The sequence below is a fragment of the Alligator mississippiensis genome, chromosome 12 (genome assembly GCF_030867095.1).
Source record: "Alligator mississippiensis isolate rAllMis1 chromosome 12, rAllMis1, whole genome shotgun sequence".
Classification (NCBI taxonomy): Eukaryota; Metazoa; Chordata; order Crocodylia; family Alligatoridae; genus Alligator; species Alligator mississippiensis.
Window position 1 is genome coordinate 16,309,841 of NC_081835.1, and position 232,428 is coordinate 16,542,268.

Genomic DNA, 232,428 nt, shown 5'->3' on the forward strand with positions numbered 1-232,428 from the left:
AGTAGAGAGAGCCCCAGTTTTGTCATAAGCTGGGTGCATTTAAGCTGAGGGAATCCTTTTTGACTTGAATCAGTGCCAAATATTTGATTCACTCTGCCAGTCTTTCACTTTTTCCCCCCCCGCTATCTACGGTACTTTGTTCTACATTTAATTTTGTGTTTTCAATAGAATAAGGCCCCTGAATAAAAAGGCCTCTTGTCTTACTGTAGTAGTTCACACTGAAGAACTCTTTAATGGGATCAAAAAAGCTTTATCACTCCAGTACATAGAGACTTACCTGTTTGCAGGAGAGCACCCCTCTAGTATCCACATTCCCAGACTTTCACTTTTTATTCCAAGGGAAATTAAATAAAAGACTCCTCTTAAGTCTCTTATACTCTTTATCCCTAAGAGAATGTGAAGCCAAGGAAAGGCTACATCCAGCAGTTTGACCATGTAATGCATTTGTTTTTAATTGCCTCATTAAGTCAAGTTATGATGGATTGCATGCCTCAGCCCAATGCAATCTGACATAATAGGATGTTGTCAGAAGTTCTGGGACAATTGAGAGTTTCATTTGACTGTGGCTTTCTTTTTCATTGGAAATAGCTGAACTGATCATGTGAAGTGGTTATGTGCATTAGGAACAGTCTTGTCAGAAGAAAAGGCAATGCCATTAATGTATTATGTCATGACCAGGCCACTCAATTTGCTTGTTGTTTTCAGTTTACGTAATGTCTTGTTGGTAGAACAAGGAAAGAATAGAGAAGGGCTGTTGGGCAGAAATGCAACACTGGTTTGAAATTTCTGGTCCGGGAACCTTCGGTATCAAGTTGATATGGTGCATTTGCTCTTTTAAGACTATAGAGCGGCACCCAGGTGAGACAGTCAGATTACAACTGTCTCTATCCAGTGGGGAAGACCTCGTGGGACTGAGAGGGCTTTGCAAGGCCAAAAGAAAGTGATGATTGTTTTCTGAGTAGAGACTGGGCCATAGTCCCCAGACTTGCTTTTTGCAAGGCCTCCAAGCCTTTGTGAGGAGACAGTCCATCTTTTGGTTGCTGTGGTATTATGACCCAGTAAATCCATGGCAGTCACTTTGCTGTGTAGGCAGTTGTATGGCCTAGCGGCCCATGTGGACTAGCCTTTTTATTTACAGCAGAACTTAACTTGCCTATAGCAGAATAGTCCTGTCGTTGGGACTCCTGAGAGGTTGCTGTTCTGCCTCATTACCCACTCTCACCATCTCCCCAGAGCCATGAATTAACAGGAATGAAGGCAGGAAATTGTCCTACTGTCGAGTGTCAAAGGAGAAACATAGTCTTATCTTGACTCTACTTACCCAGCCAGCACCAATCTTCTGGGGAAAAGAGCAGCACCAACAGTAGCAGGCCAGCTGAGTCCTGTGGCTTCAATGCATAATGACTGCAGATCACAGGCCATAGGTTTGACTTTTTCTCTGGCACTTTTGGTTTGGCTATGTTTTCTGAGACAGCTATGGAAGGAGCCTCAGAGTTCATGCCCCTGCTGGGGAACAGTCTGTAAGATGTAGTTAGAAGGAAGATTTCTATACAGCAGAAGGGAAGAAAGAGTTCCTGCGTAGCCAACACTTGCTGTATTTGCCAAAATAACTTCACCCAGCTCTGAATTACAGCCAGATGTGGGATGTGGAATATCCCAGGGCATCAGCACCTGGCAGCTTAAATTAGGACTACGGGGAAAGGACTCAATGGAATGAGATTGTAGCGAGCACAAATGGCCACAGGCTTAGCTGTCTGTTTGTCTCTCCTCCTACAAATCAGAGAGACCCTTAGCTCCACAAATGGGGCACTGGCTCATATATAGATGGCTTAGATAGAAGAACACCTTAAATGAATCATCCACATCTGCAACACTGTTTAAAGCCTAGTGAACTTAAAGTAGTCCCTGTCCAAGTACTGGGTAAGCTAGACCATGGGCATGAGAGATTTCACTGGTTCCTGGATACTATTAGACTAGGTATGTTAGCATGTCTGGTCCCATGTTCCTTGCCTCTTCTACATTCATTGGTCCTGTTTGAGAGAACACCTTTTTATAAAAACATAGGAAGAGAAATTTTGTGGGAAATGTGTACTGGGGACTTTTATGTGGCAGCTGCCCACCTTGATGCAGCCACCAGATGTGTTATCAAAGAAGTGGTAGAGAGGAGGTCTAATTCAACTTGATGTGCAAGCTCCCTGTTCATCTTCCCTTCTTGCTGGTCCTCTCCCTACTTCTCCCTTTCCTCTTTATTCTCTTGCCCCACCTCTTCCTTTTAATTTCTATCCTGTTCTTCTTTGCTTTCCTTCCCAGTTATCCTATCTGATTTCTTGTTGCTCACAGCACCTTTTGGTGCTTAACTTAAGCTGTCTACCTTTCCATCGCTCCTCCATGCTGTAGTTGATCTCTCTGTTCTTTCTCTTGACTTAGCAGAAGCATGGCTCATTCAGGTCCCTAATATCTCTTATCTGCTTGTAAATGGTGCTCTGGATGAGTGGTGCACTGAACAAACAACGGTGGGGTTCTGCTGTGTGCCTGGCCTTGTATTAAGGGGAAGGTATTGACTTATGCCCAACTCAGTTTCCCATTTGCAAAGCTATGGTGGTCTGTTTTGGGAGGACTGAAGCCTACTGTTCATCTCTACCCACTAGTCAAGTTGATGTTATAAGTTATTCATGTGGTGTTGCATGGACAGAGCCATTAAGCCAGTTTTCTGTCCTGATGAAATCAATTGGAATCTTGCCATGATAAAGAGTTGTTATAAGAACAATAATTTGCTTCGGGCTGTCGTATGATGAATTTCAATAAGCGTCTTAGCTTCACTTTGCTACTAACCTGTGTGGGACTGCCACAAGTGGAGTCTAAGTGAAATGTGTCAGGCAGTTTCTTGTATGAAACGCTGTTAGTGCCCAAGTGCTGAGTAACAAAGTAGACTGGGGTTGTCAACCGGGGGTACGTGTACCCCTGGGGGTACTTTGAAAGGTCCCAGGGGGAACGCGGAGGTGGGTGGGGACGGAGCGCCGCCACCCCACACTCTTGCCTCACAGGAGCAGGGCAGCACAGACATTGCGCTGCCACCGCTCCGCCACTTGCCATGCCCCCGCTCTGCGTCTGGCTGCTCCTCCCCACCCCATCTCCACGTGCAGTGTTCCCCTTGCTAAAAAGGGGACCACCGGGGGTACGCTTATTAAAAAAGGTTGAAAACCCCTGGACTAGACAATATTGCTGGGTAGAGTGGCAAACTGTAAACCCCAAAGAGCCCTATGGCATGAAATAATCTTGGTGAGGCAGGAGCAGGGAGGTATTGGAGGACCTGAAAAGGTAACCAAAATATTGGGATAGATGGAATCAAAGCAGTGTATAAAGTGAAAGCCATCTGTATATGGCGGAGGCTACGCTAGGGTTTGATCTCACCAATAGTAATGTCCTATACTTGAGGCATGGAGGTCTTTGGGTCGAATTAAGATGAGTGGAGTCTTGATGGACTGCATGTATCTCCTAGGGGAGTCTAGCACTGAATTTAGCCCAATATAAACAGTAGCATAAGTGATATATCTAGTAGAAACTCATCAGAAAACAGGTGAATAGTATTCTGTGCGTGTGCAAAACAGGTATGAATCATATGCTCATATGGACAAATGAGGACACGAGAAGCAATAAACAGCATAGAAGATAAAGCACTTCCTCTCCCATGTGTTAACTTCACTTGTTGCCAGTTCTCCCAGGCATGAGCAAATGCAGCTGTCATTAAAGTTGATGGTTCTGTACAGTTATAAATGACAGTAAAAAGTGGGTTTGTGCTTTCACCCCCTCCCACCCCCAAATTGCATTGATAGGGACATTTGGCAAGCTCTTCACCCGCATCCCTTTTTAACATGAAGAAACTTAATTCTCTTCATCTAAGAGCATTAATTGCATTTTCTTGCTTTGCAGCAGCATCTCTTTTTTTTTTTTCAATATGAAAATCCTCTTGGTACCAAACCCACAGAGCAGAGTTTCTGAACAGCTGTAATAAGCTGCTGAATTCATTTCCAAATGAACTATTAACATTAATAACTACATTGTGTCTTACAGCAGAGAGCTGGCTGTGTCCCAGCTGCAAGACAAGAGATTTGGGGGTCAGATGGCATGGTAATTAATAGGGAGTGGAGAACCCACTGGAAAATTTTTGGCACTGAAGTTCACATTCTTAACTCCCTCCTTAGCAAAAACAGGTGGGAACTGGGAAGAGTAGAGAGAAACTCGGGGACAGCCCTTTTGACGCAGTCACAGTTGAGTCATAAGCTGCGGAGATGCTAAACTGCAGAGAACAAAAGTGATCTCTGGAACTGTTTTCCATCCTAACCTAGCTATCGTACTCCACTACCATACTACTCAAACACATCACAGTCTTCTATATTCATGCAGTACACTTCAGATATAGGGAAGTGTTATTCTTTTTTTCATATGAGAAACCATACCACAGACAGGCTAAAGGCTACATCGTGAAAGGTATTTAGGCACCTACTAGCCACTGAAATCAAGTGGCTTTCCCTAGATCACACAGGGAGTCTGTATAAGAGAGGAGGCTAGGGCACCACTTCTCCAGTCAATGGGAGCACAACTACAGTCTCAAGCAGCTGTTTGCTGCAGCTCTGAACATGCCCAGATATTTCATATGCCCTCATCTTTGCAGGGGTGGTGTTGGCACTAGATTTATGACACAGATACCTTGTTCCAGGCAGACCCAAACCCTCAGGCAGACCATGACCTCTCCATTTGATAACAGGGAAATTTTATTGGTATACAGTGATAGCAGATAAAAATAATGCAGGCAAGGCAAACAAAATAATTCCCCACTCCTTGATTCTATCTGTCACAGAGGGCAGGTACATCTGCTCAGTACATGAGTATCAGATGCCAGACTACCATGCGTAGACCCTGAGATGGTGCAGAGTCACTTGGAGGAACTGGGTGCCTTTAAGTCGGCAGGCCCAGATGAGCTCCATCCGAGGGTGCTGAAGGCACTGGCCGACATCATTGCACAACCACTGGCGGGAATATTTGAACGCTCGTGGCGCACAGGCCAAGTACCGGAGGACTGGAAAAGGGCCAATGTGGTCTCCATTTTCAAGACGGGGAGGAAGGAGGACCCGGGCAACTATAGGCCAGTCAGTCTCATCTCCATCCTTGGCAAAGTCTTTGAAAAAATTATCAAGGCTCACATTTGCGAGAGCCCAACAGGACAAATTATGCTGAGGGGAAACCAGCACGGGTTCGTAGCAGGCAGATTGTGCCTGACTAATCTAGGCTCTTTTTATGACCAGGTTACAAAACGCCTGGACACAGGAGTAGGGGTGGATGTCGTATACTTAGACTTCAGGAAGGCCTTCGATACGGTATCCCACCCCATACTGGTGAACAAGCTAAGAGGTTGTGACTTGGATGACTACACAGTCCGGTGGGTGGCGAATTGGCTGGAGGGCCGCACCCAAAGAGTCATAGTGGATGGGTCGGTTTCGACCTGGAAGGGTGTGGGCAGTGGGGTCCCGCAGGGCTCCGTCCTTGGACCGATACTCTTTAATGTCTTCATCAGCGATTTGGACGAGGGAGTGAAGTGTACTCTGTCCAAGTTTGCAGATGACACAAAACTGTGGGGAGAAATGGACACGCTGGAGGGCAGGGAACAGCTGCAGGCAGACCTGGACAGGTTGGACAAGTGGGCAGAAAACAACAGAATGCAATTCAACAAGGAGAAATGCAAAGTGCTGCACCTAGGGAGGAAAAATGTCCAGCATACCTACTGCCTAGGAAATGACCTGCTGGGTGGCACGGAAGTGGAAAGGGATCTTGGAGTCCTAGTGGACTCCAAGATGAACATGAGCCGGCAGTGTGACGAAGCCATCAGAAAAGCCAATGGCACTTTATCGTGCATCAGCAGATGCATGATGAATAGATCCGAGGAGGTGATACTTCCCCTCTATCGGGCACTGGTCAGACCGCAGTTGGAGTACTGCGTGCAATTCTGGGCACTGCACTTCAAGAGGGATGTGGATAACCTGGAGAGGGTCCAGAGAAGGGCCACTCATATGGTTAAGGGCTTGCAGGCCAAGCCCTACGAGGAGAGACTAGAGAACCTGGACCTCTTCAGCCTCCACAAGAGAAGATTGAGAGGCGACCTTGTGGCTGCCTATAAGTTCATCACAGGAGCACAGAAGGGAATTGGCGAGGTTTTATTCACCAAGGCGCCCCCGGGGGTTACAAGAAATAATGGCCACAAGCTAGCAGAGAGCAGATTTAGACTGGACATTAGGAAGAACTTCTTCACAGTTAGAGTGGCCAAGGTCTGGAATGGGCTCCCAAGGGAGGTGGTGCTCTCCCCTACCCTGGGGGTCTTCAAGAGGAGGTTGGATATGCATCTAGCTGGGGTCATCTAGACCCAGCACTCTTTCCTGCCTATGCAGGGGGTCGGACTTGATGATCTATTGAGGTCCCTTCCGATCCTAACATCTATGAATCACCCTAAGGTTCTTTCTTGAACGTCAGATGCCATGAAGGTCAATGGCTGAGCCCCCCACACCGAGTGGGGTGGGTGAGACAGGCTGGTGTTACAGGCTCTGTGTATGGTGGAGTCCTCTCTTGGGGACTCTTTGCTGCTCTGAAATCCCCCCTTTTTGTATCCTTTTCCTCCTCTAACTCTTCATCTCTGAGCATAGTTGATTGGTTTTCCTGAGGTCGTTATAAGGTGCTTGGAGACGTGATGAAAATTGGTGTGTTTTGCGGTTTAATTGCATCATGGTGTACAAGTGTGTGTGTGTGTGGGGGGGGTTATGATTTAAATGAGTTTACTACATTGCATATGAAACCACATCTGAATGTAGTTTAGTTTGCAATGTAGCTATTAGTAACGTAGCAGTCTTTTGACAGCTCACCCCCTACTGTGGGAGAGGCGGGCTGAAGACAGTGGCGAGGGACCTGATCCTTTTTCTTTTTCTTTTCTTTTTTGCAAAGTGTGCCCGTGTCTCCTGTGGCTGGGGGGACAAGCTGCCAATGGACCAAGTGGCCCCTGAGCTGTGGGAGGCCCTAGTCCTTCCTTCTACAGTGGGCTGCCCCAGCTTGGGCTCAGGGAATAGTTGGATCAGACTGGGTGCTGCTTCCACTATGGAGGGAAAGTCCAGGTCCCCACCTCCTCCCCCAGCTCAGGGCCCACCAGCAGCTCACCCCCACAGCCATGGGTTCAGGTGGAGCCTGCCCATGTGAATTGCCACTGAGCCACGTAGTCCCTGAGCTGTGGGGGGGCCTGGCCCTTCCCTCCGTGGTGGCAGTGCCCCCCAGGGCCACCTGGGCAGGGTGCTAGCTGTGCGGATGCTGCCCCAGGCCACAGGCAGCACCCGCCAGATCCAACTCTTCCCTGAGCCCTCATGGGGAGCAGCACCTGGCGGGCTTCCTGAGTGTGGGATTGGGGAAGAGTTGTATTCAGCAGGTGCTGCCTGTGAGTTAGGACACACCCACGCAGCTAGCACCTTGTCTTGGAGGCCCTGGGGGGTGCTGCTGCCACGGAGGGAAGGACCAGGCCCTGCCCACCCCAGCTTCAGGTGCTGCCCAGCCTGGCAGCAGCTTCCATGGGCAGGCTGCACTGGGAGGGAGAAAAAAAAAAAGCAGTGAGAGGCTTGTTCCTCTCCCCCCACCACCCCACCCCCTGAGCTTGCCCGCTTTTCCCATGGCTGGCGGGGGGGAGCTACTGGTGGGCCTTGAAGTGAAGGGGGGCCCAGACCTTCTCTCCATGGCAGTGGCACCCCTGGGCAGCACCCACCTGCTAGTAGCCTGCCCAGGTGGCCCCGGGGGGTGCCACCACTGCAGGGGGAGGGACCGGGGCCCCTTGCAGCTCAGGGGCTGCTCAGCTCACCAGCAGCTTGCCCCCAGCCATGAGAGATGCAGGCAGGCTCCACAAAAAAGAAAAAAAAAAAGGATTAGGCCACTTGCCATAATTGTGACAGAAGTCCCTAAATTGAAATGGTGGGTTTTTAATTGTCACAGTTTAAAAACCCACCATTTCAATTTAGGGACTAAACCCCCGTCACATGTACAAGCGCTCATACTGTCCATGTTCTCTTCTATCAGCATGCTCCTTTGTTTCCCAAACCCATTACATGTACATATCTTAATTTGGTTTACTAGTCCTCCTAATTTGGTCCATCTACCAAAGCCAGAAATCCAGCTGGGCACTGGATGCTTCAGAGTCGCTTATCTCTGTTTGGTTAAACTGTTCATGTTGTGGAACAGTGTGATACATGTCTTCAATTTCCCAGCCTCTGTGTCTGCCGACTTTAGACACAGCGGAGCTTAGAGAAAACTTTATCACAAACAAGCTTTTAGGAATCAATTAACGCTTGCCGTTCCTCTGGACCATTGTTCTAATGCATATCTACTTTACCTACAAGCCAGTTCCCAAAAGCAAACTTCTAAATAGCATTTTCTAGCCATCAGGTGGGAGGCACAGACCTAACCCTGCAAAGTGTCTGGCTTATGCTGTATTACAGGCTGTGGAGACAAAATGAAGCAATATTAGCATTTAACCATTTTGTGTCAATAAAATGAGCAAATGGAAACTACATGTTTGGCTGTGTTTGTATCCAAAGCTTTCCTGAAACTTATGTCTTCCCTAGGGGCTGCTCTAATATGTCCCTAGGGCTGTGACAGCCTGTGGGTAGCCCAGTATCTGGGAGATGTGTAAATGCCAGTTATCTTTGATTTACTTCTCCAGGACTGCATCTCTCATTCTGCCCTTGTGGCTTTGTATAAAATCATTCATGGCTATAGCCTGATGACCTGAAAAAATCAGTTTCCAGGGATAATGCATAGGGAAGGAGCAGGAAATAGTGAGATGTGAATCAGATTTAACTTTTCTTCTAGCCAGACATCTGATGATTTGCATGATAAATGCAATTCATGTGGCATTTTCCCTTCTGCCAACTACACATCATTCTTAGTGTTTATAATCAACAGTCTAGCTACTTACTCCCTTGTGTATAGTGGTGGCGAGCCATACATTGAAGCTGTGCTATAATAGCCAGTCTTTATTCAGCAAAACATGGACAATTAACTGGATTTGGTCCAGCGCCACAAATCCAAACTGGGTTCTCAACATTCCCCGTGTCTCAGTGATATTCAGATCTGTGTCTGATCTTGTTTTTCAATTTTGAACCCTTTTTTTGAAACCTGGAAACATGTGGGTTGTGATGGTCCTGAATTCCTCTGTCAGACATTGGTTCTTCCATCACAATGCTTTTGAAACTTGTGATTGCTCCTGTGATTGAGGTGGGCCTCTTGAGCAGGCACAGGTTGGAAAGTCTAACCCTTACATTCTTCCTCTATATTTGGTTTGTTGTAGCTTTTCTTCTTTCAAACCCCACCAATTACAAACTGAGTGGGTACAGATCCAAAACTTTTCTAGGTGTTGTCAAGCCCAAGAAAATATCCAAGGGAAGCAAGTTAAAGGCCAAGGAAATTTGCAAAGCTGATGATATGTGTCGACCTGAAAGCAACAAAAAGCTTCTTGATACAGAAGCCTGCTGCTTCCTTCAGTGTGGTTTGTAACAGTAAGTTAAGAGTAGTTTCATCCCTACCTGAGATTTGGGTTGGGCAAATTATGAAATGCCCTATAGAGAGAGTAGTCGAGGTCCCACAGTGGGAATGAGGAGTGTAGATCTCCTGTACTTTGATAAGATTTAGGCTGTTCCTTATGGACAGCAAATTCTGCATGCTAGGGCTGCAGTATAGAGCATTTCCTGTCTCACGTGTATACATTTTCATTCTTGCTAAGCCTGCCTCTGGATATCCATATTACAGCACTACGTGGGAGGGTAGGCGAGGAGTTGTTGACCTGTTGCCATGCTGACTACTGTGGTAGAGTCTTCATGTTGGAACGTGTTGCTATATTTTTCCCCCCCCATAATTGTTCTCAGTCAGGGTTGGGTTGGGAATTGGTGCCTCAGAAGAGAAAGGACCTGTACCTCATTTCCCATCTCCAGCCCAAGTTAGCCAGACTTGCTACTTGCCGCCCACAGTGTTCTTTATTTCAGAGGCTTGAGGCTCCACGTATGACTAATCTGTATATGACCTTCTTTCAGCATACCGGCACTGATTTCACTATCACGTCCTTCAAGACTGAATTGCATCCACACAATGCTGGAGGCGCTGGACCAGCCAGCTTATTTCTCTTTGCAGTAAAATCTTGGAGAGAGAACAGGGGAAAAATATCTCAAGGAGAATCCCTTCTCCTCAACATAGACTCAAGCTGTTGTGGAAGAATGTGGCTTCCCTGCTGCTAAACCAACTAGGTCCCTACAAAGATACTGGAGGATCTGTCTTCATATCTTGCTTCCAAACCAGCTCTGGATAGCAAGACTCAGCTGGAGCTATCCTGCCAGCTGCTTGTGTGGCAGGAGCTGTGCACCTAAATGCTGCACAGAAAATACACAACTGGCTAGAATGATCTTTTCCCCCTTTCTTTTTTTTTTTTTTGACTATGCTTTTAGCAGCCCTTCTGGTCTGACCCTTTTCCAACATTTTCTGTCTACATGGACTCTTCAGAGTCTGGGGATGAAAAGATGCTGAATGGGGGTGGATTGGGGAGGGAGGAAAGCTGAGCCCTTCTCCATCCTTGGATGACCTGAGTCCATAAGAGTTACAAAGTGAGGGTAGTAGAGCAGCTAAACCAGCCTCTTCATTTGAAACATGGGCCTTCCAGTATGAACCAGCAGTACTGCTAGTAACAGAGAGCATCCTTTCTGGAGTACAAGACAGTGCTTCTTTCAGGGGCATGATTCAGAAGAGCTTGGGGAGGGGAAAATTATCTAGGTTCAAGCAGAGTGGAAGATCATTTCCTCTGCAATGATAGTCATCAGCTTTCTGCTCTGTCAGGCAAGTAACTGCCCCACACACTACTGACTCACATAATCATCCTTGTGTCAAATGACATAGAGCAGTGTTAAAGCAAAAATAGAACTGCTAAACTGAGACCAGTTTGAAACTCATGCAGTTTGTTTTTGGGGAGTGGGAGGTTTTTGGGTGCTGTATTTTACTCTAAAAAATGTTGCGATTGCAGAAGGAAAGTAACCCTTTACTACTACTACTAACATTCAACATTTTATTTTTTCTAAACTTTAGAAAACTGCACAGCACAGATCTAAAGCGTTCAGTCCCTGCATAAGAAATGGAGAGTATCCTTATTTAAGAACAAGTAGTGAAATGGAACCAGCGTAACCTTACTGGTGGTCAAGGCAAAATATATAAGTCTTGCCGACTTGTGATTTGTATTGAAACTTCCAGTACTTTTTTGGGCATGTGTTTTGGTGTTTTTAAATCCCCAGCTGCTGGAGTTAGGCGATTCCACAAGACTGTCAGCTTTTATTTTAAAGAAAAGCAAATTTCTAGCCCTAGTGATTATGGAGTAATGCTTGAAAACAAGGCCTGAGTCCTCAGAAGAAAGTTATCCTGCCCATGGAATAGTTGGCCTTAAGATGACAGATAATTACATACTGACACTAGAACATTCAGAGACCTCCAACGTGGATCGTTCTTTCTCCTACACTGTCTGGTTAGTTGGCTGTCTGACACTAGGGTCCACTGTACAAACATGGATTGAGAGTGGGTCCTTGCTCTCTTGGATGGCTAGTGCAGTACAGACTTTAGGGAAGGCATGTGAAGGATATCATCAGAGACGCAATGCATTTGTAAAACATGTGGCATGCAGAGAACATACAATCTGATATGAAGATGATATCCATATCCATGTGACATGCATATGCTTGCAATTCTGCAAACGCATCACTCTTTCATTGCAGGTGCATGCCAATACAGCTTTATGTCACACGAAACCATTGTGCTTTCTTGCTACACATTATATAAATGCAGAACCAAAGCATCCGTTATAGCATCACAAGTGGACAGATCCTGACATGATGCAAGAGAATCTGAGATACCATACAGTCCTAAATTCAAGCTTGATTTCAAAGCAAAAGTTGCAACTGCTGGCTTGGCCCCATGAGTGGCAACATGAATTGATTATGTCAGCTCTAACTAATGATGCTAGAGACTAATAAAATGACTATTAGATTGTCTGGCATTATTAGTCCCATTACTAATTATGTCGACACGACAGTAGTATTAGTGCTAGTATTACCCATGAAAGTAAAATGAAATTGTACTCATAAATCTTATTGATGAGGAATTTAAGATGGTCTACCGCCATCATCCAACGGAAAAAAGAAAAAGAATAGAGACGGTTTGGTGGTGCGAGAGTGGGAAGTGTTTGTTGAAAAAGGATAATATTTTGTTTCCCTGCCTGAGAAGTTGGGTTTCAAGGTTGGATGATGTTCAAACCAGATGTTCTCTATTAACCCTCATGCATTCTTTTGGGATTGATTTAATGTTCAGTTATTTTCTACAAGCAATCAAAATAACCCTCCCCTCTTGCATATTAAAGACCTGTTAGGAGAGAGCATGGCCTGAGGATGGGGAAGGGTGATTAAATGCCACGACTCCTGAGTTTTGTTCGTTACCCTGACACTGATTTGCTTTTTGATTTAGGGAAATCACTTTACCTTTTAGAACCTCCATTCTTCCTTTTGTAAAACCAGGGTGATCATTTTGCTGAGCTTTTAGGGAACCTATGAGGAAATCTCAACATCGGTGGAGTGCTTTGAGATCATCAGATGAGAGACCACATGAATACAGACTAACGTTTAAGACTTGACTGGGACACGAGCTGCACGCCCCTCCTGGGGAACAGAGGCAGAAGGCAAAAATACTTGGTTTGTGAAGGCTATTTGGACTTGGGGCCCATCCCCTAAGGAAAATGCCTCATTAGGTTAGGTAGATGGAGACTGGCAGGGAGACCAGGCTCCTTCCCACCCCTCCCACCCAATGGCTTTTGCAGCTGAGCCAGCACAGAGCTGAGGTCTGGGTCCAGAGATAGATGCTGCTGTGGGCTACTTACCAATTATTACTTCTTCTGGAGCAAAGAGGAAGCAGGGAAGAAATTGTGCCTCACGGGTATGTCTGTGAGTAGCACTGTTTCCTGGGCCTGCCAGCAGGGTGGTATAATTTATGCAACTCTCCTTGCTCAGAGCTGCACCCAAAGTCACAATCTACCCTTAATCAGCAGGAAGCTCAGAGGAATGTGGCACTGCATTTCCATCCTGCCGTGGTGCTGATTTGTTCCAATTTGTTGGTCATTGAGCTCAAGGGGTTAACCTGAGAGGGGACCCAGCTCAGGGAGTGGGCTGCACTTCACTTTGTGCTTGGCCCTCGCTCCGCGTTTGAGGGGGAGGATTGCAGTTTGATCACCGCTGACAATAATTACTCTATTTATAATGCCTTAAACGAAGTGCATAATAATTTAATTTACATGTCCATTAATACTATCTACTGCAGGATTTGTTCTTAATTATCTCACTATAAATGTAGTTTTAGGCATATTAATGGCCTTCAAATCCTGTTGCTTGGCAGAGCAATGTAAATCCAACTTGTGTGATTTGGGAAGGGAACATTTGTGTCTTGTTAACCTCTTCTTTCCTGGACCTGGCACATGCTTGCTGTCCTTTACTAGTTCATTGCCTCTGATGTTATCTCCTATGAAACAATTATCTTGACCTGGAAATTATTGGGAGACCATGAATTTTGTGTGGGTCAGTTTGATAGCTTTTTAAAAATCATGCCCTTTGTTTAGATTATTTCCAGCCTCTCTGTGGAGACAGGGGAAGGCGCATCTCTGGGAGACTCATGCAATGATTCTCAAACAGGGGGCCACGGCACCCTAGGGTGCTTTCAGATTCTTGCAGGGGTGCCATGGAGTTCCACACAACGTTATCACTGTTACGTGTGCAAAGGGACTCTCAAGGTGAACCAAGAGACTTCAAATAGGAATTCATAGTATTGAAAACATTCTGGCAGAAGGCAGGGTAGATTTGCACCTTTATGGACTAACTAAATCAGAGATGTATAGCCTGAGCTTTCTTGAGCAGGGGGCTTACATTCTAACTTGTGGTCTTTCTGCACTCTTTGCAATAGAAGAATTACTCTCTTCATCTTCTATAGTAAAAAACAAAAAAACAAATGACAACCAAGAGCTGGCATTTTCTGAGGGGTGCCTTGAGCCTAAAAGGGTTGAGAGCCACTGCTCTAGTGCATGAATGACTGGCCTGGCTTTAAGAGTGGTTGACACCTGCCCCTCCCATTGGCTTACCAGGCAACATGGCTTGTTTTAGCATCTCTGAAAATTGGACCGCTAAACCCAGTATTAGATCAAGAACCTGCAGATGCAATGAGAACAACCAACACTGTTTGTGATGCATCTGGAAATACAAGTCTCCCGGGGTCAGTGCATACAGAGCTATTTCCTATCTTCTCTCCAATTTTCCTGTGCTATGGTTTAAAGGTTTTTTTTCATGGAGCAATATTCTTTTGTGATTAAATAGTTCTAAGAAGAGCATATTGGAAGTGATACAGAGTCTTGTGCTTTGGAGCTTGTATCAATTGCTAAATAGCAGGGATTAGGATGAGTCTTTTTTGGTAGAACAGATAACCATGCAGCTGCCTACACGACATCTGTCTGAGACATTTAGTGCAGGTCAGTGGCAGGGACAGAGTACTGGAACTGATGGACCACTCACTTAGATCCAATATAAAAATGTTTCCATTCCTGTTTGGTGAGGTGACTAGAACCATATGATGCCTTAACATATTGTCTATCATTTGTCATGGGAAGATGACACTGAGTCATATTTGCAGCTTGACAACTGATTACCTGTGTGGCCTTAGCAGAGTCACTTCACCTCTGTGCCTCAGTTTTCATGTCTGAAAACTGGGGCCAATTGCACTTTCCTTCTTCTGAAAGGTTGTTTGAGAAATGTTTGCAAGAAAGGTGCTATAGAAATGCAAGTAATTCTTCCTCTGAGGGAATTCAAAAACAGTTTCCTATGCAATGGACATATCATTAACATTTGTCATAGAGTCTGATATTGCTTGCATTCTGTATTAGTTACTTCTATTTTTTTTTTTTAATGAAGCCAGCGTGTGCGTGTCTCTGTATGTGGGCTTTTAAGAGTCTCTGCGTCTTCTGAACAGAGGCTGAATGTTTTGCCTGAGGAACATTTGAAATCTGCCAGAATGCATGTATAGTTGAAAACAGAAATTGCAAACCTTATGAAAGAGCTGCTGCCCCTTTGAGTTTTCAGCTCTCCTAACTCATCGGGAAGGAGAAGGGTCTGCCCACGCTTTCTGAGGGAACTGTGGACTGACTGCAGCTACAGAAATTCTTCCCCGTTCCCTTTTGGGTGGGAAGAAGCTTTTTGGTGCAAATACCAGTCCTTCCCTACCTCTGCATGATCTGGATCCTTTGTGGTGATCCCTCCTTCAGGAGAAACTGCAGCTCTTAAGCCGTGGGAGTGAGGAAGAATTTGCAACCAGCTCTGTGGCTTTGTGACTAAAATGAATAAAGTTAACAAAGTCTTGAGGATCATTAAAAAGTCTTCAAGGAGACGGAGATGGAGAGAGGAGCTCAGGTTGGAGGAGGAAGTGGAAAGCCAGGAATTGTGTGACCCCAGTGGCTTATGCAGACTGCACCTCTGTGTTGGTGGTAAGAAAAATCCTCCTGATTTTTATGATTGACCAGAGATCTGTGTCTGGTTCAAGTCCATCTCTGATGTCTTGGAAGACCTTCCTAAAGCGTCACTGGCTTGCTTTTCAAGGGCTTACGTGCTGGAGGCTGTAGCTTTTAGGACAAAGCATGGGGAAGTAAGACCAGCTCTTCTCCCATTTTTGCCATTGACTCTTTGCACAATCCTCTGCAGGTCATTTTAAACATCTGTAAAGTCAATATAATGCTCCCTCTCTCTTACAGGATGCCAAGCAGCTGTGCAAAACTCTCTTAGACCTTTGGTTGAAAGTGTTCTAGTAGTACAAACTATTTATGCCTTGAGGTTTCTATATAAAGAAAAATACTTGTAGGGAAACAATGTGAAATAAGAAAAAATGGGGATTGCCAATCCTCTCTGGGGTTTTTTTGTTTGTTTGCAAAGTGCACCTACAACCAAGGTTACTTGACTGCCAGGTCCTTTTTAATCCATCTCATCCACCCTTTAAGGCAGGTGGATTTGTTCTCATTCTGGTCCCTTTCTCCAAAAAACAAGCGTTAGATACATGGAAACCATGGGCGGCTTATCTTTCCTTTCATCCATTCACCTGTTTTGCTGTCATCGAAGCTTGTATTGAACTAATGTGCTAAAAAGAGGAGGATTCCAAAAGCTGGTGGACTTGTTTAATAAGTGTAGATTTTCTTTATTGCATTTAGAAAGTTTCAAAGGGATGTTAAGTACTTATGAAACGACAATGGTGCCTAATATAGGTCTTTGGCCTTTACACTGTCCAATGATATCTATAGGTGTAGTTCTTCCACTCATGGAGTCTCTCTTTCCATTTCTATTTTGTTATCTATCAAGCTACTTCTATGGCTCTGTCATCTACGTAGCGGAGCATCTCAACTGATATTGTTTTATGCGGTCCAAAAGAGGTTGGACAGCATTTCTTGCCTCCTTTTACAAATCAAAGCACAAAGGTTATATAACTCTCCCAAGTTCATACAGACATTTGGAGACGAAGCAGGGAGTTGAGCTCAAGTCTCCAGAGTCCATAGTATGGTGCTTCAATGGGAAATCCTGACATCTCTCTTCCCCTTCCCACTCCCCCTTTTTCATATGGGTTTAATTTGACAGTTTAATATGTTTTAGATTAATTTTTTGTTCCTCAAAAGGATTTTAATTAATTTAAGCTGTGCTCTAGAACATGGAGGGTATGGTCTGCCCATCTGGTAAATTCCAGATAACATGTGGAGTGGCCGTCCCGACTATTTCTTAATGGACCCTATGTGTAGAGTGGGTTCATGGATTTATGGGAAACCTTTTGGTGTTGTGCTTTGAACTGAGGCACAGGAAAGCCTTTCTCCATGATCCTTTTTAGAATACTATTGCCATTCATAAGGTAATGCTGTTGTGGTATTTCATGTCTTTCTCCCCCCTCGTGTGAGGTAGGCAGTAGCTCAAAACATCACCCTGCTACCATCTAGATGATGGCAATGACGGGAATGAATTGCTGCAAAGACATCTGTTTAAGCAAAGGGTGGAGAGAAACAGCATCCTTCCAGTCCCGTTCTTTGAAGCTGGTTATTCCAGCCAATTGTATCTTGAAAATAAAATGTAAATGAATGCAATAATTTATTTTGCAGCCTGGAGGCCTGGTGGTGTGAAAAGATAAGACAGCATTTCCATTGTTTGTATAATGGAGGTGCCTGTTTTGCGTCTGCTTCTGACTCTCTGATACCTTGCCAGCATTTAAATGTTGCCTTTGTTATTAAAAAATATATATATGGTAGTATAATATCTTTAACAGATTAGCATCCATTTACATAACTGTCAGCTTTCAAGGCTCTCTGCATTCATATAGATTCTTTAGGAGTAGTGCACAGAAAGCAAAATTGTCATCAAATGGCTTGAGATTGCTAAGGAATAGTTTCATGGGAAGATAAAAGGCAAATTGCGATGAGACGGTAATTTGTTCAGTTGTATCAGGTCGGAAGGAAGAGCAGGGAGACCCTTGGATGTCTAAGAGCTGCTCTTTGATAGGCTGAAGAGGGGGAACAAAGGGAGAGAAAAATAACAGTAAGGCATGGCAGTGGCATTTGGATAATCTGTGATCTTATTTTTACTCTTTTAAATGGCCTGTCATTTTTCCATGTCTCGTGCATTTTCATAGGGATCCCTCTCTGCCCTTCAGCTCTTTTCCCCCTTTTTTATTTTTTGCAGCTCCTGTGATTTCCCCACTGACACTCCCCATTTTATTTCCCCCCTCTTTTTTCCATTTAAAAAAAAAAAAACTTGGCTAGCTTTGCAGTTTCTCTAAGCCTAAAGGCAGATCAAGCAAGAGAGGACTTGGCACTTGGAAGTATACTGGTTTTTTTGGAGGGTGTGGGGAGGAGGGCAAAACAGAAGTCCAACATGTGGGGGTAGGGGGGTGGGAAGATTGTCCCTGACACAGAATTATTCCTATTTTCTGATACTTGTCTTTGAACCAGATTTGGGTTCTACAACTGGATTTGGGAGTCTGGGAATCTATATTTGTTCTGAACTGAGTCACTCTGTGCTTGTCACATACTGTACTTGTAAAAATAACCCTTACCTTCCACTAACATAACAGGTGTCTTGGAAATAGCGGTGAGTTTGGTAGATCTTTAGAATCTGAGGAATGTTGCTCAGCCTTTCAGATCATCTCTGTAAAAATCTAAGTGATACCCAGCCAAGAGCAAGTCTCATCTGCCTCCCAAATGAAATCCCCAAGACACTTAATTAAAACTGAGCTGTCCTCATAAATCCCCTCTCATTGCTCCCTGTGTTTGTTCGTTCCTTTCCCATGGCTTTGAAGTGGGTGTTAACTGTTTGACAAGGTGTGAGGACCCTGCAGAGACAGTCCATGTCTGATGGAAAGGAAATAAAGAGACTCATGGTGATAGCTCGCATTTTTTATTGGAACACACCTTTTGTCCCAGCCAATATCCAAGTGCTTTATAAACTCTGGGTAGAAGTGTCAGTGGGGTTCAGTGCCTCAAAATGGAGCCGTACATTAAAAAATCACTCCTTTCATTTAGATGCCTAAAAATCTAGCCATTTATTTTCAAAAGACCTGGCTTGACTGGATCCATGTTGGTGATCGAGCTATTCAGAAGTTTTCTGAAGGTGTTTCTTGGAAGTCTCTAGGGTTGGATATTGTGACTCAGAGGGCAAGAGCAGATGAAAACCGGTTCCTCCAAATGAGCAGAGGGCCAGTGCAGACTGAGCACAAGTGTCAGATGGCTCCTGAAAAGAGACTGAGGAGCCACACACTCAGTATGAACTGAATTCCCACACGGACTGCAAATATAGCCCCAAAGTGATAATGCTGCAGTGATCCCTTGTGGAAGGAGGAAACAGGTATGGATCACTCAAGGGAGGTCTGGATTTGAGGGAAAAGGTCTGTCCTTTACTACAGCTACTTGCATTGTGCAGCTATTTAGAAGGGGACATTCTCCTTCTCAGGGCAGCACACTTGCTACTGCAGCAGCAGAGATCGGCTCTCCCATTTCCTTTGGAAAATCTCCCCCTCACCTCCCTTCCCCATACACTTTGTCTGAGCTGATCTGTGCTTAAATCCAAGTCCCAGTCTAGACTAGATATTGGGGAAGGTGAGAGAAAAAAGCATCTGTCTGCGTCCAATGAAACAGAGACCTAGACCCGATCGGCATCAGCACATCAGTCACACAATGGCTACAATACCTTGCCCAGTGCTGATCAGAAGATGTGTTGGATGCGAACACGGAGGTACCCCTGATGTAGGACCTCCTCGTTGTCTGCATAGGTTTCCCCGCTGGACCTTAGATACCTTCAGTGAAGTTTGCATTTATCTTGCTTTTATGTTCTCATTCTAGCTGTTTGGCTTGTGACAGGCAATTTACTGTCCTGCCTGGTTCTCTTCTCTATTTATACCTGAGATGCTTTGTTGTGCTGCAGTAGATCACTGGGAAACTGAAGGTTTTGTTTCAAGCAATAAATCAAGACTTTAGAAGAAGAGATTAGTTCCTTCGTATATCTCTTACCTAAACGTGTACGGTGCGGTATAATCCCTGGTTCCCCCTGTAGCATCACTGAAGAATGAAATAGTTCTTGTTTGGATAAAACAGTGACAATTTCTAAGTACATGATGCCTTTTCACTGGAGAGTCTCAGCATGCCTGCCCCCACTTTATTGATGGAGAAACTGAGGCACAAAGAAGTTAAGTGGCTTTGCAGTCATGGGCCAAGTAAGTGGCAGAGTTGGGAATGGAAGAATGGAAAGGAGGTGTCCCTGATGCTTTGTCCCAGGCTTCAACAACCAGATCACACTGCTAGTTTTGCTGCTTAGTTTTGTTCTGACCTTTGTGTCTTCCTGTGTGTAGTGGCCATGCCAGCTGGTGTCTGAGAAATACACGTGGTGGGGACAAGTTTGCCCAGGCAGGGAGCTTCTTCTCACTCCAAATGGAGCCAAAATTGCTGACTTTGACTTTCCTGCTTCTTTAGGAGCAGCTGGGAAGTGGAGATGGATGGAAGTTTCTGTGACAGCTCACACTCTTTGCCCCAGTCCATCAAACCTTAACAAGTTTGTGAGTGCGATACTGCAAATACTGTTGGGAATGCAGCGGAGGTGTTGTTTCCACTGCCCTTGGTAATTCTGGGACGCTGAGACTAGTGCAGCCAAGCAGTGGTGGAGAGGTTAAAGTGATAACATCCAAGGGAAATCCTAGTAGCACTATGGCAGCCGAGCAAGGTCCTGACAGTGAAGTAGAGATGCTGCTTGCCTAAGAAATAAAGGGACTTTTGCATGGGGCAGAAAAGGGAAGAGCCAAGATCAGAATGGCAGGAGTGTGGGAGAGCTGCACAGGGCCTGGACACAAACAGCTGTGAAACTTTTGGCACTGAGGAAAATGACAGGAGGCTGGAATGGGTGGGTGACCCGCTGTCAAGGGGCAGCTGCAGCAGGGCAGGCTGTTACAGTGCCGCACCATGAGACAATGGCAGAACTGGCTATAGCTTGTGTGCTCTGGGCAAACAGCTACGCTGGGATAGAAATGGACACATGACACCTGCACCAGTATAAGTTAAAGTGTATAGGAGTATGCCTGACTTTTTTTCCTGGAGTAAGTCTAGACTAGATTTCTAGAAAGCTCCTTGTTTCTACCCATGTAGGGATGGATCAAATTGGTGTAAACATATTGTATGCCCAGCGCCACATAAGCAGAAGGGCTGGAGTATCATAGGGCATTTACACATGCTCTGGAAGGTGGGGGGCACTTTAATTAGTGCAGCTCTGACAGCCACGCTATTTAAAAGCGCCCAGAGTGTCACATGTATCAGTGTTCCCATGCTGAAAATTGGCAGCGAGGCACTTTGAACTAAAGTTTGTCAAACAAGCTTTAAAGCGCCCCACCACCATTTTTCAGCCTGGGGATGCTGATGCACGTGATGCTGGAGGCTGCTGGAGCGCAGGAATTTCCATGTTCCAGCAGACTTGAATAATCGAGTCTGCTCCAGTGCACTGGAATTACACTGCAGGCTCCCTGTACATGTATAGGAGCCCATAAAAAAAGGAAATGAGCCAAACCTTCAGTACAGAATCCATGCATAGCCGGCATTGAACTTACCAAACATTAGATATTATATTTATTTTTCCAGTTGTATTTATTCTGAGTTTGTATTTATGTGCTTATGTCACAAGATGTAAACTAATCTATTGAGCTTGAAAGATCTGCCTTTCAGGCTCACTGAGTGATTTCCCTTGTGGTGACTGTTGGAAGGAGAAAACTGTATTTTCTAAATAAATCGTGAACCTCTTTCAAAACCCCAAACATCTCTGTTCTCCCTCTTCACTAACAGGGTCAGAGAACTGTATTATTTATGGCTCCTTGTGGGACTCCTGCTCCTACGTTCTGTCACAGTTTCAAAGAGAGAATTGCTGTCACACGGGGGAGATTGGAGGGCCAGCAAAAACCAACAGCAGATGGTGGTATCTGCAGCCTCTAACAAAGAAAAACTACAGTCGTACAAACAAAGCTTTTGATCAAACAAAATTGAGCCAGTGTAACAGGACAAATTGCACTGTGAAAATATTCTCTGTTTCAATATTTCCAGTGATTAAACTCCTCTTCATCTGGAATCCTGTATGGCGCGAGAAATTAATTAGCCGATAACATCCTCCTTACAATCAAGACAAATGTTTTTATGTCTCCGCTGAAGGCTAATATTTGCTGAAAAGAGAAGGCTAATTCTTTAAAGCTCAGTATTTTTTTGCCTTGATAAATATGTTTCTCTCACTCCATTAAACCTTCCAGAAACAGACTCCATTGATTTTTTCCTACCTCGATGCTATATGAAAAGCAGGAGAGAAGTTTAAAACAAGTTTGTGGTTCTGAGCAGCCCCGACTTTTGAAACTGGTTGTGTCTGAGTCCGGAGCTACCTCTGCATCCAGCTCTAAAAAACAAAAGGATTGGATGGCAATGCCTTTCATAGTCAGGTCTTTGGTTTGACTACTGACTGGGTTAATAATGATTTCCATCTGCTGGCTTCTGAATAGAAGTTTATGAAATGGAACTGGTGCTCTAAGTCTGGTGCAGCTGGCACTGAATGGTGCACTGTCTTGGTTTCTATAGGGAAGAAAAGGACTAAGTAGTCATGGTGAGTCTAAACCTAGGGATTACAGGACTGGATGCTATGGAAACTCCTAATCAAAGTTGACAGAATTGCCACAACCTCTCACATGTAGAAGGGTCCTTGTAGGGCAGGGTGGAAGATGGGACAAAGAGGCAACCTTGTTTTTGATTATTTACTTTGTGTACTATCAAGGGACTTATGTCCCCACAGTTGTTGCTTCAGCCTCTCTCACCAGCCAGCCTGAAATTCACTCGCAGAATAATAAAAATAAACCCAGATGATATAAAAGTTAGTTTGAATAGCTTCAAACCGTATCCTTCCTGCAATCAATAAGGAATCCCATCAGTCCTGGTCCCCATTATTGACTCAAAAGCATTTTCCCTCCCCTGTTCTCCTGGTGACAGGACTCGTCCATTAACAAGGAAAAGCTAAGAGCACAAAGTGCTGATTTCAGGACTTTTGACTCTAAAATGTTGCTCTTTCTTTATATTTGTTCTTCGAAGTCAATGTAAAGTAATTTTAAAGGCCAACTTTGAGGCTGTTCTGGAGGCTGGGCTAAGTCTGACATTATTAGTTATACAAGATGAGTAAAACCGTCACCATGTGCATGAAGTGCAGGTGCACTTTGGGCTCACTGGGCATAAAAAGTGGCACATAAATCTGAAATGTCATAAAATGAAAGATGGGGACTAACAGGCTATGGTTGTCATTCAGGAGCAGGCATCAGCTGTTGTAGTCTTGTAGTGATAGAAGTGAGCAAAATCGGTACAGCTTTAACTCCATGAGGCAGGGTTAAAGTTGCAATGGCTTTGCTATACTTGTTGATAGGGGCATAAAATGTTACGATTTAACTCTCATTTGATACCTGCGAGGCAAGGATTTTTGTGGCTGATACCTTTTATTAGACCAACTGCTTCGTAGGGATAAATTTAAACAAGCTTATGGGTATCACCGTACCCTTCTTTGGGTCTCTGAAAGGGAAGCAAATGTAGCAGAGCTAAATAGCAGATGGACAAGGATTTGTGTGAAATCCCACATGTAAAAAAAAAAAAAAAAAAGGATATAAGAGAAATTATCAGGTAGTCAGCAGACAAGAGCAATGCTGTAAACCCTGGTGAGTGGAAGAGTAGGATGGTTCAGGAGGATCTTCATTACCTGTGAAGTGCAGAGATTAGCAAGTATAAGTGGACCATAATGGACCATGAGTATAGTGTCTATATTAAATAGTCCATTGGGTCTTGGTGTCCAATAGACTGATAATTTTATGGTCCTAAGATCATCTTACAAAGGTGTATTGTGTATTTCCCTGGAGCATGAGAACTTGTTACATGTGTTACACCTATAGATGAGTTGAGGGTGAATCTGTGGAACTGTAGATATTTCAAAGGGGGTCACTTTGCTCCTAGGGAAGTCAAAAGTAAAATTACTATTGGTATCTATGGGCAGAGTTGGGCCCAAAATGAACACTTTGCAAAAATCTACCCTGAAGTAAAAGGTTGTTCTTTTTTAATTATGTCACTGTAACATTACACGATTTTCACCCCTTTAAACCAATAAACCTAATGTTTTGACTAAGGATGGATGATATTGGCTTTGTATGCAGATAAACATTATGCCAGGTCTCCAAGCAGACAGACAAGCAGCTATCCTGAAGGAGCTGCTTACAGTAAGTGCTATAACAGCACCTGGCTGCTAGATGATGGGGGCAAGCAACAGCCTGTGGCCGTGTCCAAACGAGCGCGGCTGTGCGGTACGTGGTGCTGCAGACACGTCTGCGGCACCACCTACTGCACGTTCTGTTGTTCTTCACACTGCAAGGGAGTAGCGCAGAGCGGGGTTTTTGACCCCTGGAAAACTAAAGCAGAGTAGTGGCGGGAGTTTGCACTGCCCAAAGCTGGAGCCTGGCTGGCTGAAGCCATACTCCTCTGCCAGCCAGCTCTGCACAGCAGAATCGCTGCTGCTGCAGCCCCACAAGGCCCCCAGGACTCCCAGTAAGGCTGCTGCAGCCACCCCAGTGCTGGCCCCAGCCATCCTTACCCCACCCGGGGTAACTTGCTGTGAGCCAGAGCGTGCATGGCACAGGCATTCCCTGAGGACAACTAGCAGCAGCACAAGATGTCCTACCGCTAGTTGTCCCTGGGGAACCAAACATCCACGTGGCCAATTTGTCTTTAACTGATACCCCAGCATACCCCAGGTAAAGGAAGCCATGGACTGCTGAATCTCCCCCAGCCCTAAAGCATATCATCCAGAAAAGCATCCACCCTTGATTTCAAGAGATCAAAATATGGAGAGCCCTTCCCTTGGTAGGTTGTTTTAAAAGTTTATTCCCCTCACTCTTTTAATTTTTGGAAAATTCCTTTCAATGAAACGCCTTTCTCCACCTGTGAAATCAGGATAATACCTTCCCCCCTGCATTTGTTGCCCATCTGGTCCATTAGAGCTGTAGGCTTTTTAATATGGGAACTGTCGCTTGCTGTGTGTTTTTGTACAAGTCCTAGTAGAAGGAGTCTCTAAGACAGGGGTGGGCAAAATGCGGCCCGCGGGCCAGATGCGGCCCACCAGGCCATTCTATCCAGCCCGCAGGGCCCCTAAAAAATTTAGAAAATTAATATTTATCTGCCCCGGCTGCCTGTCATGCGGCCCCCAATGGCTTGCCTAAGAGCTACCAGAATACCAGTAAGAGGTACAGAAGGACGATGGTGATTTTAGTTTTAACTGGTCACTAAGAATTTCTGACTGTGGCTATTGTTTTATAACAATATAACTTGGAACTCAGTGTCAGGGGATTTTATGGCTTAAAAGCCAAATGATATGCAAAATGTACCTGTTAAATCAAACCTATCAACAGCACTTATATTCAATACCACCAATGAAATAAGTACATTATGCTACCTTATAAACACAATACTGACAGCCCTTGGTTATTTTAGAGTTGTGTGTCTGAACTGAAATGATCTAATTTCAAAGACAAATGTCTTGTGGCAGTGACCATTTCTTTCTTATTATCCTGTACAGAGCGCTGGTGGTTCTCCATAAATAATAGTTCGACTTGTGTATTATCTTTTAACTAACAATCACAGTAAAACACTGCAGAGTGTGCTTGTAGTGGGTAATGAGGACTTGATTATGAGGTAAATGTAAATGTCTTTCAGCCTTTGGCCTACTAACTTGTCTCGGTGGGTTGTTGCTAACTAATTGCTTCATTAACGTAACACTAAGGTGAAATGCAATAAGAAGTCTATTAGGGATAATACATGAAGAGGCAGCATGGCTGCAGACAGGAGCAGCATCTGCAGTCAGCATTAGCAATAGAAGGTTTCCTTTCTTCTTAGTAAATTGGCAGTCAGCGCACAAGTGGCAGCCCCGCACATGGAGATAAGACTATTTCAATTTCTTGCTTCAGGAGGTTCAGCTGTCTTCTTGGGAAGACTGATGCCTTGTCCACTGATTTGTGGATTGAGCAAACATACTGTACCGTTTAATTATTAAAGAAGAACAACTTCAGCATTTCCTCCTCTCTCCTGGCAAAATAAAATATGTTCTTAGACTGAATTCAGCCAGCAATGTTCTACCTACAAGGACACTTTCCTTACAATGCAGAACATATTCAGCAACACCCAGATTACTAGCCTAGCAAAAATGCAGTTTTTCATGACCCAGTTTCAACCTTTGCAAGAGTATTCAATGACTGCAAGAGGGTGGTGGTGGCTTTTATTACTTGGACTATGGTAGCCCCAGAATGCTGTTGTGTTAGGTGCAGTACAGAACTGGACGCGAAGACCGCCCCTGTCCCAAAAAGTGTACGGTGTAAGTTTTATCAGTAATGCGGAGATGACTGCAGCGTGTGCACTGGAGCAACAGAAGCAAAGACATGAAGTAACATCACAGTGCACAAATATTTGCCTCAAACATCATTCCCTTGCCAGCTGCTAAAAGAATATTTATATACTGATGACAAAGACCAGATCTCTAATACTGATAGGGCACAATCTGGAATTTCAGTAATGGTCCTGAGAGAGAAGTCTCCAAATGAGCCTGTTTCTGCATTTCTGTGGGCTGAGCTACATCTTAAGGAAAGTAGGGCTGGAAAGGACCTCATGGGGTCATCTAATCCAGGCCTCTGCTCAAGGGGACTCTTGTGGAGGTCTGCTCTCCATTTTCAGTTACACAAGATCTCCTAGGTGCAGCTGATCATATAGGCTTTTTCTATCACTTACATTTTGAAATCTTGGGAGGAGGACTTGGAAGATGATAGCAACACATACCCTAGCTCTGTTTGATTACTGAATTTTAGTGTTCACTCATGGGGCCCTGGATATTTCTTCCTTGGCCTACTGCATGTATCAGTGAAGACTTTAGGTCTATGTGCATAATATCATTGAGTGCGTTTCTCATGAAAGTCTGGACCTGTGACTAGAACAAGGTGAAAACCAGATGACTGGATCCAGTACTATCAATTGGGCCATTCTTCGTGGAAGACTGTCACTTCTGTCTCCCAGCCTACAGGTTAGTGCAGCGATTCTCAACCGGGGTGCAGTGGGATCTTTTGACCGGTCCTGTGAGGTGTAAGGAGATAAGTGAGGAATGAGGAGAAAAGCAGATAAACACAGGTTCAGGCCGCCTGCACCCACTGCCAGGCCTCTCTGCAAGGAGGTAAGCAGATGCTGTTCCTCGTTCAGCTATCCCTTTGCCTCCTCCCCCCACTCGTGCTCGGCTGGCCCGTGTGTGAAGAGATGAGCACAGTAATAAATAAATTAGCTTTTGAAATAGGGTGCGGCTCAGTTCCCAAAAGTTATGGAGGGCTGTTTTGAGCCTATAAGATTGAGAACCACTGGTTTAGTGGATGGACTATTGGTATAAAGTTCTTCCTTTGATATGAGGAAATGACCATATACAATCAACTGGCTGAAAGACTGCTATGAAACTTTGTTTTCACCCTGACAGCAATGTCTGAAGCCGTCCAATGTAAAAACCTACTCAGAGAGTATGTGAAGCATTCTTCAGTTAAACCTTGTGGGAGTGAGCAAAACAAGAATAGTTTTTAAGACAGTTAGGAGGAAACTGCCTATTCAGTTCAATGTTTTTGTAGCAGACCCTCGCCGCCTTTATATTACTGTCATCAAAATTAAACCTAGTAATACAGGGACATCTTTATGCCTATTACCCCACTGAAAACATTGAAATGTCACAGGGAATGAATTTTAGCCATGTAAATTAGAGCTGAGCAATTTATTTGTGAAGGCTAATTTAGCCCACATTTTCTGTTGGGAATTGTCTGCTAAAGGAGCATCGTTTCCATGAAATCGTTCTCTGTTCATACCATCCACAGACTTGTTTACTAAGTTTCACTTGGTTACACTTCTTAAACCCATTTAAAAGCAAAGTGTGTGCACGGGTGTTACTCTAGGTATAATTTGTTTTCTGGAGTCTTGCTTACTGAGGATGATGATGCACAAGGAGGAAAGAACCACTTTGATTTTGCAAGGCCGGTGGTCTGAAGAAAATTGTTTTGAGTAGGGAGCACTTGTGATACAGAATTCATCACATAGCAATGCATTAGGAGCCTCTTGATATCGTGTGTCTAGGATAATTTCTCAGGGTGGATGGGAACTGTAAACTGCAAGCCAAATTGCTAGCTTTATGTTGCTCCTTTTTTATAATGATACGATATACATATTTTCAGTATGGTTATATGCAGGAGGAAGAATTTCAGGGAGAGCATCTACATGTGAAATGAATGCAAAGCAATAAACTCTGGTGCATAATGCGCCAGAGCTTATTGCTTCTGGGTGCCGCATTTACACGTGCCTGGGACCACAGCATGTTGAGTCAGGTCAGAGCAACCCTGGCTGGCCGGGGACCCCAGGGGTGAGCCTGCCAGCCTAGGGCTGCTCCGATCTGGCTCAACATGCTGCAGAGGGGCTGGCTGGGACACGAGGGTGCTCTCCTGTGGAGCTTGCCAGCAGGCAGTCCCTGCACCGAAGTGCCCTTGTGCCCCAGCCAGCCCTGTGGGTGTCTACACGTGCATTGCTGCACAGTAAAAAACTCTGCCACAGGACAGTACTTGTATTTACAAGTACTAACATAAGAGAGCAAATCGGTTTACTGTAGTCTAATAAGGCCACACGTGTAGACACGAAGAGTTTACTGTGGAGCTAATTAGGCAGTTCCACAGTTAAAGTCTCACGTAGATGTGCCCAGGGTTGCCAACATACCGTTCAGTGATCTCCATCAATCTATGTAGGTACCTGAACTTTAAAGACTAGGACATACTGAATTTGCTTCAAGACATTATGTTGGATTTGTTCTTTTCCTTATTGATCTGAGTTTCTTGTCTTTTTCTGTCTCTGAGTTCCTTTCTAATGCCAATTTTTGATCAATATTATTGTTTGAATGGGCTTTAACAGATCTGCAAAACTCTTCTGTGAAGAATTGGCATCACCATACCTCCCTGTTTTGTTTATTTGACTTTAAGATGCACTGTTAGATGAAAATGTTTGAAAGATCTCCTTTAGTTTTTCACTTGCTAATCCATTTTACAAATTATTAAGGAACTGAGTTACACAGCCAAGTCTATCATGCTGGCAAAGTATTTTAACTATGTGCTTTGAAGATAATAACTGCTATATTACCAAAGGGATCCTAGCAACTTAAAAAGTATGCCATTAAAACAGACCAGCTCATCTATTTTACTAGTAACATCTGAGATTGTTCAAACTAAAGGAATATTTAAAGTGTTATTGGTTGATCACCACTTCCCATTTGCGCACGTTATTATGCACTGTTTGGATATTTATTTCATTTGGGAAATGAATGTTGATAAACCAGTCTGATCCATAGCATTTGTAAAATGTCTGTTAGTATCTAAGCTATATTTGTTTTGTAACCTGTTTTTACTTTCTGCAAGCACTTCTTCAGGCAAACGATTAAATACAAATAAAGGGGGAAAAAACTCTGTGTTTCAGTTAAAAAAAAAAAAAAATTGTTTAAAAGTCATTTTCAAAATTCAGTGTGTTTTTATAGATAGGTTCTATAACCTAGCAGATGTGCAGTAAAATGTGATCTCTTTGAAACTAATAAAGACTAAGTGAAAATAATCTGAACATGTTCACAAAGGAGATATTGTCAGATTTATCCAAGTCATTAATTTAGTAATGTATTATTGCACCCATTTGTAGGAGGAATGTCGCTTTTTGTTCTACTTTGAAATTGAATATGCGATTTTATCAAATTATGTAAAATGCAATGTTTTATATTATTCATGGGAATAACAGCAGACTGTTGGGCAATTTCCAAAATCTGAATTAAATCAGTTTGTGCATTTACACAAAATTCAAACTGACTGACTTGATTACTGTTTTGTGTTTCTTTTACTTCATTGAGAGATATTATTCAAATGGGATACATTGCTAGGAAAAGGCTATCTTCTAAGGTTTCATTGTTTTACAGTTTGTTTGTTTAGTAAATAACTATAATCCTGTTCACAACTGTGCAGCATTGCTTACCTATTTCTGGATATTGAATATGTGTTAAACATACTGGATTTTTCAGTGTTCCTATTGTACTCTATGAATGCATGTCATTTCATTATCCCTTTGCATTATATGGGATTAATGCTGTTGTTTGGTGGAGACATTTCCAATATGAGACATGATCAACTTAATAGATGTTTTGTCTTGTAAAATCTCTTTTGTAGCTTCCTAGTTCTATCTGCAGCGCTCTCTCCTTGTCTTGAACAGTTTCAATGTTGTCAACACCCTTCTATTAGCTGAAAGGAGGGTTGGATAAATAGACTTGCCTATTTGAAATGCACTGATTTTAGTACTGAAAGAAGTGTCCTTTTTTCCTTTGCAACTGGAATTGTGTTGGGGAGGGGCATATAAATTGAGACATCTTGGTGGTTCCCTAGATTGAAAAAGAAAGCTAAACGAGAGGTTCAGAAGTCTTCACCAGTGGATTCAGCGTATTAATCTTCAGATTCCTTATCCACTGAGCATGCACGTAATTGCTGGCCTACCTGTATGCATCATCCCCACAGGACAACTGAGTCTGCTCCAGCCTAGGGCCACAGGAGGACTTAACCTGTGCCCTTCCTCCCATCTGTTGAAAGTGGCTGGGGCAGGGACACTTACAGCAGGCACTAACTCCCTTGCTGGCATGTGGGCATCATAGAAGGGGAGGGGAATCCAGTCTGCTTTGAATACAGTGGTGTGTGGAGCAGAGTAGGGAGAGGTGTCCAGGAGGTTATGGGATAGGGCTTGGGAGCTGGTATGAGGGTAAGGGCAGAGAGAAATTAGAGCAGGAACAGAGTTGAGCAGGTGAAGATGAAGATGTGGGGACAAGCAGAAGTTGGGGGTATGGGAAGGTGCTGTGGAGATCATGTAAAGTCCCTGTGGTGGGGACATCCACCCCTAAGTGGAGGTGGGAATGTGTCTGATATCTGATGTCAAGGGATTGAGAGGAGGGTCTCCCAGTCCTCAGTTCAGGGCCATTGCACCTGAAATACCGGCTGTGGAGCCACAGAGGTATTGGCAAAAGGGGCTGGAGCTCATGCAATTGCCACAGACATGCCTCTGGAAAGGGAATGACTTCCAAGACCTGATGAATAATTAAATTGGATAGTAATGACTAAGGAGGGGCACAGTGGATGTCTTTGTGTACAAGTATTTCAAAGCTGTGAACACCATTTTAGGCATATAAGGAACAGCAGGTGGGGAGGTGAATTAAGGAAAGAAAAAAAAACAAATGGAGACAGCGAGGTCTATTAGGCTGTAGAATAGTCTCCCAAGAAAAATCTGTCACTAGCAACATTATACACTAGATTGGCCAAAGTGCTAGAAAATGCTCTTTAGGGAATCATCTTGCATTGCAGATGGAGGGCTGACTGGATGAGCTACTGGGGCTTTTTATCTCCTTGGGCAGGCTTCTTGCGAGCTGGTTGTAAAGACAAGACAGGAATCTTTCTGGCTTGGAAGACTCAGGGCAAGTACTCAAGTCCAAAGGGGGAACGAAAATGAACTGAAATCCTAGTGTAGTGTAACTGGGCATAAAATGCCGACAAATTCTGTTCACCAGGGCCAACATGTCCTACAAATAAAAATGGGAGAGAAACTTTGCACTTCAGAAAGTGGAGCACTTGAAACCACTTGCTGAGGGGTAAATAGCAGCTATAATGTTGGGGTTTTTTGAATGCCACACAGTCACTTTTAAGAGCTCCTAGAGGCAAAACCTCAGTTGGCTTATTTGTGAAGTAGAAATGGATGAGAAAAAATTGTGAGGACAAATCCTGCCCCAGTAGCAGTCTACAAACCTGAACGAGCAGCGCAGCTACCAGAGCTTCTGTACTCTGGCCCAGCTTGTCAGCAGAGTACCGAAGGGGGTGAGGGAAAGGGAAGGTTTGTAGCTAATGGTCAGTGAATTTCCAAATTCACTGTCCAGAATCTCCATATAGGCGGGCAGTGCCCTGGACACAGCACTATGTAAGGAGACTGCATTAAAGCAAGGCTTAAACCACTCACCCAAAACTAGACTCCTAATGTGCCGGTACTTCAGATGCACAGCGAGCAAGTCCCTTCCTGAAGTGTGTCTAGTTTAAGTGGACCGGACAGACAATCAGCAGGAGTGAAACAAAGGACCAGAAATGTAAAGCAACTTGTTGCACTTACTGTAGCTTAGTAGTGGAGCCAGGAAGAGACGGAGCTCCTGCTTCCTGGTCCAGGGCCCCCTCCACAGAATTGCCTCTTGCTGTAGCTGCCACCAAATAACTGCCTGCCTGCTTCAGATGCTGTCTCTAACTTGGGATCCATGCGTCCAATGCTTTGAGTCTCGTGTGCAGAGAACGTGCTCATCCTCGAGATCTGTGTCTAGCAGCTTCCAGGTAGACTAATCTTTCATGTGTGTGTGTTTTTACGTATATATACTTCTTATATAGATAAGAAATAGGCAGCGGTTTAAAGCATCCTTTTTTTAAGAAAAAAAAAGATAAACTAAAGAAGAGTCTCTCTTGTACTGATACATAAACATTGATCTTAAAAACAGCAGAAGTTGATTTAGCACTGTAACTGGATCTGAACTTCAACTTGCCTCCTTTGAGGAAGATTGTGCTGTTCAAAGTAGTCTGCCTTTTGCCCTCTCCTTACTAGAAGACTTTTTGTGGCTACTTTTTGCTTCAGTTCCATATTTATCCTCGAGGTTGTGACACCATTTGACTTGGAAATAGCCAAATTGTTCACACTTTCTGTTTCCACTCAGGTGCTGGATTTACATGCATCCATTTTCACATGTGAAATGTATTGAGCTCAGGTAATTGAGTGCAAGTCATTACCATGATTAAGAGACCACTCATAAAAAATCTGGCCTGGAAAGTGGATTGTTGAGTATAAGGGTTTCAAGGAGGAAGCTTGCGAAAGGTTATTGCACAAATCCCACTGAACTGGACTACAGCCTTACAAAACATCCCTGACATGAGCCAGCATGTTTGGATAAAATATGTGACTTAGATCTTTTCCACTGCACAAATCCAAAGCTGCAACTTTTGTTTCCCCTTTTATTTTATCTTTTTTTGCATAATAAATCCATTCAAATTCATACTTTTGAACCCATGTATAAATTCTTTTTTTTTTTTTTAGTCTGTCTGTCCCTCAAGTGCCTTCCTCTACCTGCCCAAGCTCAAACCTACTGAGCAGGAACAGTTCCTTCCATGCAGTGAGGTTCTCACTAATACCCAGCTCCCACCCAGTTGTTCACAGTGACCTGTCTGCAAAGAAACATGTATAGATTGCTAAGGCCCTGCACCAGAGATCATTGTTCATTGCAATATACTTGAGAATGAGGATCTTGTTTGCAGTTTGGAGTGAATGAACACACCAAAAAGTTCCTTCTTGGTTCTTTATTAACTGAGAAAAAAGCTAGTTGAATTAGCTCAGATCAGTTTTGCTAATCCCACTTTCATCTAGAAAAATATTGTTGCTCAGAGGCAGGGCTTTATGCTTCCACAGGGGAGAGTCTGTCTTATGAAACCATTGAAAAAAATAGTCTCTTCTCTGTCTGCTTACCGCTCTTGCCATCCGCACTTAATCTGTACCAGTAAATCTCACAGTTCCACTTTGCTCCTTGGGAAACTGAGTCATGGAGAGGTTAACAGTGACATTCATGGATTTGTTAGAATTATGGACTGTGAGCTGCTGAAATGCCTGGGGCCACTACCCAAAACTTGCTTTGCATTTTCCATTCACCAAAAACCCTTGGGGATTCTGCCCAAAACAAGCTTTGCATCCTCTATGACTCTGAAATCCCTGGAGTCTTGCCTAGAGCCGGCCATACACTTTGCAGTACACTGAAATAATCCCTGGAGCTCCTTGTCCTAAATTCTTTGCAGTGGCTTAAGGGAAAAAAAATCTGCATTAGTTGCAAAGACACAGAATCTGACTCCCACCACAGAATTGTAGCTTCACACCAGTGACTCTGTGTTTAGATCTATTTTCACACGGGCTGCAGGCCAGGTTGTAGAATTGCACGTCTCTTTTTTGAAGCATGGAGTCCAAGTCAGGTGCAGCAGGCAGGTCTACTGCAGCCAGATCCCAACACGGGACTCTCAAATGCTACAGCTGTGATACTCGGGTGGCTGGTGAGGAACAGTGGGTGCACTGCCCCAAGAAGAAAGGTAGAAACACTCCGGGCCAATGCCTAATTGGGAATCTGTCCTTTCCCTGGTCTCTGCAGAAACATCTGCCCTCCACCAGAAATGAATCGCTTTCCGTCCTTGCAGGGGGGAGCGGGAAGAGAAAGTCAATATATTTTTATGGACCTGGACCAGGTTCACAGAAAATGGCAGCTAAAGAAAAGAATAATATACTTATATTAACTTGTCTCCTTGCTCTATGCAGGATTCATCCAATAGGCAAGCAGACAATTAAACCGTTGCCCTCTTCTGCCAGTGTTATCCATGTAATGAGAGTGGGGAGCAGCTTTACATCATGATCAGAGTTCACCTGGGATCCTGTTAACTCCTTAACAGCAGCACCCATCTGTTCCCTGTTTGTCCCAGCTGAGCTCCTGTCTCCAGCAGCATGCTATCCCCCTAACCAAGGGGAGGTCACCAGTGCTTTGCACTAACACCAGCAGCTCCTTGGTGGGATTTTCACCACGTGGGACCACTGCCAACAGAACCTGGGGCTGCAACATCATTGTATTATTTGCTGATGACCTGCCTCGTGCCTAGAAAATGAAAAGCATTGAATCTTCTTTGCTCTGTAGTAAGCGTGTAAGGATTATCTTCATGAGCAAACAGGCACATGCACGCACAGAAAGGAACAGAATATGTTGCTTTACAAATGAATATGTTAATGTACTGCTGGATTCTCAGCACTTATGACCAGAGATCTGGATATAGGCTTATAAATATTGATTGGTGATGTCCAGCTAGGCAGGATGACTGGGGAGGGGGTGGGGGGAGAAGAAGACACCCCCCAAGCCCCCCCCCCCCCCAAAAAAAAACCCTGCAAAGAGTGCAAAGGAAGGACTGTGCCCCCATCTATTTCTGTTTCTCTTCTTTCTCTCCCCCCCCCAACTTCCCCTCACTGTCTCTCTCTTTCTGCCACAACATGAAGCACGACTCCATTTCACAGTAATCATAAATTAATTTAGAGCCAGCAGCCCCTCGCACAGCTAGGCAGAGGTGTTGAGGGAGACGCTGCACAGAGCCATGTGAGCGGAGCACTGGAGGCTGCAGCCGGGAAGATGTTCGCTGTTTCGCTGAAGTGCCGGCTAGGGGTGGTGAGACGGAGGAATAAAGGTACAGCGGGGCTCGGGGAGCAGCTCACTCCTGGCTGAAAGAGAGCGGCAGCAGGCACCAGTTTGAACATTTACTTTACCTTAGTTGCTCAAGAGGGCAAATGATGCCTAGTCTGTGACTGATCTTCCCTATCAGGGTGGGCTGGTGGGGGGGATTGTTTTACTTGCCTGTCTGCCAGATGTTTTCAGGGGTATTTGCATCTGGCTCTCTGGATTTATTTTGTGTGGCACGGTGGTTATTGTAGTGAAGTAGAATTAGACGCGTCTTAGACCCTTACAAGAATTCCCCTTCTCCCCATGAGACTTCGTCGCTTGTAGGGGCAGTTGTGTGTTTGCTGGGCTCTGCCATGTTGTTTATCAGTCTGATAGCTAATCCACCCCTGAAACGTAGGCTGGGAGGAAGGGGCGGAAGGGAAGGTCCTGAGGCAAAGACAGGTAAATAATGTACAGGGAAAATCTCCTAGAAAATTTGGGATAGGAGGAGCAAGTGAGATTATAAGGAAATCTTAGGCAAAGCTGTTTCCAGGCACCAAAGGGGTTCTCTTCCTACTACCCATGATATCCCAGTAGATAAATTAACCAAGTTACATTTGCTGGGCAGGTGAATCCTCATGCTGATCGCAAGCCTTTTCACTTTCATCGTGTTCAGTTGATTTCAGAACTTCGCTGCTGAGGCTTCCCCATCAGTGTGAAGTCCCTGCTTGCTCTTGTGCTTTGCAGCTGGCATCTAGATCATTTTGGGATTGCGTCTTTGATTTTTTTTTAATGTCTAATATGTTAGCAGAGCCTGAAGCGTTGATTATGTGGCTGAGAGGCTTATATTTCACCCTCTGAGCCTTTGAGGTGATCAGAAATGACCTGCCATTGATCAAAGTCTACCTCACATAAAGGAAAATTACCTGCATTTTTGCAGGGACCTTTAAAGAACAATAGCTTTTATGGACTCAGTATAACTTGAGTATTATTGATTTTAGGCATCCTGGAAGAGAGAAACTCAGCTTTTTTTCTCATGTAGAAAGCGCCATATTTCCTGGCGCAGTTTTGATGCACCCTAGGCACTAGGACCTCTGTCAGGGCACCAAGAAGCACTGAACTTTATAAGCAGGAGACGGCCTACAATTATTTCAGGCAGGTCCATGAACCAGAGCAGAGCAAAGCTAACCCCTGTGCATGGCTTGTTCACTTAAAGATAAAGGCCCCAGTTCTTTAGGTTCTGTGTTCTGGGATGGTACCTGGTTTAGATTAGAGAAGCCTGAAGCCTGCTTTCATTAATGCTGGCTACTGCTGGTCTTGAGGATCTCTTACAATACCCAGGGATTGTCTGGATACATTTTTTCATCCTCTGGTACCTACCTACCAGATTTGGACTAACTGCCAGCTTCAAAAAGGAGAATGGCGTGGGGCATTAGCCATGTCTTACTCAAAACAGGGTCCTTTTACTTCAAATTTATTCTCCCATAGTCAGTTGTGACAGCTTTTGAGTCACTTGAGGAAGCTCTGAGGTTACTAAAAATGTATAGGTTATATTTTAATCCATTGGTTTTTGAACAGTTTATACTTACATTTATCTCAGTATAACCAGCCTGGTCAGTTGTACTTTGTGCACCTGGTCAGTTTTGTATTTCTAGTCTCACGCACTAGCCAAGGGTGGCCAACCTGTGGCATAACTGCCACAAGTGGCACTGGCAGGGCATGAAGCAGATAGCAGAGCAGAAGATAGGGCAGGGGAAGGGGTCAGATTGGCACTTGGGGAGAATACAAATCTAATTTGTGGCATGCTTGCCGAAAAAGTTGGCCCCCAGTGCACTAACTCAAAGCTACTTACTGTACGCAGAATTCCAGCAGTGCAGAAGGGCTGTTTAGAAATCACTGGATCAAAGACATCCATTATGTCCTGTGTAGTAGTGTGATGCCAGAGGAAAATTGGACCCCTTTGTTTTTGCATTTTCCTTCCATTAGTTCCCCCCCCCCCCAGCCCTTTATCAAGAAAAAAATAAGTTGTATTCCTAAAAAATATGTGAAAGTTGTCATGTGAGAATGAGCACCATTGATGCAGTTTCCTTTTTAGGTGCATTTCTAGGCATACTAGGAACTACTCTTAATTACAGAGAGCTGAACTAAAGTGTTGTGTATTAAGATTATAACTGAACCAATAGAAGTAAAAAGAAAAGCAACTCTGTCACTGCCTGAAAAAATTTCCTTGCCTTTGATTAAAATATTTGGAGTTGGTTTGAATTGCCTGCATTTCTAAGTGACATATTTAAATATGAGAATCACTAATGGAATGCTAAATTGTGCCGCTTTGATCAAGGATTAAATTGAGCTGGAATTGGCTTTCAGGGCTCAAGACTTTTAATGAATGGGCAGTAAGTTTCTGTGCCCTATCTGCTGTATATTGGGGATCCTGCTTTTTTATGATACCAAATAATGCAATTAATAGAATAATAAAAGAAAGTTTAATCATCCAGCCAAAACCAATGAATCATTAATGAGGAGCATCTGAAGACTAGTTATAGATATGCACTGTACTATGAGCTATGCTGTTTTTCCACCCATAACTACTCTAGTTTTTGCATACTTCCTAACTCTCCATTGCATCCCAAGCCGACAAGAAACATCTGTCAGTTTGGCACAAAAAGGCAACCTCCCCAAACCAACAACTCAATTAGTCTGTGCTTTAAAGAACAAAGTCTCTGTAAAGGGGAAGAAATACCAAATGTTTTCAGAAAAGTGTGTGTAAGCAAGAGCAGTGAATATCCCACTCCAACCCATCACATCTGTCTGTCTAATCCAGATGTTCATCTAACCCACCGCTGTTCCTTGGCTGTTTTGCTGTAGTGACTGATCCACTCTGCCTGAGAGTCTACTATTGCTAGTATCTTAGAAGTATTATTCCTTCAACTCAAATGGTAGAGGATTATGTTTTCACCACGGACTTCTGAGGCATAGTCCTCAGCAGTGACGCAAGTCAGATTCTGCTAAAATAAAACTGCATTATACTGGGAGATGGGTTGGTAGCATCACCAACTGCACCTACCAATAACTGTCACTTGCTTGCTTTAGACAGACACCTCTCTCTTCTTCCGGCTCAGCCTTCTTCTTCCTACTCTGCCTTATTTCTGCTCAGCCGCTCTTTGACAGTGGAGCCCAGATCACAAAGAATCAAGATTCTTAGGTCGATCTGGTGTCAAAGCTGCTATATAGAAAATTGAAATAAAAATAATACACTTTTCTTATTAGTAGTGGTGGCTTTTCCCATTGCAACAGTACTGATGGAGTATACTGTATCAGTGCTATTTCCCTATTTCCCCCTGTCTGGCATCTCCATTGGACCTTGTTTGACATTCAGTCAACCCCCGTGCCTGACCAAAAGTCTGTGCTTTCTTGGTTTCCCTTTAGCTGTTACTGTTCCATTCAACACAAAAATGTCAGATTTGACATAGGTGTTACTGATGCCAACATTGTCCCTGAACATTTCCCTGAGAATAAGTAACAAGCCTCCATGATACATTGTTTTATTTGTGATGTGATAATAAGCACCAAGACAGTGTTATGCAGCTGGGTGTGGGTTTTTTTAATCAATATTGGTATTCTGTCACTGTAAGATTTTCTCACTGCAGAAGAACATGAAATAACCATGATCTTGCCATGATAAGGGACCAGCTGCAATATGACAAATGCCTGATTTGTCCTCTGCTGTGGTCCAGAATCAAAAGCTTATGCTTAAAACAATGTTTGAATTAATAGAGGCATCAAGATACCTAGGAAGTCAAAGATGTTTCCATTGTGCCAGCATGGTTAAGGCACATGCGTCTGTAACCAGGAACACACAAGGGAATATTGAGGCCATCATCACATCTGACAGCCAGAATAATCAGGTACAAATTTACAGTTGAATCATGTTTCACAGGGAGTCTGGGCAGAGCAAATGCTTGAAACAAGTCCTTCAAGTTGTAAGCTTGGGCCTTAACCATCCTTCCTCTTAACTACACTCTTTTCAAGATGTTCGTCGCCTCTGATGATATGGCCTCAAAACGTAGTGGAAGGTCTCTCCAGATCTGCTGTCGTTAATATGTATGAGATCTTTCCGACATCATAGCAAAGGCAAGAGGACATCTTTAAGCCAATGAATGGGGCCAGTGAAAGCTCTGTAATCCAAGCCAGGAGTCAGCCAGCCAGTTAGCTGCCCTCTTTTGATTCAGCTCTTGTAAGCATGACTATGCTTCAGCATTTTCAATACTTCATTAATAACTCATGGCCAGGTATGTTTTATTTATGTCTACTAATGAAGCCCATTTTTCAGACTGATGGAGTGGCATCCCAGGTGACTAGCACCTACTCTATACTCTCCACAGCTCCTTTTGCCTCATAGTCATTCCTTACCTTCCTCTGGGCTGCAGTGGCAAAGAGGATATTACTCTATTAGGATAGTAATCATATTAAAAAAAAGCAGTACTGCAGAATGGGGCTAGGAGATTAATTCTTCTGGAAGTTAAATGGGAAGACATATGCAGGCTACTGCATTGAAATCTCCTTGGGCTACATGGTGAAGTGCATTGCAATGCCTAAGCAGCAGGGTATTATCGGTAACCCTTCAGACACCCCTGTACAGATATCTGGATTTTGGGTCCATATGCTCAAGAATGAGTGAGTATGCTATCCCTTAACACCAGAGCTGGGAGGATGGCTGGGCAGTGGGTCAGCTGTGACACCACTCCTTCCAGCACGCCAGTCACTGAAGATGAGTCAGCTCAGTATAATTTGCTGCTAGCTCCTGCCAGCTTGGGGAGTAAAGGAGGGAAACTGTGCATGGCTGTTGGGCTATGTAGAGCAAAATGAAGGCTAGTGTAGCATATGCTAGCATACCTGCACTAGCTTAATCAAAAGACAACCCTGCAGGGTCCCAGTGTACATACTCATACTCTGGTTGCTAGCACACGCTAAAGCCTGGGCCACTGCATCATTGCTATCATTACCTGTGCTAGCTAGATTACCTATGATAGCTTCTCCTACTATCACACCTTCATTATATGTTGACATACCCTGTCAGGCATAACAGTATATGATTTATCTACACAGGGAAGTTACATTAAGAAATAAATTAGGCTGTGAATCTACAGTGCAGTGACTTATTCCCCACTCACAACTCATGGGTTCTCTTAATGCTTGTTAAACCCTCGTTTGCGTTACAAAGTTGTACAACATAGCTAGGAAATTACCATAGCTGATATAGCTGTGCCAGCAAATCCCCCCCACACAGCTCTGTGGGCAACTTCAGCTGGTCTAACTTCTACTCACGGACGTGATGGGGGCCAGTCACCATTGCACTGCTGCTATCATTAGAGCAGCAGCAGTGCCTGTAGAATAGGCAGTGAAGAAGTGCCTTTGTGTACTCTAATGGCAGAAACATGATAAAATTACCATGAATTAGTGAATTACCATTAGATTAGTGAAGACAGGGATTTACAGTACATCTGTTATGACAGTTCTTACTCTATGATAAGTGGAAGCAGGTCTGTGGTAATTTAGCCCTCTCACTGAGGACAAGCTGCTATCATTTACTGTAGGTAGAATGCATATAGGTGCACTGTAAATCCTTGCCTTTGTTCATAACCTCGCATAACTTGTTCGTATGCTCATGACTTCACAGTATTTACAGAGGGGAGTAGCTAACAAGCTGTACATCCATACCTTGGCTTGTTTTCTATTAACTTCCCTGTATAGACAGCCCCTGCCAGGGTGTTTTTGCACTGCAGCATATATACCACCCTAAGGGTGATGTGAGCTAGCTTTCTGCATGCGTTTCCATTTTGCTTGGGAATGGGAACATCTCTTAGGGGCCTCTGTCTGCCTCTTGAAAAAGCAGGCAAGTCTAAGTGTTTGGGTGGACAAAAATATAGGATTGTACATGCAAGCTGTATTTACATATGCAAATAGGGGCAAATGTCCCTAATGCAAAATGAAAGGAAATGAAAATTGAGACCTCAACTATTTAAACAGAATGCAGGTGTAGACTTCACTGCATAGTCTTTTGCCACATTTGTGTGCTGAAATTTAGCTTCAGGTGCATTTAGATGTGAAAATGGTTTGCATAAAACAACTTGTGTCAGAAGCTGCTCATGTTATTTTAGAATCCATTTTTGAAAAAGTTGCTCTTTAACGTCTCCCACAGCAAGTTAGCCCAGAAAAGGGCAGTGTTCTCTTCGCAGATAAATCTGAAAGCAGTGCTAGATGTCTCATTTGATTAATGCAAAACCTATTCATCTTGGGAGCTCTGGGTTCAATGAATTCTGAGGTAAAAATGGAGCATTTGAATGAATTTTATGTTCTTTGTAAAACCACTACACAATTGGACCAAACTAAGGATTCTTGTTTCTGGAAAGGCTCAGCACTAAATAGCAAGAGATGTCACTTGTCAAACCTAATGCTTGCTGGCAGAGTTTTAGAAGGCCCTGAGACTGGAATAGCAGTAGTCTGCTTGCAGGTCAGGATTTGAGATGCCTTGGCAATGCTAACCTGGCAGAATATTTCAAAGTGTTTTCTCCTCCTCTTTTCACCTGTTTTCACTAAAAAAAGGAAAAAAAAAAGGAAAAAAATCATCACCCAAAGCTGGAATTTCAGCCTTACTTCTCTATGATTCAATGCCCAACAAGTTTCCTGGGAGGTTACCAATAAAATATCCCTTATAGATGAAGTGTTAGTTTTTTGTTGGCAATGTCACTCTATAAAACTTCCCCAGTTGACTGAATAGGAAGTATTTTATTTCTTGCAAGTGAGTGGTATAATAGGGCAGAAGTTATTAAGAACAGAATTTTTCCATAAATATGCTATCTCTAGGGCTAGTGAGATCTACAAAATGCCAGGTCAAACCTAATAGTGCTCAGCATCCAATATGGATGATGTACATATCTAGAACTGGGGTAATATCTAATCAAGAGGACTATGCCAGGAGCTGTCAGCTCCCTAAACCTCCTTCCATCCCACGTTCCTTCCCTGCTCCACCAAACATTTCTGTTTCTTTTCTCTCTGACTAGGGAAGAGCTCAGGATAGAGTTGTACTTAGAGGCTAACCAAAGTGTGTGTGTGTTTGTGTAATAGATATAGATATAGATGTGGGTGTATATGTATATGTGTATATATACACATATGTATATATATATGTATACTTAGGTATATGTATATGTCTTTATAGCACAAGCTGAGCTGAAGCTCACTTCATCAGATGCAGGGGAGAGCAACATAGTCTTAATACTATTTTGCTGATCTAGACTTAACCAGTTCAAACTCATGGCCTCACTAACCAGATGCAAGAGGCTCTGCTTGTCCCTCATCTCTCCCTTCCTGGTTTGCACTGATTTTCACTAAAATCAATGGGGTTTGGTCCTTCAGTGCCTAGAGCATTCTTTGAATGGACGGGATGTGACCTTCAGAGGTTAGCGTGTTACAGGCAAGCAAGGTAGATAGTCAGATAAATACTATTCAGTTGTATGTAAAGTTTTGCAAGCTTAGTCAGTCACCTGTTGGGGGCTAAAAAAACATTTACATCCATTTTCTCATCATGAATTGCATTTAATTAATAAAATGTCATGCCTTGAATGTCTCAAGCTGTAATGGTTACACCCACTAGATGTATGAGCTATTAAAAACACCCAGACTGACATATTTCAGTAATATTGCCTGATAGAGACCTTTCAGTTTTACTTAAATTAAAAAAAAAAAAATAATTTCACAAGGTTTCTAGGTGCCAGAAGCCCAAGGATCAACCTAGACATTCGTTTAGGAGATAGTATTTGAATACATATCTTCTTTCTCTTTACAACCACAAGCCAAGCCTGTCTATTGCACGTGGACTGCCAGGAACCTGATCATGTGTTACTTGTTAAAGCACTTGACCTGAAGAAAAATATTTTTTCAGAGACTAATGACTGTAGTACTGTCACTGATTGCACACTTTATATCCTGTTCCATATGGCTTTGCCTCATTATTTCAAATCCATCAATAATAAAGGAACCATCATTAAAGACAAGGAAGTATCTTGATTTACTATTTCCTTGATATCTGTAGAACTTCTTATCAGTCTCTTTCCTTCCTCCTGTTCCTTCCTCCCTCCCTGTATCCCCTGCCCATACCCATCTTCCTCACTCACTCAATCACACACACACCTTGGCATATTTTTTAAACAATATACCAAGTCACATTTTTTTTTTGCCAAATGTGATCAAAATGGTTCAGTGTTTCAAATATGGTTGAGCACTTATGTTATTTTGAAGCTGACCAAAGATATATGGTTTGATGTGGATGGATAGCATCCCAGAAACCATGAAAATCAGTATGCTTACTGTATGCTGATGGCTTGATAGTGGTATTACCATGTTACCAGAAGTGATGCTTCCATATCAAGAAATGTATACTTTAAAAATGCACACATATAGATCACCATCAACACTTAAAGAACTGAGTGCAAAAAAGGCCACTCAGAACCTCACAGGATGAGGCCCTGGTAAAAAAAGGAAAATAACTTTTTACTTCTTGGCTACTTTAGTGGGCACCTAATTCTTTATATGCATATTTTGCCTAAAAGAAGTGCTATTGTGTATGTGTGTGTCTTAGGGCTGTGAGAAATGGCACCGTTCTGGTTTGACGGAACAGTGTTTCGTCTCAAATTTCATTTCAAGTCAAAACAGCTGTTCTGTTCTGTTCTGTCAAAACAGAAAGGCTGTTTTCACCCTGTTTCCAGTTTCACTGGGGATGGGAAGTCAGCCCAGCTGGGCTGCTTCCTGGTCCCCCACGCTACATCGATGTAGCGATGTAGCACAGGAGACGGGGAAGCAGCCCAACTTGGCAGACTTCTGCCCCCGGCGTGATGTAGCGTGAGGGACTGGAAAGCAGCCTAGCTGGGCTGCCTTTCTGCCCCCTGCCGGATCTTGCACTGGGGATGGGAAGTCAGCTTACCTGGACTGACTTCCCATCCCCAGCCTATGATCGAAATGTTTCGACCAGCCTCGTTTTGTTTCGAGGCTATTTCGAGGGCCTTTGTTTTCTTCCAATTTTGCTGTTCTGACCTCAAAATTGGTCGAAACAGTGTCAGAACGAAACGGACAGCAAAATTTCACACAGCCCTAGTGTGTATGTGCACACATGCCTAGGATTTTACTTATAATTTTTATTATATATATTGTATGCATATAGTCAGTATTAAAATGCTTATTATATATTCAGTCTCTGGCAGATTGGACTAGGAGTTTAACTTTGGGCAGGGGGAAATTCTGTGTATAATAAACCCTTTTTGATTTTCCCATGAAAATTCTAATTTTATAAAAGCTTTAGTCTGTCTGTCCATAACGCTTTATTCACACCCTGTCCATAGTGCCACCTTAACAGTGGGGACTGGGGCCGGAGCCAGGGGGTGAGGACAGCACCGCTGGCCTGGCTCCCCACCTTGCTCCTTGAAGCCAGGGACTGGGGCACCCTCCCACCCCAAGAACTGCTGCCAGGGAGCGGGAGGTGGTGGGGAAGAGGGGAGGGAGGAAGGGAGGGGAGTGGAAAGGGGAGGGGGGTTACTGGTGGCTACACCCCGCTGCAACCGCCACCGCAGCTGTGACTTCCACCATGACTGCTGTCACGGGCCCTGCCTTGGCCTGAAATGGGGGGGGGCGGGGGGAGTGTCCCTGGCTCGAAGCGGTAGGGGGCAGGTGGGGAGCGGCTGCCAGCCCTGGCCCGAAGTGGTGGGGGGAGGGGAGGGAGGGAATGCCATGGCCTGAAGCGGGGGGTGGGAGTATTAGATGAGACTTTAGCATTCAGCTGCTAAAGTCAATGCATTCAATGCTAAAGTCTCATCTAATACTCCCACCCCCCGCATTCAGCGGGGGGTGGGAGTATTAGATGAGACTTTAGCATTCAGCTGAAATGAACCTGTCTCTTAGAAAGATATTTAAGCTGATGGAAATCTGAATTTAATAATAAGGCTATGGCATAAGCACTGAGCTCTGTATTTTATCTTTTTATAATCTGGCAAGGGAGATGTGGCTGCAAGTTATAGGAACCAGCATAGAGCTGAACAAGTTCATTAACTCTTGTGTTAGGTTAAAATTAGGGGCATTTTCTAATAGGTTGCAATGCTGGCAGCACTGTCGTTACAAAAATTGACTAATAAGAGAGATTCTCTTACCTTTCTTTTCCTCTGCCAGATGCAATACATGGAAGGCCTTACTAAAACTACTACTCTTTTCTCCTGCACTTTCTGTGGTGAGATCTGGAAAACACATAAAATGCTCTGGGATTGGCAGCGGAAAGTAGAAATGATGAATTCAGACCCAGTTCTCATTGAAATTGGTGCTGAAGCTCTCATTATATTCAGTGACAATTGGATCAGATTCCATATTACTCATTCAAATTCAGCCCCAATTAGAAATAGTTAAGGGGCCATTCTCAGCGTATCTGTTTTAACCCCCAACAGGCCTTTCTGGGTATGGAAGGCTCAGTAAGTAATAACACCAATATATCTACCTCTTAGGGTAGGAGGTTTAGATAAGACACACAACTATGTTCTGCAAACCACAAATGTGATGTATGGCTTGAGAAGAGGAGGGAGTGCTTTCAAGTCTGCAGATCCATCAGCCAAATCCTAAGGCTTTCTCCAGCTTTACAAAGATGGTACTTGAGGACGATTTTTTTTTCAGTTTCAGTTATTCACAGGAGGGAGAAAGCTGGATTGCAGAAAGGGCATGGTACTTTTAAATTTGCAAAACTGCCCAGAGGAGATAATAACAGCACTGGGGGAAATTTAACATGGCAAAAAAACCCCCAAATACTGTTATTTTTGGCCAGCTCAAGGGGAAGAATGATAGTGGTTGCTACAAAAATGCTGCTGTTTACCACTGAAAGTAATTAGCTTAACTAGCCACACCTGCAAAGCCCCAGTACTGCTAATGACTGTCAATAACGTATAATGTCAGTGTTTGAATAATGCTATTGTAATTATCATAACCTCCTGCTGCCTATTTGTAATCAAGATTATAGGAAATATGTCTATTTTAGAGGCACGTTTGATACTTACAGAATTGCCCTTATCTGTATTAATATAAATAGCTTAAATTATTACAACTCAAATAACTTCCCAATCAAACCTACTTTGCATTGAATATGTGGGACTTGTTTTTTGTACTTTTCTCAGTTTGGACAATGAAACTTTCCCAGTCTGCTGTACCTCCTAGTTGACATGCAGTAGCACAGTTTAAGGCCCACTAAAAATCCACGGTTCATTCACCTGCTCCTCTACCAACATGTATGCTTTCACCTGCTTGTTAGGGGTGTGCAAAGTCAGCCCTATTTGATTCAGATTCAGACCAAATCAGGGGCAGTGATTTGATTTGTTGATTCGGATCACTGTCCCTGATTCGATTTGGCCAAATCCGAATTTAAAGATTCGATGCTGATTCAGAGAATCAGCAATTCAGCCATAGACGCAGCTTTAAATGTTTTTCTACATACTTCGAGGTACCGGCACAGCTTGTGAATGCTGCAGTGCTGGGGTGGATGGAGCGTCCCACAGGAGGGCAGGGGGGCCCTCCACATGCTTGCTGGCAAACCCGGAAGTGGACCGGAAGTACTGCCCCCTGGCTTGGCAATCAGCCATGGGGGACCCTGGGCACCCCCACTCAGACCTAGTAGGCACCAGTTGCTTAGCTGGTGGGGTGCAGGGGGGCCCCCCTGTGTGCTCCCCAGTGGACCTGGAAGCGGACCCGAAGTGCTTCTGGTCCACTTCTGGGTCTGCTGCCGAGTGTGTTGGGGAGCCTCTCGCACTGCTGTGGGATGCTCCATGTGCCCCAGCATTGCAGCATTTATGAGCCACCTGATGCCTAGAAGTATGTAGAAAAAAACATTTAAAGCTGTGTCCATGTCCAAATCGTCAAATCTTTCTGAATCTCTCCAAATCGATTTGGAGGGTTCTGATTCAATTCGGAGAGATTAAAGGGTCCTGATTCCATTTGGATTCAGAGTTCTGGCCACCAAATCAGGCTGAATCTCCGTCAAATCGAATCGGGGACCAAAGCTTCACACAGCCATAATGCTTACATTATTGCACTGTTATCTACACTGGACAGATGGGGCAATCCCTATATGAAAGAAAGAGGGGACACTTGATTTGACATTGGTTTTAGAAAGACACACAAGCCTGTGGCAGAATACTTTAACCTTCCGAACATTTTATGGCCCACCTCAGAGTAGCCATTTTTAGACTACAAAACTTTAAAACCAACCTGAATTGGAAATTGCTGAATAACAAATCGTTTACAGACTGGATTGTGTGAAGTATGGTTTAAGCCAAGACTATGGATTCTTATCCCATTGCCGGTATTAGCTTTTAGTAACCCCTATGTCCCTCAGTGGGTTACCTGCTTTGTTTTTCTCTCATCTAAGCACTTGGCCTCTCCCAGCTGTGCCTCCTCCATTCTCCGCTTCTCTACCCTTTGTATTCTAATCACTGCTTTCTATTTAGAAGCTCTCATTCCTGCAGTCCCTTCTCAGCATCTGAAGAAGCAAGCTGCTGCTTATGAAAGCTTATGCATCTCTGAGTTAGTCTATAATGTGCAAATCTACCCTGACTTCTGCCTTGAAAATTTCAAACTAAACCCTTTCTTGCAGGAAATAGGGTTGCATTGAAACTAAAATTGTCTCATAGGAAACCACTGATTTCTTTAGTGCAATTATCCATTGGCAGATTCAATATAATGTAGGTAAAGGGACACATGAATTTCTGTGCCTGCTAGAGCTGATATGGTGCCCTCTGCTCCCTCATGTGCCCGTTTTTCAATTTAAACCCACCACCCAAGCTGGACTTCAGTCTCTGCTGGTGCTGCCGGCAAACATCATCGCATTCTTTTCATTCTGGGAAAAGTTTTGCTCTTTTGGCTTTCTGTCACATTTAGAGCAAAACAAAATGTCAAAACACTGATATTTCCCCCAGGGCAGAAATTTTATTTTTCGATGAATTCTAATAATATTGCAGTCTTTGAGTTTTCCAACACTAGAGGCAAATATGTAATTTCAAAAGGAGAAGAAAAAACGCTGCTTCCTTGAGTTGTTTTTAGATTAAAAACCCCCCCAAAAACTTTCTCCTAATCAAATCAAATATTGGAATCTAAATTAATTGATGCCATCCCTTTATATAAATGGTCTTCACATCATTTCATGCTTCCTTGGCTTTGTCTGTCATCTTGTGTCATTGTTACAAAAGTTAAAATTTCATGCCCTGTATCTGAGCTTCAGCAGGTTGAGTGCTCTGTACTTAGGATTGCATTACAGACCTTAATGCTGAACTTTCTTCCTCTTCTTGATTTCACCCAGACCCTGAGGGTTATTTTAACCTAGTTTTTTGTGTGTGATTGCCTTCTCCCCCCTCCCTTTTTGCAGAATATAGTCTGATTAATTATATGAAGGCAGAGAATTCTGCAGGATTTTATAATGCAGGGGTGAATTGCTGGTATAGATGGGCTCCATTCCTTTAAAAAAAAAAAAAGATTGCTGCCCTTTTGTCCAAACCCCAGGATGTTTGTAATGATTTAAAGGATCTTTGAAGGAAGAACCTTCATACAATGTATATTTTCAAAACATGGCTTGTTTTCAAGAGCTTTCAGTTCTTACAATTAGTCAGAAAAAAAGTTTTTGTAACTCCGGGACAAAAAAATACTTCTGTGATTGTCATCATTAGTCATGATCTGTATCTATTCCAGCAACATCTGGAAGTCCAGACCAGGGCCCGTTGTTCTAGGCATTGTGCCATTACACGGTAGGAGAGTGGAAGCCATCAAAAGTCACTGTGTGCCAATTGTCTAGATCAGAAGTGCTCAACCCCTGGAGCCAGGGCTCCACACAGGCCTGAAAATTTGGCAGCATGGGAGTGATGGGGCACTGAGTACTAGATCAGGCATGCAGGGCCTAGTGGCATGACAGGCCCACATGTGCAGGGCTTGGCCAATACAGCGCAGAACCCAATTTGGGCATATAGACGGATGTGACAATTTTCACCTTATCTGGCCACAGAAAGCACTTTGGTCCGAGAAGACATGGGACACAATACAGGCACCTGGGGCCTGATCTAGGGATGTAGGGCCCAATCCAGGCACTGACCCCACATAGGATCCAGCCTGTAGACTGGCTCCTGCCATTCATTTGGTCCACGAGGCCAAAAGATCTAGGTCTTTGTCAGGGCTGGATTAATGCATAGGCAAACTAAACACATGTCTAGGGCCCTGAGCTGCATGGGGGCCTGGTCCTTCCCTCTGCAGCAGTGCGAATGGCCCTGTCTGCCTCCCTTCCCTTCCCTTCCTCTCTTCTGGCCTCACTGCCATAGCAGCTGCTTCCTAGCAGAGGCTCCAAGCCCTGCTCTCCTCAGGCGGCAGTGCCAGGGTGGGCAGGGGGGTCTCCAGGGCCAATGAGTTTGTTTGCTTAGGGCCCACTAAAAGGTTAAACCAGCTAGGGTCTTTGTACCATGCTCTACACCGTGGAACTCAACATTTAGCCGTGTGGTTAACAAAAGCATTTTCCATTGAACGTTTGGACGTCACTTCAACTCCCTGTGTAAAGTAACTGCTATCAGCTTCTTTCTTTTCCCTGAGGATCGCAATATAATGAAGAACAAGTAATATTCTTCATCAGTCCGAAGTTCCTAAATAATTCAGAATGCTCTCATTTCTTTGTGAGTTTTTTTTTGTTTGCCTTTTTCTAATCTGTCTATTAAAATAGTTTGGGGACACTAGGAGCCAATAGCTAGTCCAGCCCTGGGGAAGCTAGTTGCTTAGAGTGGGGGACAAAGCTTCAAGCCTACTTTCTCATTACCCAATTCAGAACTAGGAATTGAACTTCAGTCTCCCACATTCTGGGGAGCACCACGCTGGGTTGTGTGCATATGCGTGTCTCCATTTCTCTGCACAAAAACCCCTGCAGTTTTCACAGGACAGGAAACTTGTTTCCTGCTCAACTCTACTGTCAATACAGGCACAAATGCAGATCCAGGAGTTCAGCCTCTTCTCACCAGTCACCCTTTCTATCTGAGCAGTTTCAGGACTGATACCCAAAATATGTAGTATCTCTTCAGTGATTCTAATTAGAAAATGCAGTATGGGGTAAATTAGCAAACCTGTTAACTACTGTCCTCATATACCAAAGTGACCGCATAATTTAAAATCCCAGAACTATTGTCAGAACTGCTTAAAAAAAATTCACTCCAGAATGGTAAAGGACGGAAAAATAATTCCTGTCTGTTTCCTGTGATCTGAAGGTGATCATTGAGAGTATCCATAAAATTGAGGCAATTTCAGAATGCACGTAATTTAAATATCAATGTTATATTCATGTTCCTTCTGTAAAGTGAGAGATGCTTCTGAGAACAGCTTATTTCTTATGCATTTTCTTTCTTTGAATTTCCTCATCTGCTTTCTGATGAATTCCCTTCGTGCCCTGAAAACATCTACTGCTTACCCTTGAGTCTTCCAGCAATGATAATGATAATAATAATAATAACAAAAAGCCAGATCTGACTTGAGAAATCCAGGTACTTGTGTACTCGGCATTCTCATTCTTTCCAGACAGGAACAAAATAAAGGAGTGGTGTAAAATCCTTTCCTTGATTAATATTGACTCGTAGCCTAATGCTGCATAGACTGATCTGAAGTTCAGAAACAATTCCAGCTGGATGTTGAGAGAATAGTTAATTAAAATGATTGGAGAGTTTTTCAGATATTCTTATGAGGCCATTCATTGGAAAGTAGTCAAGGATCCGGGGTTTTGTCATGCTGAATAATTTCGGATTGTTAAAGCAGGCCTGCCTCTCTGTCTGTTTATTTAAATGTGCTCGTTTCACTGGAAGTGTTACTGGCTTCAGGTCATAAGTATTGTAAAGAACATTTCAATAGATAAATCTTTTGAAGTCCACAATGTCATCTACAACTTTTTGCCCTGAGGTCATGAGATCAAATCCACCCAAAAGTCAGGAGTGACAGAATAGCGTTTCGATGTGAAGGCTGGTTGGTAGTGTATGTAAAGCACGTTGATTGTGGCAGTCCAGCGTCAGCAGGCAAGGCTAATGTACACACATGTGATGTATTGTTACACTATAGATTAAATTATGCTGTAGCTCAGTGAGAAATTGGGGGTTACATCTACTGTGGAGAAGCGGAGAGCCTGAGGCCAGGATTTTTCAAAGATGGATTTTGAAGCCAGGCACTAAAGCCATACACTTAGGCACTTCTGTTCATTTTAAGTACCTCAGTATTTAGAAGGACTGAGCATTTTCAAATCTCATGGAAGTCAGTGGGAGCTACAACTCCTTTAAAAACCATGTGGCTCATCCTCAGCTTATGTATATTGTCATAGCTTCATTAAGTCAACAGAGCTAAGCTAAATACAGCCGAGGATCTGTCCTACCGCCACTTTTACTTCGGTGACTACTAGGACTGTGCGAAGCTTCGGTCCCTGATTTGATTCGGTGGAGATTTGGCCACTGAATCCGGAGACCCTTTAATCTCTCCGAAATGAATCGGAACCTTTCAAATCGATTCGGAGAGATTTGGAAAGATTCAGCGATTCGCACATAGACACAGCTTTAAATGTTTTTTCTACGTGCCTCGACGTTCCAGGTGGCTCGTGAACACTGCGGTGCTGGGGCGCACGGAGTGTCCCACAGGAGCATGGGGGGCTCCCCAGCACTCTTGGCAGCAGACCTGGAAGTGGACGAGAAGCACTTCTGGTCCACTTCCAGGTCCACTGGAGAGCACACTGGGGGGCCCCCCTGCACCCCTCCAGCTTGGTGACTGGTGCCTCCTGGGTCTGGGGGGGCACCCAGTATCCCCCTGTGTCCAATTGCTGAGCCGGGGGGGACAGTGCACTCCCCGGAGGACCCAGAAGTGCTTCCAGATCACTTCCAGGTTCGCCGCTGAGCATGCGAGGGGGGCCCCCCGCTTTCCTATGGGATGCTCCATGCACCCCAGCATTGCAGCATCCACGAGCCACCTGCTACCTCGAGGTATGTAGAAAAAACATTTAAAGCTGTGTCTATGTCTGAATCACTGATTCTCTGAATCAGCATCGAATCTTCAGATTTGTCTGAATCGAATCGGGGACAGTGATCCAAATCAACAAATCAAATCACTGTCCCCGATTCGGACCAAATCCGAATCGAATACGGCCCATTTTGCACACCCCTAGTTGACTACCTATTGATGTTTAGAGCTGTTCTTTAGACACTTTTAAGGGTTTGAAAATGTTGCCTCTGCCTTCTGGCTTGTCAGTCCAACACCTTTTGCTGACCTTTCACTGACACAAAATTGTCTGAAGAGAATTGTTGAGATCTTTTTGCAGCTGAAGGAAAAGTTCACTCTTCAGAAATAATCAGTCTTCAGAGGCAGTCCTGGGGAGGGCTTGTCCTTGTGTGTTTTGCTGCTATATATGGGTAGACCAAATTTGGATCCTGCATTCCAGCCTTCCCTTCCCCGTCCTGCACAGCTGGGTCTTTGGGGAGGGGGTCGGGGAGGAGGTCTGTTGTATGCCCTCCCCCAACAGTACTTAGAACAACTTTGTGACCCAGATTGATTATTTCAGGATGGCCACTCTGTACAGGAGACAGGGTTGCCATGCTATGGGATTTGAGGAACAAATGGGGTAGAAAAGATCCCCAGAAGACACCTCCCCTAGGAAAAAGCTTCCTCATGTGAGCTAATCCCTGCATTGTTTTGTCTGATCAGTTCCTGGAGGACACCACTGGTATGGATGCAGGCATCAGGAACTCCTTAGTATACAGCATATTTGCAAACTACCAGATTTTCTGCCTCTTTTATATTGGCTCCAGGTAACATGAGAGCTCCGTTTTTTGCACATGCATCTTCCCTTAGCACTGAAGTATCAAATACTGACTACTGAATATTCCACATGCTCTTACTTGGGCTGAAAGTTTCAGTTACCATTAGCACTTTGGGGACCAATTTAACTGCACCGAACCTGTTTTGGTGCTTGATTCTGCAATTTCAAAAGACACGCTGCAGCTACCTAACAGTTGAACCCTTTGTACACTGACAGTTTTCCACAGTGCCAGCTAAATGAATGCTTGGGAATGATATGTATCCTTCCACTCCTTTCTAGATGCGCACACATATATGCCTCAATTATCTAAATGAAATGGAAGACATGAAAGTAATTTGGAGAAGCGGGGGAGTTTTAAATGTAAATGCTATACCACAGGAGACATGACCTCATTCCAGATGAAAGGCGTTTTGTGTACAAAAATGCACAATATTCTGTTAATGCATCAGTGAAGTTCCTCAACAAGGAGTCACAAAAAAGGGAAACGGAAGAATAGAGTCTGAATCTGCAGCCATAACTCACCCTTCTGCAACATGACTCCATTCTTTGCAATAGGATCGTATCGTGACTCAAGAGCTACATAAATCATATTTTCCCCAAAGTTAGAAGAACATAATGTCTAAAGTGATATGTGGCTGTGAATGGAAATAATAACAAACAATGCATGCACTCACTGAAGGTTGCATGCTTCTCCTTCACCACTTCTGTCCAACTTGATTAAAAGGGCAGCCTTAATATTCCACCATCATGGATTTGTTTTGGGTTTTAATCCCCAGGATTTTGGTTTGGGAAATGGAGACCACTGGGTTCAACCAAAGGACATATAAGCGAGCTGGAAACGGAGCACAGTCTCCTGACCTAAGCACCAGACTACCTTCCCCGCTTGCAACCTGAAAGTCTGTTGATCAAATTTTGACAGGTAGATGTAATCTTGCCAGATGCTGACCTGAAACCTAAGCTGTGCACCAAGGGTCTTATTTTCCAGCAACAGCATTCTTTGCTTCTGTGTCTTGTAGGGCAAGTTTCCATGCCCATCAGGCTTAGCTGCACAAAGTGCACTTTCTCATTCCAGTTTGGTGAGAGATGGTGGTTTGAGGAAATGTCAAGGGAATATGAGGTTAATGTAGGAAGTTTAGGATTGCCGTAGCTCTGCATGTTGTCTGAGCTTATGACTTCATTTACTATTTAGTGCATATGTGATTGAAAGAAATTATGCTTGAGCAGCCTTAGGTTAACAACGTTAGCGACCTTTCTTAATGTCCAAACACAGAAAACAGGGCCTCAGTTTATAGGAAAAGTTACTGAAAGCACCTAAATGATTTGAGTACACAACTTCCTATGAGACTTGTGCTCTGAAGTCAGTGATGCTTTTGAAAATCCGGTCCTGGAGTCTAATTGGAAAAAAACATCACACGCTCCACTGCACTGAACTCCATCTATCCACCTCTGAAGGATAAAGATGCAAAAACCCCAAAACAGACTCATTCATAGGAGCCTCTCAGTGGTCTGTGTGTACATATTTTTGTATTTACAAAGATATGTAATATTGTGTTTCCACTTTTTTGTGTACGATTAAACAGGAGCTCCATTCCCCTTCAGACAGCAGCTGCGTTTTAGAGACGGATAAAGTTATCTCTGTCTATCGTCTGTCTATCCATTTGCCCTTGGGAATCCTTTGAGATGAAGGTGCTGTATAGAGAGACGATATTATTTGGAGATTTTTCCATAATCACTGACTGAGTGGAGCCCAGCTGATCTTATTTCCCCTAGTAGGCATAGCCATATTATTATAAGATGGGAAAAACCTGACAGAAATAGGTCAAATCCATGTAATAAGAATGTCTATAGATAAGAAACCATCAATCCACAGTGAGAAGGCAGGACAAGCCGGCTAATTTATTGCTTAGATTTTTGACCAACATTGTGGGCTCAGAAAATGAACTGTCCGGTTGAGTGACTTCCTAGTGTTTATGTTGTAAATACCATTGTTGCATCAGGATTTGGGAATGTATGTGGGAACCACGTGTGCGCGGTCTATGAGGAATGCGAAATCATGATGAAAGTAATTCTCCATTTTTATTATGGACTGAGTCAGTGGACGCATCTATGAGTGCGAAGCAAGGTGTTTTTCTTTCCTTTCTTCCTTCCCCTGGTGTTATCTCCACTGCTTTAGGGTTGGTTGGACTTTGCAATGCCTGCTTTTGCAATACCAGTGTTTTACCATGGAGATTTTCCCATTGTCCCTCTCTGTTTTGTCTCCCCCTAATGATAGTAATAGATGCTGGCCCAACAGGATGGAGTGATTGCTTTCAGTAGCATTTCTGGTTAGAGATTTTAAATCACCCTGGACTTTATTTATTTATTTGTGGCCTCGCCTCTTGACTCAGAGGAGAGTTATGAAAATGATACTTGTCAGCATATTGACGAGGGTTCGGGGCTCTTGCATCTTTCATGCAGTTTGATCCAGCTCGGCTTGTTAACACTCAGTTGCTTTTGTGATTAATTATTTAATCCTCTCCCTCGACACCAGGGTATAATAGCAACCCCCATTTCTGCTGAGATTCACAGTTCTTCCAGTTTTCCTGTGAGCCTTTCGTACCAGGCTGAAATGCAAAACGATGAGTTCTGTATCCAGGCTCTTAAAGAGACAGCAAATTCCTTTCCCCACCCCCCTCCCAACCCTTGTCTTGCCTGGCTTCGTTGCGATGCTCTGCGTGGTGATTGTGTTGGCTCATGTAGTCTCTCGTTTCTCCCAGGCAGCTGAAGGTGTCAATCAGTTGCAAGGAATGCACATAATAAAGTTTGCGGCAAGCTCTGGAGAGCACTGTCCCCAGGTCCTTTGTCACTACCAATATTGTCATTTCCAGCCTTTCACTGCTAGGTGGAGTTGCATGCGGCGAGACATTAGCTTTTGGCTGCCCTGACTCCAATTGCAGTCAGACACGAGGATCACAGAGCAAAGGATAGCTTGTCAGGAAAGAGACTTTATTCCACGAGTCAGATGTGGCAGCTCCCTTTTATATTCTGTTTCCGATGCATTTTGAACAGTTTTCAGCATACATTTTTGTAACCTTTTCCTTGTAGCTTCTTCAGTGGCTTGGTTGGGTTTTTTTGAGGGCTTTTGTTTAGTTTATGCTTCGTACGGTGAGTTTGTCGGTCACTCTGTGGTGGCATGAGTCTATACACGTCAGAGCATATCCCAGTTATTAGACATTTATTAGGCATATCTTTTTTAAGAAGTGGTTCTTTTTACTCTCTGCCCTCTGTTGTTCATCTTTCATCTTCCTTGTAGCCTATGCATCATGTCTATCAAGACAATATTAGAGATTGCTTCAAGAGAAAATCTGAATACCCTAGTTAAAGATGCAGCTGTGTGGAAATGAAAGCAGAGCCTTGTAGCTACAACACAGGGTCTAGAAGTCGGGAAACCTGGTTCGGTTTCTACATTCTCTACATACTCTTGAGCAAATCTTTTCTCTCTCTCTGTGACACGGAGAGAGTGCTCATCTCCCTCCGACGGGCATTGCAAGAGTTAATCTCTAAATGTCTGTAAAATGGCTGAAGTCTTAATCTGTCTGCTTATTAATATCCATAAATCACAGGGAAACTCATGTGATTAGAAAAGGAACTAGAGTGATTATTAGTCATGAGACCATCATGACTGATGTTTTCACTGGAGATTAACTGAGAGCACTGGAAGGTTTAGCAAAAGAACCGCTGTCCACAGAGACCTGTTCTGAGCACACATAGTACAATACTTCTTCGCTCCCAGGCTCATCCCTTGAGAAGTTCAGCAGTAACTCAGTGCGAACCAGATAACATCCTTTAGATCTTGATCAGGAGTACTAAACTGTGAGGCCTTGCTCCTCAGAAAATTGTGTCTTTGTTTTTAAAATTTCCTCCGGGCTCTAGACCTATTCATTCTCTCCAAGGCCCATGAGCACAATGGCTTCCCCGTGGGTTATGATTTTGTATGAATAGCTCATTCCTGTCAGATCCATTGTAGATGCACTGCTTGACCTCCAGGCTTGTATTTCAGTGTAAATTTGCATAACATCTTCATATCTGGGGGCCTTTAAGCAGACAGTCTCCAGAAAAACGTGCCTGGGAGTACTCTGTACCCCCCAGGCCCTTCCCTCTGAGGCCAGAGTTTGCTGCTCTTTCTGAATGGATGAACACGTTTACAAAGTAAAGACGTGCGCACTGGATTTGATGGTGTTGGAGAGACTGTCCGCTAGCTAAGCACAGTGGGAGGAGAAGCGGAGGCCAGCCCGAAGGAGGAACGAGAGACAACCGCAGTGGATGTAGAAGTTGGCATCTGTGGCAGTGAGTCTTTTCAGCTGAACGCCAACTTCTCTGCTTCTCCTCACGAGCCTAATACCAACGTGCCCCAAGTCATGTGGTGGTTCTTTGCTACTGAAAAAATAGTCAACTCAAACACTTCAGTGTTACAAAAGAATTTGGCCAGTTTGGGACTGAGCATTCAGGAAGGATCGGGCATTCAGGACCCTTGGCAGGGACTGCAGTTAACCAGTGCTTAGGATCATAGAGTCTGTGCTGTTTGCTATAAAAAAGGTGTAAAAAAATAGGGTTTGTTTTCCTGTGATTTGGGACAGCCGTGCTTACTGGATGAACTGCACCTAAGCCCTCTTTTGTGCTCTTCAAGTGCGTCCCCTTCTCCTTGCTAGGCCTTTAGTCCTCATCTGCTACTAGGGAGGGGATCATGAGATTCTCCTATGCTCAGACAAGGTCCAGGGCTATGGTCTTTTGTCTAGCAGCAGTGATTTACCTTGGCATGTCTGATTTATGTCCAGACCCTGCAGCTGTGTTCCCAGGGGGGCAGTGACAGTGGTAGCTAGTGACCAAACAGCCTCCTTAAAGCAAAATGTTGTTCATTTCGAACCAAAGGCTTTCAGAGAAAATCTGTCTTAAAAAGAATGAGACACACATTTAGCTTTACTCTAGGCTTACCATTCCCTCTCTGTGTCAGCCTGCCTCCTTGACATCTTGACAGGTGATTTCCTCTCTCTCCCCTATTAAGAAGTGTTTTTAGACTCTTTAGTGCTCTTTTAATTTCTAGGCTCCAAGATTTGTCAGAATAAGGCTTCCAACTTGTTACAGACTGAAGAGAGGCCTCTTGAAGAAGAAAAATCTCACCTCATTGTCTGTCACATACACTTGGATGTTTCTTGTCCAGGATGCTGTTGTATTACCTTCATACACAGGCTGCGCTGAATTAATGTATTAGAGACACATAATAAGTACTTTGCTACTGCTACCCCATTATGTAATAAGTTCCCTGCACTCAGCAAGTCATATCCAATGTTGATAAAATTATTACATAGCAGTAATCAAAAAGTTACAGTATTACACATTGGTTCCATACCTGTAACAGGGATGCCCAGATAACTTGGTAGAATAAAGGCATGATCAATTAGCTAGTTAGTGCAAAGCCATAGAAGGAATGGCATGTTAATTCTGGTGTTTGGCCCTGTGTGCTATATTAAGGTTCCCTTCTGAGAGCTGGGTGATTGTGTTTTTAATTTCATTGTACCTTGTGATAATATGAAGGTGGCCTGACTCCTTCTGGGCTTGTGTCCCTGTCAAAGTAGGTGACTAAATTACACTTCTTGAGTTTTGGGTTTGTAAAATGAAATTGGAGTTTGGAGAAGTAACTATTTAAGTGGCTTTTTGAGGGACTCTGCGTTTTTACTGTCTCTTAAAGTCATTGATATATTTGTAGCCTAACAATAGAAGTCACTGTTTTATCCTACCTGGTTGCCCTGTAAGCCCATCTCAAAATCTAAGAGGCTTTTTTTAAAGGTACTTAAACTTAAGTCTCAAGTTCTGGCTTTTCTCATGAATTGTCATCACAAGTAACCCTGACTTAAGGTCCTGCTCTTGTGAATTTCTTTGCATGAGGAAAGGAAGGATGGAGAACAGCAGAATAAGGACCATGGACTTCAGAAAAGCAGACTTCGACTCACTCAGGGAAGTCATGGGCAGGATCCCCTGGGAAGCCCGTCTGAGGGGGAAGGGAGTCCAGGAGAGCTGGCTCTGCTTCAAAGAAGCCTTACTGAGTGTGCAGGAACAAACCGTCCTGATGTGCAGGAAGATGAGCAAGGATGGCTCACATGACTTATGAGGAAAAACTGATGAAACTGGGCTTATTTAGTCCAGAGAAGAGAAGACTGAGAGGGGATTTAATAGCAAACTTCAACTACCTGAAACAGGGTTCAAAAGAAGATGGATCTGGACTGTTCCCAGTGGTGGCAGATGACCGAACAAGGAGCAGCGGTCTCAGATTGCAGCAAGGGAAGTTTAGGTTAGATATTAGGAAGAATTTTCTTACTAGGAGGGTAATAAAATGCTGGAACAGGTCACCCAGAGAGGTGGTGGACGCTCCATCCTTGGACGTTTTCAAAACCCAGCTAGACAAAGCTTTGGCTGGGATGATCTAGTTGGGGATAGTCCTGCTTTGAGCAGGGGGTTGGACTGGATGACCTCCTGAGGTCCCTTCCAACCCTGACTTCCTATGGCTTTATGATTCTATGATACCAGAGTCTCAGTAGAGTTCCACTGCTGTAAATGGAGGTCCACATTGGTAGGCGCCTCTGCCCCAACAGAAGAGATTGTATCATTAGGTCTTTACTTCTAAATGCAGAACAGTTGTCATGATACACAGAGGTCTCCACTCTGTGCACTCAAGCATACAGTAACTACACCAAGAAATGGTCTGATTGAATCAATGTTGATGGTGATACATGAGAGAGAGGGAGAGAGAGAGAATCTAGCTAGATTCTAGGGCTGTGCGAAATGGCACCGCTCTGTTTCAACTTGCGTTTCAACATTTCAATGGAACAGCGTTTCGTTTTGATTTGAAACCGCTGTTCCATTTCGTTTAGTCGAAACAGTGATGCTATTTCAACACCGTTTTGACGTTTAGCCCGTAGGCTATAATGGGGAAGCTCGAAAAAGCCACTCGCATCTGACAGGCAGATCGGAGGCCCACAACCCCGGGAGGGCTGCAGGGGCTGTGCCAGTCCTCCTGGGGTTGCGGGGCCCCAATCTGCCTGCCAGATGAGGGAGCAGCAGCAGGCGGCAGCACCCTTCTTCTCTCATTCAGCAGGCAGAACAGAGGCTGCAACCCCGGGAGGGCTGTGGGGACTGTGCGATTGGGCTCAGTTCCCTTCCCCAGCCTGATTAAGCTGGGGAAGGGAACAGCCTGATCGTTCAGTTCCCCTCCCCAGCACTGCGACCGATCAGGCTGGGGAACGGAACTCAGCCGGGTTGTTTCGAAACTCCAACCGTTTCAAAATGTTTCGACTGTCCTCGCTTTGTTTTGAGACTATTTTGAAGCCCTTGGTTTTGTTTTGATTTCACTGTTTTGAGCTCGAAATGAGTCGAAAGAGCATCAAAGTGAAAAAGCTGTTAAAATTTTGCGTAGCTCCACTAGATTCCAGCCTGAGTTTGCAGCCCTGGCAGATTGATTACCTTCTCAAGGATATCTTTTTACTTGCAAACTGGATAAGTCAGGGAGAGGCAATAAACTGGAACCCCCCCCCCCCCCTTCACATTCAGAGCAGAGTTACACTTTGAGGTTTTAGATGCTTTTAATCAACATCCACAGCATAACTTATTGTGTTAAGAATAAGCTCATATGTAGATATTTGAAGGATCAGGACTTTACATAAATGTTTAACTTTACACCTACAGTTAGTCCCAGTGATGATTGTGGCAGTATTTGTATGGAAAAATGCTCACATGGACAAGTGTTGACTGGATGCAAAATGTCTGTGGATATCAGGCCTGTGCGAAGCGGCTAGTATTCGTTTCGGATTTGGATTTGGCCAATTCAGGGCACAGTGATTCGATTCGGTGATTTGAATCACTGTCTCAATTCGATTCAGCCAGATCTGATTCAGAGATTTGGCTGCTGCCAAACCTCCGAATCAGCTAGGCCAAGCTCATCCCGCACCCCTCTCCCAGCCCGGCAATGCCTGCCCCAGCCCCTGGCACTTGTTAAAAAAAAAAGTGCCGGCTCACTGGGTGCTGCTGGGTGGGGGGCGATCCCTGCTGCCCCCTACTGCCCCATGCTGCATGGGGGGCTCTACACAAGCCCCCTGACCCCCCCCCCATGAGTGTCCCGCCCGGGCCAGCTCCAGCTGTTTAAGAAAAAAAAAGAAACCAAAAAAACCCTCGGACTCACCTCTCCTGCAGGTGGGGTTGATTCCCACTGCCCCCCACTGCTCCGCACCATGTAGGAGAGCCCCCAGTGCAGTGTGGGGCAGTGGCGGGGGGCAGCAAGGATCACCCCCCTGCCTCCTGGCAGCACCCAGTGAGCACCAGGGCTTTTCTTTTAAAGTGCTGAACTGGGACAGGTGGGGGCAGCTATGGAGGGGGGGAAAGGTTGGGGGGTCTGGCAGGGGTACCCCCCTTGGTTCCCTCCCCCATCCCCCCCTTCATCCCTAGTATTTACCAGCTCGGAGTCTGGGGGCTGCCTGGGGACTGCCCGAATCATCAAAGCTCAATTTGAATTGATTCAGACCTTTAAATTGGTCCCCTGATTTGATTCGGCGATTCGGCCACCGTATAGGGCCAAATCTCCTCTGAATCGAATCACCACCTGAAGCTTCGCACAGCCCGAATGGATATGACTAGCCTGATCCACTCTTTTATTCCTTAAAGAAAATGAGAGAGAAAATACAGCTCTCTAACAGAAGAACATGTAAACTAATGCAAGGTTTAAAATACACATTATGTCTAACATCTTGGTAAAGCTCTACTTAGAAAACTGTTAAAGCTCCCAAATTATCATCTGAATAAATATTTTACTGCATTTTAATTTGCTGTGTTATGTTGTACAGTGCCCTGAGCACCTTCACTTCATAAATAAAATTATTATTATGTTGAGAAACGTTGCAATATGAAAATTAATACTTAGATGCTCAGGGACTTATAAAAATTTCAACCGTTTTTCTAATCTAGTGATAGATGTTCATAAATGCACAGATATTTCAGCTATTAGGCATTATAGGTCAACAGTCTACGGAAGGAAATTTTATAGAAAATAGCTTCTCTTATTAAAAGAGTATGGCAATCGGAGGTAACTGCCTCAAACACTCTAGTAACACTACCGTAGTAGTAAAGCACAAATATTTTAACATTCAAATATGACAGCGTCCTCCCATGGTAACTCCCTGATCACTGTGTTAGTTAGCATTAGAAAACTGCAGCATTTTTGTAAGAGCATTTTAAAATCTACAGAAATATCAGAACTGACTGGGGCAATTATTCTTGACAAGCATGGCGTCAAGCCCACTGACTTGTCTTGGGGCTGTAGCCTGCTTAGCTTCTTGCAGAGCTGATATGTTGAACATAGACACAGAGGTGTCTGTCTGTGAGCCTTTGTGTGGAAGGAATCCCCCTCTGAGTTCTGCATCACCTTTCTCCCAGCATAGGACACATGGTGAGAGGACAGAAAGAGTGTGTGGCAAGAGCATCTGTGTATGAAGCTGTACAAATCTGCTGAATAGCCTCTCTATGCTGTGATCTATCCTGTGCTCAGCTTCCCAAAGAGAAGCTGTATGTACATACACCACACATTTGAGACACTGGAAAAATTGCACATAGAGAAAGGTTTGTGATAAGGATACCTACAGGCTCTTAACTTGTCTGTGTAACACAATACACTGGAATTAATTGACACGTGTACAATACTGCTTCTACTGCAGAGAATTAGGGTGGCTCGGATGGGTGTCTCGGAGCCTGCACTGTTAACAGCAATTCTCCTTTAGGTCACGTGGGTCAGGCGAATGCTTTTCCAGTATGAGGACCAGCATGTAGCTGTGGTGGAATCCCAGTTGGTCCCATTGTGCGATGTAGCAACAGCTGTGAAATCCTCAGTGGCCAACAATTTGTCATGGTATCAGGCTCTGGGCAGCTCGCTCTGTGTCTGGAGCCCAGCTTGCTCCAGACATTCCCAACTAAGTGCACAGGCATCTGGAGTAAGCCTGCCCCTCTAATAAGGGGGTTGATGCTGACACGTGAAATCTGGTTTGACGGACAAGTTGCCAGCTGGATGCTACCTGACCTTTTCCCACCCACACTCTCTCGAAGAAGTCTTGTGGCAGCTGGGAGGCCTCCCCAGAAGCAGATAAATAGGTCTGCAGTATTTCAACCTCATGCTGTTCCCCAAGAAAGAGTTAATTATAGTCTTTTCCCTCTTGCTCAAAGGTGGCTGGGTATTATCATCAGAGCTGTAATTATTCATGCTAATTGCTTATTTGGAAAGGGAGAGAGAATGAGAGAGAGAAGCCCCAGCCGCCTCCTCTGTGATCAGCAGATTAGACCAGGTGCACTTCATTAAGGCTGGACTGAGTAGCTCTAGGGGGTGGAAGAAGTCTGATGATTTTGGAGTAGTTGTAACCCAGTGGCGGAAGGTTTCAGGTCTGGCTAATGCTGCTACCTCCTCTGGGACGGAAAAAAAAGAACATGCACTTTTTGCAAACCTTGCTCCGACGGAGGGCACTCCGAGGTAATTAAACTCTTGGTGGGAGTTGTTATTTGTTTGGTGGCTTAACTAGACCTCTGTTATGTGAGACCTGGGTGGGTTTTTGGAGGCTAGTCCAAGGTTTGAATTTAGATTGCCCTGCTGATGCCTGCTGGAGGTGTATGTGCCTAGTACAGTATTAGGTGACTGATGCTGTGTTAAGGAACTTCTATGCTCTTTTGACTGCCTGGGTAAAGACCTGCTGTTTGAGTTAATTGGTGGGAGGGGCACAGTGTATGTTGTCTCTGCTGGGCAGTGCTGCTGTCCATCTTGTGGGCTTTTAGGTGTGTGGTAACAAGCCCTTTTTTCCTGCAAAGATCTTTCTTATAAATAGAATCCAGGGTGGCGTGCAAACAGAGGCAGATTTTATTTATTAATGATAAGGGGGTATTTGCTTGTGAGGAACTGTTGAAGGCACCAGTGTAGTAAAAGCTTATGCATTGCCCAAGATGTAAATCAGTTGGAAAAAGCTTTTCCAGCACGTAGAAATTTGTCAGGGCAATTGTAAGCTGTCTTCCCAAACACGCCTAGAACTGCTCTTGAGACAACGATTGCGGCATAACTTCCTATTAGTGAGCATGAAGGCACGCGTTGACTCTTTCTAAAGTGACTGTCCTCTTAATTGTCACTGGGGATTGAGCCAGAGCTAATGCATGAGCCTCTGTGGATTGAGCTGCAGGACTAAGTCCTCTGGTTGGCAGCTGTGGCAGATTGCTGCACTTGGTGGCTTGGGCACATAGTCGGCTGTGTTTGCATGCCGAGCGATCTGTGCTACTAAAATACTTGGCAGTCGGCACATTCCAATTGCTGTAAGAACATGAACCACTTTAACAACTGCTCCGTGTTTTCGGTGTGCTCCCTGTGCCTTTGGCAATACAGTTGTCACTTTTTTATGGAGAGGTAGAAGAACAGCCTTGAGGATCAGACCTTATAGCTGTTAAGTCCTACACCTGCCGTGAATTGCAAGATGCCTTAATAGAATTTCCCACCAATAACAAAATCTTCCGTGTAGATCTTTCTTCCACCTCCTTCCAAAATACTACACACCGCAATTTTTAGGAGTAGAAAAAAATGAAAGAATGTTCTCCTTTCTTGAGAATTCAAATTATTACCCTTGTTGCTTTAATGTCTGAGCTCTGGAGTGAGTGGCCATAATTAGTTTTAATGTACTGTATAATCTCTTCATCTGGACGCTTTGCTACTTACTTCAGTTATATGCACGCGTTGTCTTTCTAGGAGACACAGATTTACGTGCTGTGAGGCAGGGCCAGCAGAAGCTGCTTCTGAGACCCTAGTTTGCTCCTGCAACCTGAGCAGGTGGCCATGAGAAAAGTAAAAGAATTACAAAGATGTGGAGCAGGGGGCTTGCAAGTACAGCAGAAACCTGGATCCTGTGTGGGGCAGCACATTATTCTCTAGTTAGCCTTCCTCTCGGGCACCAGCCCTTTATCTTTGAACATCCTAGATGAAGCATAGCTTACCGTGAGTCCTACCAGGGCGCCTAACAAGCGGATGTATGTCCAATTGTGGAAGGTTCTCTGTTTTCCCAAGTGCTGTTGCGCTGGCCTGAATCTCGATAATGATATTTGTTCGCTGCGTGGCTCTAAAATACAGTCTGTAGAGTCCAGTTCTTGGAGCAAGCTTCACTCTGAGCAAAACAATCTCGCTCAGGAAGGAGTTGTGTGCGCTCTCTCAGCCAGTGCCGTACCTAGACTCCCAGAGGCCCCGGGCAACTTTTAGAACCGAGCCCCCCTTCGCCACTGCAGCATTTTTTTTCCCCGTTGCAACAGTCTTTATCACATCTGTGGCACTGATGTCTTTGAATAGTTCATACTCAATTGATAACATTGCCAGTCCTGTATATGTGCAATCTATTTGCTGCTGAAACTGTTTTTTGCAATTGTATTTTTTTTTTTCCCATTTTTGGGTCCCCTTTCTGTCCAGACCCTGGGCAGCCACCCAGTTTGCCCATACCAGTGTCCGGGTCTGCTCTCAGCTGGAAACTGAGAAAGGACAGCAACTTCATTCTGGCAACTGGGTCCTACAGTGGGCTGGCTGGGTACAGTGATGAGAGCAGTTCTGCCTAAGTAATCCTGTAGTTGTCTGGCGCAGAGTCTCAAAGGCATCTGGCTGCTGAATTCACATTTATTCCAGGGGTCCTTTTTTGTCCTCCCCAAACATTTGTAAGATCTAGCCGGCTTTCTGGGGAGCAGGTAACTGCTGCTCTTCTACAGAGTTTCCTAACCCGCGGGTTGTAACACACAGCTCCTGAATTCAGCTCTGCTAGTAAAGAACACTGCTCCGTTCCCTGATGACTTGTGTGCCCCTACAGCAAGGTCCCGTTGTGCTGGAAGAACACCTGACTGCTTGCTCAAACCATTACTGCTTGTCTGGGGCTGGGCTTTTGTGTGCAGCAATTACAATGACTTATGAGTTTATCTCCTGCCAGAGCCGGCCACATTCTCCCAGAGCCAAAGAAGTTGCATAGCTGCAGACTGAAGACGAAGCTCTTCACCCATTCACTTGGTTACATTTCTCATGCAATAGGGCCCTTGAAAGTGCTCTGCAGCTCTGCCCTTACAGAAGAGCACAGCTGCACAGTGCTTTAAAAGTACCCAATTGTGCAACCATCTGAACTTTCACATGAGGGTTCAGGTGAAGGTACTTTAAAGTTGAGGCAGCCCTGGAGGGCCCAGTACATCAGCCAAGATGGCAGCTGTTGTGCATCTCATGCTGTGCCCAATGAGCACCTTCATTAATGTCTACCAGCGCACAATGGGAGCAGCCCAGCCCCACTCCCATTGCTGTCTTCAGATGGGGAGGGGGGTCTCCAGGTCCACCCATCTGACCCTCCAGCACAGGTGGAGCAAACCCCAGACCGAGTTCCCTTCCCTTCCCCCCTCCCCTCCATCCTGAAGACAGCACAGGAGCTGGGGGGGGGGGGGGGGGGACGTGGGGCTAGGGGAGAGTGGCTGCAGATGCATAGCCGCTCCAAACTGGAGCTAGATCCTCCAACCCCCCTAGACTCAACAGTGAACATCTGCTGGGTCAGGGGGAACGCTGTAACTCATGGCAATTCCTGCAAAGTGCCATGAGTTACAGTGGGAAGCTGCACGTCTGTCAGCACCCTTAGTGTCATTCAGCATGTAAAATGTCTGCTAGAATCAGAATTTCTCCTGTTGGATGCAATAAAAGTAGGAACAAATTGTTTTGTTTCTCTGCAGCATTATGTATTGCCCGTTGTCTGAAGGAGAATATTGGTCCAGGTTTCCCACTGCAGAAGAAAATCCTGTTGTAAGCTAGACAGACCTGACTGTACCAGCTCTTTAATTTAGATACGACCCATTAGAGATAAGCTATCAGTGCCCTTGTATAGCAAATGATGTGCAAAACCCAAACAAAAATGCTATAAAGTGCCAGGATTCTGGTATGTGGGCATAAGAGAAGTGGGATGGAGAGAGGGGCAGTTCTGTTCTCAAGTGCTGTCTATACGCCTCATTCAGTTCCATGCCCCAGAGAGCAGCTACTCTTGCAGTCTCCAAAAATCACCTAAGTTTCCAGGCATCTTGCTTTCGCTGAGGTTAAATGGTAAAGGGATTTGGGTAGGTGGGAGGAAGAATCTCTTACCTTATCTGTAAGGGAGTTGAAAAATAATTGCCAAGTGAGGTTTGTGTCTCGGACAGCCAGAGCCGACTCGAGGTGATTTAATAATTATTCGTTCGTTGGGCGGGCTGGTGAATAGAGAGGCGGACAAAGCTTAATGGTTGCAAAACTTTACTTACGCCGCTTGTAGCTGCGACGCAGACGGTCCGGTCGTCTGAACAACTACGTTAGTTGTTCCAGCTGGCAGGGCTCAGGCTAGCTCATCCGTCCACAAATCAAGCCGGTGGGGAAAGGGTACGTCTGGGATTGCGCTCAGCGACGGGGAGAAGAATCGATAGGTGATCAGTCTATCGATCAGCTCAGCCACGAGTCAGATCTTTTAGAAGCACTCTGCAGCGTGCTCAAAGTTCTCCGACTTGGGTGGAAGTCGTGCGAATTTTTAAACGGCTAGCAAGCCAATCACCAGCCGCCACGTAGGAATAATTTAGAACTGGCCAATAGCGGGACACAAATTTGCATTCGAATGGCGGGAACTCTCTTGCACCGGGGGTTTTCTGTTGCAGCAGAAAACCTTTGCTTTGCAAGAGGCTCTCATGTGGCGGGAAAATTCCATCGTGTTGAGGCACCAAAATCACTGGGTTGTGACAGTTTGGATAGCGCCTCTATTCTAATCAGTTGAAGAGCGAAGAGCATGATACAGCACATACTCTGTGTTGCTTGACAATTCCCAATGAGGTTGTACCTGTTAGTTTGTTCTAGGACTCCACTTTTTCTCCTCTGAGCATATATTAACCAACTACTTCACTTTCCTGCCATTGCACTGGCAAGCTATAGGGTGTCCTCAGTGTTTCAAGTGTTGTTCCTTGTAGTTGTGGGTAAAGGTTCAACGCGGCCATTTTGGGGGCTCCCTTGGTTAATGCTTGCCTGTGATTGTAGGGGACTAGATTTGATAGCTCAGGAGGCCACTTCCAGACCTCTTTATTTCTATGTTAGAAATGCCAAACTAATTATAGAAACAGCTGATGCTGAAGAAATTAAGTTATCTACTCTTGGTTTTCTAAGTGACTTTGCTAGGGCTACTTGTGAGTTGGTACACGTTGAGTCCAGAACAGGGATGGGGAAGGGACCTCAACTCTCTAACTAAAATCCCATTTCCTGCTAAACAGCCCTGCTTGCTCTGTTTAGAGAACTATTGTTACTACTGTGCAATAGAAGTAAGATTAGCAGCTGTTGCTTCCTCATGGATTCATAGGAAAGTTGGGCTGGAAAGGACCTCACAAGGTCATCTAGACCAACCCCCTGCTCAAGGTAGGATCATCCCTGACTAAATCATCCCAGCAAAGTGTCCAACCTGCTCTTGAAAATTTCCAAGGATGCAGATTGCACAGCTTCTCTGGGTACCCTGCTTGACCACCCTCATAGTCAGAAAGTTCCTCCTAATCTCCCAATTTTAATTTCCTCTGCTACAGTTTGAGTCCATTGCTCCTTGTCCTGTCCCCTATAGCCACAGAGAAAAGCCCATCTCCATTGTCCCCCTAATCGCCCTTCAGGTATTTGAAGACTGTTACCTAATCCCCCCTCAGGTTTAAATGGGTGTAAATATGTTTTATTACATACTGACTAAAGGTTCCAGGATGGGTTATATTCTTGTGGAAAACCTACTCAACAGTATTGGCAGTGATGGAGTTAACTTCAATACCTTTCCTCAATCCTGCCCTAAAAAAGTCAAGGTGACAAGTAATGCCGTTCTATGACCTGATCAATAGTTGTTTTCTCTGGGGCTAGTCTGGTGTCCTCTGTATTTAGGAGCTAGTTGGTACCCAATATACCAGCCAGTATGCTGAATACCTTTTGGATGACAATATGGTCAACATGTCAAAGTGACCGAATGCCTGGTACACATTGCCAGGCCCTCAGTCACTTTGACATGTATGACAACACGTTAGTATTGTAAACACTACATACATTTGTAAATACATTTGGGGCATAACAAACCTGTAGCATGCCTGGCGTGGTGAGAATCCCAACTCTACACAGCAGAACCAGGTAAGGAACTGGGGAGCCCTGACATCCAGCACCATGGTCTTTTCACTTTCCAGTCTACTGCCTCTCAGCCACTATTGACTAGGATAGTCTAAAAGGCCATGGGCACTTTGATCTTAAGGACTCGTCCTTAAATATGAGTCAGAGTTTCCATTGATTGCTGTGGGAGAGAGATTTTGATGGAGCAAAATGGAGTATTTTAAGATCTGTAGGAAGTAGTTGCCAGTCGGAAGAAGGAACCATAATCGGTGATTAGAAGCTTTGGGAAAAGCTACCTCTCTAGGCTATGCTACATGTTCCGGCTGTTTGGACAGTGTTATGATTTACCTCCTTTTTCCTGACAAAAGCCATTAATTAGAGTGCTACAACAGTCAACACTTATTGGGTTTGACAGACCTAAGGCTATGCTAATTTATAAAGTTGCTTGCTAATTAATGAAGTTGCTTGGTATGCTCTTTTTCCCCCCTCTGTGTTTCCTGAAGGGGCCAAGACAGCTGTCAGGCAGCTATTTGCAAGTGAATTCAAACCAATAAATATAGGGTTAGGGAGGGAAAGGTGACTTGCAATTTGAGGGCTCTAAAAAAAGGAAAGGTCTGTGCAAAATTAATCCCTGTCGCAGAAAATGCCCAGGCTTTAGCTATCAAAACAATACAGCTGAGGAAAGAGGTGTGCTGGCCAATAGCCAAATCAATCTTGCAGGAGAGTGCATGTAAATAAGAATTTTAAAAAATGTTGTTCTTCTCTTGCTCTTAGTTAAGATCCTGAAATTGAGTTCAGTGGGCAGGCTCCCATGGACTTAACAGGGCTTTGGACCAGGCCCAAATTGCTTAAGATAGAGACTTAACTTTGGCTGTGAAACTTCAGGGAGCTAATTTATAGAGAGCTTTTGAATGCTGCAGACTCAGTGTCTGCCTTGGAGAAGTACTCTCTCAGTAGCAAGCTTCCCATGTGGATACGTTTCTCTGTCTCTGTGGCCACATTGTGAAGAATAGCTGTCAAATTTATGGCCCTTGAGACTGCCTCATTGGTTCGGATATAGAGGAGAGGGTGATAATGCTCCACTCCGTGTTGCCAATTATTAAAAGATGCAATTGCTATAGATTGGTGTGGTATTAATCTCTCCCATCAGGAACAAAGGGATTTGGTTTGCTAGTCCTGTTTACTTCTGTGTAATTCTATTCCCCTGTTGCTAAACACAAGAGGTCCCTCAGTCAAAGTTGCAAGTTATCTCTCAATTGTTATTTTTTCCCTGCTCTCTCCTGCAAGCCTCAACTCCTGGAGTCATGTAAACTCTCTCTCTCTCTCATCTGAGAGTCTTAATGTAAATTTCTAGCCCTGTGACTTTGGAGACAGCCTTGAAAACATGACTTCAGCATGCACTAAACACTCAAAAATCAGAAAAAAGATGAGGAATACCACTTACTGTCTTTTTCCATCCAAATCTCATCACACCTCAAGCCAATTTCCATGATTTTCCATGATGTCCTAGGAGCAGGTTTGCTTTTTTTTCTTTTAAAGGGTTGGTATTGTTCCTGAATATATTCTGAGAGATCTGATTCTCTCTAATGACTGGGTTTTTCTGTTGTGTTTCTTCTTGAATAACATTGTCCAGTGGCTGCTTTGAACTGGTAGGACAAAATATTTGCTGCCTCTGTGTCTATACAATTACACATAATGTACAGTGCAGTAGAACTCCTTGTGCTTAGCATAGCCGAGAAATACTGCAACCTAATATACCATACACTGTATACAGAGAGTCAGTGCAAATCTCTTCTATAGTATAGTTAGCCATTTTAAACGAGATTCTATCAATTGATTCTCTCTCAACTGAAGGGCCTTACTGCTCCCTAGTGGATCCATGTGTATTGCAAGTGAATTCAGGCTTGTGGAAAAATGCAGCAATACTTAAATTCTTTCATACGTTACTAGACCAGAGTCTTTAATATTGCACTGATTTGCCCAGGGATGTGAATAAATGAAGAAAGGTAAAGCTAAGTTCCATGCATTGTCTTAAGGGAAAAATGTCTTGCAGATGGTGAAATGGGTTTTTAATTTCTTTGTTCTTCAGCCAGCTGTTGTCCTTAACTGTTCAGAAATGGTTTAAGATAGGATTTGGGTTTTTAAAAATGGATAGTTATGCTTCCTATAATATGTGAATAGAAGATACCGCTCTTCTGGGGTGGAGGAGGAAAGTTAGTGTACGCGAGTGAGCATCCTGTTTGGGTTTATAAAGCACAGAGGTAGCATAAAGCTGCCAGTCTTCAGTGCTTGAGTAAAGTGAGATTCTGCTCATTTTAACTAAGCAGTAAGTTTGCTCTCTCTCAGGTGCCACTTACACCCTATGAGGTATAGTTACTTAAAGCAGAAAGGACTAGGGAATCTCTCTTAATGTGTGTACTCATCAAAACAATTGGTTGAGCTGAGACACAGGAATTGTTTCACCTCAACTGTCCATAGTATGTGACATTGTATCAGTCAAATGCTACAATTCAACTTCTGCACGTTTGAAGCTATGGGTAAAAGGAGATCTCTTAGATGATCTAGGTGGGGGTCCTCTGGGGCCTTCCATTGTAGATGCTTGAAACTTAGTAGGTTGAACCCAAGGACCAAAATAATAATAATAACCTCAATACCTAATCATGTGGGACCATGAAGCTAAAAAAACAGTCTTGTGATTTAGACGAACATTGTGCAGTAACAAATATAATTGGAGGTGGGCAACAACTCTTCAGTTAACAGAATAGGGTGGTCTCTTAATGCACTGCTGCTGCAAAGCAAGAGACTTAGTACCAGTTTCTAATCTGACTTGCAAACTGAAGTTGGGGTGGAGAGATCAAAGCCTTCACTTATGAGACAAAATGATATCTTGACCTTGGAAAGGAAATGGGCATGAGCTTGCCAATAGCTTTGCTGGCAGGTAGAAAGCAACAGGATGGCAAAACCTTATTCTCTCCCTAGCTGTCCTCATGAACTCATGGATGCATATTAATAGTTGTCTGGTAACTTCTTTATTAGCCTATCTGTTCTAGCTAATATTCATGTAGTCTTAAGGGGAAAAGGCCATCCTTTATCTGAAAGATTCAGAACTTGTGGTAGAGGTCATTAGACAACTAGATGTTTGCAAAAAAAATGTCTTCGTTTGCAAGCTTTTGGGATCCTTTTAAAGGTTTCCAATAGGTCAGAGAGTTTGGAGGCTGCTGGTGGCTGACTGACATTTGGATCATTTCTCATCTTTCCAGCTCGGTGACAGCAATGTTAGTGGGCTTTTTTTTTTAAGCCTTTTTGTATCACAAGAGGGCAGAGTTGTCATATGGTTTTCACATTCTCATGGACCTGCCAACTGTTAATTGAAGCAGGCCATAGTCTTGGCATTGATCGCAGCAGGACCAGCAGCAGCCACTGTGTTGTTGACAGAAATGTGACTCCATCCTTCGGACCGTGGGTTTCAGTGCTGATATTGTCAGGGGGTAAAATTAAATAAACCAAGCTAAAATGTCTTCTGTGACCAAAGAATGTTCTTGGTAACTTTGAAAGGTCGGCTGCATAGCCATGGAATCCTCCTGGGCGTTTGGCTATGGGGATGTCACTGCAGCCTCGCATTAATGTTGATGTCAGATGTGAAAACATAAATTGCTACCTAATTAACAGCTGAAGGAGGGCTCCAGTGGCACAGTTAATGTTATGCATTGGTAGGTTTACCACAACAGTTTGTCCTTGACCAGATGAGTGGCATAAATGAAAACCAAACTCAATTTAAAATAGCAGAGGTGCTCTCGCTGATGAATATGTTCATTAGCAGAAGCCTGTTGGATTAACAGCAGTAGGGCATTCTGAATAGTTCCAGGTCAGAGAACATTGTCTGGCCTGTTGCATGCAAACAGAAGGGGCAAACAAAAAGGGCTTTGGGATGATCAGCCCTTGCCAACTTGCTTTGCTTCTGCAAACGTGGTGTATTGTCATGTTGTTTGCGTAGTCTGTATGTCAATTTTAGCTTTCTTGCTCCTCCTCCTTTTCCCCACCCCTCTTGCATCCAAATTTCAGTAAAGGGAGACTAACTGAACTTGTTCCGGGATTAATTTTAGCATCCCACTTAATATTCTTAAATATCTTTACAACAAACTGTCCTCTGAGGAAGACAGGCGCCCAGAAATCTTCAACCGAAAAACCAAACTTCTGACTTACAAAAGAAGCAGCATGGTTTAGGAGATAAGGCTCTGGGTTGGGACTTCACTACCTGGGTACGACTCCTGGCTCTGCTGCTGATGTGCTCAGTGAACTTCGGCAAGTCACGCCTTGTTGCAGATCTTCCATGGACTTTGCGTAACGTTTTAGGAGGGAAAGGGCAATGAGGGATTGTCTCCTTTCTAGCACATGGACTCCAATGTCCATTGTCATTTCTAAATACTGATATAATCCTGGAAGTCAGGATGGATAACATGTTTGCTGTTTAGTTTTTGTTTGTTTGTCCACAATCCTTAGTATTGTTCAATGCAACATAGCTCAGTCCTTGTGAAATCCCCAATTGGGGATGTGGTGCAGAACACCTCTTTTTTTATTTCGTTAAGACCTTGTCTGAGCTCACAATTCAGGCAGAATAACATCTTAGTGTGGCCACTGCAATAATATGACAGCGATACTAATACTAGTATGATATAGTTTATTCCTGTATAAGATTTGGGTTAAATTAGGTAAGTAGAAAGCACCTCACATTGCTATAATTGAATCCATTTGCGGGGTTACACTGCCCATTCTTTCCACGAACCAAAAAAATGCCTCCAGTTGACCTAGCACAAAAATCTTTATGTAAATGACTGCAGGTGCTCTGCGTGTCTAATGTACTGTTTTCCTGCCAGAGTGTCTGGATGGGCCTGGATAAACAGAACTTCTGTTTGAAATCTGATCCTTCATACCAAGCTTAATCATGCTTCGTATATGCAAATTATATAGGGCTGGTTTCTGTCAAGTCTGCTAAGTACTATGCCACAGGAGTAAAAAAGGCAGAACCTGACTCTGCAAAGGGAATACTAAAAAGGGATGGGCTTTTCCATGGTATGTCTTCCTTCTTGCACCTTAAGCAAAGGATTTTAATGCAGGTTTGAACTTGTTATACCTGTAGCAATGTAAGAGGGTGCTTTGCAATCACGTTAATGTAATAAACTGTCCTCTGCCCTAGAAAACTCTGGAAACCAGCCCCGATTGGACTCTTTGGATGTTAAGACAGTTTGCTGTTGCTTTATCTTAGCTTGTTTGCAGAGACTAAGATATCTACTTTTAGGGCCTGCTAAAGGGAACCTCATATTGCTGAACAAGTGGGTTCTATGTTTTTTCTTCAAGTTAAAGAAGCTCATTCTAGTCCAGATTCTCCAGGAGTTGTATATTTTTATATGCTAGACATTGTCTGTGGTGTGTGTTGTTTTTGTAGGATGTGGGGCTTTTGCCAGCCTTTTACTTAGTGCCAGAGCAAGGAAGTTTGGCATTTGGGCAAAGTCCGCAGTGGCAGCCCACCCTTACCCTGTGCACATGACCCCCACTTGCCTGGGAGTGCACACAGAGGCAGAAGCCACCCTTCCCCATCCTCATGCCCCCCCCAAATGAGCCTCTCATGGCTCCATCCTGCACCCCGACCCGGCTGGGCAGCACCTGTTGGTGCCCCTTCGCTTTGGCATCCGTTGCAGTCACCCTGCTTGTCCCCGCCTTGCTACGGTACTCTTACTTAGGCTTCAGGGCATCAATATGTACAGTACTACAGGTACAAAACAGTGGAGTGGGGTAGGTCATATAGAAGAAATGCTTGCTCGTTATTGCTGAAGTTCCCTAGACACAGATGCCCATTAAGAAGTTTTCTGAAAGATGCTTCTGGGACCTTATTTCTCCTCTGTATGTGTTTCTCTGCCGTGATCTCTCTGTGTGATGAATTCTGGCAACATACTTCTCCAGTTCTCTAGTTACTCAGTTAAAACCGGTTAAAGGCCAGTTTTGACTTGCATAACTTTATCTGTGTTGAGAAAGTTCCACCATACACAACAAACCCATGTTGGTTGTTGTAGCTCAGCACGTACTCTGGACTCCGTTGGGTGACTTGGAGCAATTTGTAATACCAAAGCAAACATCTATAGTTGATGATATGCCAAGAGTTGCAATACTGCTGTGACCAAGCTAGCATGGAAAAACACAGGGATATCATCTTTCATTTACTAACTACTCTGAGCTGTTAACTTTATCATAGCCTTTGAGTTCTGTGTACAATATTCTGCCCAAAGTATCTAAATGCTATGGTGAGTGCCATTTTAAATCTGTCATGCTTCCAAGCACTTACCAGTTGAGATGCATAAATTTGAGAGACTACCAACAAATCTACCAACAAATGAAAGCTTGTGCAAAAGAGGAATGGGAAGCTACATGCATTGCCATTCCAGAGGTCTTGTTAAAATGTTTTCAATTAAAAGCAGCTCCATGGATTCCAGTTTTATTCCCGCTCTTATGAGATAACTGTACTTGCATATGTACTGGGTGGGTATAATGGGTACTGTTGACTATTGAGACCTTTTATGCTAGGACCTGGACAGATACACAAGGAAGCCCCACAAATCTTGCAACTTTGAATAGACTTAGTTGAGAAGGCAGAAACTAGGCATGGGTGAAAGAAGTGGCTACAAGTTATGCAACAGGTTGTTCATAGAGGAAGGAATAGAGCTGTGGTCTTTTGTCCCCTGGTTTGGGGCCTTAGTCACTAGGCTGTGCTCTCTCTTCAGCTTTGGGGTTGATTTTTTTTTTTTCCTACTGAAATTCATTGTTTTCAACTTAATTTTTGAACTGAGCAGAGAGACCAGCCAGTGACAGCCACGGATCAGGAGTCATCAGGAGGGAAGGAGAATACAAAAGCAGGAACTTGAGAGTAACAAAGGGTCCCTCCCCATCCTGCCTGGGTCTTCCTCCTCCCCGAGAGGGGTTGCTGTCCCCTGGAAGGATCCCCAAGGCCACCATGGACAGAGGGCATACCATCAGCCTGTCTCATCCACCGGGGAGGGGGTGGGGCTCGGTAGCCCCACCTCCAGGCTGCTGACATCTGACACCTAAGAGAGAGCCTCAGAGTGAAGACTGTCCTCGCAAGATGTACTTCAACTCTGATGACAGCCCTAGCATTTGGTAATTATAAAGAATTGCTTGATTGTTTGTATTGCTTCTTTTCTGTTATCATTGCGTATCAATAACTGTGCCCATTATCAAATGGAAAGGTCATGCCAGAACAAGGCATCTGGGTCCTAAATCCGGAGCCAACAATCTGGGTTACAGAAAACCTAATTCATCTGTATGAAAATTCTTGGCATTGACCCCACCATCTTGTTTGTTTGAGACAAGTCTACAAGGGACTTCTTCTGGGCTAATATGGGTCTCATGATCTTAGAGAGATCCACAAGGGAGTGTCATGCTTTGATTATCTTCCATGTGTACCTCAGTATGGGGAGGAATAATGTGTATGTTGACCTACCCTGACCCTTCTGACTATACTTCTTCTACACATGTGGTGCCTCTGCAAAGTGAGGATCTCCTTCCTGAGCTCACTGATAAGGGGAGGGGTACCACAGGCTGTCTAAGTAATGTGCCTGTGTAGAAAAAGGGAGGGCCATGCAAGGAGGGATCTTTAGGTTCTATTGAACTAGACCAGTTGTAATCTTACCATTTGCTAATACTGAGCATCCAAGCTGGGCATGAAGCATCATGAACAGACAACGTACTTGGTAGCATTGCTCTTGCTCCTGGGCATGTAAAACAAGCCATATCATTTAAGTCCATTGAGCAGGTACCCTGGCTGTGGTAATGATCATTACCACATACTTAAGGTGCAAGAAACATCCTAAGAAAGTGTGATGGAATAACCTTCCCACAGAGGAATTTCTTTCTGCTTACCTCTGTGTCCCAGGTTGACATAGAGAGGAAAAATAGGAGCGTCATGTCTTGAAAAATGAGAATTTCTGTCTAGCATCGTTGTGCATCCATACAAACATTTAATCTTTTTTTTATAAATTTCTCCAAGTCTTAGACTTGATGCTACTTTGAGACGATAAGTCCTAGTGGTTATCCATGTGTTTGCAGCCTTTATCGATTTTATTTAAAATTTAGTTGCTCTTATTTGACTGCCTCTTTTTCAATTTTGGAGCATCCTCATGTTTTCAGACCAAAAAAGTTAGATTGGGCACATCCATCTTTTTGTTGCCTCACTTCCTCTCACCAGTCTGCTAGTACTGTTGTCAGGTTTGCCCTGGGGCCCTTGAAGATATTGTGTGTAGGTTTAAACAAACAGCATATCTTAACAATCATTCTGTACTGTATTATTTCCTACCCCCCCCTGCCACCACCCTCAATAAAAACATCTTCTACTCATTGAGCAGGGTATAATCCTACAAAACAAAGCTTGTTGGCCATTAACATTTTACTTTGCAACTGTCCCCATAACAGTAGTTTAAGGGCAAAATTTATTTCATGCAAAACTATCGTTGTTGTTCAGTGCAAAGTCAGAATTGCAAACGGCACGGTTTAGATAATGACATGTGACCTTCACTGGACCTTTTCAGGTCCAGCTGATGGCATGAAAGCCCGTCAATGGGAAATTGATTCACTTCACAAAAACTAGCCTGAGCAAAATGAAATAACCCAGTATCCTCAACACCCTCTACAACTACTGTAAAGGCTCTGATGTGAAGCCTTATCCTTGCTGCAGTCCAAATGACACTAGTTAACTAATCATGGTTCAGTTCCTACACTGGAGAGGGTTTAGTACTTCTATACCATTTTTAGTAAGACTTCAGGTAGCCACGCTAAAACTAATCAAGCTGTCACTTAGTCAGTCTCTAGTGCGTCTGTGCTAATCGGTGTAATACATACACTAACATTCAGATTCTTCTTAAATGATATGGCACTGGCTGGATCTTTTCATTAACCTTTCTGACTTGCTGTAATTATGGTACTCAGTTTCTGATCAGTCAGCCCCATGAATTAGAATGGAAGAACAGTGGGGTCACAAGTAAGGAGGAATATGCTGGAGTCTGTGAACGTATTTTAACAGGCAGAATAAGGAAAGAAAGACTGATGGGCAGTTTTGAAAATGTTATGAAGTCCCATTGAAATTTTATAGGACTTAGAGGCCTAAGCCCCTTAGGAACTTCTTGTAAACTTTACCTTGAATCATTTTACATAAACCTGCTGATGGAATGGGAGCCTTTATAACAAGGAAATATGAATGTGAAGCTATTGGCCAAGGAAAATTTATCACTCTGCCACTGCTTTCAGTCCGTGTTTGTGTAACCAATAATTGTACTTTTAATCCTCTTTCCTCAAACCTTGCCATTTTCATGAAGATAGGAGTTGTCGAAGTGTTCGCTTTTTTGCTTCATTTGTCAGCAGTTCAAATATTATCCAGCTTGCTGCCTGTAAGGCCTGGTAATTAACCCCTCTTTGACATTCATGATGGGAGTATTCACTTGACACATTCAGCCAGAGTAACACACCTTGCAGGATACCAAGGGCTACACTTCTGGTCTAGATAATCACAAAAAAATCCCTGGATACACTGGCCAGGCAGGAGTTCCCAAATGTGGTGCTGTTGTTTGCTGTGGATAGTAAGGGATAGCAAATAGTCGTTGCCACCTGGACTCAGACTGAAATACTTGCTTTTACAGGTTATAGGCCATCAATACCAAAGATGCAGATTCTGCTTGTGTTCTTACCTGTGTACAGTATGTGCTGAACAAAGCCCTATTATATGATCACTGGCTTTATCTCTATGTTTTAGTATAAAAGCCCAATCTAGAGTAGAATAGAGATCCCAGAGGTGCCACAAAGGAGACCACATGTGTCATATTAGTGTGGCATAATATGTGTCAACAGCACTTTGCATGTTGTGGGGGTAGAAGTGTCCTTATGATGCGATTATACAGGATCCAATGTGGCAGGAGTAGGTGCAGTGATTTTTCTGGGAAAAAGAGAGAGCAACTAGAGTTCTGTCTTGATGGTGAGGAGGAGAGCGTGTATTCAGTTGGATTATTTTAGTCTGATTGAAAAGCACCATGAAGATGCAGCTAACACCGGTGAAGTTGCTTTAGTCTATAGTGTCCCCCAGGCAAGAGCAGCTTTTGTTGTACTTATTACAGGAAAGCTATGTTTCTTCTTTGCCATGGGATATACTAGAATCAATTCTGACATTAAAGAAGAAGATTAACTAATAAGTGTAAAATAGGGATTAATCCTGCATCTGAGAACAGGGGATGCAACCAGTCTCTTCCATATCTAGATCTTGATCCTTCAGGACTACAGCATTTGAAACTGTTTAGAAACCTCTGACTTGAGCTTTTCCAAAGCTGAGGTGTGTTGTGGTCAGATCTGGGCTAATTCTGTCCAGTCCCATCCTTGAAGAAGATGATTGTGGTTCCCTCTATAGCACTGTGATCCACATCTTTGCCAAGTACATTTTTTCCAGCAGTGATCTGGAACTACAGCGAACATTATGGCTCGTTACAGGTGTAAAATAACAAAACAAAACGGTGCTTTAGTTTAAACTTGGTGCACCCCCATGCTGAGCCCAGTGCACACCCAGAAGAGGCATTGCATTAGTTTGACCTGGTTTGTCCAACATCTGTGTAGACTGGGCACTTTAGGAGGGCTTCTTTGGCACTTTAATCTAACAGCTGATTGAATCAGCTGTTAGATAATAGCACCAAAAAGCCCTGCTGAAGCGCACGAACTATACAGATGCTGGGGAGCCAGCAAGAATGAACGTGCTGCCTCTTCTGGTAAAAGTGTGGGGTTTTTTTGTTTTGTTTCATTTTGTTTTTTTCACGTCTTTCAGCAGCCTAATCATCCAAGTTGCTAGATCAGATGAGGTTTAGAGGTAATTCACAGATTCACAGAAGTTTAGGGCTGGAAGGGACCTCGTGAGATCCTAATTTTGAAACAGTCCTGTCAATAGAGATTTTGGTTTTTCCCGCAGCACTGGGTAGGAAGAGGACTGGACGTGAAAATACACTCTGGCCCAGAACTTTAATTTGTGTGTGACCAGCAGCCTCCGAGTCACCGGTTGGCAGGGGTGGCCAGCACTGTGGAAGTACATAAAGGTAGCAACCATGCTGGGGGCTCTTTGTTGATGCACTGTCAATCCAAAATCCTGATCTGACTGCCAATTAAATGGGTTGCTTTAACTCTCCCTCATCTGTTAAGTGAACCAGTCTCTCTTTTAACTGAACTATGAGAGCTCTATTGTCTTGTAATTGGCACAGCTTCCTTTCAGTCCCACTGACTGAGGTCAAACGGTATACTTACATTATACCCTTGAACTATTAATGCTGTCACATTACAGCAGGCCATTATTTGAGGTGGTCTAAACCAGTGATTTTTCTAACTAGGGTATATGTACTCTGGGGGTGGGGAACCTCATGCTTTGCCAAGGAGCATGTGCCTGGATTTCAACAATGGCAATAGAGCTCTCTGACTGTTGGAAATGCAGTGAGTGATGGCATTACTCTGCAGTGATGTTGTCAACAAGCAACGAACGTTCAGAGAGGCATTAGGTGTAGGGTGCATAAGCAGCAACATTTTGCAAGCGAAGGGGTATATAGCCAAAAAAATTTGGAAACTGCTAGTCTAAACTAACAAATTCATTGCCACCTAGGCCTTCACAGTTGTCCCTATGCTGCACAACAAGAAGCTCCAGAAGATCCTCGCAACAGCAGGACCAGTACTCTGATTCTCCTCCAGAGACCTGGGCTTCTTCCACTTGAACAAACAACAAAAAAAATCTAGCTGTGTGAGGCCTCAGATGTCATCCAGGAGGGTGGAAGTCTTGTACATATATGCCAGCCATTGCAAAATGTAAATAATCACCCTTACTTTCCTAAATCTACCTTAAGTTCCTCTTGCACTGCTGGAGCAGAACAAAGTCCTGTCAGAGGGATTGAGTACAGGCTCTCAAGACCTCTTTCCACTCTACAGTCAAGTAAGTTTGTAATTAAAGCCTATCAAATGTGACAGACCATCCTAAATTTTCTGGTAGACCCTGAAATTAGACCCTTCTTCCAAAGAGGCAGACCCACCCTCAATATCCCAAGATTCCCTTGGCGCCAGGCAGCATCCTACTGCATTTGGTGAAAGGATGCAGTACAGTGCTGCCTCGCACTGAGCAAACGTGGCTATGATGCTTCTAGTTCAGGAGGGAGCTGTATCAGTCCTTTTCTTTTGTTTGTCTCACCTGTAGTTAGCTCCAGGCTATGAAGGGACAACAAATTTTGTTAATGATCCTTGCAGTTACTGCTGAGCATTATGATTTGTTAATGATGACTGTGCACTTAATGCAGATGAGGGATGGGGTTGAGAATGGAAGACAGTTGCATTTCCAGCAATTCCAGAGGGCTGGTTTGGTTCTTTTCCCAGAATGCTGTACTGTTGCAATGGCATGCCAAAAGTCTTTTGAGGCCCCATCCTTACCCATTTAGTATGATTCACATCCACTTTAAGTGGGGTTTTTTTTTTCCTTTTTAGCTCCTAAGGTTTTAATCGGATTCAGAGGTTCCTATTAAAAAATCTCACCAAAACCGCTAGTGCATTGTGGGTTGCTGATCAGTGCATGAAGATTGAAGTTGGAAGGAAAAGTTTTCCCGTTGTGTGAATTTTTTTTTCAAGATTTAAAAAACTGTCCTGCTCCATCCATATCAGGATGAAGCTAAGGATTTTATGGGTGCAAGTGTTGCCTCTTTGTTAAAAGAGCAGACCACTCCCAGGAAAGGCAGATTTGTGAAGTCAGGGCTGGTGGTTGAGATGTACACTGAGGACATGGGAGCCCCAGGAGGTTTGGGCATTGGTTTCTTAAAACCCATGAGTACCCTTGATTGCTAATCTATTGGCTCTTTGGGATGGGCTTTTGTTCACTCTGGTTTGATCCAGAAAGTCCATCATGGATCCAAGAAACCTTTCCAGTTCATTAGAACTGGTATGTTTCCATTAAAAACTTGGAAGGGGTGGTTTATTCCACCCCCAACCAGCTTTATTCTAGTGCCATCTGAGCCATCAGCGCTCAGAACTGTTGCCTTTATTACAAAAATGCCATTTAGAGGGAGTTGGAGTAGAGGAGATTCCTGTGAGATCTCTCCTTCGGTGCTCTCATGAGCACATGCAGGAATTAGGAACTTATCAGTGGTTGAAGACAACCCAGCCTGGTTCAGAAATGCTTGGCTTTGTTTAGGGGATTACTTTGGTTTCTAATGGTTCATAGGGATGGCATTCAATCTGTGTTCTGTTTCAGCACCACTATGCCATATGAATCATTTTTCAGCTCCTGTTTCATTCCCCAAACTCACACTTGTTAGGAGAGCAAATGTAGATTTGCACTGTGGATCCATGCTAGAACGAAGTCTGAAGGGGCCAGTTGGTGCCAGTCAGGTTTTATGAAACTTGCCCAAGTTCACTTTGTCAGGCTTGCAGATGCTATGCTGACTTCAGAGTTTGTCCTGAAACCTAAGGCCAGTCGGGTTTCTTGTGTGTGGTGGCCTTAATGATGGAAATCGAACTCTGCTCTCCAGCCCATCTTGGCACGTCCTCAGTTGAAGTACAAGGCCTGCCTTGGAGCCCTCGTATACTCACTCACCTGTAATAAATCTCAATTGTTCCTAAATTAGCCTAAATACAGACTGTGAGGAGGTGTTTTTCTTCTTTCTAAACCCATCTCTTAAAGAAAGAAAGAAAGAAAGAAAAAAAACCCAACCCTGCACAGCAATTTTTAAATGGCAGCGTGATGGGAACCCATAGAAAATGACTCTGCAATTAGTAAATCTCTCCTATTGTGACAGCTCTATTATTAAACTGTCATAAATGCAAGGCTATTAATCCACTGTCTTCTCAGTCCCCACTTTTCTCTCCTAGCCCACCCCTTGCACCATTAAACTATAAACCGCCTTCCAGCCACATTCTCACAGGAGAGAATATGGGGGGAGTGGGGGGTGATATTTTTTTTGGAGAAGCTGAAATACACAGTGCCAAGGAAAAGAGCAGAGACCTCCCATGAGCTGTTAGATGTCTCTTGGTTTTGCTTTGAGGTTTTTGCTCATTCTCTGAAACAGGAGGAAGCGCCATCCAGGTGCCTGATCAGTGAAGCCAAATTAAATTTTGCCTGTGAGGAGGTAGTTTGGTAGCAGCAGAGACAGTGCAGAAAGGGAAGGATCACAAATTGGTTTCGTGCCTTAAGCCTTAGCAAGGAACAGATGGAAAAATGCTGAGTTCTTGACAATACAATATGAGTGTAGCTGCCTAACTTTTGTTGGCTTGATGCAAAATGCAATATCCTCCCTATGCCCAGGGCTCTAAATATGGGTGGTACCATGGGGGACAGGGTGGGGTTGGAACATGTAGAATCACAGCCATGAATGCAAATAAACCCTTTGATTTTTAACCCCATGAGGTGCCTCTTATGTGCAGGTGTGCTCTGTTTTGGCAGCCCTGACTTAGATGGGCTAATACTATCTGCATTAGCAGAATGTTTTACATAGCCCAAGGGAAGGAAAATGGGATGAGAAATGAAAGGGGTGGAGGCACGAGGAGGAATCATTTAAAGCACAATAAACTTCAGATGATACAAATTTGTCTTGGGTAATTTTGGTCTTAGCTTGATTTACGTGTCTGTTTGGTTTCTCATGGCATGCACAATGGACGTTGGTCAGTACTAGGCCCTACTTGTCAGGAACAAGGTAGTTTGTGCTCTTTGCAATTTTTACACATGAATTTTTACACAGATTGCATGATCTGGGAAGTTTTCTGGCTTGTGTTATGCAGCTCAGATTAAATGAGTGTGAATGGTTCCTTCTAGTCCTTAAATCCCTGAATTGGTGAATCTTCACAATTGTACATTCAAACATATTTCAGCATTAAGACTTAGAGAAGTAACTCAATGTTTGAAATGCCTCTGTGGAGCCCTTTTTGGCCCAAAGTTAAGGTGTTCTGCAAACACATAGGAGCTGCTGAATCTTTCTCCAGCAAAAGAATATAAAGACAGTCTTGAAGTGGTTTGCCTCTAAAGTTGGATAAAAGCAGGAAAGGCAAAGTAACACATAAGTGCCTGTCTATAGCAGGAAGATATTGCAAAATAACATAGGATGTGAATTTATAGCACGTTGGGTATTAGCTTCCTAGTGGAGACTCGTTTCTTGCTAAGACTGCTTTTTACAGCGCAGCTTAATCCACTTCCAAAGCAGACTAAGATAAACAATACTCAGGCATGCATGTTGGGAATAAGATTTCCCACCAAGGGAGCTAGAGAGCAATGGCTATTCTGTGCCAGAAGTCAAAGACCAAAACAACGTTAATCAAAATTGCTCTAGATATCAAAGCTTTTATTTTCTCCAAATCTGTTTGTTCATTCACTCAGCACAGACACTTCATCTTCAACCAACGCTGTTCTGGTTTTAGTGAGAAAGCAGGTGAGATGCTGGATATTTTTATTCTCTGATAGTGGCTATGGACAAAGAAACTGACTTTGGAGGGAACGCTCATGTTCGAGGTCCTCTATGTACTGAGAAGCGGGACCCAAAAGCTAGATATGAATATTGAAAAGGTGCAGGAAGGGGGAGGTGAGTGAGAGGAGCAGGTCAACAGCTCTGGAAAAATTAAAGGAACATCTCCAAATTATCTGTTACGTGAGGTCAGCGAATGCTTTTCCAGATGAATTTGAGATGGAACCTGCTGATCAGTATGTGTTATATGTCTATGCAGATTGCATCTTTGGCCAAATCTGCAGACACTGTTGGCTTAGAAAGTGGTATTTAAAGGTTTGCTTTTTGGGAATTGGCTTGTAAGTGAATGTATATGCATTAGAATGCTTCAGGATGGGCAGCAGGGATCAATTGATTTCTAAGAGTCTGGGTCATACAGTCACACAGTTTCTCTAGCCGTGGAAGCAGACAGACTGTCTAACACAACAAGGCCAACAAGGACATAGAGTCTGAAAAACAGTCTGGAAAACAGAAGAAGTATGTACTATACTGCCCATAACACGAGATAAGGTGGCACCAGCTTACAAGGCCCCAGATCAGGGAGGTCAAGGTCCCGGCTTTGGGGGAACAGACCAAATTAAGAGATGACCTGGAAAGACCAACTTAGTATGTGTGGATGTAATGGGCTTGCAATATGTTGATGACACAGTACATGGATGTATGAGGACCAACCAGTGATAGCCACAGATGAAGAGCCTTCAGGACGGAAGGAAACTACAAAAACAGACTTGAGAGTAACAAAGGGTCCCACCCAGGTTCCTCCTCCTTCTCCCTGAGAGGGTTCCCCATCCCTGTCCCCCAGGAAGGGTCCCCAAGGCTACCATGGACAGAGGGCATACCACCAGCCCATCTCATCTGCCCCACTGGAGGGGGAGGGGGAATGTGGGCCTCAGCATCCCACCTCCAGGCTACTGACATGCTGATATGTGACATCTAAGAAAGAGCCTCAGAGTGAAGACTGCATCCTGGCTGGATGTACTTTAACTCTGAAGACAGCCCTAGGATTTGGTAGATGTATAGAATTGCTTGATTGTTTAGATTGCTTTTTTCTGTTATCACTGTGTATCAATAAATTTGCCTGTTATTGAATGGAGAGGTCATGGTTGGTCTGAGATTGAGCCAACAACACATGCTGCTCATTCCAGGAGTTCCTCTTTCAGTTCCTTGTCAGCCAATGGGGTAGTTATCCCAAGAGCTCAGCCCAGGGGATAGACTTGATTTGGTATGTAATGAAATGCTTGTTGCTTCCATGTGAAATGGGAGGTCAGTGGAAGGTTGCGATATTGAAGCTGATGAAGATCCATACTCAACTCAGCAAAGTTTACTACCAGCTTAAATGAGGATCAGCTTTTCTCACTGGAGCAGAGGGGCATTCTTATCTCCAAAATGAAATAAGAAGCTCTGTTTGTTTCTAGCTACTCCTTTAGATGTTGCTGGTGTCTGCCTCCACTAAGTAATCATTCTACATCAGTTCAATAGATTTCCTACTGCACCCTAAGCCTACAGCATATCCATGATAATAAACATGTCTGCTACTTTGTGGGGATTTTCAAGGAATTCTACAAGGCTATTTGGAGATTGCAAGCAGGCCTGTCCTTTTTTTTTTTTTAGTGATCTTCTATCATTTTATCCTTTTATTCAAAATGTTTTTCCACTTGATGTGGAAGGGGTGGAAGTGCTGGCTGGAGTAGCTGCTTCCAAAAGCTTGGGGAGCCAAGATGATTTATTTGTTTATAGTATCACAGCCACTATAGCTCATACAAAACCCCCGTTCCCTCTGGTTGGCTGAGTGAACGCGCAACTCTGTTCCAGGGACCTGAGGGAACACACAATATAGGAGATCTCCGGTGGGTGGAAAGTCTGAGACGGAGGATGAGTATAAGAGTGGGGGGAAGGCAAAACTACCCAGATAGGTGACCTGTGAAGAGTCCTTCAGAACAAAGTGTCGTCACTCCCACCCCCTTTCTCAGCTGCTTAGGAAGGCAGGGCTGGCATAAATCAGCTATGCTGTGTAAACACTTAGATTACATTTGCATTATGTTGCTATGGTAACTTCACTGGAAGCCCTGGGTAAATACACAAAAATCATCTTGCTGCTCTGGGAACATCTGATGCTTCCAACCTGGAGAAAATCTGGTTAAGGGAATCTGCTGTGTCTGGCAAGTCTTGTGAATTGCTTTCCTCATCCCGCGAATAAATGGGATTAGTGCTTGGGACACCTTGCTCTCTTACAATGAGGATGAGGCCTATGCCATGTGCTCTTCCCTTCACTGACTAGGACTTCTTGGGGGCTCTTAAAAATCCAGCATTGTGCTCTTAATGGCACAGAAATCCCCCCACCCCACAATTAGATTGTGAGAGCGCACTTAAGAAAACCAAGAATGCTTGTGGCAGAAATGTGTACCATTTCTATGGCATGTGTAACCACTACTGCTTCAATCCCCCATGGGAACGGGATGCAATCCTTTAGGCAGTCAAGAACTCTAACTCAGTGCCATAGCAAGGGGGGAGGGGCAAGCGGGGCGACTGCCCCAGGCACCGAAACGATAGGGTACCAACAGGCGCTTCCCAGCTGGGGCTAGGCACAGGATGGAGCCATGAATGGCTCATTTGGGGGGCGGGGGGCATGGGGATGGGGGAAGGGGGCTCCCACTGCTATGTGCATTCCTGGGCAAGCATGGTGGGGGAGGGCATGTGCCCCCTGGATCCATGCATGGGGTGAGGACAGGTTGCTGCTTCAGGCTTTGCCCCGGGCACCAAACTTCATTGCTACAGCACTGCTCAAACGGTAGAATTTTAAAGAAGGACTTGGCGTTGTTGCAGCTGAAATGCCTAAAAATGCTGTGTGGTTCTCAGAACTCCTGAGTTCTGAGAAAGCAGAAGAGCTTGTCACCTCAAGTTTTCCAGCTGAGAAAGGAAGTGATTTTTTTTCCGGAAGCTTAAAGACCTAGTAGAAGGTGATATGGGAATGGCTAAGTATCTAAAATCCTTAGGGAGTTGATATGTAACGAGAATGAGGGTTCAAGGGTATAATGTTTTTTCAGGAATTGGAAGAAAATATCTTGCATAAATATGAAATATTTACTCCCTAGATTAAAACCTAGTTTGTTTTCCCCTGAGTAATACAGTGCATCTCCATTTTGCAGATGACTCTTAAAACAGTAGTGCAATCCTCTACACTGTATGATCTAGATTATGCACACTAATGCCATTGTGGTATAATAGGCCACATTTTTTAAGAATTTGTGTCCAGTTTAGACTCTCTCAATCCTCAAAATACAGCATTTACTGACCTTGTGAACACATGCAAAATATAGATGGCTGTGCAGTGGTTTCATGCACCTAAGTTTGGTGTAAAAGGTCCACCGGCTCTTTAGTTTGATCTTTCTGAAAACACTTATCTAAATGATCCTACAATGATTTAACATTTAGGCTAGGGACAGACATTACACACAAACCAATTTAAGTGATCAGAAACTGGTTTAAACCTGTAATAGAATAGAAATTCAGTGCACATAAACCAGTTTCAAAACTGGCCGAAACTGGTTTGAGATAAATCTGGTTGAATGTAATATCAGACTTAACTGATTGAGCTCAAACTGGTTTATGCAATGTCTGTCCCAGACCCCTTCCTGGTTTAAGTTAAACCAGAGTCCCCAGCATGCTCTCTGGGCTCGGCTGTGTTCTCTGCTTTAGAGCAGGGCTGGTCCTGCCCCTCTGCTCGAAGCAGGGATGGGACATGGTGAGACACAAGCTGGCGTGGCCCTGTTAAGGCAAAGTAGGCAGGGAGGGGGTTAATTCTTCCTTCCTTCTCTTCCTCCCCAACTGCAGTTGGTGTCTGCCTGTTTGCCAGGGAGAAGAGGGGAGGGGGCTACAGCAGTGCCACACAGAGCACCCCCACCCCACCCTGTGGTGACAGGGGGTGGGGGGAGGAAGGGGAAGAGTCCCCCCCAGCACTGAACAGATTCCCCCCACTCTTACACCTCCCTACTCTGTGAGGGGAGGAGGAAGAAGAGGAGCAGGGGGAAGAGTCCCTGTCTGGGGCTGGGCAGCCTCTCAGAGCCCCCCTCCCCACCCTAAGGCAACAAGGGTAGGGAGGGGGAAGAGCCCCACGCAGCACCGAACAGAGCCCCCTTCCCTGCCCTGTAGCAACTGGGGAGAGGGAGGAGGGGGAAGAGTTTCCCTCTGGGGCCAGGCTGCGCTGTGTGCTGGGATTGCTCCCAGCTGTCAGGGAGCTGCTGGAGCAGGCACAGCTCTCCCCTCCTCCTCCATCTTCTCCTCCTCCCTCACCACAGCTGTCTGGCCACCAGTCTTCTTCCCCCAAACTTCAAACCCTACAGGCCAAGGTTGGGGTTTAAACCCCTCCTCAGTCATACTCAGGCCTGCCTAGACCTGGCCACATTCCCCTCCCCACCCCATCTCCAAGTTCAGCTTCCCTGTGGAAGGGAGGGCTGCTCTAGCATCCCCGGTCATCTGGCCTGAGCCACTGCCTGCATTTCCAGAATGAAAAGGGAATGTCTGTCCACTTGCAAACTGTATCAATCTCTGCAGGTTAGGCTAACTGGAAAGATTGAATCAATTCAGGCTCAGGCTTTATGAATGTCTGTCCCTAGCCTTAGACACAAGTCTAAATGATTTAACAGAAATACCAGTTTCTGTAGAGTTGGTATTCTTCAGAAAATCAATAATTAGAGAGACAAAGAAGGGTATTTATGGGCAAGGATATCTTTATGAGGAAAAAAAGAGAAGATTTGTGTCCAGACCTGGTGTTGCAGAGGCCATTTGTACAACTATGTGAGGGATTAAGGATAAGTTAACAAAGGCATTGCATCTTTGTCATCCAGTGGGTAAACTAGAACAAGATCAGGGAAATACCTTTTAAAATGAACCCCTTCTTTACGGAAACTAGTATGTGATATTCCATCTTTTAAGGGAAGTTCATCCAAAGGGCTGGTATTGAGTTTGACTGCTCATCTGAACCATTTCAGTCTGTAAAATGTGACCAACAATTTTGAAACAGACTGCTTTTCCAGGACTCCTGGCAGCTCCTGTCCATGGTCAAGCCAATAACATTGCAAGAATAGTAAACTTCATGGCTTTTGATTGGAAAATTTTAGAACCTGGTAGGAAAGGAGACTGTTTCTGTTTTAAACTTGCTGTTACCATGCTAGATATGTATATAAGTGCCTGTATGGGAAACTGATACTAGGCCCCACAATAGAGCCTAGACAGAGAAAAGGTTGGATCCCAGTGTGGGAATAGGCAATGTTGGAGAGTCCAAATATTTTTCATCAGAGCTGTTTGGGAAACTCCCTTCTCCCCCAAAATGTCTATATTATTAAGAGTAACCATTTCGAGTGTTGCAGAAACATGTAGGTATAAAACTTCCACCCATCTATAGACTCTGCCGAATTGATGGTTGGGAGATCTTGTGAAAGAAGGGCCCCTTTTCAATACGTTATTATTAAAGTAATGAAGGTTTTTTAATGTGTCTGTGATTACGTTGCAGATGCCATTTTAGGAAACAAAACAACTGTTGCTACCAAAAAAATAGAAGAAAGAAATCTAAATGTGTACACTTGGCACCAATAGTATTAAAAAAAACTACAAGAGCCATTAATTCCAATTGAAAAATATGGGAAAATGTACTGTAATTACCAAAGTTAATTATGCCTGGGAGACCATCTGTTTAGTGCTCAGTCCTCTCCAGAAAAGTGTGCTAATAATCTCAATGTGCACCTGAAATCTTATAAGGAAGTATTAATATTCCCATCCTACCCGCACTTCCCACCCAGAGCTTAGTGATCGCTTGTTAGTTCAGCACATCTGTAAGCTTTGTTAGTCTGTATATTAATTGTGATCAAGGCACTTCCAGTCAGCCATCATCCATAAACAGTGGAACATCATCATTCTTACTCTGATATTCAACCCCAGCAAATCTTCTGCATACCCTAGTGACAAATTAATAACAGAATGAGGTCTTGTGTCACTGAAACTGCATTAGTCTTTCATACTACATCATGGTAGATTAAAATATTTATCTATTGTGTTTTTCAATGCATCATCTTTGAGGGGTGTTTTTAAAAATGTCAACTTTGTCCACAGGTCTACAGCAGACTTATGGTCATCTGTGTAAGTTAGCAATAATTTTGGGTGTAGGTCTGGGAGACTTGAGACTCAGAACCTATTGGCTAAGTACAGATGGTCAAAAAGCCTGAGGCTGAATCGATTCAGTCTTTGCAGGTTAGTCTAACATGCACAGATTAAACTGAGAAACAATTGGACAGACATTCACTTTTGATTCATGAAATGCAGCCACATGCCTGCACTGGCTTAGGTCAGAAGCCAGGGGGCGCTACAGCATGGCTCTCTGGCATGTAGCCAGCATGGACTGTGTTTGCTTCCTCTTCCTGCTGCCCCCAGGGTATCTGGGATTTGCAGTCCACAATCACAGGGGCAAGACTCTGTAGGGTTACTCATCACCAGGGATCCTGGCTTTCTCTGATTTAAAAACATCCTCAATTTTCAGGTTTAAAAAAGTATCCCAAAATCCACATTTTTCTGTGATTAAAATGAAATGCCACTAATGTACATGTTTACTTTTTTAATCTGAAAATTGGAGATTTTTTTTTTTATCAGAGAAAACCGGAATCCCTGCTCACCACTTCCTCCTCCTGCTTCCAGATGCCTCTGGGGTTTGTAGTCCACAGTCGCCGCCAGCACTAAGTAAGCTGGCAGGGCAGGGCAGGTCTGGACTCAGGGGGGGAAGGTGAGTTTAACCTCCCTCCCTGGCCCCAGACCTCAGACCCCAGCTAAGGTTTGCCTGGGGAAGGGGGGGAGGGGGAGGAGGGCAGTGAGCCAGCCTTCACTGCTCCAGCTAGGGAGCAGAGGGGTGGGGCCAGCCCTGCTCTCTGGAGCAGACAGCACAGCCCAGTCCAGGGCTGGAAAGCATGCTGGGATGCTGGGGGACTGTGATTTAACTTGAACCAGGAAGGGGTCTGGGACAGAAGTTTCATAAACCAGTTTGACCTAAAGCAGTTAAGTCTAATACTATATTCAGCCAGGTTTATCTCAAACCAATTTCAGCCATTTTTAAATTGTTTTATGCACACTAAACTTCTACTTTGTTACAGGTTTAAAGCAGTTTCTGTTCACTTAAACCAATTCATGTGTAACTTCTGTCCCTAGCCCTTAAGACTTATCTATATCACTGGAGCAGAGAGTCATGGCACTGTGCACTTCAGCATGCCTTGCTTACCAGACTCCACAAGCACAATCCAGGCCCAGATGTGGTTCTCCCAGTGATCGTATCCTCTCTTGCTCTAACTTTTTCCTTTCTGCAAAATGGGATTAATGTTACTTTTCCAGGTACCCCAGTCAGAGTTTTGAATTTGCAAGAAAACCTCACAACATCTGTGTCTCTTACTTTGATTGTGTGCTGTCATCTGGAGAAGTAATTCACATTAATGTCTTTGGACTATGACAAGCTTTTCCTCGCCGAGTATACAAGCTCTGATGTGGTTTACATATTATGACCTTCACAGCATGACATTGTATGCAGAGAAAGCCCTACCAATCCACTGAGTATGAAATAAGAGAGAAAACTTTGGCATGGGGACAGGATCCACTTGGAAGTCATGACAGAGCACAGGAAGGGAGATGTAAGGAAACTGCTGTCGTGTACATGCTCTAAGCTTTGGAGCACAACAACCTTTGCAAAAATGTGCACAGGTGAAAGTTGAGAACTGGGTGCATTGGCATGCAAATTCCCATTTGCAGAAAAAGCATATCTGAAGTGCCAATGTTATTATGTATGACCAGGGCATACGTGCTCAGGCATTTCTGAAAAAAATGAGGCTACTGGGCTAATAGGGCTTTTTGAAAGTATCCTCCCGTCTTTTTGAGAGAGCAACATCAGCCTTAACTTATGTAAGGTCATACATAAGTGTGTGATACGAATGCCTTTCATCTTTGCTAACTCAAGTGTTTTGTTTTTATACTGTGGAAGGAAAAGGAGGGATTTTCTAGCAACAGCCAGGGACATGTCTCTCTCCAGATGCTTTGATAGGTTTTCGAATGGATGAGGCATGACACTTAACCCAGCCACAAAGCGTTTTTTTTTCCCTTCATTTGAATGTAACATTTCCTCTTTCTAGCTGACAGCTTGATATAAGGTCACAATAGGTTTGGGCCAGAGTGGCTATTTGTTTCAGGCAGCTGTTTAAAAGAGACAGTTAGCTCAAATGTAGTTATTTTTTCCTTCTAGATTTAGAACTACTTTGAGCTCCTGAGAATCCTCTCTCTGATGTCTACCACACAGTGCTGCGCATCTTCTGCCACCAGTCTGTAGTCTGACCAAGGACTCTTTGCTCCCTTTCTCTGAGAATAATTGCACGTTCTTTTATGGGGGTTATTTGCAGTAAGTTAAAGTACATGAAACGTTCCTTACCAGGTTTCAATATCCAGTAGGATCTGAGTCATTTGTATCTACATGGTTCACAATCCACCTAATTTGCAGTGGACTGGTGAGTCAAGAATGGGCTGTTTAAATGAAGCTGCTTCTCCTTTCAGTAGTTCCACATAGTTGTTTGCTGTGGATGTATATGTGCCCTGTTGGTTTGCCAACCTCCACCTTTGCAAGGCCTAAGGGAACTTGTGAGTTAGCCAAGTACTACTGCATTTCATCAATCTATTTGTAATGTGAGGGTACTGGTTAAACCAATAGATAATAAAGCATATTTTGGGGGCGGTGTGGATGGAGCTAGTTTTTGTACAGGACCTTACCTTCTCCATGTTAGTATACAATTTTTTTAGTATATTCATGAAAAATGCAGTTGTGGGAAGTACAAAGTCAGTCAGTCCTGTACCAGGACCTGGACACTTCTCATTTCTTAGTGCAGTCCCCAATTGTCTTACTCTCTCTGCCACCGCAGTAGCCCAGGACATCACTTTCAGTTCCAGTCCCACCAGTCTGAGGTGGGAGGGCATTTCTGCAAAGTGACATTTAATACAACCTGCTTGAGTGATTGTTGTAGAAGAGAAGCAGCTCCTGCCACCAAACTGGCTTGACTAGCTGGTGACACAGAGGGTAAGTGTTCATTTGCTGGTGGCTCTCTTCAAATTTTATAACTGTGTCAACCTCAGAACCCAAATTTGGGACCAAAGATGGCCTCTGACTCCCTTTTCCATCTACATATTCACTTGGCTAACACCTTCAGCCCCTTAGGCTAGGGACAGACATTCAGAAAGCCTGAGCCCAAATTGATTTGATCTTTTCAGGTTAGTCTAACCTGGCTAGGTTAAATCACTTTGTAACTGTACAGACATCCCAGACATGCAGGCATATGCCTGCAGTGGTTCAGACTAGAAGCTGGGGGGCGCTAAAGCAGCCCTCCCTTCCCCTGCACAGAACTGAGCTGAGGGGGACCATGCCCAGGCCCCAGCAGGACACTCTGATTAGCCCAGCAGGGAATTGATAACAGTTTTTATCACCCTCTAACTCCATGTTTATCACCGCATTAAGAAAACAACAGATGTACATTACCAGCTACCTGTTGATTCTGCCTGTTGATTCAGCATGGACGGTAGCCAGCATGTGGTCTGCTAACTAATATACAGACACCTCTTGGCAAGGCAGAGGGGAGAGGGGAATTCCTGCTTAGCAGGGACTGGTGAGGGGGAGATGGGAAGCAAACAGCTCTCCTTAAACAGCTTTTCCAAAGAAGGACATTAAGCTACCTGCTGATTAGCTCCAAAAAGCCTGTTGCCTTGGTCATCTCCAACAGCACAGACTGTAGCCAGCATGTGGTCTGCTAGCTAATGCTGAGGTGTCTGCATAAGGCATAGAGGAGGGGAAATAATCCCTGCTTAGCAGGGAGAAGCCAGGCAGACACTGCTGTGCCTGCAAGTCTTTGCCGAGCTGCAGCCAGGGAGGGGAGGGGCCAGCCCTGCTGTGGAGCAGAGAGCCCTGCCCAGCCCAGAGAGCATGCAGGGATGCTGGGGGTATCTGGTTTATCTTAAACTAGCAAGGTGTCTGGGACAGATGTTGCGTAAACCAGTTTGAGCCAAATCAGTTAAGTCTGATGCTACATTCAACCAGGTTTATCTCAACCTGGTTTCAGCCCTTCTCAAATTGGTTTATGTGCACTGAACATCTGTTCTGTTACAGTTTTAAACCAGTTTCTGATCACTTGAACTGGTTTATGTGTAATGTCTGTCCCTAGCCTTCGTCTCTGGTATTTTCTAAACAGGTCTACTCAGCTATAATGGATGTCTTGTTGAGTTCAGGGGGAGCAATGCTGCCTTGTGTCCACCATTTTCAGGACTGAAAAAGAGAAGGGATAAAGGGACTATACAGTGGTGACTTGGCCTTCTTTCCTGCATTGGTCCTTTGAGGCCACTGTAACCTCTGTCCTTTCATTGCAGGAAGGGTCTCACAGCTCATGAGGAGAAATTGGTGATTGGCAGGTTCCTGCTGGTCCCAGTCCTGCTTGTTTACATGACACATACCCAAAGCCCCGTTTCCCAGGACACAGCAGACATCAAACAACTGGAGTTTCTTTGCTCCCACTTCTAAGCCTCTTTCTGCCAATTCTTTCTGCTCAAAAGCTCTTTGTTTTCTCTCGGGGTCATGGTACCAGGATTTCCCTGGCTTTGGCAGCCTTTCTCCTCTTGTGCGCACATGTGGTGTATCTGTCCTGTCCATCCCACAGACTGACACTGTCAAATCAATCCCCTGCCCTTGCATTTACATTCCACCCACTGCAAAACCCCACTGCCTATATATTTCAAACTGCCCAACCCCAGAAGTGGCTTCATTTCCGTGCCACTAATCCACCCTCAGTGGCTTTTCCCCAGCAGCCTCAGTGGCTTTTCCCCAGCCTTCCTACCTCAGAGTGGGCTGCATCTCAGATTCATGAGGGCTTTACCTGTTGGCTTTTATTTATTTATTTAGGGATAGCTGAATGAAGCATTGAATAGTTCCCTCATTTAGCCTGCGTGGAAAGCAAAGGTGCGTGGTGTGTTACGTCCACCAACTCGGACCACAGCAGCCAGGGGATGATCACAATGGAGTTGATAGAGGCTTTTTTCTTCGATAGAACCATTTTCTTTCATGCCTGTCCCTGGACAATGCCAGCTATGCCTGAAGAGAAGAAAGGAGACTGGAAAGTGTATCCCTCCTCCCACAAGATTTACTCTTCCCAGGGTCTTTTTAATAAGCTAACACCATGTGTCTTTCTCATCAGCACCTCCCATCAGAGGATTTATTGTTCCCTTCATATTAGGATGGCTGCAATTTCCTTGCAGAGGCTCTGCTTTGTGCACACGCGAGAGATTCCATTATGCTATTGCACATCATCGGGAGCATCTGTGGCAGCGTGGACTTTCGGATTAGAGCAGGCGAAGGCTGCACATCTGTTGCCCTCCGCCCCCATTTGCCGAACGCAGTATAAATCCCCAAGAAAAGCGAGAGAGCAATTAGCTTGTAAACCCTTCATGAACCCACTGGAAGATTAGTCATTTTCAATTAAAGCTTTTCAGCTGGAAAGATAATGGCCTAAAATTTCCAGATTCTTTTTAATACTATTATTGACCGCATGGTTTTTATTCCTAGCAGTTTACATTCTTCTAACTAGCTACCCTGGGATAATTAGGGCTGAATTACTCTCCACCCCGCTCCTCTCTTCTCCCCTTTCTCTGGAAAACAAATGCAAGCCGACTCACTGGACCATGTTCTGGCCTGTTACAACTCATGCAAATTCATTGCCATCACTGGCACTGCACATCAGCAATAAGGACCTGAATAGATTATAGGTTCCCATATACTGTACTCAGCCAGAAAATGGTGAATTTAGATGGGTTTATGTGCTGTTTATTACTCTGTCTTAAAAGTGCTCTGCTGAGGGTTTGGGGGGGCATGCTGTTCTACAAGCTCATATATTCAAACAAACCCCTGCAGTGCCCACACGGGGCTACAAGCATGGCTTTAGCTACATTTATGTGCTTTTTCCCCCAGCTGTGAGGCATGCATGTGAATCACAGCAGCAACCCCTGGTGTCCCCCCTGCTAGAGCTGCAAGCACACACTTCCTCCACCGCTGATTGCCTCTGGCCAGGGGAACTGGGGGGAATCACCAGTAAAAAGTGGTGGTGAGGATAGCAGCAACAGCTGAAGTAGTGGCAGTGGCTGAAGTAGTCGGGGTGAGAAACAGTAGGGAGGGTAACAGTGGCTGAAGTACACAGAGTAGAGTTACCATACATCCGAGTTTTTCTGGACATGTCCTCTTTTTAGATCCTCTGATCTCGGTCCGGGCAGTTTTATAAAATGCTATCAAATGTCCAAGATTTTGCTCTGCTCCCAGCTTGCCCCGGCAAGGAGCTACTTGGGGCTGGGGACAGGGTGATTGGAGGCAGGGCACATGCACAAATGGCCAGCATGTAGTCAGGCACGGGGTGGGAGCAGCTTGGCGACTGGATACTAACTTGTGGAAGGTGGAGGGAGTGTGTGCAGGTGTATGGTGGGGGGGCAGGTCCAGAGCTGTAACAAGGCAGGGGAAGCACATGCCCCAGACACATACCCCTTCCAGCGGGGGGAGAGGCAGGGGGGCCTTCCAGGGTAGGGGGGAGCCGTGTGGCTGGCCCACCAGCACCGGGCCTGGTGCCTGTAATTACAGAGGCAGGGCTTGGGGGAACAGCAGACTGCGGGTCAGGAGTGAGAGGAACCGGCAGGGTCGGGGGGGCTGCGGCTTTGGAGTGAAGGGCACAGAGGGAGGCTGGGGGGAGCTGTGACTTGGGGGTGAGGGACAACAGAATGGCCATATCACTGGCCCCCGCAGTGATATACTCCCCCTCCCCCTGCACAACAGGTGTCCTCTTTTTTGGAACTGGAAATATGGTAACCCTAACACAGAGCATGCAAGTGCCCAGCTTTCCCATGGTGGGATGTAAACCTAGAAGGTTTTGGGAATGCTGGCTTATAGGATCAGAGCTTAATATTTTTCAGTCATTATTTTTAGCCTTCAAATTCCATTTTTAATTCATAAAGGAGCCAAATCCAAACCACATCCTGGATCCCTTGATACCCCCAAGGGCCCATGCTTCAGGACCTGTGGCTCCAAAACCTGTGGCCTTAACTCATCTCCTGAGTAGTACGTACCCTTACACACCCAGTGTGTGTGCATGTTTAACTTCCTAGAAAATGCTCCAAGAGCTATAGGGACTTTGGTGCAGGAAAAAAATGTTTTGATGTATCTTCATGAATCGTGGCTTGGCTCTAAAATATTTGCTTGGCTGGATTTGCATAGATTTGAGCCAGTAGCAAGTTCTCATAAATAACTAACCAGGGATGGAAATTTCAGATTCTCTTTAAAAAATCACTTGGAATTAGCACACATGAAAGGGATTGGGTTGACAGCCCTGAAGACTGATTGCACTTGTGTCTGTATCCCTGAGACAGAGCACAGACAACAGAAGAGGAAGCTTTCCCGCAAGCCCAGAAAGCATAGACTGCTCTCCCAGAGAGAATGAACTTGGAGTTGTAACAGGATGGGGTGGGCAAAGTCTGGTCCATGGGCTGGATCAGGCCTGAAGCGGACTCTATTTCCCAGCAGCTCCTTCTGGCTGCCACCTCCAGATCCAGCCCTGCTGCCTGGACATGCCGGCCCATCCACCCCATGCCCACTGCCAGGGTCGGGATCCACACAGGCAGGGTATGCAGCCAGACAGCTGGAATGGGGCCACGACTGGGAGCACGATGGGTGGGCAGGGCCAGTTATACCCTGGTATCTGGGCGGGTTGGGGCCAGGTCAGAGCTGCAATCCACTGCCCGCACGCCCCTGTAACAAGGACGGGTTTTGTGGGCAGGGCCATGCAGGGAGCAGATGGCAGCTCTGCCACAGCCCCATGCTGTCACCACCCCAAGATCCTGGCCACACTTAACTGCACACCCTGCCCGCACGGCTCCTGCCTGGCTGGTCTCCATCAAGACCCCAGGAACCGCGCAAGCAGGGGCTGCTGGGAAATGGACTCCAGCTACTGGCCGGATCTGCCATTTTGCTCACCCCTGGTTAGATTCACCTGTTCATTGGAAAGCCTGGGTCCTGCCTGCTGAATGGGGTGTTGTGCTCTTGGCAACATGCTTTTGAGTCAAATCATAGTTTCATAGTTGGTAGGTCAGAGGGGACCTGAGCAGATCATCTAGTCCGACCCCCTGCCGTGGCAGGAAAGAGCACAGGGGTCAAACGACCCTGGCCTGATGTTCGTCCAGCCTCCTTTTAAAGACCCCCAGGGTAGGAGCCAGCACCACTTCTTTTGGAAGTTGGTTCCAGGTCCTAGCCACCCTGACAGTGAAATAGCGCCTCCTAATGTCTAGCCTGAAACTACCCTCCTCTAGCTTGTGTCCGTTGTTTCCTGTAACTCCCGGGGTTGCTCGGGGGAACAGGGACTCTCCCAATGCCTGCTGGTCCCCCTTGACTAGTTTGTAGACTGCCACTAGATCCCTGCACAGCCTTCTCTTTTGGAGGCTGAACAGCAGGTCCCTCAGTCTCTCCTCATAGGGCCTGCCCTGCTGACCCCTGATCATGCAGGTTGCCCTCCTCTGGACCCTCTCCATATTGGCCACATCCCTCCTGAAGTGCGGCGCCCAGAACTGGACGCAGTACTCCAGCTGCGGCCTGACCAGTGCCGCATAGAGGGGGAGGATCTGCTTGAGATGCATCTGTGGATGCACGACAAGGTATGGTTGGTTTTCCTGACCGCGTCCCCACACTGTCGGCCCACGTTCATTGTGGCATCAATAATGACTCCAAGATCCTTTTCTGTCTCAACACTGGCGAGAAGGGAGTTCCCCAGCCTGTAAGTGTGCTGCTGGTTCCTCCTCCCCAGGTGCATTACCCTGCACTTGTCAGTGTTGAACCCCATCCTGTTCTCATCCGCCCACCCCTGTAACCTGTCTAGATCTGCTTGCAGCCTGTTCCTTCCTATTAGCGTACCCACTTCCCCCCACATCTTAGTGTCATCTGCAAACTTGAACAGGGTGCTTTCTACCCCCCCGCCCAAGTCACTGATGAAGACGTTGAATAGTGTTGAATCAACATTTGTTGAATAGATGTTGAATCAACATTTGTTTTACTCTGAAGAGTTTTACCTGTTTGCAGGCAACACGTTCTTAAGGACATTGTGCTGCATCTTATTCCATAAACGATATCTAGTTTTGCATGGGGACATATGGAGAAAGGGGGGAGATAGAGAAAATGGCCCTTGACCAGAACGGAATCGAAAGATTGAGTGTTTTGACCTTTTGATTGCATAAGGCAAATAAAAGAACCAAGATGATACAATCAATGCAAATGCACTTGTTGAAGCATGGCAAGTAGCTTTGATCAGTTTACCTCTAGATTTTTTAACACCAGGCTTTGCACCCTTATCTCCATTGCACCAAGCCATTATTCCCATACTAGCCACAGAAATTGCAAACATTATATTCTTCAGTGCCTTGGCTCAGATGATACTTCTGAAAGAATCACTTTCTTCTAGCACTGAAATGCAGCAATGCTTGTGGTAGAATATATCAGCTGTTTATATAGCTTTGCTATGTGCTATTTAATTAAGGGGAGAAAGGGAAGAAAGCTTAAACGTGCATGGAAAAATCACACAGCCTTGTTAGGAGTACCTAAAATAGAATCAGGAGCATTTGGACCTTCAGGTATCTTATGGTCTGTATTTGAATCAGCATTGCGCTCACATAACACACAGCGCTGCCAACATCAAATCATGTGGCACCATTGATTTTTTTTTTTCTTTCTTGATTATGTTTGATACAAAAACTGACCAAGTCTCACCTAGTTGTGCAGTTCTCCCAGAGGAGGGAAAGCAATACCTATACTAAGTGTAAACTGACGTGTAATGGTGAATGGTGATGTGTAATGGTTGCTTAAGCTGCTTTGTGTAAGTAATATTGCTTTTCTCCTACTGAGCTTTTGCCAGCCTTATTATCATACAGACACTCGTTCCTTCTTCCTGAAGCTCTTTTGCAAAACTTTGCAATCAGCACTCTCCCCATCCCCCCCTTTTTTTTGGTATGTTGAAATGTTTATTAAAAACAAGCCCTGAAAAAATATTTTACATCTGAACTAGTTAATATAGCACCTCGGAGAGAAGGTGTCTGGTGAACTAGAGTACAAATGAAGCCTCATTAAGCAGAAAGTCAATAATTCTGCTGAATACCCTGGCAATTAAATTTCATCTTTATTCGTATGCAGGTCAGGAAGGTTTGGAAGAAGACTGGGAAAGCAAAGCATCCTGGCTTAATGCTATGCAAATTAATGTTAACATGGCGTTTCATTTCTCGTTAATGCATTGTTACACTCTTACTCATTGGGAAGAAACTATGTGACACCTAATAAGACCGATGACCTACTCTCTTATTTTCTCTGTTTGGTTTAGGAATGTGTTTGTTTGAAGATAGTGGAACCAAGAGAAATCTTATGTTTGGAAGATAAGGAGTTTTTATTATGTAAATCCAAGGGAGGGCTGAACTTGGACTCTGCCTAATGATGATACTTGTCCAGAAAACTAATAAACTATGTGTGGGTGTGAGTGTAGGGCTGTGCCTAAACTATTGTTTTCTACTGGATGTAATTAAACCGTCTCTACTTGGGTCACAGGCACAATGCTGCACATAGCTAAAGGAGATGCTACTTAGCTCGAGTAGCAGGGACTTGCCCGTTTCCAAAAAGAGGGTTTCCTGCTGCAGCTTTTAAGTCCCAGATTCCCATGGTGTTCAACACGGGGGACCAGTGTGAAATTTCAGGGGCTGCAACTCTGCTACATAGCCAGGACAGGAGAATTTAAAGCTTCCCTCCAAGGGGAAATGCCAATATTTTGACTTTATCCCCAAATTGGGATAAAAGTTCATGGAGCAAAACTTCTTAAAAGCTTCAATTTGGAGCTGTCAAAATGAAGTGCTGTGACATTTTCAATCAAAATGAAACCCTCTGCTTCCTTTGTGACATGTCCCAGGTTACTTCGTTTTGAATCAGTTTGACATTAAATAGTGTTTTCCAGCAGCACGCTGACTTTTGGGATCTGTAATTTAGAAGCTTGATACCCCTAGTTTTGCATATAACCCATACTTCCCAATTGTACTATGTCTCCCATAAGCCCCTGATCATAACAGACCACGAATCTCATCAGTCAGTGGACAAAAATATAGTGCTTTAAGAAAGCACTTCCAGGGAGTCAGGCCTATAAGAAAGAGACTGGGAGCCTGAGCTGCATATTCCATAATATGATACACAGCAAGGGAAATACAGTTGACTACTTTCCTGAACTGGCAGGAAATATTTCAAGCCTGTTCAAGAAACTGCAGCATTCCCGATTGGCCTAAGCTGACCCAAAATGAAATATTTTCATCTTTCTTAACCAAAATAACAAAACCCCCTCAATTTCTTCAGCAAAATTAAAAATTCTTCATAATGACCACATCAGTTAAGAGACAGGAAGCGTGATAATGTCTTCCCAAAGGTCTAGGCCAGTGATTCTCAACCGGGAGCCTGGGCACCCTGGGGTGCTACCAGATCCTTTGAAGGGAGGTGTAAGGAGATAAGCAGATCAGTGTAGGCTCAGGCTTGTCCCTGCCTGGACAGTCCCCAACCCCCACTGCCCGGCCCCTCTACAAGGAGGTAAGCACTGTAACATATTAATTAGCTTTCAAAACAGGGTGCTACTTAATTCACAAAGTTATGGAGGGATGTCTCGAGTCTAATGAGGGATGCCTTGAGCCCAAAAAGGTTGAGAACCGCAAGTCTATGCAAATGATCCTGTTTATGAATGAATAACAGCCCAGGCAATGTAGCACTTCCCCATCAGCTTGTTTTTTGTGGGTAGCTGCAGTCAAGGTTTATTATCTTTACTGCTGACAGCTCAAACAGGTCACAGATGGGAGGCCGAGCAGGAATTTTGGCTTCATACAAAGAGATCTAATTCCAGCAGGACCGAGTGAGTGTCAGATGACCCTGTTACAGTAATTCAGTTGACTCCTCAGGCTCTAATAAAAGCCAAATGATATAAAATAGCCCCACTCAAAGAGGAGGTGCATGCAAGTTGCAGTTGAAAAGGGAGAGCTGTTTGGAAGGGAGTGGTGGAGCCGAAAGGGGAGACTACTTGAATGAAAGGTGTTAAGCTGTCAGCTGTCCAGGGGTTCAGCCCTCAAATTTCCCTTCATTTTAGAGATGTCTGCGCTGGGCTGTTTTCCTCATTCCAATAAATGTAGCTTATGTGCAAGGTTTTTCTTCTTCTAAATCATCCTTCTGAAGTGGGGCAGGGGACCCAATAATGATTCACTGTTCATACAGACTCTGCAGTGCCCTTATACTTGGTGCAGAGCTAACTAAAAGAGGACATAACCCTTATTTAAGAAGGTGCCAGTTAACAACCCTTGTTCCAAAGCAGTAATGAAATGAATGCTTGGGCACTGAGAAATAAACCGCCCAGAAACAAATGGGCTCTTCCCCACTGAAAACAGGAGATGGCAGAATGGCAAATTGTACCTAGCATGGGGTATGAGATTCTGTCTTCGCAACACACCTCATATACTGGACAGTGTTCAGTTGCTTTGGTGCAGACTGCTTTTGAACGTGAAAAAAACTTGCATTATTTTCACTTAAAGCAAGCACAGATAATGGGAGTGGAAGAACAGAATGCAGCAAAAGGCTACAGGAAACAATACTTAAAAGAAAAGATATTTAAATGAGTAGCTCAGATACTCCGCACACTCACTCGTCCCCATGGGCAGATCTAGAACTTTGAAAAGGGGGTTGCAGATGGTAAGGTGTATCATCATGTATAAAACAACACATTTTTCTTCAGCTAAAAAAACCCCAAGCATTTCTAATAGGCTAGGAGCCTAGGGCTGCATTATTCAGTTTAAGACTGAAGCAAAGACTAATATAACTTCATTGGCATGAGTTAAAAACAATCTGCAGGGTTGTGAAATAGGACCTTCCTTACTAGGAGCAGCTAACAGACAGCAGAATTGCAGATTGGTGGAACTTAAAAAGAACTCTTAAAAAGAAAAGAAGGTCATTAACACTTGTGAAGTGAAGAGTTTAGGAGGGATCAGGTAGATGACAATGAGCCATAAAGTCAATTGACTCCCTCAACACTGCCTGACTAGAAATGCTGCTGCCACTGCCAGGCAGTTGGTTTTAAACTTTGGCTGGAGCAGGAATCGAAGTGGGGTGCAACTGCACCAGAGAACCTGCCCAGGATCTGCCTTATCACCTCCTTTGCTCTCCATGCTCTTTGTGCCACAAGTGGGCTATCACTTGTCTGGTTAGAATCCGGGCCCATCCAAACTAAGCCTACATAAATTTTAAGTGAATCCATTAATACTTTTTTTAATCATGCACCACGATGGCAAGATGCACAAGGACAATATTTATATATTTGGGGCCTAGGTTTTGCATGTTTTTTTTACCTTATTTCCAATATGAATGATTTGTTGTGAGGTCAGACACTGCTTGCCTACCATGAGTTGGAGGCCACCCAAATTTCCTAGCTCCACCACCCCCGTATCATGCACTATATTTTTCATCTGTCTCATAGCAAGGCTCTTAATCTCTACATTCTCTAGCATTCACATGCTTATGCTTATGAACGCCGCATGCTCCCGGAGGCTGGGGGGGTCACCGCAACCGCCCGCAGGTGGTGGCAGCGGTGCTGGTGGAACGGGCATGGCAGCGGGGAGCTCCCGCAGGCAGTCATGGTGGTGTCGGAGGGGTGGGGGATGGCAACACCAACCAGCTGTTGGCAACCACCTGCAGACACCACCAGCAGCGGCAGCCAGCAGTGATCGGGGATTGCCCGCAGATGCTGCCAGCGGTCTTGGCGGTGAGGTGTGGGGGTGGTGAGCAGCGACCTCCCAAAGGTGCCGCCGGCATCGTCAGCAGCATTCTTTGCAGGGGGTGCACATGCACCCACCCCCTATGCATCATCAGTGCTTATACTGATCTCTCTCTCTCTGCAAAGTTGTTTCAGCTTGGGCACTAGGAAGCTGATTTCATCAATGGCCTGAGGCCTTTTTTTATGCCAGATACATCAGCATAAAAGGCCTGTAAAATGCCCATAAAGTCTCACTAAGAAAACCATTGATGAGGGGAGCCTTATATCTTCCCTGGCAGGCACTGAGCCAGTCCCATCTATTCTTCCTACCATTAGCAAAAGTACAAAATTTTGCTACTCAAAACCAGCGAAAGTGAGTGATTCTATCCATCCCGTCTCGCCTATTACTCTGTGTTCTGCGTAAAATAAAGTGTCCCCCATGTCGCCAAAACTTCTGACTCATACTATATTTGTGAGTGGGGTTTTCAATAGCACTGGGCACTGACTTAACTCTGCTTCTATTGAAGCCATGGGGAGTTTTGTATTGACTTCAAGCAGAAAACGTTTAGGTCAAGGCCAAGTGTTTGTGAATGTCTTACCCTGGCACTCTGCTTGGGGATTGGTTTTGGATCACAAAACTCTTGCTGAAGTGGAACCCAGATGTTTTATTCCCTTCCATTGGGAACTTTCTGTAGCTATCTCCATTTCAACTTCTCCTTTATAAAGAGAAAGCTGAGGTACACTTTTACTAGGACCAAAGCCTGACTCTGCTAACAAGAGTCCAGTGTCAGCTCTTCAGGTCCATTTGCAATGTCCCAGGAACTAAAGCACATGTGTTTCACTGCAGCTTACATCTACTGTGTTGTTCCTCCTTTTACAGTACTACCCAGAAGCTCAATTAAGCTACACGCTAGCAAATGCACTAGCACCCACTGGCCACGTCCACACAAGATGCTGACTTCACAGTTGTTACTGTGCAATCATTTAATACTTGCATACACAAGTTAATAAATGGCTGCGTGGTAACTGGTGACACTGCGCAGTACCATCCCTGCACAGCTTCTTGGTGACACTGACTGCGCAGTAGCGTTGTGTCACATTTTGTGCTGTGCGATGCTATTGCGTAGTAGTAACTAGCTACTGCACGGTCAGCATCTCACGTAGATGCGGCTACTCGGTATAGTTTCTACCAGCGTTCCCTCTAAGCTGTGCAGTGTGCATAGCCTCACAGGTGTGCAAGCACAACTGGGACCGCAGCATGAGCGCGCCTGTGCGGCCACGCACTCCACACAACTTAAAGGGAATGTTGGTTTCTACTGTTGTCCAGTGACAGGAACCCAAGAGCTCAGTGTAAACAGTGGACTCTCCATTGGGTATCTCTATGAACAACCAGAAATTACACAACCCAACCTCTGCTGAATCCCGTGTTTACCCTGAATAATTACCTCTGACACACTGTACCAAATGCAGTTTGCACACCAGAGCAGCTAGTAAATCCACAAGGTGTCTTATCTGTTGTCATAGAAGAAAAGCTTTAAATAAAGGTTTATAAATGCAGAAGTTTCCTGGAACCAACGCCTTCCCACTATGTTCTAATCCTGTGGGGAGATGGGTTTTAGAGATCTAGAGTGTGATCAGATTTGGAACCTATTCTTTATAGTTATTGATCCTTGACTTAAGTGATCACCCATTATTCAAATAAAAAGATATTACTGGAGAAGTTGTTCCTGTAACTGAAGATGAAAGCATCCAGAAACCCTGAGAGAGGGGCTTTCAGATTATTTTAGAACTGGTGGTGATATGGTCCTCCGTGCAGGTTTTGCTGTGTCTGCAACTCTATTACAAGAGTTATCTCTTATAATTTGTGATCCTTGGCTCATCTTTGAAACAAACATTTTGCCAAGTTTTATGAAATTGTCTGACAGATTGTGTTGGAATGCAAAGACCCCAAGGGCTTTTATTCCTCTCTGATACAGGGACATGCATGGGTAGGGGAACTGGAATAAAAAGCATCATGAACAAAAGCTCCTCTCTGTCTTGCCTATTTTATGACCCCTGATCTTTGTTTAAAGGGACACCATCAACTTGAATTGTATTTTCTGCCTTTCAAATGTTGTGCCCACTACTATTAAAACTAGCTGTTAGTATTTTTTCTGTTATATTCCCTTCCCTCCCTGCCCCCCGCATTTGACCATTTCATACCATCCCGCCCCATTTCTTTTGTTAGTTATCAGGTGCATTTCCTGTCTTATTCACTAACCTGATGATTTCCTGCTTGCATACTATTCTGGATGGGGTTCTCAGGCATGTTCTTCTCCATGTCTTGCAAAACAAGACGTAAGAAGCTGTGAGGCATGGCGTATGTGAAGACAGGAGGGGAAAAGGGTTGAAAGATGAGTTTCATCATGTGGATAAGCAGTGCCCTTTAATCACCCAAAAAGTGTTTCCTGCTTCAGCTGGGAAACAGAAAAAAAACAACATAAAAAACACCCTAAAATATATTAAAAATATAAGGGTATTGTGCAATTAAGAAATACAGCTAAAAATATGATCTATTTTATTGGTCCACTTCATTTTGAAAGTCTCTTTACAAACCTTTAAACCAGCCATTTTTTCTCATTCGTTTATCTTGATCTGCTAGCAAAGTTTATACATCAGTCTCGTGCCACGAGGAAAGGATCAAGCCAACACAGATTCAATGTTATGGCTTGAATGAAGAGGAAGTAGGGGAGGGGAGGCTGATGTTGGTGGTTGTAGGCCAATTCCATCACGAGTGTAGTGGTGTTCATCCCATGCTGAATTTTATCTCATTTGGGTGTAAACATATTGTGTATATTTTAGGAATGGAAATCGGGTGCCTATGTATGCATGCCATTTAGGCAACAGAAAGGAAATTTCTGTCTCAGTTTTGGAGTGTGGTAAGCAACCCTGGTGACATTCACAATGGACATTAATTGTGGATAGACTACGACTAGTGACTTTTTTTAAAAGGGAAAAAAACCTCGGATACTCTAATTTAGCTTTTGTGGGTTGAATAAGAGTCTATTACCTTAAAGTGCATTCCAGCCTGATTCTGAATGAAATGTATAATCCTAAAACTTCGAAATGCTGGTGTCAGATGGAAGGGCCACTGCAGCTCCCTCTTCTCCTATTAGTCCCTTGGAGGCATCCTATGCTCGCTGGCCTCTTTCCCCCTACCCGCAGATGCAGCCATTGCTATTGGGCAGTGACAGATGGGGATCTCATGGTGGTTTTCTTTCTGAAATGGTTAAGCAGAACAAATGAGCAGCTGTAGTTTTATTCTGCTCTAATGATAAAGGAAATAGATGAGGGTCTTGAAAACCCCTTCAAAAATAGTCTCCGTCTTGGTGCTATAAGAGCTTGTGTGTGTGTGTGAACCAAGGGCCCTAATTGCCTCTTGGATGGGTCAATTTATCTTGCAGTGTCCATTATTGATAATAAATTAGCTTTTAAGGCTGGCTGGTGGAATTTGCTCTTAATGGATAGAGTGATCAAGGAGTTCTTGTTCTCTCGCTCTATGTTTAAATTACTTGGATACAAGACTTCTGCAAAAATCTGGGCTTTTTCTTCTCCGTGTAAGAGACTGAATTAAGTGCACTGCACTTTTTGCCCTAGATGCCCCAAATTCTGGATTTGTTTACTGTAGGGACAAGCCCTCTAGGAAGCCTAGGTCTGACTTTTAGAGTTGAGGGTGCTTATTAATAAAAAAGTGTTGTGTCACAGCGAAGTGGAGCAAATACGGTAGGTTGTGGCTACGAGATAGCGAACCAGCTGACCTCTTCTTAATAAACTAGAGAGTGATGTGTAAAGCTTCCATTCCCATAAAGGCAGCATGAGGGTTGCAGTCTTATCTAAGCTGTTTTATCTGCTCTGTCACCGTAGAAGAGATAACAAAAATCGGTGTTTCCACTTCATGCTCTCAGCTGGGACTGTAGAGGCACAGACTGTGATTGGAGAAACGAAGAGGCGGGGAGAAGGAAATTATATCTTCATTGAAACACAGAATAAAAGTGAAAGTTGAAAGTCCTTGAGCTTTTTCTTCTAAACCAATGGTGGCCAAACTGCGGCTCGCAAGCCGCATGCGGCTCGCCAGCACGGTTCTTGCAGCTCTCCGGGGTTTCTCTGCTGAAGCCCACCCACTTCTCCCCGAGGCAGGGCTGATTACGATACCGGGGGGGGGGCAGCGGTGGTCACCTCCACTCCAGGTCACTCAGCACTGTCTGTTCCCCACCGCTCTCCGGCTTCAGTGGAGGATCAGATGTAGCTCCCAGGGTGAGTAACTCTGGCCACCCCCATTCTAAATCATCCCTAACCCAAAGCAACATTGATTGATTATTGCAAATATATTCATACATGCTTAGAACTTCTGTGTTTTCCTTTTGCCATTTTTTCTGGCTAGTCATTCATTGAACAGCAGCAATTCAGCTGCCTTTTCTAGTGTCTCCTGGGAATTGCTTCTATGGAGTGGCATAAGAGTCTTTTTATATTCTTACAATCATACTGAATGGTCCGAGAGAGACCATTAAAATACTCTGACGTAATGTCCCATGGTGTGTTGGATCATTTACTATGGGCTTCTGCATTCTGTTAAACAAGTATTGTCTCCAGATGGGGCACTGAACTTCAATTCAGCTGGACCCTGTCCGTCACTTTCTGAATGACCCATTCTTTCCCCAGCCTGGTGGTTTGTATAAAGTACATCCTGTAAATGTACAGTGCCAAGCTAATCTAGGTCCTGTTAAACTTGCACTATCTCCCTTGTCTTAAGTTTTTGCGAGCGTTAAATGTAACTAAATGGTGCACTGGTAAAGGATGCCAGTTTGCAGAGGAGGAGGAAAGACCATGAGAAACGACAAAAGCCAGACTTTGGTATGCATCTGTCTGTCTGTATACACCTGATCTAATATTCTTCGCAGAACTGAAACTCCCACAGAAATTGGAAATTTTGGGATGCAAAGAATTCTGTACTGGGCTTAGGTTTTTCTCCTGTGAAAGGGGTTTTTTTTCTGTTTGTTTGGGGTTTTTTTAATTTCTATTAGTCCTAAGTGACTGACTTCCATTTAGCTAAAAGATTCCAACAGGCACCAAGCAGCAGCAAGAACCAGTCAATTTTTAAGTGAGGCCTTTTAGCACATACTTGAAAGCAGGAGTGTTGTTGGACAGCTATTAATTCATGGCGTTCAATCACGGCATTAATGTCAAGAGGTGAAAGAGGATGTATAGATTATTACTTCAAGCCAAATCTCTGCTTACTATTGAACTGGTTTACCCTGCCACAGTTCAGATTGATGCCTCCTCCTAATGTTTTATGTAACTGTATATTTTTGTGTCACACTGTATCATTTTGGCTGCCTGATGCATCTCCATGTGCACAGTCCACCTTTCCCCCTCCCCCCCATCATGAGAGATTCAAGCTGTTGACTTCACCTGGAAAAATATTGCCACCAGAAATTTCAAGCAAGCATAGTGCTTTTGTGCTTTGGCTAGTATCCATAAGTCAGACCTCCTCGCTCTGTCATTTTCCTCCTTTCCCCACATCCTCTCGTGACTGCCTTTTTATTTTAATGATGGCACCTTTTAAACATATCATTGTGCTTACACCTTTAACAAAAATAAAAAGCTATGAACTGTAGATAGTGATGTCCATTTCTTTGCTAGCAGAACAGTACATAATCCTCAAATTAGAGGTTTCTGATTGCATTTGTTCCCTAAGAAGAAAATCTCCAAGTGAAGCCAATGTAATTTTTAGGATTCAATTTCTTCTCTGCAGAAACATTAATAGCAGTGTGAAAAGATTTCTAATTACAAATTTTGACTCAATTACTAATTAAGTCTATTGTCAGACAGAACCACTTTTTTTTTTTTTTACAAACAAATCATGGACTAAAATATCTCTTCCGCGAGTGTGTTTGTTTTACTAATTTTATCTATTGTGTGTAAGTCGTCTGAGCCTGAAACAGTTGAGTTCAAATGGAGGTAAAGACATTACTGCACTTCTGTCTTAGCAGAAAGCTTAGGCCTCCTCTGAAATACAGGTGTGATCACTCAATTATCAAACCCAGAAAGGTCTTGTACCTTGGCCGGTCTACATAAAGTTTGGTAGGGAAACATTTGTTGTCTGTATGCTGTTACCAGCAAAATCCATAATGTAGATGCAGTTATGCTTGTCCTTTTCACCATTATAGCTTATTAAATTTCTGGAATGGCTAGAAATGATACTTGCAGAGGTACTCAGTGGTGGATACAAACAGTGTCTACAATAAGAGAATTTACTTGTACAGTTCAACTAGTAAAGCTTTTCTAGTGTAAAATAGACTCCGGGTGGGATATGGAATGGAAGGAGCTCTAAGTTCACAGCACAATCCTTCAGTGTTGCCAAAAGTGACTTGCTTTGATCCTTCACCTTTGTTGCATGCTGTTGCAGAGAAAGGCAGCATCAAACTGGGACTTATAAACAGAAACATTGTATGCAAGACCTGTAACATCCTTCCCCTCTTGCTCAGCAGTGGTTAGACCTCAGCTAGAGTACTGGGTCTAGTTCTTGGGCACCACACTTCAGTGCGCACTCAGTTAGAGAGACTCCAAAAGAAAGCAACAAAAATCATCAGAGTATAGAACAGGTGGGTCTGTATCATCTCAAGAAGAAAAAAAATTGAGGAGAGACCTGACAGCAGTCTTCAAATATGTAAAAGGTACTGCAAAGGGGAAAGTAAGAAAGTGTTTTCCATCTCCATTGAGCATAGAGCAAGGCATAATTGGCTTAAATGCAGCGAGGGTGATTTAGGTTAGATGTTAAAAAGAGCTAACTGTAAAGATAGTTAAACACTGGAACTCCACCCCACTGTGGTATGGAATCTCCATCACCAAAGACTTTAAAGAGTGGGTTAGACAACTGTCTGTCAAGGTTAGTTTGGGGGTATTTGATCCTGTGTTCAGGCAAATGAACGGGTTGGAGTGCACCCTAAAGCTAGAGACAGAAGTTACACACACATAAACCAGTTTAAGTGATCAGAAAGTGGTTTAAACATGTAACAGAACAGAAGTTCAGTGTACATAAACCAGTTTCAAAATGGCTGAAACTGGCTTAAGATAAACTTGGTTGAAAGTAGTATCAGACTTAACTGATTAGGGTCAAACCAGTGTGTGAAATTTCTGTCCCAGGCTGCATCCTGGTTCAAGTTAAATCAGAATCTCCCATCATGCTTTGCAGCCCTGGGCTGGGCTGGGCTGCCTGTTCCAGTGGAGAAAGGTTGGTGGGGGAGGCAGGGGCTGCCCCCACTAGGCAAATCCTAGCTGGGGTCTGAGGCCGGGGAGGGGGGGTTAAACTTCCCTTCTCCTGAGTACAGAGCTGCCCTGCCCTGCTAAAACCTTGCTGCTGGCTGCCACTGTAAGCTACAAATCCCAGAGGCACCTGGAAGCAGGAAGAGAAACTGATGAGCAACCTGCAGAGTCCTGTCATTGTGATTCTGGACTGCAAATCCCAGAGACCACGGGGACAGCAGGAAGAGGAAGTGAACACACAGCCCATTCTGGCTATGTTGCAGAGTGCCGTGCTCTAGCACCCCCTGGCTTCTAGCTTAGGCCACTGCAGGCGTGTGACTGCATTTCATGAATAAAAAGTGAACGCCTGTCCAGTTGTTCTCAGTTTAATCTGTGTATCTTAGACTAACCTACAAAGACTGAATTGATTCAGCCTTGGGCTTTTTGACTGTCTGTACTTAGCCTAAGAAGCTGTCTTGTTCTGTTTTTTCTGTAGCGGAGTGAGTGGTTTCAGTTTTATAGCAAAGCAGACATTGGGTTGGTATGATAACTCTCTAGTCCAATAACCTCTGTCCTGTAAAGAGCAGTACCAGATGCTGCAGTGTAACACATGCAGCAGCCTATGCCAGGAAACCAAATTAGCTGGGGATCAGTTGATCATGCTTGTACCGATACTTTTGCTCTCCTACAAATACCTCTTTCCTTTTGCCCGTTCTCAATTTCGGGTGTGTATCCAAGGTGTGGGCAAAATACAGAATTCTTAAGATTTGTCCCATCTATTTTAAAACAAAGCAAAAATGTCTCCTGGTCATTCTCTTCTCCGCAGAGTTTAACTGAATAAGAGAAGCATGCAGTGATTGCTAGTCTGCCTTTCCAAGAAGGGGTTAAACTGAGTTTTCAGAAAATGCTGTAGGCAGGACACGAGACTGCAGCTTATTACTCCCTTACACTCTGTATGTGTGCATGTGTTTGGGAGGGAGTATAATGCTTTGACAGCAGCTTGACATTGCCTTGAAAGGTGCTGGAAGCTCTACAAGCATTTGCCAAGGGGGGTGGGGGAGAGGAAAGCGTGTCAAACAATACTGCAGTCACAGCCTGTTCTCCTGCTTGGAAAGGCTGCTGCAACTTGGAGATTTCCATCAGGCTTAGCTGCCATCCAACTTTGCAACTGGGGATTGTGCAGAGAAAGGACTCAGAGTCACAGGAGGGAGCCCCCCACTGCAGCTGGAGCATCGCAAGCTGCTTGCTTTTCTTTTTTTCTTTTTCATGAATTCCCATGTCAAGGAACAAAAGGGCAAATACACTGCCTGAACGGGATGATGGCTGCACTCCACCAATGTGGTACAAGTTGGAGTATCACTGGGAATGAAGTGCCTGCCTCACATTTGCTGCATCTGCCAGAGAGTCAGGGTTTAAGTTGCCACTGCTCCTTAACCAGCTGCCCCTTTTAATCATTACCTTTACAACTTTTGCCCCACATTGCCTGGTGGTTGGTCAGTCTGGCAGATCTGATGCTGGATTTTTAAGAACAGCTAAAGATCTTTTAGCCTCAGGCGTTCTCTCATTTTCAAACAAGAGCAGAGCTTGAGAATCTGGTTTCTCAAACATCTATTCTTATTTTTTAAAGACGGTGCAACATTTTGGGATCCTCGCAGAGTGGTGTCAATTGGACTTATTTTCCTTTTAAGTGGAGGAGCACAGAGTGCTTTGTAACCCTGCTCTGTTGTGGGAGACAGCCTGAAAGTGAGCTGGCTGTAAAGTGATTCCAGTGCAGCCAGGGGAGAGAGAGAAAGGAGCTGGTATTGCAATTAGCTGAATGCTTTGATAGATAATAGCGGACATGCTTTGTGGACTGAAAAAGGATTTACAGTCAGATTTTGGTGAGTGAGCCTGTATTTTTCCCTCTATTAGTGTACTTCCTTTTTTACTCTTCATTGTTTTCAGTTTTCTTTCTTTTGGTCACTGTAAATCCAAGTAGCATGTTTGTGTGCTACTCTCATGCGTGTGTTCAGATCCAAATCTTGGTGTCTATGCTATGTTTTAATTGCTTTTATAAAATGTGCCTTTACTCCCATGGAAAGAATTTCCACTGGAGAGTCCCCTTCATACTGCTTTGCCTCTCCTCTTTCACCTTATAGCTGCCTGCAGGCTGCGTGGTGGAGGGTCTGCTTGCAAGTCACCCAAAATACTACAGAAGACCTTCTAATGTTTCCTGAAAGCTTACATGCAGCTTTTTTCGAAGGTCTGTTTTAAAGATCAGTGTATAAAAAGGCTGAGCAGTCGGTGGGAGTGGGGGAAGCTTGGGGGTGTGTGTGGATGTGTTCTAGGAAAAGGATCGGCTAAATGCTGCTAGACTTCTGACATTGTTCCCCAGCACAAGTTTAATCCGCTATTACACAGTATACCATAAAGGTCTTGGCTCCCACTAGAAAACTGCCAGCATGACAAGAAGGTAGGCTGTGTGGAGATGCAGGGCTGAGCTCTGAACAATGAATGTGGATCAGACACAGTTCCTTTATTCCCAATATTCCTGTGTGCTGAGAAAAGGTTTAAGGGCACCTTTGAGGGAGGTTATGGACACAAAAAGGCTGCCACAGGGCCTTTTAGAACAAATGGTATTAGAAATATAACCGGAGTAAAATATGAGAGCCCTCTTTGGCTGTTGCGTGCTCCATCCCTGCTTATTGCAGCTTTCACTTAGAGCATATACTGCAGGAAGTTTGCTTTCCTCTTTGATGGAAGCTGCCTGCTCTGAAAACAAAGATATCACAGCGGTTTCTGAATCGATTGGCATGGCTTGAAGCTGATTAGTGGAATGTGCTTTGTCCTCCACCTTGCCCTGCCTGTGCCTGAGCAAACCAGACCCAGGAAGAAACATTCGAAAAATGTGGGATCTCCAACAAATCTGTACCAGATACTTGAACTGGGTCTTCCTAATGGGAAAAACAAGCCAGTATAGCCTGTTTAAGCAATGTTTAATTAATGACAGAGATGTTTGCTTAGGCACAGATGTCTACCTTATTGTGCTGGTACAGTTTTTCAAGTGGACTGAGGTGTCTCGTGCGGCAGGGAGTTTCTGAGCGGGTGATCTAATGCTGCAAGAATGTAGGCATTCAGTGAAGAGATTTCAAAAGACAACTTGGCAGGACCCCCATTGGCTTGAGAGCTGGGAATGAGATACAGGACATGCTACCTCTGTTCCTGATTGTGATCTAGTGATCTGCAGAGGCTACCTATGGGTGAGTACTGTGTCCAGTTCTGGGCGCCGCACTTCAAGAAGGATGCGGAGAAGCCTGAGAGAGTCCAGGGAAGAGTCACTTGTGTGATTAGAGGCCTGATGAACGAGCCATATGAGAAAAGGCTGAGTGGGTTACGGGACTGTTTAGCTTAGAAAAGAGAAGACTTTGGGGGGACTTGGTGACAGCATACAAATATATCAGGGGTGAGCATCAGGGGCTAGGCAAACAACTCTTCACTAAAGCGCCCCAGGGGAAAACCAGAAGCAACAGTCATAAACTCCTAGAAGAAGGTTTCAGATGGGATATAAGGAAACACTTCTTCACAGTTTGTGTGACCAGACTCTGGAATAGACTCCCAGAGGTGGTGGCACAAACACCTACCCTGGAGATCTTCCAAAGGAGACTGAACGCACACCTTGCTGGGGTTATTTGACCCCAGCAGCCTTTCCTACCCAGAGCAGCAGGGCTGGACACAATGATCTCACGAGGATCCTTCCAGCCCTAAACTTCTGTGAGTGTTTTGTAGGATACAGGAAAAGTTGCCTCTGAGGAACTGGATTGAGTCACCTATGACAGTTGGCACTAATTCACTAACTGCTGGTGCAACGTGACATCTCCTTGCTGTGGGAAGTGAATGTTAGATCCTTGTTTCTTAAACAGTGGAATAGTACTGCCTGCACTAAAAACCAGACTCTGTTAGACAAGGCTGCAATGGGCTAATCAACCTGTGTGTGTAGCTTTGCCATCTTTACAAGGAGGCAGTGTATCACAGAGTGTGGGTTCCAGAAGCTTAATTAACTGAGAAATAAAAATTAAACTTCTATCGTGCTCAACAAGTTTCTTCCAGGTTGCACCTAGCAGCACACCATGGCTGGGTGTCTTGGATCAACCTTAGACTCGGAGAAACCATCTCTTCTATGATTACCTAGAAAATTATGACTTTCTTTTACTACAGCTAAATTAACCATCAGCGAAGGAGAAGTGGGACTGTCTTGTCGCCTACATTTCTTTCTTCCAGCCTTTTTAGCTACCCTACGTAAGCCTGAGTAGCACTTGGAGGATTTTAGTGTCTCTACACTATTTTAATGACAAATTAGATATGGTAGTTAACATAAATTTTTGGTCATTCAAATGTGTTTTTAATAAGATCTTCCCCTATTAAAAATATTTTTAATTTTACTTTCTGACAAATTCCCTGTCCTTATGTGGAGGGCATCTGAGAAGAAAACACATGTCTTTATACAACCAGTTTTTAAAGTGACTTGAGTTAACATTATAAAGCCAGTGGGCAAGCCTCAATGACAGGTGGTTCATTCTGGACCACATGAGTTTCCAGAACTCTCAGGCCAACCCTTCTGTTGTCTCCCTGGTTATTTTAGAAAGGGTCTCAGTAGGTTGTTCTCATGTTATGGTATTTTTCTTGAAAATGTTATTCCAGTCAGGACCAGGAAATGCATAGCAGCACAGGAACAAAACCCACTTTCAAGGGGAAGGTTTAGGGTTACTTATTTATCTGAACCAACTCATCATCTCCTCCCCCATCACATAACAGACTATTTCCAAGTTCCATCATTTAGCAAGTGTAAGGTGGGAGAGAAAAGCCTTAGCTATTTGCACCGTACACAACCAGTAGCCTAACACATCACCAGTTTGTTCTGCTTTTAGTTTGGGGTTCCTGTGTTTGAATTGCTTTTTTTCCTGCAATTCCACATGCTCGCTGTGGGGGGTCCTCCTAACCCCTGTGGGGTCGATGCTATCCAGTCGAGTTTGCAAGACTGGGACCCTCCTGAAACAATTTGGCTAGGGACAGAAGTTACACATAAACCGGTTCAAGAGATCAGAAACTGGTTTAAACCTGTAACAGAACAGAAGCTCAGTGCACATAAACCAGTTTCAAAATGGCTGAAACTAGTTTAAGATAAACCTGGTTGACTATAGTATCAGACTTAACTGATTTGGGTCAAACTGGTTTATGAAACATCTGTCTTAGATTCCTTCCTGGTTCAAGTTAAATCAGAGTCCTCCAGCATCCCAGCATGCTTTGCAGCTCTGGGCTATGCTGTCTGCTCCATAGAGCAGGGCTGTCCTTACCTCTCTGCTCCCTAGCCAGAGCAGTGAGGGCTGGCTCACTGGCCTCACTGGCTGGCTCACTGCTGCCCGCCCCCCCAGCAAACCCCCGCTGGGGCCAGGGGCTAGGGAGGGAGGTTAAACTCGCCTTCCCCCAAGTACAGAGCTGCCCTGCCCTGCTGGATGACTTAGTGCTGGCTGCAACTGTGATGAGGAAGAGGAAGTGATGAGCAACCCTGCAGAGTCCTGCTGCTGTGTTTCTGGACTGCAAATCCCATTGCAGAATTGGCATGACAGAATGAGAATGAGCTTTAATGCCAGTCAGAATTCCTAGCTACAACCTGATTGCAGACTTGACCAGTGAGAGAAGAGATCCAACTTAGGAAAGCCTCATTAGGACTGTTTGCAACACTGGCAATTAGATGAAATCTTGTGTGGACATGGTAATTTACTGAGGAATGATGTAGAGAAGAAAATCCAGAAGGCATGATGCTCGTTAGGATGTCTGTCTCCATTCTTTCTGTCATTGGAGATCCTATTTGTAGTACTTGTGAAAATTATTGGATAGATGTCCTTCATACTAAAATCCTCCACATACAGGAACGATGGCAACCTTCCCTTCACAATTTCCAAACAGTCAGCTTCAGTCCCCATCTGTAGGGATGTCTGTGGCAGTGTTGGCTATCAAGACTGTTTTTCTAATAAGTCTTCGACTTCCCTGCTTGAGGTGCCAACCCTGGTTCCCCAGAGGTGGTGGATTTTCATATGGAAACTTTGAGATGACCAAGTTGCTGCATGCACTAAACACCCAGCAGGTAGCAATGACTTTGGGGTCTCTTCTAGCTCATGCCAAGCATTCATCATGAGCTCTGCCTTCTATTAGAAATCTCCTAAATTATTTGGACCCTAATCCTCTTTTTTTCCCCTGCATGTTATCTTGTAGTTCATGACTGACTTTACAGCTGTGTAACAACAGAGTGCTGCATTGAATATATAAAATCAGCCATGAAAAACAAGATTGCTTAGGACCATTAAACAGGAAACCTCTGAGCCTTTGCAACCAAGAAAGTGGTGGCTCTAATGTGGAATATGTTGTAACAGTCTCTGGGTTTTATGAGATATCCATAAGGGGACATGAGGAAATTCTTATAGTTTCTAGATGGAGTAATTTTATCTTGCTTAATTTTTTTTTCACAGCGGTATTGTTGAATGTAGCTCCTATTCTTTTGATATCCTTCAAGCTTCTTAAAGTGCAGGTTGGTTTTGCATAAGTGACAGAAGAGAAAGATGAGATACAAAACTCTTTCATTTAAGAGATTACAGGCATCTTCACCACATCATTTGGGGTTCTATGCTAAGCAAGGTGGTCTTTTATTTGGGATTTTCTGGACCTGAAAGAAGAGGTTTTGCTTTGCCAAATGTCAGTCACTCATTGTAGACAAGCTCATTCCTGTTAGCATATAAAGTGGAATTGAGTTATAGCTTTGTTGCAGAGATGGCCCATTTCAGTTGGAAACTGCTGTTTATCGTACAAAATATGCAAAGCAATTAGATTCCTTTCCCACCCTTTACCACAGGCTTTCCAAATAGGTTGGCCTTATTTTCTTCCTTTCTCCTCCTTTACTCAATGTACACAGCAGGCCCTGTACACTTTTGGAGCTCAGTCCTGTTCTAAGTCCTCTGGGAGAGAGACACTGTTCCTGTATCAGGATCATTATAGTTAGAATTCCCTTAGCACTCTTTAGCATTAGTAGTGGCAGCATTTATGTTGTTGGAATGCCAGCAACACATATCCAGGGTCCAGTTTCTACATCCCAAAGTTCACTTTCCTGTCCAGGCAGTAAAATAAATGTTTTACCTACAAATGGAATAGGTGCACTGTGGTATTCTTTTGACTAAGACATCCAAGAAGGTCCAGTTTCATTCAAGATGTACTATGTACTACTCTCCATTAGGCCAGAAGGAGCCAGTTAATTTGGTAGTAAAGGAGCCAGTGATGGCTGCAATGCAAAAAAGCACTTAATAGTTAAGGCCCTGGTCTGTAAATGCTTCAGCAGATGCATAAAGTATTTAAATTATCCCACTGATTTATATGTCAGATTAAGTCTTTGTAGTTTGGAGATCCCTAGGCTTCCTAATTTATATGTCTCTGCCCAGGGCAGTGGTTTAGTTGCTCAGGAGCAGACTGTTCACATAGGACGTTAAGAAATCCTGATTCTACGCCGAGAACCTCCTCTTGAAGATACTTGACCTGAAGACACTTGACAGACTGATTCTGATTAGTTTGTTATTTCATTATTCCCCTCGTGATGGTAAAATAGCATTTTTATGAATTATTCTGAATGTTCTTAACTTCCTAATTAAGAACGTGTGATTTTGAATTCACTTTGATAACTTTAGAGACATAATAAAAATAATACAGGAGTGAAATACCCTTTCTTTCTGTTCCCATCAACTACTACCTCCAATTTTTTTTTTATTGTTTTAATCAGAATCTTTTATTTTTTTTGCCCATGTGTTTTTTGTTCAAGGATCTGGTAATTATATACTTGGGGATGAAGGCTTTTGAAAAGCATCTTTCCCAGCAATTTTCAGCTGGAGATGTGGATAAAAATATCTCCCCAGTTTTTATCAGAAATGTTTTCAGTAATGTGCAGTTAGGAGCTGTGCCTTCATTCAATTCATCCTGGAAGAATTTGCTTCACAGGGAAATTCATTTCCTAGATGCTGTAGATGCCAACATAGTTGGCAGCTGCAGGATTTTGCAAAGAGACCAGAAATGAAAATTGCTGTGAAACAAATTGTGCCTACACCTGGAAACCATGAAAGGATAGGATATCATTTTTTTTTCATAAATCACTGTTAATTTGCTTTGCATATCTCTTCCCAAAATGGCCTCGCAAAAGCTATTTAGCATCATCAAGATGTGAGGAGATGATCCCATTTAATCATGCCTTGCAACAGATCTGCTTCTTATTGTGCAAGTTCATGAAATGATGCAAGAAAGGTGAAACGAGTTGTTATTTTCTGCACAGAAGGGACTGTGGCTTCCCATCTTAAATTAATAATTATTACCATCTCGGTAAATCCAAATTAGATTGTCAGTTAAGAGCCGTTTTGGTCAGGGAAATACTGGAGTTAAGGTCAGACTGCATAGGGACAGAAAAACGTAAGTTAAAAGATTCCTAGCCCAGAGGGGAGCAGTACATTGTACCACAGGGCACTGGGCATGAAAAACTGTCAGTGTATTGAATTTTTTGGATCTCATTGATGATCATGGGCTGAGATAGTGGGTTGTGCCCTTCCACTAGTAACAATTCATAGAGACCTCTTTAGCCTTCTAGCGTTCTAGGAACATAGGGGTGGAAGGGACCACCTGAGCCATTGAGTCCTTTCCTCTTCATTTGCAGGTGATCGTTAACCAAAATACATCTCCCAAATCTCCGCTTTGAGCCCTTTCCCCCAACACAAGGAACAATACCCGAAACACTGAGAAAGACACTGCTAATGCCCTGCCGCTGCAACAACATTGGTAATACCTTGATTTCTGTGTGACCACTGCTGGATATCTCTTGCTTCAGGTCTGGTTGCTTTTAAGGGCTAGGAAGAAATTCCCTCTCCATTCTGAAAATATTACAAGTTTTTGACTTTTCTTATCTTTTTCTAAGGTGTTGGACATTGGCCCCAGCTAGATATGGGAACTTGGCTGGATGCACTAAACCTCTGAAGGATAATTTAAAAACCTCTCAAGTGCCTCTCTGGTGGCTCTTGCTCATACGCTCAGAGTTAAACCAATTGCCAAATCCAGGGTCAAGAAGGATTTTTTCCTTCGGGTCAGACTGACATGAATATTGCCTTTCTCAGTAGGGTGAGGCATGGCCATCTTGCCAGGATAATTTGAGCATATTTTATCCTGACTAATGTTCTGCCATTGCAGTAGCAAGGCTGTGGCTGTGGCCTTGTGTCTCCTGCTCTTTACTGGTTGGCACTTTGGTAGGTATTTTTACAGGGTATTTCAGGGATCACGGTGTATGAGAGGGATGGGAGTAGACGTTCCTACGGCCTTTTTGGGTTCCCTGCCCATGCAAAGTGCAGGATATGCCTACCCAGTCCCATAGTCCATCCAGGGAACCAGTGTGTAGGGGAGTTTCCTCCATCCTCCATCTCCCAAGTAATGGATTTGCAAAGCTAACATCTGGGAAAATGTACTAAGTAAGACACGTGACAGGAGAACTCTTGCCTTCTATTTAATGTAAATCCCATGTTAATCTTGTGATCCATCACTTTCCAAGCCACTCTGGCCAATTAACCGAATGCATGTTTAAAAGTAACCTCTCAAGCTGCTGGCACCAGCCAGTTCTGTCTTCCTGCACTTAAGCACCCCTTCCTCTACGTTGAAGTGGTTCTGCTGAGTATGTCTATCACTGTCATCAGGGCCATAGCATCAAGTCATTCACTCTAGGGCTCTGACTGCTGCCAGGGTTTGCAAACTAAGCAGCTGCAGTAATGGATGGGGGAGGGAATGGGAAGGAATTAGACTGAGTGAATTATTTTTGAATAAAATCCTTGTTCTAACTTGCCTCTGTGATCTTCCCTTAACATTCAAGCATGCTAGGCAGAGGGATCCGGCCAATTCACTGAAGGGGCAATAAGCGCTCTCCTCAGAAATTGTGGAAGCCAAGCTTTTTCAAAGTCTGCAAGCTCAGGCATTTGCTACACCAGCTTTCTCTCCTTTTAAGAGTCACTTTATCAGTCAGCACCTGCCTGTAGCAGTACCACAAACCATAATAGGCAATTAGCTCGTAGCAGATGTATGTGACGTTGCATTTTATGAGCAAACAATCACGTGTTTAATCATTAAATGGATCTGCTGTATCTAATGTTCATGGGGGCTGTTCTGTCTCCCTCCTTGCTCTCGAGTTACACCAGTGAAATGAATGGAACTGCACCAGTGTAAAACTGGCGTGAGTGAAGCATTCATTTGACAGAAGATCTAGGTTTACTATAGATGAAGGGATGCAAAGTCCCACAGGTCCTTAACAGTGGTAGCGCTCTGATGCCCTCAGAGCCCATCGAAAAGCTGGGATAATGTGAGCAAAGGAAACGTTTAATGGCTCTCTCTTTTTCTGTTTGGGAGATGCTCTATATAGGTGCCTGCATAACCCCACATCACTGCGATTTGTCTTCATGGCTCTGCCCCATATGGGTATCAAGAGTCTGGGGAGGATTTATGCAGCCTTTCCTAGGATGTTTTAAAATGTGGATGTAATTGAGCCATTTCATGTTAGAAGTCAGTTACCGGCGTATACTATACTAGACAAACGTGCATCTATTATACGCTTGATGGAACTCAGTGTTTTTAATTTTTATTAACATGTAAGTATCTTGTTGAATCTAAATTAAGTACATATTTGGGAACCATCATCTGGAGCATTACACTTAATGGCGTGTGTTGTAGAATATCATGGGAGTTTCCTGTCTTCAAAACTCTGGCAGCTAAGTTTCCCTTGAATTCATCCCCAGCCATTACCTTGTCTAAGTCCATAAGCCACCCAAACTCATCATTTCAGAAACAAATAAGGTCTTTCCAAAAGCATGACACCAAAAAGCCATTAAAGAAAGTTGCTCTAAGTCTTCATTTTCAGTAGGTATGGAGCTGGTGCAGCTGAGTGAAGATGCTTCTGTATGAAGCAGAAGCTAATCTGACCGGTTCAGTGAAGGTTTGGTGGCACATGTACAACAGAATAACACTCACCCTTATTCTGTACTAGGGCTGCATGAAGTGTTCTCCAGAAGGAGTTTGTTTTAGATGGATCTGGCTGGAGCCATAAACAAAAAAAAAAATGTTTTTGGAGGGACCTGGACAGTCTCTGTCACATGGAAGAAAGACTGCTCTCTGCCTTCTTCCTGTGGGCACCTTTCTGAACCAGATTGCCCCTGCTACAGATCCTTCTCCCTTGTCAGGCCACAAGTAGGGCCACAGGCCTCTTGTTGATCCTAAAAAAAAAACTTTACAGCAGTGCTTCTCAACCTTTCTGGATTCAGGACAACTCTTCATAACCCCCTTTAATTTAGCAGCATGCCAGCTGAGAACCACTGCCTCAGCTTATCTCAGTGGTTTTCAGTGAGAGTGATGCTGCCATAGCCAGGTGGAAGACCCCCTACCATGCAGCTGTTTTCAGGAGGAGCTTGGCAGGTTGGACCAGGGTGGACTGCAGCCAGGACAGGTGTGCCTGGCAGCTTTAGACAACTGGGCTGTGTCCAAGGCACCCAGGGCAGTGCCACTTGGCCACCTTTGCTGCAACACCATGAGGACCTGTAGCACCACGGTTGAGAACCCCTGTCACAGTATGTGGGAGATGAGCTGTCAGCAAGTTACTAGTGGTATGAAAACCAGGAGTGCTGCCAGCAGGGTTATCTGGTTTGCCATTTTTTGATGGGTAGTATAGGGGGAATATTGGTAGAAATAAAGGGACTATTGCATAAGCTTCATGCCTGCCTTATGGATGTCTTGGATGAGGTGTCTTAGTTTCATTTTTTCCAGAAGAAGTGGAAAAGCTGGGTTTCCTCCAACCTGCATTTTGTGCGGTGGAAGCTGAAGATTTGAAACGGAGAGAAAATCTCAAAGGAAAACTTGACCAACATGGAGCCCGAGTCCCACAAACCGCAGTATTTCAGTGCAAAGCCATATGCCTCTCTACGTTTGCTGCAAGGTTCCCAAACAGTAGAGCGCTGCTTTAAATAGCATGTCCGGACTCTAACCAGAATGCTTTGATTTGCTTTGTTGGGACTATTTTGCACAGGCCTTACTTGGGGCTGGATTCATCGGTACCTCTGATTGCTGTACCTCACCGTGGTAATACAAAGCTACTAAGTCCAGAGCAGTGAGTCAATTATGCTAGGCTTACAGCTGCCTCGTGTCATGGGATCTAAGCAACTAGAGCATATTGGCAACTCTAAGCCTGTTGTGAGCTCAGAAGGTTACATCCCTGTCCTGTACAGTGCTGAGCAAAATCATGTACATGTCAAACAAATGTAAGCTTTGAAACTCAACTTGCATTTCATTTTTCTGTGCCTTTTAAAATCTACCATTCCCAGATGTTTTTAATTCCACCTGGCCCACCCCTTCATTTTAAGACGGCCACTTGTTTGAGTGTTCTTCACTTGCTCAACAAGAAGCTTATTCCATCTATCGAACAGCTCCTGGGAATCCTCCTGATGCAGCATGAAGATGAAAGGATCTCAGATATATCCATGGACCATTGCATAATGGATGGTTTGTATGCCAAAGTCTAAAATCTACATATGTTCAGAACAAGCGTGAAGCAGTAACATCTGCATATATTCCTACGCAGAGGCTTTTACCACATGAATGAATAATCCATCTCCAACGATTCAGTATTTACTTAACACTGTGAGAATTAAATCTTAGTAAGATTTAGTAGAGCTTCAGAGACAAGTTAGAAGCAGACCTAAACACAGCACAAGAACTTTTTACCTTTGAAGTTAATACCTTTCTGCAACCTCTTCCCCGTTTCTCACCTCCTGCTGGCTTTTAAGCTCATGGCATCAAAATCCAGTCTAAAGCTTATTTAAAGCACCTGAATTTCAACCTATTGCATTAAATTTCTTCCATGTGATGCAAGTTACAATATCAAGTGACTGTCTTTCCAGGCACATGTAACCTTAATATTTCCCAAGCCCTTTTTGTTTGTAATTGGAGCAAAGTGTAAAGCTGGGGATTGCTCTATTCTCATCTAGCCTATGAACCAATTTTAGCATAGCTAAATACAGATCAAAGCGGTGGGTACTGGAATAGGTTATCAGCCTGTAGAGAGACCTTTTCTGCAAGGAATGGTAAAGCCCCCAGTTTGGCTTGGTTTTGTTTTCTACTATTGTCATTTCCTCTCCCTCCATAAGTACAGCATCCCTCTGCCTGCTTCTGCCTTCTGCCAGTTGCTCAGAAATCCTTCCCGTAACGTTGTCCACGTAGGCAGTCCATTACGTAATACTTGTGCACCTGGCTTTACATGTACCAAGACGACCCTACCCAACAATAGCCCAAGTGCTGTGATTTTCATTACTGCAGACAGTCTAGCTGCGCTGATAAGATCAGTCCAATAACAAGTGGTGTCTCGGACTGCTTTGATATCCGCTTCTCATCATTCATTTGATTTTTCTTTTTCATCCCAGGGCTGATGGCTTTCATTATTTTAAAAGTTTTTATACGTATCTGTTCTCTCATTTCCCCCCTCCCCCAGCCCCTCACCCACACTTTTATTAAAAGGCTTTGCATTTAAGTGCAATTTCTGTTTCTCATTTGTCACGTATTTTTCCTCTTAGTATTGAGATTGTCAGATGACTCAGGTCCCAGCATACATCTTAAACTCCATGGACCTGACCCAATCTGACCTCTGATTTCAGTCTACATTTCGTTTTCAGAACTTTTGTCTCCAGCCTACTTGGTCTCTTAATTTTGGGGTAAACCCAATGTTTTGAAAAGTGCTGTAAGGCTGCACTAAGCCAGGCACAGCATAGTCGGTGGTAATATAACCTTCCACACTAGAGCTCTGCTGTATTGTTGGATTTTTCTGGAATTTATGTCATAAGGTATATCAAACTGTTTTGTTGCCCTGCGGTGTTTGTTAATGGGTATGGGGTGAGCAGAGGCCAATGGGAGAACTGGGGTGAAAGTCACTAAAGTATACTGTTTTTACCTTCCTCTTTATCTGAAAGTTACTATTTCTAACACTTCATGAATTCAGGTTTTCCTGAGATTGGTTTACCACACTTGGTTAAACCCCAAATAGCATGCAGTAAATTTAGCACAGGAACTAAAACTTTATGTACGCTCTTGGGAACACTTATATTATGTGGGTAGCATGCTCACTCTGAGACGTACTATAGGCGTAAAACAAGAAAACTGTATTATGATTTTAATGTCCCTCTTAAAAATAAATTACCAAGCTGCAAGTGTACATTGTTTGCTGTAAATGTCTCAACTTTCCTCTCCTCAGAGTTCTCCAACTTTTCTCTCAGCACTTTCCACTGCGCTATATATGAGAATGAAAGATGGGCCTAATTCAGCTTTCTCCAACCCTCCCCTGCAGCTGTATTGAGCTTGATGACGTTGCTTAGGTGTACTTCAGATCCAAATTGGGTCTTCAGCATAGTTTTTGGGTATCTACTGAATGTACCTTGTTGTTGTTGTTGTCGTTTCATGCTCTAGATTTTTCTTTTCCTTTTTTTTTTTTTTTTGTGGGGGGATGTGTATGTGTATGTGAGTTGAGTGCATGTTCTAGTTTTCCAGAAGTGCTTTGTCAGAAGAATAAGAGAGCTTTAGGTATCACTTCAGTGTATTCTCTAACGATTGGCAACACGAGACAGATGTTAAAGCAACTACTAATTGGAGCACAAATTCAGAGAATTATGAATATACATATTTTAATTGAAAATGGCGGCAGGTTTTTTGTTCCATCACGTTTTCAACTAGCACCACTAAGAATGCCTTGCTTGTGCTTATAGCTCATTTTTTAAATGAGCTATGAGGTTGCTGGATGGGGTTGTTATAACCTAGTCATAGTTCCTACTCAATATAGCCCAAAGACTGTAGCCTAGTTATTTCTGAATCAAGCACATAACTTTTGGCTGAGCTCAAGTCTGTCTTTTCCCAAGAAGGTCAAGTCAAGTATGGTTTAAAGATTCCAACTACCAGAGTGTCCGTCAGTGGTCCAAAGTGTATGTACCCTCCTGGGGAGAAAAAATCTCCCGTTTCCAACAGGATGTTGGCTTTCAACCACAGGATCTCATTAGGTTTTATTTTTTCCTGCAACTTGAGAAATCTGCATACTACCAGAAATCTCTCTTCCATTTGTGAGCTGGAATCACCACCTGCTAATCTTCTCTTCAACAAACTAAATAGATTAACTGTTTTAAATGAATGTGTCCTGTTTTCCAAGACTGCTAACATGGAAAATAAGCTGGGGAATTCAGAGGCAGTTGCTTAATTTTTTTTAATTGATTGATCTGAGAAGACATAAGACAGTAGGTGGCTTTTAATAAATAGAGCCTTATACAACTCACTCATGGACTGAAAGTGAGATCACAAAATAGATAAAAGAATATATTGCTGGTAGTCCTGTGGCGCTTGCATCTCCATTTCAGAAGCTGAGTACTGTGTGCCTCAGTGTCCACCCATCACCCATTACAAGCATTCCCTGCCTCAGTGCCACATAGTCCAGCCCTTCAGCTCTTTGCCACTCACCGTTTCATTTGCATTCCCACAATCTGAAGGTATCCTGCAGCAGCATCCTGATTATAATTAGTGATAATTTTCCTAGAGCTGATATGGTGTGAAGTAGAGGAGATCCAAGTGGTTTTGGGGGGTTATTTTGGTTGTTTTTTTTCACAGCATGACCTATTTTTAAAAAATGACACTTTTCAGACAGTTGTCATCAACACTTTTTACTGTGTTTTTTTAAAACCTGAAAATAATACTGAAATGTCTGTCCAACTAGAAGTGAACATTTTTCATTTGCTGAAAACCTCATTTTTGGTAAACCATTTCTAAAAACCAATTGATTTTTTTAAAATCACTTTCACCAAAACATGGCTATATCTCCAGTCCTCTGAATCAAAAGCAACATTGACATTTTTCATTAAAACTTCTTTTCATTTTTCAAGTAACTCTAGTAGTGTGAGGCATTTTAGGCATGCAAGATGTAAAGCCTCCAAAGCATGATCAGTCCCAGTCACCTGAAGGATCCAGTATGCAATAAAGTTCAGGTATGAATCTCATTCAATCTGAAAGCCTCATAAGAACCATTGTTGTTTAAATTAATTTTCAAGAAATATTGACACTATCAAGGTTAGCATTTGCCATTTCCAAAACACACACTTGTGGGCACACCCCACTCCCTTCAAACCAAAAACATTTGGATCCAGTGCCCCATTTCTGATTTATCTCCATATTCAAGAAGCGTTTTCAATTGAATAAAAAGAAGTATATTCACTTGCTTTTTGAGAATTTCACTGATTAACAGGCCAGGTTGTACCTAGAGAAGCATTCTTCCAGTGAAACACTTGTAGATGTTATTGGTCATTTCTTACCATATTATGGTCACTCAGTTGGATAACTTTCTTGAAAGACCTATCTGAAAATGTAACATTGATTTTCCTATCTTTTTAATTTGAAACACGGTTATCTTCAGATAACGTAGCCAGCATATCAGTAATATTTCATTGTCTAGCTTATTGTTGGATTCTTCCCATTACAGTCTGCACTGCTTAATAAGAGAAATTGCCAGATTGACTGGAAAATGTAACTTTAATAACATTACTTTATGTACTAGAAGTATGAGAAAATACTAATCTTGCGGAGTTTGCTTCTGCAGTATCCTTTGTTTTTTGTGCACAGCCTATTGCTTATAATTTCTGTATATAAATGGAGAGAAAATTGTGGTTTTCACCTACTGCCCCCCAACCCGCTGTCATAAATGCTGCTTTGGAGAGTTTTCTGAAAATATGAGAAGGGGAGATTGTGTGTGTGTGTGTGTGTGTGTGTCTTGCTTGTTTAATACTATAAATTCACAGACTTTGAGAGTAAATTCTAAGTTCTGCAGGGAAGGAGTTTTACATGTACACTCTGAGGGAGAGGAGTGTGCTTTTTGTTTTGTTACTGTTTAATTACAGTGAACAATGAATATTTTGGAGAAAGGATGTTTCTGGTTAAAAATCCAGCATGCCTCAGTCTAGGTGTGAAAGTTCTTAATAAATATGTTTTGAGTCCCCACAAGAGCCAGGGAACAACTGTGCTTGCATTCCTGACACACACATGTACATGCAAACACAGATATACACTCAAGGAGGGAAAAAAAAAATCCCTGTTGAAAAGAACCGAAATGGGTATAAGTTCAACTTAGTAAAATTAGTTGTGGTCGGTTTTTTGAATGATATCTTTTTCTCCCTTTTCGTATAACTTGAGTAGAAATTAATTACTATTTCTAGAGACTTTATAATACATTCCATCAGATACACTGATTAGATAAAGAACATTTGTCTAGTGTGTCCAAAGGAATAACTGATGAGCAGAAATGCATTTGTGGATGATTATGACTTGTTCCAGTACTTGGGTGGTTTTAAAGCATGGAGCTAATAGCAGAATTACTCCAAATTCTCAAGTCATATCTTCTATTTTTCCTTTCCCTGTCCCATCCTTTTCCTTCTTACAGAATATAATGTATGCAGAAGAAATATAAGGGTAGCATCAGACTCATGCATCTGAAGCCTGATCCAACACCCAGTGCCATAGCAATGACGTTTGGTGCCCAGGGTAAAGCCCGCAGTGGCAGCCCGCCCTTGCCCCACGCACAGATCCATGGGACACACCCCCCCATGCTTGCCCAGGAGTGCATGCAGCGGCAGGAACCACTCTCCCCCCATTCCCGGCCCCCCCCAAATGAGCCGCTCGTGGTTCCATCCTACTCCCTACCCCAGCTGGGCAGCGCCTGTTGGCGCCCCTTCGCTTTGGCACCCGGAACGGTCATCCTACTAGGTTCCACCCCCTCCACCTTGATACAGCACTGCTAGCACCCATTAGCTACTAGTTTTATATGCCTGTGAAAGGCCCTGCCCCTCAGAATCTAACTCAGAAGGCCTAGTGCTATATAGATAATAATTTCCAAAGTCATGGCCTCCTGCCTGATTTAAAATGGCTGCTTTGTGTACTATCCAGGGAAATGTTCTTTAATAGTCCACTTTCCTTCCTTTGTATTTCTTCACTGAAGACAAAAGTATGTAGCTTGTAGGTGAACAATAGATAATTATGTCTTTTATAGACTTATTTCCTATGAATAACACAGCAAGTGGCTTTGAAATGTGCATACCTCAGTGGGGTTGATAGGCAAATGGATAAAAGCATTAGAAGAAGGAAGGGGGAAAATTAAACGTGTGCTATATGTATTGGGGAAGGGGAATTAAGAAGAAACATACTGTCCTTCTGGAATGCACAGGGGCTCTTAAAGTATAACTCTCAGTTTCAGATGCAAAGGAGGGTGATTGTTCAAATAGATGAAGATACTAGCAGCAACTGAGGAGTTTTTCTGTACTTGAAAGAGGAGGTGTCATTGCACCATGGTCTTTGAGGGGTGGCTGACTGGAGACTTTGGCAAGTGTCCTCTGTAGTGTGGTTATGTAGGAACAAAAGGAGGGCCCTACAGGCAAAAAAGGTCATGTTCCTGTTCTGAAGCGTGGCAAAAATGGCAAATGTTTGAGAAGTCCTGTTTGGACCATGTTCTATTTGTTGTATGTTGTGATTTATTTGGCAATGTTTAGGTCTCTCCTTTTTGCTAGGACTGCTGGAGTTTGTTTAGTTTTCAGAAGTGTCAGAGGGTAGAAGGGCAGACTAGGCTTAAGTGGTTCCTGGTCACAGGAGGTTGGATGTTGAGAAAGGAAACTCAGGGGCTCAGAGAGAAATAAGGAGCTATCAGATATAAGCAAGGTGCTCCTAGACTTGGTTCTGGCCAAAGGGGACAATCTAGTGAGCAACCTGAGGATTGAAGGGAAACTGAGAGACACTGACCATGAAATAATCATTTTCTCCATCCACCATAAGTCGAAATAAATCAGGCAGTAGGGTAGAAATCCATGATTTGAAGAAAGCTGATTTCCACAAACTGGGCCTGAGGCCCAGGACCACAGTCCGATGAAGAAGGGAGTACAAGAAGAGTGGTTATTCCTCAAGGAAACTATCTTAAAAGCCCAAAGAAAGTCCACTCCCTTTCAGAAGAAAGGCAGCAAACGAGTTGGCAGACCCCCTTGGCTCAACAGGGAAGTCATGGACCTCCTGAAATTAAAACAAGAAGTCTACAAGCGGTGGAAATCCGGAATAACTACCAAAAAGGAGTATTCAACAACAGCCCACACTTGTAGGGAGCAGATCAGGACAGCAAAAGCACAAACTGAACACAAATTGGCAACTGCAATCAAGGCCAACAAAAAGCCGTCTTTAGGTATGTAGGAAGTTGAAAAAAGAACATGGGAAGCATAGGGCTCCTGATGAATGAAATGGGACAGCTGATAACTGACACTCAGGACAAAACTGAACTTCTGAATGAATACTTCACATCAGTATTCCACCAGTCCAATGATGTTAGCCTGCTTGACAGGGTACAGGATCATCATGGTGGGGGTGACCACCCTCCCACGGTTGACTTAGATCTTGTGGGGGAGCATCTACAAAGGTTAAATATCTACAAGTCAGCAGGACCAGATGAATTACACCCGAGATGGCTAAAAGAACTGGCCGATGTCATCATGCAACCGATGACAGAGTTATTTGAAGACTCGTGGCACTCGGGAGAGGTCCCAGAAGACTGGAAAAAGGCCAATGTGGTACTTATCTTTAAGAAAGGGACAAGGGAGGACCCAGAAAATTACAGGCCAATCAGTTTGACTTCAATCCCTGGTAAAATGCTGGAGAGAATTATCAAAGAATCCATTACACACAGGTTAACTGAAAGCAATATTTGGAGGGATAGCCAACATGGCTTTGTTATGGGTAGGTTATGCCAGACCAACCTCATTTCCTTCTATGATCATGTAACTTGCCACCTGGATAGGGGAAATGAGGTTGATGTTATATACTTGGACTTCAAGAAGGCCTTTGACCTGGTCTCCCATGATGTACTCATGGTTAAATTGGGAGAATGCAGCCTTGACTACTTTACAGTCTGGTGGCTAGGCAACTGGCTTCATGGTAGGACCCAAAGGGTATTGATTGATGTAAAAAAGTCATCATGATTGAAGGTGACCAGTGGCATCCCTCAGGGTTCAGTGCTCGGACCAGTGCTCTTCAACATGTTCATCAATGATTTGGATTCAGGTGTTATAAGCAAATTGGCAAAGTTCATTGACAACATCAAACTACGTGGGAGCATGGTCAAACTCAAAGACACGCTGACGATACAATGCGATGCCATAGCTGGCTTTTCAGCAGCACCATTTACTATAAGGTACTGCCTCCTTATTCAGCTGTATTCGTATAACATTTGTGCTAATTGCCTGAGCCCTCATTTATCTTCTCTGCAAGCTCCTGAATACTTAGGACAAAGAGGCTTATCACAGGCTAAAGGGGGGAATTTTGACCTTGTGTTAAAATATTGGCAGTCTGTCATTGACCTTCCCCTGTATTGGTCAGTGAATATAATCGTCATTCAACTTAGAAATAACTTTGTGCATTTCAGCTTGAGCAGTTCCAATTGATAGGATGGCATTTTAAAAAGCCTTTCTGATGCAAAGGAGGGGAAGAAAAACACTTTCAAGACCCTATTTAGCTCTGAATTTCTTCCAGTGGGAGAAGCATGCTGATAAAAGCAGCTCTGAAAGTGTAGGTACTACCATGATGTCCTAGAAAGTGTGGTTTGTGCTGTTAACCTGTTCTGGAGATTGTGATACCCCAACATAATTCCAAATGCTTCCAGCCTGTCTCCTGGAGAATAAAAATGCAAAACACTGCTTTTTTGAAAATGATCTTAAAGTTTAAGTTTTCTACTGCAATGAACAAAATTGTGTTGCAGTAGGCCAAAGGTTTCCATTTAAAACTTCTACAGGAGACTGGGATATTTTGTGTAAGAATGTTATATATGCATTGTGTTTTATTTTTATGTATGGCAAAACCATAAACTCTAATTAAACTTCTGTAATTTTCCAGAAGCAAGAAGTTGGAATCACTCGAGCAAAACCAAGTTATAAGAAACATGGCAGAAATTCAATAGGCTGAAGGAATGGATTTATGGGATCAGTAAAAGAACTGAATGTACAGATTTAGTTTAACTAATGGGATGTTTGTACATGGACATATCTTTCAAGGGTGCAAAGAGGAGAGGATTTCTTTTTAAGTGGCCCAAAGGGCTATGAATAGATGTTATTTCATGGCAGGGAAATACTCCTGTTGATCCCTGAGGCTTTTGAACCAGACCTTTGGGGTTGCTCTTGATGTGCTGACACCACTGCCTAGCAGATTGGCCTCTTTGGATGCCTTTGTTTCAATATACTTCACTGTATACGTGCATCTTTTGTCTCCTGCCCAACATTGTCTGTTCTCTGGGGAAGAGACTACTTCATTGTTCTGTGTTTGTACAGAGTTTATCAAAATGGACCCGTGGTCTTTGCATTAAGTTCCTAGGTGCTATGCATGGGTGCATATAACACACCACATTTTTCTCCAGGTAAAACAAAACTAGAAGCTTTACTAATATGCTAGGAGCCTAGGGCTATGTTATTCAGCTTAAGCTCAAAGCAAAACCAATATAACTATTATAATCTGTATGAATTGGCTGTATCCTATATTATGTATAAAATACAACAAACTAGGCAAAAATAATCAAAAGATGTTTCTTTTGTCCTGTTGTGATTAGAATGAAACATAAGTCTCTTTCAGATTCATAAAAAACTAGCCTTCTTGAGCATCTTCACAGGGCATCCAGTACTTTGCTGAAATGTATTTCCACACCTGAGTTGAAGTTCACTTGAGTTAATGTTTCCATACTTAAATTAATGTTTTTAGCTAGAGTTAAAAACTGTCTACAGGGCTGTGAAATAGGAGCTACATTAAGATGACCAGCTCACAGACAGCAGAATTGTAAATGAAAGGCTAGCTTGATTAGTGAAATACCAACATCATTAAAAAGGAGAGGGTCATTAACACCCTGAATGAAGAGTTTAGAAGGAATAAGGTAAACTATGAGCCATGAAGTGAAGTGACTCCCTCGCTGCTGCCACTGCTAGTTAGTTGGTTGTAACCTTTGAGTGGACCAGGAATCAAAGTTGGAAAGGGGCATCCACTGCATCCCCTTCTGGATCTGCTGTTAGTGCTATGGCAATACAAGCAATACATTCCCAAAACGACGAGCTGCAAGTTTGGTCACTGTAACTTTGAAAGTGAGGTGGACAAAGTGGCAGTGCTCTTACTATATGGTCGTCATTCTCGATTGCATTAGATTTGTTAGATTCAAGGCATCCCTCATTAAATGCAGGGCATCCCTTGGAAAAGGCCAGCTCTTAGCTTTCACTCTTTTTGACAACAGAAAAGAGCAATTCTTCTGCTGCAGAGAACTTAACAAGATTACAATGGGTCAGAATATGTTTGGCACTAAGGCTTCCTGTATGAAGCCCCTGGATTTATTTTGTGAATTATGCAGGCATTTGTATACCTCACTACTAATATTGAGCAACACCTCACTGTACCCTTTAAAGGATCTCATCTCACACTATAGTGTGTAATCCTGCACTGACTCCCAAAGACTGATAAAAATGGTGACATTATTTCACAATTCACTTTACTGGCTCTATCACAATTTACCATAGTGTTAGAGCCAGAAATGTAAAGGTAGGCATTTTTAAAAATTCCAGCCACTCATCCATCTGTGCCTGCAGGCATCTGAAGCCATATCTACAAGGTGACCTTACTATGGTCATCAAGCATGCTGCACCACCTAAGCAGGAGGCATTGTAGTTGTGGTATAGGTTGCCATGGTTGTGCTTGTGGGCATCACAGCCTAACACAGTACCTGTACCATATAGACATGGCCTAACACCTTTTAAATATCTGTCTCCTAGGAACTAGTATCTAAGAACTTACGGTTTTTGAATGATCACTGCCACCTGGCCACAAGAGCTGGCTATTGAGCACCCACTCGCATACATCCTGATTTATATATAAACATATATATAATCTCTGTTGCTGCAGATTAAGACACCTTTGGGATTTAAAAATAACTCTTAAAATTGGATCAAATCATATTCACTCTTAGCAACTTAGCAGCTCCTATTTAGCAAAAAAACCCTCCAAATCAACCAACCAAACAAAAAAAAACCCTCTTCCAGCAAAAGGCACCAATTTGCAATGTGTCTTACCACAAACAGTTTACAGTCTTTAACACCATTTTAGTGTTCATTTCTCTAAACAAACATGTAATTATTCTTCAAGAAAACAGCTGCCTCCAACTGTCCTTTATTCCATTAAGCAAATGGAAACTTTAAACTCCCCTTTCCCCCTACAGCATTAATGCACTTTCTTTACAGGAGTTGTTTCACACTAATTCTAAGACATTAACAATTTACAGCAGGTAAAATTACCTGCTACTAAATTCAGTTTTGTTTCTTGAGCTTCTTTAAAAGGCAATTTCAGTTAATAATGTAACACAACTCTTCCAAATTAACAAGAGTTTCCTTTGTTATTTCACAGGTAACAAACCTCTAAATCAGTGCTCTTCCAAAGTAAGCTTCCTTTACCTTAACTCTGGTTTATCCAAAAACTTAGTGTAAGGCAACAGGTTGCTGGGGGGAAGTGGTCATTGATTTCACTGAAGATAGGATTTATCCAAGAACTTCTAGCTCCTTTGCTAGCCTTGGCTGTAGTCTTATCGAGGCTGGGCTTTATGCTGGAATACAGAGAGAATGGAGTGCTCAGTGATTTTAGTACCAGTTAATCCTTTATTTTATCATCCATAAATCCTATTATGGCATTAAGTGCAATAAGACTACTGAAAATTTTGCCAAATCTGATGGTAACTGTGAGACGGCTGGCAGCGTGAGATGTGAATGCTTTGTGTGTGGGGGGGCGGGGCTGAAAGTAGAAACAATGGACTTTTTTCTTTATGGGCAGGGCTAATGAAAAAGGCTTCTTTTCAAAATGAGAATATTGGTTCTTTTGAAAATGTCCTTCTCTCTTTTTAACCAACCAACTGTAGTTGTGTGGCTTGTTTTTTGTTTACGATTAGAAAATGTCTGCAAAGTATCGAAAACAAAACCAAAAACAGCTCTCCCACACACGCTTCATTTGAAATGTTTCCCAAGAAAAGCCTACCATTTTTAGAACAGCCAAAATTGTTTGAGACAAAACATCAATTTTTTTTCTCAGAAAGTCAAATGGCTCCTATTTATATGCAGATCGTTTTGGACAAAAAATAGTTTCTTTAGGGATCGTCACAATTTCTCATTTGCTTAAGATGCAGATTAAATTAAGATTGGGAAGGTAATAGAAAATGTCCTGTAGAGTGTGATGGACTGCATCTTCTGTATCTGGTATGTTTTAACTTGTTATGGTACTCACTGTCATAGTATCTGAGCATTTTATAATCTTTAATGTCCTTGGCCTCACAACACCACCTGTGCAGTAGGCAGGACTGAATTAATGCCTAGGCAAACTAGTTTCATAGTTGGTAGGTCGGAAGGGACCCGAGCAGATCATCAAGTCTGACCCCCTGCCGTGGGCAGGAAAGAGCACTGGGGTCAAACAACCCCAGCAAGGTGTTCATCCAGCCTCCTTTTAAAGACCCCCAGGGTAGGAGCCAGCAACATTTCTCTCAGAAGTTGGTTCCAGATCCTAGCCGCCCGGACAGTGAAGTAGCGCCTCCTGATGTCTAGTCTGAATCTACCCTCTGCCAGCTTGTGAACGTTATTCTAGTCACTCCTGGTAGTGCTCGGGGGAACAGGGACTCCCCCAATGCCTGCTGGTCCCCCCTGACTAGTTTGTAACAGGCCACCAGATCTCCCTTCAGCCTTCTCTTGTGGAGGCTGAACAGGTTCAGGTCCCGTAGCCTCTCCTCGTAGGGCCTGCCCTGCTGCCCCCTGATCATGCGAGTGACCCTCCTCTGGACCCTCTTGATGCTGTCCACATCCCTCCTGAAGTGCGGCACCCAGAACTGGACGCAGTACTCCAGCTGCGGCCTGACCAGTGCCGCATAGAGGGGGAGGATCACCTCCTTGGACCTGCTTGAGCTGCATCTGTGGATGCATGACAAGGTGTGGTTGGCCTTCCTGACCGCGTCCCCATACTGTCAGCCCATGTTCATTTTGGCATCAATAATGACTCCAAGATCCTTTTCTGCCTCTGCACTGACGAGAAGGGAGTTCCCCAGCCTGTAGGTATGCTGCTGGTTCTTCCCCCCCAGTTGCAATACCCTGCACTTGTCAGTGTTGAAACCCATCCTGTTCACATCTGCCCACCCCTGTAACCTGTCCAGGTCCGATTGCAGCCTATTCCTCCCTTCTGGCATGCCCACTTCCCCCCACATCTTAGTGTCATCTGCGAATTTGAACAAGATGCTTCTTACCCCCTCGTCCAAGTCGCTGATGAAGATGTTGAACAGTGCAGGCACATGCCTAGGGCCCTAAGTGAAGAAGGGGCCCAGTTGTGCTTATTTTACATATTATAATTATTGAGCGAAAAAAGTCGTATAAATATACAGCATTAAGTAGGTGCCCAAGAGTTTGTTTGCCTAGGGCCCACTAAAGGGTTAATCCAGCCTGGTGGTAGGGAAGTGTAATACAGGTGAGTTCCAGAGATGCAAAGTGATTTTTTTTTTTAAGTAATTTGTCCAGGTGTGACACAAAGTAAAGAACTGAGCAGGGTTTCTTGCAGCTGAAGCCAGTACCCTACGTGATCTTCTCTAATACATAGCTTTTGTGTTTCAGATTGTGTAGCATAATTATTATCAACCTAGTTGTGGAGTGTGAGTATGGGTGTGAGTGTGCGTCTGCTCAAGTAAATGATGAGCGATTTTGATCACTCCCTGACTCTTATCCTTTGAAAAGGTTTAGAGATGGTCTGTTGCTGGTATGCAGCTCTCAGAATGACAAACCATTGAACATGAAGACAGAGGCCAGCAAGGAGGCCTTCAGAAGGCAGCTCCGTTTTTGCCCTATCCTAGATCATTGGATTGGCTCTCTGTTCTTTGGATTTGTAATTGTTATCCTCAGGAAACATATTGCAAAGTAAAACACCCTTGACTGATAATGCTGAAGAAGCAGAGAGGAGACACACTGGGTATTTAGAGAGCAGGTGACAGTACATTTTTATTGCATCCTTGACATTGCCAGTGTTAAGGTAAAAAATGGTGTTTGTACAGTAAGTGATTCAGTTTTGGTACTGTAAGCCCTGTTAATAGAGGAATGGGTGTTCTGGGCAACCATAAGCTGCCCTCCTTTACAACAACCTGGCAACACTTAGGCAAAGGACTTTCCACAGAAGCCTCCTGCAATATTTTCTGCCCATTTATAAAAGGGAGTAGACGAGGAGGGGTAGTAGAGTTGTACTACTGAGCAATGAAACCAGGTTTCCTCAGCAGTAAATTATCTGGAAGATGCAGAACAGCAGTATTTCCATTCCTTGGGAAAGTACAGACTTCAGTGAAGAAAGAGGAGATACTGAACAGTTTAATTGTACTGCCTATTTTGACTTGCTGCTCCATTGGACTCTCTGCCATTCACAGCTGTTCTCCACAGGGCTTTTATGGAAGACAGTTCATTTTCCAACGAGATTTTAAGACACCTGGTTGGAGGGGAATGAACTCCTGTGTTCTGTGCCATTTGTTCTTTCAATTATTGTCTTTCCTAAACGGGCTTTTGCTGTTTGGGGTTCATGCTTATCTGCTGACATGGCTGCTGTAGGGTAAATTGGTCTCTGTTGCTATAGAAGATAGTGAGGAGAAGTGGGAAAACCCACCCTAAGTGTCAGATATTCTATCCCCACAGACACTGGAGATGGTTATCTACAGACTTGAATAGTTACTGACCTACCTGCTCCCCTTAACTCTCTCTTTTGAGGGACCAGGGGGTGGGGAGAGGGTGAAACACTTTTTGAACTGTGTGCACTAGATTTTTGACATCTGCAGCATACCCAGGTTTACAACAAAGGATCCTTTTTACCTGGGATGAGTTTTTTCTTGCCCATTCAGTCTCTGTTCTTTCTGCCACTGATGAGCTGTGGTGAGTTCTGAAGGAGAAGATGATGTTTAAGTGCTTGTACAATATTACTGTATATTCACTAAAAACTGAACCAAAACTACCAGTTTCTTTCACACAGGCCACCTCTTTTTTCATGGGATATCTTTTCATCCCTTCTTATGGACATTTGAAATAGTGACTTGCGTTTCATATCAGAAGGGTACTTCACTCTTTCTTCACCAGCCTGGAAGTTGTCTCACCAAATCTAATGGAACAGTGTGTCTGCTGAAACCAATGGGTCTATTTAAACACCGTGCTGAACGAAGGCTGGACGATGTGATGAGGTTGAATGAGGCTGATGTTAATGAATGGATTGCAGTTTTTTCATCTCCAGACAAACAAACGTAGTACCTCTTCTCAAGGAAAAGATTAAATTTGAGTCAGCTGTCCATAACTTTTAAACAATGTTCAGTCTTTGTGTTCCCATTGCACATCTCTAGATTTTCAGTTGGGTTCCTGAGCGTTTCTGTAGCGTGTTATCACTTATCACGGTATTGCAATCTCTCGGTGCCCTCAGGTAAATCTCCTGTTATCTAAGCACTAACTTGAAGTACATCACCAGATGAGATCTGAAGGCAGTTATAACCATGACACGTTAAAAAAAGAAACCTTTTTAGAAACATTTGAAAGTTTCTCCTGCCAAAAATACAATAGGAATTTTTGTTTTGTTTTTAAGGGTTCAGAAAAGTCTAATTTTAATTTGAATTTTCAGACCTGCTGAGATTCCTGGCATACAGAAACTGGCTGGACTATCTTTGGTGATGGGGGTGCGTTGACAGCATATTATTCCCCATTTATCTCTTTATCTATGAAGAATCTATAAGAGGCATGGGTTAGAAATGAAACCTACTGGGGAGAGGAAAATGCTATTGTTTTAAGCATAAGCACTGAGACACGTTGGTCTCAGACATGAGAGTAGTTTTGGTTTCCACAGTTATGCCTCATCAGTTTAAAACAGTCTTTGAGCTGTGCCCCTTTTCACATCTTCTGCTGAATTAAGTCCAAAGTTTTTTGCATGCTTATGTTCTGACAACTCTCGGATGCTGTCCTAGAGGTCTTGATTTCAGGGTGCAAACATTAGATGGACAATTGCAGAGCTATCTTACACAAAAGCCTGGGAGCAGTGAGCACAAGCCAAACTAGTTAGACTGGGTTTCTATAAAATCATTTGCTCAACCAGTTATAGGAAAACACTGTTTGCCAACAAAGGTCTCTTGGTACATCTTAGTGCTGCTACTAACTATGCCAACAATGACCATTAACTGAGAAACAGTCATGCCATTAACTACCTGAAAACTATAGCTTCCCCAGAGACTGAGAGTAGGCTCCTGGCTGATGCTTCTGCTAAATCAAGGGGACTGTCTTCTGTGGTTCCTGCCCTTTTCCTTAACACCTCAGTAATCTCTTCTACAAAGCCCTGGCATCACTTGTTTCCCTCCCCTAGTACTTATTGGTGCTTGAGTCATATGATCCTATTACAAAAACTATCGCTGAAGCAAAATAACAGCACCATGCATTGTGGAGAAATACTATTGGGACATTTTCCCCTGTATTTTTTTATGCTGAAATAGGAAAAGCCATCAGAATCTAGGAAAACTCTTCTATTTAGCACAGGCTCCAGAGGAGTCGTGCTGTGGGCAGCATTGCCTTCTCTTTTGATTTTATGATAAAAATTGTGATATCTGCTGATTTTTTTTCCTCTTAAAGTTCCATCTCTGGAATTCATTTGACTGCTTTGAGAATGCCTGCTTTTTTCTTAATCAAAGTTTCTGGCCTGCTTGCCTGTATGGGGGAAAAAAATTAAGCCGGTCAACTAGAAACTTTCATTAACAAGTAGGAATTCTTAAAGTAGATGAAGTAGCAGACTTCCACAAGGAAATCTCCATCCTTGGAGGTTTTTAAGACCCAGCTAGACAAGGCCTTGGCTGGGATGATATAGTTGGGGATGGTCCTGTTTTGAGTACGGGGTTGGACTAGATAATCTCCTGAGGTTCCTTCCAATCCTCATTTTCTCTGATTCTAAATACCGCAATGTATTATTTGGTTTTCTTTTTAAGAATGGTTATATTTAAAAGCAATTTAATAACTGTTTATAACAAGGGCAAGAACTTATGAATTTTGTACCATTATAGTTAGCCACATGGTACAATGATACAGTGCTGTCTGGGCCAATGAATGGATTCTCCTCTTTACTGGGGTCTACTAGAAATATGTTTTGGTGTAAGCAGATAGAAACAAGACTAGAGATTTCTGGGCTCTCAGGATTAGAACTTTACATATATATATAACAACTCCATTAGAACCACTTTGATTGGCAGAGCAGGAAATCAGCTGAAAATGAACAAAGAGCTGCTCGGCAGGGAATCTAACACAAGCGAATGCCAATTCACACTTCGACAGGCAGCCTGTGACAGCTTCCCTGACTGTTCAAACATTTTAGCCAGATAATGAGCAAAAGCCAAACAGTTTTAGCATAATCAGCCGTGTTTGGAAAGAAGAAGTGGAAGAGAAAGGGGAACCTTTGCACTAATTATTTGCCAGCTGATCCAACTGGCAATGGAATAACAAGGGAATTCATTGACCAGCATCCCTCTTGTATGTCTAATTATAAGCAGTGACTGCAACTACCTTGCTCTTAGCTGTTATGGAGGCTGCTTATTAATGGGAGGGCAATATGGTTACCGTGCATTACTTTCTAAAGTGGTTTGTCAACAGGTAGAGCACTTTTTGGAGTGGGGAGAATAATTGTTACTGATGTGAAATTTCACATCATTATCTATTGGGGTTACCACAGGGAAATTAAGTACAGAAGCACTCTGGTGGCTGACAAGTCTGCAGTGGTGTATTGATGAGAAACAGATGGCTGGCTGCCTGACTTTGCTAGCAGATTATTGAGCTGGCTTCAGATTGTCTTTTGTGGTTTCCCAGTAATATAGGGCTCCCATTTGCTATATGGTATGTTGCCTTCAGTGCAGCACCTTGTGTCATAGCAGGCAATAATGTTTCTCATTTAGAGGAAAAAAAATGGTTTCCTTTCCTCTTTACAAGTTCATAATCCAAGTGGCTTGATGCCATCCTAAACTAATCGGTAGCCACAAAACCCAAGTGTGCCATTTCTTAATGGCACAATCTGGATCTCTTCTGGTCCAAGAATGGCAGAGCTTTGATGAGTTAACTGTATCAACAGCAATTGCTGGAGCAGTAATGCTGCCTGAGAAGCCATCTGCATACTCACTGTAGGACAAGGTTAGTCTGATGGCTTGATAGCACCAGAAAAGGGAAATATCTCAAGCCTTATGCAGCACTGTCATTGGGTGTTTTCATCAGAAGGCAGGGTGCTCATAGGGTCAAAGCAGCATTCTCTTCTTTCACTGTGTTCTGGGTTAGTAAACTTCTGGCTAATGTACACACTGCGAATGCATGAACCTCTTGTCTTCATCCCACGTACTTAGTCACTGCTGCTGGGAAGAAAGGAGGGGGCTGTGAGAATCTCTTCCAGCTGCTCAGCATACTCACTTCCTGAAGCACTCGGGAAATGGAGGGGAAGACAAGGCACAAAGAATCTGAGAGTCATGCCTGTCAGTAGTGTGAAGCTCTCACCCTGCACCAGCATCAGTATGGTAAAGACTGGCATGGACCCTGACTGATTTAGGGGGTGGGCAAACAAGAGTTGGAACCCTACTTCTGCTGTTAGCTTGCTTCCACTGGAGAGGACAGATACCATTTGGGAAGAGACCCTGTAGGGCTCAGAAGGCATGTACTCCTGCGGAGGTCACAACAGGCCTAGCCTGAGCTCAGGTATGAGAGCCCTGTGTGTAAAGTGGCCTGGCTGCATGGCCAATACAAGTTGACAGTACCCAGATTCGTGAATAAGAGACTGAAACCCAAAGGGGTAGTTTGGACTTGCATCACAGTTTGAGGTCCATTGTGAAAAGCTGAATTCCCTTCATTAGTTGTCTCTTCTCATTGTGTTGTGTGAGTCAGTGAGTAGAAGTATGAAATGACTTGCCAGAGGCAAGCCCTTGCTGACCTCTGACTTAGATTACCGCAGTGCCAGGCCTCTGGCTGCCTTTGCCTTCATCATCAAGGACCTACTAGTAAGGAGACACTGGACAATTTTACTTCTTAAAACCAGGTTGCTGAAGCTGAACTGCCACTAATAAATTAAACTATGTCAGGAGTTGTAAAGCCCAGCCATAACTCTGCCCCCTGCCTCTGATCACTTTGGGGAGCATTTTTGCTATAAATGCAAATGAACTTTGAAGCGTTTTGCTCTTAGAATTGGGGCCATGCTATGCAAGTTCTTATCAGAAATCAATGGCTTGGCCTCATGCTTGTTTTAATTATCTACACAAGTGCAGCCTGTTTCAATGTCAGTATAAACAGCATGAGTTGTGCTGCTAGATCTCTTAAAGGGGGATGTAACTGTCAGCCCGGTATTATTCAGCAGAGATATTACCTGTTTCCTTCATTCCTTTTTTTGAAAGGAACTGCCTCACTCTATTTTGCAGCAGTCATCATTACAACACGGGCTAATGGCAAATTTGTAGATTGACCAAGGGGACAGGCTGACCTCAGGTCTAGTTCTGAGACAGAGAGAAATCTTTTGGCCATCAGAAATCTTCCCTTTCCATGTTCATAGGCAAACCTCAAAATTATTATTATTTTTTTAAGGGATTCTCCTTGATTAGCAGAAATTGCACTTAAAAATTCAAGAATTCCCCTTTATTGCAAAGGTTTGGCATAGATCAGGTAAGAAGTTCATAGACTTACATTTACAGAAGTTAATTCTACTGTTGTTCTTACTCTTTTGGAGCAAAATTTTAAAATTCTTAATTGGACCAAAGATCTTCCATGATTTACATGGAAGATCTCTACACATCCATGGCTTTCAGTATGCTAAAAGTAAAACTAGGCAAAGATTTCAGGCTCAAAATTTTTGTTAAAATACAAAAACTTCACAACCACCTCCGCCCCCAACAAAAACAAACCCCAAATACTGTAGACTGAGGCCAACCTAAGCATTTCCACAAATCCATGTCGGTGGTGGCAAACTGATTCACTGGAAAAGATCTGAAATTATATTTTTTTAAAATGGAAGTTTCATTTAGCTATTTTCAAAATTATCTTTTAAAAAGCTTTATTGTAAATGTTATTGTAGTCTCAGTGAACCTCAATAGTATTAAGAACATTAAGACTTTCAGATGAAATGTTTTGGGTCAAATGCATCACTTTGTTCAACCAAAGCAACATTTTTTTTTTTATTTTGGAACTGCCAGTGAACTGAAAAATCTATTAGTTCTGCTCTCAGTAAAATCTCATCATTTTTTCTTGAGCTTAAATGGAGTGGGTTGTTCTCGGTGTTCTTTGTCCTTAGTGAGTCAAAACACCTATTGTGTCTGACTCATACATAATTTATGCGGAGGGAAGGGAAGATTTTTCAGGTAACTTTTATTTAAACCAAATTGGCAATTTTTGAAGTCTTCACAGCTAATGAAGCCAAGAGTTTGAAGGCACTCCAGGAATCCAATGATTGGGAATCAGGCTTACATGATACTGATTTCATAGTTTCTAAAAATTATTGATCTACAATATTCGACTTTTCTGAAGGGCCTTTGATGAGCAGGCTTTCTATATGAGTGACAGTAAAATCAGTAGGAGCATTTAGTCATTTAAAATTTAGCAGATGCCTGAGGCCTTAATCTCTAGACTAGTGGTTCTCAACTTTTTTAACTCAAGGCACCCCCCACAATTAGGCTTAAAGCACCACTTGTAAAATGCCAGATCTTCATTTTCACTCATTTTTTACTATATAAAAATAATAGAACAATTCTCAAAGAACTGAGAAAGATCACAACATTGAATTCCTAGTTGAAGTCTCTGGGTTGATACTGTGAATCATATTTGTACATCTAACAGTGCTAACATTGCATGGCACCCAGTGGCACCCTTGAAAGGATCTCAAGGCACTCCAGGGTACCTTAGCCTCCTGGTTGAGAATCACTGCCCTAGACTTTTGAGCCGTATTTCAGGTTGATTCTTCCTCTCAGCCTAGTTTTGCTTCCCTATATGGTTTAAGACTTATGCTAAAGGATGCTGCAGGATTTAGACCATCCTAATGACCTGTATTTGAGAAAGCTGCTAGTAAATCTTTCTCCGTAGTTGGAGTATAGATACTAGATTAATGTATATCGGTTTCCAACAATGCACTGCGTGCTTAACCAGTTCTGAAGATGTCATGATCGGTGATTTGGTTATATTGACAAATGTGAGAAAAGGTGGAAGGGGTGATTCTGGGATTTCCCCTTTAGCACCCTAACCTTCTCCTCTCCCCCACTCCACCGCCAGTCTTTGGATTTCAGCCAGTATTAGGCCACGCTCTTTTTCATAGCGTTCTTTTCTATTACTGCCTTTTTATAAAGTCTCTTAAGAAAAGGTGCTTTCTGTACTGAAGCTGAAGCTGCAGCAAAGAAATGTGACTTTGAAATAATAGGATCTATAAGAATGAGCAATTTAATTCAAGTATGGTGATTTAGTACCCTGTTAGTGTCCTGATGTATTACTCCATTTCCAAAGACGGTAAGTTTCTTCACAAGCATAATGACAGGCTTAAAACTTGTGAGACTAATGTTACTGCTTTTCCTCATCTCAGCTGTTCCACATAATTACAGAAGTAAGGGAATTTGCTCTCTTTCTTAGAGGATTAGTTCCCAGAGAAATAAATCAGATAATATTATCACATTACTTCTTGTTTCTTCTTCCTCCTCTCTACAGGACAGTGTTGCAAACTTAAATAGGGATTAAATTCTTTTTCACCTCATGCCAGTGACTGGCTTGGTACAGTCTGTAGAAATGTTCATTGATAAGCTTTTAAAAGTAGCTGTGGCTTTCAATATAATCTTAGCATTTGTTTTTCTTTTCTTTCACTGTTAGATGATGGTCCTTACTCAAAGGGCAGCAAGGACTCGAGTGGAATGGAAGCAGCCTTGGTCTCCAGAAGGCAAAGCATTCCAGGTAAATGAAATTACTAGTTCTTGTTCCCACTCTCTTGCATGTATCCTCCCTCACTGTTGGTGTATCAAAAATCAAAGAACAACAGAGTGCAGAAGAAATAGGTATTGGTAGTCTTGCTGTGGGTGGAATGTAGCAGGTAGTTAGTGTACAGTTATATTCTGATTTGTAGTGGTTAAAATGTCAGGAATGCTAAACAGAGAAATGGAGAGAACTAGTCATTGCTCTGAATAGCTCTGAACAGCTTAAAACCTGGAAGGAAAGAAAGAAAGGAAAAAAAGATAAAGGCTGGAGGAAAGAAGAGCTATCATGTACAAAAGGGTGAATCATAGAATCATGGAAAATGAGGATTGGAAGGGACCTCAGGACAACCCCCTGCTCAAAGCAGGACCATCCCCAGCTAGATCATATCAAAACTCTGTGGGAGACCATATCAAAACCCTTGCTAAAGTCAAGGTATATCACACCCACTGCTATCCCTGTATCCACAGAGCCAGGCATCTCATCATTGAAGGGAATCAGGTTTGTCAGGCATAACTTGCCCTTGATAAATCCATGCTGACTATTCCTGATCACTTTTTTCTCCACTAAGTGCTTAGAAATGGATTCTTTGAGGACCTGCTCCATGATTTTGTCCGGGAACTGAGATGAAGCTGTCTTTTCTGTTGTTTCCCAGATCCTCCTTCTTCCCTTTCTTAAGAATAAGCACTGTATTTGCCATTTTCCAGTTGTGGGGGACCTCCCTCAATCACCATGAGTTTTCAAAGATGACCTGTGGTGGGACAGCTCTCTCACCACAGATAGGGGCAATCTTGGGGATAGCACTGCCAGGCCTCGGGTCTGCGCAGAAGTAGTTAGGGATCTTCTGGAAGGGCTGGATGTTTTTAAATCTGCAGGCCCTGATGCCCTCCACCCACAGGTGTTGAGAGAGCTGGTGGGGGTCATTGCTGTGCCCTTGGCCCCGCTGTACAAGCAATTGTGGACCACGGGCCAAGTGCCCGGAGATTGGAAACTAGCTAATGTGGTCCCTATCTATAAGAAAGGGAGAAAGGAGGACCCAGGAAACTATAGGCCCAGAAGCCTCACATCAGTCTTGGGGAAAATCCTTGAAATTATTATCATGGGTCACATCTGTGAGGGGCCAGCAGGGGAGATCATGCCCAGGGGAAATCAACATGGGTTCATCAAAGGCAGGTCCTGCCAGACCATCCTGATGGCCTTTTATGACCAGATAACCAAATCCCTGGATGATGGTGTCACTGTGGACGTAGTCCTACTGGACTTTAAGAAGGCCTTTGACACTGTCTCTCACCCGATTCTCATTAATAAATTGAGCGACTGTGGCATTGATGCCTACACAGTTGGATGGGTCAAAAATTGGCTGATGGGGGTGCACCCAGAAAGTGGTGGTGAACAGGTCGTACTTGACCTGGTGGGATGTGAATAGTGGGGTCCCCCAGGGCTCGGTCCTGGGGCCTACACTGTTCAACATCTTCATCAGCGACTTGGACGAGGGGGTGGAAAACATGTTGTCCAAGTTTTCCGATGACACCAAGTTGTGGGGAGAGGTAGGCATGCTCGAAGGGAGAGAGAGGCTGCAATTAGATTTAGACAGACTACAAAAGTGGGCAGATGAGAATAGGATGGGGTTCAATGTAGATAAATTCAGGGTGCTGCACCTGGGGAGAGGGAATCCACAGCATACATACAAGCTGGGGAGCTCCCCCCTTGTAAGCACAGAGGCGGAACGGGATCATTATTGACTCCAAGATGAACATGAGCTGCCAATGCCAGACCGCAGCCAGCAAAGCCAACCACACCTTGTTGTGCATCCAAAGATGCATCTCAAGCTGGTCCAGAGAGGTGATACTCCCCCTCTATGCGACATTGGTCAGGCCACAATTGGAGTACTACGTCCAGTTCTGGGCACCCCACTTTAAGAAGGATGTGGCCAGCCTGGAGAGAGTTCAGAGGAGGGCCAACCGCTTGGTTGGAGGGCAACAAGGCAGGCCCTATGAGGAGAGGCTGAGGGACCTAAACCTGTTCAGCCTCAGCAAGCAGAGGCTGAGGGGGGATTTGGTGTCTGCCTACAAACTCGTTAGGGGAGATCAGCAGCAAATAGGAAGGGCCCTATTCCCCCCAGCACCACCTGGGGTGACAAGGAACAATGGCCAGAAGCTGCTGGAGAACAGGTTCAGGTTAGAGATTAGGAGGCACTAGGATCTGGAACCAACTTCCTAGGGCAATGGTCCTTGCTCCTATCTTGGGTATATTCAAAAAGAAGTTGGACGAACACCTGTCTGGGGTCGTGTGATCCCAGCGTGTGCTCCTGCCAGTGGCGGGGGGGTCAGACTAGATGATCTGTTCAGGTTCCTTCTGACCCCAAACTACTATGAAACTATGATGGCCAGTGGCTCTGCAGTCACATCAGCCAACTTCCTCAGCACCCTCATATGCATCCCATCCGGCCCCATAAGTTTATAGATATCAAGTTTTTCTAAATAGTCCCTAACCTGTTCTTTTACCACTTTGGCTGCTCTCCTTCTCCCCAAACTGTGCTGCCCCGTACAGTAGTTATGTTATCTTATATACATAACTACCTTCACCTGTCTCTCTCCATGGTAATTTTAGTTCTTTCAGCTGCTGCTATTAACCATTTACTTGGTGTTTATCACTTGCCTATTTTGTCCAGTAACTGGGTTTTTTGTCTTCGAAAACCTTCCCCTTCCACTCATCTCTCTTTCTGATCTGCTAGCTTTCCCATGAGTAACATAACTACTCGTCACTTTGCTCAGCTACTTCTAAGGGTCTTCTTCCACATGAATAGTCAAAAATAACCAGTCACTCTGTTCAAGGTGCAGAACTCAGTGAAAAGAAGCTGTGGTGTAGGCCCAGTTCTGAATAGGCAAGTATGTACCTTACAAGGTGTAGACAGAAGTTATTTTTGTTGTGTGGTCGTCTCCTTGAAAGCGCTCTATAGCCGTGCCCAAACAAAAGTACATAGTGGGGCTTCAATCCACCACCCCCCACCCACTCCAGCGCTTGCTGGGCAAAGCCCAGCCTGAGCTCTCTCCCCTTCCCATTGTGCAGAGAGCACTGGAGCTGGGAGGGAGGGAGTAGGGCTAGGGGAGAGAAACTGCATGTTTGCAGCTCCTCAGTTGGATTGCTTCTAAATTAAAGCTTGATCCCCCACCCTCCCAACCCAACAGTGATTATCTGTTGGGCCAGGAGGGTCAGTCTAACTCATAATGCTTTCTGTAAAGCACTATGAGTTAAACCAGGGAGCTGCACATCTATAAGTGCCTACAACTGACACCCTTTAAATGAGACAGCTAGAAGCTGGAGATATGAATCAGCCTCAAACTTGAGAAAATTTCACTTCTAAAATTGGGGCAACCATGGGGCCCAAGCCCACTAAAAAATTCCTAAATGTAGTTGATAAATTGAAACAAATTTTAAAAAATATATGAGAAAACATTGATATATCAACTTTTTTATTTTCACAGATTCCAAACAGACCCATTTGTGTTTGCTTATAAATTTCTCATGACACTTTTTACATTGAATTTTTAAATTGTAACCATAATCAAAATGCAGCTTGGCATATAGGCTTCAGTAAATGTTTTTTTTAAACAATTGGGTTTTCAGTAATGGAACGTATCAGGAATGGCTTCAGTTGGGAAGAGGACATGCAATGTCCGGTCCTGTAGGGAGCTGACCAGGAAAGCCAAGGCTGCAGCTGAATTCCAGCTAGCTTTGAGCATCAAGGACAATAAAAAGTCCTTTTTCAGATATGTGGGGAGCCGGAGGAAAAGCAGGGGCAACGTTGGACCCCTGCTGAACCAGATGGGGCAACTGACAACTGACATCCAGGAAAAAGCCAACCTATTAAATAGGTACTTTGCGTCAGTCTTTCATCAGCCCCATGGGACACCCATGCCCGCTACAGGGCCGGGAAGTCCGGGTGAGGGTGATCCCCTGCCCTCCATTAATGCTGACTTCGCGAAGGAACATCTTGAGAAGCTGGATACCTTCAAGTCAGCCGGCCCTGACAATCTTCACCCCAGGGTACTCAAAGAGCTGGCGAGCATCATAGCCCAGCCTCTAGAACGGATCTTTGAAAACTCTTGGCGCTCTGGTATAGTGCCCGAAGACTGGAAGAAGGCCAATGTGGTGCCTATCTTCGAGAAAGGGAGGAAAGTGGATCCGGCTAACTATAGGCCCATCAGCCTGACTTCTATTCCAGGGAAGATCTTAGAAAAGTTTATTAAGGAGGCCATCCTTAATGGACTGGCCGACGCCAACATCTTAAGGGATAGCCAGCACGGGTTTGTTGCGGGTAGGTCTTGCTTGACCAATCTCATTTCCTTCTACGACCAGGTGACCTATCACCTGGACAAGGGAGATAAGATTGATGTCATATATCTTGACTTCAAAAAAGCCTTCGATCTGGTGTCCCATGATCGTCTCTTGGAGAAACTGGCCAATTGTCGCCTTGGGTCCTCCACGATCCACTGGCTGGAAAATTGGCTCCGGGGTCGGACCCAGAGGGTAGTAATTGATGGAAGTCACTCATCGTGGTGTCCTGTGACCAGTGGGGTCCCCCAAGGCTCTATCCTTGAACCCATACTGTTCAACATCTTCATTAATGATGTGGACATTGGAGTCAGAAGCGGACTGGCCAAGTTCTCAGATGACACCAAACTTTGGGGCAAAGCATCCACACAAGAAGACAGGCGGATGATCCAGGCTGACCTGGACAGGCTCAGCAAGTGGGCGGACGAGAATCTGATGGTGTTCAACGCTGATAAATGGAAGGTTCTCCACCTTGGGAAAAAAAACCCGCAGCATCCTTATAGGCTCGGCAGTGCTATGTTGGCTAGCACTATGGAAGAAAGAGACTTGGGGGTCATCATTGACCACAAGATGAACATGAGCCTGCAATGCGATGCTGCAGCTAGTAAAGCGACCAAAACGCTGGCTTGCATCCATAGATGCTTCTCAAGCAAATGCTGGGACATCATTCTCCCCTTGTACTCGGCCTTAGTGAGGCCGCAGCTGGAGTACTGTGTCCAGTTTTGGGCTCCACAATTCAAAAAGGATGTGTAGAAGCTTGAGAGAGTCCAGAGAAGAGCCACGCGCATGATCAGGGGTCAGGGAAGCAGACCCTACGATGACAGGCTGAGAGCCCTGGGGCTCTGTAGCCTGGAAAAGCACAGGCTCAGGGGTGATCTGATGGCCACCTACAAGTTTATCAGGGGTGACCACCAGTATCTGGGGGAACGTTTGTTCACCAGAGCGCCCCAAGGCATGACGAGGTCGAATGGTCACAAACTACTACAAGATCGTTTCAGGCTGGACATAAGGAAGAATTTCTTTACTGTCCGAGCCCCCAGGGTCTGGAACAGCCTGCCACCGGAGGTTGTTCAAGCGCCTTCATTGAACACCTTCAAGATGAAACTGGATGCTTATCTTGCTGGGATCCTATGACCCCAGCTGACGTCCTGCCCTTTGGGCGGGGGGCTGGACTCGATGATCTTCCGAGGTCCCTTCCAGCCCTAATGTCTATGAAATCTATGAAATGTGGTGCAAAATAATCAAGAAAAATCTAGGAAGGGCTTGAAAAACTGGAAAAATATTTAACCAGAATTAACTTCTTAATTGAGGACTCATGCTAACAAACACAGTTAAACAGAGTTGACTTGGACTATCATGTATAATGTCATCTTGATTGATTAGCTTTGTAGCTTTCAGTAAAAATGCATGTTGGCATTGATTAACTTATTGAATTTAGGCTGAAATTGAAGAATCATTTTGGCCAGAACTAAAAACAAAATGCAAGAAAAAACCCTGAGGAGGAAGTGAATGTTCTACTTCAGTTTTCCATTTCAAATTTCTCTGCTTAAAAATTTAGCTAAACGTATTTGGGAAAAACAAGCACAAATACTAGCAGGTTCCTTTTGCTGAGATGGAACCAAGAAACTTCAGACAAATAAAAATATGTTACAGTTTTTCTTTCTTTTTTCCCTCTCCTTATTCAACCACTGAATTGAAAAAATCTGCACAGCCCTTGTTTTGAACAGTATCCACTAGGCTTCACAATGACTAGACACAAAATTAAACATGACAACGCGTGATTATGCCAAGTACTAAGCTGCTTGACATTGGGTTAATTACCATGACTCCTCAGTTATGTTCCAGCATGACATAATTGTTTCTAGTGTAATCCAGTCCTTAGAGATCCAAGCAGGTGAAGGAAAAAGGGAGAAGCTTTCACTATTAGTGTTAGTCCCAGAGATCTTCTGTAGCCCGTGGCTGTGATCCATTGCCTTTGAGCAGATGGAATATTTGGGATGACAAACACACTTCCTGACAAAGAATGGTCTCTGCAGATTCACACCCAGCTGTTCAAGAGTAGTAGGGAGAAAAGACATTGGATTTGAATATTTTGGGGAGAGTGGGAAATGGACAAATATCTACCCCTGCTCTGCTGCCTTTGCATCACTCAAGGCATCTGGGTCACATTGGCATCAGGAAACAGAGCAGCTGGGGATCCTCAGCTCATGGCCCCTCTGGGGCACTAGGTTAGGAGGGCGTATGCTCAGAGTTTCCTGTAGTTTTATGCATCTGGTCTCTTGGAACAAACCATGGTCTAATCCATAAATCATCTTGGAAAATAAACTGTTATCTTTCTGTCCCCGGTATATAGAGAAAAAAAATATTTGAAAATTTTGTAAATATACCAAAACACTGACCCTAAGGGAGCCTTACTAGGGGTGAGAGGGTAGTTAATGTGCCAAGCCCAGCCAATCACTGGTTTCATTGCGATCAATAAAACATAAAGGCACCAACTGCAAATAATTTTGAAACGGGATGTGATTGAAATCCCAGACTGATTTCATATAAGCTACTGGTCAGCTGTTTCATTACAGGGTTTTTGGGGTGCATGTTGAGCTGTTTGCCAATAAACAATATAGCTGACTTGCCTTTTCTTAAGGGTCTTGGAATGAAAGAGGCCCACATAGCCAGCTCATTTATGCTTAGGGTGCATGTGTGAGTGAGAGAGATTTGCAGGAGTGTGGACTGGTGTTGGTCAGCGACTGCCATTGCTTAGCTTGACAGAAAGACGAGTGATTCTCTGTGGTCATTTTAAGTGGCAAGTTTCTCCTTGAACCTGCAAGATGGATAATTGGACTATGGGAGTTCTCATTTTAAACGCTTGTCAAGGACCAAAATTAAGCCCTATTGAACAACTAATAATCTCCCCTTACGGTACCATCTGTGTTGATCAGTCATCTCTTCGGTTGAAAACAAATTTGTGAGATAGTGCCGGATGGCATTCCATTTAGAACAGCAGGGAGCAGCGAGGAAGTCTTTGGCAGTTACTGAAATCTTGGATCAGTGAATCGAAAACAAAGTTACTGTACTTGGCATGAATCAAATCTGTTTGCATTTAAAGAGCAGGAGCATTATGGACATGACGCGTTACAATGCGTCGTCACTGCCATGTTAAATGGAGGCACAGCAGTGATTGAACGCCTTCCAAACCAGCCCCAGCTTACAAAGAGGTCCCCGACTTGCATTAATCAAGTGCAGAGGCCCCTTGTGGGGATATGCTTTACAAAGCAGCAGCATGTAGAGTGACTTACGGCAAGGTGCAATTTCTTGTGTTACTGTAGCACTGCGCAAACAGCAAAGTGCCAGTCGGATTTTGCAGGGCGATTGTTTGATGCTCTGTGGTGCCGAAGGACAAAGTCTCATTTTTGAATGAAGGGGGAGAGGGGAGCTCCCAAACCCTGCAAATGAAAAGAGCTACTGTAGCAATAAATTATTTAAGAGATGCCTTGTTGCCATGCCTGGAAAGTGCAAACGCTATAAATGTTCCCTCTCTGTGGAGAAAATCTGATTTGAGACCGAGGCATTAGTCTATTCTGATTAACTCACTCTTGACTGTTCACTGTAAAGCTGCAAGATTTTTAACTGGTGTCCTCCGAAGTCCGGATCTAGAGCAGTGCATTGCAGATGACCATCAATGCCTATATCGCACAGAAGATTAAAATCTGCATGGACATTTAGTCGCTCAGAAACTGGAGACTAACAACTCAAAATGTAGGCAGGTTCTGTGCAAATGTGCTACATGAAGCTCTGTTAGGGCACCAAAATATTTTGTGTTGCAGCGCCTCCCCCACCACTTCTCTAGTCCTAGCCTGCCTCTGGCTGTGGACAAACACCAGAGGCTACTTGTTAAGCAAACTTTCTGTTGCTTGCAGCTCAGCTGAGCTTTGAATCCTGGTGTCAGAGATGAATGGTGAATGCATTGCCCTAGCTCTTCCCCTCAACCAGTGCTGACTGCTTCCAAATCCCCTCCTCCCGTGACCTTCGTTTTCCAACCAATTCCAGTTTTTCCATTCAGAAATATAAACCACTCGCTTGCTTTAAAAGGTGAAAAGATTGGTTTAACCTGATAATTGGCACCAATCTAACGATTATTTGTTTGCTGATGAAGGAAGGGCAATATCATTCAACAACTGCAAAGAAATGAGAATGTGCTCATAAAATAATGGGCTGATAAGGGATTTAAGTACCACAAAACTGATCCTGCTGTAAATATTTATAACCAAATTCTCTTGCGATGGGTGTAAGCAGGCATGTCTTACCAGTGACTGTCCTTTTGACTCCAGTTGGGTATTTTATGGGAAATAACAAAACATCATGACCTAAATGGGGAAGCTGAGGTACAGTAGAAAAATCTCATCTCCCTAGCAGCATGTCTGGATGCCATCATGCCGATAGACTCTGATTTCTTTCCATTTTGTACTCCACATTTTTTTTATGTCACTTGTCTGGGCTGTGTCTAAATCCTGCTCCTTTTTCCTCCATGAGGTTCTAAGATCCACCCTGTTCTGTCTCTTGAGATGGCTAAAGTGTTAGTCTAGGCCCACAACAGCTCCATCTTAGTTACTGTCACCTCCTGATGTCCAGCCCTGCTAACACATGTGCGCTGCCCCTTGCTGATCCAGACAATTTAGCTGCGGAGGCAGTTTTCCTGGGTCGTTGCTTTGGCCACAGCATCCGATGCGAATCCTTCCTCTGGGTCACTCTGCTTCACTTTGTCTTGTCCTTTTCTTCCGTGCCTGTCACAACTGTCTCCCTAAGAGTCTACTCATGTCTGTTATACTTGCTTATTCTGCTCCACCTGCAAATCTGTCAGTCTCTCTTGCAAACCTCCCCACAGTATCTTCTGTCCTTACGCACAGACAAAGCCTTCCTCAACTGATGTTGGAGGTCGCCTCCTTCAAATCCATCCACGGATCTTTTTCTATTTCAAGGTCTTTAAGAAAGGAGCTGATTTAATGATGCACCTATGGGCAGGTAGGGTGACCTGATGCAATATTTTTAAGAATTATGTAGAAAAGCAATTGAATATGTACTTTTAATAGTATCCCACTTCCATCTCTCTCTGTCACTTGTCCCCTTACAACGTCAACTCTTTGGAGTGGGGAGTGGCATAAGTGAATCCTGACTGATCATGGCTTCTTGAATACGAGTCTAGTTTAGATCGTTAGTGATGGTGTTGCTCAGGGTGCACCTTAAGTTATGCCTAAGGAGTAGCTACAAATACCTGTCATGATCCCAAATACATAGCAGTGATATGGAAGAACTTATACTTTTGTTTGAGTTTCTGTGAAAAGGGATGTTGCTTCAGAAGTTAAAGGAAGGAAATGGGAGTAATATCTTGGAGGAAACAAACCCTTCTCCCATCCTCATTTTTCCTCTCCCTCCGGTGTTCACTGTCTTATTTTTTCCCTTTATCTGTCATGCTCCTGATACCTCATTCTCATCTCTGTTCATTTTAAAGAAAACAAAGCTGCGCATAAGCCCAGCTCCTCTGACTCAAACACTTATAGGGATACAGCACTTCATTGGCCTGACCAAACCACCCGTTCCACTGAGACACTCATAGTGATGGTGTTGGCTTGATTTCTTTTCCAATATTTCTCTTCAGAGGAATTCAGAGGCGTTACCATTGTGGAGCTGATTAAGAAGGAAGGAAGCACCCTCGGGTTAACCATATCAGGGGGCACGGACAAAGATGGAAAGCCAAGAGTCTCCAATCTGAGGCCAGGAGGATTGGCAGCAAGGTGAGAACTCTGCTTGGAGAGCATGGCATATGGACATGGAAAGAAGTAGTTTTGGATAATGGCTAATGAGTTAGCTTGGGATTGAACGGTGCTACAGAATGTAACATTTTATTCTAGTGAGTAGAGTTTGTTCCATTGTGAGCTATTTCCTATGCAGTGAGCATGAACCAGCAGTTTGAGAGCACATTTTGGAATGGTTTAATGAGAATGGTTTGGAGGGTTTCTTTTGATCCAGCCAGTTATAAAGGTAAGTGGCTCTACAAAATTGGCGAGTTTTTTTCATGATTGCATAGTTGAATACATCCTGGCTGCATAGTGGTCTAGTTCTTTAACCAGTTTGACAACTGAATGTGGGTTTGACCCTAAGACTTAACAATATCAATATTGGAACAACTAGGAGAGTGGGTGAGAGACAAAAGGGTGAAGGAGAAGAGAAAAGGAAAATCTGAACATTTTTTGTAGACAGCAGGCAGGGAAAAACCAGAATTTGTCTTGCTAGTTGCAGTTTTTATTCAGATGATGTACTTAATATCTGCCTCTGACTTGCCTGTGAAAGTTTTCACAAAGGTGAGTGGCATGGAGAGAGGTTGTGAACACTTCTTTTTCAGTTGTTCCTATTTGTCTGAATCTGAATGCTTGTCACTTAGAAAATACAGTAGACCGGCAGGTTTACCATCCCTCAACAGCAGGTGGGTCATTTTTATATTCCGTTGGATAAAACAGCTAATCCGTCTTTGATGGGGTGTTCAAACCACTGTCCTGTAGCAAAAGGTGCACCAGACCATCCAGAGAGAACATAATGGAGAAGACTTGTTTGTTACCATTCGTTTCTTTACAGAAGCGACCAGCTAAACGTTGGAGACTATATCAAGTCAGTGAATGGTATCAACCTGACTAAACTGAGACATGATGAGATTATAAGCCTGCTTAAAAATGTCGGGGAAAGGGTGGTGCTAGAAGTGGAGTATGAACTACCCCCAGCTGGTGGGTGCCTCTCATTTCTTTCTTTTTTTGTTTGACTATTCCGGGATGCATATGAGCTTTGCTTATTGTTCTGGCCTTCTCACCCGAATGTTTAATGGGGCATGTCCCATTTTCATCTGTCTGTGAAACTTTGGTGGAAGAGCTATTCCTCAAGCTCAGTTAGAGCTCTCCTTTTCCAGCATAATGGGTACCTGCTTGTGCACACTAGCTGGAGAGGGCTGATTAGATTTCTGTTGCCTTCCCGTGACTTGGCAGTAAAGCCCCGACCTGAATCCCAATGCCACCTTATTGGAGCTGTAGTACAAAGTATTATTAAAAATCTTAAGTACGCATTGCCAGACCTCTCTGCTTTTTCTGTTCAAACTACGTGTAATGTTTTGGGCACTATGCTTTTTGCATAGGTAGGCAGAGAAAATGTACTTTCTCTAGTTATTAGATGAGCTACTTCATCTACAATGAAGATTGTCTTCTCATGTTTTGGAGAGTTTTGGCTGAGCTTTTCTTAAAAAAAAGCAAACAGGGGAAAAAAAGTGGGGGGCACTTTCAGAGCATCTGTTCCTTAAGGGTTTTCTACCATACGAATGATGCTCTTCATACACATACTCCCATCTGCCCAACACAACCAAACCAAAGAAAAAATATTCAACAACAATTCAACCTAAACCAAGAGGTGGGAAAATAGTCTGCAAAATATATTTAGCTTAACCACGAATTATTTCTCCCTAAGATCAGTTTAAAACATTTGCTTAATCTTCCTGAAGTTAAATATATATATATATATATATATATATATATATATATATATAGAGGGAAAAGCCCAACTTTATACACTGAGGATTTTAGATTTCCTTATTCTTTAAAGTCCATCTCTGACTTAATATTTTTTTTAATAAATCTGAATTTAGCTCATATTTATGAGAGAGGCTGCTGGCTTTTGATTGACACTAATCACATTAAAAGTGTTTGAGAAATGGCAGGGTTTCATTTGAATGTCAAAGTATTAATCAAGCCAAATTGGAGGAAATATAGAATACATGTAGCTGTAGCTTAATGTTATTTCCAAGAGTTAAGGGAGGAAAAGGTTTATGTTTATTCATCTTTCTCTTTTTTTCCTGTGTAGCGCCAGAAAGCAGCTCTGGCATTATTCCAAAGACTATAGAGGTGTCTCTGTACAAGGAAGGCAACAGTTTTGGCTTTGTTCTAAGAGGTCAGTAACTCCTGTGATGATATTGATAAAGACTGGGTATACAAAATGCTGGTGGGAGCACATTTGAAAGCAGAAGTGGAGGGAGGAAAGAGATAAGAGAAAATGAGAGTTGAAAACCTTGGATGAGAAACAGAACTGTGACCTAATGTATGTACTAAGCAACCTTCAAGGACTGCTGCCTGGCTTGCTATCCAGAGCAGACTTTTGCTTGCAAGCTGTGTCAGCTCTTACATAAAAAAAAAAAATGTCTCCAGTCCTCCATCACCCCCAATGAGAGAGTAAGGTCTTGCAGATCCAAGGACTGCAGTTACTCATGGCTTTCCTGGTTTGATCATAGGGGGAGCCCATGAAGACTGGCACAAATCCAGGCCATTGGTACTCACGTATGTGAGGCCAGGTGGCCCAGCAGACAGGTAACACTCATTTTTTTGATGTATTTTAATAATGGCATTTAACAAAATGTTCACGCAGCTCTAATTAAGCAGATTTCAGATATAATATCCACTGGCCCTTCTTGCCTGCATCTCCAAAGGACTTAATTATAACTTTCAACTTAAAGTCTTTTGGGAGAAGACACCTGTGAAGTTATGAGTCCTGTACCAATATGTTCATGAGATGGCTAGCTTGATAAACCTTGGAGCCAGGTAGGGAATTTTCTATTACGCTTAGAAGTTCCTCTTCCAGAAACAATTGCTTAATTAACTGAATGCAGATCTCTCAAGGGCCAGCATTGTTAGACTAGAAGGTCACACGTTAAGGGGTCTGAGGCAAAATCTTTAATCTCAAACTACTAATTAAAAGTGATGGGCCTCAGACTATAAATATCCTAAATGATGTCTGGGGAAATACTCAAATCACATTTAATCAAGATTCTTACAGCATTTTGCTTGTGGCTCCCTGCAGGGAAGGGTCCTTGAAAATCGGGGACAGGTTGCTGAGTGTCGATGGGATTCCCCTTCATAGCGTGACTCACGCTGACGCGCTGAATATCCTGCGTCAGTGCAGCCAGGAGGCGCTCTTCCAGATTGAGTACGATGTCACCATCATGGGTAAGGACCAGTCAACTGGGGGTGGAAAAGGCAGTTCTGGACTGGAACTTCTCTGGGTGCCTGCAAAGCGGTGTCAGAGGCGGTGTCTTTTATTAGATCAACCAAATAGTATGGGAAAAAATGTCTTTCTTTGCAGGCTTTTAGGTTCAAACATCCGTCTTCAGGCTGAGAAGAATTCAAAGATTGTAAAAGTTCTCCTAGGTAGTAAAGAAACTTCATTTTACACAGGGGAGGTACAGGGTGGAAGTGTGTGTGCTCTTATTTGTGACAGCTGCTTGAATTGATTTAGAGGATGCCAAGGTATTAAGAAGCAAAATCTGACTTGTGATTAGCAAAGCTCAAAGAAGGTTGAGATGATTAGATAGTTAAAACTCCACTGACTCTGATGGCACCAGCGGCCCATTTTAAGAGGCGATATTGCTCGCTAGACAAGGTTACAAGGACAGAACATACAAGAGGCTGGAGGCAAAGGGGTGCAGAACAGGGTTGTGTACTTGGGAAGGCAGCCAAGGCCTGTAGTAAGTGTATAGGGGGCAGATGAGTTGATTTCAACAAAAAGTTGGACACAGGCATAAATTTTTTTTGGTTTTAGATTTTGAACATGCCTTGTTTGGGGACGTTGACTTTCAGAGATCTATATACAAGTCTGCTTCTACTGGGAGCATGCCATTTAAACTAGAATTGTTTCAAGGGAACTCTCAACTAGACAGAAAAAAAGTTAGCAGAGGGCAGAGTATTTTTAAAACAATTTTCTATGTAAAAGTATTTGTACATTTTTGATTTGCAGACCAAAGGTGGGGAAGTTATTAGCTGCTGTATAGCAGTTTAGAGCTGACTTCGGACTGCAAAGCTGTTGCTGAAGGGAGCAGAGTTAATGAGTTTAAGGTTACAACAGGTTCTGAAGCTGTGTTACCTATAGAAACTCACTGAGCTGTTTCTGAGACTCTGATGCCATGTACCAGTCTCCAGACGGGTTTCCACCACCACTGGAGCCACAAGCCGGACCAGCTATTTCTGGAGCCTTTTCTGCCAAGCCCACAACCCAGGCCAGCACGTCTGAGCTCAGGAGCCAGGGAGAGAGGAGGTCTGATGAGATTGGATTGCTTTCTGATTTGCCAGCAAGTTAAGAAATCGAAGGAGTCTGTGGTCTGGAGAGCGCTAATGATTTTTTCAAGGAGAAAGAGAGTAAAGGAGAAAGGGCTTAAAAGTTGTGCTCCTACCCGCACTGTGCGGTATTTTGGGAGCTTTGTATAGTGCATTTGGCCATGTAAGAAGATGACTGCAGAATAATTTGTTCCTTACATAGATGAGCACAATTTCAGTCAACAAAGGCTTCAGGGATTTACCTTTTTCCCCTTGAAACATCTTTTCCACCCAACCATGTTTCTCTCCCTTCCAACAAAATGTCCGCACAAATAAGTTGAAGGTCCCTCTCTGGCTGGCGTGGTTAAGGTGCACTGGTTTCTGTTCCGGCAGCACGCAATGGAGTGAACTGACTAGCGATCACATCTGACACCTGTGAGTCCCAAGCCAGGAGTAGTTTACACCTCAGACAAAATGTGGGGGGTCTTTTGGCTTGAACTCACAACCTTGGATCTGGAGCACGATGCTTTAAGCATTGCTGTGCCTGCACAAATATATACAGTCTACAGCCTCTTCTTGCAAGAGTTTCAGGACTGGACGAGAGGGATTCAGATAACAAGGTATTGGCAGAGCTGAGTGAAAGAAGCTTGCACACTCGTTACCTGCACTCTGCCTGGCTTACCATGTTACAGTAGCCATCTCTCCTCGGCGTAGTAATTGTTCATCTGCATCAAAACATTCGAACCCTGTGCTCTGTTTCTTCAGTGTTATGGCTAGCTAATGTGTGGCTTTCTGAATACGAGTAGTTCCAGAAATAGCAATAGGGATGATCCACTTCCTCGGCCAGCTGTCGTGATTAGACAAAGTTCTGGCCAGATGCAAACAATTAATGCTGGGCGAGAAGTGGGGTTTTTTACGTTTTGAATTTGGGCTGGCTTGTCTTCAGTGACTTTACACCTCAAACGTTGGGCTGTAGGAGGTAGTGAATAACCTCTGATATTGTCGGTCCATTCCCAGTTTAATCCTGTATCCTTGTGTCGTGGCCACTACTGGATGCTTAAAGGTAGGTAAAAAAAGAAATCTGTAAAGGACAGTTCTTCCATAGAGGAAGTTTTTTCCCTACCCTGTTAGTGGGAAACCTTAATTAACTTGCCCTGTTCTCTCTCTTTTTTTTTTTTTTGTTCATTTGGGAGCGTGCAAAAATGTGACTTTTAATCGTGTCACAGTCTGAAGTGGACAGTTTTGCCAGCCTTCCACTAACACTGGAGGTGGGAGATGGCATGACACACCTAATAGTTAAACCTCTTCATATCTAAATATGATCTAATCACCTCTTCACAGCTAAAGCTTTCCGTTTACTCCTGATCAACCCTGGACATGATCTTTAATATGAGATAATACCCTTTATTAAGCAAAGAATAGGCCCTGGCTCTACACTACCATCCATTAAGTCACTTCTGAGTGGACCGAGTCTGTGAGATGGAGCAAAGAAGCAGCCGTCTCCTCTGCATTCTAGGAACAGAAGAGTCCTCTCGCGGGAGGTGCACTTTTATAAATGCCGTACTGATGTGCTTCTGTCCATAGAGCTGGCAGCACACAGCCCTGGTTTGGCAGGTACTTACAAGATGGAGCGAATCCAAAGTTACATATGCTTAAAAAGAGGAGTACAATGGCTTCGCCATGACTTCTATTTTCCCTAATATGATTTTTATAGATGCTTGGCTTTTTATCGCATGCCCGTCACATTCACAGATCATCCTCAGGTTCATGGGAGATTAAATCATCTTCATTCCTTCTGAATTCACTCTTGTATTCAGGTACACGGACCTCCCAGGGGCCCCTGGTGGCAGAGTTGTCACAGTAATAATTAGTACAGATTATGTCTTCCATCTGAGGAAATGAAAACTCCTGATAAGTGTTTGAATAAAGTAAATGTCTCCATGCTCCACAGAGGTGGCTATGTTGCTCCATTTTACAGCTGGGGAAACCTGAGGAACAGAGCAGTGATTTGCACAACAGGAGTGTGAGGAGGAAGCCAGGCTACCAGGGTTTCCATGGTGAAATCAGGCCAGGGTGCACTTTTAACTGTGCTTTCATGGTCTGTAAACTGGTCTTTTACTAATCAACTTGGCTGACATGTTCAAGGCCCACTTGGGAATTCAGCTGAGCTCCCAACAGATGAATAGGCATTGGGTGTCTAGGTCCCTTAGGCAACTCTGAAAAGTTCTACCCTCTTACTTAATGTAGCATTTAATTAATAACCTGCTTAGCAAACATTAGCTTTTCTATGCCACGTGGGCCCTTCTAAAGACAGTGCCCAGCATTTGAACAGAGACTGTGTAAACAGTGCTTAATTATTGGATGCCGTGGCATGGGGCATTGGGCTTGAAGGCTTTTAGGCTCGACTTGCTGTTTGGGGAAGCTACTTGCTGGAGAAGATGAATGGGTTGCAAGGTGGGCTGCAGCCCCAGCCTCCTTTCCCTTCCCTTGGCTGCCTACCAGCCTATTGATTTTAGCTGGAGACTACAGTTCTGCATGGCTCTCTTGCTGAGGAAGCAGGGGGATTGTAATGTCCAACAGCATTAAATGAACTGCTGACTGCTTGACAGCAGCTGAGTAGCGGCAGAGTATCTGGCCTGAAAGGGTGGCATAGGAAACCATAAGCCTACGTAAGCAAAGTCTTGTAGCCAAAAGAGGTTACAGCTGATTGATGATGTCTGGAAGCAGGAAGCTCTGAGGTGCATCTGTGAGAAATGGCAGGAGAAATGGGTTTCCTCCCTTTCCACTCTCCAGGGTAACAACTGAAAACAAGTGGCTGCCAACCTATCTATCCATAAAACTGCCGAAAAACTGGGAGGGAACCAAGAAAGCTCTGTATAAAACAGAAGGAAAGTTGGAGCATCTCTTGAAGGTGTGATTGAGAAAAAGATCTTCAAAGAGCAGCTGCAAAACCCAGGCCTGTGGGACTGGGTTAGGTGACAAGTTCTCCTCCTGCTTATACAACACTACAATCAGGGTATTGGCCTTCATGGAGAGGATGCTGAGTCCACAGTACCTGTGAGGCGCTTTTAACAAAAGGCCTGCTGTATTGATGCATTTGCACAGGATCTAGACAGTCTTCTCTTGTCTGAATTGAGACCTTACACCATTCTCATCCACAGAGAAATAGATCCACATGACAGAGAAATAGATTTATTATAATTCCACGCCCCTGCCCCCAAAAACCCCAAACTGTCATCCCTCTCTGGAGCAGGGAATTGAAAGATTTGTTTTAGTCCCTTCTTTGCTGCCCACTGACCAGTCATACACCTGGAAAAGTTGCTTGGAAACTGTGCCTCAGTCTTAATGTCTGCAAAATGGGGGTAATGATATCTCAGCCCCAGAGCTGTTGATGAGTGCAATTCGTTGTCTATAAAGCAGTTTCCACTTGCTATATTGAAGTCAGTCTAATCATGTAACGTGCCATTGGTCTTGCCAAAAATTGGTTCTTGCATTCCAGGACCAAATCTTATACGCATTATAAAACTCACTGTGTGGTCCTGGTCCCTGGTCCTTTAACTCAGCATTAACAGATGTGCGGTTCTTGGCATTTGTGGAACATGTTGGGACGATCTCTTGCCCAAGTGCTGAGCCTCCAAACAGTTGATTAAAACTTTGTTGGCTTGTGGGGTGGGATCTTACAATGAGTTGAGCCTTGCTCTGAGCTGCAGTGAACTAAGCATGCTTCCCAGCTCCTGATCTCTCGTGTTTTATCTGTGCAATGGCACTCCCCGAAATACACAGGTGGCTAATTTTGTGGCTCCTTTACTGTCACCTGCTGGTGTCATCCACCTTTCCATGTTAGATGAGGATGCCCAATGCATAATAAGATTTCTCCAGGGTGGAAGCAGACAGCAGAAATTGAATCAATAGTGTGAGCAATCTGTGGTGCCTGCTGGGTTCTCTCAACATCTTTTTTTTTTAATGAGTTTTGGATTTAATAACCCAATGCTAATCACTGCTTGTTAATTTGGCTCCATTTCTGGTTCCTGACCTTAGTTTTGAGAGAAGTCCTCCTCAACCCAGTTATATAACATTGAACGGCCGGTCTTTCTTTGGCCTATGCATTTAAAAAATGCACAAAGAATGATCCTTCTTCATTCTGCTGGTTGTCAGCACTGTAGGGCAGGTAACGGCCTGTCTAAACACACACATTTGCACTGGCTTGGTGAAAGCAGCGGGTGTTCAAATGGCTTACTTAAACTTCATGTGCACTCTGAGACTGCAGTTCAGAGACGCATTTTCTTTAGTAGTGAGGTTTAAACGATTCATGGTGTCTTTTCACTCTGACCCAAGCTCTCAGCTAATGGGGTTGCTTCCATTAGGAGGGGAATCAGTGATACATGTGTTTTCTTTGGTTGTAATCCTTTTTTTAAAAAAATCCGTGTTCCTATTTTCCAGGTTAGAATAGAAACCAACCGAAGAAGGCAGTTTCTTTGGCAAGAAACCACAAAGCCAGCTCGGTCACTAGGAACCACTGGATGCATCTACACATGCACTTTACTGTGGGGTTGACTAATTAGTTCTGCAGTAAAGTGTCACCATCTACACATGCACCCATATTAGAGCACACTAAATTAATTCAGTCTGCTATAGGATAGTACTGTTGGGAACAGTACTATCCTATGGCGGAGTAATTTATAGCACCACAGCGCATGTGTAGATGGTGACAGGAGCTGGCTGGAGCATAAGGGAGCACAGTGCAGGGGCCACCTTCCATCTAGCCCTACACTTTAGCTCCCTTGTGCCCCAGTTAGCCTCTCTGCTTCCCAGTGCCACCCCCCAGAGCTTGGGGCTGATCCCCTAGGCTCTGCCCTGGCTCAACATGCTTCCATCTCACCCAGGAGAAATAAACTCTGGCGTGAACTGTGCTAGAACTTATTTCTTCACTCTAATTGCATGTGTAGCGCACTTGGAGTGCAAGTCTGCACTGCCCCAGGAATACTGTAATAAAATACACCCCATCCACTGGCTCCCACTACTTGTGTGCCAATCATGCAGATGAGGCAAGGTAGCTGTCTTGCAGCAGCACTGAGCTGGTGCTTGAGGCTGCTCTAAGGCAGCCTGTCTCAGGCAGTGCATTGTGGTGCACACCCAGAGCAGGCGTGGAGCAGGAGCAAGTGGGCTGGATGCACTTCACAGCAGCACTTCCCTGAGTGACAAAGATGGGCAGATGCATTTTGTGCGATTGCTTTCCTCCCAGAGTGCAGCAGCAAGTGCAAGCCTGCTGGCTTTCTGCCTCAGCAAATTGATTCCAAAACCAGTTCCCTAGTTTGCAGTTGGGAAAATCCCTTGGCCTACATTACTTAGCCCTGACCCGCTATGTGCCTTGGTAGTCTCTCCATTACTTGCAGCTGTCTTCTTCCACAGAAGAGGCCTTAATAGCACCTCCTGTTAAGCCTAAAAGAGAACTCAGCATATCTGTTGAGGTTAACTAGGTCTGTAATTGTCTTTGCATCAAAGTCTTGCCTGATGCGAGCCCTTAGCAATTCTCAGCATAATGTTTATTAAATGCTGATTTAGCTGGAATCTTGTTCAAACACAGACATTATCCCTGTGCCTAGCCTGGGTAAAAGGGCACTGTAACCTGCCTAACCTCAGAATAGGACCTGACTGAGCACATCTCTCGGCAAAAGCTCAGATGAAGGAAACTTCTGTTCCCCGGACTGTTTGCAGAGGGGTGATGTCTTAAAGGAAGAGTATAAAATCACCTGGAATAACACTGTGGAGCCAGACATCCAAGATCTGCATTTGTGCATCTTCCTGTGAGCCAGAGACAGATGTTTATCTAATGATGTAGCCAGATAACATCAGCATTTGAGCGTCGGGTCGCTGTGTGCACCCTGTGGAAGAGCGGAGCCTTGCCCCCAGCAATCTGGGGCCTCGGTGGCACAGACGGCAGGACTTCTAGGAGGCGATTCTGTTAGTTGCTTTGGAAGCAGGTGCGTGGATAACGCTGCCAAGCTCCACGTATCTCTGAGTGGGGAGGGCAGCAGCTCTGGCATGCTGCCTGTGGACCTGTGCAGGGAAGATAAAGTTTTATCTGCTTCATAAATCCTGCTTCTTTACGATGGCCTTGGGTATGTGGGGAGTAAATGTGGCGCTTGTGGCAGGGGGTACTTTTATCTTGGCAAACAGATTTCCAGATTTTTTTTCCCTTCCTCTTCTTGAAAGGGTTTATTGGTATGATGGAAGTTCATATATATTCTCTGTGTATTCCTGAAAGTGTGTGTCTGGGCAGGCCTCTGTTACACAGTGCATTTTCTTCTATGCTGACTAAACGCATTTGGAAACAAGAAACGGAAGGAATAGTAGATAGCTAGGTGAGTGTGTGCCTTCATTCCCACTTTAGAGATGGGTAGTAGAGGCAGAAAAGGTAAGTGATTTGTCAAAGGCCAGAAAGGAAGTGTGCTAGAGCCATGATAATCAAGTGTCTCTGTTTTCCAATCATTTGACCAGACTACGTACCTTTCTTTGAATACCCTGTAATGTGGGTTTTTCCCTGGGGCTTTTTGTGCCATTCCAGGAAGAGGGTTTAATGCAGCGGTTCCCAAACTTGGGTCATGACCCAAACGAGGGTTGCAGAAACAATGTCGGCAGTGCCACACACAAAGGATGAGCTGCGCTGCATGCCAGGAGCTCCCCTGCCCCCAGGCCGCTGCCTTACTCTGCTCCCAGCAGCAGGTCGCAGCAAAAAAAGGTTGGGAACCACTGATTTAATGTGATATCTTTTCCCCCTTCTAGTACCATCTAGCCTTCCAAGATGTAACGGTGGTTGTGATTTGTTTTTAATGTTATTGATAATATATAGCCTTATAGTATGGCCAGCCCTGATCTTTCTTCTGAATCATAGCAAAAGGTTGGCAGATGGTGGCTTCCTTCTGTATTGTGAAGATGGAAAGACTGAAATGAAAATGTCCTAAAACACTATTATTGTTTTTCAGATACTGTAGCTAATGCTTCTGGTCCTTTGCTAGTGGAAATAGCCAAGACTCCAGGGTCTACACTGGGGATCACTCTGACAACAAGCACACATCGAAATAAGCAGGTCATAGTCATTGACAAGATCAAGCCAGCCAGTGTGGTGGACAGGTGCGAAGCTAAGCAGGATAGCAGGGCTGCATATCTTTCCTTTCCCACTGTTTATTTTGTTCCTTTCTTGGTTGTATTAAAGTTTCCTCCGTTTGAAATAGCGAAGTCCCCAGACCTTGTAAAATGTTAACAAGCTAAAAATATCTGGGTCATTGTCCATCAGGAATGAATTTGAGTCTATGTGTATAAGAGCTGAACACAAATCTAAAGCCCAGATCTGAATGCTTTCAAGCCTTGAGGTGCTGGGCATCTAGTTCCAAAGTCCCTAATGGGTAAGTCATACAGAAATGTAGGAAACTTGGTTACAGGGGTGTAGGTTGTAGCCGTGTTGGTCTAAGGACGTTGTCTGCCTAGGAAACTTGGTGGCTTTTGATCTGGCTCTACTTGAACCAAGCCTGACTTTCTCACTTTGAGTTTTTGGCTTCATGTCACCCAACACTCATGCTGGAAGTCAAAGGGGATGATTGGAAACTGGGAGGCAAATATTCAGAGGAATCAGAATTGCTGAACTTTGCACGGCTCTCCAGCCATGTATGTCACACATGTGCGTGTACAAGTAATGGCTTATGTGTTGTTTCTCTGCAGATGTGGAGCCCTGCATGTTGGTGACCACATCCTCTCCATCGATGGCACCAGCACAGAGCACTGTTCCTTATTAGAGGCAACTCAGCTCTTAGCTGCCACTTCAGAAAATGTCAAGTTAGAGATACTGCCTGTTCACCAGAGCAGACTTCCCCTGAAGCCTCCAGAAACAGGTATGTCCTCATAATAAAATATCAAGCAAGGTTGATTGTCCTGAAAGCTAATGTGATATCTGCTCCATGGTTCTCTTAGCTTTCAAATGTTGATCTGTGAGGAGAAAAATAGACATTGCACTGAAATACCTAAGACTCGGTGATGTTCTTTAGGGAAATAAATAGGCGAAAACCAGCACTAAACAAGAGTGCATTGTTCGGAAACATGGAAACCTATACAAGATGACCTTCTTTGAGGCCTCAAAAGTAAAATATGTTATTCCATATTTACCAGTCTCTTTGTGCTCATGAAGTTTTCCTGTGGTCAACCCTCATTTTGTTGTGACTGCTGATACCTTTCAATGGATGGTCATAGATGGAGAAATCTAGTAGGAAGCTGGCCTGGTGAGGAAACAAATCACAGCCTATGAGTAGTGTACTTCCAGGTCAGCAGTGGCCTAACCACTGCTTGTTTGTGTGCCCACCATACCAGAACAAGTGATGGTGGCAGAAGCATCCATAAGAGGAATGTTTTCCAAAGAAATATTGGGGTAAAATCCTGGTTTCAGTGACATCATGGACAGAACTTTTATTGGTTTCAAAGGAGCCAGGATTTCCCTCTGGGAAGTATTGGTGGTGGTGGTGTTTTAGTCTTTCCTTCTGTGTGGAGACAGCTGGGAGTAGGATCCTCACTTAAACTTAAATGCAAGGTCATTGCCATTACATTTGAAGTAGTCGGTCTGCTGTTCTGGTGTAAACTGTTTTACAATACTGTTTTACAATTGTCTTTCTGGGAATTGTATGGGCACTGGCAGACATTCAGGCCCCTGACGTAACTCATGGTGTTTTCCATAAAGCACCATGAGTTAGAGTGCCTACCCCTCCCCCCCAAACCAACAGACATTTGCCTGCTGGGTGGGTGGTGTGGGGGACATTGAGCCTGCCAAGGAGCCCATCTTCAGAGCCAAGGAGCCACCCCACCTCCCCGCTTCCAGCTCTGGGGCTGTCATCAGGGAGATGGGGGCAAGCCGGCAGCAATGGGCTGCTCCTCTCGTGAGCTGGTAGTTTGCCTGGCCTGAGCGGGGGGAGATGAATTGGAGCCTCCTTGCCTCACCAGCCTGGCCCAGCTCCCTCTAGTGCCGCAACTGGGGAGGGGTTTGGGGGGCCACAAGGCAGGGGGCTCTGACCCACCACTCTTCCTGCCCCACCCCCCGCTTCAGTTTAGGGTGGGCAAGCTGGCAGCTCATGAACAGAGCTGGTTTGCCCCTCCCTCCCTGATGACAGCCCCAGGGGCAGGGTGGAGCAGGACTGAGCTGCATAAGCCTAGCCCCTATCACATGCAAAATTAACCCTAGGGAATACAAGTTCCCTAAGGTGCTCTAAAATAGAGCGCCTACATCTGATACTTCATTTGAGGAGGGTTAATTTTTCACCCAACTGGACACTTTAAAAGTGCTCTAGCTATGCATGTGTGTCATGGCATGGCCATAGGGTACTTGCCAGGGCCTGATTGCATGAAAATGTAACTTCTGTCTGCATCCTATAAGTCTTGACTGGTGCTAGCATTTCTTCGGTGTTCAGGATTAAATAGTGTGACTTTTTATATCAGTCCATCATAGCAGAGCAATGTCAGCTATTTCTCCCAAAACACATATTTTTGCTAATGTTGTCATACAGTAGCCTTAGGCAAAACTTGGCATTTCCTTTTTATTTCAGGATAATTTAGGAAAGGGGCGGGGGAGGGGATTAAGATTTTTTTTCCTGTAATCTTCTTTAGCATGATGTGGCGGAACATAATGTTTAATAACTTCTCTATTTCTAGAAGTTTAAAGCTCCTGGATGCCTAGACTAATTTGTTCAGAATTAAAGCAGTTTAACGAAGGGTGCTAATGACTTGACCCCAGTGCCCAGGAAAAATGGGAAGCTAATCCTTTTTCAGCAGCTGTAAAAACGTGCCATTCTCCTATCTGCTTTAGCTCCCTGATCCTGATCTCCTTTCAGAATCCATGCGTTTAGGAGACACGTTCAAAGAAGAGATGGCTTTGAGTGTGCCTAGCCATTTTCCCTCGCCCTCGTGTATAAAATCAGTCAAGCATGGTAGAAATTCAGAGGGCCAATTTTTTAGCATGATTACGGCACTGTAAGGGCACGAAAGTGACTACAGCTCCCCTGTTATTTTAAGCTCTTTAACAAATGGACATCCTTGATCTACACATTGAGCAGCTATTGATATGAAGTGCTGCAGATCAAGGGCAGTGCATGTTCTTCAGGGTTTCACCTTCACAAAGATTGCAGGAGGGGGAGGTGGCAGGTTTTAGCTGCACACTTCTGATAAGGGGTGAGCAACTGAGAGCTGCACATGTAATAGAGTAACCAGCTATCATGTGCAGGGCCTGAGCGTGGAGACTCAGGGACTCATGCTACCTGCTTCTTTTACGTAGAGGCTGGAAGTTGCACATCCTCTGCTCCCATTGACCATGGTGCAAAGGGGATGTTACTGGGGGATTGCACTCACACAGCCAGGGTCTTACGTCCTCTTTTGTACCAAAAGGGCATAGAGCAGACACAACCCTCCATGCCCAGGAATACACTTGGTGTGAAAGAGTCTCAGCCCTGCCTCCAGGTGTATTGCTTCCTGCCATTACCAGTGCTGGGGGGGGCTGGAGATGGGGCTGCTATCTGCCCTTCATAAGGAAACGCAAGCCCACCTGGTGTCTCTCCCCATATCAGGGCCAGCATCAACACTTGAATGGATTTCCCTCTGGTGGTTAATGCAGAGAAGCTTCAAGCAGTTCCTATTGTAGAGGCTTGTTTGTGGAGAGCAGGGTGTGTATCTCAGACTCTCCCTCTCTCCTTGCATACAGACCCCTCCTGCTTTTTTTGAGTACATGAAAACAGGAGAGACTAGAGAGGAAAATGGGCCAGGTGAAGGGAAGTGTCAGCAGAAGTCTAAAGTCTTGGAGCACAGGAGGTGGTGTTTCCTAGGGTTGTGCCCATATTGAGCCTAGGACCCGTGCTGAGGACATAAGCCTACCCAGTCCCCCTTGCTTTGCGAGTCAGCATAGTTGACTCCTAAGCGTGTGTCCCACCACAGCTCTCAGGCTCCCCCCAGGAAGCAGGGCAGGCATGTACACTGAGTGCTGCTTGAGGCACTTTGCACTGCCTGCTTGCTGGCCTGTGGCGTGCCCTGAGCAGGAGCAAGTGGACAACACTTAGTTTCTCAATAGCAGTCTCAATCTTAGCAGGGAGGCAATATAGACACACACAGCCTAAGACACCACTGCAGTCCCACTCACTGTCAGAGCTCTGTTTTGAAATGAATCCAAGGTTGCAGGGGACTTTTGTTAACAAGTCTCTCCATCCACTCATGGACATAGTTAAATTAATTCAGAGTTTGCACTACAAGCAAAATACAGTTACCGGCTAAGTAGGAAGAAACCTGATCTTGCAAGTGTCAGACACTATCAACTCTGATTCAGAACAGTGGTTCTTGTGTCCTACCACAGTGCTATAGCATTTGCTTTAGCAGCACTATCAGGGAATGGAAAAAATCAGGCTTCTTTCCCTCTCGCACACTCGGCTTTCATAGGTCTCTTTCTTTTTTTAATAGGGGCAAACATATGGGGGTAGTTTGTGGACAAAAAGCCTAGGGACAGACAATCAAAAAACTCAAGCCTGAACTGATTCTGTCTTTGCAGGTTAGTCTAACCTGTGTAGACTGAACTGATTTGCAAGTGAACAAACGCTCACTTTTAATTCTGGAAATGTAGGCACAGGTCTGCAGTGGCTCAGGCTAGAAGCCAAGGGATGCTAGAGCAAGCCCTCCCTTTCTTTCTGCAGCAGCCACAAGGCTGGAGGGAGGCTGAGTTGGAGGGGGCATGGCCAGGCCCTGACAGGCTGAGTATGAGTGGGGAAGAGTTTAAAACCCCATCCTGGTCTGCAAGGACCCCAGCCAGGCTGTGCCTGGAGGAGGAGGGGAGAAGCAGCCCTTGCCAAGCTTGTCCCCAAGACCAGGCAATGCCTCAGGCTGGGCAGTGCCTCAGGTGAATGGGGCAGAGGGCGATTTAAACCCTCCTGTGTCCCCTTTTGGGCACGGGGACCCCAGCTGGGGTCTGTTCGACTTTCCCCTTGCTATCTGCTCGTGCGGTGGGGGGGCCTGGCCAGAGCTGGCTGTCATGGCCCTGCCATCTGCCTAGGTCTGGGGCTACTGGGATGAGCTGGGCTGGCCCACAGGCACTGGTGAGGGTGGATGCACAGTGGCTGGCCTGGGGTGGGGGGCATGGGTGGTAGCTGGCCGAGCAGTAGTCTGCCCGGGCTGGCTTGGAGGCGCCAGCAGACCCGGAGCCCAGCAGCCACCTGCCGTGGGGGCTTGCAGCCCCCGCAGCACAGCTACAGCCACACCACAGGCTGTCCACTGGCCGGGGCCAGTGGGGCTATTCTGTCTCCCTTGCCTCCAGCTGCTGCTGCTGTTGCCGCCACCATACGGGTTTTGGGTGGTCAGGTGGAAGCTTTAGTCTCGCGGCTTCTGCCCAGTGGAAAGCAGATGGAGCTGGAGCTGGATCTCCATGGTCTAAATAGAAGCGACTGGTCTAAAGCTACCCCCCACTCCCACCCCTCACCCCCAGAGTGGCACGACAGGCAGGAGTGGGAGGGGGAGTAGCTGCTGGAGGTAAAGGGAAGCTGCATGGGTCCAGCAGGGCTGTTCTGCTCCCCTCACCTCCAGCTGTGGCTCCTGCCCCATTGTGCAGAGGTGGCAGCAGCAGCTGGAGGTGAGGGAGGCAGAAGAGCCCTGCCAGCCCCAAGCAGCGCACAGCCTGTACAGCGGCAGCTGGCAGGTACTGTACAGGACAGGGGTGCAGTGGGGGCTGCAAGCCCCCGCAATGGGTGCCTGCTGGACTCTGTGTCCACTGGCACCTCCAAAGTGACTGCGCATCCTGCTGCTCAGCCAACCATCACCCATGCCCCCCAGCCCAAGCCAAAGACCTGGTCCTGGGGCTCAGTCCGGGCCAGTCCCTATGCATCCACTCTCAGCAGCACCTGTGGGCTGGCCAGCTCAGCCCCGCAGCCCCAGCCCTGCATCTGTGGGCAAGACAGGTGGCTGGCAGTGCCATGGTGGCTAGCACTGGCCATGCCCCTGCTGCTGGAGCAGGGAAGGGGGTAAATGCCTGACAGGCTGCTACACCCCAGACAGGTAGACCTCAGCTACAGTTCCCCGGTGGGAGAAGGGAGGGGGAGGGTATAAACCCCTTCCCTGCTGCCTTTGCCTTGGGGGGCCATGCTAGCTGGCATCTGGCCATGCCCCAACCCCTGGCTAGAGGGCAGAGGGGTGGAGACAGCCCTGCTCTATGGAGCAGAGAACACAGCCAGCCCAGCACAGGGATGCAGAGCATGCTGGGATGCTGGAGGACTCTGATATAACTTAAACCAGGAAGGGGTCTGGGACAGAAGTTGCATAAACCAGTTTGACCCAAATCAGTTAAGTCTGATACTACATCCAACCAGGTTTATCTGGAGCCAGTTTGGGCCATTTTGAAACAGGTTTATGTGCACTGAACTTTTGTTCTATTACAGGTTTAAACCAGTTTCTGATCACTTAAACTGGTTTATGCGTAACTTCTGTCCTTAGCCCAAGAGAATAAGAATTGTTGTTTATTGGCAAAATAGTTTTTAATACAAGAGCTTGTGTTTTGGGATCTAAACTCCAGGGTGGTGTCCCTTATATTCTGAAATGCTATGAAGATAATAACAAAAACTGCTAAATAAATTGCAAGAGAATTAGGACCACAGAGAAAAAAGAGCTGTCCCAAAAGACTCAGTGCCTGTAAAATTATCCATTGAGGCTTATGATGTGATGGACATCACGTAAGCAGAATTTGTTTCCAGCATTTCAGTCAATGAGGAGGGTGACTTTTGAGATTAAATCTGCGTAGTGAAATCACTAGCTGAGCTGGTGTGTCCCTGTCAGAGATGTGTTCCTCAGGATGGTCTCGTACTACATGTGCTACCAGCCATTTGCAGACAGTCAGAGAGAGAGCGCCTGATTCACAGGGAATATCTCGTCTGTGAAGAAGGAGTGTGCAAAGTTGGGAGTTCCAGTATAACTCACGGCTGCAGTGACTGCCTGCTGCAGGATGCAGCTTGAGCTCAGCTGAGAAAGAGGAGGCAGGACTGATGCAAATTGGCTTGTTTGCCAATAATTCTCCACAGAGGAAGAAAATTAAATATAGCCAGCACAGTGCCTATAGACTGCAAAATGTTTATAGGCACTGTGGGCATAGGAAACAGAACCAGCCCTGCACAGCAGAGTATTTCTTGAGCCTTGGTAAGAAAGTTGAAATATTACATCAAATTGAACTTGAAATGCCCATGCAGGTATGAATATACCTCAAAGAGTGTGTTCAGTGCTGTAATTTGGTATGGTAAAACCACAATCCCTGGTCCAAAGAGAGGTCCATCCAAGAGTGTGATCCTGCCATCAAATTGGGAAACAAAATGATTGGGGCTCTCTGTGGGAGGCATCCTATGAGAGTCAGGATTTCTAAGAGACTGTTTTTAAGCTTGTACTTAGTGTCATGTAGACTATGTGGGGAGGGTGTGCTGTGTATGTCTATTAATAAAGAACCCCCTTTACAAGAACCCTTCCCTCTTCCTTCTGCTCGTGAGTGCTCTGGAGCCTGCAACGCGCCACTCCAAGATCCTCCTTCCTTCCCTTCACGTGCGCTTCTTGTAGACCTTGCCCCAGTGACACACTTTGTTAGTGAATTGAATACTGGTAAAAGGTGCTAAGAACTGGCATCCTTATGGTATGCGTATAAGGGGTGTTATACACCATGCTCTGGGGGTGGAGGGAGGGGCGCTTTCATTACAGCGGGACTCAGAGCTGCTCTAATTAACACACCTGGGGGGTCACATGTATCAGTGTCCCCGCGCTGAAAAATGGTGGCAGGGTGATTTAACTAAAAACTTGTTGAATGAGCTTTAGTTAAGGTGCCTCCGCTGCCATTTTACAGCGTGGGGAAGCTGATGCGCATGATGTTGGAGTCTGCTGGAGCGCGGATTAATCGAGTCTGCTCTGACACGCTGTAATTACACTGCATTGGAGCAGCCTTGCTGCACATTTATAGGTGCCCAAGATGTTTGGCATTAGCCAAAGTTTTGCAGATTTCCCCCATGCTTCTGTGAATGTGGTTCAGCCTTGCTTTGGCAGCAAAAGAGTTTGGTCACTAAGACCTTTGAGTCTTTGGTCTTTTCTGGTGGTGGTTTTGAATGCAGATACCTAATGATTGCTGAACAGAGACCACATATTCACTTTGCATGGGCTCTAAGTACTTAGGGGAATCCTAGCTAAAAATTCCACCTGTAATTTTTCTGCACCAGTAGTAGCATAAGCTGGAGGAAAAGGAGAAGAGAAGACCCTGAAGCATCTGAAATCTCTTTAACATTCAGGGTGCTGCAATGCAGTTGGTGAAGTGCCAGCACCAGTGGGAACTTTTTGCCTATAAGCAACCCCTGTGATTGAACTACAGACTTTGGAGGCTGATGACCTGTTGGTGCTATCAACATGGCTTAGATTCAGACCAGTGGTCCAGAAGGGAATTGAAGACCTGCTGTCTGTGGGGCAGGTTGAATTTCTGACCTCTGACTCACAAGTTTTTTAGTGTCGTGATGTGAATTGGTGACACGTCACCTCTGATGATGCTGACTCACCTTCAGTACATCCTGACTCGGTTTTCTTGCCCAGATACAAATATAGATCTGTTTGTGTGATAGGATGTTGGGGAGATGAGTTTCAGCCATGTCAGGATTGGAGAGAACAGTGACAGGCAGACCTGTGTTCAGGGAAAGGTTGGATAATGCCTGACTCAATCAAATAAAGTATAACTTCCCTCTAAACCCCTGTAAAGCTTTCCCAGTTATTGCTTCCTCAAAGGTGTTTTATTCCTTGTTGATCATTTTCTGCTTCCTCTCTTTGCATTGGTGTTTCTCGCATGTGCTGCTTGTAGTCAAGGTGCAGAAGAGCGACCATCACCACTGCTGGGATCCCTGTGTCAACTACTGCCACACACATCACCCAGGACACTGCAAGACGCCCACCTGGAACCAGACCTCCAGCCAGGATTATTGCAAATGTAACCCATCCACTTAGCATTCGTGTGTGTCTCTGCAAGAGCTAATTATTCTGTTGCTATCCTTATTAACAACTCCCTTCCCACAGTCAGCTTAAAGTATACCATCCAGGTTGTAATGTTAGACCCGCAATGTTATTCCCTAGTACAGGGGTTGGCAACCCTCCGCAAATGTACCAGAGCATGTCTCTCGAAGACATTTTGCTTGGCATGTGTGCCTTCGGGTGGATGGCAGGGGACCTTCAAGGGGCCTGATCCTTGTTATGGCAAGGATCCCTTCCCTGCCATCAACCCAGAGATGCACATGCACCCAGTGCCAGTGGTGACCCAGGCCGGAGCTCTGCAGCCCTGGTGCAGCTGTTTGCAGGCTCCCCACCCCCTGTTGTAAGAAGCCTGGGCTCTGTGGTGTGTGGCAGGGGCTGGCCGTGGCAGGCAGCCAGGAGGGGTAAGCAGATTTACCAGGATCTGTGGAGTCCTGGCCTGGCTCGTTGCTGGTGCTGGGTGCACATGCATCTCGAGGCGGATAGCAGGGATGGGGGCCAGAGCTGCATTGCCACAACAAGGATTAGGACCTTCACAGCTTCGCTACCATCTACCTCTGGCATACCGACATCTTCCAAGTTGAGGTTGCAGCTGTTTCTGGCACTCTGCCAAAAGCATTGCCAACCCCTGCCCTGGTACTTCAGAAACTGAAATCGGCATCCAAAAATAAGTCCAGTGCTGAGGGTTTTTTGTTATGAGCCTATTCACATGTCTGAGGTTAACTAACCTTCCTTTTCCCTGCTGCACTATTAGCTTGCCCCTGCTATGCATGGGGAACATGAAGGAGGTAGCTCTATAAAGACTCTACACCATATAAGGCACCAGCATGCCCAGCTTGGTATGTCCACAATCCGGATTTTCATAGGAAAATAGGGCTGGAAGGGACCTCCTTTGGTCACCTACTCTAACCCCTTGCTCAAGGCAAGATCATCCCTGACAGCCATCCCAGTCTAGTGTTTGTCTAACCTGCTCTTGCAAATGTCTAGAGGTGAAGATCCCACAAACCTCTCTAGGTAGTGTTTTCCAGTGCTTTGCAAGCAGTAGTGCCTTAGAGTGTGAGGTGGCCCGCAACAAAGAAAGCAGAGCTGTAACAATAATGAGGGCAAGTTGGCTAAGGGGGAGACAGACGCAACAGTGTGTGTAAGCAGCGCTACAGACACCTACCAATACACATCCATACAGTTAGACAGTGGAAGTTTCCTTCAGGAAACACACTCCCATTTGAATCTTCTGAGTAATTGCTTTTATAGCTAGCAAGTCAAAGCGTTGGTTTAAATGCTCTGGAAGAATCAGTTTGTTTTCTTAGTGCTGAAATGGTTTTCCGTGTGTGGGTGTGTAACACATTGTATATTTACAATATATAGCTCTGGTGGCTGCCAACTTTTCATCCCCGACCATGAATGCACAAGGCTTCCCCTGCCAGAATTCGAATACTCTACCTCGGAGCTCCCACCCCATGAGCCCACGGGCCACCATGATGAGGAGGAGACAGAAGAAGAAGGAGCACAAGAGTTCACGTAAGGAGAACTGCCTGGTTGCAAGGCTGTGTTGCTTGGGTCTCTGGCTTTTCAGGCACGTATGCCTTTCTCATTTGCTCTGCAGAAAGCCTGTGTAGGCAGCCTGCTGATCCCCATGCCATCAGTTCCTTCCTCTTCTTTTTCAGCTGTGAACTAGGACCAACCTTGGTCCAAAGTAGTGGAAGGGTCTGTACACTACACTGACTAAGCCCCTTGGAAATTGGTGCAATCCCCTGTTCCCCTCCCCACTCTTTGTTGCTCCTGTAGAAGGCTGCATGTGTGTATTCCCTGCAGGCTGGCAGTCTTCCCCGGCAGTCTTCTTTCTCCATAGAGCTGGAGAGACTGGCAAGTGGCATTTGTGGGCACTTTGCATGTGCTTGCAACATGGAACATGACAGCCACGTTGCTGTAGACACTGCACAAAGTGCATCGCTAACCTGCGCCTCAGCCTCTTGTTTGCTCTCTCGTTACAGTGTCGCTGGCCTCCAGCACAGTGGGTCCCGGTGGGCAGATCGTTCATACAGAGACAACTGAAGTGGTCCTAAGGGGAGACCCATTGAATGGCTTTGGACTTCAGCTCCAGGGAGGGATCTTTGCTACGGAAACCCTGTCTTCCCCACCTCTTGTCCGCTTTATTGAGCCTGACAGCCCAGCAGAGAGGTTAGAGACCTTGTCCCTGGTTGTTAAATGACAATTTTGGCAGTTTCCTTAGGGGTTTTATTTCCCCATGGAGGATTATTTGTGTATTTATCGCTGTATTTTATTAACACAAGTTCCCACTGGGGCATTCCCTTTGGGGAAAACCAAGTGTGTACAGGAGCATATGATATAAATTGCAGGACCGACTTGCTGGCTGTGTCTCACATCAGTTCCTGTGTTTCTTCATACTACACAATTTTAATTTCTTTTCCCTCTAGGAGAACAGTAATATGTAGAGTTTTCACCACAGTGAAAGCCAGCATACTACAAACAAGCCCCAATCTATTTAAATCATGGGTATCAAACATGGCCCATGGGCCAGATCTGGCCTGTTGAGCTGTTCTATCAAGAAGCTGGGGGCATGGCCGGGGGTGGGAATTGGGTTGCCATAGAATATGGGGTGCTTAGCAGACATAAGGATTGGCGGCTGGAGGGTGAGCAGGAGTTGATACAGCCTTAGCCGTCCTTTGGCTGCTAGCCTCATCCACACTGTCACGGCCTTACCTCCTCCTACAATGGCCCCACAGTTGCCCCATGCTGGAGTAGTTACCACCACCACAAGCCTGGACCCTGTGCTGGAGCTGGAGGTCTAGATCTGGTTGGGGGCAAGAAATGAGTTTGACACCCCAATGTAAATTAACTACTGTGTCAAACCCATATTTTAACCAGCACACGGCCTCTTTAAAACATACCTGCTTTGCACTCTTCCCTAAATTTAACCACACAGGTGCATTGGCGTATGGCCAAGGGCATGGATTCCCCAGGGTCTTATTTCCTCTTCCACTTTTCATTGATGCTGTGAAGTCTTGCGGGGGAAGATGAGCTGCTGTCTGATTTTTTCCAATGGAAAACTGAATACTTGGTTTGCTGCATATAAGTGATTTAATGTATGTTTCACTGTGACATATGGGTGGCAGTAGTTGCTGTGATATCAGCTTGCTTATATGCTTCACGGCTACTTTTAAATGGTTGTTTTAGTGAGAAACGACCATAAAAAATAGCAGTGTCAGATTCCACATGCACATCGTTGAGAATCAGCACTGCGTTTATTTGTTCACAAGTGAAAAGAAAAATGTATTCACCCTTTCTATTTGTGGGTGCCCACGCTCCTGAAAAAGGTGGGTAAGCCTCATAATCACAATCTTAGATGGGAGAACCTGAGGTTTGCCCTAGAGCTGCAGTAATTTTCCAACTTACTGCTCTTCCTGATAGAAAATGGCAATTAAATGCAACTAAACTTTTTTGGGAAGATATTTTAACACGTTGAACAAGAATGGACAAGAATCAGCGTGAGACTTTCTCTCACTCATTCCATTGTAGTCAGTAGCTGGTGTGGTGAGAGCATGCTCCTGAGATAGAAGAAACCTAGATTACTTGGTAAAGCAGGGACCTGTACTTTAGTTTTGCATATCCCAGATAAAAAGTGTAACTAACAGACTTGGCTGTTTTGGAGCAAGGGGGTAGATATATTTGCTTGTCTTCTTTTTCACTGTTACAAGATCTTTGCTTCATCCTAATGCAGAATTGAAAAAATGTGGGTGTTTCAAATTTTCATGGGATAAGAGAATTTTTTTGCCCACAGCAGCAAGCCAGCGGCAGAGCTGGTGCTAGAACCCAGGTGTTCTGAACACAGCAGATGTGGTGGTCTAATCACTGGATCCCACAGATGGCTTTTTTCCCCTGACTCATGAGCTCAGAAAAATCACTCTCTGTTCTTCCTGCCTCTTGTCTTGTTACCAGTAGAAGACTCTTACCACTCAAACTTAGCTGCAGACTGCGGTATAGAGATATCCAACATAGCTCGGGTACTAGAAGTTGTCTAGCCGCAGCTGCACGGAGCTCTGGATGGGCTGGTGTCTATCGGGTCAATGAAGCAGGGTCAATCTATTTATTCAGAACTCTATGCTAAACTGTTTTTAGTATCCAAGCTAGCATGGATATCTCAGTATGATAATCTATAACACAGATGTACTCTTAATGTCAGCTAAGTTTGAACTATAAGTGTCTTTTAACTAGTAGTGATTCAGGAGGCAGAGAACACTGCAGCATAGGCAGATGTGAGGCAGAATAATTAACAGTGATTTCTCACAGAGCAGATTAGAATCCAAATCATATTTCTGGAGTTATTTTGGCTTTGCCGGATTAAGTAGAACGAATGCCTGCTTTAGAGGGGTGAAGTGACTGAGTGAAACCGAAGCATAAGAAGATGGCTGTTTTGACTAAGAGGCTTTTACATCACGTTTTCTGACTATATCTGCACTTTCAGTCCTCACTGGACAAAGTACGGCAGCTTCCAAACAGCCACACATGCCCACCCCTGTAGACACATTTTTCTTAGACTGCCTGTGATTTACACTGATGATCTGGCCTGTGTAATGCTATCTATGCTGGAAGTAACAAATAATTGTAGGTACCTACAGCAAGACCCTTCCTTGGTGAGATAAATCTCTGCAAGCCTTATCAGTGTTTTATTGGCATGGCAAGGTTTCAGCTTCTGCAGACTGAGCCATGCAAATAAAACATTGATCAGACCCGCAGAGAAGGCTGAGTGGCATTTTATGTTGCTGGGGAAAAGGTCTGTAGCAGAATTGGATATCACTTATTGAATTGTTGCCTTGTGATAACGATGCTATGGGACTGCTTGTGTGGCACCTCTTCCCAGAAGATATTTTTGTACATCCTGAAGACCACACACGGTAAGACAAGGGGTGGAGAGCTGCCCAGAAAGGATGTTCCATGAGGTCCTCAGAAAACATTGTCCCATGCAGCGTCAATGGGGATGGAAACGAATGCCTTCCATGTCTCGTTTGTTTAATTTTAAATCCAATTTGTATAAGCAGTGGTGCTTTTTTTTCATTTCCTATTAACACAGCAGACTTGGAGCACACTGTGAAGTTCCAAACTCCCTTTATAAATCAGGCATTAACAAAGCCTGCCCTCCCAGGGGGCCTTGAGATCAGCCTGGCTTCTCTTATTCTCTTGCCAAGCCTGAGAGCAGAGCCCTGCTGCACAGTCTTGCCTGGATCCAAGCATCACGCATGCTCCTTTTCCTCTCAGCCGGAGTCGTACTCCCCCAGCTGCCTCCTTCCTCCATTCCCATCACAGGGAACGGGCTCCCTTGCTTTGCAGCGTGAAGTATGTTGGGTTTTTTTGCAATCACTTTCTGAAGCATCTTTCTAACTTCAATGGAGCAGGTTCTCCTTAGCCTCTTAGCTACAGTAAAGCACCTTAATCCCACTGGAATTGCTCCTCACACTGGATTGGAGTGCTGGGGGCTGGCAGGGTGAAGGGCCTTTTGTGGTGAGATGAAGCGAAAAGCCAGTATTATGTAGGCACAGCACAAGATGCTCCTTGTTCCCACCACTTGAGCTAAGAACTTTATTGTCCCCTCCTAGGCAAGGGGGAGGTGGGGGGGGAGCAGTATTCTGCCTGCTAACTCCAAGATAGCAGAGCCATGTGCTTCCACCCTCGGGGACAGTTTCTCAGCTATGGCCAGCCTCCAGTTTCATTCTCATGCTGTCACTGCCCCTTGCAGAGTGGGTGGGCATCTGTGCCGGCACTGCGCTGTGTGAGGATTGTGTCGGTAAGGTGGTGTTCTTGCATACTTGGTCGGTGCTCTTGCACACCACTCAGCTGTTAAACCTTTCCAGTATGTGACACTGCTTTGGTTTTTCCCTCCTTTACCCTCTGGGGAGACCTCTTCCTACTGTGGTCCTAGCATTGTTGTCCCCAGATGGTCTCACTTAACCCTCTCCTGTTGGTCTTTCTCCCTGTAATGAGATGGGGCTCAGTACAGCTCAGGTGAGCAGAGTCGGATGGCTGCTATTCTCTGGAAAGCAGTTGTCTTGCTGTGAATAGCTGCTGAGTGAGGCTCACAACAGCTGGCTCTGGAAAGCTGCTCACTGGAGCTGGCTGCTGTGGATTGATGAGTGAGAATCCAAGCGAAGGGGAGAGGGTTTGATTCCTAGCCCTGCCAGAGCACTTTGTCTCAGGTCAGTGCTTCATACCAGGTAGCAGCACAGGGCTGTGTTTAGAGAGCATCTTTCAGTTAGTGCAGGGAAGAAAGTAGCTTCTCCTTTGTTCAGGGAGTTCAGCTCAACTCTCCTCTATTGTCTGCTTTAGGTTACTAGGTGGCAAATGTTTTCAAGGAAAAGGCACCCCTACCATTGGTTTTACAGCTGATGGCTTCTAATGGTTCACCTTCTCCATCAGTCACTTTGTTTATTAGGGGCTATTTGAAGCCTTTGGACTCAAAATTGGACAGTGATTCATACCCCTGCATCAGCAGCTGGAGTGATATAAGTCTGTTTTCCTCTTGGCTGGCTCCCTGCACAGCTTCCATGTTGCCTTTGCTTTATGCCTCTTCTCCTCTGCCTTGGGAAAGTCTGTGTTGCTGAAGCAAACAAGGTACCCACCCCTCGATCCAGGGGTACTGTGTGCATAAACGATGGTTGGCAGGATCAGCCCCATGGAGACTGCATTTCCTAAGAAATGAAGCGTGTCAGTGCTACAACCAGGAGAATACAAGGCTGTTGACTGAGTATCCTGCTCCCACCATGAAGCCAAAATGCAGTAAGAAGCCAAAGTCCATGAAAGTGTTTATAAGAGCGTTAACAAGGCACATCTCATTTCAGCTCCTTCACTGAGGGGGGCAGAAGGTTGTGGCTTCACCTCACAAAGTTTCATAAATCTGTGAAACAAGAGCGTAAAATACCATGATCAGCTCAGTCTAGTATTAAAAGAAATAAAATGCTTCTGCAATGACACAGCTATTTTAGAGCCACACTGGGGAAAAAATATCTAAAGTTGAGCAAGCAAACCTGAAAAATTGCACTTCCTGTGAGTGATGAAGATGGAAGCTACTTTCTCCATTTGGAGCTGCCCCTCAATGAGAAGAACTGCAGCTTCACAATTGCTCGTCACTGGGTAATAATAAGGCAGTACCTTTCGATCGTAACGTTATTTGATTGTTTCTTTCTAAGACTGGCATATTGCAATAAGAGCAGAGCCCACAATGGGGAAAATAGTATCTCTGCCACCTCTACTGTAAGTCTTAGAGGATTTGTACACACCACGTTTTTTGCCCTTTCTTGCACTGCAGTGGCATAACTGTTTGCACAGGTGGGTTTTCTGGACACTTAAAAAGTCTTTCTGGTGCATTCAACTAAAACTCCTCAGACTTAGTTTAGTTTGGCTCGGCGCAAATGTAAGTGTCGCATCCATGAATTCATTGTGTGCAAACACAAAGGCACTCAAAGACGTGTAATGAGCCTCTTTGTCCACCAAATGATTCTGCAACTTTTTTGTAGTTCACCCCTTGGAATTGCTGCTGCTTTCAAATTGCTTCTGCTTTTCTTTCTTTTGTGCCACATGCCAGCTCCCTGCTCCCACAGCTGTGTGGCAGGGCACAGGCTGGGGGACCCTGACCTGGGGGCATAGCATGGGACCATCCCACTCTCCTGCGGTGTCAGCCAACGACCGAGCTTAATTCGTTCAAAAACCTACTGCGTGCAAACACTGATGCAACGTTCCAAAATAAACAAATTTAAATTTTATAAACCTATTTAATTTAATGAGGATTAAACCCCGTGATGTATACAGAAGCCCTTACCCCCTGTGGAGCCCTCTTCAGTCCTAAAGGCTGAAGTTTTCAAGTGTATGGACATGCATGAGACCACTTAAGCATCTAGTTTATTGCACAGCTAATTGATACAGTATTTATTCATAATCATAAGACACAGGTATGTTCATCCCAATCAGATAAACTCTTTAAATGTACATTTTATAACAAGAAGAGACTTCAGTAATTCCCCATGGATGATGCAAAGTCAGACAGCAAGGAGCATACAACACCAGCCTAATGCACTTCACCCACAAAATCACTTCTGGATTCCCTCTCCCAACTCGTCCATATCCCAACTTGCAGGGGCCAGAGCAAAAAGAGGGCCATTTTTCCACACCCAGCTGCCAAGTGCATTCTCTTGCCAGTGTGGCCTTCTACTGTATATGTATGGCTTGTTTAAAGTAGTAGTCATTTCCTCATCTCCCTTGACTATGGCACTAGTCTTAAACCATGGTGCTATGGGTAACATGTTTTCTTACAATTAAATATTACTTTAAGTGGTATGGAGTGAGCTTTGTGGTAGATGAGATACGATCCGTCTTTTGTGATGCATCGGTAGAAGCTCAGGCAGATGAAGGGGTTGATTGGACGTCATTCAATAGCAGGTAAAGATTTTAGAGTCAGATTTACAATAAGGAGCTTCGAGGGGCTCAAAATGTGCAAGTGCAGCAGTAAATTTCTCCCAGTGCTTCCTACTGAGACAAATTTGGAGTCCTCTTACCTGAATGAGGCAACTGTAAATTATGAAGTTCTACTTCAGGGCAAGCACAAAAACTGAACAGGAAGGTGAGAAAAGAACAATTGTAAAATACTGCTTGTGCTGAGTCCTCTCTAATCATTGAGTAATAGGTAGGTGTGGCTATGAGAAGGGTTTAGGCTTTCCATCACCCACCAAAAAATCATAAAGAGTACTGCATTCATGGCCATGTGGAGTCATATGCTGGGATAGATGACCTCTGTCACGTGGCTCAGGGCCTTTCTGTCGTTATGGCCGTGGGGCTTGTTTGGGAATGCATTGCTTCCTTTTTGAAAAAAATCTGCTCTGCTCATATGCACAGATGAAACCCACAGCACAGAGCCTCTCTGCTACAGCTGTACAACTGCAGCCTAACTTTGCAATTCATAGGGTGCTTCCAAATGTAAAGCTTTTTTCTTTACAAAAAATAAAATAAAAAGCGACATCACAGTTTTATAATGGAGAGATATCATACCATAATAATATTGGCCTTTTCAAGGCAGTTAAACAGTATCAATGTACATTTGGCTTCCAGAAATGCAATTACAAGGGATAAATGATTATCCAATTTGCTGAGACATTTCGGTGAGTTCATTGGATTGTAGCTTCAATATTAGCCACGTATTAATCAGAGGACTTTGTAATTCTCAATGCCATTAGTTTGGTCTCGAATGGACTCAGGCATATGCATAGAGAGCAGCGTACTATTAGATATGGATAGAGAACAAGGGTAACTAGTTTACCCTCACTTTTATCTCTCATTTCACAGCTGGGATGATGATTTCTAGAGGTGGCAGGGAACAGTTTTGTGTTAATTGCAGCAAACTGAAAAGAATTGCTTACTTGAGAGTAGAACATGGCTGAGCTTAGAGTAGGCAAACCATTAAAAGATGCATCTGAATTTCTGTGTTTTTTCCCGGTGTTACTAGATTCCCTGCACCATCTTGTGCATTTTAGAACTCTCTATATATATATTTATTGTCCCATTCCTATAAGCTGTCATCAGCTTTAGTGACTTGAGATGCGACTGGTAGAGGTAGTTTATCGTTGTCTATTGTTTTGTTTTGTTCCTCCCTCCCTCTCCATTCCAATCTGGACGGCAGATGTGGGCTGTTACAAGTAGGAGATAGAGTACTTTCCATCAATGGCATCGCAACTGAAGATGGGACTATGGAGGAAGCCAATCAGCTCTTGCGTGATGCAGCTCTTACTAATAAAGTTGTGCTGGAAATAGAATTCGATGTGGCAGGTATGTCACCAATGAATCTGTCACTCTCTTGTTGCCTACAAAAAATGTTCCGCTACTTTATCATTAGCCCCACTGCAGGGAAAGCCTGTTCTAAAAATGCACCCTGCCCTTGGTAAGAGGAACGGGTAGATCAACGTGAGCTAGGAACAGAGATATGTACTGACAGGTTAGATCCATGCATCTATTTAACAAACTCCTCTGCATGGACATGCATGCTCTGTAAGTGAATAATAGTTTTTTTTCAGATAGTTATGCATTTAATTGTAGAGAGAGGTAGTCTATAAAGTGCCGCTGTGCCCTGCCTTCTGCCTATGCATTTAATTCATTGGTTCACAATACTGAGTCACCAATCCTATTAGCTGCTACTAGGGTCTGGATTTGACATGTAAAGATTTCGTGTCTGCTTTGGCACAGCTGCCTTTGACCCTTTGAACCTAGCCATACTGTGGCCCTGAATTGTATTTATGTCTCTACAATATCTGCATATTTCAATAAGTCAACTTTTTGCTAAAATCCCTGAAGCTGTTGGTGACAAGAGTACACTGAATAGATAATATACTATGCTGCATTACAGTTTTTAAGACTGGTAAAACACATTCAAGCTAATTTCTCTTAGGTTCAAAGTAGTCCATCATCATAAATGAAAACTCTGTCCTTCCCTACGCTTACTCTCATCTGTGGTTTGTTTTTTATAGAGTCCGTCATACCTAGCAGTGGTACCTTCCATGTTAAACTGCCCAAGAAAAGAGGTGTGGAGCTTGGAATTACGATCAGCTGTAAGTATTGCTTAGACAGTCGGTACAGCAGCTGGCAGTAGCAAGAACCACTGGCTTCCAATCTAGCTTTTCAGAAGGACACAGTAAAGTGCAAGGAAATTATTTAGTTTTTAGTGGCATCTACAGGGCTTTAGGCTTACATCAAACTGAATGGTCCTTGCTTCAAGGAGCATGGAGTTGAAAAGAAGAAAAAAGGTATGTGACAGATAAAGGAAAGGTAGACAACACGCAAGTAAAGTGGTCAAGGCAGGATATGACTCTATCAGAGATGGTGTATTTTGATAATACAACATTCCCTTATGTATCGACCGCTCAAAATTGGTTTGCTATGTGTCTTTTCAGGTAGATACGATGCTGTGGTACAGGTAGCACCTGATTCCAGTTCTTGTTCCTCATTCGCTGGATTTGCATTAAAAGTCTTGGATGAAATCCTCACACGTTGTAGATGGCAATGACCAAAATGCCCCTTGAATTCACTTTTTACTACTTCATACTTTTTAGATATTGCATGTTAAGGCAGATTACAAAGTGAAACTAAAGTGAACATTACTAGAGAGAAAGGTAAAACCTGAAGTGTTATATGGAGGGCGGAGAGGGGAGCTTATTTGGCATTGGATACGTCTGGGGGCAGAAATACCATTAATTTTTAAACAAAAGATTTCAGTGGAATATTTTAAATGGCATACAATGCTTCTGTTGGTGGGTTTTCTACAACCTCTATTAGGCATATAGGGCTGGAAGGAGACCTGTACACCATTATTCTAGCCCCCCCTGTGTTTTCGGGCAGTTGTTAACTAAAGAAATCCCCCAAATCGCCAGCACTTCCCCTACAATGGAATGTAAATATTTGCCTAAAGTACTTAAGTGCCCCTCAAAACTGTTTGGCTCTGTTGACGCATTTCGACGTTTCGCCCATAGGCTATAATGGGGAATCATGAAAATGCCTTTGTCATTTCTTGCCGGATTCAGATAAACATTGCAGGGACGGTAGCTCCATCTGAGGGCATGAAGCCTGCAAGGTTCAAGGAGATAGGTGAAAAGGTTTCTGAGAAACTGCACTTCAAACTGTTCAAAGCAAAACTCCTGGCACTTGCCAGCATCGGCAGTCTCTGGTCATCCGGTGCGCAGATGCAGGGGCTTGCACCCCCGGGAGGGCTGTGGGGCCGTGCCTGACTCCTCCCAGGGGTGCAAACCCCCAGATCTGCACGTCGGAAAAGAGGAGGCTGCTGCTGCTGCCTGGAACTGGCACTGGGTGCAGACCTCTCCCAGCGCAGGGGAAGATTGATGCTGCTGCCAGTCCCGGGCGGCAGAGGCAGCTTCCTCTCATCCAGCACACAGACGTGGGAGCCTGCATCCCCATGGAGTTCAGCCTGGCAGCGGGAAGAGCCAGGGCTGTGCTCTACCTCCCGCCGCTGGGCTGAGCTCCACGGGGCTGCGGAGCCGCTCGGAGCACAGCCCTGGCTTTTCCTTGCCCCAGGCCGTTGGACTGCTTCAAAACTTGAAATCTTTCAAAATGTTTCGAGTGTCCGTATTTCGTTTCGAAGTTATTTCAAAGCTTTTTGTTTCTCTTTGATTTCACTGTTTCAAGCTCAAAATACATTGAAACAGCTTTGAAACGAAACACTTGGAGAAATTTTGCACTGCCCTACTGAGTTGTAGCTTGGTCACTGAATGGGTGCAAATAAGCGAGGCTTATTGCATTGGTGGCAGTGCCAGACTGGGTAGGGGGACAAACGTGGCGTAATCGTATGAGGTTTGTTGCATACCGAGCAGGAGTGAGAGGCTGGCACTTGTTCCCTCAGTGGTGGTCCTGGGCTTGGGAGCAAGTCAGTACTGATATACCCATTGTCTATTGTTCGGATTTCCTTTGTGGAGACATGAAAGTCACATAAGTCAGCTTCACTCTTCCGCTCATGAGTGCTGCGGTAGAAGGGTTCGTATTAGTTCTGTGACCGCTGTTACTGTGGAAAAGTACCACAGGGAGTCTCTTCTATTTCTCCCTGGTTCGGGGGGATGTGTCGATTGTGAAGCTTAATTGTTTGCAAAAGCCTCTGCGGTATTCAAAGAGGTGTCGATGAATGTAACTTCAGAAAGAGGTTTTAGACACCCTAATTCAGAGAACAGGCTCGTAATGACTTGTCTCCGCATTTTGATTGCCAGAACATGTGCCATGAAGCACCCTCATCCATTTCAGGCTACTTTCAGTTCTAATGACATACTTAGGCTGCTGTAGACTTTGTTTAAATCTCCTCCAGATTAAAATCTATGGCAGTAAAAAAGCTAACGGTCGTGTTTTATGTGTATTCAATATCTTGACCTCTTAAAAGAAGTTAAACATTTGTTTTTAGCCTCGGGAAAATTCTGGTTGATTAGACGAAGGAATTTTTTTTAGCCTATGAAAAATGTTTTCCCCAGGGAAAACAGTGTATGATTCACTGTAGGGTGCAATTTTGTTCTTGTTGCTGTTAAATGGGTATTCAATCTGTCATTCATTTTAACAGTACATTAACACTTTATATAGCATATAATTTTCAAACTACTTTATAAACTTTAACCAATCCATCACAATGGCCCTCCTGGAGCACCAGAGATGAGTCTATGTTGTGTTCCACTTGAAGCTGACAGAAGCAGAGCCGTAGGTTGTGCCTTGGCCAAGGTTGCTAATGGCACCGTTCTCAAGGCCAGGGTTAGAACTTGTGCCCAGACAATATCTTTCATGCTAATAATGGGTCCATCAGGGACATATCACTGACCAATCAGAACTGGCCAAATCATATTTTCTCTCTGGTCTGCCTTCCCTGTTAAAGTTGCAGCTTTAATTATGAATTGGGAACTGTTCCACTTTGGCGCTTTTCTGGAAGCAAAATATTCTGTCATGGTCCAGCGTCTAAAGATTTTGAAAATAAATAGATATGCGGTGGCATAAATATCCTGCTAGAAGCATTTATAATTTATGAACCTGCCATTAAAGTTAATGAATGATAGAGGAAGAAGCCAGTGTTGTGTATTTTATTTTGAATGCTACTTCCTTGTCATTGATTCAGGTTTACTTTTTTTTTCTCTCTCCTCCTTTCACATATAGGTATCCCTAGATTATTGGGCTTTTTTGTTTCATTTTTGGTTTTCCCCCTCTTTATGAATGTTTGCTTTCATAAGTGCACTCTGATGGCATTATTACAATTTGTTTAATTACACATTGGCAAAACATTGCTTTGTCTCAATCAATAATGAAAGGCATTTATAACCGGAGGAAGCACTGATGCGTGCACTGTGTGCTCACGCTCCTAGGAGGGGAATAATTTACCAATACGAGTCATTATGCATCCTATTAAAAACACAAAACGGACATGTGTTTTGAGCCTCTTCATCCATCATATTGTAAACAGTGAGATAACCAGAATCCTGGCAGAGGTGGCAAGAGACTGAAAGCAATTTATAAAAAGTAAATAACAATATCGATCATCTCGCCTTTTTATCAGTGCCCAGTCACCACAGCCAAACGCTGGTTTTATTTTGAGTTCTTTTCCCCACAACGTCCTCCTCCTCACTTCACCAACTGTTGATTTATGGAGCCTGCTCTTGGCCCCTGGAGTAGCCCTTAAAATGTCTTCTGTGCTGCTAAACGCACTGAAAAGTATAGTTTAAAGTTGAAAATATATGGGCCTTGTCTACCTGAGAAAATAGTGCAGTTTGAACTAAATTAGTTTGCCTCGGCATTCATAAACCAAGATAAGAGTGTCCACAGCAGACCAGTGTGCCTCTTTCAGTAAATCAGTTTACATCTCTCTGTGTAGATCTATCTGTGTTAGTTGCTTTCCATGACCCTCATTTCTGTAGCAGCTGAACTGTTTCTCCCATTTTTGCAGTGGGAAACTGAGGCACAGAAAGGTTTTATCTACAATACAAAGCTGCAATGCTTTATCTAAGCTGGCAGAATATAGCTAAAGCCCATGAAAGCCAGCTGTCTAGCTGGAATAGATTTACAACAATATAAAGGTGCTCTGTTACTAGTACAGGTATTCTCATACACAAAGAGATTGCAAAGGAGCCTTATATTTGTCCATAGTAGCTTTTATTTAAAAAAACAAAACAAACCAAAAAGGATTCCTTGGTTATTCGAGGCTCAGGTTTTAGACCAGTCTTTCAGCTGATCCAGTGAAATCAGGACAGCTTTCTTACACAGGCAAAATAATGCTTGTTCAGCAAAGGATCCTGGCCACCACTTTACCAGTTGATAGGTGCTAACAAAGCAAATGGAGCAACCAGAGCAGCAGAAAGGGGATCAGTGCAATTGGTGATCATGACAAATCTGTATTCAGGATTGGGAAATGACAAAGTGCTTCCTTTTTTGACCTGATAGTTTCCTTCTGCTGCCTGTGCACAGGCCTGGCTCCTGCTTAAGCCCCTCTGGGATCCAGAAAGCAAGGGAGAGCCCTTAGGATCCTGATCAGGCAGGCAGGCTCAAAGCATGCCTAAAATAATTCTTGCCTCTGAGCGCTTTCTAAATATGAGACCAAAGGTGAGAACAGACTGATAGGGAAGTGTGAGGAAGCAGTGAGATATATTGGTTAGCTTTGCTTGCCAGCCACCCAGCCATTGGCAGGGGAGACTTCCAAGTGGGGCAATGATGTGGCTTGGTGGATGTGCACAGGAGGCTTCTCTTACAGTTTGTGAACAGCCTCTCCAAAGACACAGATCACCTAAGATGCATCTTTGGGTGTCTGGCCATGCAATATTACCTTCTGTCCCTCTCCCCCCCACACGCACACCCCACCTCATCTTTCAGGTTGCCATCAAAAACAGGATGGCAGGTCTGGTTATATGAAAACACGATGTGGTTGAGAACCTTCCTGGAATAGGCTCCTCTCTCTCTTTTCTCTCTTAAAACACTGTGAAGTTAGGCCTGCATTGAAAAAGGGGCCAAATTTAACAGTAGTGAGATATAACAGTGTTATAATAGAGGTCACCTGTTATGGTTGGTTTCGTGGTGGAGAGAGGTCACTACTCGAGTCAAGAAATGAACTGTTTTTCCTCTTCACTTTTTCTATCATTCAGTGAATTAGAACAACCAAACAGCCTCTCGGTTTGTTTGACTTCAGCTGTACATTGAATTAGAGAGCACTCGATCTTCAGATAAAAGATGCATGAAATGAAAAACGTGCATCAATGGGTTGTCAAAGAGATGCTGTGAGGACAGCTCCCTTAGGTTCTCCTGCGCTCAGCAGAAACACTGCTACCGCACTGTCGGATCAATCAGGTTTGGTTCTTTCCTGTCTGCCCTGAATATTATGCTCAACCCAGTGAAGCTTGAGCACAGCTTGGCCACCTTTTATACGGTGAAATATGGAGGGGTTTGATCAGGCAGGGAAAGTACCTCCTTAAAGATGACAAGCAGTTTTTTGGTTTTTTTTCCTCCTAGCAGCCCACATAATAGTACATCTGTTTTGAAACTCATAAAATACACTTATTATAATGTTGGGGGGTTTTTTGGTCTTATTCCTTTGGATTTTGCTTTTTGGGGCATTCTTTAATCTCAGAAGTTCATGCAAATTCAGTTGCTGAGAAATGGTGACATCACAAATCTTATGGGCATGTTAATCATTGACTGTAATCTGAGATGCTCGTAGACTGTACAACTTTTGCCCTCCCATGCACACTCTTTGCTGCAAGGCACTAGTCATGTCAGCTGAGGCCATACAGCAGCTGTAACCAAGGCGGGATAGCAGGGTATAAGTATAGAGTGTGACCAAGTGACAGAAGAATGCTTGTGGCAAAAGGCTGCTACATGAATAGCAATGAGGTTACAAAGGGTCGATTCATCAGCCCTTTCTGGGATTTTCTAAATAGGGACTACAGCCTATTTTTGAAAATATAACTGACCATAAAAATTCAGGCTTTTCTAAAAATGAGGGAGATATTGGGTCTCCCTTAACTCCAAGTCTCAGATATGCAAAAGGTGTTCAGGTTACCTTTTACTGAAGCACCTGTCTGACTTGTCAGAAAACAGAAGTTCAAGTCATAGTATTGAATGGGTTCCTACCTTGTCTAAATTAAATGTTGTCTTTTCTCTGGGTTTAGCTACTCAGGTGGATTTTTACCTATCCATTCCTGTGCTGTCAGTGGCTGTTTCCATTCTACCAAATACCTGAAGCTTGGAGGAAATGGCTTAAATGCCACCAGGGTCTAATAGATAACTACAGCACTATGAGTGAAATCATAGCCCCATTGAAATCAGAAGCCTTTAACTTGAATGGAGGATGGATCTCACTGCAGCTGAATTTTACTATATGCTGTAAAATTCAAAATGTACAGGTCCACATTAGGCAAGTGCATCTAACGTACCATATTTTCTTGCATGCAACATGCGCCTTTCACCCCCTGCAAAAAAACTGCTCCTGGAAATTGGACTGTCTGTTATATGTGAGAAATATGGTAAAAGCAGGTTCTGCCACTTACCTGCTAAAATCCAAAGTAAAATCTGCAGCCACCCACAGAGAGGAGAACAATGCACAGGCTCTGCTCTCTGGTTGCTGCTGCTCAGTTACTACAAGGAAAGATTTTTTTTTTCCATTCTGCCTTTCAAAAACGAGATGCACGTTATATTCTGGGGCACGGATGTGAGAAAAATGGCATTTAATTAAGCTGAACCAAAGGAAAGGGTGGTTTCCATAGTCACACTTCCATTTGCCTGAACATGACAGAAACTTTACCGTGGTGTAACCCCATTAACCAACGCTCGATTACAGGCGCTAAACAAAGAGACAAGGCTCAATTAAGTCCTGAGCAACATATGCTTGAGACAGGTTTTGCAGGTTGGGAATTAAGACAAACTGAATATTTGGTTTTGTAAATTTATGGTGCAGAGAAAATGGTGATCTTTTAATGACCCAAATAGTGCCAGGCTGGCCCACAGCCTTAAAAGGTTGCTGACCGTTGTTTTAATGCATTACATTAGATCTGTGCACTTTTCTTTCCTATTGCTATCTTATGAACTAAGTGAGAACATAGAGATGCAGATCTTGACAGAGGAAGAAATTCCTGGTTGCCACCATATACAAATTGAGGGCCAAAACTTCCAATTTGTTGTGAGCGTGGGGTTACATGAAAGTCAATCTAGTGTTATGCCGTGGAGAATTAGACCTGGACTTAAGCTCGTGAAAGCAATCCTGCACTGCAGCTACACAAGACTGTCTAACATTTGCTGCTGAGGTTAGGTTAGGGCCACAGTTAAGAGTGGCCACAGTTTTGAGATGTAGAGTTCAGAGAAGCACATCAAACCCAGTGTTTAAGTGCAAAGGTAGGAGTCATATGTGACCACAAGCTACTAGTAGACCAAGCAGATTTCCAGGTTGACTGGTCATTTATACAGAGTTCCCAAGTCATCCTGTGCTATGAGATACCCAGGAAACAAGCCCCACATCTTTTCCAGCTGCCACAGTCAGGTCACCCCTCGTGTTGCTCACTTGGAATAACCATCATGCTTTCTGGAGGGTGCATTCATATTGGTTAGACCATTGCAGGTAGAGCTATGCAGAGATCAGAAGCTGTTGCCCTTTTACACTTGGTTCCACCCCTTGCTCCAAAGGAGACTGAAAGAAACTAGCTGGGTAGTGTAGGCAGGAGGTAATGTCTAGTGGGTTTAGGCCCTTTTATTCCAGATCTATCCAAGAAATTCTGCGTGAAACTGTACTGTTGCCAAACTAGGGCAAATTCCCTCTCCTTATAACTTCCTTTTCTTCCTGTTCACTGCTACAGGGTGATAGAGCCTATGCCAAATGTTATACACATGCAGAGTTTCATTGACTTAAATCTCTTTTGCAGCTGCAAGTAGAAAGCCTGGTGAACCTTTAATTATCTCTGATATCAAGAAGGGGAGTGTAGCACACAGGTGGGTACAGTCTTTTGCTGTCTGACAAACCCATCAGAAAATATCCTATTGCTTCATGAAAGGGAGGGGAGAGGTCCACAGAGTTGAGGTCTGAACTTTGACGTGGCTTTGAACTCTGCCAGATCCAGAGGTTTGTCAGTTCATGATAAAGTCTAGGTTTACAGATTGTTTCCTGACCCAACTCTGATGATGGCTGTGGCGCTCAGCTAGCAGATAAGCTGGTCCCAGCTCCAGACCCAAAGCTTTTGGAAGATCCCAAAGTACAGAGATGTTTACCTCACTTCTCTCTATTTAAAGGCAAAATATGTAGCCAAGGAGAATTTCTCACACCCAATCCATGAGTGCTGGTTCCTGTGAACTGCTCAGTTCTGAGTGAGGAAGTGCATAGGTGAACACAGCACAGTTCCCTGAAGAAATAGGAATAATTTAATAGGATCGCAACAAAGAATGTGTGTGTGTGTGTGTGTGTGTGTGTGTGTGTGTGTGTGTATATATATATATGATCTAGGAATGGCTCTTCTCAAAATGCCCACCTGGTTTCAAACCCTTGTAGGGGAGGTTTTCAGTGTGGGTGACTAGAGCCATCCAGACCACACAGGGTTCAGTTTTTGAAAGGGGGTTGTTGGCTGAGCCCTGCTGAATCAACTTCCTGCAGCTTCAAAAAGGCTTAAGTGCTCACCTCCTCAAACTCCAGCTTCTGCCCTGCATCAAACCCTGTGGCCCTACTCCTTACTTGGGATGTCTTCTGGAGAAGGGAGAAATGAAAGAAGCCACTGATGCAAAGAGTTGTGAGGAGGAAGGAGCCCAAAACTCAAAAATGACTTATGCCCTTTGTTGCCCACCTTCTGAGAGACCTTTTAAAGATCCCCAGTGCTCTTTGCTGCCCAGGGCAGGGGGTCAGACTCGATGATCTAATAGGCCCCTTCTGACCCTGAAATCTATGAAATCTGATTTCCAGGAGGGAGGGAGCATGAGGTTCTCTTCTGGTGCTTTAGGTAGGGTACAAGTTACCTGTTTGAGTTTGGGGTGTGATATGAATATACTTGCACAACTCTAGATGCATACAGGCACCACGCAAACATTTTTTCTAATCTTCAGCTGCCCAACCTCTATTGCCTCTGGTGGGGGGTGGGTTTCTAGAAGATCCAGAGTGGTAAAAGGCAATATTATTGCCTCTGTTACTGAAATGAATGAATGGCAAGATCTGAAAGGCTACTATAAATGTTCTCTTTCCTTCCCCCTCTTCTGTCCCCTTCCCCCTCTTCCCCCCACTTCCTTTCCTTGCTGTGCAGAACTGGAACCTTGGAGCCAGGGGATAAGCTGTTAGCCATCGATAACATCCGACTTGACAACTGCTCAATGGAGGATGCCGTGCAGATCTTGAAGCAGTGTGAAGACCTGGTCAAATTGAAGATTAGGAAAGATGAAGATAACTCTGGTATAGTCACCCTGATGCAAATTGCTGTCTGACCACGTTAATGGCATTTCCCTATAGCTAGCGCAAACAAGTAAAGATAAGCCACACAGCTCGTCTGTTGACTGGCTTCCAGTTGATTATGGGCTGTTTCTGTTCTTCTCTTTAAAGTGGCCTGGACATTAGAAATCCCATTCTGTCCAAGCACAGCACGTGACCTCAGGATTTTGCCTCTAAAAGGCATCTTTCCCTACTGCCTGTCTATTTAAAAGAAAAAAAATCATTCAGCATCCCTGTTTCCTCTTCCAGATGAACAGGAGACAACAGGTGCTATTATCTACACAGTAGAACTGAAGAGGTACGGTGGCCCCTTGGGAATCACTATCTCTGGAACGGAGGAACCTTTTGATCCAATCGTTATTTCAGGCCTGACCAAACGAGGGCTGGCTGAAAGGTGAGGTACATGGGAACCCCGGCAGGGCAGAGGTTTATAGTGAAACTGGGAGGGGATTGTCATCTTTTGCCAGACTTAAAGAAGCATTGACGGGAGGTTTTTCTTTGGTCTTAATGTATCCTTAACATTTGCTGGATCTATACAGTCCAAGTACTATCATACCCCTACACCAGCTAGTGCTCTGTCAGTGCAGTGGCTTCAGTGAAGACCTTAGGCCTATGTACAGGATCACTGTACAATAAGCACCTGACCTATTAGCCTGAATATCATCCCTGAAATCTCATTTAGATCCAGTAGTCAGTGACAGGGAATTATTTTGTGTGCTTGGGGGCAAAGAATCTCACCCAAAGTTGCTGGGCAGGAGATGAGGTGTGTCGTTTTACTTGCTTGAGACATTGCATTTTGGCTGTTGTGCTGGGGTTGAGTTGGGGTTTCAACATCCAGTCAATTGGGATTCAGCCACCGTTAGATGAGGTAGAGTCTCTCACCAAACATTGCTGATTTTTAGCTTGTAAGATGAGATAGGGAGTGTGGGTCTGAGTGTCTGATTTAAATAACTAGGATGTTTCTAGATTACTCAGCGTATGCAGTGGGGTTGACTCATACCTTGTATCTTAATTAATCTCTTCTAATTACGGATGAGCAGGAAAGTCCCTTTTCAGTATGCACTGCTCGGCAGCCTTCACTGCTCGGTGGGACACAGCACCCTCTACCGCCTGAATAGCAGAGCTGCCACAAAAGCAAGCACAGATCCCTAAAGCTCCTGAGCAAGGAAAGTAGACAGGTGCTAGGGATCAGGGGATACACATCCATGCATCTATTCAGTGCTTCTTCCTTCTGCAGTTAGGCGTTCAAAGGAAGTCTGTGTATTATTTTTTGCTTATCTCCAACTTCCATTTTCCACTTTGCAGGCCTCCATTAAATGTTTCCAGCAAATGCTTTTCTTTTTATAGTAAGAAATCACTTGTGAGAAAGGAGAAAAGAGACACAGCAGGATAAAGTAACTGCCTTCCAATGGTTATTTCTAGCTACATATTTTAAGCTTTTTTTATTGCTGCCCATCAGTTAAGCATCTTCCCTGAAAAATAATAGGAAGTCCCTAGTGGACTGCTCTGGTATTTCTCCCATTGTCAGAGTAAGCCTTTCTTTGCTCACACTCTGCTTCCTTCTTGTCCTCTGTACAGCATTTCTGGCTGTTCATATTTTACCCAGAAAGGTTCACTGATGGTTGGTTGTTAGAGGACCGTAGCACAGGGCAGGCCAGGGCTGCTGCAATGGTGAATTTTGATCAGTAGTAAAGTGACATGTCTTAAGATATAAAAGCCTTTGAGAGGAGAAATGGAATCGTGTAGTACCTTCACTGTAGCAGTCTAGCAAATGAATCATAGGGTCATAAAGAAGTAGGGCTGAAAGAGACCTCAAGAGGTCACCTAATCTAACACACCCTCCCCCCCTCCCCCTGCCAACCACCACCGCTGCCTGAGGCAGGATCATCCCTATGCAAATCATCCCCTACAAACCATCATATAAACTCTACAAATGGTGCCCATGCAAAGCAGCAGCATCGGTGTGGAATAAGAGACACCACGTAGAGTTGTCAAGGTAATGTTGGATCCTTATAGGAAAGGATTAGGATGAAATTTTCCAGGAGGTCAAGTGTACATTTTTGTTCTGAGATGCCCTGCCCTGTGTTCCCCCTTCTGGTCCTGACCTGATAAGAAGGGCTGGGAAGTCATGAGCAAGGAGAGGCATTGCTGCATCATTTCGGGGAGAGGAGTCGGGACAGGAGTGCTGGATTCCAAGTATTCGGACCTCTTGACCTAGCCAGCAATCCATCTAATCTTCCCCTTCAGCACACTGCCATTGGAAAGCTTCCAGGCTCTGGGAAATATAATTTAGATTTATAGAGAACTCAAAATTAGACCCAAACCTGCTTTGGCAGGAGCACAGCACGTAGCTCAGCAGAAATAATAATGTTCGGTGGATGCTTCCCCGTGTGCATGTAACAATAGAGATGTTGTGACCACTTTGTGAAGCAGTTGGGAGGCAGTCAGACTGCAACTGCAGCTGATTTCTTGGTAACCGGGAATGCAGTGTCCTCCAAGCTCTGCCATGTGTGTCAGGCTGGGTAACAAGCTGTCTGGGTTTAAACAGCCCCAGATTCTAGTGAATAGTTTTATCTCAACCTTGAGCATTTTTTTGTTGCTGCAGATATCTGATCTGATAGAAAACTACAGAGGATTCAGGATAATGGGGTCACTGTCAAGCAGCAGCTCTCTCCCATTATTAATCCTTATGCATGTTATCAGGCCTGTCCAAGGGCGGCCACTTTCTCTTGGTAACATGATGCTTGCCTGCTGTCTAAATACACAGACACACATGGTGAGATCTTCTGTTACGGCAGCACCGTTTCCATGAGCTTCTCAGTGGCCAACTTCAGGTCAGGCCAGAAGTTGCACATCTGCTGGCAAACTTTTAGGCAGGCGCTCCAGGTAGTCTCCGTTCAAATGAACAGGCATCTTGCCTCAAGCCCACTTCAGAGCACTGCTAGATCCATGACCCCTGCCTACACAAATGCACCCACCAGGCCTGTGCTCTGGCAATAATTGCATCCATTTAGGCAGAGACGAGGCCCAAAAGCTCTTTGGGCTGCTTTGTACATCTGCAACATTAGGTTTGATAATGTTGAAAGGGAAATGATAGTTGTGGGTTACCTCCTGCTTGATATCCCCCTCCTTTGCACAAATGCTCAAGAGAAAGTCTGCTTCAGAAGCCTCTTGGGAGGCAGGAGTGGGGAAGCCTTTGGACAGGCCCAGCCCCACACATAGGGAAACTTTTCTTGACTACTTTGAATAACTCCTCCTAGGTCTCAAGGAGAAAAACTTTGCTCTGCGTGACTGTTTTCCTCTGCTGAGTCATAGCTTTGTGATTATTGTACTGTAGTTATGTTGCTCCCAGTTGGACTTGCTCCTGTTGTGGGGGAAGAAGGAGGGGGAAATTTGTCCTCATTTGCAAATCAGCAGTAGATATACTTGTTAGAAGTGCTCTGTAAACATTGCAACCACTGTCAAAAAGGAAGCATTGGCTATAATGTGCCACCATTAATATAAAATAAAAATGAACCATATAAATTAAACTTTTAGGCAATTTATCTCCAGATCCAGTTTCATCCATAATTTATTTGAATGACAGAAATGTCCCCTAGGGCTTTCCAATATGATTTTCATGGAGTTCAAGTGACATCTAGTGGCCAGTTGTGGAAGCTTGCCTGCATTGTGAACGGGACCTTTTAGAGAAGGGGGGCCATTAGCTGCTCTTTTCTGCAGGAAAGCGAAAATATTTGTTTCTACGGTAACTGTGATCAAGTATAATTTACTCAATGAATGGAAGTGACCTAGCTGAGAGGTACTGCAGCTCAGACAGGGCAATGTGATGACCCAGACTTGCAGCTTTTTCAGATTCAATTATGTGAAAATTCCTGCTAAGTGAAATTGTAAAGCTACTGGAAGAAGAACCTCCACTTTCTTCTTTACCATTAGGAAGCCTTAATGCTATTACGTGAAGCAAGAACCAGCAAGCAGCTACAGCTAAACTGCCTTGCCAGTTATCAGGTCTTGTGACAAGTCTGTTCTGAATTACCCGCAATTACCAGAGTTTCCAGCCAATGCAAGTTGTTGGCAGACGTGAACCAAATGTGCATCACTGGTGTAAATGAGTAATGGAATAACTGAGGCAAGAAGTGTGAGAATTGGTATGATTCTTTATCATGTCTGCAGCATGTAGTCAACAAGCTTAAATTAACAGGAGCTATTGCTTTCTGGATCTCAGAATTTAATAATGGCAAACATCACTTTGATAAGGAGTACAATTAAATTTCCTCTGGTATAAGCTTAGGAACATGGTCTGGATTCAGCAAAGTACTTGCCCTTTGTCGCTAAGTCCATGCTTAAAGTTGAATCAACTTTCTTTGCTAATTCTGAGTTCTTTTTGTGAATCTGGCACAAACACTACTGTGAACTAGTGTCAAAATTGTATGCACGGATACCTGCTTAAATCATGCACACCAGGAATCCTTGTGTGTTTGTCATACAAATTTGATTTGGTTATTTGGAGCTATCAGTTCAGAAAGCTGAAGGACAGGCATCGCAATATATTTGCTTGGTGACTGGGATATACATGCATGTAATGTCTGAAAGAGGACATTCAGTTCCATGTAATGTTAGATGTTCAACTACAATGTGCTGAGCACACTCTGTGCACAAAGGAATCAGTGGTCCATGCTCTGTTAAAGTCTGATGGCCATTTCTCCATTACTTCTAGTGAGCTCTCAATGGTCCTTATCTTGAAGGAAGACTGCTGTTTTTAAGTTTCTGACCATGTCTTTTCTCTTTAGGACTGGAGCCATCCATGTAGGTGACCGGATATTAGCTATTAATAATGTTAGCCTCAAGGGCAAGCCATTGAGTGAAGCCATCCATCTACTCCAAATGGCTGGAGAAACTGTAACACTGAAGATCAAGAAACAAACTGAAAGTAAGTGCAAGAGACTTTGCAACCCCTGTTGAAAGGACACACTGGAACCAGAATAGAAAGCAAGTAATGGTATCTGCTGCTATGTTAGTATGTAGGTTTAATTTGCACAGTAGTGCTCTGTTATCTAAGATCAAAATGTACTGTAGAGACTATATCCGGCCTCCTAAGGAAAGGTTGGGAGGAAATCTTAGTTTTGTTGGAAAAAAAAATACTAATAGCAAAATATATATTTAAAATAAAACAATACAAGGAAACAGTCAGTCTAAGAATCACCTCTCTTTCTCAAAATACCAACCTATGGGCATTTAAAGGAGTGTGTACCTGTGTATAACAGGAAGAAATAGAATTCCTACTTATTTATAATGTGTTTTTCGTAACAGCACTATAGAGCAACGGCTTCACAGTTTTCCCTGTAGGTGTTTCACACAGCAAAAAGGGAGAATGAAGCACTTTAAAAATAGAAATATGTGGGTTTTCTTTTTGAATAAAACTATACAAATTAGCAAGAAATGCCAGGCAGTCCCTGGAAAAAAAGCCTGCTTCTTAATTCAGCTTTTGGAAAAGGGCTAGGTTTCATGCTGGCTGTTGTCCCGTTAAAAGGTCCTAAGATCCTCTTCAAAGCCACCTGCTTTTGTTTTAGAATCCCTTCCCCGGGCTGTCTTTCCTAACTGCCCCCTCCCTGCAGCTTGGCAGTCTTGCACTCTGATGCAGCACTGAAGGGAAAGGAGGCCCATCCAGGGTAGGTGGTTCACTTGTAAAAATAACTTAAGGTTTATCTTTCCTAGGTGTGGGGTAATCAATCAGGGTAGGATTAAATTTTATATATATTCATATAAAACTTCTTCCCAGATGCCCCTGCCAATTTTCAATCAAACTCAACCCTTTTCTTCCACTTCACAACGTCTCATGACCTGTCTCCAATCCTTCTCCTCCTCCCTCTGTTAATCTTCATTTTTGTACTAAACCTTGGCACCTCCTAGACCTTCTACTTCTTCCTTCTTTCTAGTTCTTTGTGAAGTAGGAAGTGCCCAAATCTCCAAGGAAGTCTACACACATGGGAAGTCATGTCTGGATTTGTAGGTTCAAGTCGTCTGGAGAAATAATTACGATACCCCTATCTTGCATGGCACTTGTTATGCATAAATCTCAGTGTTATACGAAAGAATTTGGTATTGTTGCCCCCAATTTGCAGATGAATCTGAGGCTTGAAGAGGGAGGTGCCTGTCTGAAAGGCAAAGCAGTGGCCAAGCTGAAAACTGGTCTTTAGGTCTGTGTATTGTCCACTACGCTCAATTTTGTAGCCCGTCTCCAAAATAAGCATTGCTTCCTGTTGCCACTTTGTGGAAGCTCTCTGTGAACCACTAACATGACTGAAGAGATGCAAGCGTCAGAGAAGGTCTCATTAGCCAGTCTAAGAATGGATCATGTGTAATTGGAATTTCAAAGTAATCTTAGGTTAAGCATGGTGAGCAATCCTATTAAGGCTTGGGAAGTGGGGACTTTTTAAGGGTGCTTAACTTTGTTTGGCAAAAGAATTTGTCCTCATTTGTTGAGCACTGCAGACTTGTAGAGGGGCCTCCATTCCTGCTAGTGCTCTGACAGTAGAAACCTGAAGCTGGGAGGTGGGAATGGTGAAGCCCAACGGGCTGCCTAATTAATGAGGCCTTAAAATGTTCGCTACAGATAAATGGCTGTGCTAAGAAACTGATCCCATCAGTAGAGTATGCTTAATAAAAAGGCCTGTTATTTCTAAAATGAAATACAGAGGCCCCTGAGCTGGGGCATTCAGATCATAATCCAGGTTTCCATGTCCCCAAGCCCTGGTCTGGGGAAATAGTTGGATTAATTTTGTATTTTCAGAAAGTAACCAAGTGTCAGCAGGGGATTGTGAAATTATACATGGGGTTTAAGGCCTTGTCTGCACCATGCTGTGCAGATTTGGCTAAAAGGTTTTAAGGGAAACTTTCTAAAATAACATAAAAAATCACTGTCTGTCTCAGCAAACTTTGTTAGACACTTGCTGCTGGAAATAGTTTTAATCCGAGTAATAAGAAAATAGATTTCCTAAGAAGTGGAAAAAGTTAGCTGTCCCTTCAAGCTCTGGAATAATGTCATTGGAGATGGTTTCAATCAGTGGTGGTCTATAGAAAACCTCCAAATGAATGAAGCCTCAGGACTTTACTCTGGCTTTTGGGTTTGCCCTAAAACTCCTGCTGATACTAAAAACCCAGAGGTTCGTAGCTACAGAGTCTTGCTCTTCTGCTTAACATTATACTGAAGCACATGCATATATAGAAGGGCATGTGTATATATACTCCTTTCTCAGGAAGCCTTGATGTTCTAAACAGTCTCTTAAGAAGATCTGCGAGACCCATAGTAAAAGGTGACTAGCTGGTGCTAAGTTTAGTATGCCTTGGGGGATAGGAAGTTTGAAGTTCAGTGAAAATTTCTTTCATAGGAGACCTGGTTTTCAAGGAACAAGTAAGGGGATATCTTCACTCTGACTTGCTCCAGTATCTGAACATATCTCCCCATAGCTCATCACCTAAGGAAATGTGTTTATCAGAACACATCTTCAGTTTCTGATCATCTTCATCAAGTAAAATATATCCCGCTTGTACTTGGAAAAATATGAAAGCACAAGGAATGTGTTTTGGTTCCAGAGTCCTATCCCAAGAAGTCAGGGAGCATCAATGAAGTGAGTGACCCGGAAGATGAACTGACCGACTCTCAGAAAACTAGCAAACTCTCTGAGATTTACTCCACCACAATCCCTAGTGTGGACAGTGCTATGGAATCCTGGGACGGCTCAGGCATCGATGCCGGGTATGGAAGCCAAGGTGAGTTTGTGTCCTACGGATGTGTGAGCCAAGCCAAGTATAAGGTGAACTGTCTTAGCCTTGCCTCGAACTCACGGAGAGTCTGAGCTCTAAATAGCTGTACATGACTTGTTCATCCCAGGGGGGCACTGAAGTGTTAACTACCATAGGTCATTTATGTGGACTTTCCTTAACAATTATGTGTAGAACTAAGAGGTTCAATAACTAGCCAGCATTTGGTTGTGTATGCAAGCCAGTCCTGAATTCCCAGTACTAATTCTAGTATTGTGTTGTACTTGTGGTCCGGCTTTGAGCAGGGGGTTGGACTAGATGACCACCTGAGATCCCTTCCAACCCTCATTTTCTATGATTTCTGCTCTTGCCTGAGAACCTCAAAGCACTTTACGAAGGTGACTTAATGTTGCTTCTGATTCGCAAGATGGACAAACTGAGGAAAAGAGTTTAAACTAGTTGCCCAGGGTCAAAACAGAAAATGGGTGGCAGAGTTGGAAATAGAGTCCTGCTTTTGCACTGGAGGATGGGGTTTTTGCATCTGTTTAAATATCTGCCATAGCCTGTAGTAAACAAGACATTTGAAATCCATAAGCTGTTCATGTAACAAGTAGCATTTTGCTTCTCTGCATAAGGAATAACTCAGTCCCTGAAGTATGACTAACTTCTGAATTTTCTACCCTACACAGATACATCAGTTTCTTTCTGTATCAGGGAAAACCATATAGCTACATTATAATTTCCCCTTAAACACTGGGCCAAAGAGTTAAACCAGTGTATAATGCAAGATGTAGTAAATGCAGTTGACCACCACCAGTGAGATAATGGAACAGATATCAAAAGAGAGAAGGACACAAGGGACCGTGGGCAGAAATCAGTACTGGGGTTGTAAAGCAAGAGCCTTATTAAGCTTGGCTGCTTTCCTGTTTTTAACAGAGAAAACTCCAAAATCATTGGTGAGGGGATTTGAGTCATGGTAACAGATTTTTAATGGCCAGTAAAGCATTTGACATGGTCTCAAAACTGTTAAATAGGAGCCAAGTTGGACTGGCTTGGAAGAAAAACAGTGAAACCCAGAGTAGCATGAGGCCTAGCCTACGCTCCAGCAAAGCTGTGAGTAAGTCTGTGTCAAAAGTCTCTCTGCACCAGTTGAACCCTCCGTCTTGCCAGCACAGTTACTTCAGCTTTGCTCAGGGTGTTGCAAAGCTTCATGTGGCCTCTGGGGTCCCTTCTGCTGGACGGAGCCACATGGACCTACCCAAAAGGCCTATGTATGTATGTGCTCTGTCGCTTCGGTGGTGGAAGCCACTATCTGCTGCCTCCAGTTCTGGCAACAGAGCATGGTAAGAGTAGACACGGCCTGAGAACGGCCAGTTGGGTAATGGGATGTTATAGGCATGAGCTTCCCTCCCACCTCAGTGAGCTGAGAAAGGAGCCGGCGATGTTCAGCACTGTAGACAGAGCCACACCAACATGTTGATGCTGGAGGGACTGATTCTGGGTCTGTGCTCCATTAGTTTGAACCATTGCTCTTGTTTGTTATGTGAGCATGAGGAAAAAAACCAAGACAGCAGCCTTCAGAGGAGCCCCTTGGCCCCCAAAACAGTGCGGTTTATGTCTCCGTCAAATGGGATATTAACACAAAATTGGCCAGGGGCCTGTAGTGAACTTAGCACTTTATGTGTAAAGCAAAACCAAGCAACTGCAAACCGAGGGAGAAGGAGGTTTGATCATATATCTGTGCCCCTAAAAGGGAACTTGGCTGCAAGGCTTTTTTGTGTTCCTTGTTTATTATATTACACTGTATCGCGTGGTGCTGACGCTGGCTGAAGTGAGCGAGGAACGCTGAGAGGTGCAGAGGGATGCTCTGAAGCAAACGCTTGCTAAACTGTCTGGTCGGCAGATGCATGGGATTTAGTAATAGTAAAGAGCGTCTCCTCGCACATAGTGCAGGCAGTGAGCAGCCTTGCTCATGCCCGGGGGCGCTGGGGTAATGTTATGAGGGTTGCTGCAAGGTGCACTCTGCAGATTCAAATAAACGTCCAGTGTGTTTCAACTCCACATGTCATTCAGAGCTGTTAAATGGACAAAATAAATCCTCCGGGAGAAGGATACGGGTGAGCTGGTGGCAGCCGACTGTGCTGCAACAAGGGGGCGCCACTGCTGAAAGAAAGACTTTTGTGTGTGGGGGGCTGAATAGAGGGAGATGGCTCTGTTGATGCCACCTGCGTGAGAGCCAGATACATCCATGTGTTCCCTCCAGGCCCGTGCAGCCCTGGGAAATTGGGCCCCCTACCAGCATAGGGGTTTGAGTAGGAGGACCCTGTTGTTCTGATGCGGCGATGTTCTCAGTTGTTGTAAGACCCTGGCAAGCACTTTCTGGAGCGTGTTTCAGAACAGCCTAACCTTTCCGCACACAGAGAACGCTCAGCTGCAAAAAATAATGGACCGTGGCATTTTCTTAGAAAATGCTGGCATTGTCTCTGGGTATTTCCATTGCTCTTGGCTGCTTGGGAGGTCAAGTCTCCTCTAATTATGTGTTTCTCTGCTACCTCTTCCTGTTCACTTGGCAAAGCATGTATGGCTTGTAGTGTGCAAGTTTTCTTGGAAAGGCTCTGAGGCTTTCCCTGAAACACTGAATAGACAGGGGGCGGAGGAGGTGGGTGGAGAATACAAAATCTATTTATTTCCATTGTGGACAGCATTTGAATTGCTAAGTAATGCTATGTTTGGAAAAATCTGTCTGTGCCACTTTGGCCCATTGAGACCTGCAGTGTGTTGATATTTACTGGTGCATCCTCACTGTGTACCTGAAATAATGTACTGTGGTGTCAAAATAAATGTTCCTGGTGAAAGGAACAGGGGACATTCTTCTGTTGTCATTCTCATGATGTGAAGGGAAGTGGGATATATGGTTGTTATGTGCATATGGGACCAGATCGCTTTGAGCTAGCACAATGCACTTTTACTTCTCTTTGCACGTGTGTGTGTGTGTTTGTGTGTCCACCATTACATTATATACTGTCGTATATGATCTGCTACATCTCCTACTACTTGCCATTGTCAGAAACAAGATCCTGGGCTATGTGGACCCTCAGTCTAACCCAGTATGGCAGCTATCATATAATACATTTCCTTTCTGACCTTTGGGTCCCAGTCCTGCCATGATCTCTTTGCAGGAGCAGGACTGCAGCACTTGTTGCTGGATCTGAGTTTGGTCTCTCCACAAAAAGGTTCACATTTCTGCCACAAATTTTCCCTGATCTTGGAGACTTTCTTGGTACCAGCCAGGGTACCATGATTATACTCCTCTGCAGGAAAGTATTCTCTTGTTTCATGCACAGGGACCTATTCAATAAGAAAGGAGCTCTATTTGGACTATAGCAACTGGATCTTTATTCAGAGCACCAGGGCCAGATTAACCCTTTGGATGGGCTGTAGGCAAACTCGCAGGCTCCAGGACAGTCGAGACCCCCTGTCCCACCCTGGCACTGCCGCCTGTGGGGAGTGGGGCTTGGAGCCACTGCTAGGAAGCAGCCGCTGTGGTAGCAAGGCCAGTGGAGGGGAAGGGAAGGGAAGGGAGGCAAACAGGGCCATTCCCCCTGCAGGAATAACCCTAGGCATGTGCCTAGTTTTCCTGTGCATTAATCTGGACCTGCAGAGCACTGCTTTTAGTCATGCATGTACTTGCTCTCCATGCTACTGTCCTAGAAGCTCCAGATCAACCCTCCCACAACTCCAGTTCTAACCTGCAGGTTCCCTGCAGATTGTTACCCTACTTGCACCAAGGGAATTTAAGATATTAGGATGCTATTCCAAACTCTTGTCTTTTAGCCTCTATCTGCCGCCTTGCAAGAAACTGGGACAGTTAAGAAGATAGAGTAGAATTTCCAGAGCTGCCTAACAGGAATTGAGCATCCAAATCCCTTTAAAACTGAAGAGGGGATTGTGTGCTCAAATCTCTTAGGCAGGTTGGGATAGCGTAGCTCTAATTTCCATATAGAATTTGCTGTCTTTGAGAACGGTGTCTGCCAAGTACAAAATGTCACCTGGCGTAAGTCCAGTGTGTGCTGCTGTCTGTTTCAGAACAGTAAATGGGCTCTTATTAAAAGTTTTTATCCTGCTGACATCAGCAGTCCTGTACATGGATCAGCCCCAGGAGTCATTTAAGTTTATACTGATGTGTTTTTGCAACTGGACATGTGGACTTCCCTTTTGAGGGGAAGCCCTATGCACTTTGTTTTCAAAGCTGTATGGATGTGGGGGAGGAAGGGGGGAGTTTCTTTTGGGATTGTGGGGGAAGTCAGTGGTACCCATGCCCTGTAGAAATAGCAAACTTTACAAAATATGCAAAGACTTGATGGCTCTGTAGGATTCAGAAATTTGACCAATGGTTTTTTGCTTTGTCTGGCTTTGGTCTGTAAGATTTTCCATCTGATAGTTCAAAGGCACTTGTGTTTGTTCTATATATTTTTTTACTAAGAGAACTGAAAGAAGATACCATAGTTCGCAAATGAGCCAGAGAGTCAAAAATGTCAGTCATGGGCACTGTGACTGCTGTTTAACCCCCAGAAGAGGTTGCTCCAAAAAAGGAGCAGTGTTGATTGGTAGGGTAATGGCAGGGTGTCCCCACCATGCAGGCTTTCCTGGGGCCATATCAACCAGTTTGGTTTATTTAGTATCTAAAAAAGTACTAAAAACTAATATTGAAATGAAGGGGAAACCCTCCCTTCTCACCATTGCAGTTATCCATTTGATCTGCTGCAGAACACAAGCCAAAAGGTTTCATTGCCTGATTGCTGCATAAAAGGCCTGATGCAAAGCCCTTTGTACTCAGAAGAAAGACTCCTGGCTTCACTGGGCTTTGATTTGGATTTAAACCAGTGTGTTCTGTTTGAGCTGGAGTGTGTTCTCTAGAAAAGCATCCGAGCTTGATTTAAAGACTTCAAATGACTGAGAAACCTCTATACTGGGTGAGTTATATTAATAACTAATTAACCTCACATAAAATTGTAGTTTAATTTTAGCACAAATTTGTCATACTTTGACTTCCCTCTAGCTATTTGACCTCATCAGACCTTAGTATGGTGAGGTCTGAATCTTGCATGCTTTACCCCTGGCTAGTGGGTTTTTAGTTGATGGCCTCACACTACTGAAAGGCCTGGTTTCAGTACAGCTGTAGTGTGGTACATTCTTCTGAGAACATACTCAGTTCTGGAACAAAAAGGCAATCATTGTTCTGGATCTAATACTTCATTATGGTTTTCTAAGAAAGTAATGTATTCTTCTTTCTTCCACCCTTTCCCATTTCCTAGGTACGTACATACCTCAAGCAGCTGGCATTGCCCTACATCCACATGAGTGGAGACATAGCAGGCAGAAGAACAGCACCCCTCCTGGGGATCCCAGGAAGAATTATCCCTATCTGGATGGGAGCTTCAGTGAAGATGACTGGGACAAACCTAGCAGGTATGTAGGGGCTGAAGAAAGCAGGGAGGTGAGTGTTTGTGTGTGTGCACATGCATGCTGACAGGTTTTGATCATGTATTAATTGCAATAAGTTGGGGGATGCATGCAAGTAGGAGGAACCATTTGTTCAGGGGTGAGGAGTGGGCAGAACATCCCTTTTCAACTACAACAGTAGGATAGTTCACATGGACACTTCATTTGTATTGTCATAATCAAGAGTGCAGATAGTTGCCTGTGCATTCAATATTGTAATTGTGGAGAGACAAAGCAGTGATCCCACTTTAAGAAATGAGGGGGTACTTCTCACTTGTGAGCGCATGTCTGCTGATCCATTGTATATATTTTATATGTCTGCTCTTGTCCTACATTAAGCGAGATCAAATGGGAACAACCAACACAGGCATGAACAGCTGCTAAATGACCAAGGGTTAGCTTCCACTTATCATAGCATGATGATCACACAATACAGTTACAACAGATCAGTGTGAAACATGGTAATTTCCCCCACACACATACACTTTTCTATTACTATACCTGTACTGTCTCATCATAGTCATGTACAGTGTTGACTTGGGTACCATGGTGACAGCCTACAGTATTAATTCAGCCTATTTATGCCAACCTATCTACTACCTCAAATCTACGGTCTAAATTGAGTCTAAGTCATTGTGTGTGTGTGTCTGCATGTGTTTAGGAATAGGATGAGGGATGTCTATAACAGTGCAGTTTGCAAACACATCTTATATTTCAGTTAGGCATTTTATAAAGACCTGTGGCATATTGGTAATTTATCTGACATATGTAATACCTAGGCTTTGACTAAGTTTATGTACCATGAAATCTCCCCCTACGACAGGCATTGGCAGAGTGCCTCTTAAGCACAATGCAATTTCAGGGTGGCATTAAGCAGTGAAACCATCATAAAGGACGGGCAAAATACCTGAGAGGTGGGTCCTCATTATAAGTTGAACAAATTTTTGCTGCAAACAACTGAAGCAAATAAGATAACATGTTACTTGTCAGAGGTGACCTCTAGTGCTGGTCACGCTGCACTTGCTGATGAAAGGATAACCAAGTAGTACACTTACAGCCTTGCATCTGCTGGAAACTATGGTCTGATGCTTTCTCTTGCTCACCTTGATCTGTACCTTCTACCACTGTGTAGCCCCACTATCAAAAAAAAAAAAGAAAAAAAAAGTCAAGGTGACCTAGTGGGGCTGAACTGGAACTGCCAGTTTAGAAAGGCTTTTACATAAAGGATTCTGGGTTGGCTGTGGAGGGGAAGGTTATAGCCGTCCTTCACTTCTACCACTGAAAATCACTCCTGCTTGTTCCTCTACCCACACAAGGTTGCTAGGAAGTTCCTCACAGCCCTTCTATGAGGGAGACCCAGGGGTGACCCCTTGCATGTCCAGCAGCGAGGTGCGTTTATTTTGTGACTAATCCTACCCTTGACATCCTCCAAAATCCCCATAGTTCTGTGTGTCGTGTTGTTGGGTTTTTTTTTTTCATTTTTGTTTGTCAAAACAAAAATATGAGAACATCTCATGGCCATTTCCACCTATTGAAAAGGAATAAAACTAAAAGGAAACTGATGCTCCTTTTGGTCCCCATCAAGAAGAGCCAACGTTAAAAGAGGTCACCTATTGTTAATGGCTTCCCACAGGAAGCCTCTTGCCAGCTGTAATCTGAGCTCTTGAAGCCCTGCATATTTTGACTGAGAGCCTTGGAAAACAGACAATGATGTTCAAGCCATGACTGATTGTACCAGATCCTCTCATTACGAGAGAAAAAATAGTTCTCTCATCCCTGTTACTTTCAAAGAAGAAAGACTCTGATGCTAGAGTTGTAAGAGCCCCGTGTTCATCCATATAGAGTCCTGAATGCATTTTTAATAATGAGATATTTGACTTCCTGATTCAAGAGACAAGGAACTTTAATGACTACCTCTCTCTCCCTGGACACCTTACAGGAAAGGAAGGGAGGAAAGAAAGGAATGCAAAATTTGAGTCTTGAGCATTGTGATAGCAAGTTAGCCTTAATCTAAAGGAGATTTTGTGTTGATAACATCAATTTTTAACCTGCCTAGCACAATAAACTAAAGGCTTGAGTTGAAAGCTGATACCCAAATAACTGCATGTGCTGAAAATCCCTGGAGTCCTGATTGTGCAAAAAAATTGCTTGTGTGCTTGATTTCTGTACTGTGAGTAGTCCTGTTGAACCCAGTGGGCCTACTCAAAGTGTGCCATGTTATGCATGTGCATAACGCTTTGTAGGATCTGGGCCTAAATTAGTATGCATATAGGGGCTCTTTCAATCACTCAGTCAAACACAGGCAACCACTTCATTTGTGCTCAAATAAAATAATATTTAAGTTATGTTCAATAGCACTGAGACAAGCCTCTCTTCTCAGCTAAAACACGAATAACCCAGCATATACATTGTTACCAGACACCATAAAGATAAAACTTTATATTTATGTATTTACTGATCATATGGGTAGCAGCTGCTCTAGGACAGCTCTAGTGTCGCTGATGACCCGGGAGCTGTTCTACTGATTCTTTCTTTAGGCATTTTTGTAATGAATTGCTGGCTCTCAGGATTTCACCTACAGAAGACTTCCTTAAAGACCACATAACACTAGACCAAGCTCTTTGTTATAGGCACTGTTTTACACAATGCCTCCTTGTGCTACTGTAATCCAAACAATAATACCAAGAATTTCCCAGGCATTAATTTCCCAAGTCACTTTGGAGGATATCCATGCATTTAATTGCCAGTTGCCTCACAGGTCTATCAGAGTTAAGCCTCCTTCCTTACTCCTAGAGATACAAACGCTGCATTTGTGGGGAAATCCAGTGTGTACATAATAGTCAATACTGTTAGAACTGGTATAATCTTTTAAATGGGTGCCTAACTACTCGATAGGCTGCTTTAAGTCCAATGATTGCTGCATAGGAGTAGGAGTGTCCTAATTGTACCACCACCCTCTCTACTATCAAAGTTAACAAAAGTGAAATTGGGGCTTCATAGGGGTTGTACTCTAAAGCTCACTAGATAGTTGATTGCAATGTTATGTACTTGTCCAGTCTAGGGCAATCATTTTTATATACATCTTCTTACATTATTTACTCTCACAGAAACCTAATGTATTTCTCATTTTCTCACCATGTCTGTTACCCTCTGTGTTTTTCTCTCTTCTCAGGTGTTCTGTGTCTCAGATCTGAACTCTGTCCCATCAGCCTTTGTACTAACAGTCTCTGAGGCTCCTGGTTTACCCATAATGCATCCTTTTTCTTTCACTTCTCTATTTCACCAAAACGTCTTCCTAAACCTACAATCTTCCTACAGGCATTTTTATTTACCCTTTTGAACTTGACATTACTACACCAACTTAATTCTTCCTTTGAAAGACTCTTGCCCTGTTAGTAAGTGCATGGAGGTTTTATATTTGGACTCCTTTGCCCGAAACGTTCATGTTGTTTGCGTTTGTATATGAAGACTCTTCAAGTCTCTGCTTTTACTGGTGAGCCACTTGCTCTAGCCTTGCGGCTTTCATCCTGCTGCAGAAGAGTGCTGACCATTTTTGGTTCCTACGTTACAACAGATATCCCAACCGCCAAAACGGCCTTGAGACCACACACGAGGATAGTTTTTGGCGTGTTTTTGGAGAAGCTTTGGAGGACTTGGAAACATGCGGCCAGTCTGAACTTTTGAGGGAGATTGAGGTAAATCAACTTTCTCACTAACCATTTCATTCTCATTAGGTGTCTTAAGTCACTGGCTTCCTACTCCCAGAACTGGCAGCTATATCCTCCTGTGACAGTGGTGTTGGGAAGGGATTCAGATTTGGTTTAATTAAGCACTTGATCCTTTGGTTTGTTTGTGCGAAGAGGTGAGTAAAGTTCACTGGCTAATAGTCTACACTCAAGTTTTCTCTCAGTGTCAAATACTCACAGTGACTTTTCTTTCTCTTTTTGCTACCTGACTAGCTTTAGAGCTGACCAGACCACTTCCACAGAACTATTTTTACATTTTCCCTATGAAATGGCAAATGATTTTTTGAGAATTCAATTTGCTTATGATTTTTGAGGTCTGTCAAGTACCTAAAAAGGGTCCAAAAATCTTAGGTACAGAATTTTTCGGTTATTTTAGCTGTTTTTGGGTCCAGCACACATCTTTTGGACAGATGTCACCATCCCTAATGCCCAATCAGTAAGTGGGATAACTGGAAGGTTTCAATCCACCCCTCCCCATGGAAAATCTGAGGAAACATTCATGTTATGGAGAAGTAAAGGTATTTCCTTTCCTCACAAGCTCCTCTCTTTCCTGTTTTCCACAATGCTTTGGAAGTTGTGTTACTGGGTTTGTTTATGGGGTTTGGCAGTTTGGGATTTGCCTTGGAAGTGATGTGCATAAACACTCTCTACAGAAACCCTTTCTGACACAAAACAGTTGATGTACAGTAAGGAGCATTTCTGTTTGAGTAGGATGTAAGAAGGGACATGCCATCTTACCCATCCCCTAGTTGGCAGCGGAGGTGGTTTCATTCCAGTTTGTGCAGGTGGACCACGTGGAGTGAGGTGCGCATAGATCATTGGTCTAATACCCCACCCCGGGGCTGAATAGGCAGTACAGCAATAGGGAAAGCAGGAGGCAAATTGTAGCTTAGGTGTAGTTTTCTTCCCAGGCTGCTCCAGGACAATACCACACTATTTGCTCGAGGGAGATCATAAAGAGATTTTTGTGGCTTATGTTCAGTCCCATTGGAAATGGCAGAAACAGTCCTGTTTACTTCATTGAACTTAGAAGCAGGTCCTGGAGAAGTACTCTTGTGCAATAGGGTTTTAATAAGACAGAGTTCATCTGAGGATCATAGGTCCATCGGAGATGTAATGTGTATCTTCACCCCGGTGTACTTGAACCACACTAAATCTGTGGCATGTTAAACAGTGTTAAAGTTAGAACGTGCTGGGAGCAATTGCACATTAAGGATTAATATTGCTTCTTGCCTGCACAGCTCTGACTTGCCACTAGACGGCTGGCGAGCAAGGGCATGGCTAGGAGCCAAGACTCCTGGGGTGTGTCCAGACGAGCACGCATGTGCCGTATGTGGCATCACAGACTTATCTGTGGTGCCACACACGGCATATACCGCACATGTAGGCGTTCCCCATGCTGCTAATTTGCAGCATGGGAATGGGTTTTGATACCAGAAGGTTCTTGTGTCAAAAAAATGCTGCAGCAGAAAAAAACAGGTTGGCACACATGGCAGCAGAGTGCCCTTCCCAAAACTGGAGCCTGGCCAGCCAGAGCCATGCTCCAGCTCCTAGCCAGGCTCCCTGCTGCTGGATCGCCATCGCTGGAGCCCCAGGAGGTCCCCAGAACCTCAGGTAAAGCTGCAGAGGCCAGCCCAGGTGCTGGCCCATGCTCCCCTACCCTACCCAGGGCAACATGCCATGTGCAAGAGCATATGTGCACAGGCGTTCCCTGGGGACAAGTAGCAGTGGCACGTATTATGCAGCTACTGTTTGTCCTCAGGGAAATGCATGTGCCTGCACGTCTGGATCCAGCCCTGGAATCTGTCCCTGCTGGGGGGGGGGGCGCGGTGGAAGAGCTGGGAGCAGTGCATCCCGCGATGCTGTATGACTGCAGATTGCTCATTTTATCTCCATGTAGCAGATTAAAGTTACCCTAGCATGATCTAGGTAGTACGGCACATAATTAACCATCACCTAAAGTGGCATAATTTTGAGATGCTTGGAGAGCGCTAAGCATAAGTTAATGAGCTTTAATGTGGTTATGCTCATGTTTTAAGTGCCCTTAGTATGGTCTGAGGGCAACATGTAACTTCATCCTAAATTTCAGTGCAGGATATAAAATACCCATTGTAAAGGCTTCAGCCTCAAACCCAGTATCAGGATCTCTCCATTGTCTCTTTCCATGTCTGTCTTTCTTTTCCTTGTAGGTTGTTTTAAACAGTTAGTTTGCTGGAGCTTTAAAATAAAAGATCATTTCAAACCTCACTGAAGTGGAGCAGATGCAAAAGACCTGGTTTTCCTTTATTCTAGCTATTAAAATATTTGGCAAATTTGATCCTTGACAGTTAAGGGGGGAAAACATAGATGAAATTAGGTGTGCTCAAGCAAGAATTGCAGTGCATTTATCACAGTAGCTTTGATTTTGGGGGTTTTTTTTTAAAGGCAAATTTTTTAAAGGAAATAAATTTTACAATCATTGATCTCTTGGATATAAACATACTTTAGCAATGCAGGCAGCTGGAATGTAAACCTTTCAAAACTATTATAACCTACTTTAAAAAAAAATCAAAATGATTGTTGCTGAAAGTATGAATGTTATTTTCTCCCTGCTGATGTGCTAACATAAATATGCAAACGTATTTGGCTTGTGAGGAACGTCTGTGCAGGGGACATATTTATATCTACAATGTATTTGCAGCACACTGAGCTGGCTTAAAGCAGCCCCAGGCTGGCAGCATGACCCTGGGGTCTCCTGCAAGCCACAACAGCTCCAATCCAGCTCAACATGCTGTGCTTCCAGGCACACATGCAAATGGTGCTCCTAGAGCAATAAACTCTGCAGTGTATTGCTTTGCAGTAATATGCACATGTAGATGCACCTTGTTTGAGTTTTTGTTTGTCCTCACTGTCAAATGAGGTACTGTTGCCTCACAGTTAAAGCAGTTGTACCTGATGTAGGAACATATGTTTTGGTGCTGAAGGTACTGGGTCCAATATTTGACCAGTGACAGGATGGGTGGGTTTGGGTGGGGAGATGGGGAACGACAAAATGGTGGATCCAGCCGGTGGCCAGACTCCATTTCCCAGCAGCCCCTGCCGGCATCACTGTGGCAGGCTTCCATGGAGACCCTAGGAGCTGTGGTGCCGTGACAGTGCGCAGCCAGGGTTTCCACGAAGACTGGCCCCAGCAGCGCTGGCAGGGCACGCGGCTGGGCAGGGAGCTGCTTTGGGGCTCGGATCTTGTAGTGGTGACTATGGTCTGGAGCTGGGACGGAGCTGTGATCCACTGCCTGAACGCCCCTGCCCAGGGCATTGCAGCTCCCCCCCACTGTCACTACTGCAAGATCCCAGCCCTGGAGCAGCTCCCCACCCAGCCGCACACCCCGCCAGCACAGCTAGGGCTGGTATTCATGGAAACCCTGGCCCTCTGTTGTCATGGCCTACCAATCCTGGGGTCTCCATAGTAGCCAACCACAGCGACTTGGCCAGGAGCTGCTGGGAAATGACATCTGCCATGGGCCCATCTGGTCCATGGGCCAGACTTTGCTTGCCCCTGTTTTATACCATGCAGAAGCTCAACTGCAGTAGCCTTGTTAATATTCAATAGTGACCTGGAAACATGAATCCAGGCACCAATTATTTTCCTGCACAGCAGTACTGTATCAGCAGAGCCTAGCAACCAACATGGCAGGTATTTAAGCACAATTAAAAATAACCACAGTATCATCTGGTCTCTGTCCCCCTATAGTAAACTTAGGTGTAGCGAGGTAATTCTGCTAGCACTTCTTTCCTTCTTTTTGTTTGCGCACATTGCAGTCAAAGTGTGACTGCAGTCCTTAAGAACATATCCAAGCAGCCAGCTTTAAGGTAGCTACCTTGGGTACTGATAGCAGTGTGCCCACAGTAGCATGAAGCACAGCTATGCCACATAAGTATTGACACAGTGTCTTAGGCACATTTTGCCTCCTGCCTCTGCATAAGTCTATGTGAACCACAGTTTCCTCTTTTGAAGTGCAGTGTTGTGCAAAGATGCCTGGGCTTGCTTTGAACAGGCTGCAGCTGTTACTGTTTCTAGTGTCTATGCTAGTGCATTTGTGTTTGCACAGGCCTGCTTTGGGCCACGTAGATCAACTTGCCTTTTGTTGCAGGGTTCCCTCCTTTTTTAGAGAGCCTTAAAGTTCACTCGGTGCCTGCCATTGGGACATGCCACTCTAAAATAATAAAGGTACTGCCCTAACTAACTGATGAGACAGAATTGTGAAAGCCTGGTTTTGTAGGTCAATATACTGTCTTCATTTTACAAGGGGGTAAACTGAGGCATAGATTACATCCCACAGGAGTGTGTGGCTAGTCCAGGAATATTTGGATGACCTAAGTTCTAGTTTTGTGCTTTAACCACTCAAATATAACGCTCAGCAAAACCCCCTTAAGGGTCCGGTATCCACACGGTACAGGTCAAGGCCTATCTCCCCTCTCAAGTTCATGATCCTTTCATAGGCTCAGCTGTCCTCACTTTTGCCTTTGTGGCTCTGCATCTGTCCGCACACTGCAGCTTTCCTTCCCTTTGGTTGTTTTGTCAGCCTTGAACATTACTGGTGCTGGTATAGAAGTAATACCTACCAGTCCCAACCAGGAGCAGCACCCCGTTATACTGAGCTTGAAAGATGGTCCCTGCTCCAAAGGTGCTTGAAACCTAGCCAGGTGAGACTGATAAAGACTGAAAAAGGAAACAGGTGCACAGATAAAGTGACCTGTCTGAGATTACACAGTAAGTCAGCAACTGACCCAAGATTAGAAGTCTTATCTCGAACACTCAGTCTGTGGCCCCATCCACTAGATTGGCTGCTGCTTAAAAATAGATACATGTTTTATGGTTCTGAACCACCATCACGCTGCTTTTTTGGTAGTGCAAGAAAATCCCTTATTTTTCATCTGTGGAACAGCCAAGCCTATGAGGACACCAACGCATTCTCTCTTCAAATGCCCTAGTAACCTCTCCTTTGCTGTCTTGCTACTGGAATATTTGTAGCATTTCATTAACAGTGTCTTCTGGTACCTCTCAACAGGTCAAGTTGAACAGGTTACTACTGAACTTTGCTCCACCACTTGAAGGATGTGTCTTTGCTTTGTGTAATGAGAATCAGTGTTTCTTCACCTTTCTCGCTCAGCAGCATTGCCTCTTCTGTTCCCAAGTTGGATTTAATCAGTAATTTTGTGAAATAATCATCTCCTCATTTGAGCCTGTGCTCCTCTCTTTGCAAAAGTTACTTGCTTCTCCTAGTAATGAGGCAGAGCACTGTTTCCTTTCTGCCATCCTTAAGCTCCCTGCCAATTTAAAATAAAACTGAACAAAAAGCACTTGGATTGTCCACTAGCAAATAAAAGATGGCCCCTATTGCTGCCTCTTAAAATGATGTAATTTATATCCCGTTGGTAGTGACATCAGGAAAGAGGCTCAAGCTTGAACTTTCCTTTCTGTCACAGGTTGCCTCTGCTTGCCTTGAGCAAGTCAGCTGGGTAAGATTTTCAAATGGGTCAGAGTCCTGTTTTTCAGAAGCAGCTTCAGCATTTAGAAGCCAAAGGCCTATTGACTTTCAGTGGGATTTACGAGCTGCATTTAGATACCTACCCACCTTGAGAGGTCTTGCCCTAGGCTCCAAAATGCCAGATAATACTTCTACGCTCTTCCTGGCATTCTCAGGGGGAAAGACTGCTGACCTACTCTTGAGTCACGTGCATTGAACCCAGAAATGTGGCAGTGAAGCTACTCTGGAGATGCCTCTGTGGCCACTCTTTAAACCTCTGTCTCTGGCATGCTTTGAAACCCTCTGCAGGAGATGGCCTCATGGTGTCCTCACTATCCCATTTCTGCGTTTGACTTGTGGAAGCAGGAGAGGATGTGAACAGCCCTCTCGGTGAGCACTAGGTGCTCAGTGAAGGCACATATCTGAAGTCATTTTTGACCATGGGATTTAGGTGCCTAAGTCACTGAGATGCTGTGATTACCAAAGATCTTTCACAATGGATAGTGGGTTTTTCATTTTGGCTAGCTGCTCGCAGGTGAATGCGTCACACACCAGACAGTGAAAATGCTAAGGAATTTAAAACACGTAAGGCCTCCATTGTCCAACCCAGTTCAGAAAATGGGGGTGTTGTAGACACATTTCACATAGTCACTAGGATCCACAAGTTTATTCTCCTTTGTTCCAAACCAAAGCAAAGCTGAGCAGGCAGGTTTTGATTAGAGGTTTAATCAGATGACACTTTCACCATGCGTGTGACAGATTGCTCCTTGACTTGCCTTCTTTAGCAACTGCTGAGCTTTGCTCCCTACTTTCTACTTTTTCATTTCCTTTCCTGTGTCTTTTGACATTTGAGTGGACTGTTTGACCTTCACAGTCTGACCCCTGAAATTAAAGTTTTCATTACTAATTTAAATAGGCCACATGACTGGGAGCCAGTTGGGGTCCTACAGATTGAATTCTTGACTCATTCCTTAGCTTTGATCAATATAATCCCTTTAATGAAAAACATCACCAGACAGAATGAAATCTACTTAGCATCCACTTAAAGATGCTTCTGTCAAGTGTGACTGGTGCTAAAAGCTATTTGATTTCATACTTTTAAGTTGGTTTTGATTAGCTTTGCTAACTGGAGACTCCCATGTACTAACCGATAAAAATCCTAATTTCTTTTGCTTAAAGAGCCATCGTGAAACATATGCTGGGAAGGCAAAAGTAACATGCCAAACTCCTTGAGCACTGTTGTAGGGAGGGAATGTATTATCCCACGGCAGGGAACTGAAAACACATTACAAAAGGAGTAGACTTGCATACAGTCCTGGCTAGCCCATCAAAAAGCATATAGCGTGTGCTGACCCATGGATTGCCTCATATTGCTAGTGCTTCCAGAGCCCATGGTTGCATCTCTTAGACATGCTCTCTCTTGAGTATTAGCATTATTAGTAGGGGTTTGGGTTGTAGCCGTGTTGGTCTAAGGACATAGGCAGACAAGGTTCCTTGGGTGAATTTGATATCTTTTATTAGATCAACCCAAATGGTTGGAGAATGGTTATTAAGCAAGCTTTCGGGTTCAAAAACCTGTAGCCTGACGAAGGGTTTTTGAACCGAAAGCTTGCTTAATAACTATTCTCCAACCATTTGGGTTGGTCTAATAAAAGATATCAAATTCACTCAAGGAACCTTGTCAGCACTATTAGTAGACTTTTGTTAGTGAGTTTTGTTCTTTTGCATTTAAGGAGTACTGATCTAGGAATAATAGGCCTGGAATGGACCTCCCAGGGCATAAAGTCCAGTACCCTGTGTTTGTGTGCAATCATTTATCCAGATTTTTAACAAAGACAGCTAGTCCAGACTCTCTCATGCACCACACTAGAAAGCACCCTATGTAAAAGGCCTACCATGTGCTGTAAGTGAAGGGCAGGTGAGACAAGGGCTCCAACAATATCTATGTCATTGCAATTGCAGATTTTTTAGCATGATGCTATTCACTTGTACAGGTAGGCTGAAGAGGGATTTAATATGCTTTTTCTTAATAGTAGAGCAGTTCAACTTTGGCCAACAATAACATTCCCGTTGGGCTGCCCCCTGGAACTGTCTGTCCATGAAGCAGAATGGCACCATCAAACTAATGTTTCCAACCTTGTGACATCTTTTCCAAGATGTGTGCTGCGTAATACTGTAGTTTTGTAAGTCAAGTTTGTAGCTGAATAGCAAATCCAGAGGTAGAAACAGAAAAGGGTGATGTCTCCAAATACACCAGACTATGTGTGGAATCTTCTCTCAGGCTGAAGTCACTTTTTAAAGAACAAGCTTTTGCACTAAACCTGTAGCTGGAACTGCAACTTTTTTGCTTGTTTTGATTTATTTTAGCAATGAAGGACTTTGATTCATTGTAGTTTCATTCTGAGCTTGTCCCACTGTCTGTTGACCATCCTCAGTGTATGAAGGATTCACCTTGAAGGTTGTGTCAAGGGGATGTTGATTTGATGCCTACAAAATTTGGAATTCTTTTTACGTCCATGCCTGGAGCATGTGCTTCCGTTGTATGACTGACGCTGTGCTGTAGAGCAGATAAGAGAGTTATTCAAAAAAAGAAGAAAAGAGGCGAGAACCTTCACAAAATGTTTTCATTTAAAAAAAAACCCTTTCATTTTTCCGGAGGCAGGAGTGGCAAAACCCTGACTAAAGATTTCTGGCCAGTAACTTTGAAAACAATAAGAAAAACATGCTTGTACTTTCTGAAACTGGTACATATAGCCAGCCAGAAATGACTACAGCATCTGTTGAAGTGAATTTGTGCTCACAAAAGCTTGTGCTCTCTCTTTATAGTTTATTTAGTTAATCTATGAAGGTGCATATCTACCCTGTGCTTACTAACATGTAGGAACACAAATAGCATTCCCTCTGATTAATGCTTAAGAGATTATCTTTCTGCTTCGCTGTAAGTCCCTCTTGTTTGTCTAGAGTCCCTCTGTTTCTTGACACTCGACCCCCTCATCTGGTCTTGTTGAGCTAATTTACCACCTTATCCACAGGCATCCATCATGACAGGGAGTGTGCACAGCCTGGGCTTGGAAGGAAGCAAATTGCTCATGGACTCTGTTAGCCAGTCAGGATTGAGCCCATTGAGGAAAGGATCTTCCAGCTATGATGAAGGACAAAGTGATGGCAACATCACTCCCACCAAGAAAAATGAGAGGAATCTGGAGGTGAAGAAGATTGAGAAGGAGATGCAGGAAATCATGTCTCCCACCCCCCTCGAATTCCACAAGGTGCGTGCTTCGAAAGAGCTGGTTTCTTGGTACCTGAAGGCGGTCTGATGACGAATGGGATTTAAAGTGGGGTTTGTGCAAACATGCCTTCACTGAGAAGATGTCACAAAAATGCCCTTGCTCCCTCTTAAAACACTAGTCAGACACAACCAACGTATATCTCTGCATTTCCAGGGTGTCAGGGGAATGGAAAGGGTTTGCTTATATGTAGAAAGTTTGTTCATATAGACAGGGACAAGCTTTGAAGCAGACCTCAGCTCTTAACAAACTTTGAGAGAATTTTGATGCAAGGCTTGGCCCTTCTTTGTTTCATGTTCAGTGGAAAACACCAGCCTACAGCAGTGGTGCTCAACCTTTTTAGACTCAAGGCATGCCTCACTAAATTCAAGGCACCCATCAGAAAATGCCAGCTCTTAGTTTCTGCTCATTTTTGACTATGGAAAAAGAATAGAGCAGTTTTTCTATTGTCAAGAACTCCTAAAGACCACAACGGGTCAGATGTTTTTAACACTATGAATTTTTATCTGAAATCATTGGGTTGATCTTGTGAACCATGCTTGTATACCTACCAGTGCTAACACTATGTGGCACCCCTGCAAGGATCTTAAAGCACCCCAGGCTGCTGAAGCACCTTGGTTGAGAATCACTGAGCTACGGCCAAATCACTGGTTTGCCATTATAACACAAGATTCCCCGGCCCCAGGGATGAACTAATGCCTAGGGTATGCATAACAGAGCTGAAATGTTAACAGTATTATCAGTAGCACCCACCTAGCTCTATGTAGTATCAAGTGCAATCCAGTAAACCCCTTACTCTGAGGAGAACATATAGTTGAAACCTCCTTAGGTAGAATCGTAGCTGTGGGATTTCAGGCTTGTATTAAAAATGGGACATTTCCATTTACACTCAAGGGTACTGGATCAAGGCCCTTAAGGATGATGCAAGGAAGTAATATTATAAAGGCATAATTACTTGTCAAAATTACTAATGAAGAATGCTACTGAAGGAAAATAGCATGATGGATTTCAAAGAATTTTTAACATGACAGAATTTGCAATTATGCTGAGTGGGATAACATTATTAGTGCTTATCCTTCGGGGCATGATTTGCTGTTCTGAATTAAAAATCCTTCACAGCCCTACATCATAAGGTTTTGTAAAATGCTCTAAAGTGCTCATGTTTCCTCTGAAACATCTGGCATTGTCCCATTTGGAGATAAGATTCTGGCCTATGTGAGTGCACCAACATAATGTTTCTTGCTCCCTATTCCCAAGGGCACTCTCTGAAAGCATGGTGCTCTGGAGCAAAAGAAGATCCTGAGCATACTTGAAGAATCTGCAGTCTGTGAGGCTTTGCTAGACAGTTGCTAGGGTGCAGTGATGGTGTCAAAACCTAAAACACAACTAAGGCATAGCTACTGAATACCAAATTCCTTGGGGATGAGGGGCAAGTAAGCTATGGAAGAGCTGGCAATTTGTGCACAATCTTGCTCCTATAGACAACCTATGTCTACTCAGACCAAAATCACCATCCAGTACCATGCATGTTGCCTCCAGAGCTCCTGACCTCTTTCTCCCTTGTGTTATGAGTTGTTCATGCTTCATTAGAACTTTCTCTCCAATGACTTTGACCATAGATGACACTCCACAAGGACCCTGAGAGTGAAGACTTTGGATTCAGTGTGTCCGATGGTCTCTTGGAGAAAGGTGTCTATGTAAATATGGTCCGTCCAAATGGGCCAGCTGATCAGTGTGGCCTCAAACCTTATGACAGAGTCCTTCAGGTAAGGAATGTGAACCGCTCTGAGACAAGAAAGATGTGAGTGAATGCAAGAAAGAGAAGTGAAAATGAATTGTGGTGACACTGACTTTATAAAAGGCAGTAGCTAGACAGTTTGGTTGGCAGCTGTCTGCCTTTGGTGACCTGGTATACCTGGGGCTAGTGTTTAATACTGGGAGATCACTACAGATCAAGTGTGAACTTGAATTCTCCATTATTTGGGGGAATTTTCATCCGGATTCACATTTTTTAGTGCAGTTCCTCACTAAAGCCAGCTGAGAGTGTCTTTTTCAACCTTTTTCTTTAACCCTTTTTCCTTGTGCATGTCAGGTTTTTCTTTTTCCCTGGGAAAACTGGAGTGAGAAACATCACTCAAAATGGGATAGTATATGCAGTTCTACAGGGTTTTAAATAGTGTTCACATATCCCATTTAATTTGTACAAGGCGGGTTCTAAGAAACAGCCTTCAAGAGAAGCGATACTCTTATACTTTCTTCCTCTAACAACACCTGATCCAGCAAATATTTGCTACGGAAAACAACATTTGGTCAAAAGTGAAGTCCCTAGTAAACATACAGGTGGGCATACCTGATCTCTGAGGGGAAAGCAATAACAAGGAGATTGTGGTATTTTAGATAGGTATCAAAGACCCTTAAAAATATTTAGCGAAGGTGACACAAGTTCATGCCTGATGGCAAGAGGGAGAGTATGATCAACCAAAAAAAATGCTGCCACTTGGGAATACAAGTTTTGTCACCCTCTTGGAAGCTCTGAAGCACCATGAGGATGTTAAGTTTTAGGAATGTCTTGTGGGGTGAGGGAGGTTCAGGGGCTGATCAGCACCCGTGTATTATGTACCTCAGGTAACTAAAACACTTGGTAACATTGTGGGGAATCTTGTTGGAGCACGTTGTGGTCTATAGCCAGGTGTTCCTTCTCAGCATCTCATGAAAGATGGTTCAAGAATGAACAGGAAGGTAATTAGACTCCAAGCCACATTCTGCTGAATGCTGGATACGTCGCAGCTGTACAAATGCCAAGGGTTCTGGTGGTGTGTATGAAATCTTAAAGAAAGCAGAGCCTTTGAGTACCCCCAGATTCGTATCTGCTTTGCACTACTTACAAGTAGATGAGATCATCTCTTGCCTGTAGCGGCAGTTTTGACATTAACTCTTGAGCTGAACAAGGGGTTTGCAGAAAAAGTGCCGTAGGAGGATCCAACAGAAAAGCACAGCATTGTTGATGATTCAGCCTGATGGTGGTGTAAATTCTCTAGGCCCTCTTTGGTTCTCTTATCAGTGGGCTTGACAGGATTCAATCGTTATCCATAAACATCGATTTCACCTGTCACTCGATGTAAAAAAAAAAATATCTGGAAGCAGGGTAAGGAAATCTAGGGCAGGGGGTGCGGTGCACATACACACACACATGCTCACACACGTACACACATGTACATGCACATGCACACATGCACGCACACCCGTGCAGATGGGGTGGCCCAGGAAGCCACTGCAGGAGCTGGGAGGGCTGAGCGTTGGGGTTGAAGGGGCAGGGCTACTGGCAGCCACTGGGGACCCAGTGCCACTGGTTTCTCACTCTGCGCTGGTCCCAGCTGGGGATCGGGCACCAACCTCCTGGTGAGCCTGGCCTGGCCCCTGTGTGATCGGGGCTCACCAGGAGTTTAGCCCCTGCCCCAATCACACACGGGCCAGGCTGGGATCATGGGGAGAGGCAGCAGCTGCCTAGCTCGGGGCAAGAAGCAGCTCCCCATGACTCTACCTGGCAGGCATGAGCAGAGGAACAGCCCGACTGCTTGATGGCCACAGCTTCCCACCCCTCTGGCTAGCATGGGGACAGCGGCTGGGCCCTGGGGGTACCCCCACAGCCTCTGCCCCAAGCACGCTGCCTCTCCCTGTGTTCCCAGAGCTCCAGCGTACCGCTGCCCTCCTCTTCTGGTCCCTGCGCACCTGGCTCTTTCCTGATGAACGAACAGAATGACTTAAAGCAGGTATGCAGCATTGATATATACTTTTATATAATTTAATGTGATTTTATGAAGCTTTAAACAGTATAGCACCATTACTAAATTGTCTGCCTTCACACCCTTAATCTCATGTCATCCTGAAAATTTAAATCAATAAAAATGGATAAAAATAATGAAAAGCCAATAAAAATATAGAGAAAACTATACTATTGCCAAAAGTCAGCAAAATCGATGAAAACCAATGAAAACTGATAAGAAATCAAAAGAAAAGCTTAAAACTAAACATCAATTTTAGCCATCAAAATTATTTAAAAAAATAAAAATCAAATTCTGCCAATCCTACATATCAGCCAAGAGCAGGCCTTACCAATCTACTCTGTGCTGCTTGTGTTGGAACCAGTGCAGTTGTACCACATCGGTGCCAGGGGAGCTGTAGGAGCCCTACACAGTAGACTTGTGTCACAGAGCACTGTTCCCTGGATGCTTCATGGGCTCAGGAAGAGCCTAGGGGACAGGGCTATATGGATCTTCCATTTGTTCACCAGTGAAGGAGGCACAGCTTGGATCCAGATGCTGCCTCAGCAGTGAGGAGATTGGGATGGGGGGTGAACATTCAAATCCCCAAACCTGGAGAACATCACTGCACCAACTCCAACTACTCTGCCTAATCACAGGGGCGGGGCGAGGGTTTTCCCTAACTCATAGATTCTTCAGGTGATTTTAGTTTTGCTTTGGGGCGTGTTTTAACTTCCACTGAAGATAACTGGAAAAGCTGATTTTTTTTTGCGATTTCTACAGAATTCTTGGGAGGTCTCTGCTGCTCATGAAAAGACCTTGCTTCTAGCAGTCCCAGCAATGCATGAGTGCTCTAAGTGAAGAAGCATACATGATATAGTCCACACACAATGCCTAGAATCCACACAAATGCACACTTTCCAAAAGACTGCTGCCAATCTACTTGGTTGATAAAGACAACCAAGGGTCTGATAACAGGGGACATATCAGCTATGGGTTTGGCAGCAGCACAGTGGTGTTGGGGTGTCAGTGAAAACACTGATCCCATTTGGATCCCAGAGTTGTGGTGTGCTGAAAGTAGACTGTCATTTAAAATACACATTCTGAAAGAGACTGGTATTCCTGCAACTCTTGCCATCTCCTTAAGATGTAGATTAGAGACCAGCCTGAAAAAGAGCCTGCAGTTTTGAATCCCCCACGATACCAAAGTTTGACTCTGGCTGTGATCATTGCAGCTAGGGGCAGCATCTACTTTGGAGTGTGTTCTTTTATTTCCTCTCAGTTATTGTTGAACAGGAGATGCATCTGTTTTAGATGCTGCACTAGACTGACTAGTTCAATTCCTACAATCCTGCCAAATCCCATGCCAGACTGCAGGGATGACAGTGCTCTAGGAGCACATATTCTGTTGTCTTTGCTCCAGTCCCAGGGCTCAGTTCTAGCAGCTTTCATGTGTTTTCCTTAACAAAATCTGGTGTTCTTGTTTTCCCTCCCTGTTGCGTACCCCAAACCTGTCCTGGCAGGTAAATCGTATCCGAACGAGAGACTTTGACTGCTGTCTGGCTGTCCCTCTGATCTCTGAGGCAGGAGAGAAACTGGACCTGGTCATTAGCCGAAATCCTCTGGCACTTGCTGCCAATGCTCAACTAGGAGAGAGTGGGGAATTGCCAGTCCAACAGACCTTGGGCATGGAGGCCAAGATGAGCAGACAGACACTCTGAGGAGGGAGGATGCGAATGGGAGGTACCTTCAGGCCCTGGCAGGGCAGAGAAACTGTTGGGTATCCATTGTGTTTTTCCTGTTTTGCACTGGTATTTGTAATGTAATATGACTTGCAAAAGTGGGGTGCGTCTAAAACTCTTAATTCAGAGACCACCAAGCAGTATGAGCTACGTGGGATGAGCAGCTTAGGCTTTGGGTAATGCAGATGGTCAAATGGGCTGCCGGTAGCAGAAAACAATATCCAAGGTTGCTTACTATTGACAGGGCGGCCTTCAGTCATCCCTCCACTGAGGTGAGCTTTCACCCTGCACGGGGTCATGGAGAGCGGGTCAGCCCCTAGGCCCTCTGCCACCCTCATCCTGAAGGGCTTGGCCATCCTTTTAAATGTGCTCGGTGCTATTTTTTTTTCTTGTTTGCCCTGTTAATCATGTACAGCAAGATCAACATGACCTGTATGCTCCAGTAATGGAAACTGCTTCGTTTTAAACCATGATTGCTAAACTGGCTTTGAAATTCCCTTCACTCACTAACACTTGGGCAGTGTTGATGTCCATGGAAAACATCTCAGACTTTTTTGCCAGTGGGTAGCTGCCATTTTTATGCATTTAATTTGAAGCCAAATCTCTTCTGAGAATGGTTTGGTGTCTTTATCTCACATTTGGATATCTCCCCCCATCACGACTCCACCGCACTACACTTACCCCCTTTGGAAAAACAATGAAGCACTTTGCCCACTTGGCAACTCCAAGACATGATTGATTTATTTGTCTGCATATAACTGTACAGAACTTTTAGAGGAACGTGGCATCCAGGACAAAAAGCCAGTGTGTGATTGTCCAAAGTCACTGGCCCTCTTGTTCACATAGGCCATCCGGAGATGTCTCTCATTTAAAAAAAACCAGACTGTTCAGGCTAGTAAACAGCTGAACACCATTCATCTTGATCCAAATTCCAGGGGTTTTTTTTCCTCCTGTTTTCAGTAAATAGAACCTTGTAGTCTCTTGGCAAACACTGGCATGAGAAGCCCTCTGCTAGATTGATGTTGTCTCTTCTGTTTTTATAAGCCTGTCCTGTATGGGGTCATCCTAGTGCAAATTCAAATGTGTACCTTTTATTTTTAATGCTGATGATGGGTTTTAGACTCTTCCTGTTGTCTGCTGTAGCTGCCCTCTGGTTGCCTCTCGTTAATCTCTGTGACTTGTAAGCCGGATGCCTTTTCGGTCCCTACCCTCTCACACTGCATTGCCTCACCTTTTATAGAAGATACGGGCATGATGTTTGCATTGGTTTAATGATCCTCTGCAGCAAACTAATGAGAATGCAACCCAGGCCATGATCTCATCCCTTCTCATGTCCATGAGCTAGATAGCCATTACCTGTGCATTTTTACACATGGCAAAAGTGAGCGCCTGCTCCATGTGTCACATGTTAGCACTTTATTCTGATTTTTATTTGTTAACTGATGTCAGAAGGGCCTGATTTAGGGGAGGGTTTTTTTGGGAGGAGGGGGTGTTATTTAAAGATCTCTACTTAGCAGAATTGGTCTATTCCTTATTTATTTTTTTTATTCTTCTTCTTCTTGTGTATTATTATGGATGCCACATTGATGTAGGTTTGAAATGTTCATTGTCTCGCCAGGACTGATTGCTTTATCTGTACTCTAGCCTGTTCCCTTCCAACAGCCCGAAGTGTCAGGGTGTTTCTTCAAGACACACATCCAGTCCCATCCAGCTAAGTGTAGTTGTAGCCATTCTCTTCAAGTATGCAATATCCCATGCCATTGCTGCCATAACTAGATAATGTGCCATAACCAATACTGCGGAGCATTGACAGTGCAGCCGAAAGTGTTTTTTTATATGCAATATTCTAAACAGCAGAAGCTCGCTGTGGCTTCTCATAGGTTTTTAATGAAAACTTTTATTAAAGGCTTTAAAGAAACTCGGTCCTTGTATCCCTTCCTATGCATTTTGAATGATACTAAAATGAAATGCATTACTTAAATGTGTATTTTTATCCATATATTAGAATGTATTCCTTGTAAAGTATTTTTATATGCTAATTTTCTTATGTATCGATGAAAGCACAATATTTAAGGGTACAGCATTTCAAAGAATATTTTAGTCCAGTTTTGGACCTATTTGTAAATCTCTGTATTTAAATGGGATTGCGATGACTTTGATTTTTTTTTTTAATTAAATAAAAACAAATGAAATGCATTGGTCCCTGTTCTCAAATCCCTTTCTGCTAAAGGCCAGGATCTGGATAATGCACCACATCCAACAGCTTTTCACTTTCTTTGCATACCCTGAAACTCAACTCAGTGCTCAAGGCGTATGCAGGGTGTAAGCCCCAAACCAAGGTGGCATGCAAAAGAGGACAAAATGTGCACTTCAGCTTGGCTCATTAGAGGTAGTGCTGCCTCAGCACGATTATTTGGTTAAAGCCCTGGTCTGGAACTCAACATGGTCTATCCCAGTTGTGTGACTGACTTGCTGAGTGACTTTGGACGAATCATCTCATTCTTTGAGCTGTATTTTTCCTATCTGTAAAAAATGGAAATAATGATATTGACATTTTAAAGCACTTTGAGATCTACTGATGCCATATACTTTATATATAAGGTAGTATTAAAGTTGCCTGGCACTTCTTATTATGTGCCCCTGTTTTCACTTGTTTATAGCTTGGAGTGCTTGGGTTGAAATTTTCCATGCCAGGTGTCTGCCACAGGCTGATTTTTTTTATTTTTTTTTTATTATTATTATTTTTTATTTTTTTGTGGTGGGGGTGGAATTTGGCCAAAATGGTTCTGGGAGCGGGGTTAGGGAAGAGACTGCTTTACCTAAATTGCAGATCCATGAAATCTGGCAGGGCTGGGATGTCATGGATGTTCTTTTTGCCACCCCCATGCAAATCAGCCAGTATTTGGCCAAGTCATAATAAGTCTTTGAAAAGATTGCAGTTTGTATATGCTCAGTAGGAACTTCTTAGATTTTACCCTCTAAATTCCTGGAAGGTCTCATTGCAGTCTGGGGCTGAACAGGACTTGCAGGTCTCAGTCAAAGTGCAAGACTCCATTTTGAATATGAATCAGTTTGCTGCCTTTGTTGCCAATTATAGAGGGAAAAGAAGTGGAATTTCAAGGAGCGATGGCACAGAGCTAATAGCTAAGTGCTGTTATACAGGCAGTGCACTTAAGGAGAGACATGGTATGCTCCCTCTCCCCTACACCCTGGAGTGATGAAAGGTGAGGTGGAGACATTGCCATGGCAAGTGCTTACAGGTGGGTACTGCTATCTGTTCCCCCATGCCCATGTATGAACGTATTTGTGCACATATATTGGGCAACCCAGCTCAGGGGGTGAATTCAGAGGTATATAAGACCATGGGCTCTACTCTTCAGATCCTGTGGCTTCCCAGCTGGAGTAATCCCCACATTCCCTGTCTCCTCTGCCTACACAAGGGTTGAACTTTCCGTACCTTTCCCTCCACCCATGTGTGTTGGGCCCAGACACAATCCAGATGTAAGTCTTGCTGGGAAACCTTGTGAATTTAGATGTGGTTTCTACTTAATGATCCATGCTGCTATTGATTAAAGCAGCCCTTAATCTTGTGCGTACTTTGCCAGCGAGCTTGAGGCAGATGATTTTCCTATATGCTTAAGTAAAACACTCTTGACTTGAAACCTCAGGGAATGTAACAGCATAAAAACGAGCCTGTAAAATTATACTGCCTAAAATGGTACGGCTTATTCAATTTGCTGCAGCTGCTAGTGTTTCTGTAGGCCCAGCTTTTGCCACATGTTATGCAATGATGATGCAAATTGGTAGTTTCCATTGCTAGGGTGGTCTCACATCTGTTAGTGCCATTTGAAGTTCATTATAACATAGAGCTGAGGCTGAATCTACTTGCAATAATCCATTTTCAGCTGTATCATGGAAGTAACACCTGGAGCAAGTTTGGGTAATCAACCACTTGCCTCACAACCTACATTATCATGTATACATGGTATACATGATACATGATTAGAGTGCATCCATTTGATCATCTTTTTTGTACCCTACAAACCATAGGCGATGTGTAGGGGGGCATACTCCCCCCCGCCCCTAGATTGTCCCTCGCTGGCCGGGGGTGGGGGCGCCGAGTGAATCGCTGGCCAGTCCCCACCCTGAGATCCACCCCGGCCGGCACTTCTGGTTTTGCCACTGGCACTGTGATCGGAGGCAGTAGTTGCCCATGCTACAAACTAGCTGTTGGAGAAAAACCATAAGAAGGGAGGAACATGATGAATCCAAAACTTTTGCTGAAATCAATGTACATGACAAGCCTGTAAAATGCTTCAGTGCTGAAGCACAGGTTTTTGTGGTGGTACCTCTTATTGGACCAACTATGTAGTTGGGAGGGACATGGACAGTGGTGAGCATCTCTGAAACAGGATGTCTAATACAGCTCAGTCCTGCAGGGCATGGAAAGCATTAACTCTAGTTCGGCAAAGCACGTCACTTCCTTTCCGCTCACTTGGAGTTAGTCGGAGCTCATCACACGTACGCTTTCGTGTTTTGCTGGATTGGGGTGAGGGGGCTTATTACTTTGCAGGATCAAAGTCAGTTGGGAATATTCACAGATTGCCCTTTGTGTTAAAATGCCTATGGTCAGGTGGTGGGTGGAGAGCTGCTCTTCTCTGACTTTTTCTAAGCGGCACATTCTTTAGAACAAAGAGGTTTGGGATGTCTGGCATCTTTGGCCCCTGGTATGTAAGAGTCAACTGCCAACACAACTCAGGGCAAATTAAAGAGCTGT

At 44.1% G+C, this 232,428-nt stretch overlaps 1 protein-coding gene across 5 annotated transcripts; it reads left to right on the forward strand.

Annotated features, from left to right (window-relative positions):
* Positions 1 to 63,231: 63,231 nt before the first annotated feature.
* On the forward strand, positions 63,232 to 229,847 carry GRIP2 (glutamate receptor interacting protein 2). 5 transcript variants are annotated; one of them, XM_019499694.2, is made up of 25 exons: positions 63,241 to 63,436; positions 145,811 to 145,891; positions 155,895 to 156,030; positions 156,869 to 157,014; positions 158,135 to 158,221; positions 158,559 to 158,634; positions 159,125 to 159,270; positions 167,337 to 167,484; positions 168,070 to 168,239; positions 176,222 to 176,347; positions 177,751 to 177,903; positions 178,377 to 178,563; positions 186,065 to 186,210; positions 186,906 to 186,986; positions 194,808 to 194,874; positions 196,167 to 196,312; positions 196,598 to 196,742; positions 201,136 to 201,275; positions 203,939 to 204,115; positions 209,422 to 209,575; positions 213,183 to 213,303; positions 221,894 to 222,130; positions 223,768 to 223,914; positions 225,835 to 225,918; positions 227,433 to 229,847. In XM_019499694.2, the coding sequence occupies exons 1-25, from the start codon at positions 63,358 to 63,360 to the stop codon at positions 227,628 to 227,630; spliced, it is 3,378 nt and encodes a 1,125-aa protein (XP_019355239.1). In that variant the 5' UTR covers positions 63,241 to 63,357; the 3' UTR covers positions 227,631 to 229,847. The 5 variants fall into 5 exon arrangements, with proteins under 5 accessions (XP_019355245.1, XP_019355239.1, XP_019355244.1 ...); XM_014605587.3 differs by lacking the exon at positions 63,241 to 63,436 and adding an exon at positions 112,775 to 113,665; XM_019499698.2 differs by lacking the exon at positions 63,241 to 63,436 and adding an exon at positions 114,883 to 115,024.
* The last annotated feature ends 2,581 nt before the right edge of the window (positions 229,848 to 232,428 follow it).

Coding starts and splice junctions, on each gene's coding strand:
- GRIP2 (XM_019499694.2), top strand. CDS start 63,358: ATGCTGCTACCTCCTCTGGGACGGAAAAAAAAGAACATGCACTTTTTG. Junction 223,915..225,834: donor CTTATGACAGAGTCCTTCAG/GTAAGGAATGTG, acceptor CTGTGTTCCCAG/AGCTCCAGCGTACCGCTGCC. Junction 225,919..227,432: donor AACAGAATGACTTAAAGCAG/GTATGCAGCATT, acceptor CTGTCCTGGCAG/GTAAATCGTATCCGAACGAG.